We start from the raw sequence: 249,954 nt of genomic DNA, 5'->3' as shown, positions 1-249,954 counted from the left end.
GTTAGTTACACGTATGAGGAGTCAGTTACATGTATGAGGAGTCAGTTACACAGGAAGAGTCAGTTACACATATGAGGAGTCAGTTACACATATGAGGAGTCAGTTACACACATGAGGAGTCAGTTACACAGGAAGAGTTAGTTACACGTATGAGGAGTCAGTTACGTGTATGAGGAGTCAGTTACACATAGGAAGAGTTAGTTACACATATGAAGAGTCAGTTACACGTATAAGGAGTCAGTTATACATATGAGGAGTCAGTTACACACATAAGGAGTCAATTACACATGAGGAGTCAGTTACACATGAGGAGTCAGTTACACAGGAAGAGTTAGTTACACATATGAGGAGTCAGTTACACATATGAGGAGTCAGTTACACACATGAGGAGTCAGTTACACAGGAAGAGTTAGTTACACGTATGAGGAGTCAGTTACGTGTATGAGGAGTCAGTTACACATATGAAGAGTTAGTTACACATATGAGGAGTCAGTTACACGTATAAGGAGTCAGTTATACATATGAGGAGTCAGTTACACACATGAGGAGTCAGTTACACATGAGGAGTCAGTTACACATATGAGGAGTCAGTTACACAGGAAGAGTTAGTTACACGTATGAGGAGTCAGTTACACAGGAAGAGTCAGTTACACATATGAGGAGTCAGTTACACATATGAGAAGTCAGTTACACACATGAGGAGTCAGTTACACAGGAAGATTTAGTTACACGTATGAGGAGTCAGTTACGTGTATGAGGAGTCAGTTACACATAGGAAGAGTTAGTTACACATATGAGGAGTCAGTTACACATGAGGAGTCAGTTACACGTATGAGGAGTCAGTTACACGTATGAGGAGTCAGTTACACGTATGAGGAGTCAATCAGACATATGAAGAGTCAGTTACACGTATGAGGAGTCAGTTACAGATAGGAGTCAGTCACACTTATTTATTATAATACCTTTATAGAAATAAATATAATCTTTGACATACTTTCTTTCAGGAGGCAATGTGGTTTGTGTAAACCTATGGGGGAAAGAGTCTGGTCCATGGATGCAGGCATTGCATTTTTTCTTTGCCTTTGGGTCTACTGTGGCTCCTCTTATAGCAGCCCCATTTCTCACCGCTTCATCGGAAGCTGGAATGCTGCTCAATGGAACAGTGACACCAGCACCAACAACCATACCAACAACATCATTAGTGTTAATTGCTAGTAACACATCTGAAGTAGTTTACGTACAACAGAGTACTGGTGTTATGTATGGAAGTAACCACCAGTCTAAAAGAGACACAGACATGGCTAAATTCAGCATGTTGTTGGATGAAATGATTGAGCGCATTGAACGAAGCATTACCGATGACATTCCACATGGAAAACCAAGTATGTTAACCACTACTAACAGCACAGGTGGTAGTGTGGTTTACCTAAAGCAGTCAACAGAGTTTCCAGAAGAAGCAATGTCTGAAGAACATGCTGAAGATGGAGAAATCCAATTCACTGATGTGTATGATGGCTGGAATGACACACACGCTGGCAATGAGGATGACATCGCCATAAACAGATCCACCCTCATTGTTCCCTATACTATTGTAGCAATATTTAATTTGCTAGCATCTTTGCCTTTTTTCTTCTTTTATTGCATAGGATCCCAACCATGCTTGCTCAAGAAAGAAGCCAATAATGAGGCAACTGCTGATCATGTGGAAAATGAGAACGAAACTATTGTATTTCGGGTCACATTGTTATTTCTTTTGTTTCTATTCACATTTGTTTACGTGGGGCATGAAAGTGCATATGGCGGATTTGTTTATACGTTTGCCATGAAATCTGACCTTGATTTCAATGCTCAGTTTGCCAGCTATCTGAATTCAGCATTTTGGGGAAGTTTTGCTCTTTCACGTGCAATGGCAATTGGGGTAGCTATGTTTATGACACCAAGGGCAATGTTGATAGCGGATTTATGTGGCCTTTGTGTTGCCAGTTCCCTCCTAGCTGCATTTGGTGATCAAAATATGTACATCCTGTGGGGTGCTAGTATTCTTCTTGGTATATCAATGGGGTCTGTGTTCCCTTCAGGGTTGGCTTGGGCTGAACGTTATATCGAGCTAACTGGAAAAGCAACATCTGTATTTGTCATTGGAGCTGCATCTTCAGAGATGGCGTTTCCTTGGTTGCTAGGCTACCTGATTAAAACATTCAGTGTTTCTACCTTAATGTATGTTATCTTATCCCTGTCACTCAGTACAACTATTGTTTATATAATTATGCAAATAATAGCTTCTAAGAAAGGTGAGCGGGTTACCAAGGACGTACATTCTGAAATAAATAGTATAGCTTAAGGCCACATTACAGTATGTCATGTGACCAAATCACACTTTGATGTTTATAAGTGAAAAATTAAATTTCCTGTTAATTTGCTTTTGAATAAAGATGGTTCAACCATTCAAACTATTTTCTCATTCGTATTGTAATGTATGTTCATGGATCAATAAGCGACTTGTTTGTTCTATTGATATATAACACTTAATAAAGGCATGATTGAACATGGATACAGTGGAAACCACACCAGATCTATGCTCTCCTTTGTAGTTTTTTAGCTCCGCTGTCGACTTTGTCGAATGGAGCTAATCATATGAGTGATTGTTCGTCGTCGTCCGTTGTCGTCTGTCGTCTGTGTCAATGTTTTACTTTTTCGACTTCTTCTTGAAAACTATAAGCCTGAATGCTTTGATACTTGGTGTATATGTACCTTGGGTAGACCTCTCTTTGATTTGTTCATTTCATGATGATATCTTCAATTCTCTAATTTTGGTGAATATTTTTGTCATTTTTGGTAAAAGTGATATTTTCGACTTCTTGTTAAAAACCACAAGTCCGATTGCTTTGATATTACATATATAGGTACTACATGTGGACCTCTCTCAGATTTGTTCATTTTGTAATGATATCTTTAATTCTCTAATATTGGTGAATATATTCTGTAATAGACTTTGTGGAATGTTCTGCAGCTTTGACATGAGCTATATCCTTTAATAGATTTTGTTGAATGTCCTACAGCTTTGACATGAGATATATTCTTTAATAGACTTTGTGGAATGTCCCACAGCTTTGACATGAGCTATATTCTGTAATAGACTTTGTAGAATGTCCCACAGCTTTGACATGAGATATATTCTTTAATAGACTTTGTGGAATGTCCCACAGCTTTGACATGAGATATATTCTTTAATAGACTTTGTGGATTGTCCCACAGCTTTGACATGAGCTATATTCTGTAATAGACTTTGTTGAATGTCCCAGAGCTTTGACATGAGATATATTCTTTAATAGACTTTGTGGAATGTGCTACAGCTTTGACATGAGATATATTCTGTAATAGACTTTGTGGAATGTCCTACAGCTTTGACGTGAGATATATTCTTTAATAGACTTTGTGGAATGTCCCACAGCTTCGACATGAGCTATATTCTTTAATAGACTTTGTGGAATGTCCCACAGCTTCGACATGAGCTATATTCTTTAATAGACTTTGTGGAATGTCCTACAGCTTTGACATGAGCTATATTCTGTAATAGACTTTGTGGAATGTCCTACAGCTTTGACATGAGATATATTCTTTAATAGACTTTGTGGAATGTCCCACAGCTTCGACATGAGCTATATTCTTTAATAGACTTTGTGGAATGTCCCACAGCTTTGACGTGAGATATATTCTGTAATAGACTTTGTGGAATGTCCCACAGCTTTGACATGAGATATATTCTGTAATAGACTTTGTGGAATGTCCTACAGCTTTGACGTGAGCTATATTCTGTAATAGACTTTGTGGAATGTCCTACAGCTTTGACGTGAGCTATATTCTGTAATAGACTTTGTGGAATGTCCCAGAGCTTTGACATGAGCTATATTCTTTAATAGACTTTGTGGAATGTCCCACAGCTTTGACGTGAGATATATTCTTTAATAGACTTTGTGGAATGTCCTACAGCTTTGACATGAGTTATATTCTTTAATAGACTTTGTGGAATGTCCTACAGCTTTGACATGAGCTATATTCTGTAATAGACTTTGTGGAATGTCCTACAGCTTTGACATGAGATATATTCTTTAATAGACTTTGTGGAATGTCCCACAGCTTTGACATAAGATATATTCTTTAATAGACTTTGTGGAATGTCCCACAGCTTCGACATGAGATATATGTTTTAATAGACTTTGTGGATTGTCCCACAGCTTTGACATGAGATATATTCTGTAATAGACTTTGTGGAATGTCCTACATCTTTGACATGAGATATATTCTGTAATAGACTTTGTGGAATGTTCTACAGCTTTGACATGAGATATATTCTTTAATAGACTTTGTGGAATGCCCCACAGCTTCGACATGAGCTATATTCCTTAATAATAATAATAATAATAATAATAATAACTTTATTTAATTAAGCGCAACAATTCCAACATATAAAGATCAAAGGGGCTGATACAATAAACAATCAGTCAAATATTAAAAGCACATTTAAATAAGTGCGTTTTCAGTCTGGATTTAAAAATGTCTACTGAAGGACTAGAACGAACAGACAGAAGTAATTCATTAAAAAGTTTAGGACCTAAATATTCAAAAGCACGGTCTTTGTATAACACCTTGGACCTTTTACTACACATCTGACGAGTTTTAATAAGAAACTTTGATTCAGATCTTAAACTACGACTCGATACATAAAATTCGATTAATTCACATAGATAATTTGGGGCAAAACCATACAAAGATTTATACACTAGTAAAAGTAATTTGAAATTGATTCTTTGTACAACTGGTAACCAATGAAGTTTAATAAAAATGTCTGTAATTTGGTCATATTTTCGAGCACGAGTGACAAGGCGGGCTGCTGCATTTTGTACACGAATAAGAGGTTTTATCTTAGTTACAGGGAGACCAGACAATAATGAATTACAGCTGTCTAAGCGAGAAGATATGAAAGCATGTACCAACTTTTCAGTATCAGATTGGGATAATGATTTACGAATACAATTAATATTTCTAAGATGGGAATATCCAGATCTACAAATAGTAGAAATGTGTGTTTCCATAGATAGCTGCGAATCAAACAAGACACCTAAGTTTCTAGCACTTGACGAAGCACTAACCAATTCTTCACCAATTGCGATACTAGACAAAGGACACGAGTCTTGTGAGAATCTCCGAGACGACATGCACACAAATTCAGTTTTCGACACATTCAAAAGTAGGAAATTACAAGACATCCAATCGCTAACATCTTGAATACATGTCTGAAGTATCACCCGGGCGCGGGCGCGAATTTGATCATCTTCAGAAACCGATAAATAAATCTGTGTGTCATCGGCGTAAAAATGATATTTTACGCCGTGACGTCGCAATAACTCGCCCAATGGACGCATGTACATTGAGAACAATAATGGCCCTAAAACGGAGCCCTGTGGAACACTGGTTTCTAATATAGACGTCATATCAGAAAATACATTTCCAATTTTCACTTTTTGAATGTGGTTACTCAAATACGACTCAAACCATTTGATGATGAGACCATTTAAACCAAAATTTGATCTCAACCTATCGATGAGAATCCTGTGATTCACAGTATCAAAAGCGGCTGAAAGATCCAAAAGTACGAGAGCAACTGAATACTTAGAATCATCAATACTGCATAGTACATCGTTAGCGACCCGCAGAAGAGCCAAAAAAAAGACGGTAATGATCCTTCCGCAGACTTTGTGGAATGTCCCACAGCTTCGACATGAGCTATTTTCTTTAATAGACTTTGTGGAATGTTCCACAGCTTCGACATGAGCTATATTCTTTAATAGACTTTGTGGAATGTCCTACAGCTTTGACATGAGATATATTCTGTAATAGACTTTGTTGAATGTCCCACAGCTTTGACGTGAGATATATTCTGTAATAGACTTTGTGGAATGTCCCACAGCTTCGACATGAGCTATATTCTTTAATAGACTTTGTTGAATGTCCCACAGCTTTGACATGAGCTATATTCTTTAATAGACTTTGTGGAATGTCCTACAGCTTTGACATGAGCTATATTCTTTAATAGACTTTGTGGAATGTCCTACAGCTTCGACATGAGCTATATTCTTTAATAGACTTTGTGGAATGTCCTACAGCTTTGACGTGAGATATATTCTGTAATAGACTTTGTGGATTGTCCCACAGCTTTGACATGAGCTATATTCTGTAATAGACTTTGTTGAATGTCCCACAGCTTCGACATGAGATATAGTATTTAATAGACTTTGTGGAATGTCCTACAGCTTTGACATGAGATATATTCTGTAATAGACTTTGTGGAATGTCCTACAGCTTTAACGCGAGTTATATTCTTTAATAGACTTTGTGGAATGTCCTACAGCTTTGACATGAGATATATTCTTTAATAGACTTTGTGGAATGTCCCACAGCTTTGACATGAGATATATTCTGTAATTGACTTTGTGGAATGTCCTACAGCTTTGACGTGAGATATATTCTGTAATAGACTTTGTGGAATGTCCCACAACTTTGACATGAGATATATTCTGTAATAGACTTTGTGGAATGTCCTACAGCTTTGACATGAGCTATATTCTTTAATAGACTTTGTGGAATGTCCTACATCTTTGACGTGAGATATATTCTGTAATAGACTTTGTGGAATGTCCTACAGCTTTGACGTGAGATATATTCTTTAATAGACTTTGTGGAATGTCCCACAGCTTTGACGTGAGATATATTCTTTAATAGACTTTGTGGAATGTCCTACAGCTTTGACATGAGTTATATTCTTTAATAGACTTTGTGGAATGTCCTACAGCTTTGACATGAGATATATTCTGTAATAGACTTTGTGGAATGTCCTACAGCTTTGACATGAGCTATATTCTTTAATAGACTTTGTGGAATGTCCTACAGCTTTGACGCGAGATATATTCTTTGATAGACTTTGTGGAATGTCCCACAGCTTTGACATGAGATATATTCTGTAATAGACTTTGTGGAATGTCCTACAGCTTTGACATAAGCTATATTCTTTAATAGACTTTGTAGAATGTCCTACAGCTTTGACGTGAGATATATTCTTTAATAGACTTTGTGGAATGTCCCACAGCTTCGACATGAGTTATATTCTTTAATAGACTTTGTGGAATGTCCTACAGCTTTGACATGAGATATATTCTGTAATAGACTTTGTGGAATGTCCTACAGCTTTAACGCGAGTTATATTCTTTAATAGACTTTGTGGAATGTCCTACAGCTTTGACATGAGATATATTCTTTAATAGACTTTGTGGAATGTCCCACAGCTTTGACATGAGATATATTCTGTAATAGACTTTGTGGAATGTCCTACAGCTTTGACGTGAGATATATTCTGTAATAGACTTTGTGGAATGTCCCACAGCTTTGACATGAGATATATTCTGTAATAGACTTTGTGGAATGTCCCACAGCTTTGACATGAGCTATATTCTTTAATAGACTTTGTGGAATGTCCTACATCTTTGACGTGAGATATATTCTGTAATAGACTTTGTGGAATGTCCTACAGCTTTGACGTGAGATATATTCTTTAATAGACTTTGTGGAATGTCCCACAGCTTTGACGTGAGATATATTCTTTAATAGACTTTGTGGAATGTCCCACAGCTTCGACATGAGTTATATTCTTTAATAGACTTTGTGGAATGTCCTACAGCTTTGACATGAGATATATTCTGTAATAGACTTTGTGGAATGTCCTACAGCTTTGACATGAGCTATATTCTTTAATAGACTTTGTGGAATGTCCTACAGCTTTGACGCGAGATATATTCTTTGATAGACTTTGTGGAATGTCCCACAGCTTTGACATGAGATATATTCTGTAATAGACTTTGTGGAATGTCCTACAGCTTTGACATAAGCTATATTCTTTAATAGACTTTGTAGAATGTCCTACAGCTTTGACGTGAGATATATTCTTTAATAGACTTTGTGGAATGTCCCACAGCTTCGACATGAGTTATATTCTTTAATAGACTTTGTGGAATGTCCTACAGCTTTGACATCAGATATATTCTGTAATAGACTTTGTAGAATGTCCTACAGCTTTGACATGAGCTATATTCTGTAATAGACTTTGTGGAATGTCCTACAGCTTTGACATGAGCTATATTCTTTAATAGACTTTGTGGAATGTCCTACAGCTTTGACATGAGATATATCCTTTAATAGACTTTGTGGAATGTCCCACAGCTTCAACATGAGCTATATTCTTTAATAGACTTTGTGGAATGTCCCACAGCTTTGAGGTGAGCTATATTTTTTAATAGAATTTGTGGAATGTCCTACAGCTTCGACATGAGCTATATTCTTTAATAGAATCTGTGGAATGTCCTACAGCTTTGACATGAGTTATATTCTTTAATAGACTTTGTGGAATGTCCTACAGCTTCGACATGAGCAATATTCTGTAATAGACTTTTTAGAATGTCCTACAGCTTCGACATGAGATATATTCTGTAATAGACTTTGTGGAATGTCCCACAGCTTTGACGTGAGATATATTCTGTAATAGACTTTGTGGAATGTCCTACAGCTTTGACATGAGTTATATTCTTTAATAGACTTTGTGGAATGTCCTACAGCTTTGACATGAGCTATATTCTGTAATAGACTTCGTGGAATACCCTGCAACGAACGGTATCTTGGCACAGTGACTATGTTGTCAGTTATGGAGTATATGGTCTGATCACTCAACAACTGTCGCGTTTTTAATTGAGTTTTATGTACAAAATTTCAACGAATGTGTCTCATATTACATTAAAAAAATAATAGAATCACAGTTATAAATCAGAACCAAGATTACAAGGACGCATTTATTCATTACAGGGACAGATCTACAATTTTCAATTTTGCGGAGGGGCAACATTTTCAATATTTTGATCCATAATTGATCTATACAGGGCGCTTTTGGCCAAAGTCGAATTGTGAGTAAAATCTGATTAGTAGTATTAGTAATAGTCATGGTGAAATTTATTGATTCGCTCTGACGTCTGAACCGTGAATGGTAGATTTTCCTACACTATATATTTTGGAAGTGGTACCGAATTCGATAAAAAGATAAAATAAATAAATAGAACAGCAGCGTGGTACAACAATGACAAGTAAGCTGCAAGCCGCTTTTTAAAAATCAGCATCAATACTTAACACCGCACTTTTGACTTGAGATCTGTGTTGAAAAGTAATCCTTGGTTGTTTCCCCAATACTTGCCTTGTAATCGCCAAATATATAATATGGTGTACATTTTGGAATAAGTCTATATCAGTATTTGTTCAGATTGAATAGTTTTCAGAAGGAATATAAACACACCCAACAGACAGGTGTTTATTAGTTTTGAGGAGTGACTTTACATCAAAAAAAATGTTCGCAATTTCCTTTGACTGAACTGATGTAGGTTTTAAATCTTAATTTGAAAAAAACAACACTCTCTTTTTGCTGTTCCCTACTTAATACATCTATCTTTGCGTTGATATTTATACTTATATTCCCACTGAATGGAGCTATGTAAAAATATCGACAAAAACACTATCTATGAAGACAATACCAACACAGTCCCAACACAGTTATCAAATTTAAGATATATAGTTTTGTTTATAGTAATATAGTTGGAAAATAAACATGTCAGAAGTAAGGATCAAGAAGATCATGCTTGATTATGATGATTTTTTAACATTAAAATGAATCATCTTCTATCTGATCGTCAAACGAGTACATGTCCATATTGCGAAATATTGCTCTGGAACAGCATTAATAAAAACAAAATGGCCACCAGTCGGCCATTTTGAATACATCCATATATCTATAACATGATGTAAAACGAATATATAAAATTTGAACATAATCAGTCAAAGCATATCGGAGATATGGCTTTAGAAGCGCAATCATTTAAACAAAATGGCCGCCAGTCAGCCATTTTAAATTCCAATCTGAAAAATAAAACGACGTGCATCAAGTACCCATAATCTTATATGTTTGTACTAAGTTTGAACAAAATCCACCCATAAACGCCATATCCAGTTCTGGAATGCCAGAAATGCTTGATTTTTGATGATTTTTTAGCACAACAATAGCTGCCATTTGGCCATTTTGAATCAGATAGTCAAACCAGTATATCTATGTCATGATATATAATGAATATATAAAATGACATAATCAGTCAAAGTATGGCAGAGATATGGTAGTGCCATGCATTCATTGTAACAAAATGGCCGCCAGACGGTCATTTTAAATCAAATCTAAATAATAAAATGATGTGCATCAAGGTCCCATAATGTCCATCGTATGTACCTAGTTTGAACAAAATGAATCCTTAAATGCTTGATTTTGGTGATTTTTTTAGCACAAAAATAGCGACCATTCGGCCATCTTGAATCAGATCGTCCAGGCATGTCTAAGATACAAGTCCGGACGCACGCACGCACGGATGCACTGACACACGGACGCACGAAGAATGTACGAACGCACAAAGGTCAATCCATAAGTCCCCGTTTTCGGAAAACAATAGACTCAATGGATATCAATTTTATGTCAAAATTGGAGTACTATAAGTACCCAATCAATAATAATTTCAAGTTGGCCAAGTCGTATCACATTTTGTGTAATCTACATGCATCAAAGAGTTACTCAGATCAATATATTTTCAATGTGTAAGTTTTCTCAAACTTTGAATAACATTTGTGTTATGGCCAAAGTTCTGCTATCATGATGGCAGTCAAACCGTATGTATAAAACACCTAGGTATATTGGGGTTGTTGATAATATGTTTAGTTCTAATAGGGACACTAGTTTAGGAGAGTGTAATATTGGGCCAGTATTGAGTCCGGCTGCAGTACTTCCTGCACATATTGATGATGATGTCGTTGGGACCTGTGTGTGCGATGCGCGTGGGTTGCATTGCGGTTTTGAGCGCGTGGGTGATGCTAGCTATGGGCCCTCTGCTGCAGGTAGTCGGTCGTCTAACGAAGGTATTCTGGCAGTGGTGAAAGAATTGAAAAAGCCACAGTCTGACATCAAGAAATTTGGAGGCAACTGTATAGAATATAAAAAATTTGTTCGCCAGTTTAATGCTAGAATAGGATTGATTACTGATGACATTGAAGAGAAAATGAACTACCTCGAGCAGTACACACATGGGGAGGCAAACAAGATAGTAACAGGTTACAGTTATCTCGATGCAGAACAAGGATATCCAGCCGCATGTAAAGAGCTTGAGAGAAGGTATGGTGATGTACAAATGATTGCTAGCGCATATCTAGAAAAGGCAAAAAACTGGCCAGTTATCAAAGCAGACGATGCTAAAGCACTTGATGAGTTTGCCATATTTCTGCGTGAGTGCGAGTACGCAACACAAAGCATTGAAGCCATGCAGTCAATGGAATATCATGACCACATGAAAGTACTTGTTGGTAAGCTTCCATACTATCTTCACAGGAAATGGAGAAGCCGAGTATATGATGCTAGGCAGAATGGGAAGCCAGTCACTTTCAAAAAATTGGTGGACTTTGTGAAAGCCGAATCTGAACAGGCAAACGACCCATTATATGGAAGGAAGGCTTTGCATGATGAAAGCAATTCAGGTAAAGGCTCAAAGATACGGACACAATCTAAGAAAACAAGGGGAAGCTTTGCAACAGATGTGACAAATGTTAAACCAGAGACCAAAGCTGAATGCGGTGGACCAATTCAAGGTGGTTCAGTAGGAGACCAAGCTCAGAATGAGACAAGAGTCACTGGCCAGTACACTAAGATACATGTAGTATTTGAGAAACCGTGTGCTTATTGCAAAAGTGCCAGTCATGTTATGGATAAATGCGATAACTTGACAAAAGAATCTCGTGATGTCAAGTTAAATTTCTTAAGAAATAAAGGAGTTTGTTTTGGCTGTTTAAAGCCAGGACATCAAAGCAAGAATTGTCGCTCTAAGGCAGTATGCATACAGTGTAAAGGACGTCACCCCACTATCTTACATGATGATAATTACAGACGGAGTTGTCAACAAACAGAAGACATATTGCCAAATAAATATTGCAACCAGAAAGCCACTACCGCATGTGTAAATGTGAACAAAGAATTGAGTGGTCAAACAGGGGCCGGTAACAGTGAGTGTACTATGGCAATAATCCCAGTATTGGTAAAGGCTAAGAATAGTGGTATAGCCTTGGAAACATATGCTTTCCTTGACCCGGGCAGTAGTGTATCCTTTTGCACTGAAGACATAATGCGAAAATTGGGAGTAAATGGTGATAGAGCAAAGATTACTCTTGACACGATGGGTGTCCCTCATACTATGAGCACCTATATTCTCAAAGGCCTTGAAGTGAGTGATTTAGATGGTGAAAACACAGTGAAGCTACCAAAAGTCTACACTAAACACAAAATGCCTGTTTCGCGCCACCACATGCCTACTACAGAAGATGTTACTAAATAGCCACATATGCGTGCCCTGGATCTGCCTAAGGTGAACGCGGATGTGGGATTACTTATTGGAAATGGAGTACCCGATGCATATACTCCACTAGAAATATTGACAGGACCACGTGGGAGTCCTCATGCTTCAAGAACTCTCTTGGGATGGGTGGCATGGAATGTTGTCCGTGGTGAAGGTGACAATAAGATTGACACAGTTCAAAATAGTTTGACTGTCAATAAAGCTGAAATCATTGCCATACAAGAGATAGAGGAACTGAGGTAGTTAGATAAATTGGTCAGAAGTTCTATCAACATGGACTTTCCAGAACACTCTATCAACGATAGGAGAGAACACTCTCAAGAGGACAAAGCGTTTATTGAGAAAGTAGATAGCTCTATGCGCTATGTGGATGGACACTATGAGATTGGTTTGCCATTTCGTAAGGACGATGCAAGGCTACCTAATAATAAAGACTATGCCATGCAGAGACTTAAAGGACTTGAAAAGAGAATAAGGAAAGAATCCAAGTTTCATGCTGACTACACAAAGTTTATGTCGGATATTATTCAAAAGCATTATGCTGTTCAGGTTCCGCAGGAGGTGCTTGATAGAGATGACGGTAGAGTCTGGTATATACCTCACCTTGGGGTATACCACCCTAAGAAACCAGACAAGATACGAGTAGTCTTTGATTGTTCTGCGAAATGGTGCGGTGTATCCTTAAATGACTTGTTACTACAAGGACCTGATCTGACTAACAACCTACTTGGTGTTCTCTTGCGGTTCAGGCAAGAACCAGTAGCCCTTATGGCAGACGTAGAGGCTATGTTTCATCAAGTAAAGGTCCCAATACATGACAGCGACTGTCTGCGTTTTTATTGGTGGCCAAATGGCGAACTTGATAGAAAACCTGAAGTATATAAAATGATGGTTCATTTATTTGGTGCAGTATCATCACCAAGCTGTTTGAATACAGCGCTACGCAAGACTGCTACAGCTAATAAGGATGAATTCAAGCCGGAAATCATTGATACTGTTCTAAAGAACTTTTACGTAGATAACTGCCTCAAATCCTGTGATACCGAGACTAAGGCAATATCCGTTGTACAAGACCTGATAAGTATCTGCCGCAAAGGAGGATTCAACTTAACCAAGTGGATTACCAACAGTCATACGGTCTTGAAATCAATTCCTGTAGACAGTCAAGCTAAAAATGTGAAGCAGTTGAATTTGAGTTATGATGATCTCCCCACCCAGCATGCTCTTGGTGTGTATTGGAATGTTGAATCTGATACGCTAGGATTTGGGATAGACATTCAAGAGCGTCCATCTACAAGACGAGGTATATTGTCAGTAATAAGCTCTATTTACGATCCTATAGGACTAGCTGCTCCTTTTGTATTACCTGGCAAGATCATCCTACAAAACTTGTGTCATCGTGGTATTGGGTGGGATGATGATATTGGACCTAAAGACCTGCAGAAATGGCACAGATGGGTAGCAGACCTGCCACAGCTGAAGACAATCTCGGTACCAAGGTGTTTCAAGCCTGCAAGTTTTGGTAAGATAATGTCCTGCCAGATCCACAACTTCTCGGATGCCAGCGAGCTTGGCTATGACACTGTGTCATATCTATGCCTAGTAAATGAGATAGGAAAGATTCATTGTGCCCTCTTGGTTGGTAAGTCTAGGGTTGCACCGCTGAAGAAAGTAACTATCCCTCGCATGGAACTGTCTGCAGCCACTATTTCAGTATGCATGAATAGAATGATACAGAGAGAGCTAGACTTCAAATTCAGTGAAACATTCTTCTGGACAGACAGCATGTCCGTCATTCGCTACTGTGCAAATGAAAGTACCCGCTTTCATACCTTTGTAGCTAATCGTGTTAACACCATTAGAGAGGGCTCTCAGATGTCACAATGGAGGTACGTGGACACAAAGTCCAACCCAGCAGATGACGCTTCCAGAGGTCTCAAGGTGAATGACTCCATACGTAGAGAGAGATGGCGAAATGGTCCAGACTTTCTTTGGAGACCTGAATTAGAATGGCCTAAATGTAATGCAATACCTATGACGATCATTGATGGGGATCCTGAGGTTAAAAGAGAAGCTAACTCTGCGATTCTCAAAGGGCAAGGACCAGAGACAGAAATTGATGGACTCTTTGCACGTTTCTCCAGTTGGATGAAACTGAAGAAAACAGTTGCATGGATTTTGATGGCCAAATGTAACCTGCAAAGATGGGTTGCTAAATGTAAAGAGTACAAACAAGCCTTAAGTAAAGATGAAATGGATCCAGAAGAGAGAGACAAAATGGTGAATGAACAGATGAGAAAGCTAAAGATGGCAGCAATGTTGAATGCAAAGAAAGCAGTAAATGAAGTATATCTTACAATAGATAATTTGAGAAGCGCAGAAAAATGTATTGTGGCTTATATTCAATGCCAGCATGTGTGCCAATGCAATGGTCAGAAAGATAGTGTCTAACTGTGTTACCTGTCGAAGTTACAGAGCTAAAGTGGGTGAGCAGAAGATGGCAGACTTGCCTATAGAGCGGATAACACCAGATCACCCACCTTTTACTCACACTGGTGTCGACTACTTCGGACCACTTGAAGTCAAACGGGGCCGTGGTACAGTCAAAAGATATGGAGTAATATTTACATGTATGGCCTCTCGAGCAGTTCATTTGGAAATTGCTCATTCACTGGATACAGACTCCTGCATTAATGCCTTTAGAAGATTTAAAGCTAGTTGGGGCAATGTCAAATCCGTTCGGTCAGATAACGGTACAAATCTTGTTGGTGCAAAGCATGAACTGCAGGCAGAAATCTATAGGTGGAACCATACAAAGATTAGTAGTGCACTCCACCAGGTAGACATAGACTGGAAATTTAATCCGCCAGCTGGCTCTCATTTTGGAGGAATATGGGAAAGGCAAATCAGAACCATAAGGAAAATTTTGTTTTCCCTCTTTAAGGAGCAAACAATTCACCTGTATGACGAGGCACTCCAGACACTCCTTTGCGAGGTTGAGTCCATAATAAATGGACGTCCTATTTCAACAGTATCCGAAGATCCCAATGACTTAGAAGCCTTGACACTTAACCACTTATTGTTGCTTCAATCTTACCAAAACTTACCACCTGGAGTCTTTGATAGAAATGATATCTACGCAAGACGTAGATGGCACCAAGTTCAGTATCTGGCGGATATGTTTTGGAAAAGATGGTTGAGGGAATACTTGCCGCTGCTTCAAGAAAGACAAAAATGGTTACAACCTAAAAGGAATCTTGCCATAGGAGACATTGTCTTGATTGCAGATAATTCCGTCCCAAGGAATGCATGGCCAATGGGCAAAGTTATTGAGATAATGAAGGACCGGAAAGGTCTAGTGCGAATGGGAAAAGTGAAGATCAAGGCCAATGTTTTATTGCGACACGCAAACTGTGCTTACTTTTGGAAGTACATGTAGATGTAGAAGGTGTCTCTGACAATTCCAATTAAGCCACTGCCATAAAGTATCTGAATTCGATGGCCGGCTTTGTAGTTATTGGGTTGGATGGTATGTGTATTGCCTACCGTGAGCATGATTGCGGCGTGTCTGCGTGGTTCGCGTACATGGGATGCATTGTTGATGTCACTTTTCTGCTTGTGCATGGCTTACTATTTGTGGGACTTGATGCTAACCCATAGAAACACCTTAGTTTAGAAGAATTTTAGAATTTGGCATTTATAAAGTTTTGTGTAATTGTTACGACAGGATCTTCACAATTAAGGGGCCGGAATGTTATGGCCAAAGTTCTGCTTTATTATTTTTACTTAGTCATTGTCACCGAAATGTTATTTTAGGCTCTATAGCTCTATCTTCTATTTCACTTAAATGTGCCTTTTGTTAGCTGACGGTATAGCGCCACCTACAGTTCGAGTTACATTTATTACTTTGTTTTGGAGGTAGTAGATAACGAACTCACAGACGCTATCTGCTGCCTGAGAGCTGGTAAAGTTATTGATCTTCAAATACTTTTACGTCAAATCGTGTTCAATGAACACAGAAACTACCGAAATACGACTATACTGAGGTCGATTGTGCTTGGGAAGATCTACAAATACGTCAATCGTTCATCATATGTGTACTCGTACTTCATTGCAAAGTTTGGTTGTACTGAGCTATACTTAAAGGAAATAAATTGTCATCAATCATTACGGACATTTGTTTCATTATTGTGAGGAAGACGCATTGACGACGGAGTGACCCAGCTAATCGGCATATGTATCTATAGACATTTTCATGAGCTACCAGTAGAAGACACAGGGCTCTGGAATATGGGTTTATAGACGCTACAATTTGCTTACTACATATCAACTTCTCCCTTGTCCTTCACATTTATATTGATTGGATGTAACTCCGACTGGGTTGGATGTGTTAGAAGACTCTTTGTTCCTTTTAATTCTAGCGTTGTTACCCCCGGCAGAAATAATGTCCCATCCCTTAACTATTACCGGAACCGGAACAAGCCAACATTGTACGTCACGGCATAGTACCAGCATTACGAATATGCCCAAATACGATGTGAATAGTATCCACCTATCTAGTATAATTATTGACTTGACCTTCACTCCATTTCTATCACGTGACCACCGTAGTTAATCTTCGTGTTTACCCGCACCTGTTGGCGATTTCAAAAATCAGGTCAGTATTCACATTAATGGTCAAGTTTAATAATATAATGAGCTCTCCGTAGCGATTTATCCACACTGTAACAAGTTGTGGTACTTGTGAACAGCTGTGTCACGCATAGATTTCATTATCATAATATAGTGCACGTCAGTGATAGAGTTGTATCCAGCCAGTGTGTGTCGTGTCTATTGTCTATGTAACACATAATGGTGTGTATACTTTTCTATATACGAATAAATAACTACAGATATTCTACCGACAAACTAAAGTATATGCAAAAAACGAGGCGCAGGTTTTTTTTGTACATTGTCACGAAACACGGAATGAATGTCGAGCCGTACAGCGTAATACCACCTTCAGACTTTTCACCTACGAAATTCAAGTTGGCCGTCAGTTAATCCTTAGACAACCATTGGTATGTCATATGCACCTCCGTATTCGACTATATCTGAGCTTTCCGTTGATTAATAAGTTGTTATAGTAACGTGCTTAGTATTTTTTAAAGAATGTCTGAAACACAGATAAGTTTTTAAATTTAACTAGTTTTTCCCTGTTGCTGCCTTGTCCACTACGACATTACAAACTGTGTCACTGAGTACACAGCACGCTGTACTATGACCTGACCTCGCTTCTATTGTGGATGTTTAATATCATCAATGGCATATGTTTTATGTTGACCTTAACGTTTCACTCAAATTGGTATCACATGTACAGCTAGGTGGATGGTTGTCTGTTTCGATACACCTGTCATGTATTGACATTCATATATAATGCCTTCACTGATTTTACCGCCAAGTGTATTGCGTAAACATGTTGTGATCCTAGTGTATAGCTATTGTAATGATGTGACATCACTATGACTGTTGATTGTGCTTTGGCATACTGCTTTACGCAATCAAACAGAATACAATGTATCTGGAAGCTTATGTGTCTTTTTTAACAGCGAAAATGGTTATATACTGGTAGGGCAGGATATGCTCACTCTTTTGCAAATACCTAATATCATCTTGATCTCAAACTCGATGTCCACATATCGTTCGTACATTAAATGTTGTGAAAGATCAGAGACAGATCATTTCCTTCGCGTAGCACATTCATTTCAGTACTACTGTATACATTGTATGTGTGTAAATGTACTTTGTTCCATATATATTGTTATATGTCCATTGTATTTTGTTTAAATTCCTATATTGAGTCTAGATTAATAGATATGTATGTGAATACTTCTTAATGTTAATTGAATTCTTTACCAGATATTTTCGTTATGCTAATAGAGGAGCTAAAATAGGATTGAATATATAATGCTTGCACTGGTTGGGCATGGTCATGGTTGCTAGGGACACATCATCAATGTTGCCAATGTCCACTTTGTAAGAATATTAACTATATATTTATGCATAGTAATGAGACTTTCCTGTTTTGTTGTGGACTAAAACAAATTTCAACTGACACCAGAGACAAGTTGAAAGAAATTATGCTTATAATTGTTCTTATTTGTGTTGTCATAGACACGCCCATCTAACACTAATCATCAATGTCAATATACATTTAGTAGTGTAACTATATCTACGATATCTTAATATTACATTTATTCTTTCACATGACCCCACCGGCCGGCCGAAACGTATTGTGTACTGTTATAGACTAAAACAAGTTTAAGATGACAGTGGAGCTAACAAACAATCATGCTATTAACAGATTGCTATGGCATGGTTACGGTTGTTAGGTACCTGATTTGTCAATACTCATTTTGTAGTATAACTATATCTACGATATATTATCATTCATTAATTATTTTAATTTCTGGTTTTACCCTTTTTTATTGGACAGCTATCCAGCACATGCCGACAACACGTCTGTCATTGCACCATGGATGAGCGCAATGATGTTGTGACATATTCTCCAATTGAACAAGATGACGAAATTGAGATTATTGGGAACAATGACTTTGATAATGTGAAAATAAACGAAACTACACAGAGACGATACTCGGAACATCAACCAATAAGACACCATCGACTGCTCAAAACAACTGCACTGCTATTTGCATTTTTTGGTTTGGTGAGTCATACATACTTGTTAAAAGATAATTTTACACCCACGTCCCAATACATTGGTGGAAAGGCGGCATGATATTGCATTCCGTGGTTAGACAAACAAGCCTTGAGTAGGTGTAGGACCTACCATATTGGAAAATCACTTTAAACACTGTGATAAAGACTTTCCGTTTTCGACATTGTGAAATTCTTTCGTTTTTATTCAGAAAAATACCATATTTGTCCCGAGTAAAATCATATTTATTAAAATTATTGTTCATACATGAGCTGCTGAACACACTAAATAGTTTGTAATTTCATACAGCTTCTTTCAGTCATAATTCAAAACAAATAAAAGATATATAGCAAATTATCTGTTTCTGTAATATTCTTTTTTAATCGGTTATTATGAAAATGATTTATGGGTGCTTAGGGAATACATTTCGTTATGAATTATTCTCAATATAAATTTCTGAAATATCTTGTTAAAATCAGGTTTTTTTTCAGGGTTTTCTCTTCCAAAAAACGAAAGAATTCCACAATGTCGAGTCGAAAACGGAAACACTTTATCGTAGTGTTTTCACTTAAAGGGTAAACTAATAGGGTTGCTAGGATACAATAAAGTACATTTTTCTGTTCTTGAATGCAAAAATGTTCAGGAATGCAAAAATAATCTTACCCAAGCGGTAGTCACTCTCCTACTATTATCAAGTACAAACCAAACATATTGAACTTCTTGCAAACTGCAAGTTTCAAATACCATAGAGTGGGATGGAAACCACAAGTGATCATGATAAATATATTTCTACAGGGAATTACATGCTCATTGATGGGACCAAGTCTACCTGATCTACAACATCAAGTGGGTGTTGAAATCGACAAGATATCCCTAGTTTTCACATTAGGTAGTTTGGGATACGTCTTTGGCTGTCTTATTGGAGGATTCTGTATAGATAAATATGAGAATCAGTTTATCCTTGGAGTCTCGCTTATTGGCATGGCAGCTTTTATCTTCACTATTCCGTGGTGTAATTCACTGGCTGCACTAACTGTAAACTGTATTATCCTTGGAATCGCTGAAGGCATATTAGATGCAGGTGAGTATACAAATGTATAGGTTTAATGATACGAATTATATAACAAAATACATTGATTAAAATACCAAATTTGGGGGCTATTAACACTTTGAGCAAATTTCATGTATACATAAATCGAAAGCACAACCAACTGCAATGATACGTTGTTTTTTTGGAAAAAGTGTTTAGAAATAAAATGAGTAATTGTTTTGAAAATAAACATGCGAAATTGTAGACATAGTTAAATGTTAACAGTTATTTTGGGAAACGTACAATAGAAATACTAATATTATACTGAGTATATAATTCTAACAATTTGTCATTATATTGTGGAATTGTTACTTCTTTTCTTAGGTGGAAACGTGGTGTGCATCAATTTGTGGGCGAATGATTCTATTTCTTACATGCAAGCTCTTCACTTTTCGTTTGCCCTTGGTGCCACTGTTGCTCCTCTTTTCTGTGGTCCGTTTTTATTGCCTATTAGCATGGTATCTACGACTAAAGACACAAACATCACTACTTATTCTCCTGCAACATTTGTATCAGTTATTACGGCTGATCGTATGCCTGGCGTTTTCTCAACACCTCCTGGTGTAAATGTGTACGTTTCTATGAACAACGAATTGATGGAAGGGGCGACAAATGCTACCATCACATACCAACACTTCAGAGGAACAGAGAATAATACTATATTCAGAGAAGATGTGGACTATGACCAAAATTACATCATTTCCACATACGACACCATGACGACATTTCAAAATCAACATTTGAATTATATTGACCGCATTGTGAATGCCACTGTTAGTACGCCACGCGAGGAATATAGTTCATTACTGTGGATTCCATACACTATTGTAGCAGTGTATGATATAATCGTATCAATGTTTTTCTTGTTACTATTCTGCGCTGGACCTCAGAAATTAATTATACATAAAACAAAAACTACTCAACATACTGCTGTGCTCAATGAAGATACAAATTTTCGGTATATTCTAATTTCTTTACTTGTGGTGTTTTTCTTTATGTATTCCGGCCAGGAAAGTCTTTTTAGTGGATTTATATACACTTATGCCTTGGGTTCGGGAATGAAATTTACAACAATAACTGCAAGCTTGCTGAATTCACTCTTTTGGGGATGTTTTGCAGCATCCCGGGGCTTAGCCATTTTTATCGCCATGGTACTGTCACCTAACAAAATGGTTATCATTGACGTAATTGGGCTTTGCATGTCAGCTACAGTGTTCGCTGTGTTCGGAAAAAGCAGTTTAGCAGCTGTATGGATTGGAACTGCACTGTTAGGGATATTTATGGCTTCAGTTTTCCCATCTACAATATCGTGGGCGGAACAGTATATTAAAGTGAACGGTAAAGCTACGGCAATGTTTTTTCTCAGTACATCGGCAGCTTCTGTTACTTTAGCGCCAATACTTGGCAAGCTAATTAAATCATACGATGTATTTGTGCTGGCATATATGATACTTGCTTTATCTGTAGCCATGTTTGTGGTGTATATTATAATGGTGGTTATTAGTAAATGTCACGGCAAAAGATATGCCAGTATGCCCGAGTGCACAGGAATTGAATTGTAAATATACCGTGGGCCTACGACAGAATTAATAACAATCTTACCTTATTGTGAATTTTACGGGTACATGTTAACAACGTCTGGTGCGGATCTTGATGATCGTTAGTATAATAATATTTAAAACAGTAGATGGGAAGAACTTGTCACGAAGACACCTCAAAGTATTACTTATCAGCTTAATATTATTTATAGACACGGTGTTACTACCGAAATTAACACAATTATATTTACAAACTGCCATGTTTCAATTCTGTATTTATTCTTTACCAATGAAATTAATCACGTGACTGTAACAACCCCAAGACAACCCGATACATACTTTTAATTATTTATCGAATTATGGGTAGTCACGTGATGAATTATATTTGAAAGGCAAGTGCATTAGTATTGTCGAACAGTACACTAAATAAAATATTGTTTTTGAGTATGTTAAATATATTCCAGTACATAAACAAGTTAAACATACAACCATAAACATCGCTTCGAGTGAATGCAGTATACGGGGACACCTCACTTATTTTCGACTTTAACTTCCAGTGTGTCCTTTAAGGCAATATGACTTCTAGTGTGTCCTTTAAGACGATATAATCGTAACTTAAACGCCCTACAACAGCAGTCACCAAGCTGATCCAGCTGATTATAAAACGTATTCAATATAGGATTATAATTAAGCATTCTCTCATCGTCATTATAACGTGACGTATAGTCTGCTAATGTTGCTCTTGTTCCATTTCGCACAACAACCATCGGTTCGAGACTTTGTACTCAATACGGTCGCTAGCCATGCGTATGATACATGAACACGCAAATAGGGTCACGATTACCCGTCTTTCTTTAGTTGCATATGAGAATTCAGTGATATGCAATAATTAAAAATGAATACACGTAGCTGTCGATATAATATAATTTGATTTCATATGGCGTATTTGCTATACTGTCAAGTGTTTTAACAGACATGTTTATACCAATCTGTCATTAATATTTGACTAGTCTGTCGATTTTGATAGCATATTGATAAAGCTACATACCAGTGTTTGAATCACGTTTGTCATGCTCTCGACCCTGCATTCCATTTTAACCCTTAGATGAGGTATGGGTGAATAAGATGTTCTGGTTAAAACATCATTTTAGCGACAACTCAAAAGTAGTTAAACATGTGAATGTCATGTTAAATATAAACCTCCGCGACCTATCAATAAAACGGACGATTTCTTATGAGTTCGTTGCGTGCCTGGAAACATCTGTTCTTGGTGAATATAGAACATGTTCTATTCCGCTGTGAAATTTCTCTTCATCAACTGCATCATCTTAAACAAACAAATGAATCTATCCACAGAGAAAGGAGAGCAGGGTGACAATTGGGAATCCGTCAACTTTCCTTCAAAATGTCAAATATACAATTTGTCTATTGTCTGACTCAAATAGAACTTAAACTAGTATGTCTTGCATAGTGATGTGTTAATTTGAATATACATGTTGAGTCTCGTTAATAGCTGTGGGCCAATACCTCTCCTTGTGTCAGTTTTTAGTCTTTGTGCTGGTATTTTTGTAATTTGTGATACATTTAGTGTTATTACATTTGCTATTTTCAGACGTTAGGATTTTTATCGACACAGAAAGGCTATGGTTCCTCTTATAGACTTGCGTAACACAAACGTGCGACGCCAAATGGCATTGCAAATAAAAGTTGATAAAAGTACACCTTTTTCATATAGCACCCGTCAGAAACTATCCCCAATCGACAGTAATGTTTATTAAACACTCACCAGCGCGAAAACCGTGACAACAATTGTCTGTTTAAAATTTCCCCGGGAGTGCCTGTACAATGCCCACCCTCACGTTTCCCATTTTAGATCTGTGTCCCATTGAAATGGGCAGTTATTGATTTTTTTGCCGAAAATGATTACTCGTATCCAAGTAAATTTGAGATATTTCTCGTGTTGTAGCCACGCCCACCTATCCTGAAACGGTCGACTGTTTCCGGATTTCCGACTCTCGCCGAAAGTGCGCCACCAAATGCCAAAATGTGAGAGGAAGTCATACCCCTGAGCCGTAATAACACTAGTCATTCAGTATACTTTCAAACGATATATATTTTCGGTCGGCGTTTTTTTTTTCTTTTTTTTTTTGACTATTTTAATTTTTTGAGAGAGAGTTTTTAGATGTGTTGTGGGCAGTTGCAGTGAAACGTATAGCCATAGTGTAAGTATTCACACGTTTCTAATCGATCCGAAGGTGCGACATCAGTGGACGAAAACCACTTAACCTCAGATTCTTTTTTTTTGGAGAAACTGTTGTCGTCCATGAAAAAACAACGTCGACAACATAAACCTGGCGCAACACTTTTGAAAGAAATAGATTCCGGACCATGATCACCGAGGTGGATTTCAGAAGAGAGAGAGACGTCCGGCAAGTGTTTCAAATGAGTTGACTTTTTTGCGATCCTGATTATCGTTTTATAGAGACCATTTAGTCCCTGTTAGGTAAAAGGTAGCAATAATTTTGACAGTGACACGAAAACGAAGCGTTGGACAAACAGGAAATTACACAGCCCTTACACACTGCTAATTGTTTTCATTTTCGAAGGCTAAAAGTTTCTGAATTGTTTGATGATTGGTGTTGAATGTCGAATTCACACCTCTGTTCTTTTTTTACCTCCATGCTCCATGCAGCTTGATCTGCGTAATAATTTATGAAATAAGAATCCGGGCTTGGTCAATGTGTTTCCACCAAATAAAGTTTTAATATGATGTTATAATTATGACAATCACGTCATGGATCACGCTAACTCGAATCCACTCTGAATTTATCGGTATGTGTGTCGATCTCGATTATTTTTGTTATCCAATTAAACGCCACTTTTAACGCACTTGCCCTCGTCGTGACCCGACGCGTTCACCTATTTCAACAAAATTCCAATTATTTCCACGCGGCTGTCATTTATTTAGTAACTGTGATTTGTCGTTTTTTTAATTATTTTATAATGATCACTATAGTCTAATGTTTAGAATGTCAAAATATGTTCTCTTTCATTTTAACTTTGAAAGTTTTACTCAGACGATCGATGAAATACAACAGTGTAGTGACGTGCCTAATAACCTGCTAAATAACGAGATAATTCCGACGTCAAATTCTATTTTGTCCAGCGACAGTGTACAAACGTGCGCCGCTGACGATCACGGTGACCAGCTACACCAGCACGGACATATTTCGCATCTAACTCAATCCCATGCAACAAAAATTGATACTATGTGTTCATTATGGTCCATTCCTCCTCGACGAACAAGTACATAAGTGAAAACTTAGTCAAAGACGAGAAAACTGCACAAGAAATTTGCCTTATTTACACGTATCGGCAATGCAAGCTGCCATGCGACTTCCCCTTCTGACGTCACAAGGGGAATTTCTGTGTGCAAATGAGAAGCTAATGAGGAGCCTCGTTTTAAAATACACAAAGTAAAGTTGCCGTAGATTGAGTTTAAATCACATTTTTTCACTTAAAAAAATAATTCATGCTTGGAAACATAAAAATTAATAATATTTATGTATCAATGGATAATTTTAGGCGTGAAAAAAGCAGCCATTTCACAGGCACTTTAAGCTCGCTAAACTGTACGTAATTCTAGTGACGGCCATTTTCTTGAGGTTGAACGAGAACAAAACGATTTGGCTAAATGACGTCACTGCATTGGAACTTTCTAGGAAATGGCCGTCTGCAACTTCGTGGTATTCTTGAATAGTCGCCATTATAAACGATGTATACGAGCTTTGATACAATGCAATGTCCATAATCAATGTCGCCCAGGATACATAATTGATATTCCCAATTACTTGCATTGTATAGTCAGTTAGAATATGTGTGTTATATTTGATTTGGTTTGATAATGTACCCCTCCACTATCTACAGTGCATATTGATCCGTTAACTGTTGTAATTTGCAACAGTGTATCAGTATACACAATGTAATGTATAGAGATACTACTTTCTGGATTATTTCTATTGTTCCAACGATGGCGGACAGTTTTCATTCAGTATTTACTAGGTAAGTATTTTCTTTGTTCCAAACAGTACCCGTTCACTAATATCTTTGTTTTCAACATTAGCCGTTTACTAGGAAAGTACTCTTTCTTTGTTCCTATTAGTGGCTGTTTACTAGTTTCTTTGTTTCCAGCGTTACATGTTTAAAGGGAAAGTTCTGCTTTTCATCTGCTGGTAGAATGGTGATTATTCTGTGGTTACTTTATCTTAAAAGATGTTGGATATATCATGGGAGTATAAAAGCCACGTGACACATGCTGGTTATTTTGACATTGCATCATCCCTTCCCATTAACATTGCTACAAACAATACAAATCATGCACCCTCTGCTGCTATATTTGGACTTTAGACGCATCAAATGCTTTGTAGTCACGTGGACGTAGCATACCACACGACCAGCATTTGCCGACCAACAAGGAACATTAGTTAGTTTGAATGTATATAAAAATCGAGAATCGAATTAGGAATTGTGTTTTGTTTCATTTTGTTGTTTTTGCGGTAGTAATAATAATCAATTTTATCGTATGTCATGAAGAGTCATCAATGTATATATAAAAGGGTTGCGAAATACCATAACTTGGCAATGTCTAAGACCTGTGTGTAATATCATTGTTCAACAGATAAATTCAACCAACTTTTAATCGGAATAAATATCTATGTACTGTATACAGTTATTGATCGTCCATGGCACAAGTTCATATATTTGTTTTACCCAGGACGCGATTAAAATTGTATTATCTGACATTGACTGTGTCAAAATAGTTTTGAGTTCGTCTGGCCAGTTGTTAGGTACAACACATCACATCCAGATTCCATCACTTTAAAGCGCGGTGGTCGTCGCGCAGCGCGTGCTCGAATTTCATGTAAACAAACAATGTATTTTACACGCGTTGTATACGTCGCTATGAGTCCCATATCGAACATGACGCGGCTCGACGACTGCCACCCTTTAAGGTAATGATTGGCAGCTCGTAAATTCATGGGTTTATTGGCGATCCGCTCCGCTAGGATTGCCCTTATAATCACTTTTGTTGGCGATCCGCTCCGCTAAGATTGCCCTTATAATCACTTTTGTCGTTTTGTGTGTGTGTGTGTGTCTGTGTGTGTACATTTCCAGTGTTCACTATTATTTCTTCTGTGATTTTTTTGGCTTGGCCGATTTCGTTCAAACTTGGCAGGTAGGTCACACCTTAACCCTAGTTATAAGGAAAAATCTGAAAAAAATTTTTGGCCCTCCGTTGCCATAGCAACAGCCAAAAAACTGATTTTTGGATAGCTTCGCGCCAAATGTATCTCCTCCTACAAATTTGGGATAAAACACTTCAGACATAGCTCATTCTACTCAGCTTGAGTGTGGGCACAAAGTTACCATTTGAATTTTTGATATCTGTTTTTATTACCGAGAAATTTGACCCTAAAGTTGGGGTAACTTTTCACCAGCAATGGCTTTTAACTCCTCTGTGATTGTTTCGGCTCGGCCGGTTTTGTTCATACTTCACAGGTAGGTCGTGCCGTCACTAATTGGAAAACAATCCTGGCCCACCATTGCCATTGCAACATCAAAAAACTGATTTTTGAATACTTTCGCCCCAAATGTATTACCTCCTACCAGTTTTATCAGTGTCATTGGGTGTATATGATAAAGGGAAGTTGTGCAACCAAATTTGCCGAGTTCGCAGTTTTTCGCCAATAAAAAAATAACTAAGGCAACAACTCACGGTTTTTCAGCATTTTTGTAATAAAGACATTATTCTCCATCAATAATCCGCCCAAAACAGGAACATTTCTACTAATTCTTGTGTTTTTTCGACGTTTTTCGAAAAACCTGCGATTAGGCTGTGAAAGTAGAACATTCCGGAGGGCGCGAAATGGAAGAGCCATATTTAACGCGTAAAAATAGAACGCGTATTTTGACCTCTATGCGGTCGTCGCCAAAGAGCCCCGCGTCCATCGCCTGGCAATGCTCTTCCGTTTCACCAGTTGCGTTTTTTTGGCTAAAATTTGGGCAGTACTGTCAGTCACGAAAATTGATGAATAAATTAATACACATAAAATATGAATCACGGGCTAATTCAATGGTCCCCGAACACTCCACTGTGGCAAGATAGTAGCGTACTGTATATTTGACCCAGATTAGATCTGAAGGCCTTTGCCGCATTCTGGCCACGCTGTGTGGCGCGAATCGCGTGGACGGGTTTCACGTTCTCTGCACGTAATAAGCTCGGTTATTAAGCATTCTTTTTTGGGGATGCTCGGTGGCCGAGGGGAAGACGTGTAGTGGCGTGAAGCTAGGCGATTAGGTGCCGTACGCGAGCGCCGGTTCGAATCACGCACGCAGTACGTGTTTACTATAATTAGACATAGTCTTTACCTTGCTGTTTATTCGGTGTTATTTGCTTACTTTACTTCCTATGTCGACAGCAACTATGAGTTTAGAATTATTTCTCAGTACTTATTCACTTTGACAAGCGTGGTACAGTTTTTTGCGCGTGTCCGTAATAACGCGCACAAAGGATTGTGGGACAGAGTCCTTTATTTGCTGGTATTCTTGACTTTTGACTGCAGTTCTTTTTTATATTTTAGAGTAAATGCTTTTGATATGCTCTTAGGTTTCTTAATATCCGTCTGAAATTCTGGACTGTGGTCATATTTTTCGATTAGGAGTCGTATATTTAAATAACTCACCGTGACTAATGTTTTGCATTATGAAGTATATTTTTATGAAGGTCAACACACTGTACTTTAGGTAAATATTTACCATCTCGTTATTTCATTATTTCGCTTTCCAGCATTTACAGGAAACGCTTCATTCTAGAAAATGCTATCGCAAAACTGTTGGAAATAATAAATGTAACAGCAGAATACGTCCTAGCACAGTCACTCGACTAAAAGAGTGATTGTGGTCCTAGTAATAAACTAAGTGACTTATAAAAACTGAATGGTGTTTGCGAACTTCGTATTAGTTATAAACCGACGTTAGCTTCACGTTTATGTCACACCATGGAAACAGCCAAAAACATGGTGCTTGTTTTTGAGCGGAGCGGATCGCCAACCAGCCTACCGGCTTGTTATTTCTTCTGTGATTTTTTTGGCTTGGCCGATTTCGTTCAAACTTGGCAGGTAGGTCACACCTTAACCCTAGTTATAAGGAAAAATCCGAAAATTTTTTTTGGCCCACCGTTGCCATAGCAACAGCCAAAAAACTGATTTTTGGATAGCTTCGCGCCAAATGTATCTCTTCCTACAAATTTGGGATAAAACACTTCAGACATAGCTCATTCTACTCAGCTTGAGTGTGGGCACAAAGTTACCATTTGAATTTTTGATATCTGTTTTCATTACCGAGAAATTTGACCCTAAAGTTGGGGTAACTTTTCACCAGCAACGGCTTTTAACTCCTCTGTGATTGTTTCGGCTCGGCCGGTTTTGTTCATACTTCACAGGTAGGTCGTGCCGTCACTAATTGGAAAACAATCCTGGCCCACCATTGCCATTGCAACATCCAAAAACTGATTTTTGAATACTTTCGCCCCAAATGTATTACCTCCTACCAGTTTTATCGGTGTCGCTGGGTGTATATGATAAAGGGAAGTTGTGCAACCAAATTTGCCGAGTTCGCAGTTTTTCGCCAATAAAAAAATAACTAAGGCAACAACTCACGGTTTTTCAGCATTTTTGTAATAAAGACATTATTCTCCATCAATAATCCGCCCAAAACAGGAACATTTCTACTAATTCTTGTGTTTTTTCGACGTTTTTTCGAAAAACCTGCGATTAGGCTGTGAAAGTAGAACATTCCGGAGGGGGCGAAATGGAAGAGCCATATTTAACGCGTAAAAATAGAACGCGTATTTTGACCTCTATGCGGTCGTCGCCAAAGAGCCCCGCGTCCATCGCCTGGCAATGCTCTTGCGTTTCACCAGTTGCGTTTTTTTGGCTAAAATTTGGGCAGTACTGTCAGTCACGAAAATTGATGAATAAATTAATACACATAAAATATGAATCACGGGCTAATTCAATGGTCACCGAACACTCCACTGTGGCAAGATAGTAGCTACTGTATATTTGACCCAGATTTGACAAGCGTGGTACAGTTTTTTGCGCGTGTCCGTAATAACGCGCACAAAGGATTGTGGGACAGAGTCCTTTATTTGCTGGCATTCTTGACTTTTGACTGCAGTTCTTTTTTATATTTTAGAGTAAATGCTTTTGATATGCTCTTAGGTTTCTTAATATCCGTCTGAAATTCTGGACTGTGGTCATATTTTTCGATTAGGAGTTGTATATTTAAATAACTCACCGTGACTAATGTTTTGCATTATGAAGTATATTTTTATGAAGGTCAACACACTGTACTTTAGGTAAATATTTACCATCTCGTTATTTCATTATTTCGCTTTCCAGCATTTACAGGAAACGCTTCATTCTTGAAAATGCTATCGCAAAACTGTTGGAAATAATAAATGTAACAGCAGAATACGTCCTAGCACAGTCACTCGACTAGGAGAGTGATTGTGGTCCTAGTAATAAACTAAGTGACTTCCAAAAACTGAATGGTGTTTGCGAACTTCGTATTAGTTATAAACCGACGTTAGCTTCACGTTTATGTCACACCATGGAAACAGCCAAAAACATGGTGCTTGTTTTTGAGCGGAGCGGATCGCCAACCAGCCTACCGGCTTGTTACACTATCTGTAACACAATGGCTTAGTGTATTACATAGTAGCACCCAGATTATTTGTGAATGTTCCCTTTCATAAACATGCTGTTAATTCTACATTGTGATTGTCTGAATGTTAAGTGTTTTTTGTAGTTCACCTACTGATAACTGTGATGTCCTGTACAACAAAGACTGAGATGGTGATTGATGTCCAGTGCAATTTGGCAATCGAACATGTACATGAAAATGAACGAGAACGAGACAACACGCAGACACATAAAATATTGTTAACTTTTCTCCTGTACGCTGCGTTCCTTGGTATGGTATGTTATTACAAGAGTAAAATGTATTTTTAAATAGGGGCTATGAATATAAAGTTTAACGATCGCAAACATCAAACTGCAGGTTTCATTTCAAAAACCAAGGCTATCCTTAGCCCAACGCCAACATGAATTCATCACTTATCGATTGTAGTTATAAAAACGAGAGATTTATTTATGTATTTAATTATTACCATACTCAGAAGTAGGGGTTACACGCATTTACCACTACACAAACTAATGTTTGAAAGTAAGTCGTGCTACGTGCCAACTAGAATGACCAACTTCGTGCAGAACTGCCACCACTAGGTATTAATCATTCCTACACTCATACGTTTTAGTCCTTGGCATATTTCGTTGTAAAACTCAAATACATATTATAATATTTTCAAAACCAAAATAATAAATTACATATGGAAATACATACTTATTCTTCCTTTATTGTTTCAGGGGATGTGCATTGGAATATTTGGGCCCAGTCTGATTGATTTACAGCTTCAAGTTGGCGTCAAAGTTGACACAGTAGCCCTCATCTTCACCATCGGGGGAGTTGGTTACATCACTGGTTCTCTTGTTAGCGGCATTTGCTTTGACAAATTCGAGAACCAACTACTTCTAGGTGTGACACTTCTTGGTATGGCAGTGTGTATATTTTTGATTCCATGGTGTAACTCGTTTGTGTTGTTGGTAGTAGTATATATTCTACTTTTAGTGACAGAAGGAAGCCTTGACACAGGTAAAATGAGCATAGATATATTAATATTTACATATATACTTTAGATGTACAGACATTATAGTACTATCAATATTTGTATTTCATTGTAATAAAACAAAGCTCAATTGAGTGTAATGATAATGTCGTAAATATGATACTCGTCGAGGGTTATGTCATGAATTTGTTTTCGCGTATCTGTTAACCGACTTAATTAGCTGATTATTAGCGAATTGCTGTGTTATGTCTGTCATCGTTCAGGCCTATTTGAAGTTTTGGACGGAACTTGGCTCAGTGATTTGGAACTAATTACCAGATAACCGTCGCGATTTTGACAGTTGGTATCCATAGTTATTAATGTAGTGAACGATTAATCAAAAGATATGACGTATTCAGTACTTAGTGTGATTGGCTTTATGATTGAAGGTTACGCCCTAGAGTCTTTTTACTGTTTTGTAATTGGTTAGAGTTTTGAAAATGAATAAAGTTGTTTTAGTTGGTCTTGGGGAGCACAGCACGATAGACGCAGAAGAGAGAGTGCAGTCCTGGAGAGTCGAGAGTCCAGTCCAGGGGCGAGCCTTGAGGCAGTCCAGTCTTGGGCGAGTCTTGGTTCAGCCTTGTGAGAGTTTTGGGGACTTTTCCCCAGGGCGCTGTGTCTTATAGAGTGCTCCAAAAGATCGCTAAGACGAGAGTTGAAACGTATTTCGTTGTGTGTGCCTTATTTGACTGTAAAGTTAAAGTGACTTTCCCGATCCCGTACCTCAAGGGGACGAGATATAGAGACGAGACGAGTTTCCCCCCCTGGCAAGTGTGGAGAACCCGAGAATACAGAAATTTCCCCCTGATAGTTACATGTGAAAATGATAGTTGATCGAAAATCAACAAAAACATACTTACTTTGCATTAGTAACAAACTTATCGTTTGGCGTATGAATTATACTCACTACTAGAGTGAGGCGTGAACTAGTGAGAAGTGATATTCTAACGATGAATTCACAATAAATTTAATTTTCATTTTACAGGTGCTATTGTTGTTTGCGTGAACTTGTGGGGAAATAAATCTGGACCATACCTGCAAGCTATGTACTTTATCTTTGCTATCGGTGCCACCATATCCCCTCTAGTAGCAAGTCCCTTTTTAACACCACTTCCACAACCAAGTGAAGCTGTGATGAATTCATCTTTTGATGTCAACGTGACATTAAAGTCCTCGACATGGAAGACCACTGTAAATTCAATCATGGACGATAGACTAGTAGTTTTGCCAAATGTTCACACAAAAGATGACAAAAAGTTTTCCCAGCTGAAAACCATTAGTCTTAAGACATATTGTTCCTGAAATCGGGATAGATGCAGAAAGTGATTTCCATACATCATCTGAAGAAAAAGTCAACTATTTATTTGACCATGACACCGACAACACCAATGCCACAAATACAGCAAGAAGCAACGTCTAAAAAATTTGGATTCCATATACAATTTTAGCTTTGTATATTCTCTCCGTAGCTTTACCATTTTATATACTTTTCTGTACTGGGTCGCGTAATCTGCGAATTAGAAAGGAACGACCATCATCTTCGCCTTGATCTAATAACATGAGTGGTCGAATGGAGGATAGAAGATTTCGTTTTACATTACTCGTATTGTTAGTTATATATTTTGGATTGTATGTGGGACAGGAGGATTTATTTGGTAACTTTGTTTATACATACGCTATGGGATCACCACACGGATTCACAACACAGACTGCTTCTTATCTGAATTCACTTTTCTGGGGATGCTTTTCAGCCTCAAGGGGATTGGGAATTGTAATTGCAATCTGTCTAACTCCTAATCAAATGCTCCTGATTGACGTGATTGGTCTTTGCATCTCCACTGGAATACTGTTATTATTTAGCCAACGATTTGTTGTAATGATGTGGGTTTCCACAGCACTGCTTGGGATTTTCATGGCAACGATATTTCCTACTGCTATTTCATGGGCTGAGCAATATGTTACACTCTCGGGAAAAACACGTCTTCGTTCATCATCGCAGGATCATTATCTGTCATGTTACTTTCCTTTCTTGTGGGTAAACTGTTTAAAAAAGTTGGTGTTGTGACATTGGTCTACGTGTTAATGAGCTTGTCCATTGGTACATTGATAATGAACATAGTAATGGAAATTGTAGCACAAAGACACGACAAGCTATATACAAATGTCTCTGTTAAAGAGGAGGAAGATTTATAATAACTATTTGAGACCACATAGCTCATGGCACAATATATAAATTTATTTACATCATATCTTCATTTGTCTGGACAATTGATTGGATTCAAAATGCGTTATATCTTTCATAAATGAAATTTGAACAAAAATCTAAAAACTAAATCCTTCAAAGAGATTTCTTTTGAATTATTAATGAATTAACTTATTTTTAGGTGTACAATTAATCTAATGAGTACATGTGTAAGAGTGTAACTTCTGAAAGAGATCATCTAATTATACAGTGATAGAGATTTTGTATTTGATCTCAAATTGTAAAGTCTCCCCCCCCATGTAATTCTATCCAATGCATTCAGTGTATTCCCTTTTGTAGCATCGTGTGTGTGTGTTTGTCCAATTATCCTCAGCCGATATCATTGCGTTTTTACCAATGTGCATTTTTATTCTTGTTATACAACACTTTGCCTCTAATTTTTTAATCATGTCTTTAATCTGTAATTGGATGGTTTACTGATATATGGCATGGTACAACTATATTGATTGACAAATGCAGTTGGAAATACATTACGTGATTCAATAACACTTGTGGGCGAACAATCAAATAAAAAGGACACTGGTTGATTCTATTTAATGTCTGCTTTTACAGCGATCTACTAGTCATGCGACCAATTACTGCAATTTATTGTATAGTTGTGTATGGACACAGCCAACAATGATTAAATGTTCATTTATGTGTGGGTTACACTGTGACATACGGAGTCTGGTGACAGTGTTTGTGAATCAAACCTTCATAAGTGAATGACATCAATACAGAAAATATTGTTGGACTTTGACACATCAAGTGTTTGATCATCACGTGTCTTTCTTTGCGATATACGCCATGCTTTATTTCTCATAGGTCACAACTGCAGCAGGTACGGATTATTTCTATATTTGGTTTATTGTTTTTAATAACTAATTTAAATTATTAATCAAATACATCATAGTGCCAACAATTTATACCATGGCATGAAGAAGTTGTGACCACCTCAATGTGCTTATGAAACTCTAACCATAGCCGCTCGCTGTGACCTATATTCATTCAGTGTCGACTACAAATCGGTGTAATGGTCATATTGTCTTGTATATGCTAGTATATTGTCCATTCAAATGTTCACTAATACTTACAGCAATTCCAGGCACTGATTTGACGCTGAAGTAGTGCTAGATGTTGATAACTTACTACAATAGGTTACACACTTTGTTTTCAAATTTACAGAAGTTGTTACAAATAATGCAGACAGCATGTCTGCAATTTGAAGCGCACTGGAAGAAAGCTCCGCCCATAAAAGTGGAGGTGCATTAGTTTTGAATTTCTCCTCCAATAAAACGATCGAGGCTCTCAACTTAGGGTTGGACCATTTGATTTTTGAGGGGGGAGGTCAGAAACGAAAAAAAAAATTTGCAAAGTGAAGGGTTCTTCAAAAAAAAAATTCCTGCTTCACCAGTGTAAAAAAAAATATTTGTCACTATATGACTTCGGTAAAAAAATGTTTCCATCAGCTGTTGTCGTGTCATCTCTGAACACGGTAGATTCACTTTAATTACTGCGTCATAAAAATATAGTAATTCTTCCTGCCAAGATAAGAGGGCACATAGTACAAGAAGAAACTAGGTCATATATAAATGGATGTCAATAATTCTGGTTTGTGGATTAATTAATAGCAGAGGGAAAATTAATATCTGCATTTCAATATTAATTTCAAAAACAATTTCACTCTAGTTGCATTTAGATTGTATACCACATATGCTCTATTAGAAGAGCATCTCCAAAAGAAGCACATGTACGGCAACAATTGCATTGATTGTATACTGATTTATTAAAATATGATGTATTTTGACCATAGAAACACCTCTGTTATTTACACAAGAGCATGCGCTACTAATAGAGCAAATGCGGTATTGCATGCAACATCTCTGACAATTTAGCTGTTTTAGTTTAAATACATTTACAGACTAAAACAGAAACATTGTTAGAAAAGTTGCTTGCAATATTGCTGACTACTGTAAAATACCTTATTTTCTCATAAATTTATTTTCGCTGAAAACAGCTTTCTGGCATTGTGTGGATCTAATTTTCACTACGTTGTATTAAGACTCAATGCAACGTATAGAGAAAGCAGCATTTTCACTGGAATTTATTTTGCAGGAAATTGACTACAGGTAAAACAGGGAAAATAAAATGCCAGTGCAAATAAAGCATTCCACAGTATGTTATGTGACCACAATAATAGACAAGATGTATGTATGGAACCATGTCGTATTAAACAAGTACAAATAAAATAAATATCAAAGGAAGCTTAGAAAGAACTCTTGGGTGCTGAGAGTATTGGAGACACATTAAAATTAATTCAAAATTTAAGATTTGCTTTTCAAACAAGAAGCTTGGCAACTAATTTTTGTCTGCTATTTGAGATGCATAACATGAAAAAATGTGATTCACATTATCACAATTTATAATACATACAGAAAATACATTTCATTTTTCATCCATGGTTTTTATTCTAATTAGTTTCAGAGCACCTCTGCGATGAATTCAATTTAAATCTGATTTTTGTTTAATATCAGAAATGGGCTAATCATAGATAATCAATATGCATTAAACTAATCATGTCTGTTGATTACCTCAATGAACCAAATGAATTATTATACAAATTGAGAAATTAGTATGTATAGATTTAGGTCTGTATATTGTTCCAGGGTGCACATGTACAAAGTTTCATTATAATGTGATGTTTAATCATAACTAAATTAATTGAAAGCTGAAAAGTAAATTATTATAGATTTATATTAGTATAGATATTATATAATTATTATAGATGTATATAAACCTAAAACTAACTTAATCATCACATTGTGTTAGAGTATATATGTACCAAGATTCATTAAATTAAGATAAGTACTGTCACAGACCATCTATGTACGAAGTTTCATTGAAATGTGATTATAATCAAAAATTATGATTTATTATGCAAATTAAGTAATTAATATGATCTTAACCCAAAACTAATCAGGTCTGTGTATTGTCCTAGAACATCTATGTACCAAGATTCGTTGAAAAGAAATGAAGTCATAGTACTTGAAATATCAAAAGCTAAAAATTGAGTAATTACGGAAATTAGGTAATTAGTATATCTCATATTTGTCTGTGAATGTCCTATGTATCTATGGAAGTTTCATTGAAATGTGATGATTAGTACCTGAGATATCAGTGGAAAAGCGAAAATTGCCTAATGAAAACCTAATCAAATCTGCGTATTAGCCCAGAGCATCTATTCACCAAGTTTCATTAAAAACCAACATACCGTTCTTGAGATATCAGATCACACATACAGACAAGGTAACTGCAAAGACTCCCATTGTGTGCTTCGCACACGAGAGTCAAAAATAAATAAAATGTAATAAAATAAATATTAAAATAAATGAGAAATTTTTTTGTCAGCAAATGTTTTACATCACACTCTTACAGAGCAATCTCGTTCTGACCTACAATCCGACTCTCACCACCCACCTTATTCTCACCACCCACGTCACTTTCACCACTCACCTCACTCACACCTACTATCTCATTCTCACCACCCAACCCACATTCACCAACCATTCCACTCTCACCACCCTCCTCACTTTTACCAACCATTCCACTTTCACCACCCACCTCAATCACACCTACTATCTCATTCTCACCACCCAACTCACATTCACCAACCATTCCACTCTCACCACCCACCTCACTTTCACCAACCATTCCACAATCACCACTCACCTCACTCACACCTACCATCTCATTCTCACCACCCACCTTACTTTCACCAACCATTCCACTATCACCACCCACCTCACTCACACCTACCATCTCATTCTCACCAACCACCTCACTCATACCTACCATCTCATTCTCACCACCCAACCCACATTCACCAACCACTCCACTCTTACCACCCACCTCACTTGCATCAACCATTCCACTATCACCACCCACCTCACTTGCACCAACCATTCTACTGTCATCAGCCACTTTAGTACATGTAGCAGTCACCTGCATTTTAGCCCTTTTTGTTACAATGTCTGTGATCTGTTGTTGCTTTGTAACAGGATGTGGGGACGATGCACACTTTCTCTCCGACGAACCTTTTTAGTCCCAGTTCGGACGAAGTCCGAAAACGGTTCCGTCCGTCCTTCTGGATCCATTTATCAGACAGCCTTTGACCGATCTCGTTCAAACTTGGTATACAGACAATCTGCCAATTTTCGTTACGATTCAATTAAATATGGCTGACTGGCAGCCATTTTGTCCCTCAAATTTGCTAAATTCTGATATTTAAACGTGAACAGGGCGATTTCAATCAAACTTTGTATGGTGATCATGCATATTGGGTTATTGGTGCACGTCACTTTGTTTTCAAGATTCGGTCCAAAATGGCCGACTCACAGCCATTTCATTTTTTTTTTAATTTTTGTGCTGATTCCTCTGAAAGATATCGCCTGATTCACTTGAAAGTTTGTACATATGTACTATACTTCAAGACAATACAACACCATGTTTTTGTTTTGAGATTTGATCAAATTTGTCGAAATGGCGGCCATTTTGTTTAATATCTTAAATTCTGTAACGTGTCTGGAACTGTTTCCCGAAGCTGAATAGGGCGATTTCAATCAAACTTTATACGATGATCATGTATATTGGGTTACACATGCACGTCATATTTTTTTTCAAAATTTGGACCAAAATGGCCGACTGTTTTGTCTTGAGATTTGATCAAATTTGTCGAAATTGAGGGCACTTTGACAAAAAAACGTAAAATAGCAGTAAAATAGCAAGTCTTTTCTACCACCGTTGAAGAAAATGAAAAAAAATTTTGGATATCATGAACTCCTAAAAAAAAATTTGCAAGCAAACCTACTGATAAAAAAAAAATTCCATACACATAAAAAAAAAAAAAGAATTTGCCTTTCACTGAGCTGACCTTCCCCCCTCAAAAATCAAATGGTCCAACCCTTAATTTCTTACTTCAATTTGCGTCACATGTTATTTCAGTGAGAGGGCATAAAGTAGTGGCACTGTAAAGAACGTTATTTTACAGAACCAGCTGACCGTCTGATCATGACAGAATTATTGATCAAAGTGCATTATTCCTACTATCCTCGGGGCGGACATCCGGGCATTTTCTACCGCCTGGCAACCCTCGCGGTGAAAACAAAGACCAAAAACTCGCAGAAAACGGTACTTTGCGATGGTTGTTGAGAGTCCCCTGAAAAGTGTAACAAGATTAGCCCTACGTGTGTAACATATATGAATTTGGTTGTTCAGGATTACTTCAAAGTTGAGTTTGTGTTGTTTTCTCGAGTTTTCACCGGCTCCGCCGGCGTTCCACAGCAGCGCGCACAAAGCCCATAGAAATACGTGGTGCTTAAACAACTTGGACATATCACAGGGAGCCCAGGAACTATAATCAACTGTAATACGCAGTCCTCTATGAGCGGGGGGGGGGGGGTATCGGCTGGTATCTAGTGTAAGAAATAGACAAGGGATGAAGGCTCCAGCCAGCTCACATTTTTTAAACTCGAAAAAACAGACGAAAAGAATGAAAAATTAAATATAAAAAAAATACCAGGTTGAAGAATATTAGTTGCTTCTTCAAATTTCGCCAAAGCCCTACCTACATTTTACCGATATCTGCAGAATAAATCAAGAAAACTACACAAATTTACTTCATTTAGGAATTCCTAACGGTTTGCCCGAACGCACGGCACAGTTGGAGGCGTGGCCTGTTCAGCATTTGTCAACAACCAATCACAAGATGGTTACGAACCACATCGAGGTCACGACTCGGTTAGCCTCGCTCAACTGGTTCGTAACCAGTCTTGTGATTGGTTGTTGACAAATGCTGAACAGGCCACGCCTCCAACGGTGTCGTGCGGTCGGACTAACCGTTAGGAATTCCTAAATGGAGCCAATTTGTGTAGTTTTCTTGATTTTTTCTGCAGATATGGGTAAAATGTAGGTAAGGCTTTGGCGAAACACGAAGGAGCAACTAATATTCTTCAACCTGGTATTTTTTTTAGATTTTATTTTTCATTTTTTTCGTCTATTTTTTCGAGTTTAAAAAATGTGAGCTGACTGGAGCCTTCATCCCTTGTCTATTTCTTACACTAGATACTAGCCGATAACCCCCCCCCCCCCTGCTCATAGGGAGTGCGTACAGTTGATCATAGTTCCTGGGCTCCCTGTGGGACATATGCCGATTTGTAGACACGCAATCGACACGATGACCGACCAAAAGTGAATGAAAGACAGACGCGCCTCAACGTCTAGGTGTACCTGATTTTGTAGCAAAAATAGAAAACATTGTGGGCTATATTTGTCAATCATTCCTCTGATTTGCAGCCGATGTTTATATTTCTAGTTACAACTTATGTAAATGTGAAAACAAAGTGTGTAACCTATTGTAGTAAGTTATCAACATCTAGCACTACTTCAGCGTCAAATCAGTGCCTGGAATTGCTGTAATACTTATAATTGTTTATTTTACCCAATATTGTTTTCTATTTGTTATATCATGATTAATTAGAATATACGTAATACTTGATATATGTGTTTCGTCTGTGCATTCAAGGAAATTATGTTCTCGAAGTCAGAAATGGAGATTGATGTCAACAATGTTGTACATGAAAATAAAGTTGAACGAGTGGTCAACAAACCTATACATAAAATATTGTTGACCTTTCTTCTGTATGCTGCGTTCCTTGGTTTGGTATGTTATTTTATGTGTTTCAAGTACATAGTAAAAGGTAGAACGTGATAAGATTTTATGAATTTAGGTACAACTTTTGCGAAAATCAATTATATTAAAAATACTCTTCTTCAATTCACTAATGGTTTTAGGGTATGTGTGTTGGAGTACTTGGCCCAAGTCTGATTGATTTGCAGCTCCAAGTTGGTGTAGGAGTTGATACAATAGCTCTCATATTCACCGCTGGAGGAGCTGGTTACATGACCGGTTCAGTTATTGGTGGTATTTGCTTTGATCGATTTGAAAACCAAATACTTCTGGGTGTATCGCTACTTGGCTTGGCAGTGAGTGTATTTGTGATTCCATGGTGCAACTCGTTTGCATTGCTAATAGTGGTCAATGTTCTGCTTACAGTATCAGAAGGAATCATTGACACAGGTAAAGTATACTTTGTCTGCGATGTCAGAGATTATAACTTTTCTTACCATTTAGTCGCTGTGGGGTGGTGTTGACACACGCGATTTCAAACTGTATTTTAAAGGGCGGTGGTCGACGCGCTTCGCATGTGCGACATTTGTGTTGATAAACATTGAATCTCCCACAATCCAATGCGCTCTTCTAATAAAAAGTATGACCTTGACCTGTGAGCACAAATTACGGTCGGTGACTCCTTCGATACCTTCCAAAAATACCTTATTAAAGCTTGGTAACGTCTCATTTTGTACTCGTTGATCTGCGCAACAGTCAAAGACGCCATCTTTGCTTATATAAGACCCCTGATTGCAGTGATGAGGTTATTGCCATCATTGCTAGGTTGAATCCCGTGTTGTGTGTTGTAAAATAGGTTTTATGTACAATTTATTAGTTTGGTTGTCTCTGTTGGTAGATAGAATTGGTCACAAAGTCAATTGTAACTAAGTAGATTTATTCGAACCTTGACTATAGGATCCGTGGTACATCGTGGCCATTTCATAATGTAAATGTAATCTCATCCGTACAATTAATTAAATAAAAATTTACTAGTAGTATATTAGTCGTATTTGTGACTCGCTGTTAACATAACTCTGTACTATGGTATTGGTGATATATGAATTGGGTGCCATAGGATGGTACTTGATGGCCAACCAACCTAATCAAATATGCATTTTGCATTGTACGAGCACAGGGAGCCCAGGAACTATAATCAACTGTAATACGCAGTCTCTATGAGCGGGGGGGGGGGGTATCGGCTGGTATCTAGTATAAGAAATAGACAAGGGATGAAGGCTCCAGCCAGCTCACATTTTTTAAACTCGAAAAAACAGACGAAAAAAATGAAAAATAGAATATAAAAAAAATACCAGGTTGAAGAATATTAGTTGCTTCTTCGAATTTCGCCAAAACCCTACCTACATTTTACCGATATCTGCAGAATAAATCAAGAAAACTACACAAATTTACTCCATTTAGGAATTCCTAACGGTTTGCCTGAACGCACGGCACAGTTGGAGGTGTGGCCTGTTCAGAATTTGTCACAACCAATCACAAGACTGGTTACGAACCACATCGAGGTCACGACTCGGTTAGCCTTGCTCAACTGGTTCGTAAATATGTATATGAATTCAACAAACTGTTCAATCTACATACCTTAAGCAGATATGAAATAATATGGTGGCTGACTCATTAACATTTCTGGGCAAGTTGGTCACTTTTTTTTTCAAATATCGTTATACATTTTGTTGTAGGTGCTAACGTTGTTGGTGTTAACTTATGGAAAAATAAATCTGGATCCTACATGCAAGCTCTCCACTTTATATTTGCCGTTGGTGCCACCATATCTCCAATGATAGCTGGTCCATTTCTCACATCGCCACCACATCAGAGTGACCTTGTGGTGAATTCATCTTATGATGTAAGCATGACGATGCAGCCATCAACATCGGTGATTAAAATGAATACAAAAATAGAAGGGAAATTGCTACCAACAACGAGATATACTTTTGGCGATGGTGATGACATATTGCGCGTCTTACTGGAAACTACAACACCTATTGTAGAAACAAATAATGAATTCGAGAGAGATATTGAAAATGCCACATCTGCCAAAGAAGAAAACTATCACACCAACTACACATTTGACAATGGTATCATTTATAGCAATGACATAATTACCCAAAAAAGCTACATCTCACAACTTTGGATTCCATACACAATTATAGCTTTGTATAATTTCACTGTAGCTGTGTCGTTTTGCATGCTTTTCTGTAAAGGATCACGTAATCTGCGAATTAGAAAAGAAAGACCCTTATATTGTGACGCTAACAACAGGGGTCGTCGAAAACAGACTAGAAGGTTTCGTTTTACTTTACTCGGATTGTTAGTAATATTTTTTGGATTGTATGCGGGACAAGAGGTTGTATTTGGTAACTTTGTTTATACATACGCTATGGGATCACCACACGGATTCACAACACAGACTGCTTCTTATCTGAATTCACTATTCTGGGGATGCTTTTCAGTCTCAAGGGGATTGGGAATTGTAATTGCAATCTGTCTAACTCCTAATCAAATGCTCCTGATTGACGTGATTGGTCTTTGCATCTCCACTGGAATACTGTTATTATTTAGCCAACGATTTGTTGTAATGATGTGGGTTTCCACAGCACTGCTTGGGATTTTCATGGCAACGATATTTCCTACTGCTATTTCATGGGCTGAGCAATATATTACACTCACAGGAAAAGCAACATCTTCGTTTTTAGTTGCAGCATCGATCTCAGCCATGTCACTTTCTTTTCTTGTGGGTAAACTGTTTAAAGAAGTTGGTGTTGTGACATTGGCCTACGTGCTAATGGGCTTATCCATTGGTACATTGATAATGGATCTAATAATAGAACTCGTAGCACGGAGACATGGGAAACAATACACCAACGTGACTGTTAAGAATGAGGAAGATCTACGATTGTCTTGAAACCCTAGGCCATAAATGTAAATTTCAGTGATATGTTTGTAATTAAATATATCGACACATTTACAAACAGGAATTATTACACTCCTTTAAAATCGTCATTTACAACCTTAAAAAAATTCAATATGTCTATCATGATTTATATTTCAGCTTAATGGTGGTTGCCATGGCATCTACTGATAAAGGTTAAATTACTGATAAAGGTTAATGATGGGGCCAGATGGCGAAATCAGCCAAGACGTCTCATGAGTTTGCAACTTTTAAAGTGCCTGTGCAATGCCCACCCTCACGTGTCCCATTTTAGATCTGTGTCCCACTGAAATGGGCAGTTATTGATTTTTTTGCTGAAATTGATTACTCGTATCCAAGTAAATTTGGGATATTTCTCGTGTTGTAGCCACGCCCACTTATCCCGAAACGGTCGACTGTTTCCGGATTTCCGACTCTCGCCGAAAGTGCGCCACCAAATGCCAAAATGTGAGAGGAAGTCATACCCCTGAGCCGTAATAACACTGATCATTCAGTATACTTTTAAACGATATACATTTTTCGGTCGGCGTTTTTTGTACTGTTTTTGTCTATTTTATTTTTTTGACAGAGAGTTTTTAGATGTTGTGTTGTGGGCAGCTGCAGTGAAACGTATAGTCACAGTGTAAGTATTCACACGTTTCTAATAAATCCGAAGGTGCGACATCAGTGGAAGAAAGCCACTTAACCTCAGATTCCTTTTTTTGTGGAAAAACTGTTCTCGTCCATGAAAAAAACAACTAGGTTTAAAGAGAAACGCCGACAACATATACCTGGCGCAACACTTTTGAAAGAAATAGATTCCGGACCATGATCACCGAGGCGGATTTCAGAAGAGAGAGAGACGTCCGGCAAGTGTTTCAAATGAGTTGACTTTTTTGCCATCCTGATTATCGTTTTATAGAGACCATTTTGTCCCTGTTAAGTAAAAGGTAGCAATAATTTTGACAGTGACACGAAAACGGAGCGTCGACAAACAGGAAATTACACAGCCCTTACACACTGCTAATTGTTTTCATTTTCGAAGGCTAAAAGTTTCTAAATTGTTTGATGATTGGTGTTGAATGTCGAATTCACACCTCTGTTCTTTTTTTACCTCCATGCTTGCAGCTTGATCTGCGCACAGTCCCTCTATCATAGTGATAGAGGGACAGTGATCTGCGTAATAATTTATGAAATAAGAATCCGGGCTTGGTCAATGTGTTTCCACCACATAAAGTTTTAATATGATGTTATAATTATGACAATCACGCCATGGATCACGCTAACTCGAATCCACTCTGAATTTATCTGTATGTGTGTCGATCGATCTCGATTATTTTTGTTATCCAATTAAACGCCGCTTTTAACGCACTTGCCCTCGTCGTGACCCGACGCGTTCGCATATTTCAACAAAATTTCAATTTATTTCCACGCGGCTGTCATCTATTTAGTAACTGTGATTTGTCGTTTTTTTAATTATTAGTTCCCGTTCGGACGTAGTCCAAAAACGGGGACTTATGTTTTGCCCTGTGTGCGTCCGTGCATGCGTCCGTGATCACCTGTATCTCGAACATGCATGGACCGATTAAGTTCAAACTTCACTCATATGTCATGAATTTGTTTTTGCTATCTGTTGACCGACTTAATTAGTTGATTATTAGCTGAATTGCTGTGTTATGTCTGTCATCGTTTAGGTCTATTTGAAGTTTTGGACGGAACTTGGCTCAGTGATTTGGAACTAATTACCAGATATCCGTCGTGATTCTGACAGTTGGTATCCATAGTTATTAATGTAGTGAACGATTAATCAAAAGATATGACGTATTCAGTACTTAGTGTGATTGGCTTTATGATTGAAGGTTACGCCCTAGAGTCTTTTACTGTTTTGTAATTGGTTAGAGTTGTGAAAATGAATAAAGAGAGTTTGAGTTGGTCTTGGGGAGCACACACAGTCACTTGGGGGCTGAAAATCAATAAATACTAATTTTTAAAAAAAATCATCCGCTATACGTATATAAATAAACAAGTTGTGAAACACGGCACTTAGTAAATCGACACCCTGTCGGTTTCAAATGTCGATTTCTTACCTTAAAATGCGAAACAAAAATTTTAGAGGGGATCAGGTGTTACGTTAATAACCATTGTTCATAATCGCTAACTTGGTTTTATTCAAAACTGCACAAATCCCGCGTTTTCTGATGACATCCGACGATTTCATGAACGAAAATGATTGGCTGAAAATGAGTATGCGCATTTGATTTACCCAGAACTCTGTGCGAATCCCCCTTGATTCTGGCTGCTGGTCATTTTCGTTCATGAAATCGTCGGATATCATCAGAAAACGCGGGATTTGTGCAGTTTTGAATAAAACCAAGTTAGCGATTATGAACAATGGTTATTAACGTAACACCTGATCCCCTCTAAAAATTTTGTTTCGCATTTTAAGGTAAGAAATCGACATTTGAAACCGACAGGGTGTCGATTTACTAGGTGCCGTGTTTCACAACTTGTTTATTTATATACGTATAACGGATGATTTTTTTTGAAAATTAGTATTTATTGATTTTCAGCCCCCAAGTGACTGTGGGAGCACAGCACGATAGACGCAGTAGAGAGAGACGCAGTCGAGAGTCCAGTCGAGGGGCGAGCCTTGAGGCAGTCCAGTCTTGGGCGAGTCTTGGTTCAGCCTTGTGAGAGTCTTGGGGACTTGTCCCCAGGGCGCTGTGTCTTATCGGGTGCTCCAAAAGATCGACTAAGACGAGAGCTGAAACGTATTTCGTTGTGTGTGGCTTATTTGACTGTAAAGTTAAAGTGACTTTCCCGATCCCGTACCTCAAGGGGACGAGATAGAGAGACGAGACGAGTTTCCCCCCTGACAAGTGTGGAGAACCCCGAGAGATGAGAATTTACCCCTGACACATACATCACACATTATATATAGGACATATGCACATGATTTTTTTTTCATGATCCAATTAACGATAGCCGAATAGCGGCCATTTTAAAGCCGAAAATGCATCAAAATCGCACATTTTTACCATTCCGGACCCGGATCTCAGTTATGCATGGACGGATTTTGTTTAAATTTGGTACATACATTAAACATAATAGGACCTTGATGCACGTCATTTTTTTGGATCGAGTTTGAAATGGCCGACTGGCGGCCATTTTGTTTTAAAGAATTCAGTTCTGGATCCGTATCTGAGACATGCCTGGATTGGTCAAGTTCAAAATTCACACACACAAGGTACATCATGTCACAAATATGTATGTGCATTTGTTTCATGATCTCATTAACGATAGCCAAATGGCGGCCGCTCAAAAGCCGAAAATGCATTGAAATCGCACATTTTCACCATTCCGGACCCGGATCTCAGTTATGCATGGATGGATTTTGTTCAAATTTGGTACATACATTAAACATAATAGAACCTTGATGCACGTCATTTTTTTTTCGGATCTAGTTTGAAATGGCCGACTGGTGGCCATTTTGTTTTAAAGAATTCAGTTCTGGATCCGTATCCGAGACATGTCTGGATTGATCAATTTCAAACTTCACACACACATGGTACATCATGTCACAAATAGATATGTGCATTTGTTTCATGATCCGCTTAACAATAGCTGAATGATGGCCATTTTAAGGCCGAAAATGCATCAAAATCACGTAAATCATGGATGGATTTTGTTCAGATTTAGTACAATGTGTTTTATATATGCAGGTGCATTTCGGATCAGATTCGGACCACTGAAAGTGGTCTGAGATTTCGGTCATGATCTGCTTTGAATGTATTTGTCACTCAAATATGAACGGAACGGGGACGTGTCATTCACAATGACTTGTTTTATAGTGATCACTATAGTCTAATGTTTAGAATGTCAAAATATGTTCTCTTTTATTTTAATTTTGAAAGTTTTACTCAGACGATCGATGAAATACAACAGTGTAGTGACGTGCCTAGTAACCTGCTAAATAACGAGATAATTCCGACGTCAAATTCTATTTTGTCCAGCGACAGCGTACAAACGTGCGCCGGTAACTGTGACGACCACGGTGACCAGCTACACCAGAACGGACATATTTAGCATCTAACTCAACCCCATGCAACAAAAATTGATACTATGTATTCACTATGGTCCACTCCTCCTCGGCGGACAAGTACATAAGTGAAAATTTAGTCAAAGACGAGAAAACTTCTCAAGAAATTTGCCTTATTTACACGTATCAGCAATGCAAGCTGCCATGCGACTTCCCCTTCTGACGTCGCAAGGGGAATTTCTGTATGCAAATAAGAAGCTAATGAGGAGCCTCGTTTTAAAATACACAACAATAAAGTTGCCGTAGATTGAGTTTAAGACACATTTTTTCACTCAAATAAAATAATTCATGCTTAGAAACATAAAAGATAATAATATTTATGTATCAATGGATAATTTTAGGCGTGAAAATAGCAGCCATTTCACAGGCACTTTAAGATTACACAGTACGATGGTCGTAACCCCAAACCAATGGTGTTTGCGATTCTAAACTCATGCGGTATCTTTGTGGAATGTTATTGCAAGACTATTAAACCCATAAATATAAATTGACGTTGACAATATGATAGTAGTTTTCTTAATAGCTTGACGATTAATCAATTGATTATGATGTGTAAAACTTTCATGTGATTGGTTGTTTGTTTGAAGGCAAGGCCTTGGAGTCTCTTATACTGATTGTAATTGGCTAATGAGTGACTAGTAATAAAGAGTGATTTAAAGCTGTCTCGGGTGAAAGCTGGGGAGAAGCGGAGAATCATATGGACATAAACGGAGCTTGAGTGTGTTTTTGTGAGTCCAGCGTGGGGATCAATCGAATCCCGGTTACCTAAGTGAAAGGTTTTCAAACATTAAAAATACCTATCACATGTCAATAAATCTCCTCTAAGTTGTCATTACAATTGATAGAGTACTGTACTCTTCAAATGTATGTATTCATTGAGTTATACAGTGACCACTCTCATTAATCTTAGCTAACACTCTCTCTTACATGCACTGGAGTGAATAATATTCATGAAAGCCAAGTGTTAGATATGCTATCAACTATAATAATTGTCATGGCATGTGCAATAAAACAGTTGCACTAAACATAAATATATCCTGGAATATTTCAATTTGCATCTTTGTCATCAAACATTTTTAAATGTTTTCAGATAGTACTTCTGATATACATGACATTCCATAACAGGTGATTTTCTGTTCAACTGAGAGATCTCGCGAGTTGCACAAAAAAAAACCGCACGCCAAACGTCTGCCGCAAAAATAGAACGATTAGATTTTGAACTCAAATTTCTTTATTTCGTAGTTCACATTGAAAGGCCGGTCTTCAACAGGGGAATATTACATTTTAGTATTCTTACTACATCGAAGTTGACCATCATCAAATGTGTACAGCACATTATTAAGCATGGAAATATCCCCCAAATTACTTTCGCGTTTGTCGAATCCCACGCAATGTTTGTCGCCACTACGACGCTTTTACCTTTGTTTGTCATGTTTTTACATTCGAATTCAAGCATAATGCGGGATCTCACAGAGAACGGAAAATGGTTTATTGTGGATAATATGGTGGATTTGTGTTTACATATACCGGTACATCGTGGAAATTGGATTGTATATAGATGCATCTTTGTGTATGCCATGTCTGAACAACCATTCTGAAAGCCATGTTTTTTTCATGTGTGTGTAATATAACAAATCAATTTACATAGTTCGTTGATCTGATGACATACACTTCTACCGTATTCACTGATATATTCCACTCATTCAATGTACGTGTGTTTGTTGACATACACTTCTACCGTATTCACTGAATCAGATATATTCCACTCATTCAATGTACGTGTATTTGTTGATCTGATGACATACACTTCTACCATATTCACTGATATATTCCACTCATTCAATGTACGTGTGTTTGTTGATCTGATGACATACACTTCTACCGTATTCACTGATATATTCCACTCATTCAATGTACGTGTGTTTGTTGATCTGATGACATACACTTCTACCATATTCACTGATATATTCCACTCATTCAAAGTCCGTGTATTTGTTGATCTGATGACATACACTTCTAAAGTATTCACTGAATCAGATATATTCCACTCATTCAGTGTACGTGTGTTTGTTGATCTGATGGCATACACTTCTACCGTATTCACTGATATATTCCACTCATTCAATGTACGTGTATTTGTTGATCTGATGACATACACTTCTACCGTATTCACTGAATCAGATATATTCCACTCATTCAATGTACGTGTATTTGTTGATCTGATGACATACATTTCTACCGTATTCACTGATACATTCCACTCATTCAATGTACGTGTATTTGTTGATCTGATGACATACACTTCTACCATATTCACTGATATATTCCACTCATTCAATGTACGTGTATTTGTTGATCTGATGACATACACTTCTACCGTATTCACTGATATATTCCACTCATTCAATGTACGTGTATTTGTTGATCTGATGACATACACTTCTACCGTATTCACTGATATATTCCACTCATTCAATGTACGTGTGTTCGTTGATCTGATGACATACACTTCTACCGTATTCACTGAATCAGATATATTCTACTCATTCAATGTCCTTGTGTACCGTATTCGCTGATATATTCCACTCATTCAATATACGTGTGTTCGTTGATCTGATGACGTACTCTTCTATCGTATTCGTTGATACATTCCACTCATTCAATTTACGTGTGTTTGTTGATCTGATGACATACACTTCTACCGTATTCACTGAATCAGATATATTCCACTCATTCAATGTACGTGTATTTGTTGATCTGATGACATACACTTCTACCATATTCACTGATACATTCCACTCATTCAATGTACGTGTATTTGTTGATCTGATGGCATACACTTCTACCGTATTCACTGAATCAGATATATTCCACTCATTCAATGTACGTGTGTTTGTTGATCTGATGACATACACTTCTACCGTATTCACTGAATCAGATATATTCCACTCATTCAATGTACGTGTGTTTGTTGATCTGATGACATACACTTCTACCATATTCACTGATATATTCCACTCATTCAATGTACGTGTATTTGTTGATCTGATGGCATACACTTGTACCATATTCGCTGATATATTCCACTCATTCAGTGTACGTGTATTTGTTGATCTGATGGCATACACTTCTACCGTATTCACTGATATATTCCACTCATTCAATGTACGTGTATTTGTTGATCTGATGACATACACTTCTACCATATTCACTGATATATTCCACTCATTCAATGTACGTGTGTTCGTTGATCTGATGACATACACTTCTACCGTATTCACTGAATCAGATATATTCCACTCATTCAATGTACGTGTATTTGTTGATCTGTTGGCATACACTTCTACCATATTCACTGATATATTCCACTCATTCAATGTACGTGTGTTTGTTGATCTGATGACATACACTTCTACCGTATTCACTGAATCAGATATATTCCACTCATTCAATGTACGTGTATTTGTTGATCGGATGGCATACACTTCTACCGTATTCGCTGATATATTCCACTCATTCAATGTACGTGTGTTTGTTGATCTGATGACATACACTTCTACCGTATTCACTGAATCAGATATATTCCACTCATTCAATGTACGTGTATTTGTTGATCGGATGGCATACACTTCTACCATATTCACTGATATATTCCACTCATTCAGTGTACGTGTGTTTGTTGATCTGATGACATACACTTCTACCGTATTCGCTGATACATTCCACTCATTCAATGTCCGTGTGTACCGTATTCGCTGATACATTCCACTCATTCAATGTACGTGTGGAAAAGGTCCCATGTGCTTTCGGCAGTTTGGTACTACTTTCTCAACATAATTACATAAATAGTAGTTTTTTATTTGCCTCCTTATCGGAGTATCAGTATTATGTGAATGGTGTGCCAATAACAGAATCAGCGAGTGCGAGTTCTCATATAATTATGTCAACAGTTTAACGTCTACAAAATAAATTTGTGCACTTCTTTCCGCAACATGATCGGTCAACGTGTGAACACACAGATTATATGGCGCCCTCTATTTATTTGCTTCATACATATCATCTATATTTTTATGACATTTAACACCGTTTTATTACATACGTACCCGTTTCACAGTTTTGTATGAAATTGTGGAAGAACAAACAATCAAAAACTTGACTCTGATTGACGTGATTGGTCTTTGCATCTCCACTGGAATACTGTTATTATTTAGCCAACGATTTGTTGTAATGATGTGGGTTTCCACAGCACTGCTTGGGCACTATTTCATGGGCTGAGCAATATATTACACTCACGTCGTCGTTTTTTTGTTTTTTTTTTGTTTTTTTTTTGTGGCATCATCAATTTCAGCCACGTGACTTTCGTTTCTTGTGGATAAACTGTTTAAAGAAGTTGGTGTTGTGACATTGATCTACGTTTTTTATGACCCATTGATAATAGATGTGATAACAGAACTCATGGCATGTAGAAAGCGATACACTAACGTACACATTAGAAACAGGGAATGAGTATTTTTATTTCACGCCAAATGGCACAAGGTTTTATTTCATTTATATCACATTTTTTTGTTACTCTTGTTCCACCGACAGAGCAATATATGTGGTATTCTAAATAATAATGAAGTTAGGACCCTCTGACGACGTGTTCCAAATACAGTGCCTGCTCTTTTATTTCCATACGTTGCATCCAATATGTATGTATATTTCATTGAACGGTTTCTAGGGAGTTTAATTATTACACTGACCCCACGAGAATCTCATCAAATGTTACATATTTGTAAAGTCTTTAACAATTGTGCAATAACTATATTGAAAAATCGATATCTGTCGAACAGTAAAAATATGCTAATTTATGTAAATCTGCTAATTCTCATTTATTATATATAGTATATGTACTGCAGACCGTGCATTTTATCACTCCATTTATATTGTTGAATTATGTTTTTTTTTCATATTCGAATAAAAAGTTACGTTAAATCGCGGTGGTCGTCGCGCAGCGCATGTTCAAATTTCGTGTAAATAAACAATACTGTCGCATACGACTTGTTTACCACTTCCGTGTGACTGAGAATGTTCTAGAACCGTACTGTGTCTGGGTGGAATTTTTAGAAGTTGGTTGAATAGGTAATAGGACACTGTAGAAAGCAATAGAAGGTAATTGAACACTCTAGAAATTTGTAGTAAGTTCCAGACTCATTATGTATGCTGATGTAATGGTCTATTTATAGACAGTGTGGGTATATATAGGGGAGTTGTTCAGCACTGAGATCGGATCGGAGATCTTGTTGAATTGTATTGGAGTTTAAGTATCTAGTTATTGGAGTAGTGGAGTTTTACCGCGTTATTGTACTTGATGTTTGCAGAGTATAATAATACCAGTACCAGTTGAAACCTCATCTGTTGGCTCCGTGTTCGTATTTTGTCATCGCCGCCAAGTCTTTTTGTTACTATTGCCATTTTGGTATTTGAACCATCACACCTGTACTATACCAATTACGGTAATATTACGTTGCGTGTGACAAATACACGCGTTGTATACGTCGTTATGAGTCCCACATCGAACAGGACGCGGCGTGACGACTGCCGCCCTTTAATATTCTAGCACAAACTTGATGCAAAACTATGCAAATTAGTCACGTGTTTGTCCGATTCCATTACTTGACGCACTTATATGTTGGAACCTCATTCCCAATAGACAATATCAGCAATCGTTGGCAAGATCTTCCTTCCCAGATATCTTGTGAAATCCATAATTTATATTTAGTATTATTTCATATGCTAATTACTTCGAATTACATGAAGACATAATAGAGATTTCAGTGGTATTCCAATTCTATACAGCTTTAAGAACATATACCAAATATTGTAATTATCTGTAGTATATAACATCAAAAAATTTAGTGGCATATAAAAATGTTTTATTAATTTCAGTGACGATAGAGTGCACTGATAGAGTCAACAATACATAAACAACTTACTTTACAAGTTTGATATGATGAGATCAAAATAAAATATTAAAACGAACATCACTGGTTTGTGCACAATTTGTGCTTATCTATTAGTTGAATATAACCACGATTTCATGTACTTATCTGTGATCTTTTTTTAATCTGTATATGATACAGTAAAGGGTGATCACCAACCAGATGTTGCACACAGCAACGTCACACACTAAACCACTACATAAATTACTAAAAACAACATATGTACTGCACGTCTACTCCGCATTAAGGGTTACGTAGGTAAACAGTAAAATAGAGCTTACACAATCATATAAAGAATTGTGGGAAATAGTGAGCAACATTTATATACGAAACAGATATTAAATGGGGTGGGTAGAAGTGTCAGTCACTATTTAATATTTATATTTATATTAAAATATACATATCGAGTGAAAAGTGAAAACAACACGTTCTGTATACATCTACGTGAACAAATTCTCTCTTGATTTCAAAAGGTCAACCCTTCTCTTCTTCGATAATATGTTGTTCATAGTTTACGTCAGAGATCTCTTTGCTAACATGCCCAATAACAATAACACCTTCACAAAAATGTTGCTCACCACTTATCCAACCTTCCCAGGATTGAATGGTTGTCTATAATATACAACACGCACCGTATAATATGGTTGATGACCCATGAGTGTTGTACAGCTGTGCTTCTTCGACGTGTTAGCGAGGCAGTGTTTAATTGATATACTGGTCCAGCACCTATGGTTGGGTTGCGTTCAAACTGGGTATGTATATTGATATAGTCGTAGTCGTAGTGTAAATACGACCATCACTTCGTGTCGAAAATAAGATAACATCGCTTTATTGATCTAGGTTGTTTGGAAGGGAAGTACGATTCAAAATTACAATCAAAACAGTATATTTAATATGGCGACGCAATTATTTAATATATTTATGTTTATTTATTCACAGAGGACTATATAATGATACACACCATGATGCGAAAAATGTTGTTTGGTGTACTGTTAGTTTCCATAGTAACTGTTGCATATAACATTGTGTTTAGAGAGGGTCAGCAAACTCGAAGGTTACCCTCAAGTTACTATGCAATGGAAGAGCAGTCGTCTAGGAAGAGTCGTGTCGCTGTCAAAACCGACATTCCGGAAACAGAAATGGATTCAAACACCGATCCACAATATACGCAGGAAAACCTGGCTGTGACAACAACAGTTGTGTCGGTGACGCAACAGGAGAACGAAGATGACGTCACACTGAATGAAGGGCAAACAGCAAATTCCCCAGTGAGATTAACCGGAACTAGTCACGTGCGTTTACTAGTGCTTGCTAGGATGACAACAGGATCAAAAGCCATTTCTAGATTTTTCAGCGGTCGTCCAGATTTTTTTTACGCATACGAGCCGGGACATATGCTATTAAAGTTCGTATTTAATGGCAACGTCCAAGATGACGGACATGCAAACCTCGAACGAATACAGGTCAACCTTCGCGATTTGTTGCACGGTATTTATCATTGCAACCTGACCAATCATCCGTATTTCATACAGGGATTCAACGTAAAGTCATCTGTTTACAAAAGGCGTGCTTTTCTCACCAAGCTACCGATGCCAATCACTGAGGAGACCCTAACAGGCATATGCAAGTCAAGGGATCACGTGATTGCAAAAGTTGTTCGAATGACCGATTTAATGCAGTTCACGCAAATGTTACAAAATGATGACGTCAAAGTGTTGTTCTTGGCACGTGATCCACGAGGGATGGCGGCCTCCAGACACAAGAGATTCCTGCACGCGATTGACACCCATGTCAACAAATCAGCAGACGGAGTTCGTCCTTTACACCCCAGACTGGTGGATTATGTAGTGGAACATTGTCAGTGGTTGGAAACGAACTATAAAGCTATAACAGAAGGTTCTACTTGGCTACAAAACAACGCCATGCTAGTACGCTATGAAGATATGGCCATGTATCCGTATAAAGTTGTACCCAAGATGCTCCAGTTCGTGGGAATCAATGGTAGCTCCCCAGCGGAGGGATATGCGCCTCATGCTGACTCCGTCTCTAAGTGGCGGAACTATTTCTCGTTTGACGAAGTGAAAGCAATACAAGATCTGTGCTCAGATCGGTTATATAATATGTTTGGATGGAAAAAAGTTCAATATAAAAGCGATTTCAACGACGAGACAAACACGTTTTTTGGACCGATACCGAAATTATAAATAAAAAAGGCGAGAAAAAAAGATTCAGTAAGAAATGTATCCAATCCAAATTCACCGTCTGCAAAGGGCATACAAGTACAAGAACACAAAACAGTAAACAACAAACAAACATACAACTGGCATAATGCATGGTTTAATAAATCAGTCGTGTCCCTCTAAGCATACAAGTAAAGTATTTTTTCAAGAGTTCGCATATTTTAAAGTTTCCGATGTCTAGCTAAAAAAACTATATGTATAACACAGCTACATGCTATTGATAGTTATTGTACCCCTACTCGTACGTTATTTGGAATTAACGACTATTTTTAGACCGAGGCCCGGTAAATGTCCAAGACGCGAGGCTCCGAAATGTGGCCTTTAATTCCCGGTACATGACAAAGAATAGTAACTTTACTTTGCCACGATATCTCGATATATGCAAAGAATTTCCGACTATTAAAGCGGGAGGGTCGTCATCTGCGCACTCGCGGGAATTGAGTCCCAAGCGACGATAACAACACACGCTAAAACGCAAAGGATCATGGGTAAACGTTTGTTTGTAAACAATGACACGCTATGGCCATCTGACGCATGCGTAGGTGACGACACTCCCGCTTTAAAGCACAGACAGACGAAAATTTCCTAAATGTTCATACACTTCTAAATTGAGGTCTACATTTACTACAGTGCGCGACTAAAAAGTGTGGATGTTATAAGCGTTTTATAGATAAACAAATTTAAATAGCTGTTAAAATTCTGATTGACCAACCCAGCTAAGGTTTTGTGACATTATACATAGTACATAATTATAGTTAGTACATCAATGTCGTTCAATCAGAAAACACTTTAACTTGAACACTCAGCGACGAATTTCTCATATGTTGAGCTAATCTTACAAAATAAAACAAATCAATATCAAACGATCGGGCAAATGATTGCACTGAGTCGCAAATTTCCATACTCTGACAGTATTATATTACATTGTATATACACCTATTTCGATTATTTATTTTATTTATTAACTAATAACAACCTACTGGAGGAGGTTAAAGATTACAAATTTACATATAAAATTTTCCGACTCCCAGTGAGGAACAGGTATCATTCCATTAACTGAAATGTCCTACTTTTCCAATTTTCCTATATATCCATATATCTGGTATCTTTTTAAAATTCGGTCAGGGCGATACTAGTATGATGTTTACCACCAACGCATTCTTTTTTTGTTACCGATTAACCAAACCCGCTTACAGTGGCCACTACATACCACTCTATGCACTATGCGCATATACGTACAATCATCTAAGGCTTCACGAGAACGTCGTCATTCATCGGTGAAAATGCAAAATACGTCGACGGCTCGCATCTATTTGGACTTCACGTTGTTTTATTCAATCTTTGCGTAGTACCTTCATCAAAGATAGACGTACGTATCTCTAGAACACTACAGCTTAGTCTATTATATTCAAAATCGACGACAGTATAACGTGAACTGTTGTTCACCCCATAAGTAAATTGTGACGTGCTCTACTCGTACACGTGTAAACGGCATGTTTGGGAAATACGAATATTCTTGAAACGAAATAGGAACCAAACTAAACGTGGATAAATGTCCATCGTCCCATCGTTCAAACAACGGAATACAGCTGACCAATCATGGGAAAGAAAGAGTCAGAGTTTGTAACTAAGGGACTGACGAAGTCCAAGAATGACTTTGAAGTCGTAGTTCGAACATGTAAGGAACTGGAGTATATTATTGAGAAGTACCTAGCGGGCCAGGGAACGGGACTCCACCAGCTCACAAACAGCGTACAGGAGGAAATATCGCCATATCTCGCGAGAAAATTACACTACATTGCAACAATACGAAACAAAATTGTACATGAACCGGATTTCAACTCCATGCCGGACAGGAAGAGCTATATCGAAGCCTTCAACGAGGTACAAAAGGAATTGGCGCAGACAATTGAACAATCTCACAGCGTACTGTATGATGAAAAGAAGAAAAAGTCATCTAGATGTATCATTATGTAGGAATTAGATTATGCAGGTATAACGGAAATGACGTATTTGGCCATTCATTGATATGTATACAACATCATTAAACATTAGATAGCACACAGTCCCTCTATGGAGCGAGGGTGGATAATATAAAAAAAACAGTTTTGTTTTTAGTTTGCTTGTTTGAAGTTGATTGATTGATATTGGCAGTAAATAAATATGTAGTGCACAATTACAATAATATAGGTGTGCCGATATAGTTTCAGAAATGTTAATGAGTGGGTGTAGGATAACCTTATTAAAAAAACATACAATCTGTAACATAATGTATATTTGTTGTGAACATATCAGGGCTTGTGTGTGCGAAGTAAGTGAGTACAAACTAAACGCTAGGGTTTTTTGAAAATGCAAACTGTGCATTGAGGATTTTTACAGTTATTTACTTTTGAAATATATGTAGAGTGGGTATGTCAACTCAAGTGGACATATGGCCTAAACTGGTATTGTAAATACAATTTAGATTAAAGGGCGATAGTCGTCGCCCCACTTATGCATGAGATATGTGGGTCTCATATAAACAAAGATGGCGACTTTGACTTTGACAAACTGAGACATTACCAAGCTATAATTGGGTATTTTTTAGTTGATTGGAAGGTATCGAAGGATTCGCCGGCGGTAATTAATGCAAGTCACGCCCAGGTCAAACCTCATACTTGTGATTTCCATGAGAAGAGCGCATTGGATTGTGGGAAAATCAATGTTTATCAACACAAATGTCGCATATGCGCACTGCGACGACCACCGCCCTTTAAGAATTATAATAATCATTATACATCTGTCACTGTAACAACTCAAGTTACAGCATGCCATAATTTTGTGGTATTGCACTGAGTATTTTCATCCTACCATATTAGGAAATGCAAATTCCAAATATGGAGCGATTATGCGCATGAGCGTCCTCTAATAATAAAAACAAACATGGCAGCCCCCAGGAAGAAGTTCGCTGAGTCTGTTCTAAACTTTTTGGATTTCAGGATTTCCATGATGTATCCTTGGGAGGAAAAGACAGTACACCGTCGCATCGACCTCCACTGTGTCGGCCGATATTCCCACTGTACTTTCTTCACACATACTTTTTGGTATCATTGTAATAACCTCATATTATTGCAACTATATATTATATTTGATATCAATAGAACAGTTATAAACAAGTTACTCATTCATTGTCATTACAATAGCATAACATGACTATGACATCATAATACAGAAACAAGTCTACAAACTAAGTATAAATTATACATTAATAATAATAATAACTTTATTACACAACTTAACCATCTGTGGGTTTAGTAAGGTAAAAAATGATTACAAAGACAAATAAAATAAGACAAACTAAAACACTAAAATTTAAATACACTGAAATTCAACAAAAGAAAAGAAATAAAAATTAGAAAATAATAATTGATATACTACTCAAAACAATTTAGCATTAAATAGGTTTGGATGATACTTTAATGTTACGTACCAGCGATATTGACACAACAGCTGGATTCCATATGTCACACCTGTCTAAATTCCTAACAGAAACCCACAAAATATTGAAGTTGTGTTGATTTTAAATTAGGTGAACAAATACGAATCATTCACCATGACATACCTAATTTAAATCTCAGATCTGGAAGACTGTTACATATGCTGTATGCAAATTATCATAATACATGCAATAATGGTGTGCCACACATTGTACAAGATTAAGGTAATTCACGAATCAACAAATTATGGTTCAACTAATCCAAAATAAAATGTGGATCACATTTAGTTATTATTTTTTATAATATTACTGTCATGCATTTAAACAAATTTGCACAGTTCAATATTTTAAATATACTGTTTTTATTAATTATTCTTCAACACTGCTTTAAACCTCACAGCAAGCCTCACACTATACATGTATGTTTGTCACCTATTTACAAGGAATATATTTGTGATTTTGTGTATTCTATGTTTGTAAAAAAGTCCAAGAATACAAAACAAACGATTTGTAAGTTATATATATTTGTAAAATTACTTTTCAACGTTGAATGGCATCAGAAAACCTCTCACTGGTCTCTGTAAGTACCACTATGACTTCTGTATAGTTCATGATCTTATTAAAGACAATTCTGAAATTAAATTCAATAGTCTAAAATAAAATATCAAAATGCCCATATGCAAATGAACTAGTATGAGTGAATACACAGTATGTTTCAGATCTCTAATATTTTTGGATTTGTTGCCATACCAACCGATTTTAACATTTCTCATAGTAATCACAATAATTTTCATACAATATACTCTGAATGGTGAAATAGAGAAGTAATCCACCATTTTATCAGAATTAGGTTTGATTTTGATAAAGGCCTTTAAGAGGCAAAGCGCGTGGACAGGGAGTCCTGTTGTGGCCTTACAAGTATATTATGGGCTAAGAAGACAAACAGCACAAGAATACTATAAGATGAAAATACAAATCCAACTGGTCTAAAAAAAACTTTAAGCATGGACAAATGGAATCTGAACTACTGATCTAGATGAATGCTTTCCAGCTGTTTGTAGTGGGCAGAATATGGATACATGTACCCGGTACTACAATGAATGACATCAGAGTGAAACTTTAACCTATTAGCAATTTACTCATCAAAGCAAAGTAGATATTGATTATAATCTTGTTAATTTTGTGAAAAACTTTATTTAATTTGTCAAATTTTGAGTTAAAGGTTATGTAATATTTAAAATGTCCATTTGTCCTAGCAATATAGTACACTATCAAGTTTGTTAAGTGATCTGGAAGTCATCTTTTGGCAAACAATGCATTTATCTTCACAACAAGGCTGCATACAATGTCATTTATTCCTGTTATAGCTGAGAATTGCATCGACATATTACATCACATTATTACTGAATAGAGCACTTAGAATGTCGATTAGATCCTTTGACAGTATGTTTTACAGGTACACTGGACATCGATGTCGTCTTTGATCTTCTCAGAGAAAATGTGCGCTTGGAATACTTTGGTTTCACATCTAATATATAGAAAATAACAGTGAAAGCTAAATTAATATGAGAACTGAAACACTGTATAAGGCAGGATATTTTACTCCAATTCCTCATGGTTCTTCATTAAAATGGCAATAGCTGTAACTATCGATCAATTTTGTTTTCAATAAAACATTTTCTGTGTCATTAGAGTCAATTTGTAATCGCTATAGCCAAAATGTGGAGATATATTATACTTCAGAGGGCGCCTACTATTGAAATCAAACCTCATGTATTATGGTATATGACAGCTTACTGTGGACCCTAGACGAAATGTCAAATACAACGCCATCTTGAGAGGTTAAGCCTCTCTCTGATTGCCTCTCACTGATGATTTTATGAGTCACTTCCCATAATAGCGTACGTTATGTAACCTAATTTCCTACTGTGACTGAGTTGAATGAAATGGTGACTACTCGACCCTTATTTTTCACACCGCATTTATTGTGGTATTAGCCTTGCAATTGTGTCTAAAACAATATTTCGGTAAGATTATGTCATCTGTATGCAGATAGATTGAAAAAATAAAATGTATAAAATCTCAGCTATTGTTGCTTTAACATCACAAACAAGATAATTGATATGTATATCAGTTTTTCACCTGGAAATGAACTAATTGACGAAAGATTGACTCATTATACCTGCTTGAGAATTATGAAAGCATTCTTGTTGAATTTGCCCCCACCCCTTAACAGACCATAATAATTCTCACCAACATTTGGATGCAACATTTTTTCATATTTTTGTATTATTTAATTATTTCTTTGTCATTTATATAACAAATGGACATAAATTCTGATTGACTATAAGTCATGATCAAAATAATTAAAGAAATTATGCAAGCTTATTTTTTTAAAAGTGACAAATTTAGAATTTTGTTTTCAAACAGTTAAAACTAATAGGTTATGATTGGAGGAGTCCATATCAATGACAGCGAAGCTAAAAAAAAATTATTCTCACCAGTACCAGTACGGAATGATTCTGTCCTTCTCACAGGGTGTTTATAATTACTCCATTTTCCATTCTTGTAATAATATTGAATAATACCTTTATCCAGTGCAGGGTCCCACCATGGTTGACCTATGTATCTAATTGGCTGTGGAGTCAAGAAGTATTCAGGTCAACAATTGTACCTGGATTGACATTGGTCACATGACAGATACAAGAATTAAGAACTAGCAGCCTGTTGGCTGAGATAGCTCCGCTGCACATTTCAATTAAATAACAGAAGATATCATCAGAAAATGAACAAAATGTATAGTATTAAAGCAATCAGACTTGCTGTTTTCAACAAAAATTTGAAAAAATAACTTTTTATCAAAAATATTCATCAAAATTAGAGAATTAAAGATATCATCATAAAATGAACTAATCTGAAAGAAGTCCACCCAAGGTACCTACATACCAAGTATCAAAGCATTTGGGCTAGCGGTTTTCAAGAAGAAGTAGGAAATAGCATTTTTGACCAAAAATGACAAAAATATTCGCTATAAATAAGACAATTGAACATATCCACACGAAATGAACAAATCGGAGAGAGAACCACCCAAGGTACCTTCCTAGAAAGTTTCACAGCTATACGGTTTGTGGTTTTTAAGAAGAAGTCGAAAATGTAAAGTTGACAACGGCGACGGTGACGGCGACGACGAACAATCAGTAATACTATAAGCTCCGCTCGACTTCGTCAACAGCAGAACTAAATATGATATGAATGACTTTTATTTTCTTATTTACTGTACTGCCATTTACAGGTTATAAAGTAAGGGAAAGGTGTACCTAGTCTGGTACTTCTATAATTGAAAGTGTGCTTAAAACATCTATCCTAACTAACTACTCACCTTCTCTTCTTCATCATCCTTATCTTTATTATCTTTTTGTTTATCTTCTAACTGTTCAAATATCTGTGCCATATCTTCAGTCATTCTGCCTTCTGTTCTGACTTCTTCACAGTATGCTTGTAGCTGATCTTCACTTGATTCTTTGTAACAAACTGATAACGAAAACAATGAAATGACAATTGAACAGTTAAATTTTATTTCTGCTCTTTAAGCACTGAAATGTGCCTTGCATACAAAAAACTACTCAACAATTACACTTAATCAATAAATATAAATTCTATTTCCTGAAAACTTCCCAAAAATGTGGAGCGGATCCTTGCCTGAACATTGACACATTGATGTGACCAATTTTACTCCAACCAGACTATTTCTATTTACAGCATCACAACTCAAAATAATTAATAAACATATATTCTTGTATATTTTATTCTTGTTTACCATATTTGAGTAATGTTTGAATAAGATTTGTCCTTAGAAATATGTTTTGGAATGCTCTTATTATTTGCATATTTCAGTGATGGCTTGGATGGGGTGGAAAGTCTAAATAACACAAGTGCATGTCATCCATGTATTTACACAAAATATAACTAGCCATGTAACAAATTTCAAGATTGAATATATTATATATTTTGTAAGAATTTACAGATTACAGGGAATAAAGATACATGCTCTAATGTAGGTGAAAAGTATGATAGTGCTTAACAGGATATAGGGGAAGTTACTGAAAATAATCAAAACTAAATTTACTGATAGCCATGTAACAAATTACAAGATTGAATACTTTATATATTTTTTAAGAATTTTCAAAAATTACAGATTACGCACAATTGTAAACCTACTTGAACCCATACAATTAACTATATATATTCTAGGCATATTTCAGAAATCTCAGAGACCTTAGAAAGTACATAGATTCTAGGCATCTTATTTGAGAATAAAATTTGACCAAATGGTAACAAAAATTTATGTGCATATGTAAGTTATCATCTTTGTATTGAACTTGAATAATCAGACAAAGCATGCCCTAGAAAAGGTGCTAGAGGGATAAAACCCAAATTATCAGTTTTTGATTTCAAACTTCAATGGAAACAAAATTAATTTGAAAGTATTTCTTCTGATTTTCAAATAGCCAGTCAAAAAGAATATTTTTTATACAAAATTTCAGGAAATTCTAGTGTCAAAAGTTTGTTAGCCTAGATGGCCTTTTTGTGAAAGAATGGTCGCCAAAACTCATTATTCATTGGTTAGATTCCAATAACTTCCTGTTAAATTCAACCCTAATATTTCTCATAATGCACTGCAATATACAGTGAATGCAAAATTTCAATTCAGTTAGAACAACTATAAATGTTCTTACCTGCAAGGAACATATCCGTAATGAGTGAGAAATGCTTAAATTGTATGTAGGCACCATCTGTGATTTCAGCAAGCTCTTTATAGAATGGTGTTGCATAATTATTATTGTTGGCTTTCACTCCATAGACCTACAATCAAAACAATAATATCTACCAGGGGTTTCACAAATGCACTTAATAGCAGGCCATCATCCTGTAACAACAGCCCAAAAATAAATAAAAAGGCTCTGCAGCGAGACCGGCGTTAGGGCGGTCAAGAGAGCGGAGAGTAGACGGCCAATTTGGGCTTATAGCAGGCCATATGGCCGCCGGTCGGTATCCTGTTTTTGACAAAAATACTTTCAGTGAAATCACATGAAAATGAAAAAAATGAAAAAATGATATTCAAAAAAGGATATTTGTAAGATATATCGTCATATGCATTAAATTGTATAGACAGAGAAATAAAACTGTAAATTAAAATTTGTTGCCATATCAACAGTAACAGATGATATATGTGCACATCGTCTATAAAACATTCAAATCGTACTTTGTTGCTTAATAGAAATGTCACTTCATGATAAGTTAAGATTTTACTGAGAAATGTTTACCTTAATTCCCATTCCTTTGAGTACATCTAATTCATCATGCCAGTTGATAGCTTGATCTGTGTAGGATACAGGATGTGGTAGATCGTCGCCAATGACAACCAAGGCTTTAGCTGAATCTTCACTCCAGTCTAACATCTGTGCACGTCTTAACACCCATTCATAACACTGAGATGGAAGAGAATACATAACATTAGCTGGCTTTCATTGCATGTGTTTCCATATGTGTGAAGCAGTCAAATTAGATATATTAGAGACAGTGTCATTCTAACAAGCAGATTGAATTCATTGGAGATGAACTCATTACTATAAAACTATTTATTTTCACTGACATTTAATTTCATGTTTTGAGCATATTCTCTGTTTTAATATCACTATTTTGATTTTTTAAGCATATTCTGTTTTAATTTCACTATTTTGAGCATATTCTCTGTCTTAATTTCACTATTTTGATGTTTTGGGCATATTCTCTGTCTTAATTTCACTATTTTGATGTTTTGAGCATATTCTCCATGTTTTAATTTCATGAATTTGTCAAGGAAACAATGAGTTTTATGGTTATTTCACATGTTGACAGATTTTATTTATCAGTGAAAATAGCGAAATTAAAACCCAGTGAATAATTAATACATTTACAGTAAGTCTTCCTAATAATGGCCACCAATAAGTGATTTTAGATATTAATTACCGGTAAAATGGATAATATAAAAGGCATAAATAAAAAATGTACATCTTACATTCAACACTCACTAGTTTTGAGAGGGTGATTAAATTTGTACACTAGATTGTATCATTTGTGAAGTACTACCACACCAATTCATTCTTAATTAAACAGGTTGGTGATATGTACACGCACATAAACAGAATATGTCGGTTAGCCCGACTTGTTTAACCATATCACCTTGTCTCTCCCAGTTGGCCTACCATACAACTAGAGTGTAATGGCATTGTATACTACATGTAGATATGCATATGCCATACACATTACCTAATTTTTGTGTCAAAATTCTTAATCTAATCTGTCAATGATCTAATCTGTCAATGATCTGATCTAATCTGTCAATGGATATCCAAGATTTATATATACACACAACATGTGAAATACAATAACTAGGTGAATATTTTAGTCAGCATACTGACTTCTTTTCACAAAGAAATCTTCAGCAATGTATACAGTAAATATGATTGGTTAATTTTTGAGAAATTGGTCATAAATGATAATATTCATTGGTTTATTATATATAATCATGAAGCTATTGTCCAATAGCTCAATAAAGTTGCTTTCTTTCTTGTGTTTTTTGAGAAATGTGTTCTAATATTTTTTTAACAATTCCATAGACACAATGTTGAAGAAAAAAAGCATTTTTTGACACTTTTTAAAACTCAGATTTTTTAAATATTTCAGGGCAACAAAAAGTACCCTGTCAGCCTACGATTTGAAATATATCATATGTCCTATGCTGTATACAATGTTTATTCATGTGAAATACTGTATGGCAACTGTATGGCTTCAATCCATACCTCAGGGCTATCTCCTCCTGATGTGGCATCAACACCAACAACAAACTTAACCAGTTTGTGAACATTGGAGCATAAATCAATGGTTTTTACAACATAAACATTGTCATCACAGTAATCTCCATGGGCCATAATACCAATGCGAATTTTAGGAATGTCTTTTAACAGTCTAGTCACAGTCTCACCCAGTTTATCTCGCACCTACAAGAAAATATTTATAGAATATTAGTTAGTGCAAGTGCTTACATAAATGAAGGATGGGAGTCTACAACCGAAATAAGTCATATTTTATTGACCTATTATACAATAAATGCAATTTGTATCGGTAGTGCTTTATCAAATGTAATAACTTCACTGCATGCAACGACGGCTTATGGGTGACACTGAACACCAGAAAACAACTTGCCACTTGACATTGAATGCATATCATCTACATAGACATTAACATGCTTGGACCTCACTGATGCTGCTTGTGGTTTTAATTTATTTTTAATTATTGTAAATGGCAAATACAGATTTTTCTACTACTGTAAAATGTTTTATTTTTAGCTGGAATTAATTTTTGCTGAAAAGACTTTTTGGGTCTTTTGTATGGAATTTATTTTCACTGATTTTTTGATGAGTTGAATGTAAAATATAGAGAAAAAAAGTATATTCACTGAATTTTATGTTCATTGAATCATCCCTTCTGCTAAAATTAATTCCAAGCGAAAATAAAGTTTTTTACATTAATAGACATAAATGCCAGCAGTGTTAGGAGAAAATCTTACCTTTTGTAAACAAGAATACATGCTACCAGTAGTGTCAAAAGAAAACACAACTTCAACAACTTTGTTACAAGGAAGATCAGCAGCAAAATTATTTAATAATTCCTAGAAAAATCAACAAAATATAAAATAATACAAACAAGTCTAAAAATCATACACCAGACATTTTCTACTACCGGTACCAATAGTAAAACTTTTGTAATTGAATGTCTTGAGTACAAAAACATGTTGAAGACGAAAGTACTATGCATGTACCTGTTTTATGTCTTCCTCTATTTCAATCTCTTCTTCCATTTGATGATTCTCATCTTTTTTTATGACAAGTGTCAAAACATCTTCATCCTTTACTCCAAGATTCAGTAAAGACTCAGAGTCCGGTGATAACACAGTCTTAGCAAGCTGACAAAACAGGAATACATCACCTATCAGTACACAACTTGCATAGCAATTGTCCAAACAAAAATGTAGCGCAAAGTTTTTCTTAAAAGATTCCTTTTTTTTAAACAGACAGACATGACACTCTATTATGAATTACCAAAGACTCCTTTTAATTTCTACTATAGTTTTACATTTCATTCATTCAATAACCCTTTATGACATAATAGTATATTATCAACTATAGTAAAAAAGCTATAACTAAACAAGACATGACAGGTAATGTCATAGCCCCCACTCAGAAAACAATTTAAAACTGACATTGAACTGTCTTTGTGTCAAAGTGAATTTATCCATTATGAGCTGTACTAAAGTTCTGTTATTAATTGTTCAGAATTGATGTGGAACAATTTTAGGAAGGATGGGGTAAAAAAATATAAATTGACTCAGAAAAACCAAATAAATAACTTCATCAACATATAACGCGGTGTGCACTTGTAAACAATTATTACCTGTCTCTGTACCAACTTTGAACAAAATTTGATGACACATATCTGAGAAAAAGTGGTAACGGCTAGAATAAGCTTTTTATGCATTCAGTTGTATTACCATGAATGTTGTATATTGCATTTCATGTATTAAATGCGAGAAACTTTATATTGGTTCTACAGTTTGTCGATTGGGTGATCAGTTTGCTGAGCATCCGCGGCAAACTAAACAGAAAAATTGTTTTTAACCGGTTTCACTTCATTTTAATTGTGGAAATAACATTACAGATATGTCTATTTCTGGTGTATGTGTTGTCAATGGCAACGAAAATCAGCTCAGGCGTGTCAAGGAGGAAACTATATTCTGCCTTGGAACTCAAGAACCCAGTAAACAGTTCAACTCATTTGTCGAGCTTACTACCTAAGGCGCGTTATATGTTCTGTTGTGGAATTTTTTGTGATTCTAAATTATAGTTCATGCGCGTTCTAACGTTCCTAGTTTCTACCTGTACGCTTTAACATTTTCTTCTATGTTATCGATAAAGAGCCATTGCTCGAAATGTCTAGCTATTTTTATTAGTTAAAATAGGACTACGATTACCAAATATTATCTACTATATATCAACTTTGAAATGAATTGGATGACACATGTGTGAGAAAGAACTGGTAATGACTAGAAAACTGTTTTTTTTTTATAGATTTTTGGAGACAGAAATGGCCCCCAACCACTCAAAATTGATTCAATCAAAAAATAAATGTTTTTTACCAGATTTTACCGGCTGCAGCGAGGCTGTGCCCCTGGAGGCTTTCCTCCTATGGGGCACGTTGCGGGTCTCTTCGTGGACCCTTCCTCGCACGGCGCCGAGTTTGCCTCCGAGTTGAGGGCTTTGGTCGAAGGACTGTCGGGGCAATTGCGTCCCTGGCAGGCCGGGTAGATCAGACGCAGTCGGAGCGAGCTGTCTCCACTGTGTCCCCTCGGTGGGCAAGCAGGAAGAGACACGAAAGCATGTTTGCATTCAAACCCGTCTCTTCCGGGGAACCCCCGTTCCCAGTCACGGCTCTCCCACTATTTTGGGGGGTGCCCGAGGCTCAGGCTAATTGCACCGGTCCTTCTCTGGATCCGCGGGCACTGAATGCCAACGGGGTGCTGGCAGCCAAGTCTCCGATCTCGGGGCAGGGCTTTCAGGGCAGGGCACGCGTTGACCCCCCCCCCCCCACTTTCAGCCAGCTAGGGTTCGTCACGTGGTAACGGTACAACGGTAACGAATTTATCCTTGTGTCCGGTCCCCGCTGTGGGTTTTGACTACTTTCTTACCGACCCAAGGGCGTCCCCAGAGGGAACCGACCCTGTCATGAGACGCACAGTCGAACACGCTCCCTCTCACATATTTTAAGTTAAAGGAGACGCAGTTCGCTCACGTTGGATACAGTCGGTACTCCGGGCGGTCCCTCAGAGTCTTCCATCTGTATGACTCGGTGAGCCACGCTTTTGGGGTGAGGCGGAGTATCATCGATCCCAGTGATACGATGTATATACCCCCACCCTTGATCCTAAAGTGACCACCTAAGGTGGCTTCAACACAGGCGTCGGGATCCAAAGCAACCCCGTCGGCACATCTCTCCCATGTCCGTCTGAGTGCGGAGTGGGGCGCAGAGCACGCAAACGGTGTTGATGGGTGGCGTTGGTCAGCCACGGAGGATGTAATGCTTAAGGCCCCCGGGTGGGGATAACGTTAGGCAACACTTCCCACTGGACCAAACGCTACCCGGTCGATGTGTCTCGCGATCAGACCCCATAGCGTGGGATGAGACCAAAACGCCCCCAACCGGATTCCAAGACTCCTTCCCCAGACCCCGGTACCACAAATTTGGCAAACCGAGCAAAGGGGGATAGCCGCGTTCCATGGGTGTCTGCCAATTGAGGACGACCCATCTAGCCCTGAGGGCAGAGTTGCTTGAGTCCATTATTATGCGTGCCCAGCACTCTGTGACCTTGGTGGTAGAACGCACCAGCCTCCTAGACCAGGCGACATTTTTACTGGTGGGTCACCGCACATCTACGTGCGACACCCCCTAGTGTTGCCTGGCTCGCTTGGCCAGGGCCACTACTGTGCTACGAGACGCGGCCTTAGACGCACGTGTTTTCGCCGACAAGCTGAGCTGGGGTACGTCCCCCACCTCAGTGACGCAGACTGGACACCCTCCACCCTCTTTGTTCAGGGAATGGTGGGTACAGTCTCGAAGCTTCGGAGTGCAATGAATCAGAGGGTTCAGATCGAATCCGCTAGCCAGTTGGTCCTGCCATGGGCAAGCGGAGGGCACCCCAAGCACAGAAAACAAAACGCCCTAGGGCGTTGTCCGCTAGCCAGAGTCAGCCAGGAGGCAAGCACTTATACCCTTCCATGGGAGGGAAGGGTAGTGGCGCGCCCCCAGGGAGGTAAGAGCCAGGTGGTGGCTCCTCACCCTCTCTGGGCGGACGTCTACCCAGCAGCAGGGGAAGCATGTTTGACGCTCACCTCTGCAACCGGGGGGGACAGGCACATGTTCGGTGAGTGGCCGGATCACAATTTAGTGACTACTTCAGGCCTTGGGGAACTCGCCTCATGGGTGAAGGGAGCACCCCCCCCCCTTGCAACTGCCGAACACATGGCCACACATTCCTGTCGTACACAGATTGCGCCAGTGTAGTCCGGTTTGGAGACGGCGGGTGACCGATACCTGAACCTTTCCAGGTGGTGACATCCGTTTACGGCATACCGCTGAAATCTCCATTTCCCCCCGTCAGTGTCTCCCCTGTTGGGCACTGCCAGGGGACTCCCGCAAGGCGGAAGCAATCAGACAGGAAGTAGCAGTTTGCTGGAGAAAGACGCCATACACAGGGTACATCAGCCCGAACTAAGTCCAGGCTTCTACCCAAATGTGTTCGTAGTACCAAATCTACAAGTGGCAGGCGTCCAATTTTGGACCTAGACAGACTGAATCAGTACGTGCCCCTCGATCGGTTCCACATGGAGACACCATTCAGGGTTCTTCTCTCCATCCACCGTTTTGACTGGCTAGCCCCGCTAGACTTAAGCGGGGCCTACCTGCACGTACCGATGCACCTAGCGAGTTGCCATCTCCTTCGAAACGCCCAGCTGGGCCAAATATTCGAACTTCGGTGATCCCCCCCCCCCGTTCGGGTTAGGCACAGCGCCCTACGTGTTCACCAGAGGGATGAAACAGGTAGTGTTGCTGCTTCACCAGATGTCCGTACACCTCAACCCGTACCCACACTACTGGTTACCAACAACCCGGGCAAGGGGTAATAGCCAAACGCATCAGGCTAACACAGGATTTACTTCACCAGTTGGGCTCGTTAGTAAATCGACAAGTCCCACCTCGAGCCAACGCGCAGTTGGTGTCCCTGGGCATGGAGTTTTGACACAGAGGTAAGCTTGGCTTAGCTATTTCAAGCATATTGCTTAGCGCTAAGCAGCGTAGCCGAATGCCTAGTCAGCGTTCCCTCGGTGTCCCTCCGTGAACTAATGTGGATCATCGGAATGATGACCTCGGTTCGAAGGGTCGTTCCCCAGGCCGCACTACGCAGCCGCCCGGTATAACGCTTGTTATAACGCCGAGCTCCCCTATGGGAACTAGATAGGCGGGTTTCGATCTCGGACCAAGTGAAGGAAGCCCTGCCCTGGTGGTCGTTACTGACCAACCTCGGGCAGAGGGGCCCCCTTGGACCCGCTCGCCGCAGGTATGACTCTGGTAACAGATGCCTCCCCCCAGGGTTGGGGAGCGCATCTATTGGACGAACAAGCCCAAGGATATGGCTCCCGCATAGTTTCGGGACCACCATATCAACCGGCTCGAACTGTGAGCAGTGTACTTAGCACTACCACGCTTTCTACCCGTAGTTCGAGACCACAGAGTCCTGCTCCGCACAGACAACGCAGCGGTGGTCTCCTTCAAGAAGGAGGGGGGGACGCATTCCCCATCGTTGTCAGTCCTAGCGGAGCAAAATCCTCCTTTGGTGCCTGGAATACAATGTGGAGCTAACTGCACACCACCTTCCAGGGGTGAGGAACAGTCTGGCGACGCCCTTTCAGGGCGACTCCGTCTCCAGTACACGGAGTGGCTGATACCCCAGTGGGTAGCCTCCAGGCTGTTTCGGCTGTGGACGGTCCAAGGTTAGACCGTTTGCCGCACCCCGGAACACCAAGCTCCCGACGTACGTAACACTCCTGCTGACTCCAGGAGCCTAGGCCAGGGTCGCTTTGCTACCCCGTGGACCCACTTAGTTGTGTACGCTCTTCCTCCCTTCCCGCTAGTCCACCGGGCACCGGAGAAGACTTCGACAGGTGTACACCTGCATATTATCATTGGTCGCATCCAATTGGCCAAACAGGGCCTAGTTTCCACTTCTGTCGTAAACGATAGTCGAAACACCAGCAGTGCTTCCGGACTTACCGGACATGCCGTCCCAACCAGACGGCGCACTACCACGAGCCCAGCGGGTATCACTTACCCGCATAGAGGCTCTCATTAGACCCGCACATACGAAAGCTTTATCTGAGCGGGCTGCCAACGTCCTGGCCAGGGCGAACAGGGATTCCACCAATGCAGCCTACATTTCTAGGCTGCGAGCATACACTGGTTAGTGTAGCGGAAGGGAGATTGATCGATACCATCCCTCTATTGGCCAGGTAGCAGGCTCCTTCGTCCACCTGTTTGACGAAGTGGGTTTGTCCTACGCAGCGATCATTGGCTACAGGTCGGCCTTGTGCCCCACCATTCAAACGTACGGGAACAAGACTAACCGATTGTCCTACTATTAGGAGACTATTTACTGCTTTCCAGACGCTGAGACCCCATGCAAGGGAACTGCCCAACTGGGACTTGTCGGCTGTGTTGTCCGCTCTAAGCAGACCGCCTTTTGAGCCTCTCTGATCAAGCACCACTCAAATTTTTGACGTGGAAAATAGTCTTCCTACTGGTCCTCGCCTCAGGTAGGCGTCGGCCAGAGCTGGGGGGCATTGTCCTTCTCGGATGATGTACCGCCGTTATGGACAATCAAGTTGTGCTAAAGACACGAATCGGGTTTCTCGCCTAGAACCAAATCCCAGGACACGATCCTCAACCGATTGTCACCCCCCGGCTGGCAAATATTGTCAGTCCGGAAGACCAGGAGGAATTGCTTCTCTGCCCGGTCCGAGCGCTGAGTTGCTACGAGAACCATACCAGGTTTTCTAGACGGGGAACCAAACACATGTTTTTGTGTTACGGCCCTGACAAGCGGAATAAGCCGGTTTCCCCGACTTCATCCCCAGGTGGATTACTGCGACTGTACTGGAGGTCTATAATACACTATCCTCCTCAACACAGACCTTGCAGAGACACCAAGTACAAGAACATGAGGTCCGTGCGATTGCTAACTCACTAGCGCTAGCGTCAGGTGCCCCCCTCAAACACATTCTGAGGGCAGGCTTCTGGAGGACGCAGAACGTCTTTATCAACTACTACCTAGGAGACACCCAATCTATTGAGCAGGGTCTCTTTAGGTTAGGCCCCGTCGTAGCGGGTCAGGCCTTGTTTGCTGACCCAGCCCGAACGACTGCAGGGGCCTCTGCACATAGGCGATAAGTCAGTCTCTGCATTTTTGCGGGCAGATTGTCTGTTCCACTAGCACTTCCTGGAAGCTCCCAGGTTTCGCTTCTGTCGACCTACGCCCTCATGCGAACTGTTTCGGTCCTACTTCAAGCTTATCACCCCCGAGTTTGGCTTGGGTCTAGCTTTCTCGGGCACACCGAACCCTGTCACCACAGCAGCATTGGCTTCTTGCTTCGGGGACAGCACAGGCAAGGTAAGACACCACCCTTCTTGGGTCTTAACTTAGGTTTTTGGGTGTGTTTTCATCCCGGACTGGGGAAAAGTCTTTCATCATTCTCCTTTTTTTCTGTTTGCTCGGAAAAACCCGCCACCTATCGGTGTCTGACTCTGCCTACAGTTCAAAATAGTCATTTTGACTGACCGGAGTCTATGGTGGGTAATTGAACGTAGTGAATTTAGGCGAGGGTTCTCCGAACCCACCTATTCACATAGTTCATACCCACCATAGACTCCGGGTCCCCCCCCAACCTCCCCACTCTTTCCGTCGCGTTGGTCTAAGTCCTCGAGGCGGAGACAAAGGAACCAGAGTGAAGGACGGCTACCTGTGGCGCTGCCAGGTGGCCTCGGTCACGTGGGTTCGTGACGTAAGGGGTAAAAGAATCTTGAGGTCATGGGGCTTCCCCTGACCTGGATTCTATCTCTCCGTCACCAGCAGAATCGCTGATTAATGCCTACAGTTCAAAATAGTCATTTTGACTGACCGGAGTCTATGGTGGGTATGAACTATGTGAATAGGCGGGTTCGGAGAACCCTCGCCTAAATTTATAAGCCCCCTTCCGGATCCCAGATCCAGCGGGGGCTAACTACAACTATATTGTTCATATTCAGTATCCAACTACATGTATATAACTATATTCCAACTATATTATATTAAACTATATTCAGATAGGATTATGGGTAATATAAAATGTTCTGCATATGTTGATGTTTCTAGATTTGTAAGGCCAACAAAATAAACATAGAGTTGGTAGTCAGATTATATTTTTTTATAATAATTAATCTTTTGTTGTCAGCAAGGAGCTGCTGGGCATGCTAGTTAATACTGGTATAGATGACCCTTTTACAAGTGAAATTTTCATAATACATGTAATGTACATGTACAGCCAAAATTTGTGTGTGAAGAATGTGTTCGACATGTATCTAGAAACAGGAAGTGAGCAAACTTCAGTGACCATTTTCTAGCTATGAAAACATACACGGCCGGCATGCAAAATGTAAGCAAGGTTGCAAAGCCAGAAACATACTACCATTTTGGGGGCCAAATTAGAATAAACCAGAGCCATTGAATCACATAACATAAATCTCAATAAACAGACACTTATTATCAGCAAACAGGCCTCAGAATTTAACACTCCTTAAATTGTGTACTACTGAATATGTCACAGCTCTATATCACAATGCATTGTGGGAGAAAATCCAATTCCTAATTTTCGAGTTGTTAGTTTTCTACGGAATTCCGCTAGAGGGCGCATCCAAAATACCCGGATGACGAGTCTGAGTGGGGTTGTTTTTATTGAAGTCTTGTATTCTTACATGCGTAAATCAATAGATTGGAAAAGCAAAAAAGTTCCAGAAATTTCTTCGGGATCGTGGTATAACTTGCAGCAATATTAATGTTCGTAAAGCTAAACTTTTTGAACTTGTTGAGTTAGCAAACGAGTTAAATGTTCGCCAAGAGTAAAACAATCGTCGTCGTACTGTAAAACACAGTGAGTCGACGATAACTCTGGTAGATCCGTGTAACGTAAAAACTTGGCAAAAAAAACCTTCATACTTTGCCTTTGTTTGAAATAGCTGATATGTTTGCATATTTGTTGCATCGAAGTGACTGGACAACAGCCAGACTGAAAGAATATCGACTTGATAATGGTCATTTACTTCATAATTTCCGTAAAGCTTCATCATGTGCAGAATACAGAATTTATTTTCATTATGGCAGAGTGTATTCGGCAATGGTCCATGAAGGAAAATCCTTACAAGCCATGGTTTATTATTAAATCAAACTCTAAAATAGTTTCTGGTGTTTGTAATTGTGTAGTGTAAGTGTGAATTAATATGATTCACCAGGCGATCAGCAGATGCAGTTATCATAAATGTTTTCGTTTGCGCTCGTCTCGGGAAGATGACAGTCTTCGTTTGTCAATCGATGTATAACTGCGGTTGAAAGACGGCTGTCTCCAGTTATTGAACTAAAAAAATACTGGTGCAGGATGGAAAATGCCGTGAAACCGGGAATATAGTTTGGCGTCCACTCAGGTTCCCGACGACGCATTCGAATCCACTGGCGTTGAAATGATTTCTTGGACGAAAGAAATGTATGAAAAGTTACGCCTTTCATCTCAGGATATTTCGCTGTTTTTTTCTTTTTAATCGAACCCCAGGAATAGCATTACAATACCAGTTAACCATTTTGACCAATTCTTGCAAAACGTTTGTAAAAAATAAGACTTAGGCAACAGTAACTACTAGTATATTGCTTACAGCAGACGCCGCTCAAATTCAACCCCACCACGAACGTTGAACGGACTGTCATCCGGGTACTTTGAGAACGCCCTCTATCGAATTTCGTGAGAAAAATAGTAACTCGGAAATAAGGAATTGATAGTAGTAAACTAACCCATGTAAAATTACCCATGAAACCCACTAAATTGAAATGATTTTATATTATTAGGATTCATTTCATTCATAATATATCACTTTTTCAGTCCATGTCAGCAAAATTTTGAGATCTATATGAAATAATTTCGACATAGAAACTAGTGTGAAGATGCTAGTTTTAGTGTCATTTTGGACTCTTGTATCTCAAAGTTTTGTACGATGACCCCATCTTTTTCATTTTTGGTAACCAGATGGCTGAACCAATACAAATAAAAGTATAGTGAATATAATCTTCAATTCGGTTTGAATCTCCCTAAACTTGGAAAATCGATGAATGTACAAACACCATGGTGAATGTGACCTTCAAATGTGATCTTACATCATTCTACCATAGAGGGCGTAATTTAACTTCAATATCTGAATGCTCAGAATCTCTACTTACCTTTAGAATCTGAGTGCTAGTAGGTATGTCTTGCTTGTCATGTATGCGTTTTTTTACTTGAGATAGTGTAGTCAAATTGTTTAAAGTTAGTTCCACTATATCACCTCCAGCTTGTTTTACAAATATATTTATCACTTTAAGTTCTATAATCTGTGAAAGAAAAAAATTATGATTATTATTAATTATTCCCTTCAATATATTGAGGCAACATTTATTTTTATGTTTTTCTAAAATTTGTTGATCATTTTTAACCAAATGGGCATAACTTACTATGGGCTATCTGTTCAGTTTTATATTAGGAGGACGAAAAAAAAAAAAAATGAATTCTTGATTGAAAAGAAGAAATGAAATAAAATGTTATTCCATGTATAACCTTCTTTCTCATCTGCGCGAGACTTCAGTACTTTGATCATGGTACTCCCACGAAAATGCAACTTGGATTTGTTATGCGGTGGGAGGTAAAAAAATGAAGATAAAAATAATATTTTTTTAGCATTTTTTTGCGCTTACAAGTCGGTGGGCACGAGAAATTTTGCTGAAAATTGTTTGTTATTTCATTTTCAGCGGGTTCGCAAAACAAGGGATAATAAAAGTCTGGCCTTAAGAACGAAAAACCTGTGGGAGCCGGACTTCTTTATAACCTGTGGGAGCCGGACTTCTTTATAACCTGTGGGAGCCGGACTTCTTTATAACCGGTGGGAGCCGGACTTCTTTATAACCTGTGGGAGCCGGACTTCCTTTTAACCTGTGGGAGCCGGACTTCTTTTTAACCTGTAGGAGCCGGACTTCTTTATAACCTGTGGGAGCCGGACTTCTTTATAACCTGTGGGAGCCGGACTTCTTTATAACCTGTGGGAGCCGGACTTCTTTATAACCTGTGGGAGCCGGACTTCTTTATAATCTGTGGGAGCCGGACTTCTTTATAACCTGTGGGAGCCGGACTTCTTTATAACCTGTGGGAGCCGGACTTCTTTATAACCAGTGGGAGCTGGAACTCTTTATAACCTGTGGGAGCCGGAACTCTTTATAATCTGTGGGAGCCGGACTTCTTTATAACCTGTGGGAGCCATACTTCTTTATAACCTGTGGGAGCCGGACTTCTTTATAACCTGTGGGAGCCGGACTTCTTTATAACCTGTGGAAGCTGGACTTCTTTATAACCTGTGGGAGCCGGACTTCTTTATAACCTGTGGAAGCTGGACTTCTTTATAACCTGTGGAAGCTGGACTTCTTTATAACCTGTGGAAGCTGGACTTCTTTATAACCTGTGGGAGCCGGACTTCTTTGAAAGGTGATAATCATTCTAGCCTCACACTCGTAACCAGTCTTGTGATTGATACAAATTCTAAATAGACCACACCTCCAATTAAGGCTAGGCGTACAATTAATTTCATTTCTAACTTATGCACATGTCTATGTAGTTTATGAACGATGGCGAAGATGGCGCTCGTCAAAAAACTCCCAGCTCTGAACTTAAAGCGTGGTGGTCGTCGCACAGCTCGTGTTCGAATTTTATGCAAATAAAAAATATATTTTACACGTGTTTTTTACGTCGCTATGAGTCCCATATCGAACAGGACGCGGCACGGCACTCCCGCCTTTTAAGTTACACAGACCCTATAGAAGAAAATACGAAGTAACAAGTTCATATTGTCTATAGGGGGCGCAAATACATAACATTGAACGTAGCCTACCTCTGATTTTAAAATGGTTTCTCTGCATATTCCAAGATATCCTATCGTGTGACTCTTTTTGACGACTTTGCCGGTGTATCGAAGAACGATTTGGTTCTCGAACACGTCTTCTTCTTTTGCAACTTTTCGATAAATTTCCTCCACGTTTTGATCAGGCATGAGATCGAATGTTACGACACGACCTGTGCTAAGTTTCACGTAAACATCGATCGAAGGAGAAGCCATAATTGACAGTACAGTTTCGTCGAACTTGTTTCTAGTATATAGGATATTGACGACTGACGTTTTATTTTGTTTACTTTCGCAAAGTGATACTGCGACGTTTTATACATGGCGGCCATGAATGAAAGTCCAGCGGTTTAAATACTGAAACTAGTGCTATTTTTATCAGCCAATTACGCCCCGCGTTGAGTCTGTTTCTAAAAATAACATTGGGTACCTCTAAGTTTGCGATTAAAAACTCTGCATTACTAAACACTCCTTCAGTAGTGCAATGGGTAAATAGGTAAGTGATTGGCATCACCCCCACAGCACACAGAACACTGGTTTTCATTACACAACATCATTTGAATATAAAATAAGCCTGAAACAAGTAGTGAATTAGAAAACTGTTTTAATACAATTGAATTAATCTTCAGTAATAAGGATGGTGAATCAGTTCAACGCTCACAGGCACCACTTTTCTAATCGCCTACAAGTATAATGAATGAGCTTATTTAATGTCATAATATGTGATAGAAAATATTCTGACGCCAGGTCAAAACACACGAAAATAGGTCGAAGTTTGCCAGGAAAAAGTGAAAACAAAATGTATTTCCGCACCAAGGCAAAGCAACAGCTTAACCATTGGTACAGCGCCCCCACAGGCTGCTGTTTGAAAGATGGGATGACGTTTTGGTGTTGGATAGTATCGACGACTACTTTGACCAACTCTCTATTGTATTTGATGATAATAGTATTTTCTTATATATTGTGCGATTTTATCTTCGTGAAATAAATGTCATTTTGTTTGATATATTATGACATATTCTTTTTAGCTTATTTTATTATCAATCAAAATAAATTTTACCGTCATTTTGAATGCTGCCAATTAATCAATGCCACAAGTAATACAAACTAGCTTGACAACAGTTCCTTCTATTGTAATTATTGTTAGTTAAATAATATTGTAGATCTTGTAATTTGATTAATGCACGACGGGCTCAGTAATTCCTGGGACATTCTCGTCCAATCATGGTCAGGGAGTATACAATACACATTTTATAGCAATAGAAAAAAAACGTTGACAGATCATGCATTTCGACACATTTGTACGCAGATTTAGGCAAAACTGAACCATAAAAGTGACAGACTACCGCCAGGCAGTCCACCAAAAAACAAACAAAGCCTATTTAGAGACTAAGCATAAGTCAGGAGGAGCCCGAAACTCATAAAAAATCTGACCCTGCAGACAAATGTGTACAACATATGAAATATGATGACCCTCTCATTGAATAATGCCTGAAAAAATATGAAAGCAATAAAACAATGTTATGTTACATAACGCTTGGTAAACTTATAATAAATAAACTAGAAATGACTGGGACTTTTGACGGTGGCCTGATATCATTTTAAGTGTACCCAGTGCTAGTAATAATCGCATATTTCACTGATACCCATAACACAAGGGGCTGGACACATAACACCAAACCTAAGTGACATCACCAAGGTATCGGTATATATTAAAATGTATCATGTTTGATTGCAGGACCGTGATAACTTATAATATCTATCTGATTACGCATGCGCCCGAGTTGTACTTTGCCCGTCACGATTTTCGTTAGCTCTGGTCCACATTATGCAGGGTTCCAACTGTTGTGTCTAGATTTCCTTCAGTATAGGATTACACTTTAAACAACCACCGTACAACTGGATGACAGAGACAGTGTTTCTAACAGGTATGTATGTATACAAATGTATACAGGTCACAAAATAATCTGTCCACCATCTACCTGCAGTGCATCGTCACAACTTGTCAAGTCAACAACTTTTACCGTTTTTTTTTTTTTTTTTTTTGTATTTTTTACAACGTAAAAAACGTGAAACAGCTGATACGCTAAGTTCGAATTCAATCATTCATTCTGATACTATAAATTTAAAAAAAAATACAAATACAACATCGCCATTAATGGTATTCAAAGTCCAGGATCAAAGTATGTTTACATGTTAATGCGATAATCGTACTAGCGCCCTCATGACTTAAATAAGTAAGGGAGTATTATAAAACCTGGCAGGGATTCAGAAATGGTATGTGGGATAGATTTTGTTTTTACTTTACTATCATATTTGACAAATGGCTATCGCGAATGTTTCAAAGGTATCATTCCTAATGCTGAAAAATATGTTTTCACAAGTCCACAATTTATGCACATGAAATTACAATGGAAACACATTATCCTATTTTTACCAGATTTAATAAAAAAGTACACAAAAATAGATTTGCACAAAACCAAAGAGAGGAGAGTAACATCAAGAATAAGCCATAATGGTGGCATTAGAGTTGAAAAATAAAAATATAATTGTTGTATTATTATTCCAACATTATGAAGGATTGTTCATTTTGTTGGTCAGTGAGATACGGGTCGACATATCGACAACAAGCCGAGACTCACGGGAAATCATACGATGTCAGTGAGGGTGTGCGCGATGAATGGAATAGCAAGTAATAAATCACGAGGTCATGCACAGTTCGTATTATTTGTTTGTTTGTTTATTTTTTGTTGATATTTTTAAGATAGTATACTGACTGGTACTGGTGCATAATGTTCAAGTTCATACGGGATCGCATTTGTGGATGGCCAAGCGACGACATTTCTGACAACATTGAACTGGTCGACACAATATGTTATAAGACGGAACGCTTAATTGAACGTAATTTCGACGTGTATGGTGACAGTCTAGTGAGTATGGTAAACCAGATCGAAAATCACGTGACTTCTGACATTTATAAAAAAGTGTGTCTCATTGCTTATACTCGAGAACTCATACATGGCGAGATAGTGGGGAATAACCAGGCAGTCTACAGCTGTAAAGAACTCATCGGTTATTACAATGATATTACTCGCGAACTTTCTATACGCGATGACGACAAATTATCTGCACGTGATTATTCACCATATATTTTACTTTCCATTATTATTTTTGATTTTTCTTTGATTTTATTTAACGGAACGTTTGCTAAATAGTTGGACGCTCGATATATCTATAATTAATATTAATAACTTCTTAATAAGCTATAATTCATATTAATAACTTAATAATAATTTCAACTGCCCCCAAGTAGTACACGGAAGCAGTATATGTATAATCAATTGGTGGTGTAATACATTGTTTCTTTAACATAGTATATCTCATGTAATTTGAAATTTTATAATTAATAAAGTTATGATTGTCAGAAACGTTTGGTTTATTCCGTCAATAATTACACCCAGCTACATATACCATAAAGGTGAGGCAAAACATACACCCTACAATTACATCAGGAAACTATTTCAAACATTTTCACTATAATGGCATGGACCTAATCCAAAACATATACCTAATAATGGCATTGAACTACCCCAAACACAGCTGAGAACTTTCTAAACTCAAAGGAAAAGTCAAAGCTGAAAACATAATAATCCCAGATGCATATAAATAGTTGTCATGGCAACAACACTAAAAATATTCATTTTTTTCTACCAAATGTTCAAATTTTCTTATACTGTATACAATTTCTCGATATGAGTAGGTTATATAGGTGATATACACGTATAACCTATTGACCACAAAAAGAGGACAAATAATTATTAATAAATGTCATTCTATTTGTAACAACTGAGAAAACGATTTTAATTTGTTTACGTTTTTATCAATATCTTCACATTATGTGTATTTGTAACATTCTAATTTCTATTACTATATTTATATACACGAGTAATATGCACACCGAAAATTTTAACTAATTCGCATCAATAATTCTCAGGTTATAGATGAAAGCGTTTTTTTTAATCTTTCACAACAGTGGATATGATGCCACACTTTACCCATAATCCTTTGCTTGAGAATCAAGATGACTGACTACATAATATTGAATATCTAGAGAATGAAAAGTTAAAAACTGTAAATTGCATTCTTCTACATTTACGGTGGAGCTCCTTATTTAGTAAGCGTTATGCTGTTTGGCTTGACTTCCCCTTTAAGGACGTAAACTCATACTTATGTGGTTGTTCTACAACTCATGAAAGGTCAAGGGGTAGATGTAGTTCAAATCAGTGCGCGTCAACATGAGAGGTACGTTTCACATATTGAGACGGGTTCTGCTAATATACAGTAAACATATTATATTTATATACTAGTAGCTTCGCGATGATTGGTTTTTGAATTAGCAGTGAGTAGCTGAATGCCGTTTATTGAAATAAATAATCCCCAGAACAATTTTCCAATATAGATGAGAAATCATAGCACAAAACAAATGTATAATTATTAATAAAGTATTGCAATACAACTGATCAAAATTGAATGAAATTATAATATGAAATACATTGTACTCCATCAGTGACACTTCTCGGTGGGCGTATTTCGCAGTCAGTGTTATTAAAGAAAATATTTGCTCACAATCTTATAAACTGGCTTGGCAATTTCCACTACCAATAATTTATAATGTGTACATATTTTAATACACACGAAATATGAATTATTATATAACCTTGACATTACCATAATCATGATGCATTATTCCCGAACTACATATGGAAATCCTAATAAATTAGATTTAAAGTTTAGCGGTTTAGCAATAATAGGGATTGTCAAGTTGTTCATGGTGGCTGTGGGATTTGAAAAAAAAGTATTGTTTTCACTGACATTTATTTTGTAGTAACATTTTAATGTACATGTATACCATTGGGATGGATCTTTTATCTTCAGGGCTTACCTTTTATTCAGAATCCCATGTTGAGAGGCAAAGGGCAGGAAATAAAATTAAAGTTCCATTTACAGTTAAAAATAGGTTTTTACACTTTACAGATAAAGCTAATGTGTAGACCTGCTTGCAGTCTGTTGCGATTCCGATGAAAAGGACAGGACTTACGCAATTTATATATATTTTTCAAAATTTTTTCATCGGAAACGCAACAGACTGCAAGCAAGTGTATCTCTGTGGCGACTTTTTAAATTTGCGAACACAATTGTCATTGTCATCGTCGAATCCGCTATGTGATATGAGAAAAGCATAAGGAACTGTGTAATTGTTTTTGGAGATTAGATGACGCGCCCTGTTTCAGCAGCTCAACATCACGTGACATTGATTGACAGCAGTTAATTATTCAAGCTTAGTAGCGCGTACCTTTTTCCCGGTTCGTGTTTTCACCTTGCAGTTTTTATAACAGTTTTACTGAAACACTTAAAATTCCTCAGAAAAAATTAAAATGGTTACACTAACTACCGGAACACTTATTTAAAACACACATTTTATAAAGATTACTATCTGAAGCACGACAATAGTTTTTAATTAAAAAAAAAACTAATAACAAGAAAAAAAAAGCAATATACAGTAAATCAATGAAACATGGAAAAGAACTAAATGGAAAAAAAGACGTATTAAAGAAAAAAAATATTTATGTTAATTTGCCAAAAGATGTTGCTGTCTAAGGTTCGTGTAATTTTTTGATAAATCGGGCAACTGGTATTTGTACATTCAGGTTTGTTTCACCCATTAATTTAAAAAAAAAATGTTGTAGTCACTCACTTATACATGAAGTTTATAATGTGCTTAGTAGTCTCTTCCGCGATTTTTCGTAAAAGGGGCATTCAATCATGAAATGGTACTCATCTTCTACTTTGTTATTTAAATACAATTCGCAGATTCTATTTTCTATTTCGGTTTTTGGTTTAGTATACGTCCCTGTTTCAATTTTGGTTGGTTGCTCAGACGGAACTTACTTAGACATTCACGTAGTTCGGCATTCTTTATTTTGATCACATAATTTTCTAAAATAAATTCATTTTTGAAATGTTTGTACGTTCTGAGTTTATTCCTTCTGTTATTGTTATTTTGGTTATCATCAGTCCCTATGTTAATTTACCTTTTACAGTATAATTTATATATTTTTTCAACTTCTAAACTTAATTTCTTGATTTCTCTGTCGTTTAGTATAGCTTGTTGTTGGTTCGATAATTTGTGGTTGGTTTATTTTAGTTAACAGTGTAGTTATGGCACTGTACCATATTGCTGTTTAATTGTTTGTTCATAATTGCTATCTTCCTTACCAATTAATTCATTTGATGTATTCATTATTCCGTTGAAATATTTAATTAATTGTTTTTTGGTGATAATAAATAGAATTGCCACTAATAAATAAAATTAGTAAACAATCTATTTATAATAGTCCTGTAATTTATGTTTATAATGTCTACCATAAACATGCAAGTTGTTTATTCTAAACAATACTGCAACGTCGTGTGAACCAAATGCGCATACATGATGTCGTTATGGTAACACTGGTATCACGATGAAATGACTAAATACGTCACTTCCGGTGTACCTGCGTAGTATAAACTCTAATTCCTACATAATGATACATCTAGATGACTTTTTCTTCTTTTCATCATACAGTACGCTGTGAGATTGTTCAATTGTCTGCGCCAATTCCTTTTGTACCTCGTTGAACGCTTCGATATAGCTCTTCCTGTCCGGCATGGAGTTGAAATCTCGTTCATGTACAATTTTGTTTCGTATAGTTGCAATGTAGTGTAATTTTCTCGCGAGATATGGCGATATTTCCTCCTGTACGCTGTTTGTGAGCTGGTGGAGTCCCGTTCCCTGGCCCGCTAGGTACTTCTCAATAATATACTCCAGTTCCTTACATGTTCGTACCACGACTTCAAAGTCATTCTTGGACTTCGTCAGTCCCTTAGTTATAAACTCTGACTCTTTCTTCCCCATGATCGGTCAGTCAGCTTAAATGTCAAATGTATACAATTTTGGTTCCTATTGCATATCAAGGATATACATATTGCCTTCAAAATATGCCGCTTGCTTGTGTAACGTATTTTGCGGTATAATTTGCTGATTAGGTGAACAATAGTTCACGTTATATCGTCGTTGTTGTTGTTGTTATAAACACGGGTATTTCACGTTAACCGGCTAAGCTGTAGTGTTATGGCGATACGTACGTTTATCTTCGATGGTCGCACTACGCACGGTTACTAAAAAAGTAACCGTGCACTACGCAATACATAAAACAACGTGAAATCAAGATAGAGGTGAGCAGTTTTGACGATTCCACCGCTGGATGACGGAGACAGCGTTCTTGTGAACCTCTGTGATGTCTGCACGCACATACAGGTGTAGATGCTGTGTACGTAGAATGGTACGTAGTGGCCACTAATCTACGCTATATAGGCGGGTCTGGTTAATCGGTAACGAAAGGTTGCATTGGTGGCAAACATAAATAACAAATCACATGACTTGAACATTTGTTTAAAAAAGAACAATTTTTAAATACATAGTCGCGCGATGGCGCAATGAACACGTTTTCATTAGAATCCTTTTAGAGACTCTAATTTTCAGTTGTCGGACATTTCAGTTCAGGCTGACCCATTTCTGACGTTGGTCCGTGATTTTGTTTATTCAGATTGTGCTAACCGTTCATTCAATTCTCTGACTGATGTTGATTATTATGATGGGCTTTGTCACGAAGATTGTGGGTTCAAACCATGCATGCAGCTATTTTAAAATTTTCACTTTAAACATTCTTAACAACACTAACCACATATATCTGAAATTTGTTTTTCAGCTAGCACATACAAGTGCATTAATCCTTTATACATGTATATCGTTTCGTATACTTCTGGTATTTACTTTGCCTATTGCATGTTGCACTACATCACACTTCAGTCGCTCAAATTAACATATAATGTAACTTTGTCTAAAACATACACTAACTGTGAAATACCATGTGACCACTAACTTGCCCACGCTCTTTACACAACATATTAACGATAGTTTTTTTAGTACATACATGTACATTGTATCTGACTCTACATAAATGTTATTCAAACGCTACCCCAATGTGGATTTATAAGGTACAAACTTATTTTATAAATCTTCGATGTGTTAATATCACATAACATTTTTTACTACAAACTAAAAATTCTTTAGTCCCTACGCAACCGGCAACATGACATAAATATAATGCGCCCTCTATCGATAGTTATGAAATGCTGTCTGATCAGTGAAGTTAAGGTGGGTACCACTTACCACACGTCACGTGGTTTTGATTGTGACTGTCGTCAAATTTATTCTAGAGCAGCTTTTGGCATTGACCCTATAAATGTGTTTGTCTCGTCAATGAAATCGAGTTTACTTTGAACTCTTTTCCATCCAAACAAATCATACAAGCGGTCTGAGCACAGATCTTGTATTTCTTTCACCTCCTCGTACGAGAAATACCTCCGCCATTTTTTTGAGGCGGAGTCAGCATGAGGCGCGGACCCCTCCACTGGAGTGCTACCATTGATTCCCACGAACTGGAGCATCTTGGGTACAACTTTATACGGATACATGGCCATATCTTCATAGCGTACTAGCATGGCGTTGTTTTGTAGCCAAGTAGAACCTTCTGTTATAGCTTTATAGTTCGTTTCCAACCACTGACAATGTTCCACTACATAATCTACCAGTCTGGGGTGTAAAGGGCGAACTCCGTCTGCTGATTTGTTGACATGGGTGTCAATCGCGTGCAGGAATCTCTTATCCCTGGACGCCGCCATCCCCCGTGGATCACGTGCCAGGAACAACACTTTGACGTCATCGTTTCGGAACATTTGCATGAACTGCATTAAATCGTTAATTCGAACAACTTTTGCAATAATGTGATCCCTTGATTTGCATATGCCTGTTAGGGTCTCCTCAGTGATTGGCATCGGTAGCTTGGTGAGAAAAGCACGCCTTTTGTAAATTGACATGGGTTTATTGAAGCCCTGTGTGAAACAAGGATGATTGGTTAGGTTGCAATGATAAATGTCATGTAGGAAACCGCGAAGGGCAACTTGTATTTGTTCGAGGTTTGCTCGTCCGTCGTCTTCCACATTGCCTTTAAATACAAACCTAAACAGCATGTGTCCTGGTTCGTATGCGTAGAAAAAATCTGGACGACAACTGAAATATTTAGCCAAGGCTTTGGACCTAGCTGCAGTTCTGTAGCTCGCTTGGTTTCGCTGTCGGTTATTTTGTTCGTCGTGGTGTTAACGCGAAAATAATGAAAAAAAACGGCTGTTACGGCCCGACCTGATTTCAGGTCGGTAAAATATGGTAACTGGCATAGGATGGAACTGTAGCTCCCTGGTTTCGCGTTAACACCACGACGAACAAAATAACCGACAGCGAAACCAAGCGAGCTACAGAACTGCAGCTACTTTGGACCCTGTTGTCATTCTAGCAAGCACTAGTAAACGTATATGTTTAGTCACAGTTATTCCCACAGAGCCAGAAGCTGTTTGCCCCTCATCCAGTGTGACGTCATCTTGTCAAGTTGTTGCATCAGCGACACAGCGGTTTTTTTCATAGCCACCCAGTCGTGCATACGTTTTGAATTTGTGCTTGTATCCATTTCTGTGCCTTGAATGTCGCTTTTGACAGCAACCTGACTCTTCGCATATGCATGAAAACTTGGGGGGTATTTTGTCTGCGGTCTGCTTAATCCAAACACAATGGTATATGCAATAATTGTTATGATGACAGCTAGCAACAAACTCATCACATTTTTCAGCAAATTACCGTGCATTTTCCTTTTATAATCCACTGTGTGATTCAACAACAAACATAGGCGATGTTTAATGAGTGTTATTAAAGTACAAAACAGATGAGAATTTTCATGAACAGAAACTGTTACATTTGGACAGGCAATGTTTTGAAATAATCTCTGCGGTGTATCCAATCTGTTACAATTTCACTTATTTCAAAAGGTAAGACTGAATAGGTATAGCAGTCTCAAGAATGTGAAGTCAAGAAATAAGCATGTTTATCTCATAATACAGAAAGCCGTACACGACTCACAACAGTTCAATAAAATACCAATACAAATACCTTATGGACAACTTCTAGTTAGTTTACGTAATGCTTGACCATTTCCGAAAATTTTCCCGTTACACTAAGGTATACTATCGAGAAGTAGCCATAAGGTATTTTATGGAGGATTAAAAAGTATCGTTGGTTCTGTATGCCTTTCCATACTCGTATCAAGCGACTAAATGAATAACGTCTAACGAATATAAAAATACATGAGAGTAACATAGCGACATAATCGCAGACATACCGTCTATTCTCAACACGAGCTATTAACCACATATTAAGTAATATATATTTGACACGTATATTCTCTGTTTATACCTACCTTCTATGTAAGTTTGATGATGAGCTACAACGATTATTTGAAGGTGCAGACACCAGCACCGTTAATCACACACAGCTGGTCACAAAACCTGTGTAATTAACTAAAGCTTAGTGCTTAGTAATTTAAAAAAAATAGTCAATTATAAGTGCCGATGGACAGCGCCATCAATCATATTTATGACTGTAACGACACACATTACAGTCGAAGATAAATGCTGAAGACCATTTTGTAATAACAGCGAATAGATTTGTTTGGTCCTCAATAACAGCAAACAAATGACAGACAAATATGCAGATGGTCACATATATGAGGGGCGATACTTAAAGGGCGGTAGTCGTCTCGCCACGCATGCGCGAGACTGTTGCGCAGATCAACGGGTAAAACTGAGACGTTACGAAGGATTAATTGGGCATTTTTTTGCTGATTTGAAGGTATCGAAGAAGTCAACGGCGGTCGCTCCCAGGTAAAACCTCATACTTGTGATTTCCATAAAAAGAGCGCATCGGCTTGTGGGAAAATCAGTGTTTATCAACACAAATGTCGCACATGTGCAGCGCGACGACTGCCGCCCTTTAAAATGTGTTACGAAATAACTGAGTACATCCTTCTCCGTGTGTGACCAACACCATATATCTTTCATGTCACATTTTATGAGAGAAACATTAGTACTGAAGCTGATAATCTTCAAGGTCTTGAATCAAAATATCCTCCTTGCCTACATAGGTTTGTTGTTAATTACTTTGGGACTATAAATAAATAATTTGTACATTTTAGGTGTTCGAATAGTGAGAAAAAAATTGAATTGTGTCGCCATGCTTTCGAATCATGCATGAGGCTATTTTAAATTTTCACTTTAAACATTCATAATTAATCAGTGCTCATGTTTATGTTCATATTTAATATTATATTTAGTTTAGTTTTGTATTGTATGCGCCATAACTAATTTACCAAAAAGCATAGAATGATTTTAAACATTTTTATCAACACTAACTACTTAGATTTGAACTTTGGTTTTCAGCTCGCATACTCGTATACCAATCTGATTAAAATCCGATGTAGGTAATCCGATGATTAACGGCAATAACAAACAAAAAATCGACATATTCAAACTAAAATACAAATAAATATAATATAATGGGTTATAAAAAAAATAATAATAATAACAAAAATTGGAGCCTCATCGGATTTTAATCAGATTAACTCGTATACAAGTGCGTTAATCCTTTATATATGATTTACAATTGGTCACAAGTATATAACAAAAATCGAAAGTCTTCGTTTCGCATACTTCTGGTATTCTCTGCAATCTGATGTTGCCATGGCAACATTGACATATATACTAAACGAATCTAAAATTTGGCTTGTAAAATGTATATATCAAGTGGTTTAAATTTCGAAAACAAGTTTACCATTTGGTTGTATTGTGAGGCTTCAAACCTTGTGATGCTGTTCACAGCTTTAATTATAAAGTCGTTGACCATAATCGGCAACATCCTGTTTGCCAACACTAATTGCATATGGTAAGAGTCTTTTTAGTTCCATGGTAAGATATAAGATCGGTTTACTTTGCCTATTGCATGTTGTTGTTCAGCTCAAATTAGCATACACTAATTGTGAAAACACCATGTGACCACTACTAGTATTTAAAGCAGACTTGTCCACGCCCTATCCACAACACATTACAGATAATTGTTTCTAGTACATATATTGTTTTGTAACTACATAAGACACAATTGCGAAATCAATATAATATATAGCGGGAACGTAGAATAGATTCCCAAGATTTATAAGGTACAAACTTATTTAATAAATCTTCCATGTTTTTATAGAACATTTGTTTACTGCAAACTAAGACTTCTTTAGAACCAAGCACTGTACTAGCAACTTCGCTCAACATGACAATTAAATAATAACACATGTTTGCGAGGGTAATATCACGATTTGTTGCTTGCCCAAGGGATGGTGGACAAGACTGGTGATGATGCCGAGCCGAAGGCATCGTCAATATTGTGGTCTTGACCAACAGCCTGAGGGTAGACAACAAATAGTTATACCATACATCATTATCACATCTTACTGTTGTTACGCATGCTATGATTGGTTGAGACACGGTCACATGACATTGAATAAAAATGGATATCACATGGTATATTGCCTGCCATGTGGTATATCACATGGATGACGTCACTTAAACTACTGCGCAGCGATACTATGCATAGCAAATTGTCGTTTTGAGAATTTTCCAACCAACTATGTTGTTCACTAATACGGTCATCTTAGCCAGCCAAGGACCATTTATTCGGCCGTGGGCCGGTTATGAATGGCCGGTTTTAGCGAAACCGTGCGATTTGGACGATGTAATACTGTCAAACTGTGTATATTCGGATTGACCTAACATGGCAACATATCAAACACCAGCGCCGCAGCCCATCATGGCAGTATTGTGCTACAGCTACTAAGTTGAGAGACAAAGATAACGAACAGTCTAACTACATTGTCTGAAGCTAATAAACAAGATCATAAAAGAATTATGAAAACAATTAGATGAATATTTCATGCCTCAAAAACAACTTTTGTTCGAGGAAGTGAAGTTTGGTTATGCTTATCAAATAGAACAGGAATCTATGGATCCATATATCATGAGATTATGTCAGCAGAAACCTGTGAATTTGGCAATCTTAATGAAGGTCTCTTGAGAGCTAGATTTGTTTTGGTTACACGTGATACATCTACAAGACTTAGAGATGGGTGAAATAACCTGTGCCAGATTTTAGAAGACGTATTGAATCCCATCATGCAAACGAGTAGTCAAAAGTAATCATAGATCAGATAAGAGGTGCAGCAGATGGATCAATATTTACAACTTATCGAATAGGTACAATATCAGACACTAAGAATAGCTCTGAATTTATGATACCTTTAATTTTCAGATTGATTACTCATATACATGTACAGTACAGTTATATACATGTGCCACTTGTAGCTATGGCATACTCAGATTTGTTTAGTATTGTACAGATAGGTAATGTTAGAAGGAAAAAACTATATGATGGCAGTGTTAGCAATGTACACGTTGGTTGCAGTCATGGAAATAGCCCTAAGCATAGAATACTTCTAATGTTCAATGGTTTAGGTTGCATAACAGATAAATACAATGTATATATAATCTTTTAAACCAGTTCCACATGCTCCACATCAAGGAATAATTAAAGACACAAACCAATGAGATGAAGAAATAAGGCATTATCAAGAAAGTGACAAATTGAAAATCAAACCACTAGTCTCAATATTCCTGAAAGCAATACGCTTACTAAGAGTGTTGCATTGCTTACAGAAGTATAACTTGTCTGTAACATATATACAAAGCACTCAGATGTATATAGGTGATATGCTGAGCCGAGCATATGAAGTTGGAATAGACAATGCAAAGAACATTTCTGAATACCAGATATTTCAATTTAAGTGAAAAGAGATTATTCCACCAAATTGAAGAAATGAACCAGCTTGACTTCATGAGAAGTTACGCATTAGAAATTTAAGACATGCAGACGCTCATAAACATGATAATGATACATGATAATGATAATGATACACAAGTCTCTATCAGTTTAAAAGAGTATTGAAACTTCAAGACAAAATTACTCTTGAGCAAAGAGAACCGTCAATGACACATAAGACACCAAACACACCTCGATCCAAGATTAGACAAGATTAGCTTAATTTGTATTTTGAGAACTATTTAGTAACAGTTGATTACTATAGTAATTACTTTAAGTTGGATCTTCTTGAAGTTACTGTTATTAATGCTACTCAAGCTCACTTTGCTAGACATGGCAGTGCTGATATAATGAGTGACAATGGTCCTCAATTTAAACAAGCAACAAGCTCTCAACTACACAGTCAACGCAACATGGAAGTAGAAAGTAGAAATAGCATTACTTGAACAGGGAAACCCACCAGATGAAACCAGCAGATGTGTGCATCTGGTGCCAAGTGTCGGAATTTCTGGAACTGGAAACAAAACAATGCATCAGTGATAGTATTTTGCCTACCATGATTGAACTGCGCAAGTATGATGAAATTGTGCTACATGGCAGTCAATGTTGAACGACGTAGTAGAGGGTCTATAGCATGGTAGTTGAATGATGCTCTACCCTAATACTAGCAACATGAACTGTATCATGATTGTCACAGTTGAAACAAATTCTTTGCCGTGTCCATAACTTGCCGTACAACATTGTGGTTAAAACAATAGGATATATCTCTAGGAGGGACATGGATCATATTGTTCTAACATTAGCTGTGGTGGCCACACCTCTCAGACCCAGAGCTCTTCGAAATAGCCTCTATAGTTGATGAGGCATAATCTAATGTGAAGCACTAATTACACAACTATTCGGAAATAAACGAATACTCTAAAATTAGCCCCCACATATGTAGCTCAAGTCTTGTTTAGTGTGACATGGTGATGCAATTTGGATAAAAAAGTAGCCAGTCTCAGCATGCAGGTGCTAAATAATCTCCCTTGTTGACAAAATGACCCAGCAAAGAAAATAATTAATTCGGTGATTGTTTTCTTTAAAGAAAATTCGGAAATTGTTAGTATAATTCTGATTTTTTTGTTATCCGGCAACAAGTAGGCAAGCATGTTCATGGAATTACATTTGTAATGAGTCCCAAATACTCAATTTCTTATACTGGCCTTGTGTACTGCCATGGGAGATGAAAATCATGGTCATAATAGCCATAGAATGTGCTGCAATCTCTTTCAATTTATCTATGGTAAAGAAATCATTCAATAGATGGAGGATAAATTTCACAGTGAATTTGTGCTCTGCTATCCAACAAATAGATTGCGACAATGAATCAAAAATCTTCAGGCTTGGTCTTGACCCGAAAACCAGTCTGAAAAGACGGGTGCAAAGGTGTCTGCTTGAATGCAAAACCAAATGTGTCTTTGTCTATGAGTTCATTAATACTAGGCACTTTTGGATTGTCAATCGGAGTTGACATGCAAATGATCAGTCTTAGTTTCTTAGAAAACTTTTCCTCAAGCAAACTCAATGGGTAATATGGAAAACTAGGAATGGAGATGACCAATTATATATCCCTTATCTATCTCAGTCTTAAACAAATGAGTCGCATCTTCAGAATGTTTTCTAGTATATACTAGTATTGTTCTGGCACTCATAAGAAACTGTTGGTGCATTGTCAGTGCCAGTCTTACACACATGTACATAAGTGACTGCATCGGGGTGATTGATCAAAATTAATAGGAGTGGTTGGTGTAGACGGCAGTCATTGTACTGTATTGTTTATGTTGACAGAAGTCTGTAAAATGTGTCATACTTCCACAAACAGTACAAGCGTTAGCTCTGCGTCTGATGGTGAGGTGCATGAAAATATCTCTGAAGTAAATTTTGGTGTTTCTCTGCATTGTAAGATGACGTAGTAATCATATCTGAATATTAAAGTCGATTCAGGTTCAGACTGAGCTTGGAATTCGGAATTCACAGGTACTTTCTCTGCAGTATTGGAGATCTGCACGCTGGTTGTTGACTATTCAATTTGTAAGATTTATCACCTCTTTCTTGCTCAGTGTTAGCGGTAAGACTAACGGTATGTCGATATCCAACAGTTTTTAGCAAATTCTTAAACAGTCCAATTCATTGTCCAAAGCTCAGTGTCCAGGGTTCGCTGTCTTTCCATGTCTCTGGGACACTATCATAGTGACATTTCCAACACTCTCTGAACTATGTGCAGTTGCAGGAGCAGGGCATTTACGGCCTCTGACTCTAATAGTGGTAGAAAGTCAGAAAATGCTGCTGAGCTGTACCTTGCTTGAAGACACGAATGATGTAGCTACTGTAAGATGCTTATAAATATCGTCTAACAAACATTAGACTTACATTTGAAATTCAATTCAAACATTCAACCCACGTAAATTGAAAACATCTGCCTCTAGAACACAGAAAAACATTGAAAATGACACAGCCGCCGTTAAGTTCTCTTTGTGCTCGTCATATTAAAGCGGAGGGGTTGTCGCGAGCATGTCCTTGAAACTTGAGTTCCAAGTGGCGTATACAACAGTTTGTTTATTTACATCAAAACACTTGTTTCGTGTCATAGTAATATAGCCAAAATAAAAACAGCCGTTATTCAGCCATCTTTGATCTGATTATGAAACAAACTGATATGTATGATGTATGTGCCAAATACAAATGAAAATGGTACATAAATTGTGGAAATATAGTAGTAAGGCCAAAAAGTCAAGATGGCTGTCAATCGGCCATCCTTGACCAGATTTTGAAACAAATTGTCATGGACATGCATCCTAACATGTATAAAGTACATGTATGTGCCAAATTTGAATGAAAACTGACAGAGCACGTCCAAGATACCGCATAAAAAAACAAAAACAAGATGCTTGCCAGTCGACCATCTTTGATCCAATTGCGAAATAAATCGTCATGGACATGTATCCTAACATGTATAATCTATGTACCAAGTTTGAATGACAACTGACAAAGCATGTCCAAAATATAACATTTTCAAAAAACAAGATGGCTGCCAGTCGGCCATTTTGAATCGAATCGCTAAACCACTGCATGTGCATATGTCCCACATAAGGTACTAGGCACATGCAAAGAATGAACGGAATCGATCCACAGGATTCTGAAATATGATGTTGGATAGACTGACGCACGGACAGACGGACAGACGGACGAACGGACAGACTCAGGAACTCACGGACGGTCGGGGACATGTATCCTAACATGTATGATCTATGTACTAAATTTGAATGAAAACTGACAAAGCATGTCCAAAATACAACATTTTCAAAAAACAAGATGGCTGCCAGTCGACCATTTTGAATGGAATCGCTAAACCACTGCATGTGCATATGTCCCACATAAGGTACTAGGCACATGCAAAGAATGAACAGAATCGGTCCACAGGATTCTGAAATATGACGTTGGATAGACTGACGCACAGACGGTCGGACGGACAGACTCAGGAACTCACAGACGGTCGGGGACATGTATCCTAACATGTATGATCTATGTACTAAATTTGAATGAAAACTGACAAAGAATGTCTAAAATACGACATTTTCAAAAAACAAGATGGCTGCCAGTCGGCCATCTTTGATCCAATTGTGAAATAAATCATCATGGACAAGATGGCTGCCAGTCGGCCATTTTAAAACAAATCGCTAAACCACTGCATGTGCATATGTCACACATAAAGTACTAGGCACATGCAAAGAATGAAAGGAATCGGTCCAAGGGATTCTGAGATATGACTAAAGACGGACGCACGGACACACAGACGCACGGACGGACAGAGACCGAATTATAAGTCCCCGTTTTCGGACTTCGTCCGAACGGGGACTAATAAAAATCCAGTAGAATGAATCGTGTTAAAGAAAAGTTTGTAACACAAATTCAACAATTTTAGCTTTACTGTTGAAATGCACAATCTTTTCAAGGCTTAAGTCACTGACAATATCAAATCCTGGTTAAGAAAATATTGATGTACTTATGATTGTACTGTTATAACTAGTTTTGTAATCTTCCATCTGACAACTGATCATACAACATCCAACGATTAAAAAACTTAGCACACTCTTCTTAGTTATAGAGTCAAAGGGTATTAGAAGTGGCGAGTATGTAGTTTGACACAGAAAATTGTTCGATCCACTCATCTGTTATGTTGCTCTGCAACGCTAAATTAAATGAAACAGATGACAAGTTTTCATTGGTTATTGTAATTAGTAGAAATGCTGTGGAGGTTTTTTTTTCAGAATAAAAATGTTAAAATCTTTATTATATGGCTTAAAGGGGCACCTTCCAGTTAAGATTAATTTCACAACAAATTTACTTTCTGGATTAAAATAACAATGGATAACAAAAGATAGATTAACATTGTAAACAACATAAACAATAGTGTCCCATGATTCTTTGGTGCAATCCATGGGATTGAGCGGTTTCCCTTTAACAATACAAAAGACTGGTCCGCAGAAGCAAAACAAAAACAAAAACATACAATTCATTTGGGCAATAAAGAAAATAACAGTTACATACAAGGAAGACTACCTTATTTTAAAGTTGTAGGGTCCTGGCAGTTCTAAAATCCTGAAAGGGAAAGAGGTCTGACTTGGTTTTGAATGTAAGCAAATACAAGTTACATACTCTCAACACTACATACAAGTACAGAATGATTGTACTGATTAACTACATAATTTCCTAGTCAATTCTAAAGCAACACTAAAATATCACCCTTACAAAAAATATTTAAAGTGATCTTAACCTTTTAATAAATTTGGTCTACTTGTCAAGGTTATATATAGATTTCTGGTTGAAGACTGCAAATCCTTATCCACTACAGTACTTTACAGCAGTATTAACATCAATGTCACTAGTTGGAGTGTCAAGGAGATCTTGAACGCGATCTTGAAATAGATTTTGGTATGGAGCCAGACTTTGAAGGTTGTGACCGAGAACCACTGTGCATTGAACCTCTTGGTGATTTAGAACCAGATCGAGATCTGTGTGGGGATCTGGAACAACTGTGGCAGTAGTCTCTGTGTCAAGATGCTCGAGATGCGGTGTATTCTGCTGTACTTTCACTCGCTTTGCTCGTGAAAGTACGGCCGCAGGATACACCGCATCACTCGTGAAAATAACTTCCATACGCAACGAAAGCCACGGGGAGGGTGTGGGCTTCTGTCATATTACAAATACATAGTGGTTGGATACTATTCTACTTGTGCAACATTTTCAGCATGTATTTCTGTACTTAGTTTTTACGTAAACCATTGGTGCTTGATTTGATGTATCATCAGAAATCTCAGATGAATTTGACAGCCTGTGTTTGAAGATGCTGGGCAACCAATTTTATTAATACAAGTTTGTTTTTTAATATTTTGGGATTTAATAATCTAATAATTATTTTGATCTTTTTTTCTTACACTGCCTGTTACATTTAATTACAATATGGCTGCCTGGCGGCCATTTTGAATCTCAAAATCCTGTAAAATCCAGTTTTTTGGGCGTGTCCATCATCATTTCTCTGAGATGCCTGGACCGATTTTGCTGATACTTGGTACAAAGACAGAGTGACCACTGGTACAGATGCACATAGATTTATTTTCTTCAAGGAATCAATTAATGAGCTCATTTGCCTATTTAATTATTAATTTGAATTCTTGTTAATATCTTGTGAATAGTCTAAATCAGACCAAACTTGGTAGCGACATGATTTGTCAATACAAAATATATGCTATGCAATATTGAGTTTCAATTTAATTAACAAGCTCATTTGCATATTTAATGAATTTTTGTTAATATCTTGTGAATAGTCCAAATAAGACCAAACTTGTTAGACTTTATCTGTCAATATAAGATGCGTGCTATGCAATATTGAGTTTCAACTTAATTAATGGGCTCATTTTCATATTTAATTAATTTTTAATTATTGTTAACATCTTGTGAATTATTAGTCCAAATAATACCATACTTAGTATAGACTTACTTGATATGTCGATATAGGGTATGTGCCTTGTAATGTTGATTTTCAACATAATCTTCCTACCCGATTTATACATATACATTGAAACTTTATAATTCATAGCCAACTATAATCACATCTGACAAGTGGGGGCTGTGTCATCTTCAAATGACTTGTTTCAATCTACTTTCCAGCAACAATAAGAACGACGCAAACATTACATGTGAAGTACATTTATTTCAAGATACAACTTTTAAAAGAAAGAATGTAGGATCCTACGGTATATATTAAAAAAGAAATGGTGATACTGACTTGACATAAATACAACTGACGGAAAAAAAAAACAATCATACACACTGATTTTAAGAAACGTAAACATCTAAAGCTCTGTCAAGTACAAGAATCTGACATTTTTGATTAAAAATTGCACTATATATTAAAACATATTTCTATATTTTCTTTTCCATTCACTTGAAGTGTTGTGTAATATTTCATTTAAAAACTAAAAATCTTGATTTTGTTCTTTTTTGCGCCAATATCACCCGTTTCGTAACCGTGGCAAACATTTAATATATCTTTATTAATATTCAGAATACTGTACAACAAAATAGAAGTCTATATAGTTCTGTCAAAAAAAAGTAAACACAAAAGCAAGGTTGGGATATGTTAAAAAACAGATGTTTTGTTGGTCAATTATTCAACTGAGTAGGTTTAGCAGGGAGTGTCACTTATTGTAAGTAGTCAAAGTCAATAAGAAACTACTTTAGAATGTACCCGATTGGCTACCCAATTTAAGAAGGACCAATCAGAAAGCAGGTTGATTGTCAAACAAGTTTTCAATGTATCAAATTGAACTGCGATTTCACCATACAAATGATCTAAGTAACAATCTTGGAAATGATAAGTATTATTCTCATGGCATCTGCACAAATTTAGTATTGACCACAACCACTTGTCCATATACCCCCTCCCAAATGGGTCAAACCATATGATTGGCACCAGGGCTTTATACATGTACATATATATATATGTTACCAGCAGCTCTGAAAATGTACTCAAAATATGTTTACTTTCCAGATATGGAATAAAATTTGGAGTGTTCTTTCTAACATCAATATTCAGCTGTATAATTTTTTTCAAATAGCTTTGATGAAAATGTAAATATATTGGCAGCATATATTATAAATAACTCCAGATGTTTATCTGCAATAGGGTATATTTATGGTTAAAGTGCAGTCATACATCTTGCAGTGGGACATTGGGATTTCTTTCATGATCATCAAGTTCCTGTATACTCTAAGCCAACACCTTGCTTTGAAATAGTTGTCAAGTTCCTGTATACTCTAAGCTAACACCTTGCTTTGAAATAGTTGTCAAGTTCCTGTATACTCTAAGCTAACACCTTGTTTTGAAACAGTCGTCCATATAATAATCACACACAACATTGGTACTGGATAACCTCTACTTGCATGTGGCAAATCAGTACACTAGATTGTCAGTTCAGCTCACATCAAATAAAGATAAAATCTCCTTAATGCTTTTCAGAATGTGTTTGGTGGCAACATTTGGACAAATCCAACATCAAGATTATTATCCAAGTGGAGGGACTGGTGAGCAGAATAGCCACGGAACTTTCATCTCCCATCACCTGTAAGCTTTTAAGAATCATCAACATGGTCAGGGGGAATGTCTGATTGGTTGGTTGAACAAGGAAATACACGATGGTGTTAAATCCACTCCTATCTACATGCATGTTAGCATTGATTGAAAGCTCAATGCATAATATATATATACATCATGCACATTTCATGGTTGTACAATTGTGACAGGAATCCCTACTACATCAATGATAATTAAGTCTGCTACTCAAAGGGTACTGTACTGGTGGAGGAGGTGACTGTGCTGGTGATGATGATAATGATGATGATTACATGCGGTGCAGGATGAGGTAGAGCGTTGGATTTTAAACACAGATTACACATACAAGGTAAAAGCACTGGACGGGAAGGAAGCTAGGTTCACATGCACTATCTCTTGGCGTGGAGGTTTTTCTCTGTTTCTTTAATTGTTGCTGTAGAAGAAAAAAGAAGACACACACAAACACATACATTAATACAGAAATGGAATACATATTAAAATTATGACTTATAAATAAAAATATTTATTACATACATATCATGCAATTATTAATAAAACAAAAACAACACTATGGTTGAATTATGTGATGGAAGATGTGTGTGTGTGTGTGTGTGTGTGTGTGTGTGTGTGTGTGTGTGTGTGTGTGTGTGTGTGTATGTGTGTGTGTGTGTGTGTGTGTGTGTGTGTGTGTGAAATCGAAAACACATGCACGTAAGTGTGGATGGCATTGTACCTTTGGGGGGTTCCGAAATGCTGAAATCATACATAATCAGCAGGAATCTATTAGCAGTTATTCAAGAAGTTTGTTTTGTTTTCAACTAACTTTGTTTGTCAGTTTGCCACAGTTACAAACTAAGGTTATATCCGTTGAAGAAATAATATAATAAAATTTAGCAAATCCTGATTTAAATATTCTAATATTGTAATACCCCCACTCCCTAATAAGAGTCATTACTGTAATTCACTTTAGAATATAGTGTTGCCCCATGTTTTAAGTTCTCTTCCTAACATATAGTAAGAGATTCGTATTCAAGTCAAGACAGAGAACATTAAATCTATAAAGGAAAAAATATTTTAACTTCTTACTCTATATTAATTATACATCTGTGCATTTCAACTCTCGGCAGTTAAAATGACTGTTCCAGCAAAATTGACATATAACAATTGGCATTTTCTTACATACGTGCAAATAGCAGTTAATGTAGACGTCTTCAAAATAACAATTGATTGTTATGAAAGTATAATGATATGCATTTTAAAAAACGTAACAGAAGTGACATGATAGGAATTTCCAAATATGGATGGCTGTCACCACAATTAAAAAGAAATTTCTAAATAACAATAAGCGTGACTTAATACAAATCTTCAATATACAATTATGTCACCATAGCGACTTACTTCACATTTCCAAATAATGATCACAAGGTCACTGTTATCTAATTCAGCTCTCCAAATAAGGTATGGTGATCACCATAGTGACATGAGTCATATTTCCATATAAGGAATTATGTAAACCATACTGACACATTTCAGCTCTTTCAATATGGAATTAGCCACCATAGTGACATAAATTCAGATGTAGCTTGTTGAGGATGCGGCAATGATTTTCACAGTTTCTTGCTTTGCAATGGCACAATCCTCATTATAAATAGTGATGCCATTCATTCGTAGCAAGTTTTAAAAAAGTTTTTTTTTGCCTGAACTGAGTAAGAAATTGTTATTTTGGAACAAAGATGAACACACATAAAAAGCAAAACTAGACACGAGAACACATTTTTTGTCAGTATCACAGGAAAGGGAAATAACCAAAGCATAAATAGTTTCTTTTTTTTTAAATCTGGAATTTTCATATGTATAGTGTAACAAATATTTCTATAATATCTGAATGAGTCTCTACCATTCTCAGTTGTATAGCAATTTGTTTCCCCAAAACAAGAACAAAATATTTAGTTGCAAACAAATTGAACAAAATCTTTTTGTAAGAAAATGAATGATTCTACATTGAATGAGCAAAAAGTTATGACAACTTGAAAATCTGAAATGTAATAAAATACATGGTCCATGGCAATATACAGAGCCCTAGGTACAGAGTGCATGGCAATATTGCACTGAGTATAGAAACCAACTGGCTACACATAATTATTCAAAAAAACAGAAACAAAAAAAAAAAAACTTCAAAAGGCAGTGTAAACGGCAACAAATTCTTACCAGAAGTATTCAATGTTTACATGCAGGAATTTTTCACTAACTTAAAATTGTTATCTAATAATTTAAAATACTGTGAAAAAAAATTATTTGAAATTTCAAACTTTGATCTTTGACCACTAAATGCAATGTTCACACATTATGAACACGGTTGGTTGTCATGGTTACTACCAACGCCACCCTATCAATTGTTCTATTTTATTTTACAGCAGTATTCTCTACAGGAAAACCTCTTCCGTGATTTTTTAGTGTGTCTTTTTTTATATTTAAATTGGTTTTATTAAATGTCTGTTACCATTGGTGGATACGTTTATTTAAGCTATACACACTTCCATGCAGACACTGCAGACTGTGACTTGTTCATTGATAGCTGCAGCATAACTGAAGGTGCACTCATGGCTGGTTGATTGGTTGGTTGGTTGGTTGATGTTAGCCAAAATGAACACACAAGGATTGTTAATCTTTGAGGAGAAGTTTAAGCACTGTGTTATGTTAAGCAGTTGTACAGCGTGTTAATTGCCATTACTATTTCTGATAGCCATGGAGTTTTTCATGATATCAGAAGACGAACCTTGTGTAGCTAACATTTTTGGACCTCTTCTAAGCATACGCTGGGCTTCTAAGAATGCTTCTTTGATCTCTTTAAACCACTGAACAAATTCAGGATCACTCTGAAAATACACAAAACACAAAAAAATGATATCAATAACGAAAATGACAGAAGTAAAACCCTTTCTGAATCTTATTCCCATGTAATATGGTCAGCACAAAAATAATATCATAAATAATAATAATAAGAGGATATATTTATTTGTTCCCTTTTCATGAGAATAAAATTTATTTACTGTATGATTGAAGTGCCAAATAATGTTGGGATCGATGTTTATTAGCCTTATCCAGAATGTCAAAGCCAAAATATCCACCCAAATTGGAGGGATTTAATAGCTCAATATGTGATGTTTCTCATTATCTGCCACATTTGAATTCTCTTGTTTCTGATACAAATGAAAAATGATTGTCAACAAAATTTAATTTAGTTAACAGATAAAATTATATGATGTTTGGTCTATTAGAAGCACATCTCCAATAGGAGTGACATTAAATTGCCTTTATTGTATACTGTATTACATTTTGTATTAAACTTAGTAATAATTACTTAACTTAGTAATAATAATATTAATTTATTCATTATATTGCACTTTTTACAATATAGATTAACCAAGAGTTCATGAGAATAAAAAAATACCAACTATTTGACCTTAAACAAAATGAACACTATTTAAACAACATGATCACATCCAATCACAGATTAAACTCCTGACCAAAATATTTTTTAGAGCTGCCCTGAAATTGACTGTATTTGAGACGTTTCTATGTTCTTTGGGAAAGAATTTCAAATATGCACAAAGAAAAAACACTATTGTCACAGGTTACCAATCTGGATCTAGATACCTCAAGCGAATACATGGTAGAAGAGCTAAGACATTGGTAGCATGTATGGTTTCAACATTCCACCAATTTACCATGGTGATTTACCATACAGTGCTTTAAACACTACAAATCAAATTTTTAAATTTAATCTTGTATTTGACAGGAAGCCAATGTAGGATAATTATATCGAGAGTGATGTGATCATAGATTTTTCTCATCAAAATTTTAAATTGCGTTGCTGCTGAATTGTTGACACCCTGTAACAGAGATATGCACCCCAGAAATCATACAATAAATCATTACAGTAATCAAGTCGGAAACTGATCAGTGCATAAATGAGAAATTTAGTAGTTTTGACGGATATTTTCTGATTTTAGATACTCTACGTAGTTGAAATATGCTGATTCACATACAAGACAGACATGAGTTGTTATATACAGATGGTTGTCAAAAATCATGCCAAGATATCACACATTATGATAGTAATCAAACTGTTTTGTACATTAACAAAGCTGACATTAGTAAGTTAGTAGGCATGCATACTGTAGCGCATATACCAAGTACTCGGACTAATAAAGCTAATACATCATTTGATTGGCTGTACATGCCTCTACTTGAATCTCAGTTTAATCAGATTACTTTATTAGTAGCATAAGCACGCCATATCATATTTTGATAATGCAGTATACAATAAATACAATTTTTGGGTTAAAAGAGCAAATACAGTGAATGCTAGATTGAAACACATCTGTATGTGTTTTTGTTTTGGTTGTATTTTGATTATCACGTAATCATGAGAGTATGGTAAAACAGAGCTCATTAAAACCATCTAATCGATATTACGGTGGAGTAGATTAAAAATGGAACATTCATCCCTCAAATCAAAACAGTGCATTTCCATCACAATACTTCAAAACAAATTTTAATTATTATCATTATAAGTTTAACAATTAATAATAAAGACATGATGAATGCGAGATGTTGCATTATTTTGCATTTTTATTCGTGAGACAGCATTACATATATGAGTGATAATTAATATACTGGTCCTGGTCTCCAGGCTTAATGGAGGTGTGGTTATTCAAATTCAACATGCTAACTAACTGCCTGTAAAACATTAAAAACAGAAAACCTGTTCATTTTTGTTTATTTTGTTATTTTCATTTGCTCTTTGTCACTTATTTGATGGAATCTTTCACTGAGAAAATATTTTTTTTTTTTAGTGGGCATTCATCCTGGAAATTATTCAAATTTTTAAGTATAACTTGTTTCTATCGTTTCTGCTCATGTTCAAAATAAAAGACTTTTGTGTTCATTGTCATAGACTGAATAAATAGGTGTATCTCATTAATCATGCAAATAGGATCCTACAACAGGTTGTAACAATTTCAATAAATTTCATCAAGAAATCCTATAAAATTCAAGCAACTTTTTAAAATGTTATGCATATGTAATGAAAAAATATAGCAGATGAAAATTAAGATTTATGTAAAATTTCACATAAGTTGTTAGTTCAGCTTGATGTTAGTACTATTAGCATAGCTAAAGCATGAACAAAGCAATGCATTTTTGGAAATAATTTTATTTTTGTCAAACTGCAAACCATTATTGTCAAATGACAACCATGCAAACACAACTCATACCTCTGGTCGAAGTACTACTTGACCTCGTTTATTTTTGGTTGCATGCTCAACTCGAATCTTTATGCAATTTTTATGCTCTCGTATCGGGATTTCTTCAATACCAGTTACCTTATCCATTGTCAAAATACTGGTACTCTGTGAGGGGTAAGAGATATATGGTTATACACGTTTTCTTTTATCTACTTATTGTGCATGTTAAGTGTCTCACCTCTGTCCTAAGCACAAATTGTTTCCCTCCTTTCACCTTTAACTGAATGCATTTGAAGCTTTTTATCGTGGTCTCATCCACGGACATCACTTGCTCCATTGTTAAAATATTCTGTAGTGAGGAAGAGAAAGCGATGAGAAGAGATGAACATGATATTAACCCTTTCACAACCACTTCATTTCCAGCAAATATGCTGGTGCAAATGTTCAATAATTTTCTTTGAATAGAAAGTATTTTTTTTAGTCAAATACACAACACGTCATAATAGATTTTTGTCATAAATTTCAAATTTTTGAGGAATTTTTGAGCAATTTTTATGGAAAAAAAGGAGACTTCAAAATCCTCAAAAGTCTACAATGGTGGTGAAAGGTTCAATGGTGACATTAACAAATCCCTCATGAAATGAAATTTACAAACATGTACACACACTCTAGAGGGCGCTTCGCTGATTCCTGGCGTCCATTGTGAATGGCAAATAAGTAACAAGTAATCGCCATATTGTTCCACTGGGCCAGAATTTCGTCTCTGGATTCATGTTACTAAGTGACTGCTTAGACTTGATATTTGAGATAGTTCTTGCATTACTCGCTATTTATAGGCAGTAGGGGGTAACAAATGAAATTGTTTTTTTTTTTATATTTGTGAAACTGTTGCGAGAAAAACATGAACATAAACCAAGTCAGGTAACCAAGGGAAATAGAACAAAAAATGAAAACGTGGTGGACCAATGAGAATGCCGGAACCATTACTATTTACCAGCCTCTTGTGGCTTGGTGCACCATGACATTTGAGGCGGGAACCAGCCAACATACTGCCTCCAGAAAGTGCTGTCACAAGTTCACATACTGCCTCTAGAGGGTGCTGTCACAAGTTCACATACTGCCTCTAGAGGGTGCTGTCTCGGTTGACCTACCGGTACTACCTCTAGAGGTCAATGTCTCATATTCATCATATTTGAGAAGTTGTTGTCTCAAGTTCACCTACTGCCTCAAGGGTGATGTCTTGCATCCACAATTAGCTCCATAGAGCACTGTCTTGCACACACAAGTTGTTCTCAAGGGCACTGCCTTTAAACATGTAGTTAATGTAACACTAAATCATCTACTGTATTGGCTCTATTACTAGTGCATACGTAGATTTTTTCTATGGTCAAATAAGTAATATTTTATTGATTTAGTACACAGCCAATTCAATTTTTTTTGCAATTGCATATGTGCTTCTATTAGAGACATGCTTCTAATAGAGGTAATACAGTACATCAAACTAAAGCTAAAGGATGGTGATGTGAAGATGGACCCCAAAAGGTTAATTATTCATTGGGTTTTGGTTTTAGTTTGGCTTATTTCGCTGACTAGAAAATGCGCCAAATTAAAACCCAGTGAATATGTAAAATATAGCATAGAACACATTATCTGAATGATAAAACCGTGAATTTAAAACCCACTGAATATGCCTGAAATGGTAAATCAGTGAAATTTAAATCCAGTGAAAATTAGTCATTTTACAGTATCACATCTCATTCAAAGAAGAGGTTTAATTTACATTTTGAATGGTTGCCATGGAAACAACCCATATTGACTTAAAAGAGAAACTAACATAATAAATAGGTTAGAAGTTCAATTATGTATTTAAATTTGCAGAAAGTTTATTTTAGTTACTTGTTGGGAGGGGGGGGTATGGCGAAACACAAATACCATGGCAAAAACAGGGTGTTTATTAGGTCAATGCACACCATGACAAGTATTTACCGATAGTTATGAGATGACTGTTAAGGTTGAGATTCTAGTACTTTTGTATTATTACATAATAATAATGATAACATTTTCTTTAGCGATGTGCACTGCATGATATACATGATCATATACATGATATGAAAAAATAAAAAAAAATAAAAGTTTTCAAAGTTTAAAAATAACTATTGAAGGACAATCAGCAATGCTCGCATCTGATTCATGTACGTATCATAGTGAACTACAGGGTTGCTTTCAACCACTTATTCAGTAGATCAATCATGCATCTACACAGCTCACCAAACAGAAAATCTATGTTTTGAATTCAGTGTGTTGCAACTCCAAAAAATGTTTAAATAGTGAGGGAAAAGTTGTACTTTCCACTTGAATCATGTGACAACACTCCCGTTTTGAAAAACTTTTCCCTTAACCGTAAAATCTGTATTAGACGCCGCATCCCTAATAGAAGTCACACCCATTATTTTTGAATAAATGAGAACCAAAAATTCATCATCTCTTGTATGTGTAGATGCTCTAATAGAAGCTGTATCCCCTCAGTTGCATTGTACCATTTTAATAGAAGCAGTGGTTTTAAATACATATTTCACAGTACTATTAAAATGGCATTGCTGAGAAGAAAAAAAACTAGTGAGCAGGGACTGTTTGAAACAAAGAAAACAATACTTTCTGTAAATGCTGACAAAGCATGTTGACTAAGCATGTTGACTAAGCATGTTGACTAAGCATGCTGACTAAGCATGCTGACAAAGCATGCTGACAAAGCATGCTGACAAAGCATGCTGACAAAGCATGCTGACTAAGCATGCTGACTAAGCATGCTGACTAAGCATGCTGACTAAGCATGCTGATTAAGCATGTTGACTAAGCATGTTGACAAGGCATGTTGACTAAGCATGTTGACAAGGCATGTTGACTAAGCATGTTGACTAAGCATGTTGACTAAGCATGCTGACTAAGCATGTTGACTAAGCATGTTGACAAGGCATGTTGACTAAGCATGTTGACAAGGCATGTTGACTAAGCATGTTGACTAAGCATGTTGACTAAGCATGTTGACTAAGCATGTCGAGCGAAAACTGTCCGCTATCAAAGCAAACTGTTAGAACAATAGAGACAAGCTCAAAAGAAATACTACTAAAATTGTCATTCAATTTGAATAGATTGTCAAACTGTCCAAAAAATGCACTTAACAAATTATAAGTTTTACAAGTGATAATGTGACTAGATTCAACAAGATTCCAGCAAGGAAGCCACAGCTTTTAGCTGCAACTGAAATGAAGATTAACCCACATAAATTATGAAGACACAAAAAATATCTGTATTTAAAATGTACTAGTACTCAAGATAAAATTTAAATTTTTAGACATTTCACAAACTTGAAATATAATTTAGTGAATTTCCAGGGCAATTAAAAATGGGATGTTATTTTCCATAATACATTGCATATATGTGCAATAAAATGCTCAGTAGTTTTATTCTGCCAAGCTCACACATATAAAAACAAAAGTTGAAATTTTTGAATAAATTGCAGCAAATTCAAGCAAATACCATGAATGAGCATAGTCACCACACAACACAGGCAAGGTAATAACATGAAAAAAAAAAAACTGTGGCAAAATTAGCATACAAGACACACACTATAATATTTTTTTATTCAGAGTTATTTATGCAATAGTTCTACTGTCAACACTACATCGTTTCACTATTTTGTGTGTAGAAACAAGCAATATTTTATGTGAGGTTGACGTAAGCAGACACTCGTGAGTACCACCAGAGTAGTATCAATACAAAACTTACAAGTTTACTGACGTCAACCTTGATTACTTATAAATATATTGCCTTTAGGTTTCGATCACACTTCAACACTGAATGACTTATTCAGGGTGAATTTGGGAAAGTTGACGTTGGTATTAAAAGATTTAAGATAGTGAGTATCATCAATACCGAGATTATGAGATACAAACACATATTTCAGTAGTTTACATGTAAAAGTCTTTTTGATGTAAATGTAAAAAATATATTTATTATGTACATCAATGATCACAAGTGTCAAATTAATGATTAGAGAATGATTCTTGTAAAAAACTTACCCCCTTTTCTCCTTCTCCTTGCCATTCCAACCGATTTGGAAAAAGATAGAAATACCTCTTTTGCCATGCAGTCAAGAATGGACCTCCTAATTTTAGCATTTGCCCATGCATAATACAATCTTTACCCAATGCATATTCTGAAAAAAATCACAAAACACAAACAAACACATTTTATTCTTAACTTTCAGATTGTTCATATTTAAGATTATTTAAATGTTGGACACATTATGTTTAGTCTAGTTTCAGCAATGCGACAGCAATCTTTGCACGACTGAGGTTGAAACAAGATAACACATTTTTGTAAACAGCGCCACCTAAAGTCAATTAGATGAAGTACTTTGTTTTTCGAAATAAGTGTGTTTTCTAATCTTGACACAGGGCATTTGGTGGCACTGAAACTAATTTATAAATTAATTAATTTATTAACTATTTTAATAATTTTGTAGGGATCCTGAATCAAAATGTAATCCCCAAAATTCAAATTGACTCAGCTTGTTGACACTGGGGAGGTCTTCAAAAAAAATATAAAATTGCACAAAAGCACAAACAAAAATTCTGTAGCCCCTAATTTACTATGTACAATGTACAATGTTAATTTTATTTTACAATATTACAAATTCTCCAGAATATAGTAAGATGTTTTTCAAAGATCATTATATAAATATATGATTTTCTGTTGCATTAATTACGTGCCAATGAAATAGCATAACTAGCTGTATAACAGCAGATTTTTGTGCACCAGTGGAATGTCACATTGGCTTAGAGGCTGCACTAATTAACATTATAATAAACAAACTAACAATCCATATACATGTATAACACTGCTGAATTTCAAGTTCATCTCCAAGATAATTTCCTGGTGCTATGGGTAAACACCTGGTCACCAGTTGAAACAAAGGACCTACAAAAACAAAATTTGTTAAAAAACAAACAATGAAGCATAAAGACTTGCCTCCCTCGTCAGGTTGCATGTTTTTCTTTGACTTCTTTTTAGCTTCAGCAGTGTCTGTAGCATGATTAATGGCTTCATACACAGTCTCCGCAATTTCTTGTTGCCATCTTTCAGATATCACCAGTGGGAAATTTTTGTAAAGTTCTTGATCAGCCTCTGTAAGCTGAAAAAATAATTTGTATTGTTTACTTCTTAAATGATTCTCAGGTGTAGATTCTATGGGTGACAACTTTGTCATTCTTTACAACATGATCGGAGGAAAACAAATTAATGGCTAATGTCATGACAGAAACTAGATCTAATTCTGCTACTTTTTTTTTCTACAAAAGGGTGGATGGATATACTCTGCGAAGTGGTAATGCAACATAGTTTAAAACCACAGATGCCAAGCATGATCCTAATACAGGGGTTTTTATGGAAAAAAAATGCATAAGCTGCGCCACCAAGTGGATAATTCTAAAGTTAAAAGGAGCATTCTATGGCTTCCTTGGGGCAAAAATTACGATTAGACAGGTCACAGTTGTAGACTGGGGCCACGTGTGATCCCTGATCAATCAAAATTTTATGGTTGCGAGAGGATCTGCTACCCTGCTACTATGGCCATGGCCTGAGGGCGTTGCACATCTGTTCCCTTGTTTAAAAAAAATCCTTGCTAATAGACATTTGAGGGCACTGTAAACAGCAGATCCATAGGGTAACCAAAGACAGCTTAGAATGAACTGTGTGCTTCAGAGTATTGGAGACATATTAAAAAAATCAATTCAAAATTTACTTTTCAAACAAGAAGCTTAGCAACTAATTTTGTCTGCTATTTGAGATGCACAATGTGAAAACAATGTTATCCACATTGTTGAAGTTTATAATACTTACAAGAACAGAAATATGATTTTACATCTGTGGATTTCAGTCTAAGTTTATTCTAGAGCACCTCTACCACAAGTTTAATTTAAATCTGATTTTTTGAGATATCAGAAATTGGCTCATAATAATTAAATAATCAATATGCAAGTTTTAGATCATTAAACTACATGTAATCATGTCTGTTAATTACCCTGGAGCATCTATGAACCAATTTTCAATAAAATCAGGTCTTTAGCACTTCATATACCAATTCTCATTGAAAATGCAATAATTGGTTTTTAAGTATTAGGTAGAAATTAGGTAATTATTATGCAAATGGACAAATCTGACAGAGGTCTCCCCAAATTATCTGTATACCAAGTATCAAAGCTGGTAGTTTTCAAGAAGAAGTCAAAAACTGTTAGCAATTGTTGGTGAACGGACAATGACACACAATCATTTAATGAACAGCTCCAACTCAGCAGAGCTAACAAATAGCATATATTAATTGCATGCAAATATGACAGGAAATGAATTTTTGTTCAACACAAATTGAATTTACAGCTGAACATTTGTTGTGTACATGTGCTTACCATACAATGCACATATTCATTTTGTAGGTCATTTTAGTTTATTATTAAATAGAACTAAGAAATATGAAAACAATCAGCCAAAAAGCAGCTGATGTCTCTAAGGCCAGACTTTTATTATACTTGTTTCGCGAACCCGCCGAATGAACAGGAGGTGAAAATTAAATAAAAAATAAAATTTTATTTCAGCATAATTTCTCGTGCAAAGACTTGTAAGCGCAAAGAAATGCTAAAAAAATATTATTTTTATCTTCATTTTTTTTACCGCCCGCCGCATAACAAATCCAAGTCGCATTTTCGTGGGAGTATCATGATCAAAGTACCGAAGTCTCGCGCAGATGAGAAACAATGTTATACATGGAATAAAATTTTATTTCATTTCTTCTCTTGATCAATGATCTCACTTACAATTCTTTGAGAATCACACAAATCTAATGAGGGAAAAAATTATTTTTTTTTTTCCCCCTCCTCAAAAAAATTGTCTTATAAAAACTTGAGAAACAAGGAATAAAAAAATTCTGGCCTAACAATCTTCCTGTAATAAATAAAACTGTGTTACATACATGTATGCTTTGTGGTATAACCGACATGAACATTAATGATTTAACAAACTCAGGGTAATATATCATGTTAGGTGGCCTATACATCTATTGATAATATCAAGACCATGCAACATCACACATGCTCAATGTAATATGATTCACTTTTATGGCAGTCAAAATTCAGAATTATTATTAAAAAAAAATTGAATTAGTAGAAATTATTTCTTTCACAAAAACTATAAACTTACTGGTGAAGTATGGTCAGAAACCATATGATTACAAAGAAATTGCAGTACAATAAGGAACAATACGATTACAAATGAAATAGATAGTATGCTGTCAAAGCAGGTAAATAATTCAGTTCACAATTGTTGTATCTACTTGACACAACTCTCAATGTACCTATGAGTAGGAGTATAAACTGACACATGTAATGAATTACAACAACACACCAGCTGTGCCCACAATGGAAATGTGCTTTCAACAGTCAAAAAAATAAAATAAAAACATTAATTACTGATTCAATACTACTCAAGCACAAAAAAAAACGTTACTATAAAAAGTGAATGACTTCCCAGTTATTTAACAAGACATACAAATGCAGTACGTGATGACTCTGCCTGGATTGCTAATTCAGGGTTACGACCTTTTTCCCTATGCTGGCGGTTTTATCCTTAGCTATCAGAAACACTTGCAATGTGGAGATTATCTGCCATGATTTTAAGATGAATACTAGTGCAGTTAGGATGATTTTATCTTTACCTTTATACCCTTTGTATCCTCCTCATCAAATGAACCAATATCAAAGGCATCAGCAGCATTCACTTCCCCTCGGGGAGGGATCAATGGTGGAGGATACTACAAAATTAAAAATAACAACTCATTTAAGTCGTTTAGAATTCTAATTATTATAAAAATTCACTTTTTGATAAACTGTTTTTTTTTCTTTTTCTGGTAAATATCCATGTGTGAATAGATCAAAGGTCAAAGTTTATTGATGATAAACCAATAATGTTTTGAATGTCAAAAGTTTTAAAATATATAACCAAATATATTAAGGAGTATAAAATCAGTTTACTACAAACATTGACAACTTTTATAACTGTTTTCAAAATCTGCTAATTCCCAATATTGAAATTTTGCCATAGAATGAGAACACAGAATTTAATATTGTCACAACTGCATATTCATGATTAAAAATTGGATTATGATTATAAATAAACTAAAAAAAAAACATGTTTCTTTGATGAAACAATGAAATACACAAGTACCACTTAGTATTTTGGTTGGAACATTTGCATGTTTTTTAGTGTTTTTTTCTGTTTCCAACATCAAAAGAAAAGCAACATTTTTAGAATATGATAAATCTTAATTCAGTTTGATTTACAACATGCATCATCAAACAAGATTATTAAAAAATAATAACTTTTTTTAAAAAACCGTATTGGATCTTTTATTAGATGGCCTACCTTTTGTAAGTGTACTTGTTGCCAGTCAATACCTTTGAAAAATGGATGTTCTTTTACTTCACTTGCCCTAATATAAAAGATCAGATTAAGACCTTAAACAATTAAACAATTAAATAACAAATTGATTAAAACCCAGCTTTGATGTGATAAAACATAGCAAAATGATTAAAACCTTGCCCTAATGTGATAAAACATAGCAAAACGATTAAAATCCAGCTTTGATGTGATAAAACATAGCAAAACAATTAAAACCTTGCCATAATGTGATAAAACATAGCAAAACCTTGCCCTAATGTGATAAAACATAGCAAAACAATTAAAACCCAGCTTTGATGTGATAAAACATAGCAAAACAATTAAAACCCAGCTTTGATGTGATAAAACATAGCAAAACGATTAAAACCTCGCCCTAATGTGATAAAACATAGCAAAACGATTAAAACCTTGCCCTAGTGTGATAAAACATAGCAAAACGATTTAAACCCAGCTTTGATGTGATAAAACATAGCAAAACAATTAAAACCTCGCCCTAATGTGATAAAACATAGCAAAACAATTGAAACCTTGTCCTGACGTTATAAAACATAGCAAAACAATTAAAACCTTGTCCTAATGTTATAAAACATAGCAAAACAATAGAAACCTTGCCCTAATGTGATAAAACATAGCAAAACAATTGAAACCTTGCCCTGACGTTATAAAACATAGCAAAACAATTGAAACCTCGCCCTTATCTGATAAACATAGCAAAACAATTAAAACCTTACCCTAATGTGATAAAACATCGCAAAACAATTGAAACCTTGCCCTTATCTGATAAACATAGCAAAACAATTAAAACCTTGCCCTTATCTGATAAACATAGCAAAACAATTAAAACCTTGCCCTTATCTGATAAAACATAGCAAAACAATTAAAACCTTACCCTAATGTGATAAAACATCGCAAAACAATTGAAATCTTGCCCTAATGTGATAAAACATCGCAAAACAATTGAAACCTTGCCCTTATCTGATAAACATAGCAAAATGATTAAAACATTGCCCTATAATAAAACATAGCAAAACAATTGAAACCTTGCCCTAATGTGATAAAACATAGCAAAACAATTAAAACCTTGCCCTTATCTGATAAACATAGCAAAACAATTAAAACCTTGCCCTTATCTGATAAACATAGCAAAACAATTAAAACCTTGCCCTTATCTGATAAACATAGCAAAACAATTAAAACATTGCCCTTATTTGATAAACATAGCAAATTAAAACCTTACCCTAATGTGATAAAACATCGCAAAACAATTGAAACCTTGCCCTAATGTGATAAAACATCGCAAAACAATTGAAACCTTGCCCTTATCTGATAAACATAGCAAAATGATTAAAACATTGCCCTATGATAAAACATAGCAAAACAACTAAAACCTTGCCCTTATCTGATAAACATAGCAAAACAATTAAACCATGCCTGATGATAAAACATAGCAAAACAATTAAAACCTTGCCCGATGATAAAACATAGCAAAACAATTAAAACCTTGCCCTTATCTGATAAACAGCAAAACAATTGAAACCTTGCCCTAATGTGATAAAACATAGCAAAACAATTAAAACCTTGCCCTTATCTGATAAACATAGCAAAATGATTAAACCATGCCCGATGTTATAAAACATAGCAAAATGATTAAAACATTGCATTTATCTGATAAACATAGCAAAATGATTAAAACCTTGCCCTATAATAAAACATAGCAAAACAATTGAAACCTTGCCATGTGATAAAACATAGCAAAACAATTAAAACCTTGCCCTAATGTGATAAATTATTTGTTTTGCTGTTTTTATAACGTCAGGGCAAGGTTTTAATTGTTTTGCTATGTTTTATCAGATAAGGGCAAGGTTTTAATTGTTTTGCTATGTTTTATCACATTAAGGCAAGGTTTTAATTGTTTTGCTATGTTTTTAATTGTTTTGCTGTTTTATAACATCAGGACAAGGTTTTAATTGTTTTGCTATGTTTTATAACGTCAGGGCAAGGTTTCAATTGTTTTGCTATGTTTTATCACATTAGGGCAAGGTTTTAATTGTTTTGCTATGTTTTTAATTGTTTTGCTGTGTTTTATCACATTAGGGTAAGGTTTTAATTGTTTTGCTATGTTTTATCACATTAGGGCAAGGTTTTAATTGTTTTGCTATGTTTTTAAATGTTTCGCTATGTTTTATCACATTAGGGTAAGGTTTTAATTGTTTTGCTATGTTTTATCAGATAAGGGCAAGGTTTTAATTGTTTTGCTATGTTTTATCACATTAGGGCAAGGTTTTAATTGTTTTGCTATGTTTTTAATTGTTTTGCTATGTTTTATCACATTAGGGCAAGGTTTCAATTGTTTTGCTATGTTTTATAACGTCAGGGCAAGGTTTGCCCTAATGTGATAAACATAGCAAAATGATTAAAACCTTGCACAAATATGACAATACACACAGAAACATATGGCATACTTTATGAAACATTTAGAAAACATGAACATTTACACTTACCCCCTTCCCCGACAACCCAGTCTTTCAGGTACATCCCTTCTAAGCAACCCTTCTAACAAACCCCTCATTTCTTGCGACATAGAGTCAGGAAATTCTACATCCTATAAAGCAAAAGAAGTTCATAAGAGAGAACATGATTGAAATTGTCGCCAGCTTATTATCCAGTAATGATCACAGCAAAATAAAAAAAGTATATGTTAGGAAGCAGAATGAGTTTATGCAGCGATTATCATTGAACAAGATTCCACAAAGAAAACTAATAATAATCTCAGGTAAGTCATTGTAACAGTAAGCTAACGAATAGCCTTGAATCTATGTGATGTTATCCTCGATATAGCCACTTCACCCGATGCCTAGGTACGGTGCTAGTATATTTCATTTCTGAAATGTCATGCACACTATGGCATACCATAAATATCTCATAAAATAAAAGTATTGATTCCAAGCTGCACATAATCACATGATCTCAGATGATTTCAATCAAATCTCTATGGCCAATAACTGGCATGAGATATTACTAGCATCGTACCTAGGCATTAGTGGAGCAGCATATAGTGAGTGGACTATGATCGAGATTCCAGTGTAGCTGATAATATTCATCAATGTTTCTCCCAGCAAACATAACTAGAGCAGTAGATAACTTGGGTAAAAAGTATTGTCTGCAACTGGAGTCAACAAAAGCCAAACACCGTAATGTTTGAAGGTAATAATCATCAGTGACAGAGTTGGTTAGCCAATAGGACAGCGTCAGGTCTGTGTTTTCCAATTCCATATTCTTCAAAGATTAATTTTTATGAATTATTTCATATTCTTCATACAAATTTGCCATAAGGTCACTGATGACATTCTTGATAAAGGTCTTTCATCCACTTGATTTCATTCAGATACAGAAACCATTGCGAAGGCAGTGTTTGGTATGACCAACAGACTTGTGTGAAATGTATCATGATGAGAGAGTTGTGTTATAACATAAAAGTACTCTCTCGAGTCATCCAACTGGGTTTATAGATCCATTCAAAAAATGTACAATAGATCTGAGCGGGGTCAGCCACATGCTGTTATAACTAAAAATTTAGTCTTTAGTCACAGAGTGTTCAGAATACAACAGCCACAGACAACATCTGCAATACATATGGTGACCAGGGAGCCTACTTTGTGTCAATTACAAAATTAAAATTAAAATTGTGTTAATTACAAACATTAAAAATAATTTGATATTAAATTACTTTCAGGTTGATTGATAATTTAGTGGATACAAATTTGTTATCGTCTAAACTATTTTATATCAAATTAAAAAGCTGACGAACTGGAATTTCTGTATCAGAAGCCATGACTTCTATGATAGAATGCAACAGAGGGAAAGTGGTTACTATTAGAGCATACACACATGAGAAATGGTGAATTTCTGGTTCTCCGTTGTTCAAAACGAATGGATGCTACATTGTACTTCTATTGAGGATGTAGCTTTTACAGTATATGTACATTTATTTCAATTATTAAATTTATATTTTTAATTAGCATTATGTTTGTGATTTTTTGATACACAATTTCAATTTGTATACCTCTACAGGAAAATAGCACTAACAGATTTTTTAAACATTTTACGCATTGATCAAATCATAGTGAGCTCCTGTAGATAGCGTCTCTTCCAGTGTACTTTGACGATGCTATCTCAACTGTATTTTGCATGTGTAGTGTTGCGCACCTGTTACCGTAATTCATCTCACGATCTGGTCCAACCAACAGAAAAGCTAATCCTTTCAGGATTGATTATAATTGAGAAACTAATATTGTTGATAATACAATAATATTAATATTTTAATATTCAGAACATTAATCACGTCATCTGACCATCCTAATGAACATTCAATATGGCACTGATTTAATCAGACTGTAGACATTTTTGAATTTTCAACTCGTCATCATTTTATGGCTAGTTCCATGAATTCAACATTTTCTCTTTTGGATGTAGAAAATACATAACATTTTAATAATAGACGAAGCTCACTTACCTCAATGTATGTATGTGTGTGTAACTACATGTACAGTGTTCTCCCTCAACCATTATGGTATTTATGACCCACACATGAAAACATTTTGCTAACTCAATTGTGGCGTATTGAATCAGTAGTTCATATGATTTTTAAGCATGTTATCTTGAGTAAGCATGTTATCTCGATTAAGCATGTTATCTTGAGTAAGCATGTTATCTTGAGTAAGCATGTTAACTTGATTAAGCATGCTATCCTTAAGCATGTTATCTTAAGTGGGAAAGTTTGAAAAGCTAAATTCAAGATCAATTGGGTAAGGAAATGTACAAGCATGTAATAGTGATCATAAATCCAATATGGTGGGCAGTCGTCAAAAACAATTTCAAAAATGGGATACATTAACTGCAAGGAGTCAATAATAATGAAACTCAAATAAGAGTTTACTTTAAAAAAAAAATTACTGGAGGTAGAGGAAGAAAAAACCTGAATATCACCCACCTCCCAGGTACACAGTACAGAAAGTCGCAAATTCCAGTGAAAGAATGGCATTATAAATGAGTGAAATACACCTGTCCTATATGTCATGCTTTCTAGCGCTGAAGCATTGCTGTTATGTAGACGAGTGGAAGAAACGTTATTCATCATTCGTTGTAGTCGTCTATCATTCATTGATTTATTTTCTATACTCTAAATGACAAATGACTACACAGCAAACGACACTGCTTTCACTCATCTACTTCATTGACACGTTACAGCGGCATTTAGTCGTTAGAGGGCATAACTTATCGGAAAGGTGCATTCAAGATTGTCTTACCATTGTCAACGTCATTCTGTCAATTTCATGTTTGTCCTTCGTCTTGTGCTGCCTGAAAGGGCTGTGACTGTATGGAAGAAATCAAAACATGACCTGTTCTGAGATGTACTATATTATCCCCAATATCCACCACCCTCTAAACCAAATTTGCACATCCTCCCCATTCATAGAAATGGGAAATATAGCACACACCCAGCTTTTTATAACAAACAAACAATGTATCTAATAATATTCCTATTGCTTCTAGCTTTTTGTAGGTAGGATAGGGTGGAGGTGCTTCCGCAAACTTTGATTTAGACTTTGTTAAATTTCAGGCCTCTATGTAGAGACCAAAAGAAACGCGTTACAATAACTGTTGTGTATTACTTTAAAATGTAACTTATCAATTACAAATGTCTGTAATAAGTCAATAAATAACACATCCTTTCTCCATAGACATGCTTCTAGAATCAACTTGACTAAGAATATACTTTAATATACTAGTCAACCTGGGCCTGGATTTCAATCAACCTATAGGCTAGGTCTAGAAATTAAACAGGTCCCAGAATTCTAGATGTCAATGAAATGGGGCCCAGATTCAGATTTCAATCAACATGCAGATCTAGGTATAGACTTCAATCAAACAGGGTTGAGATTTCAGTCAAACTTAAACTCCAGACTAAATTTTAGCCAACTTCTGCCTTGATTTCAATTATCAAATTGGTCATGCATTATGAGGTTAAGATTTCAATCAAACTGGAAACAAATTTCCATCAACCTGGGCCTACTCTTTAACAGGACCATGGTTTCAATCGGGGCCTACACGTCAAAGGGTTCTAGACTTTAATAACTTCTAGATCTGGGCTGGGGTTTAAATCAAAAATCTTCTTCAATTTGTCATTCAACATTTAAATTGCTTATTACAAAAAAAAAAATACACATTATTGTTACCATATTCTCATTTTCAAGATCTGGTCAAGAATGAATTATCAATAACATGCATTCAAGCTGAAAATCATTGAACGAATAATCAGTAACGCATCCAACAATGACAGGCATTCGCCCAGCATTTATTTCAACATTCCAGACAGTGGAAATATTTCTTCTCAGCATTATTGTAATCACCAGTAGTACTTTCTCCGTCCACAATAGCATTGGGATGGATGTTTTTCAACTTTCACTTAGATTACAGCAATCCAATGTAGCTTGTCTGGATTTATACATGTATATTCAACATCTTTGAGACTAGTTACCAGTGCTGATTAGATAAACAACTCCAGGACTATAGGAACCTTATGCACGAGTTAATGCCAAGGTATGACATACTGTACTTATATTTTCCTTGAAATTTGATGGCTTACAGATATTCCTAGAAACAATTATTGTGAAAGCCATTGTGACTTCATATCTTAATGACTCCAGAGAACTGTTTACTACAAAGTTTTGCAAATTACTCTTGCGAAATTCGTAGTTCCCATCATATTGAAATTTTTTTGATAAAATTGATATATTTACAAATTTGATTTTGACAAAGATATCGCATATTTCTTACCCTTTTAATAATTTATAAAGCATACATCCAAATGAAAACCAATCCGCACTAGAATCATACGCTGTTCCTTTCGAAAGCACCTCGGGCGCCATGTAACCGTGAGTTCCAACACTTGCATGTGGTTTCTTCTTTGAGAAGTCACATGCGAGTCCTAAATCTGAGATTCGGACATGGCCATGTTCATCTAATAGGATATTGGCAGGTTTTAGGTCCCGATACACTACAAATCTGTTGTGCATGTGCTCTAAGCCCAGGATGATTTCTGCAGCATAGAATTGCACTTGTTTTTCTGAAAACACTCCGTGTTGCGACAGATGATAATGAAGATCCCCACCTAAAAAAAAAAAGAGAGAAAAAAAAGAAAGTAACCATAGTAACCATTCCGGACAGCAATGTTTCATAGAATTCTTGAAGATGCGGAACCAGGTTTATTACAAATCTGACAAAAGTTTATGAAACATATCTAGGCCGGAAGGTCATAATTTCTAGACATTCATTAAATTAACAAAGTATACATGTGAATGTATAAACACTAACTACTTTGGTTTTAGGAGTAACCAGGTTTTTGGAGTTATTTAAGACCTTGCATCCTGGGTTCTTAACAGTTCCTTAGCACCTTGATGTAACTAAGTTTAGAAAATTCTTCAAGACCTTAATATCACTGGGTTCTTGGAGTTACCTTGGACCTTAACATCTTAACCTGCTTTTAGCCTTATACACATCACTGGGTTTTGGGAGTTCTCAAGAGCCTTAATATCACTAGATTTTGGGAGTTCTCAAGAGCCTTAATATCACTAGGTTTTGGGAGTTCTCTGGGGCCTTAATATCACTAGGTTTTGGGAGTTCTCAAGAGCCTTAATATCACTAGGTTTTGGGAGTTCTCTGGGGCCTTAATATCACTAGGTTTTGGGAGTTCTCAAGAGCCTTAATATCACTAGGTTTTGGGAGTTCTCAAGAGCCTTAATATCACTAGGTTTTGGGAGTTCTCAAGAGCCTTAATATCACTAGGTTTTGGGAGTTCTCAAGAGCCTTAATATCACTAGATTTTGGGAGTTCTCAAGAGCCTTAATATCACTAGGTTTTGGGAGTTCTCAAGAGCGTTAATATCACTAGGTATTGGGAGTTCTCAAGAGCCTTAATATCACTAGGTTTTGGGAGTTCTCAAGAGCCTTAATATCACTAGGTTTTGGGAGTTCTCAAGAGCCTTAATATCACTAGGTTTTGGGAGTTCTCAAGAGCCTTAATATCACTAGGTTTTGGGAGTTCTCAAGAGCCTTAATATCACTAGGTTTTGGGAGTTCTCTGGGGCCTTAATATCACTAGGTTTTGGGAGTTCTCAAGAGCCTTAATATCACTAGGTTTTGGGAGTTCTCAAGAGCCTTAATATCACTAGATTTTGGGAGTTCTCAAGAGCCTTAATATCACTAGGTTTTGGGAGTTCTCAAGAGCGTTAATATCACTAGGTATTGGGAGTTCTCAAGAGCCTTAATATCACTAGGTTTTGGGAGTTCTCAAGAGCCTTAATATCACTAGGTTTTGGGAGTTCTCAAGAGCCTTAATATCACTAGGTTTTGGGAGTTCTCTGGGGCCTTAATATCACTAGGTTTTGGGAGTTCTCAAGAGCCTTAATATCACTAGATTTTGGGAGTTCTCAAGAGCCTTAATATCACTAGGTTTTGGGAGTTCTCAAGAGCATTAATATCACTAGGTTTTGGGGGTTCTCTGGGGCCTTAATATCACTAGGTTTTGGGAGTTCTCAAGAGCCTTAATATCACTAGGTTTTGGGAGTTCTCAAGAGCCTTAATATCACTAGATTTTGGGAGTTCTCAAGAGCCTTAATATCACTAGGTTTTGGGAGTTCTCTGGGGCCTTAATATCACTAGGTTTTGGGAGTTCTCAAGAGCCTTAATATCACTGGGTCTGAAAGTCTTCTAAAACCTCAACATTGCTGGGATCTAGGAATTCCATAGAACCTTAAACATCACTGGATTGTTGGTGTTCTATGGATTTTCACAGTTAGTAAACAACAAGTGTGTGAAATTGGAATCATTAAATGAATGTTAAATATTGGCAAATATACAGTCAATTTGTTTCCCACAAATCAACCCGTGTCACAAAATATACTTGTCAGTTATAGCAGTTTTTGAAGCGCACGCATCAATGAAGTGAGATTACGGGAATTTGTTGGCAAAACTTTAGATTACTAATAAGTCATCATATATATATATATATATATATACAAGTTATTGATCAATAAACATTACATTATTAAGTAAACAACTGACATAATAGCCGAGGACAACAGTGTAAACATGTTATTCCCTTTGTTTATTACAAACATAGCACCGTTTTGTTTATCTAAATTTTAAAAATAGCACCCTTTACATCAAATATAACTAGAATTATAGAAATATTAGCGGCCTATGTATGGCACATTTGTGTAAAGAGATGAGAACACTAATACAGATAAAGGATAAATACAGAAATATACTAGTATTTTTATTTTTGTCATTATAACGTCATTATCTATATACTAGTATCAGTTTTATTATTTGATGTTGTATTAATATATTAAAACGATGATACGTCTTTGAATTATTATCTGTACTAATGACCATCGGTACCAAATTATCTTCTATAAGCGAATGAGCAGTATCTGATTTCGAATACGAATCGCTTTATAATGATCGACCACAAATGTATGTCCCCTAATGAATGATGGATGCGTGTCTTTTAATAAAATATTGCTTGCATCGCTATTTGGTCATATTAAGTGCGTTAACACACTTAATAGAAATTGGGATTCTGCCAAAGAATTTATACCTAGCATATCGTCATAGTTACTGTACTTTTAAGTCAAATTGAAAAACTAATATATTGTCACGCAATAATTCAATTCAAGTAGAAGCCCTGGGAATCCTCATTTCATTGCCATGGAAACAACATCCATGAGTGAAGCTATGCCATTGATTATCAGTAATTAATTTCTCAAGTTGTAGACATGTGAGGTGAATTATGATGTTTTAACGCACTGTACTCTGAAGTGGAACAACTGCAATGCACGGAAGGGGATCACTTCTAGCCATGCTCTTGTGATCTTTCTTAAGAATCTATTTGTCACTGTCTGATTGGCTAATTGTCTATTACTCAGTTCATACAGGTCTTGCTTGCCTGATGTGACTGTCACTGTATACCTACCCACAATGCATCAGTAGTATATATATATATATATATATAGATTGGGTCATTGCCTTTCAGCATTATTTAATAATATTCCAATTGAAATAAATTTTGTAACAATAAACTTTCAGAAACAAAATTGCATCATAGAAATGGTGTAATGAATAAAACTGCAAAAAAGAAACAAGCAACTCATGGTTGAAATAGCTTTGCGGCAATGGTTATTGTTCTCTCAATGTTCTTGCCATGGTAGCTTAAAGGCTGTTGCCATAGCAATTAAAACTGTTAACTGGTTACAAATCTCATAGACATCCACTCATGGTATCTACATACCAAGTATCAAAGCAATTGAGCTGGTAGTTTTCAAGAAGAAGGTAAAAATAGCATGACGACAAAAATACGATTATAACAGTCGGCAATAATATGGCAAACCCCATCATGTGATGGTGTGGTATTGATTGATGTTACTTGGCATTATGTAAATGTTATTAATGTTTGATTTGGACAAACAAGTAGGCATAAACTAAAATAACATACATATTCAAACTTTAGTTTACATGTTTACATTCTAAATGATATCATAATGACAATTGAATGCGCTATCTTGGTGTCAAGCAGGCCTGGTAGAACACAAGCACCTGGTGACCTTAACTGGCATCCATTAGTGAAAAAAAAATTGGTTACTGACACATGATGACTAAAATCATCTTCTTTTTTCGTGGTCTCGAGTGAACAATGTATTACCATATTTCATACTATCAGAATGCAATTATATTTAAAAGAAATACACACTGTTAGGTCACTTTCAGTGTTTTTAGAGTTGCACTTCTAATAGAGGAAATATGAAATATAAAGACAATCATATAAATATAGTCCATCATTTCCAATCAATGATGAAGCATGGAGTATGTTAGTGTGAAGATATATACAAGATAAATGCACTGTATGCAGATTAGTATAGATAAGAAAATGAATAAACTACATTCTATTATAATAAAGAGTAGAAAGGGGCTAAAACAAGATTTTCATCATTGCTGTTTCGATATCTGACAACTGATATATGGTCTAAATTATTCAGACAACAGGAGTGAATATATTGTTCAGGAACTTTTCAAAACCATTATTTATATTGAAAGTAGCAAATTATCAAATGAAAATATACTGTAAACCAATTAATATTTGCTGCTAGAAATGTTTGTGATTTGTAAAAGTCACTGACACTTTGTGTCGTAAGACCCCAAAGAAATTGTCACAAAGGAATACGATTTTTTTACAACATTTTTGGAAATTTGTCTCTTGTGGAATTGGAGTGGGTTTACAGAATATTGATTACTTAGAAGAGGATGTGAAAAAACCAAGCAACAGATAATTTGAATTCACGCCCAATTGGCTGACAGGCAGTGGTGAAAATCTAGACAGGAAGCTGAGTAAGAGGAATCCGTTTTAAATGTTGATGCCATCTTACCATTCATCAAATCCAATATGAAACACAGCTTCTCTGGTGTTTGGAAGGCGTATGTCATACATACTATGAAAGGACTGTCCACCTACGGAGAACAAGTGTCACAAAATCTTAGCCCATCTATCTAATCTAGCTAACTGTAGCCTGATTAGATACAGGACTGTCTGGCTGTCTGTCTGTGTGTGTAGGTATGTAAGTAGTGATACATGTACCTGCAAAACAGAGACACGCTATCCATGAGAATAAGCATAAAACAACACCGTTTAGTTTTTCAGAGTGAGAATACAGAATAACTTTCATTTAAGGATTCAGTAAACATTGACCAGAATATTGTTATTTTGCCGATATCTCATAAATAACTTGTCTGTGACAGAAACAAGTGTTGAAATAGGGGAGGATACACAGTCATCATAGGGGTCCTTACCACTCATCAAATCCAGTAGAAAAGAAAGCTTCTCAGGCGTATGGAATGCATAGGTCAAGCACACTATAAATGGACTGTCCACCTAGATATTATAGTGGTTCAATTGTAATACAGAAGAGTGTTTGTTAATTAGATACAAAATCAGAGAGCATGCTGGTAGCAGACTTTTGTATTTCCCCTTATAGAAGCAGACATGCTTGAATCAAGTGACTGTACAAAGCTAACATGACAAAAAAGGTCCCGAATCATAATCATAATTTATCAAAATATAGTGATGCACTTTACACAAGCCAAACCATCAAATGGACTTGAAATGTAAATTCCAATTCTGTCAAATACTACATTGTTGCAATGTAAACAAATGGGAAGAGTCCAAACTTGATCTGTGACAATCGTTGAATGCTTGCATTGAATAAATGCAAATATCTTTCATGAATTGATTTTTTTGATAAAGGATATACAGCACATGCACTATATTTTGCATATGTGATTGTAATAGAGGAAATACAGTACATGTACTTGTAAGGCATGGTAATCAGGCATGCTATAACCAACATGCTAACAATCACAAACATAACTTGTTGCTTTTCGTTGAGAACAAAAATAACACAGGTACCAAATTAGTGACAGTTTTAATTTAAAATGCAGCATCATCAGAGATTTTGTCTTTATTTTCCCTCAATGAATAGTATTTTTATTAAACCAAAAGTACAAACACAACTGGATTTTGAAAAGACGATAAAGAATAACTACAGCAACAACAAAAAAGCAACAACAATATGAATTTGGCTGTAAGATTTGACATCTGTAATAATAAAGATATAATTAACATGAGTTTTAAAAATTAATAATAATTTCATGAAAAAAAAATGAATGAATGATTCAACCCTTTCACAACCATTTTCAACTTTCAACAGAAGTTAGTCCCTATCAAAATCTGCTTTTTCAATTAATAGCGACCAAAATTTTGACATTTTTCTTCAAAATGTATAATCAATACCATATTCATTTTGTCTGATTAAAAATAATCATTTTTTGAAGAAAAACTACATTTAACAAAAAAACTTAACCATAATTTTGATAGGGAGAAAATGAATCCGGCTGTTAAAGATTTAAACAGACAAATGCAGAGAATGGAACAAACAACAAATACACAATGCAGACTGTGTCTTTCAACATTCCAATCAACAGGCATGACTTCAATCAGGTAAGGAAACAAGGGAATATACATTCATAATACAAAACAAACAGTTTAATTCTCACATCTAAAAAATTCATGATCTTCACTGGTTTACAGCATTCAACTGAATGATTTTTTATATAATTACACCTGATACTTAAAGGAGAAGACAGGGCAAACAACATAATGATACTAAATGAAAATCTTCATAAATGTAAGAGAATACAATTATAGTTTTTCATTCTCTAGATATTCAACATTTCATCAGTATATACCTATGTACTCCACCATCTTGGTTCCCCAGCAAAGGATTATGGGAAGAGTATGACATGATCATAGCTCCAAGTTTGTAAACAATTAAGAAAATCATTTCATCTCTAACTGTAGAAATACTGATGAGAATTCAAATTTCTAGTTAGAATATTATATTATATATATAATTATAATAAAGGAAATTAAAATGTCGCAAAGAAAAAAAAATTTCCAAAAAGTTATATCATAATTTTGGTCACTGAAAATAGTATATCACTTGTTTGTTCTCTTTTGTTTTTGCAGTCAACATGTTGTACATAACCTGTATAAGCTACTCTCATCGATAAATTGTACAAAATATACAAAGAATTGAGCTTTTTTATAATAAATTCAAGAATAAACATTTTCAGTTATGTTGCCATGACAACCATTGTATATGTATGGTACGATAAACAAATGTGAAATCATTTTTCCAATTTTTCACTACAGTAGCAATGTCATACTTTACCCACAATCCTTTGCTGGAGAGTTAAGATGGCTGACTACATAATACTGATGAAAAGTGATATAAAAGACTGTAAATTGTATTCTCCTACATTTGTGAATGTTTTTGTTGTTTACGCAGTCATCTCCTTCAAGAGAACATACAAAATGAGTTCCAAGTTGCAAACGTCTCCAAATAAAACGTTTTACAGCCATTCTAAGAATGATTCCGACAGCTAGTTTACAGCAAGATGGCTAGTATCTCTGCAAAACACTTTGTTTTCTGTTCAATCTGGACTTGACAGCACTGTTCCATTGACATATTTTACATCATTCCAACATTATACAAATTAATAGGTGTTCATAGGTTATTTTCATATGTTTTAATATTTCCTGAATTACATAGAATGTAGAGCCATAAGAAATGAAGAATAGTTCTTGAATACATATACTAGAATACATAAATTATACATCATGTTGATTACGTCTATAAAACAGTGAATCCCCCATAGCACACTGTATGTCAAGTGGTACACCAAGTCTAGAACAAAGCAATCACCAAGTGTTTGACAAAGCTGCGAGTCATCTTGCAAAGTGACTGTCCGAATAATTTTCAGAACTACTGTATGTTTACTTGAAATTAAATTACACTGCTGTCTGAGCTTTTTGTTTGATAATGAAATTAATGTTAGCTGAAGAAAAGTTGGGAATGAAAATATTCAAAATGGCCTCTTTAAAAAAAACATGTATGTACATTTTTCAAGTTCACACTCAAATCGCATAAAGATACACATGATGAACTAAAACAAACAAATTGAAATTACTCGCAAATGTTTCAGATAAAAATGAGTCTTTGTTTTCATTTAATTTATCACATGTGCATATCAAAAACCAAACAAAGTTGAAACTTGAAACTCACATTAAAAAAGAAAAAAAAACAATATTTTGTTTTGAAACAAACTCAGTATGAGGAATTTAAAAATACTGCAATTCATTTATTAAAATTTAATGAAATTACCTCACCTCGCTAACTAGGGACAACATTATTCGCTCATTGAGTGCTAGTGTTTCTCCTTGCTTCATTTTGATTCTCTTTTTGTCAAGACACTTCATTGCATACCTGCATGTAAATCAAGGTGAGTATAAACAGAATAAAATCAAACATTGTATCAGGATCATTCAAATGAATTTGTTTGATCAATAGTTCTACAAATACTGGTGGATTTGAAGTGAATGCAGTGGAATTAATACATGAGAATATCACTATCATACAACAAAATACTAATTCAGAAATCCACAATATACTCATAACCAGGTCTATGACCCCTTTTCTATTGTTTTTTTTTTAATTTAGTTCCCCAACACATTGCTTCTACGTCATGTTTCCATAACCTATTTCTGCTTACCCACCTACTTCCGATCCCCCACCTACGTTCCGATCCCCCACCTACGTTCCGATCCCCCACCTACGTTCCGATCCCCCACCTACGTTCCGATCCCCCACCTACGTTCCGATCCCCCACCTACGTTCCGATCCCCCACCTACTTCCGATCCCCCACCTACGTTCCGATCCCCCACCTACGTTCCGATCCCCCACCTACGTTCCGATCCCCCACCTACGTTCCGATCCCTCACCTACGTTCCGATCCCCCACCTACGTTCCGATCCCCACCTACGTTCCGATCCCCCACCTACGTTCCGATCCCCCACCTACGTTCCGATCCCTCACCTACGTTCCGATCCCCCACCTACGTTCCGATCCCTCACCTACGTTCCGATCCCCCACCTACGTTCCGATCCCCCACCTACGTTCCGATCCCCCACCTACGTTCCGATCCCCCACCTACGTTCCGATCCCCCACCTACGTTCCGATCCCCCACCTACGTTCCGATCCCCCACCTACGTTCCGATCCCTCACCTACGTTCCGATCCCCCACCTACGTTCCGATCCCCCACCTACGTTCCGATCCCCCACCTACGTTCCGATCCCCCACCTACGTTCCGATCCCCCACCTACGTTCCGATCCCCCACCTACGTTCCGATCCCCCACCTACGTTCCGATCCCCCACCTACGTTCCGATCCCTCACCTACGTTCCGATCCCCCACCTACGTTCCGATCCCTCACCTACGTTCCGATCCCCCACCTACGTTCCGATCCCCCACCTACGTTCCGATCCCCCACCTACGTTCCGATCCCCCACCTACGTTCCGATCCCCCACCTACGTTCCGATCCCCCACCTACGTTCCGATCCCCCACCTACGTTCCGATCCCTCACCTACGTTCCGATCCCCCACCTACGTTCCGATCCCCCACCTACGTTCCGATCCCCCACCTACGTTCCGATCCCCCACCTACGTTCCGATCCCCCACCTACGTTCCGATCCCCCACCTACGTTCCGATCCCCACCTACGTTCCGATCCCCCACCTACGTTCCGATCCCCCACCTACGTTCCGATCCCCCACCTACGTTCCGATCCCCCACCTACGTTCCGATCCCCCACCTACGTTCCGATCCCCACCTACGTTCCGATCCCCCACCTACGTTCCGATCCCCACCTACGTTCCGATCCCCCACCTACGTTCCGCTCACCCACCTACATTCCGATCCCCCACCTACATTCCGATCCCCACCTACGTTTCGATCCTCCACCTACATTCCGATCCCCCACCTACATTCCGATCCCCCACCTACGTTCCGATCCCCCACCTACGTTCCGATCCCCCACCTACGTTCCGATCCCCCACCTACGTTCCGATCCCCCACCTACGTTCCGATCCCCCACCTACTACGTTCCGATCCCCACCTACGTTTCGATCCTCCACCTACGTTCCGATCCCCCTACTACGTTCCGATCCCCCACCTACGTTCCGATCCCCCACCTACGTTCCGATCCCCCACCTACGTTCCGATCCCCACCTACGTTTCGATCCTCCACCTACGTTCCGATCCCCCACCTACGTTCCGATCCCCCACCTACGTTCCGATCCCCCACCTACGTTCCGATCCCCCACCTACGTTCCGATCCCCACCTACGTTCCGATCCCCCACCTACGTTCCGATCCCCCACCTACGTTCCGATCCCCCACCTACGTTTCGATCCTCCACCTACGTTCCGATCCCCCACCTACATTCCGATCCCCCACCTACGTTCCGATCCCCCACCTACGTTCCGATCCCCCACCTACGTTCCGATCCCCACCTACGTTCCGATCCCCCACCTACGTTCCGATCCCCCACCTACGTTCCGATCCCCACCTACGTTTCGATCCTCCACCTACGTTCCGATCCCCCACCTACGTTCCGATCCCCCACCTACGTTCCGATCCCCCACCTACGTTCCGATCCCCACACCTACGTTCCGATCCCCACCTACGTTCCGATCCCCCACCTACGTTCCGATCCCCCACCTACGTTCCGATCCCCCACCTACGTTCCGATCCCCACCTACGTTTCGATCCCCCACCTACATTCCGATCCCCCACCTACGTTCCGATCCCCCACCTACGTTCCGATCCCCCACCTACGTTTCGATCCCCCACCTACGTTCCGATCCCCCACCTACGTTCCGATCCCCCACCTACGTTCCGATCCCCCACCTACGTTCCGATCCCCCACCTACGTTTCGATCCCCCACCTACGTTCCGATCCCCCACCTACGTTCCGATCCCCCACCTACGTTCCGATCCCTCACCTACATTCCGATCCCTCACCTACGTTCCGATCCCCCACCTACGTTCCGATCCCCCACCTACGTTCCGATCCCCCACCTACGTTCCGATCCCTCACCTACATTCCGATCCCCCACCTACGTTCCGATCCCCCACCTACATTCCGATCCCCCACCTACGTTCCGATCCCCCACCTACGTTCCGATCCCCCACCTACGTTCCGATCCCTCACCTACATTCCGATCCCCCACCTACGTTCCGATCCCCCACCTACGTTCCGATCCCCCACCTACGTTCCGATCCCCCACCTACGTTCCGATCCCCACCTACGTTCCGATCCCCCACCTACGTTCCGATCCCCACCTACGTTCCGATCCCCCACCTACGTGCAATGTGTATGACATATTGATCAGCCTTAAACGTAACATTTTCCCCATATATCTCTAAAAAAATCCTGCCTGAATTATCAAAATCAATCAATTGATTATAAAAATATAAATTTTAGAAAGATTGAATAAAAATATTTTGTTGATTAATAACAAGCATATGGTTTTGACAAAAACAAATATATTACCCACAATACTTTTCAACTTCCATTATTTATTACATGTGAAGCAATGACAAACAAAAATTGTCAATTTGACGATGATCACTGTTGACAGTATAAAAACAGCTGCAAAACTCATTCAATTATACACAAGTATTAATAGAGACAGCCAGACTTTAGATATCTCCTATGGGATATTTATCTATCTTTTACGCAATCCGTTTCTTTATCATACGATGTGACAGTTTCATTAATACATTAAGGTAGCGTACATATAAAATTCAAACAGAAAGTATTATGTAATAGTCTATTGGAAAGTAGTTCAGAAACTTTCAACTAAATTAAACTGAATGCATTGAATATAAATCTCAAAATGATAAAATATTTGAATAATTATACTATTAAGTATTATTATACATCTGTCATTGTAATGCCATAAGTTACAGCGTGCCGTAATTTTTCTGTTATTTTACGGGGTATTTTCATTCTACCATATAAGGAAATGCGAATTCCAAATATGGAATGATTACATGTATACCGTTAAAATCCTATTAAAAACCGCGGTTTATCAACAGCTCAAGTTCGGGGTGCGGTTTATATTAGGGACATATTGCAATCACTAAATGGGCGTGGTCATTTTCCCCCCACATCACTTGCACAAAACAAACAATACACCGTACAATCTTTTGAATATAAGCGCAACTCCAATTTAGATGTCAGGGAAGAGTGATAAGCGCCACGTCACAAAAAAACTGTTCACATGAAAAAAAAATACTCGGTATATTTAATGTAATATGCATTTTTTTTTTATTTTCTTCGTAACGGAAAGTATATTCTGATAGGAGTTTCAAATAAAAACAAACATTAATACATTGCTTAGTAGAAAATGATCATGGTAAGGCACTAAAAAAAGGTACGATACCGTGGGTACGGTAACGCAATCCGGCCATGCTTCGGCTCACAAGTGAATAACTTACTTGTTTTCGAACTGTTGAAATTGTTGATTATTACTCAGTAGTGATTATAACAACGCACGAAAAATAAATTCATTGAATTGTTATCAAATGCAAGTAAAATTCAACTTAGTTTCACCGTAAGCAAATTATTTCGGTCACGTGTAAACGATCGATGCGACATCCGCCATGTAGTTTGAATGCACACGAGACATTACTTGACCGGGTAGGTCCTGTGCTCTCGCTGTCGCTCGCAAATGTCGTAAATTACGAAATTTGGACAAGATTTACGAACAAAATAAATATCTATTAGTAGGATTTACGAACACATTTTGTACAAAATACCCTCGCAAATCGCCCTCATTTAATTGTCAAGACTCGACTGTGATCATCACGCGTGTTACGGTTTGAGTGATTGCCATTTTAAAGTTAAACAATGTCCCGTTACTTCTAAGATTGCAACAATTGTTACATGGTAATCGCGATCAATACGGAACTGCCACTGAACGTATTTTTCCCACTCTAAATATATTTTGGTGTCATCGCACATGCGTAGTTTAGTCGACATGTGTTTCAAGATACCCCGCGACTTTACTCTCAGTATGGGACGGTTTCATGTCGCCCTCAAACACGTGATTTGTTTATTTATTGAAAATGGAGACTACAAGTACGTCAAAAAGAAGCAGACAACTGCTCGACGAGTATTTTTCACGACGAGATGGAGAAACCGCTAAATCGTGTTCAGAACCAGAAACCCATGGGTGTCCTAACCCGGACAGCACCAAGAAACGGAAAGTTGATCGTACTGCAGCACGATTTCAGAAATAATGGAAGGTTAGCTGCGGTTCCGTAGCTCTTTGGTGCGACATACAATCTAATTTTGCCCTACCGATTTCACTCGAACGTCTTGTTTTTACTTTTGTTGTTGTATGTCGAACATGGGCCGGCCAGTGTCTGTCACGTAAATAATGCGGTCGGCAACATATGGCTATGATTCCATCAGAAATTTCGATGAAAATAAATAGTCATTTTGTGTCGTCATAAACGTCAACATGCGGGTTTGCATGATGAGCACGGGAGATTACTTCATAATAATATTGATTGGCATAGAGTTTTTTTCTGAGAAATTTCCCGTGAAAATTTATTCACAGGATGACTTGTTTTCTAGGCAGTGAACTTAGTGTACTTTTGAATGATGACTATTTTCCCCACTGTTAACAATGTGAGCTTATCATGAATATGTTTAATTAATACTGAGTTATTCAAATAAAGGTTCTGGTGTCTACATTGCATATTTTGTTGTGATGTTTTGTTGTACCATCATAAATGGTACATTTTGTGGAGCAGACTGCCTAATTTGATGTCATGAAATTACACACAAAATTAGAGCTCAGGTTGCACCAGCAAGCACCATTTTCAGCATGCTGTTCTTGTTTTCGGCGGACGACAGAGGGGACACCTCCCTCTCCTTCTCTCTTCCCCGTTGTGCTCGGTCACGGGAAAATGCTCTGCAGTTTCCAGACAAAGTTTACTAATACTTTTTTTTCTTGATTAGTAAATTTACTATTACCTAGCCAATTCCAGAGAGAGCCCAGAGGTCAAGTCGCTAATTAACCAATCGAAATACTGGATGGTGCCCACGTGTTCAAATTACCTTAGTTCATTTAAATATGTTAATGACAGGTCACCGACTTCATGGTGAACGAAACCCGGAAGCAATTTACCGATAATGTAGTGCAATCTTTTGGCTTTGATTTCCATGGGAAAACGACACGACTTTTTTTTTAAATCAAGAAATTAGTTGTTTTCGAAAGATAAACTGAGCATTGAAAAAGAATTTAACAGTTTTTCGGTGAGAACAGCTCATTGTTGAAAACTTGCGACACACGGACGTATTCATAAGGAGTATTGACAAAAGTTGTCACAAGACAAAAGCAGTTTGACATCCTAACACTACTGAACAATAAAGAGGTGTGAATATTTTTAGGCACGTTGTCGAAACAAATGAATAGGATTAGAAACAATGTACCAGCTCGTTGAAACAAAGTCGGTCACGGTCTTGTTGAATTGGGGGTGCGGTTAGTAATAGGTACTTTTCATGTTTTCAATTTTTGTTGAGAACTCTTTAACACTGAAGCCAAAATCGGGGGTGCGGTTACTATTAGGTATGCGGTTTATAATAGGATTTTAACGGTAAGTGTCTTTTAATAATAAAAACAAATATGGCTGCCACCAGAGTTTGACCGGACTCCACACATAGAAGTTTGCCGATTCTGTTTTGGGATTTCAGCATTCCCATGATGTATCTGCTGCGCATCGATCGATACTCCCGCTGTACTGTCTTCGTGCATACTTTGAGGTATTCTAGTAATAACCTCATATTATTAGTGGGTCACTATAACCCACACTGTATTTTATTTGTTTCCACTAGCAATCAAATTAGTAAGTAATTTTCTGCTTGATCAAGCTCCTACTACGTGGTCCTTTAAAGTGAATAGAGCAATTGAGGTCAAATACATCTGAATTGTAAACACTCTTTACCAATTCATCAAGTGGCAGTACCCCAACTCTCCAAAAAGTGTACTCACATTTTGCCCGTATCAGCTTTCCTGCAGCCATATACTTCACCGAATCCACCCCTTCCTATGATTCTATGTACACTGAAGTCATTCATTGTTAACTGTGAGACAGATTAAAAGAAAACTGTTATCAGAGTATCATCATAAAACATCACATGCTTGCTCTAATGTTTTTCAAATACAAAATGATACTCCTGATATTCCAAGATGGCCGACAGATGTATCAGAAAATGCAAATGAACACTATTAACGTATACCGTATTTGTCTTCAATTAGGCGCCACTTTGTTACACTTTCATGTCATGGTGGCGCTTATTTGTGGTTAAATTTGAGCAACTTTGTTTTAAATGGCGCTTATTTCAAGCACTTCAAGTTCTAGTACCGGTAACTGTGTTACAAGCCATTGTTTTTGCTTCATTCTGGTGATAGATTATTGACAATATTTTACATTACAGTCTGACGCTTAGTCACTGTAGCCTTTATTTTAAATACTGAGTAAATGACCCGTTTTCAGACAGTTTAGAAAGTTATACAAAAAATATCATTCTTTAGAAAACATTCACAGTTTGCCGTACAATCAACAGAAAAATAAAACAAACACAAATTCAACGCTTAGTAGTCAATGATCACGGTAGCAAAATCCGGTCATGCTGCATTCCACGGTTACGATTATTACTCAGTAGTAGTTATAATAACGTACAAAAAATAAAATGCAAGTAAAATTCAACTTAATTTCATCGTAAGCGAATGATTCTGGTCGCATGTAAACGCTCGGCGCGATTCGATGTCTGCCATGCTTCCTGTCTAGGACTTGACCTGGAACGCGTTTTTTGACCTGATAGGTCAAGTCGTTAATTAACCAATCAAAATGCTGGATGATGCCAACGTGATCAAATTACCATAGCTCATTTAAATAATGTATGAACGCAATGCGGAAGTGATTTGCCGATGTTTGCGATATTTTGGCTTTGATTTTGGTGGGAAAAACGGCATGATTTTTTTTTCAAATCAAGAAATTAGTTATTTTTGGAAAGTAAACTGAGCATTTAAAGAATAATTTAACACTGTTTACTGTGACAACAGCGCATTTGAAACAGAACATTTTCGCGTTGTTTTAATTTCGTTTATATGGACTTACTGCGAAATTAAAAACCACGCTGATATTTTCTACAGTAGACTAAAAAGACATGTTTCAAGAGACTATAGACCGATTTCTTAAAAATTGTTAGAAACAAAACCAATTTTTTTTACATAAAAGCCATTCGAACAGTAACAGCGAGGGACTTCCGCGATCGCGTCCATCGCTACGAACCGGTAACCGGTAGTCGATCCGCCGGCGCCCAATTCACGATCATTACGTGCCAAAATTTCAACTTTGTCTGGCGCTTAATTGAGGTGTAAAATACAAAGTTTTTGTGGCACTGGCGCCTAATTGAAGGTGGCGCTTAACTGAAGACAAATACGGTATTGGCAATTTTAATTTTTTATATAAATTTTGAAAAATGAAAATCATCATACAAATACTTACATTAATATTCAATTCTACATTTTTCCATTGACAAAACCTTGTAAATTTTTCACTGAAATTAGAATATTGAAACAAGAATCAGTTAATCTAAAGTTTTGATAAATCATAAAAATATGAATGAGTACCTGAAGTAACAAAAATTAGTTGAATTACATCACATTAATAATTATTAATAAAAAAAATCCAGACAAACACTCAATTTGACAGTGATTCTGAGATTATTCAGTTTTTGGTGTCACTAAGAATCGATCAGAATTCCGCCATGGATTTTATAGCAATCATTCTCTTCTTCATTGCACTGTTCAGCATTGTTTGTCACATCTTTCCTAATTAAGATTAGGAACATGCTTATTTTTTTGCAGAATTTAAAAAAAAAAATTTACCAAACTGGCCAGTGGCTAAAAATGATAGAAGCAATGAAATTGACAAACTGGCCATTGGCGAGAAATGGTGGGTCAATGAAATTGCCACAAACTGGCCAATGGCTAGAAATGAAGGGTCAATGAAATTGCCACAAACTGGCCAATGGCTGAAAATGGTGGGTCAATGAAATTGACACAAACTGGGCAATGGCTAAAAATAATGGGTCAATGAAATTGATACAAACTGACCAATGGTTGAAAATGATGGGCCAATGAAATTGATACAAACTGGCCAATGGTTGAAAATGATGGGTCAATGAAACTGACACAAACTGGCCTAGAAATGAGTCAAATTAATCAATGACTTTCATCAATTGTCAAGGAATACATTATCCTGCCTTTACTGGATCACAATAATTATTTCTAGGGGTGATGCATTGTTAGAAGAAAATTTAATATATTTTAGTGTTTGGGTGGTTGTATAATGAGTGGGTTTTTGTCAATGGCTGCATAGAGTTGAAAAGTTCAATTGATAAAAACACTGTAACTAGGTTTTTTTCTTTTCAATAAGGAACATCAACCAAAATAGGTCACTTTCATGACTTCTAAAGGTCACACATCCTGGTACTTTTAGTGGTATGAAAATCAAAAACAAATTTATTTTTAATCAGCATAATTTCCTAGACTTGACTATTATTTGACTACTGTTTCTGTTATGAATAAAAAGGTAAATTAAAATGTTCAATTTGTGTATGTTTGTGATGTGTACTAGGATTTATGACATTTAAAAGTGATGAAAGTGGCTATTAAGGATGTAGTAGACTTTCGTGGTGATTTTTTTCTTCATTTTTTTTTTCTTTTATTAAATGGTGACTTATATCTATAGGCAGCCATACGACCTTGTTTTTTTTATTAAATCACGTTTTTATTTCAAGAAAAAATGTCTTTTTAAAAAATAAAAAATAATTTACAATTAACGGAAATCCCGTGGAATGTGCACTTCGGCTAAGCCCCTCTGAGCCAAAACAATAACATTTGTAATTAGCTTAATCCCGCAAATAAACATCGCGTGTACGCGTCCGGTCAAATGACCGGATACACTCACTCGTTGCTGATAGTTCATCGCATCGCTTTTCTCTACTATATATTATTGTTCATTTATTTTGTTTTGACCAAGTTTATTTTGAAAAAGGGCACAGGGAAAAAATTGGAAAAAGAGTGTTCCAATGACAGGCGAAACCTGCAAGTTTCTGAATAGCAGAAACCGTATTTGTTACTACGAAACACAGTCCTTCCACGAAACAAAGTCGGACGAGTCGACAACAGACAAGTCGAGTGAAAACCAAAGTGGCATCTGCTCTACCGCACTGGAGACTGGAGACTGAAGACACCACCGTAACTACCTCGAATGCTGACGATGAGGACACCACTAAACTGTCACTGGAGGATGACGACACAACATCAACATACAGGATGAGCATGATGTCGAAACGAAAAATATCGTCAGCGAAGTCTGCAGTATCTGGTAACGCTTGCGGTGAAGCGAATAACACGAGGCTCGCCGGCCTGGATGTAATGATTTCGAATCTGGCTGACCACTGTAAATGTTCTCGGTGCAAAAAGGGGAAAATAAATATCAATGAAGAATCTCGTTATGGCTGGGAATCTCACTTTAGTTTCCGGCGCACATGCGGCCTTTCGAACATAGCACTTGCACGCGGATTGGCTAAGAATACGAGGTAGTCAAAAATCGACTAATCAGGTCCATTGTGTCATGTGGGACGGCAGACTGACTTTCAAATTTTAGTGACGCATCGGTGGTTCGTAGAAAAAGCAGTTACACGTACATTCTTAGCTCTTGGAAATGAAAACTGTTTTGTGCTGGTAATAATTTTATAACAATCGTACTGCAAGTCGACAAAACTAAACTAAACGAAACTCCGATTGTAACGAGTTATAGAGCAAAAACGACGACCTGTAATTCACGGCAGTACTGTCGGCAAGCTTGACTGGCTTGCTTCCAAGCGGATTCAGTCAGCAAATAGTAGGCCCTTTTTTACTTCAAATACGATTTTTAATTGATATTCAACAACAAAAGTGTCATCGCCGATATTTAGTAAAAATAAAAAGCGTAGCTTTTTCGAGTACTCGCATCTCATTATGTAGTTCTGCTCTGGTGACACTTTCGCTCGGTTCAGGTGCCATGGCTTACGAGAAAGTTGCAAGAAAGGGAGCGTAGACACGACACTGTTCAAGTTTAACGGTCACATATCACGTTTGTACATAAACAATTGCCAAGTTTGTTGTGATATGGGATAACACTCGAAACTAAGCTTGTCAAGCAAATAAACTTAAATTGATAACGGGATTACACTGTTTATTCAAGGGCGGCCATACTTCGTTTTCACGTTGCTTTTTTCAAATTATCGATTTTTTCATACTTTATCGGCCCTGTACCAAACGGGTTGTTTTGATTTTTATAAAACCAACACAGTAGCTATCCTAAAAATCAAAAATTAACTGAATACGATGCGCTGAACAGAAAATATCCTCTCGACTGTGCTACTTTTGGTTTTTGAGTCTTTTCAGCCACTTGAAACGTAACGTGTCTAAAACCACAAAAATCACGATTACGCGAACAGTTCTTGTCCGATTTCATTGATTTTTTCAGAGATTGAACTCAAGATCAATTGAAAACAAAATGTAAAATATTTTTCAAGTATCAGTAATATTTCATTACTAATAGACCTGTGAAAAAAGAGCACTCTAATTTATTACAGAATTCTTCTCCACCACTTTGTAAAAGAACCAAACAATTCAGAAACTATCTCTTTTACATTATTGTTAAGAACATTGTAGTCTTCCTTTTCTCATAAAAATATGTTGGCTAACTGTTTTCGTTTTCTAGTAGCAGTAAAAATAGCAGAACAATCGATTTTGTTTATTTAGCAGTCACGTGACGTAATTAATGTTGACATTAGCGTTATCATAATTTTTGGATAGAGTGTTGCAAGGGCTACAATACCATGTAAAAATTGTTAGTCATTAATCATTATTATTATTTTTATCAAGCTTTTTCTGTTTTGCCCAACGAAAGTCTACTACATCCTTAATAGAGTCTTCTGAAAGTAATTACTGTAAAATGACTAATTTTCACTGGGCTTAAATTTCACTGATCTATCATTTCAGACAAATTCAGTGGGTTTTAAATTCACGGTTTCATCACTTAGATAATGTGTTCCATGCTCAATTTTACATATTCACTGTGTTTTAATTTAGCGCATGTTTCCAGTAAGCGAAATAAGCTAAATTAAAACACAGTGAATAATTACCCCCTTTACAGTAGTGAATAACAGAAAATATGGTTTATCCACAATTAGTCTGGACACAAAATCTATACTTACCTTTGTACAAATTTATTAAAAATCTCTCCTCGAAGAGAGTTGCAAATTTCTTCAATATATAGCTGAAAGTAGGAACAAGGTTTTTATTTCATTAAAAATGTACATATAGACAAAGTAAGGCACATGCATTATTAGAAGGATATATAAATCAATGGTTGCATGAATTGTATACTGGATAATTAAAAATATAACTTATTTTGACTATACACACACTTCTCCACTAATAGACTAAACACAGTTAGTGCCCTACTGCACATTTCCAGCTCAAATAAAAATATAAACAAAACAAAAAACACATAAAGAAGAAAAAGATGTGTTGATGGTTGAAATAAGTATTTTTTCAATAATCCAGGATAGAATAAATACAATATTTTGTTTATATATACGTTTCAACTAGAGATGCGTTTCTAATAAAACAAATACAGTACATTTATACCTGTACATGTAATAGAAAACAAAATGGCTCTCAAGCAGCCATTTTGATCTGAATCACTTCCTGTACATGTAACAGCGTGGATCTATCTACTCAGTCCTATTTCATAAAGAGGAAATTCAAATAACGAAATTGTAAAAGGTACATGGTTGAAAACTCATAAATAAATGTAATAAGGTTATGACAGGTATCAACAAAATTCAATGACATACATGAATATAAATGTAATACCATACTATGACAAGTACAGCTGGATGCAAATGAACAGTATATACAATATTCTCTGTGCTGTTTACAAAATTGGTTCGAAATTGGAGAATGTATAAGGTAGTCTGCCCATCCATTTGCGCATATCAACACAACCTGGATCACCGGACCGTTAACAAATTATTGATATCTAATAAAATTACCGACTTGTAATGAAAAAAAATACATGGCACATAAAGTTATATTTTCTGCTGATTAAAAGCATTTTGGTGAGTAAATAACTAATAATTTGTATTTGTACTATATTTCAATAAAATTAATATTACTTCAACATTCATAAATCAATTGTCATAAAACATTTTTATTATCATTTTCTTATTTATAGTTTGTACGACAGACCTAATAAAAAGACATTAATTTTAATAATGACTAGCAGCATTGTCTCATTACATCCCATACCTATATTACCTATATTATCAAGCACCACACATTAACTGTTACAGGGAATGCTATTGTTTCAATATTTGTTCATACCTGTATGCAATGAAAAATTATGTACATTTTTTCCAAGTAAAAAAGAAATTGTCAAAAAAAATACTTTTAAAAAGACAAATTATAACATTATTTCCTGTATTCAAATTTAAAAGATTTATTTTGTGTATTTCCTTCAAGTTTTAAATTGTATGTTTCTTTTTCCATTTATATAAACAAACAAACAAATAAACAAATAAATAAATAAATAGGTACAACACACACTACTGGTAATGCTGCTAGGAATATTAAATGTTTTTAGAAAAACCAACAGTTGTTTCGCTGTAACAAAATTAATGACAACATACCTCAAATAAAGTAGTTGGAACTTCTCTCTTTGTGAGCTTGGACTGTACATGTTCAACTGCTTTCTTGGAAAATGGCTAAGTATAAAAAATACAAGACATTACCAATTATTTGATATATAGTCTCACACAAAAAAGGAAAAAAATTAATGGTTGAAAATAAATAAATTCTGAAAATAGAATATTTATATTATACATTTTAAAGATGAGTGTAGTTCTTGAATAATGTTATAGGGGTCCATGCTGAATAGTTTGTAGTTCATGGAAATGATGAAAAAAAAAAGAGTGCACGATATATGTTGTGAATACAGCGATTGCAAATCAAATTCTGTCAGTGGCTGGCTCAATGACAGTTTTCCAATGAGGTTGAAAAAACAGGCTATAAAAAATTGTGTAGAAGTCTTGTTTGGTACACAAAATATCAACAAAAACCTCTGTGTATATTGAGGTCTGGGACATAATTAGGCCCTCTGGTGGTCAAAGTAAATAACTGAAATCAACATTTAATCTACACATCTGCGTATGAACGTGTCTGTCAATGTAATCAATACATTACAAACAAATATTCACGTTTTAAATACAACAGCTGCTTCATGGAGTAGTTATTTTGTTCTTAGCTACCGTAAAAACCCCGAAAATCAGGCCACGTGATTATTCTAAAATTCTTACTGATCACAAAATTGCATGTTTTTGGTCCTCCATTTTTCTTTCTTTTTCTTTCCAAGACTAATTTATGTTTCAAATAATGGGAACAAACATTGAGGGATACATGTATATGTGGTGTTATGGATAGCGGAAGAATCAAAACATCTCACAACCGATCACCTACAAATTAGACATATGCACAACATAACCTACTGGCAGACGTTCTTCCAACACTGCTTATAATTTTTTTCTTTGATTTGCTATGAAATCCATGTGCAAGTGTCTTTGTCCATACAAAGCTGAAATATGTCATGTTTTCTTAGGCATAACTTAATGTCCAATGACTTGATAGGTCAAGAAAGCTATCACCCAATCAGATTACAGAAACCATTTTTCACAACTAATCACTTAATTGTGGTTGAAATTTTAGAGGTATGTGTAAAAAACAAAATGTATATTATCCTTTCAATAAAATGAATAGGGATACAAATATAATTGAGATCCATTTTGCAGAGAAAATGAAAGTAAATAAGGAAGACCAGTTGAATTACGATATTATAGATTTTTTGTTGTTGTTCTATTTCTTTTTCAGTAAATTCATTGAGGTCATGTGTAGCAGCAGTATGAATCGTATAATTGGATTTCTATAGATCAGGTTTCATGAATAAGATCATTTCTAATATAACATAGTCATGTCAATACATGAACTGTATTGTAAAAGCCAGCTCAGTTGGCAACAAAACATATGAACAACGGGTTTGTGTTGTATTGCCACTAAATACTTGATTGGCTTGCAGTTCAAAATATGGAGGAATGGGGAGGGGAGGTGGCATGGATTAAATAAGTACAATGTTCTATCTTTATGTTGAACATACTGTACATATAATGAATCTACATGTACAGTATAAATGCATTATATGTTAACCCTTTGAATGCCAAATATTTTTCCCACTAAAAATTCAATGCAAATATTTTCACATTTTGTCAAATTTTCAGTAAATTTCATCCCCATTTTGGACCATACAGACAGTTTCAGATACTGCTTTTAGTTTTTGATTAAAAGGTTTGCCAATTTTTATTAATATTTCATGCGAAGAGAAGCAGTCTGTACACCATAAATTTTGTAGATGATGCCGACAGTTGAAAATGACACTCAAAGGGCTATGAAGGTAAATGTACTGTGAATATTATTCATAAAATAACAAGGTACATGTACAATGTAAATATGAACACAATGAACAAATGTATTGAGGAAATGATCACGTTGAATCAAATTATGATGCGAGGAGAACAAATCTGGTAGAGAAATTAATCTTAATAATGAATGAAAGATGGAGAGAGAAAATGAGAGAAAGAGAGAGAACACTGCACTACAAGGTAGATAGAAATAAAATATAAAAGTCCACTTACGAGGTCCTTCTAATGTGTCATGCATTTCAAATAAAGAAATAATGATGACATAATTAATATTCATTTCCAAATTCAATTCAATTTATATTTTTGTTTTCTCAGCCATTTTAATACAGAATGTAAATTTTGATGATCTGGCAGGTCTTTCTTGTTTGGCTTCCTCTGGGCCTCATTTACGATGAAATCACTGAAGTACATGATCACAAGTTATAACAGGAAATAATGAACGAGGAGAGGATGACAACCAAACGTAATTCACACACAATGTTGACAAAAAGTAAAAAGAAGAAAAAAGCACTCTTGCGCACCCATGGGACAAACTGTGCAGACAAAAAGGACAAACATAAAAGCTTGTGTAGAAGACTTGTCAAGAATCATTGTTCAAATATCCTTTAAAAGATGTCATCATGGTTTCACTGTTTCACTTTCCTCCCATGCCTCCCAATTTATTTTTTCATTCATCGATTCAACTCTTAATAATGTAAGTGAAGAAGTTAAACATATATTCTTTACTTCATATTAAAGCAGATCTTTGATTTTACAATCATCTATTAGAGGTCATCAATTTATTTTTCTAGTTCATAAACATTCAACTTGGTGGCCATTGTCATTTTCAAACCAATTAACGTCACAAAGAATAAGTACATGTATCAAAATAAATTTGCATAATTTATGATTTTTATGAAATTACCAAGGATTATTACATTCTACATTTTCTACATGTATTTCATTTATTTCAGCAAACGTGCTTTGAACAATAAAGAGAAAACTGCACGACCAACTATAATCAACTGACAGAGTGTTGATTGACTTTACAAAACAAATCAGCTACATGTAAGTACAGTTGTCTCAAGATACTTGAAACAGCGAAACCAAAATAGGTGAACAGCCATTGAATGAGAACAACCACTCATTTATTCAAGACCTAAAAATATCTGTTATTACTGTAAGACACGAGGAGTAAAACTACAATATCATTTCAAAAATGGCGATAGGCAGAATAATTGGCTTGATTAGTAATTGTGTAATCCAATCAGTGAGTCAGTCTCACTGTGAATGGAGATTTATCACACAAGCTTTAACAATAATTATTTAATGATTGCTCTTCATTTATTATTCTATCAAAGACTCTCACAGCAGTACAGTACATGAGTTAAGATGTAAGTCAGTGAAAAGGGTGGGAATTGTACGAGGCATGACCTTAGAGTAACGTAAATCATAAAGGTCTATAATCATCCATCTTAGTTTAAAACATTGTCACAAGTTAGATTGGAGAACGAAAGTATAACTGTGTCTTGATAATCGTTACTTTGTTCAGAAGAAAGCTCTGGCTAAAAATGCACCTGTTTAATTCCACTTTGTGGACCTGGATCATCCTTGGCATGTGATATGTCCGTATGAATGCTCTGCTCTGATGTTGGAAGAAACAATTCACAAAAAATAATGGCAGATTGCATATCCGTACATTCAATAAATTTGAATGGAACATTATTTTGAGAATGTAAGTCACCTGAGCAACTGACTTTAAACTAAGCATTATGTAAAACATTTGAATTGATTTTGAAGACTGCATATTATTTCAACAAATTGTAATATATTAATAAGACTGTAATAATGTTTCAGTTGAATTAGAAATATCAATTTGTGACATGAGACATTGACATAATTATGAAAGTGTCATCTACTGAGGGTGTCAACTGAAGGTGGTTGGTCCAGTTATACAGTCTCTTTAATGTCTGAACTTAACAGCGATAATCTTTTTGCAAGCTTAGGAATTAACACTTTTCGGCATGTGCTGAACATGGCTAATAACAGGACTTACATATATACTGCAGATTAAACCACAAACTTTTAAGGCCTATGATTAAACACTCATTTACCATGGAATAACATTGGTATTAATGTCAAGATCTAGAGCCATGAAATAACTATGTAAACTAGGCATGTGTCCATGAAGTATTTTCACATCAAATTCAAAACAAGGTGTCATCACAGTGTGGGACTGTACAGCAGAACAAACAAAACAGACACCACCGGGGTACATTGTAGTGTGGCTTTGCTAAGATTAATTATTTTTTGTTTTCTTCAGAATTCAAACAACAAATCAAAGCATCTGTTTCTATATACTGGTAGATCAATATATTAAAAATAAACCATACAGCAAAACCCTGATCACAGTCACTCTACTAGGACGGTTAGAAAGCGCTATTGTAAAAAGGTGCGAACGAGCAGCTTCTGAGAACATACGCTGATATCAAAACTATGACGTAGTTGTCATCGGAGCGCATTATTTTTCTCCTTTATTCATTGCGTTCGATGTTGCTCGAGGCGACCGTGAATTTTTGAAATTGTGCTTTATTTTTACATCAAACTACAATCTTAACAGAACTATGACTAGGAGTGATATTGTATTTTACAGATGAGCATTCTTGAAGATGCTTTACTCGAGAAAAACGGTGATTTGTTGACAGTCTCTTTGTCTCGATCTCCAACAGTCTTTCGGTCCATGAAATCGCTAAAAACATTGATGTCTGCAAACCTTTACAATATTCCTTTGTCCATTCTCGCTATTATTGTGTGTTTTATAGTCACTTTATGGCGAAATATTGCATGTTTTCGTCTATGGAGGTGGTCACCATGTTGCTTTATTGCATGGTTTTCAATGGAAGTAATCGAACGAAAGAGATTTTTGATTGTTGTGTTTTCATATCCCTCCATTTGCTTTATTTGACGACTGATACAAATCCCGTTCAGCTGTATCGGTGCTACGAGTCATATTTAGTTTCATTTGAATATTTTTTTGTTATGACTTTGCTTTGTGACAATTTTATGAACGGTTTATTTCAGCATGTTCGCACTGCTTTTTGATTCAGTCGAGACAGGAGCGAGACAGGGTAAAATACCCGGATGTTAATTTTTTGTGTGGGAATTTTTTGGGTGATATACTAATGTAGTATTCTATTAACTATTAATAATTTCAGAATGCCATACAAGACAGCAAGATTTTCCCGGGGAAAAACGTGTATATACAAAGCATGTTTATTTCCACGTTTGAGACTGCTCTTCGGTGAAAGTGCCATGTATTGCAATGCTTTGTGGGAAAAAATGACGCAACTCTCGCACTGTCTCATGATTTATCGTGTGTTTTCTCGTCGCCAGTTTTATGCTAATGACTTCTTAGCTCGTTAACACATTTTGTTTCAATGTTTATGGAGACAAGGGTAGTTACAATAGAACAACGCGGCGCTTCCTAACCGTCCTAGTAGAGTGACTGTGCCCTGATCAAAAACTAATGAAAATATTTGTAAATAGCCGGGGAATTACACAGTCAGGGTTTTAACAACATCAAAAGTCACAATTATTGTTTGACATTGATGTTAAAAATATATATAAAAGAATCTCTGTGTCACAATAAATGTCTATGGCATACATTTGTTTTTATTGTAAAAAATACTTGAATTTTGTTCTACTGTTTTTCCAGTCAGAATTGTCATCTCTAACAAAACTGTAAATACTTGACTGCATTTACATAATGAATAGAATAGAATACAGGAATAGCAAATCATTGGACAGAATGTCATATAGGTCACTGCCCTTATACACATTAATACAAATATCTTGAGATAATTGGCTCCGTTCGTGAAAATATAGTCACAGGATATACCCCATCACATTCTGTCATAATATTTGATATGATGAATCTACCAATCAATCAAAACCGAATGAATCCTGATGAATCCATAAAATCCGAATGAATCCAAATGAATCCTCAAATGCTTTCCCAAATCCATGCCATCAATCATGTCCCTGAATATTCCAAGATACCAATAAATAAGAAAGTTTTATCTCAGAGTACATATACTTAATGATTTAGTCAACCCAGTCAATAATCATTGTTAATTTATTGGTAGTGTTTTCCTGTATATTTTCTCTTTTCAATTTAATACTATAATTATTGCCTATATTAAGTGCAGAATATTCATTGTCACATGTAACATGTAACCAATCTGGAACCACCTATAAATGACAAAAAAAAAAAACAATTTAACCAGAATAATGCCCCTTGAAGGCAACTGACATTTGCCACTGACAGTGGCAATTGACAATGGTGTGACAGTATAGCTCCGAGCTGATAGAAGATTAATCCTAAGTCACCCAGAATTTCCAAAAAAGAAACTGTAGCATACATACATACATTTTAACTGACCCCCTAGACTGGCTGAAATTTGAAAATGTGATACTTAATACTTGTCTAATCATAACAAATATTTGATGAATTACTTTGCCAATCCATGACTACATCAAGTTTAAACCTCATAGTAAAACATCAATGATCTGATCAATGCTTAACTTTGTTAACTTAACAACCATCATTAGCGGTGAAACCATGCTGTGCTTGTAATCTAGTCAGTATCATTAATCTTTCATTCGGCACTTCCATTTACAAGCGATTTCAGAACCGACAAAGTTCATATTCAAATACTGTTCCAACCTTAATCATGTGCAACATTTGTTTTGATTACTAATTTTCTGAATAATTAACATAAACATGTAGTTGCATACTGATGCTGTGTACACAGCTATAAAAACACAAATAACACAAAGCAAATTACATATTAAACTGTTTTCAATTTGTTTTCAATATGACTATTATGTAAACCACTGTAAGTCTGTTACCTGGCTGCAAGATATAACGAGTGCATTTATGCTTTTATTTTTCATAAAATTTTAAACCCCAACAGATTTTGATCTGTGATTAATCTAAGAAAACATAACCTTCAATCTGAAAACTGACATGGGTCTTTAATCTTGGAAATGACATAGACGTTCAATCTGAGAAATAACATGGGCCTTTAATCTGGGAACAGATATGAGCCTTTAATATGAGAAATGACATAGACCATTAAATATGAGAAATGACTTGGGGGGGGGGGGTTCAAACTTTTGTTTGATTTCATATTTAACTAAACAGCCTTGTTCATACACTGCAGTGTTTTATATTTATTAACTCAGCATTCATACTTTTTCATGTACTGTAAAATGACTAGTATTCACTGGGTTTAAATTTCACTGATTTACCATTTCAGGCATATTCAGTGGGTTTTAAATTCACGGTTTCATCATTTAGATAATGTGTTCTATGCTAAATTTTACATATTCACTGTGTTTTAATTTAGCGCATTTTTCCAGTCAGCGAAATAAGCTAAATTAAAACCCAGTGAAAAATTACCCCCTTTACAGTATTCACCTACCATTGAATCGCCATTAGAGGGCCTATAATTATTAATTAAAAGAATGGTCCTTAATATTTTTATCCATACATGGTTACTGTGATCTGAATCACTCAATGCACATTATACTCATTATGGCAAACCACAACCCTTTTATGGCAACTGAATAGCCTCTGAGTCAAGCTGGAAAACAATTTGGACAAAAAACAAGCTCTGGTGGGTGATTTATTATACTACATGTACTTGATAAATAATAACCAGTAAAGAAATTTTCTAGGAAACTATCTGTTTCTCCCACCCATTTCACATTGAGGTGAAGCAAAATAGAATATTTATTTCATAATTGGTACAAGTAATGCACGTTTGTTTTCTAAACTAATTTTAATAGACGTAATCAAATATTCAAAATTTGCAACAGAGAGCTTGGTCGATCTGGCTAGCTTGTTCCGACATAGGCTCAAGCTATCCAATCAAAGGCATGCATCAGGTCACTCATGACTTCCACATATGGTAGTGATGAACTTTCAAAAACATGGCGCCAAAGTCATTCAAGCTGCTAGATTAAGTTGAATTTAGTCATAAACCAAGATCTGTAGTTATAGTATGAAAGTTATGCGTGTCAGAACAAATAACTGAATATTTAAATAAATATGTTAATCATAAAATATTGTGATTATGTTTTACAATTAAAATGGCATTCCTATGGCCAGACTATTAACCCTTCGAGCACTAAAGTCAACTTCAGGCACCATCAATAAAATACTTTCATTTATAGTCTGCTTTTTTACACAGAAAATGTTGATGATAATTAAAAAAATGTCGATCAAAAACTAGAAAAAATGCCACATCCAAAATTAAAATTGAATCCAGTGAAATTTAAAGACATTTTGTGAAAAAATTTACCCAATTTCAAGAGGAAAAACAATTTAACGCTCAAAGAATTAACCATCCCTATAAGTGTATCAGTGTACTGTTCCATCGGATTACATTCATATCAAATCTAATTTCACAGACAGACAGACTGTGCCTACCAAGTCAGAATGTATGCCTGCAGTGAAATATGTATTATTATACTAACTCCATGACAAGGCTCATCTGTGGTTATTTGATAACAAAAGTAATTAAAATTGGCTTAACAAGTGACAACACAGAGACAACATGACATTTATCAAGGATTTATAAGATTAAGGTAAGCAATTACTATCATATCACATGCAGATCTTGTGGTACATGTATAATTGATGAAATCATGAAAATTGCGAGATGATACAAAATCATATTTCTAGAAATAGTAAATGAGCAAGTCTGTGAAAGAATGGTTAGTGTTAATCTGTTTTGTAAATTCTAATTTGTGTATTCGCAAAATGTGTATTATGCATGTTTGAATATGATGATCTGGTTGATTTCTATTTACGCAAACAACCTTCAAAGACTACTGTGTTCAGTGATGTCACTGGTTGATATAACTGATGCGCATACGGAACACGTGAGACTACGAGATAAAAGTTGCACAACTCCTTGCATACTGTAGAATACTTTATTTCACTTGAAATTAATTTTCCTTTTTTTCTCTGAAGGAATGATTCAGTGAAAATAAAATCCAGTGAATATACCTTTTTCTCAATACTTTACATTCAACTTGTCAAAAACCAGTGAAAATAAATTCCATACAAAATACCAAAAATGACTTTTCAGCGAAAAAGTATTTTACAGTATATTATGTTCAGACATTCTTTATGAAAATTATTCTCTTTGTTTAAAGTCATTTTGGTGCTGAAAACAAAAATATGTGCGAACAGAAACAGAATATTTAAAAAGCAAAGAAAATGAGGATGAAAAATGATGATTTAACAGCAAGACGTCACAGATGAAGTGATACTACTGTACATACAGGTCTGGTTGATATCTTCTTACAAGGTGAACAACTATCTATTTTTAAAGTACACAGACTCCATCCAGTCTTTATAATGGGAAATGCTAAGTCATGATTGGCTGCAAGTAGCCAGTTGAAACTTGCAATACAACAAGGGAAATGAAAACAAATTCAAATATGGATTTGGGATATGAGAAATTAAAACGCAAAAAAATAAAATAAAATACAGACACAGATACATTTAGGTTTAGCATGCATGATTTGGGTACAATATTTAGTGATGTACTATCTACACAGTCCTAGGTATATTGAATACATACATGTATGATTAGCCTGTTTGCATTACCACATTGCATCAAACAATACATTTTAAAAATATAATATACATGTAGATAAAAGCAGACATAACTGCACTTGACAAGTACTTTCTTCCCTGTATGTTCGCAATCCTTTACCAACAAAATATGGAGCATTTCAGATATAGAACACAAAATATGTAAACCTTGGTTCATCAATTTGAAACCCATAAGAATTCAATTTATGTAACTTGGATACCTACATGAGAGCAGGATAAGAGTTCTTTCATGATGTATTTGTCGTATATTTGTCTCGCCTTTTTAAGTCTTTCTTCTTCTGTGTCCAGCTTTTCATATTCTTTGATCTGTAAAAAAAATAAATAAATAACAATTATTTTGAGGATAAAACAAACAATTTTGATGATAACTAACATATGGTAACAAGTTTTCAAATCTTGCATAAATTTACCTTTGTCAAAGTAAAAAGCATGCAGATTTCAGATTTGCATTTTTTGAATAGTCCATAAATCACGCTCATTTCTATTAACACAATTAAAAGCGCGCACATTTAAGGATGTATGCTACAAAATAAAAAACCCATGGAAAATCGTTTAAAATACTACAGGTGTACAGGACATGTTACTCTAAACTCATAGAAAAGAAAAAAACATGGGGTTAATGTACTAATTTTTAAGATACACAACTCACAATTATGCTGAGTCAGCATTTTTAAGTAGCTTTAATAAATAACTTAAGTTGTCATTTATACTCGGTCTTAATCCACATTTTTACTGAAATTGGTTTTATCCTATCAGCACATAATATGAGTTCATATTTAAATTCAATTCTAATGAATTTAAGAAATTACCTATTTAAAGAAAACAATAGTTTCCTTCATTTGGTTTTGTATTTTAGATAAAAAAATTCATAGAAACTGTCCTACAAAAAATTTCATCCATGGAAATCTCTTGAAATTGTGTATATGTCGAGTGCTTATGAAGTTATTCCATATTATACATTGAAAATGGTATGCTAATGCACTACTTTTTGAGAAATAATTAGTTTAATTGTCAGTTTCAATAATCTTGGTGGCCATGTTGGATCATTTGCGTGACCTTTGACCTTTGCCAGTGCCCTTGTCAATATACATACCGGGGTACATCAAATATGGTCATGTACATCCAACATCAGTAGATTATATTGTTTTATATATGAAGTACAGTTTATATATATTGGCTGGGTGCTTGGGAGAATATTCTTACCTTTCATTGGAAATATAGAAATTCAAAGTCAAGCCACTATTAATGCACTGAAGTATTATTTTCTTCTGAGGGATACTGATGAAAGCATTGTATTCTCAGTTAGGGCACAGGTGTGTATGGTGGTGGGGAGGGGTGTGGTGTGCTGTAACATACATACAAGGCAGAGTATGACTAGTGTTACCATACATGAAGTGACAAAAAGATCAGTATTGTTTAATTGTAAGTAATATTTATTTTGTGTTCTGTTTTTTTAAATATTCATATATCGATAAATAAATAAAAGTGGTCCATAAATACTAATATAATTAAATATTTCACATATTTTAAAATCATATAACACTTGCTTTATCATTTTATTAATATACAATTGTATGTATTTAATTTTTTTTAAATCTGGATATAAATACATATATTTAGATACAATAACCTTCAATGGACAAAAAAAAGTGTTTTCTTTTCTGAAAATATGCCAACATTGCATGAATAATCCCATTTTCACCCTATGAGACATTTACATACCAAATATCAGTCTAGTGTTCTCAAAGAAGTCATGTAACGAATGGATGGATTAGTGAACTAAAAAAATATCACAAGAGTCATTAATCATTGTTTTAAATATAGTTACTTCTTTTCAAAAAACTGCGATAGTGACAAGAATGTTTTTTTATGTTTGGTTACCCGTGGATGACCAAAATAATCTTCACTAAGCAACTTCACCAATCCATCTATCCCTCCTCTGCTATAAGCCAAGTTCAAGTGACAAAAAGCCAGACCAGAAGCAGCTATTTTCTCAGCCATACACTTTGTAATTACCTTCTTACTTATTAGTTGACTAAGAGAAGACAGATTTTTCTTTTTACACAATAGAAATTCAAGAGCTTCTATAATAAAATCAACAGAGAAGCTATGTTTACTAATATGGCTGATGTCAACATTACATTTACCAATCAATTGTTGAAGCATATGTACATCATGTTTTGCATTGTGAGCACTGTATTCAGTGTGTAAATAATCATTAACCAGGTTTTCTTCAGAGTAAGATGATCGAGGTGGTAAAATTTCACGAAATACAGAGAGCGTATCAGAAAAGCAGCAATGTTTATGTTTCAGTTTGTCTAAAAGACCATATCTTTGCACAGAACTAACCAGAATCCTAGCATCAAAATTCTTACAGTTATGTGCAACTAACACAGAATTTAATGGAATCCATTCTATAAAACTCTCAAGAGCATCTTTCTGTGATAATGTTGGTACTAAATTAAAGTTATGAAACAGTTTACCACATGTATATGTCAACCCAGTTACATTGGATGCTGCTGGATGTATTGGCTGACAGGGGTCAACATACTCATCAAATATTTTACCATCATAAGATGCAGCAATCTGACAAATTGAGGAATCAATACCAAATGATGTTGTTTCAAGATCAAATACAACAACAGGAGAATCTTGAAGTATTTTTACTGGAAAACTTACAGGAGCATTAACTGGTTCAGGAATACATGTAATATCAATGTCATTTCTAATTGCAATGTTTGTGTTGTATGTGTCACCTTCTCTTAACTCAGTAGCATTACATTTTTTGTTTCGCTCCTCTTTTAATTGTATACGTCTAAGTTTGTATTTTTTGTTTTCTGTCTGCATCTTTCTTTTTCTTGCTTTATTGTCTAGTTTTATTCCCCTCACCTGTGAAACAATTCCAGGAGATAGTCCATTTTCTTTGTTAACACTACAAACATATGTGTATCCACTATTTTTCTGTGAAACTGCTGCTGCAATGCGGATATTTTAAACTTTCTGATTTACTGTAATGTCTGTTTTTTGGTGCTTTAGAAGCAACAGTGTTATGAAAACTTTCATTGGCTTGTGTTGAACTCATAAGAGAAAGTTTATTTGCACATGCAGCATAAATTTCAAAAATAGATTTTAAATCTTTACGCAATTCTACCCCAGAAAGATCTTTACCATATGGAAGACGTTTGTGGCAGTAAGTATCTGGCTGACGTTGGTAACCACACCATTTACGATCACATGATTCATGAGATCCAAATGCATGGGGAACAATGGCAAGCAAGTTTTTATTGATTAAAGCTGGCCTACCTTTGTTCTGAGTAACAGCATAGGAAAAACATGTTTGAAAATACTTGATAACACGTGGTGTTAATATTTTGTGAGTTTTTGAAAGTTCATATAATTTATTTCCTAGACCTTTTTTGGTGTGGTTCATATCTGGTCTCTTTTCAATATCTTGGTTAATTTCTGTTCTTAGTTTATGAATGGTTGTTGTATCATCATCCATAGTTAAAGATACTGTTTTAGCACTAGTTTTGTTAATAGTTTTTACCACTTCAACAGCAATATCTCCTTCCATAGCTTTGGAACTCCCTGTCCAGTTTTTACGACAGTCATGTTTTCTTGTGTTCATATCCCCATTTTCACAAATTTTGCATCCCTTTGAACGCACAGCATATCCCATAATTTTACCAGTTGCTTCCCCTATAGCAGCACCATGACCTGACAGACTGTTATATTCTTTGCCAGAGCCACGGCGCTACCATGCACCATCAAAGGAAATATCAACTTGATTTTCATGTGAACTAAGTTTTTGTTCTTCAGTAAGAGCTTTAACACACAGTCGTTTTGCAACATTCTCAATACCAACACCTGCTTCTCTTTCTCTTTTCTTTAATGTCTTGTGGTGTATACCCGGTATATTCAGTGAGGCAAGGAAGTTATTCACATGAGTCTCTCCCATTCCACTGTGTACCATTCCTATGTTATGAAATAAGAAACAACTTAGATTAACATTTTATAAGATTAGTTTTTGCTGCCCTACATTACTAAAAGTATGATCACCAATATATGACCATAAGAGTTTAATAATTGAGATGAATTCTTAGTTTGCCTGTAAATCTTACCGGTGGCTAATTTGGTATTTACATCAAATATAGGTAATCCTTGGTTTGATTTGGCATTCCTATGTGTCGAACCTGTATACACATGGTTTACAGCACCACATCTCTGGCAAGGTATATACAGTACACTACCAAGACCATATCGTCTCTCCTCCTGGCAATCCACCAGAACAAGGTGTTCACAACACACAGCACAGGCTTTTAATCCCTCAGCTAGAACAGACAGCTGTACTATTCTGCGTCCAACATTCCAATTTATAGCACTTTCTGAAGTAACTTCTGTAAAGATAAATCAGATTATCATTACAGTCATCATGTAAATAAATTTCATGCAATTTGCACTACTATACTGGCTAACAGATATTGACAACAGTAAGATGTTAACATACTATCTGTGCTATTCGTAAGAAATGTATGAATATTTACAGAAATAAAAAGAAACCATTATTCCAAAATCATCATTTCCAAAGGAGCCATAGGCAAAACAGAAACTCTCTCACATTCAGATAATGTGAAAAATAACAATATTTTTTAGGTCATGGCTTATTTTCAGAAAAAACATTTATTGGGAGAAAATGTCCAAAAATATATATTACAATGTATTTAGAACAAAAATATTTGACACAATAACAAATAGAAAAAATAAAATTCAAGTATCTACTATAATATGCAAGTATTTTAATTTTAATTTCCTTAACACAGCCGCAAGTTCATCATGTTACATGTTAATTTTTTTCTGAAGAGTAAACAGATGAAATTTCAATGCTCTAAATTTATAACACTGGGAAAATAAATATGGATTTCAAAACAGCAAAATATAGAAAATATTTGAACATGCTGTTTATTCATAGTTAAAATTGTATCCCCTTGGTTATATGGAAGTGTGAGGACAATCATGCCCTCAAATTGGGGGTTTTGTGCGTATAGTTAAAATTATCAGTTCGCGTTGAAGGCACCTCGTCATAATTAATGAAAGCTGCAGACGACGCGACAGACAAACTTCGTTGTCAAATATTTTTTTTATCACAATTTCTGTATTTAGTGAAACAGGAATTAGGAAAAAATAAACACTGTTTCCCCCAAAATAAGCATAATCTGATGTTCATAAAAACAAATAAAATGTGAAAATATATTGATTCGAGTTGTGGATAACAGTTGCAGACGACTCAACCAAAGTTTACGTCGTAAACTGACACCGTACGTACGTACCTGAATTTGATTCTAAAACTACTTCAGCAACTTTCTTATGTTGGCGGTTCGCCTGGATAACTGCCAATCTTCTTCTCTTCTCTTTCTCGGTCAAAAATCCTTTAAATTTGCGTGCATTCGGCGATCGCGAAGCGTACTTGTTTGTTGTGGCAGCCATCTTGAAAGTCTGCTTCAAATGCGCAGAATGTATGCGCAGTGCATTTCCGCGCATACAACCTTAAAATAACACCATTGGTTGGGTATACATTTGATTGACACGCATAGAATGAGATCATTTTCAAACTCTCACAAATCATGAGAGTTCGCTTCTTGTGAGATCTCACCTCACTATACATAGTTATGAAAGTTGCAGATCCTTATCTTATAATTTCTTGATATTATTTTTTATCAAATAACTTTTTTGGTTTATGTGAACGCATATTGATTAGACAAAGCAGATTTTTGAGCCGCAATAATTAAGTTCATTTTTGTCACTGTTAGCATAGTGGTTGTCGCTTCAAACTCATAATTGGTAGACCCAAGTTCAAATCCTACCTCAGACTGAACATCAAAGGGTCAACCCCCTACCCTTGGTGAGTGTGCCACAGACTCAATGGGAAGGCCAATTCCACTGGCCGAGATTCATTCACTAACTAATGCAACTTTGGGGGAACCTTGGTTAAGGTCCGCAGGTGCTTGTGTTCGACCGAGCCTGGTTGACGCCAGGATAGCGCATTAAACTGCCATTTGATAGGAAGATGGCCGCACAGCCCTGTCATGTAGTCCTAAACATGAATATGACTTCGGTGGCAACAAATTCATTTTTGTCGGTCAGAACATTAAAAAGTAATTTGGGTAATTCTGGATTGCACTTTCAATGATTTTTGGTCAAATATTGATTGAGGCACTTGACTTGATTAAAATTTAAAATAAATAAATTGTACATTATTACATCAGTCGTTTTTCTATTCACAATGTACAGAACAATAATTGTACATTTTTTATTACTCAAAATCCAGCTGTTTGTGTAGTTCAATGAGCTTCTTTTTGTCGTGAACAATTAAACACATGTATTTAGGTAATATAAAAATAACTTAATGTATAAAAAAATGAATAAATGACTAAACAAAGTCGCTTGCTGACTGACATATTGTTTATACAGGCCAAAAGATCATACCATTATTCAACAGAACATGTTACCATTTTTTCACAGAAATTAATACTGTATAACAGCTTTTTTATCTGGTTATTAAACTTTTTTTAATTAAAATATAATATAATCACCATAACTTTTTTATTATAATCTACCTACAGTAATAATGTTACACAACCTGACTTAGAATCATATATTGGAACAAAAGTACACTTAGAAAATAAAGCCAACGGAAATTGTTACGTATACAATGTATCAGAACAAATGACTGATAAATTGTCTTTCAGTCATCAAATAGACATTCTTTTTGGTTTCCATATAAATTAAGACTGGAATCCCAAAACTTGATACACAGTAAAAATAAAATCTAGTCTGTCAAAATCTGTAGATGCATTTTCAATTAATTAACACATGAAACATGTTTGCTGTTTTTTGTCAGTCCCCTTGGCAACCAACAAAATGAGGTCACATGGTAGTGAGAGAATATTAGTTTAGGAACAATTATTAAACACTAAATTACTATAATTTAAAAATAAAGGCTACTGAATGTAGGTTATCAGATTCAGAGAAGGGGGAAAAAAAAAAACATTTCAACTGTGTGAACATTGCCTTGCTGATCACGAGGAAACTTTAGTTATGATATATACATTTCACTTCTGTCTCTGACAGGAAAAATCATTTAATATGTTTTTATATCATTTGTTTTGGTACAATGTAGCAAACATCTTATTGTAAGTACTTTAACCAACCCTTGAAGCACCAAACTCAACATTTGTTACTTTTAAAATCTGCATAAATGTTTTTTTTTAAATATTGACCTGTAGCAAATATGAAATATTATCCCAAAAATTTATACCGGTATAAAGAAATAAACAAGCAGCCAATCGGCTGAAATAGTCCGCTGTTAGCAATGCACATTTCAGTTAAAGAACTGAAGATATCACTGGAAAAGGAACAATAGTATCAAAGCAATCAGACTTGCTGTTTTCAACAAGAATTCAAAAATATCACTTTTCACCAAAAATAATCATCAAAATTAGTTAATTGAAGATATCGCCACAAAATTAACAAATCTGAAAGAGGTCCACATGTAGTACCTATATATGTAATATAAAAGCAATCGGACTTGCGGTTTTCAAAAAGAAGTCAAAAAAATCACTTTTTACCAAAAATTACAAAAATATTCACTAAAATTAGAGAATTAAAAATATCACGAAATTAACAAATCTGAGAGAGGTCCACATGTAGTACCTATATATGTAATATCAAAGCAATTGGACTTGCGTTTTTTCACAAGAAGTCAAAAATATCGCTTTTTGCAAACAAGCAGCCTGTCGGCTGAGATAGCTCCGCTGTTAGCAATGCACATGGCAATTAAAGAACAGAAGATATCATTAGAAAATGAACAAATTTGAGAGAGGTCCACATGTAGTACCTATATGTATAATATATCAAAGCAATTGGACTTGCGGTTTTCAACAAGAAGTCGAAAATATCACTTTTTACCAAAAATTACAAAAATATTCATCAAAATTAGAGAATTAAAGATATCATCATGAAATGAACAAATCTGAGAGAGGTCCACATGTAGTACCTATATATGTAATATCAAAGCAATTGGACTTGCGGTTTTCAACAAGAAGTCGAAAATATCACTTTTTACCAAAAATTACAAAAATATTCACCGAAATTAGAGAATTAAAGATATCATTACAAAATGAACAAATCTGAGAGAGGTCCACATGTAGTACCTATATATGTAATATCAAAGCAATTGGACTTGCGGTTTTCAACAAGAAGTCGAAAATATCACTTTTTACCAAAAATTACAAAAATATTCACCAAAATTAGAGAATTAAAGATATCATTACAAAATGAACAAATCTGAGAGAGGTCCACATGTAGTACTTATATATGTAATATCAAAGCAATTGGACTTGCGGTTTTCAACAAGAGGTCGAAAATATCACTTTTTACCAAAAATTACAAAAATACTCACCAAAATTAGAGAATTGAAGATATCATTACAAAATGAACAAATCTGAGAGAGGTCCACATGTAGTACCTATATATGTAAATATCAAAGCAATTGGACTTGCGGTTTTCAACAAGAAGTCGAAAATATCACTTTTTACCAAAAATGACAAAAATATTCACCAAAATTAGAGAATTAAAGATATCATTACAAAATGAACAAATCTGAGAGAGGTCCAAATGTAGTACCTATATATGTAATATCAAAGCAATTGCACTTGCGGTTTTCAACAAGAAGTCGAAAATATCACTTTTTACTAAAAATGACAAAATATTCACCAAAATTAGAGAATTGAAGATATCATCATGAAATGAACAAATCTGAGAGAGGTCTACCCAAGGTACATATACACCAAGTATCAAAGCATTCAGGCTTGTAGTTTTCAAGAAGAAGTCGAAAAAGTAAAACATTGACACGGACGACGACGACGACGGACGACGACGACGACGGACAATCACTCATATGATAAGCTCCGCTCGACAAAGTCGACAGCGGAGCTAAAAATTACCATAGAGAATGACAAAATGAACAAATTCTGTTTCTCCTTGCCTGCTAAAAAATGCGCCTGAAATACACTATATGCGTCATTAAGAATAGCAACAAGTGCAACACCTACATGTATTGGGTTAGCAATTTACATGTACTCGAGTATGTCTCACTGCCAATTTCTAATTTCAAAAGTATGAGATTTTTTTCTGGGCTGTATCTTCTGTATGTAGGAAATATTAAAAGAAAGCTGTCAATCTCAGAATTGCATTAATATTGTGACTACTGAGGAACTTCATAAAACTGAAAGTGCTTCAGTAATCATGCTGTGTCACATACGATAATGAGCAAAAATTTGAATTCATGCCGCTTTAAGTTGTTTCTTTAGGCAATACATGTACTTACTTACAGCTCTCCTCATACTAAAACACAGCCCTGTCTACACAACATAGCTCTCCTCATACTAAAACACAGCCCTGTCTACACAACATAGCTCTCCTCATACTAAAACACAGCCCTGTCTACACAACATAGCTCTCCTCATACTAAAACACAGCCCTGTCTACACAACATAGCTCTCCTCATACTAAAACCCAGCCCTGTCTACACAACATAACACTCCTCATACTAAAACCCAGCCCTGTCTACACAACATAGCTCTCCTCATACTAAAACCCAGCCCTGTCTACACAACATAGCTCTCCTCATACTAAAACCCAGCCCTGTCTACACAACATAGCTCTCCTCATACTAAAACACAGCCCTGTCTACACAACATAGCTCTCCTCATACTAAAACCCAGCCCTGTCTACACAACATAGCTCTCCTCATACTAAAACCCAGCCCTGTCTACTCAACATAGCTCTCCTCATACTAAAACCCAGCGCTGTCTACACAACATAACACTCCTCATACTAAAACCCAGCCCTGTCTACACAACATAGCTCTCCTCATACTAAAACACAGCCCTGTCTACACAACATAGCTCTCCTCATACTAAAACACAGCCCTGTCTACACAACATAGCTCTCCTCATACTAAAACACAGCCCTGTCTACACAACATAACTCTCCTCATACTAAAACACAGCCCTGTCTACACAACATAGCTCTACTCATACTAAAACACAGCCCTGTCTACACAACATAGCTCTCCTCATACTAAAACACAGCCCTGTCTACACAACATAGCTCTCCTCATACTAAAACACAGCCCTGTCTACACAACATAGCTCTCCTCATACTAAAACACAGCCCTGTCTACACAACATAGCTCTCCTCATACTAAAACACAGCCCTGTCTACACAACATAACTCTCCTCATATTAAAACCCAGCCCTGTCTACACAACATAACTCTCCTCATACTAAAACACAGTCCTGTCTACACAACATAGCTCTCCTCATACTAAAACACAGCCCTGTCTACACAACATAACTCTCCTCATACTAAAACACAGTCCTGTCTACACAACATAGCTCTCCTCATACTAAAACACAGCCCTGTCTACACAACATAGCTCTCCTCATACTAAAACACAGCCCTGTCTACACAACATAGCTCTCCTCATACTAAAACCCAGCCCTGTCTACACAACATAGCTCTCCTCATACTAAAACACAGTCCTGTCTACACAACATAGCTCTCCTCATACTAAAACACAGCCCTGTCTACACAACATAACTCTCCTCATACTAAAACACAGTCCTGTCTACACAACATAGCTCTCCTCATACTAAAACACAGCCCTGTCTACACAACATAGCTCTCCTCATACTAAAACACAGCCCTGTCTACACAACATAGCTCTCCTCATACTAAAACCCAGCCCTGACTACACAACATAACTCTCCTCATACTAAAACCCAGCCCTGTCTACACAACATAGCTCTCCTCATACTAAAACCCAGCCCTGTCTACACAACATAGCTCTCCTCATACTAAAACACAGCCCTGTCTACACAACATAACTCTCCTCATACTAAAACACAGCCCTGTCAACACAACATAACACTCCTCATACTAAAACACAGCCCTGTCTATACAACATAGCTCTCCTCATACTAAAACACAGCCCTGTCTACACAACATAACTCTCCTCATATTAAAACATAGCTCTCCTCATACTAAAACACAGCCCTGTCAACACAACATAGCTCTCCTCATATTAAAACATAGCTCTCTTCCTACTAAAACACAGCCCTGTCAACACAACATAGCTCTCCTCATACTAAAACACAGCCCTGTCAACACAACATAACACTCCTCATACTAAAACACAGCCCTGTCTACACAACATAGCTCTCCTCATATTAAAACATCGCTCTCCTCATACTAAAACACAGCCCTGTCAACACAACATAGCTCTCCTCATACTAAAACACAGCCCTGTCTACACAACATAACTCTCCTCATACTAAAACACAGCCCTGTCTACACAACATAGCTCTCCTCATATTAAAACACAGCCCTGTCTACACAACATAGCTCTCCTCATATTAAAACATTGCTCTCCTCATACTAAAACACAGCCTTGTCAACACAACATAGCTCTCCTCATACTAAAACACAGTCCTGTCAACACAACATAGCTCTCCTCATGCTAAAACACAGTCCTGTCTACACAACATAACTCTCCTCATACTAAAACACAGCCCTGTCTATACAACATAGCTCTCCTCATACTAAAACACAGCCCTGTCTACACAACATAGCTCTCCTCATACTAAAACACAGCCCTGTCTACACAACATAGCTCTCCTCATACTAAAACACAGCCCTGTCTACACAACATAGCTCTCCTCATACTAAAACCCAGCCCTGTCTACACAACATAGCTCTCCTCATACTAAAACCCAGCCCTGTCTACACAACATAACACTCCTCATACTAAAACCCAGCCCTGTCTACACAACATAGCTCTCCTCATACTAAAACACAGCCCTGTCTACACAACATAGCTCTCCTCATACTAAAACCCAGCCCTGTCTACACAACATAGCTCTCCTCATACTAAAACACAGCCCTGTCTACACAACATAGCTCTCCTCATACTAAAACCCAGCCCTGTCTACACAACATAGCTCTCCTCATATTAAAACACAGCCCTGTCTACACAACATAGCTCTCCTCATATTAAAACATAGCTCTCCTCATACTAAAACACAGCCTTGTCAACACAACATAGCTCTCCTCATACTAAAACACAGTCCTGTCAACACAACATAGCTCTCCTCATGCTAAAACACAGTCCTGTCTACACAACATAACTCTCCTCATACTAAAACACAGCCCTGTCTATACAACATAGCTCTCCTCATACTAAAACACAGCCCTGTCTACACAACATAGCTCTCCTCATACTAAAACACAGCCCTGTCTACACAACATAGCTCTCCTCATACTAAAACCCAGCCCTGTCTACACAACATAGCTCTCCTCATACTAAAACCCAGCCCTGTCTACACAACATAGCTCTCCTCATACTAAAACCCAGCCCTGTCTACACAACATAACACTCCTCATACTAAAACCCAGCCCTGTCTACACAACATAGCTCTCCTCATACTAAAACACAGCCCTGTCTACACAACATAGCTCTCCTCATACTAAAACCCAGCCCTGTCTACACAACATAGCTCTCCTCATACTAAAACACAGCCCTGTCTACACAACATAGCTCTCCTCATACTAAAACCCAGCCCTGTCTACACAACATAGCTCTCCTCATACTAAAACCCAGCCCTGTCTACACAACATAGCTCTCCTCATACTAAAACCCAGCCCTGTCTACACAACATAACACTCCTCATACTAAAACCCAGCCCTGTCTACACAACATAGCTCTCCTCATACTAAAACCCAGCCCTGTCTACACAACATAGCTCTCCTCATACTAAAACCCAGCCCTGTCTACACAACATAGCTCTCCTCATACTAAAACACAGCCCTGTCTACACAACATAGCTCTCCTCATACTAAAACACAGCCCTGTCTACACAACATAGCTCTCCTCATACTAAAACACAGCCCTGTCTACACAACATAGCTCTCCTCATACTAAAACACAGCCCTGTCTACACAACATAGCTCTCCTCATACTAAAACACAGCCCTGTCTACACAACATAGCTCTCCTCATACTAAAACACAGCCCTGTCTACACAACATAGCTCTCCTCATACTAAAACACAGCCCTGTCTACACAACATAGCTCTCCTCATACTAAAACACAGCCCTGTCTACACAACATAACTCTCCTCATATTAAAACCCAGCCCTGTCTACACAACATAACTCTCCTCATACTAAAACACAGTCCTGTCTACACAACATAGCTCTCCTCATACTAAAACACAGCCCTGTCTACACAACATAACTCTCCTCATACTAAAACACAGTCCTGTCTACACAACATAGCTCTCCTCATACTAAAACACAGCCCTGTCTACACAACATAGCTCTCCTCATACTAAAACACAGCCCTGTCTACACAACATAGCTCTCCTCATACTAAAACCCAGCCCTGTCTACACAACATAGCTCTCCTCATACTAAAACACAGTCCTGTCTACACAACATAGCTCTCCTCATACTAAAACACAGCCCTGTCTACACAACATAACTCTCCTCATACTAAAACACAGTCCTGTCTACACAACATAGCTCTCCTCATACTAAAACACAGCCCTGTCTACACAACATAGCTCTCCTCATACTAAAACACAGCCCTGTCTACACAACATAGCTCTCCTCATACTAAAACCCAGCCCTGACTACACAACATAACTCTCCTCATACTAAAACCCAGCCCTGTCTACACAACATAGCTCTCCTCATACTAAAACCCAGCCCTGTCTACACAACATAGCTCTCCTCATACTAAAACACAGCCCTGTCTACACAACATAACTCTCCTCATACTAAAACACAGCCCTGTCAACACAACATAACACTCCTCATACTAAAACACAGCCCTGTCTATACAACATAGCTCTCCTCATACTAAAACACAGCCCTGTCTACACAACATAACTCTCCTCATATTAAAACATAGCTCTCCTCATACTAAAACACAGCCCTGTCTACACAACATAACTCTCCTCATATTAAAACATAGCTCTCCTCATACTAAAACACAGCCCTGTCAACACAACATAGCTCTCCTCATATTAAAACATAGCTCTCTTCCTACTAAAACACAGCCCTGTCAACACAACATAGCTCTCCTCATACTAAAACACAGCCCTGTCAACACAATATAACACTCCTCATACTAAAACACAGCCCTGTCTACACAACATAGCTCTCCTCATATTAAAACATCGCTCTCCTCATACTAAAACACAGCCCTGTCAACACAACATAGCTCTCCTCATACTAAAACACAGCCCTGTCTACACAACATAACTCTCCTCATACTAAAACACAGCCCTGTCTACACAACATAGCTCTCCTCATATTAAAACACAGCCCTGTCTACACAACATAGCTCTCCTCATATTAAAACATAGCTCTCCTCATACTAAAACACAGCCTTGTCAACACAACATAGCTCTCCTCATACTAAAACACAGTCCTGTCAACACAACATAGCTCTCCTCATGCTAAAACACAGTCCTGTCTACAGAACATAACTCTCCTCATACTAAAACACAGCCCTGTCAACACAACATAGCTCTCCTCATACTAAAACACAGCTCTGTCTACACAACATAGCTCTCCTCATACTAAAACACAGCCCTGTCTACACAACATAACTCTCCTCATACTAAAACACAGCCCTGTCTACACAACATAGCTCTCCTCATACTAAAACACAGCCCTGTCTACACAACATAGCTCTCCTCATACTAAAACACAGTCCTGTCTACACAACATAACTCTCCTCATACTAAAACACAGCCTTGTCTACACAACATAACTCTCCTCATACTAAAACACAGCCCTGTCTACACAACATAGCTCTCCTCATACTAAAATACAGTCCTGTCTACACAACATAACTCTCCTCATACTAAAACACAGCCTTGTCTACACAACATAGCTCTCCTCATACTAAAACACAGCCCTGTCTACACAACATTGCTCTCCTCATACTGTAACACAGCCCTGTCTACACAACATAGCTCTCCTCACACTAAAACACAGCCCTGTCTACACAACATAACTCTCCTCACACTAAAACACAGCCCTGTCTACACAACATAGCTCTCCTCATACTAAAACCCAGCCCTGTCTACACAACATAACTCTCCTCATACTAAAACACAGCCCTGTCTACACAACATAACTCTCCTCATACTAAAACACAGTCCTGTCTACACAACATAACTCTCCTCACACTAAAACACAGCCCTGTCTACACAACATAACTCTCCTCATACTAAAACCCAGCCCTGTCTACACAACATAACTCTCCTCATATTAAAACATAGCTCTCCTCATACTAAAACACAGCCCTGTCAACACAACATAGCTCTCCTCATATTAAAACATAGCTCTCTTCCTACTAAAACACAGCCCTGTCAACACAACATAGCTCTCCTCATATTAAAACATAGCTCTCTTCCTACTAAAACACAGCCCTGACTACACAACATAACTCTCCTCATACTAAAACCCAGCCCTGTCTACACAACATAGCTCTCCTCATACTAAAACCCAGCCCTGTCTACACAACATAGCTCTCCTCATACTAAAACACAGCCCTGTCTACACAACATAACTCTCCTCATACTAAAACACAGCCCTGTCAACACAACATAACACTCCTCATACTAAAACACAGCCCTGTCTATACAACATAGCTCTCCTCATACTAAAACACAGCCCTGTCTACACAACATAACTCTCCTCATATTAAAACATAGCTCTCCTCATACTAAAACACAGCCCTGTCAACACAACATAGCTCTCCTCATATTAAAACATAGCTCTCTTCCTACTAAAACACAGCCCTGTCAACACAACATAGCTCTCCTCATACTAAAACACAGCCCTGTCAACACAACATAACACTCCTCATACTAAAACACAGCCCTGTCTACACAACATAGCTCTCCTCATATTAAAACATCGCTCTCCTCATACTAAAACACAGCCCTGTCAACACAACATAGCTCTCCTCATACTAAAACACAGCCCTGTCTACACAACATAACTCTCCTCATACTAAAACACAGCCCTGTCTACACAACATAGCTCTCCTCATATTAAAACACAGCCCTGTCTACACAACATAGCTCTCCTCATATTAAAACATTGCTCTCCTCATACTAAAACACAGCCTTGTCAACACAACATAGCTCTCCTCATACTAAAACACAGTCCTGTCAACACAACATAGCTCTCCTCATGCTAAAACACAGTCCTGTCTACACAACATAACTCTCCTCATACTAAAACACAGCCCTGTCTATACAACATAGCTCTCCTCATACTAAAACACAGCCCTGTCTACACAACATAGCTCTCCTCATACTAAAACACAGCCCTGTCTACACAACATAGCTCTCCTCATACTAAAACACAGCCCTGTCTACACAACATAGCTCTCCTCATACTAAAACCCAGCCCTGTCTACACAACATAGCTCTCCTCATACTAAAACCCAGCCCTGTCTACACAACATAACACTCCTCATACTAAAACCCAGCCCTGTCTACACAACATAGCTCTCCTCATACTAAAACACAGCCCTGTCTACACAACATAGCTCTCCTCATACTAAAACCCAGCCCTGTCTACACAACATAGCTCTCCTCATACTAAAACACAGCCCTGTCTACACAACATAGCTCTCCTCATACTAAAACCCAGCCCTGTCTACACAACATAGCTCTCCTCATATTAAAACACAGCCCTGTCTACACAACATAGCTCTCCTCATATTAAAACATAGCTCTCCTCATACTAAAACACAGCCTTGTCAACACAACATAGCTCTCCTCATACTAAAACACAGTCCTGTCAACACAACATAGCTCTCCTCATGCTAAAACACAGTCCTGTCTACACAACATAACTCTCCTCATACTAAAACACAGCCCTGTCTATACAACATAGCTCTCCTCATACTAAAACACAGCCCTGTCTACACAACATAGCTCTCCTCATACTAAAACACAGCCCTGTCTACACAACATAGCTCTCCTCATACTAAAACCCAGCCCTGTCTACACAACATAGCTCTCCTCATACTAAAACCCAGCCCTGTCTACACAACATAGCTCTCCTCATACTAAAACCCAGCCCTGTCTACACAACATAACACTCCTCATACTAAAACCCAGCCCTGTCTACACAACATAGCTCTCCTCATACTAAAACACAGCCCTGTCTACACAACATAGCTCTCCTCATACTAAAACCCAGCCCTGTCTACACAACATAGCTCTCCTCATACTAAAACACAGCCCTGTCTACACAACATAGCTCTCCTCATACTAAAACCCAGCCCTGTCTACACAACATAGCTCTCCTCATACTAAAACCCAGCCCTGTCTACACAACATAGCTCTCCTCATACTAAAACCCAGCCCTGTCTACACAACATAACACTCCTCATACTAAAACCCAGCCCTGTCTACACAACATAGCTCTCCTCATACTAAAACCCAGCCCTGTCTACACAACATAGCTCTCCTCATACTAAAACCCAGCCCTGTCTACACAACATAGCTCTCCTCATACTAAAACACAGCCCTGTCTACACAACATAGCTCTCCTCATACTAAAACACAGCCCTGTCTACACAACATAGCTCTCCTCATACTAAAACACAGCCCTGTCTACACAACATAGCTCTCCTCATACTAAAACACAGCCCTGTCTACACAACATAGCTCTCCTCATACTAAAACACAGCCCTGTCTACACAACATAGCTCTCCTCATACTAAAACACAGCCCTGTCTACACAACATAGCTCTCCTCATACTAAAACACAGCCCTGTCTACACAACATAGCTCTCCTCATACTAAAACACAGCCCTGTCTACACAACATAACTCTCCTCATATTAAAACCCAGCCCTGTCTACACAACATAACTCTCCTCATACTAAAACACAGTCCTGTCTACACAACATAGCTCTCCTCATACTAAAACACAGCCCTGTCTACACAACATAACTCTCCTCATACTAAAACACAGTCCTGTCTACACAACATAGCTCTCCTCATACTAAAACACAGCCCTGTCTACACAACATAGCTCTCCTCATACTAAAACACAGCCCTGTCTACACAACATAGCTCTCCTCATACTAAAACCCAGCCCTGTCTACACAACATAGCTCTCCTCATACTAAAACACAGTCCTGTCTACACAACATAGCTCTCCTCATACTAAAACACAGCCCTGTCTACACAACATAACTCTCCTCATACTAAAACACAGTCCTGTCTACACAACATAGCTCTCCTCATACTAAAACACAGCCCTGTCTACACAACATAGCTCTCCTCATACTAAAACACAGCCCTGTCTACACAACATAGCTCTCCTCATACTAAAACCCAGCCCTGACTACACAACATAACTCTCCTCATACTAAAACCCAGCCCTGTCTACACAACATAGCTCTCCTCATACTAAAACCCAGCCCTGTCTACACAACATAGCTCTCCTCATACTAAAACACAGCCCTGTCTACACAACATAACTCTCCTCATACTAAAACACAGCCCTGTCAACACAACATAACACTCCTCATACTAAAACACAGCCCTGTCTATACAACATAGCTCTCCTCATACTAAAACACAGCCCTGTCTACACAACATAACTCTCCTCATATTAAAACATAGCTCTCCTCATACTAAAACACAGCCCTGTCTACACAACATAACTCTCCTCATATTAAAACATAGCTCTCCTCATACTAAAACACAGCCCTGTCAACACAACATAGCTCTCCTCATATTAAAACATAGCTCTCTTCCTACTAAAACACAGCCCTGTCAACACAACATAGCTCTCCTCATACTAAAACACAGCCCTGTCAACACAATATAACACTCCTCATACTAAAACACAGCCCTGTCTACACAACATAGCTCTCCTCATATTAAAACATCGCTCTCCTCATACTAAAACACAGCCCTGTCAACACAACATAGCTCTCCTCATACTAAAACACAGCCCTGTCTACACAACATAACTCTCCTCATACTAAAACACAGCCCTGTCTACACAACATAGCTCTCCTCATATTAAAACACAGCCCTGTCTACACAACATAGCTCTCCTCATATTAAAACATAGCTCTCCTCATACTAAAACACAGCCTTGTCAACACAACATAGCTCTCCTCATGCTAAAACACAGTCCTGTCTACAGAACATAACTCTCCTCATACTAAAACACAGCCCTGTCAACACAACATAGCTCTCCTCATACTAAAACACAGCTCTGTCTACACAACATAGCTCTCCTCATACTAAAACACAGCCCTGTCTACACAACATAACTCTCCTCATACTAAAACACAGCCCTGTCTACACAACATAGCTCTCCTCATACTAAAACACAGCCCTGTCTACACAACATAGCTCTCCTCATACTAAAACACAGTCCTGTCTACACAACATAGCTCTCCTCATACTAAAACACAGCCTTGTCTACACAACATAACTCTCCTCATACTAAAACACAGCCCTGTCTACACAACATAGCTCTCCTCATACTAAAATACAGTCCTGTCTACACAACATAACTCTCCTCATACTAAAACACAGCCTTGTCTACACAACATAGCTCTCCTCATACTAAAACACAGCCCTGTCTACACAACATTGCTCTCCTCATACTGTAACACAGCCCTGTCTACACAACATAGCTCTCCTCACACTAAAACACAGCCCTGTCTACACAACATAACTCTCCTCACACTAAAACACAGCCCTGTCTACACAACATAGCTCTCCTCATACTAAAACCCAGCCCTGTCTACACAACATAACTCTCCTCATACTAAAACACAGCCCTGTCTACACAACATAACTCTCCTCATACTAAAACACAGTCCTGTCTACACAACATAACTCTCCTCACACTAAAACACAGCCCTGTCTACACAACATAACTCTCCTCATACTAAAACCCAGCCCTGTCTACACAACATAACTCTCCTCATATTAAAACATAGCTCTCCTCATACTAAAACACAGCCCTGTCAACACAACATAGCTCTCCTCATATTAAAACATAGCTCTCTTCCTACTAAAACACAGCCCTGTCAACACAACATAGCTCTCCTCATACTAAAACACAGCCCTGTCAACACAACATAACACTCCTCATACTAAAATACAGCCCTGTCTACACAACATAGCTCTCCTCATATTAAAACATAACTCTCCTCACACTAAAACACAGTCCTGTCTACACAACATAACTCTCCTCATACTAAAACACAGCCTTGTCTACACAACATAGCTCTCCTCATACTAAAACACAGCCCTGTCTACACAACATAACTCTCCTCATATTAAAACATAGCCCTGTCTACACAACATTGCTCTTCTCATACTAAAACACAGCCCTGTCTACACAACATAGCTCTCCTCATACTAAAACACAGTCCTGTCTACACAACATACTCCTTGTACCAGAAATCATCAGATGATCTGAAGTACATGTAACCAATTTCAATGTAGTCAGTTTGACTGACTGATACAACCTACTTTTTAATCATTAAATTGGTGAAAGATGCACATAATGAAACAGAATCTGTGTGAAATCCTTTCCAGCTGATTCAAAGCTGTATTTTCTGCAGTATTATATACATTTAGTCTATACAGTGTTGATGGAGTCAAAATGGGGCTCCATGAGGTGATCCAACCCAGATAACATGTCTTGGAGATGTGTCTGTTATGTTCTTTATATCAATATTTAAATACATATGTAATCATGTAGCATGCTGGTTTTTGCCACAGGTCACTGAGAAGCAATTTATACAAGGTGCTCCAAGCAAGTAATATAAACAACAAATTGGTTAATTATTCTATATATAATAATTAACAAGTATATCACCTGACATCATACAACGCATAGAACTATTTTATTTTTGAACCAAACTGAAGCATAGGTTACATGAAATGTTATCAAATTGTCAAAGAATTAGTTGTTTTTCATTATTCAAACCTAATTAAATGCATGCTTCACTAAACATCATTAATTCATATCAGATTCTTGTCAACCAGTTTTTTACAAGTAGGGTGAAGAGATCTGACAGAATATAGGTGTGTGAGCTTATCAGATATGGACACTATATGTAATGTTCACTAAGCTAAATTACAGATCATTAAACCAGAGGCAGTCTATGCATATCAATGCTATGTAGCCAATCTAGGAACAGTAAAATAAAGTGATTGATGCAAGCTTACTTCAGAGAACAAGACTAATTTACATTGTGAGTTTTTTCATACTATTTAATGTAACCTTTTAATATAAATTGGAATCTTAGTAAAAGCTCAGTACTGTGATTATACATGTAATACTAGTAGAGAACATTAAGGTATCACATATAGTATACTCTAGAAATCATGAGGTAAGTACACATTCCTGGAAATACATGTACTAATGCAAGTGAGTCAGGCTGTTTTGTCTCATCTCCTTAGGTATTCAAGGAGTGCATTGGGCATGATTCATCTGTCGATGTGCACATCCTACAACCTAGATCATTATATGTTTTAACTATCAAATCTCTTGATAGTTTAGCGTCTGGGAATTCAATAAAGATATTGGTCAGGACAAGTTCACTGAACTTTTGATTATTTTAATTTTATTTTATTATTTCAGACATTTTGAACAGACATACATATACATGTATGTATGTTTATACATGTTTCCTATTAAAGATAATACACATCCAATCAAAGGTAATAAACCGATGTTAGTAAAAAATAATTTGGTTCTTGGGTGGATAAGTTGACAGTTTTATTCTCATGTTAAACAGCAACCCTCTAATCTAAGTGTAAATCTTTAACTGTTCACATCAGTTGAGTCGTGCGCTCAGGTTTAGGTTACTATGGCAACTACCCTGGGGATAAGTGTTGAAAATTAAATATAGATCAGTTATCATAGAGTGTGGATTTATACACTGGTATCTGCACTTAGTAGGCATTTGTTAACATCAAGGACTGTTCACAAATTCATGAAATTATACATGATTCATGCAAAAAGCTGCGTAATCTGTATCGAATGAAAAATTAAACTAGAAGAGATGGGGCACCTCTGAGTGTTAATATGTTATGAGAAGCATATATCATATTGCTGTCTCTCAAGATATGCTAATTTTACTTTCGTTACTGTAAAATACTTTATTTTTGCTTGGAATTAATTTTACAGTATTCAATCGAGAAAGCGTGAACATTTCTGAATGGCAGAAATGCATTAAAATGGCTATTTTGAATTAAGTTGTGATACAGATGCAGAAATGCACTTAACTGAAATCTAATATACAAGTAAATAAATATAGTTAAATTACAAATAGCTTGCCCTGTATATGTAAAAGTGGTCAGATCATAGCACAGGGTGGAGATTTCATTACATATGTAGGGCAAATCACAGCATAAGATGGGAAGATGGACTACAAAAGGCAGGGAAGATCAGCATAGGGTGGGGAAGATCATCTATGCATATAGATTAACCATATACACAAGTTGAATAGTAATCACCGAATTAGAATGTAGAAAAAAAATATGGAAGTTTAATACTCATAATGACTCTTTAAAGTAAAAAATTAAGGGAATTCAAAAGTAGGTGTGATGTAGATTTATCAATGCTGTTAATCTTAAAGTTGAATGATCTCATCCTTGTACACTACTCTTAATTTATTTGCCATGAACTTCAATCAAATTTTCCAATCAACATGAATACATTACTTAAATGTTATAAATCATGACTACAAATTCCTCCTGATATTGGATTAGCCCTTTAATATGGTAAAATATATATACATACCGTATATACAGTCACAGACCAATTATTATTGACAATTAATAATATAGTATTTTAGTTAAGTTAAAATTTGTTTGAAATTGAATATCACACTGTAGGTAAAATGAGCAAATTCTAGGTTGTAAGAAGCAACATTAGTGATACATTGTAATTATAAATCTTGAAAACTGCATTCATCTTTATTAGAACCCTAATCAGTTCAATTTTGTCTTCATCTAATAAATTTATAACAACGTCTAATATTTGTAAAATATTAATAAATGCTAAATTGCGATGACTTGATTGTTTCACGGCATACATTTTGTCAATGTATATATATACTGTAAAGGGGGTAATTATTCACTGGGTTTTAATTTTTTAGCTTATTTCGCTGACTGGAAAAATGCGCTAAATTAAAACACAGTGAATATGTAAAATTTAGCATAGAACCATTATCTAAATGACGAAACCATGAATTTAAAACCCACTGAATATGTCTGGAATGGTAATCAGTAAAATTTAAACCCAGTGAAAATTAGTCATTTTACAGTAATAATAAGTCAACTTATGATCCATTTTGATGGTATGATATCAGCAATTAAATCAGCTTGACATGACCTACTTTCTGATATTCAAGCCTATTTTTGCTACTAAGAAAATAGTACTGCTATATTGAATTTCAGCCAGCTGTTAGACACTATTAAACTGCACTAGACTTAGATCTAATTACATCTCCATTCCAGAAGTAATATGTTGCAATGTGAAATATTCCAGCACAATAAGTTGCAATGTGAAATATTCCAGCACAATATGTTGCAATGTGAAATATTCCAGCACAATATGTTGCAATGTGAAATATTAAGGCAACTATATGGATCAACAATCTGCAACAAAGTATCATGACCTTTATGGCCCAATATAATACAATTTAAAATGTAACACTACACTATCTTTCAATTTGAAATGTTACAGCACAATATGTTGCAATGTGAAATGTTACAGCACAATATGTTGCAATGTGAAATGTTACAGCACAATATGTTGCCATGTGAAATATTACAGCACAATATGTTGCCATGTGAAATATTACGGCACAATATGTTGCAATGTGAAATGTTATGGCACAATATGTTGCAATGTGAAATGTTACAGCACAATATGATGCAATGTGAAATGTTACAGCACAATATGTTGCAATGTGAAATGTTACAGCACAATATGTTGCAATGTGAAATATCCCAGCACAATATGTTGCAATGTGAAATGTTATGGCACAATATGTTGCAATGTGAAATGTTATGGCACAATATGTTGCAATGTGAAATGTTACAGCACAATATGTTGCAATGTAAAATGTTACAGCACAATATGTTGCAATGTGAAATGTTACAGCACAATATGATGCAATGTGAAATATTACAGCACAATATGATGCAATGTGAAATATTACAGCACAATATGTTGCAATGTGAAATGTTACAGCACAATATGTTGCAATGGAAATATTGCAGCACAATATGTTGCAATGTGAAATGTTATGGCACAATATGTTGCAATGTGAAATGTTACAGCACAATATGTTGCAATGTAAAATGTTACAGCACAATATGTTGCAATGTGAAATGTTACAGCACAATATGATGCAATGTGAAATATTACAGCACAATATGTTGCAATGTGAAATGTTATGGCACAATATGTTGCAATGTGAAATGTTACAGCACAATATGTTGCAATGTGAAATGTTACAGCACAATATGTTGCAATGTGAAATATCCCAGCACAATATGTTGCAATTTGAAATATTCCAGCACAATATGTTGCAATGTGAAATATTAAGGCAACTATATGGATCAACAATCTGCAACAAAGTATCATGACCTTTATGGCCCAATATAATACAATTTAAAATGTAACACTACACTATCTTTCAATTTGAAATGTTACAGCACAATATGTTGCAATGTGAAATGTTACAGCACAATATGTTGCAATGTTTGCAATGTGAAATGTTATGGCACAATATGTTGCAATGTGAAATGTTACAGCACAATATGTTGCAATGTAAAATGTTACAGCACAATATGTTGCAATGTGAAATGTTACAGCACAATATGATGCAATGTGAAATATTACAGCACAATATGTTGCAATGTGAAATGTTATGGCACAATATGTTGCAATGTGAAATGTTACAGCACAATATGTTGCAATGTGAAATGTTACAGCACAATATGTTGCAATGTGAAATATCCCAGCACAATATGTTGCAATGTGAAATATTCCAGCACAATATGTTGCAATGTGAAATATTAAGGCAACTATATGGATCAACAATCTGCAACAAAGTATCATGACCTTTATGGCCCAATATAATACAATTTAAAATGTAACACTACAATATCTTTCAATTTGAAATGTTACAGCACAATATGTTGCAATGTGAAATGTTACAGCACAATATGTTGCAATGTGAAATGTTACAGCACAATATGATGCAATGTGAAATATTACAGCACAATATGTTGCAATGTGAAATGTTATGGCACAATATGTTGCAATGTGAAATGTTACAGCACAATATGTTGCAATGTGAAATGTTACAGCACAATATCATGTATAGTATCAAAGCAACAGCACTTGCTATTTACAACAAGAATTCAAAAATATCATTTTTCACCAAAAATGACCCAAATAATTATCAAAATTAAGTAATTGAAGATATCAGCACAAAAATAACAAATCTGAGAGAAGTCCACATGTAGTACCTATATATGTAATATCAAAGCAATTGGACTTGCAGTTTTCAACAAAAAGTCAAAAACAACACTTTTCAACAAAGATTACAAAAATATTCATCAAAATTAGAGAATTGAAGATATCATCATGAAATCAACAAATCTGAGGGAAAACCACATGTAGTACCTATATATGTATACATGTATAACAAGAAGTCGAAAATATCACTTTTTACCAAAAATGACAAAAATATTCACCAAAATTAGAGAACTGAATATATCATCACAAAATGAACAAATCTGAGAAAGGTCTACATGTAGTATCTATATATGTAATATCAAAGCAATTGAACTATTGGTTTTTAACAAGAAGTCGAAAATATCACTTTTTACCAAAAATTACAAAAATATTCACCAAAATTAGAGAATTGAAGATATCATCACGAAATGAACAAATCTGAGAGAGGTCCACATGTAGTACCTATATATGTAATATCAAAGCAATCAGACTTGCGGTTTTTAACAAGAAGTCAAAAATATCACTTTTTACCAAAAATGACAAAAATATTCACCAAAATTAGAGAATTAAACATATCATTACAAAATGAACAAATCTGAGAGAGGTCCACATGTTGTACCTATGATATATATGTGATATCAAGGCAATTGGACTTGCGGTTTTTAACAAGAAGTTGAAAATACTACTTTTTACCAAAAATGACAAAAATATTCACCAAAATTAGAGAATTGAATATAAATATCAACATGAAATGAACAAATCTAAGAGAGGTCTACCCAAGGTACATATACACCAAGTATCAAGGCATTCATGCTTGTAGTTTTTAAGAAGAAGTCGAAAAAGTAAAACATTGACACGGACGACGACTGGCAATGCCGGACAATCACTCATATGATGGGCTTCGCTCGACAAAGTCGACAGCAGAGCTAAAAATAAGTCACCATAGTCATATTCAAATTACCAGGTGATTTCAATAAATCAATTTTAAGTACTCTGCTAGAAAGAAAGTACATTAGAACATTCAGCTTTGAGAAAAAGAAAGGGTTTGGAGTTATCTTAGGAGCGACATCACAGAATATATTCATAAAGATACATTACTTTTCAGTTTGGATTCCAATTCGACTGATTATTTTTATGATAAGATGCCATTGGAATTACAAGATTAGATTTGTACATTTATGGTGTCAGCATGTGACAGGAAGCCGTCGTGACAGAATAATACAATAAGATACAACAGTTGATTGACAAAATATTTTATATTTGGGTTCATGAATCAATTTGTAATATCTTCATGTAATATTACCAAATTAATATAACAGTCAGTTTAATATTATAAAAGGTACATGTATATGTATTGCATGTTGGTTTACCACATAACTTGGTTTAGCACATACTTAGATTCATCAGTCTACCCACAAAGCAGTTCATGTTTAGTTAGTTATACTTCAAGTAATGTTTAGTTAGTTATACTTCTAGAGAGCAAAGGGTAATTTTGTTTGTGACTTGATTTTGAAAAAACAAGCAGCCTGTTGGCTGAGATAGCTCCGCTGTTAGCAATGCACATTGCAATTAAAGAACAGAAGATATCATTGGAAAATGAACAAAATGTATAGTATCAAAGCAATCAAACTTGCTGTTTTCAATAAAGTCGACAGCGGAGCCAAAAAATGACCAGAAATTAACACATTTAGTTAACATTTGAGCCCTGAATTTGGTTCATTTTACAAGCATAAAATTGTCTACATTTATTTTCAAAATACTGTAGAATACTTTATTTTCGCTTGGAATTTATTTCTGCTATTTTCGCTGAAAGGATGATTCCGTGAAAATAAAATTCAGCAAATATACTTTTTATCCTATATTTCACATTCAACTCATCAAAAATCAGTGAACATTCCATACAAAACAACCAAAAAGCCTTTTCAGCGAAAATTATTTCCAGCTAAAATAAAGTATTTTACAGTATTTGATTACATTCTACAGCAAATGGGAAATTAAGTCCATGTGATCTAAAATTAACTGAGAGATTATGGAGTAATATACACGTGTACATGTATGTACAGATATGCGGTCCCGTTATTGAATCACAAGTACGTATACATTACGTCATGAAACAATGCATACAGGATTCCGTTATTGAATCACAAGTACGTATGCATTACGCCATGAAACATTGCATACAGGATTCCGTTATTGAATCACAAGTATGTATGCATTACGCCATGAAACATTGCATACAGGATTCCGTTATTGAATCACAAGTACGTATACATTACGCCATGAAACATTGCATACAGGATCCCGTTATTGAATCACAAGTACGTATACATTACGCCATGAAACATTGCATACAGGATTCCGTTATTGAATCACAAGTATGTATACATTACGTCATGAAACAATGCATACAGGATTCCGTTATTGAATCACAAGTACGTATACATTACGCCATGAAACATTGCATACATGATTCTGTTATTGAATCACAAGTATGTATACATTACGTCATGAAACATTGCATACAGGATTCCGTTATTGAATCACAAGTATGTATACATTACGTCATGAAACATTGCATACAGGATTCCGTTATTGAATCACAAGTATGTATACATTACGTCATGAAACATTGCATACAGGATTCCGTTATTGAATCACAAGTACGTATGCATTACGCCATGAAACATTGCATACAGGATTCCGTTATTGAATCACAAGTATGTATGCATTACGTCATGAAACATTGCATACAGGATTCCGTTATTGAATCACAAGTACGTATGCATTACGCCATGAAACATTGCATACAGGATTCCGTTATTGAATCACAAGTATGTATGCATTACGCCATGAAACATTGCATACAGGATTCCGTTATTGAATCACAAGTACGTATACATTACGCCATGAAACATTGCATACAGGATTCCGTTATTGAATCACAAGTACGTATGCATTATGTCATGAAACATTGCATACAGGATTCCGTTATTGAATCACAAGTACGTATGCATTACGCCATGAAACATTGCATACAGGATTTCGTTATTGAATCACAAGTATGTATACATTACGTCATGAAACATTGCATACAGGATTCCGTTATTGAATCACAAGTACGTATGCATTACGCCATGAAACATTGCATACAGGATCCCGTTATTGAATCACAAGTACAAATGCATTACGGCATGAAACATTGCATACAAGATTCCGTTATTGAATCACAAGTATGTATGCATTACGCCATGAAACATTGCATACAGGATTCCGTTATTGAATCACAAGTACGTATGCATTACGCCATGAAACATTGCATACAGGATTCCGTTATTGAATCACAAGTACGTATGCATTACGCCATGAAACATTGCATACAGGATTCCGTTATTGAATCACAAGTACGTATGCATTACGCCATGAAACATTGCATACAAGATCCCGTTATTGAATCACAAGTACGTATGCATTACGTCATGAAACATACATACTTGTGATTCCGTTATTGAATCACAAGTATGTATGCATTACGCCATGAAACATTGCATACAGGATCCCGTTATTGAATCACAAGTACGTATGCATTACGCCATGAAACATTGCATACAGGATTCCGTTATTGAATCACAAGTACGTATGCATTACGCCATGAAACATTGCATACAGGATCCCGTTATTGAATCACAAGTACGTATGCATTACGCCATGAAACATTGCATACAGGATTCCGTTATTGAATCACAAGTACGTATGCATTACGCCATGAAACATTGCATACAGGATCCCGTTATTGAATCACAAGTACGTATGCATTACGTCATGAAACATACATACTTGTGATTCCGTTATTGAATCACAAGTATGTATGTACCAGGTAATACGTCATGAAACATTGCATGTCAGAATATCAATGATTCATGGATGGATTATATTTACTACATGTAAGAAATATCCATTAAATTTAGCTGTCACACAAAGATATTTTAATCAAACTTTAACAAAATAAATCAATGTATATTGATAATATTAGATGTGTAATTTGCAAATTGACATTCTCGTAAAATTATCATTTCTATCATCAGATTACGGCATTCATCTGGGTTGTTATACAGAACAAAGAAATCCTGTCAGTAGTATAACATGCTGCCATGAACGGTTTAATAATGAATGCTGACTGAAACCTGCACTCTGCTATTAACATATCTTAGTTTGTTAAAACTAATTTTTGAGTTGAACTGACAATACAGGGGGGCCATGAGTTTATAGTACATGTCCTATCCGGGGTTGGTAGAATTCTTTCCAATGCATCCATTGCCAAGCGATAAATTTAGAAGTGGGTTGTCAGAATGCTACTATATCATCTGATCTATAAATAAGTATGTTTATAAGCATATCATCTATACATTTGAGGTCATGACCTCAAGCAGCCATGTAAACACATGTGCTGTTATGGTGTCGTTCTGACCTTATGAACTGCCTTGGTTTTAATGGATTTTGCAGTATGATATCAACATTACCAATTAGAACGCTGATAGTATTACTCCTTGAAGCCATACTGAGTTGTTATGATTTTGGTAATCAATATCTTAACACTACCCAGTATAGTGCACCACCATTTTGTATGGCAATGATGTGGTTATTTTGTTGAAGCGAAAATCAATGTCTAGGATGAACAAAAGTCTGGTAAATTTAAGATAATCTATATTGATGACCACCATGAATTGGACGAAAATTCGTACATGTACAACAGCGTTTATAATTGCTAACTAGTGATTCAAAATTGTTTATAATTGCCGAGTTTAAACGTTTTAAATGTCAACTAGAACAGCTGATGACATTTAATTAACCGTCCCAGTATAATAACAAATAAAAAGTATCAATAGTATGGTTTCATGTAATCAGCTGTGTTCAACCAAGTATACATGTATCAGTATATACTTTGAAAAATGACATGCTTTACTATATATAGTGTTTCCTTTTTTCATTCGAACATGGATGAACTGCTACAACTTGTACCATTTTATCCCAATCAAATCTGCCGTCCTGTTCGATATGGGACTCATAGTGACGTATACAACGTGTGTAAAATTCATTGTTTATTTACATGAAATTCAAACACGTGCTATGCAACGACCACCACGCTTTAAGTATGTATGGTCTTGACTATTTAGGGAAGAGTAGGAAATCAAACGGGCGGTGCACCGCGGTCATTACCGCGGTGTACCACAGAACGCCGGGGAAAGCCGCGGACTGCTTATAATTAGGGGCCTCTACTGCTGTACCGGTCACAACCGCGGTCCTCGGTAACGTGTGAAATACGTACTTAACAGTTTCTTTGTTATTCCACGAGTCATTGTTTTAAAATCCGATGCTGTAAATGAATACGATACGTGCGCTTGTTTAGTATTTAGTACATGTATTTAGCGTGAATTTCCAAAGTGATGCGATACAATTTTTCATGGTACATGTAGGTATACCTTTATTACACTGGAATAAAGTCTACAATTGAAAAGAGGACGATTTACAAAGTTTCAGCGTATCCAAGCCGTATCCTGGTTCTTGATTGATTTGGCAGTATCATGTTCACCATTTGTGTCACACTCCAGAAAAAATGGCCAGCAAACGAGAAAAGGGCGAACTAATCAAAACAGGTCAGGCTGTCTGCATTGCACTGACAATGACATGATTATTTTTTGTTTCATAAATCTTGCCTTGCGCATGTATTCTTGGTTGACAGAATCTTCTTTAAACAAAAGACGATATTTTTCTGTTACATGTTCGTGTTCCATGGTACTCGTGAGTGTGAAAGGCATTTTGAATGAATAATTATTGACTTTATGATACCGTACAATAACGCTAGCTGGCTCGATTAGAATTTCATTGCGCGTGAACCGCTGAGGTCATTGCCCGTTACTGTGCCAACCGCACGTAGTTCAAAAGCACCTGACGTTGTTTTGTTTTTTTCACTCGAAATGTAAGCGATCGAATACTCTGCGTTCAAAGTACGCTGCCCCGAGTTTGAAATTACAGTAAATTGTAACGCATGGATTTTATTTACATGAAATTTAGTTTATTTCACAATGATATAGATGTCAAACCATAATTATTATTATTTGAAATGTTGTTTCTTGACTTGACTTTTCTGGCTTTAATGTTTTGTGTGTGCGTGTTTGTTTACAATATCATTATCAACAACAGTTATTCAGTGGCCCCGTCTCTGAGGCAATGGTGAAATATTCACAACCAGAACGGTAACAATTTTTACGTAGGCAACGCAGAGCCAGTAAAAATTTGCATAATGGGATGTGTATAATAACAAGGTCAACGCGCGGAGTGCGAATGGTCACCAAGTTAACAACCCACTTGTTCAGCGCGTAACTTGGGGTTAAACTTGGGCCAAGGTTTATTAGATTAGTCAGTTTTGCCAAGAAGTGCCCTATTTTTTTCGCTGATCACCCAGTTGTTGTAGTATATATTGTAGCACCAAGTGTGTGACACTCCCTCTTCGACTTCGGCTTGCTTTTCCTACTTTGTGCATGGTTTCGAGGTAACGTAAACTGCGGCCTCTCATCGAGTGTTTTACACTTGGAATTTATACTTCGCCCGATTATATTGGTATACGCAAAACATTAATCTTTTAAAATAAATCCTGAGACCATACATGATGTAAATTCAAAATAATGTGATATTATTTTACATTATGTGGGGTCTACATTATTCTGGGTTGCTTTGCGATGTTATACCAAGACTCGTGAAAATAAAATAGTGTTCTTCTGCGAACTATAAATAGAGACGATTTTTCCAATCTTCTGGTACCACTCGATTTTTATTATTTGAACTTGGCGGCAAGTAACCTTTAGTTTCCCAGTCTATTGTGTCCATTCATAGTCTTAACAATAGGGTGTAAACTGCAATGCAAGCCTACCGCACACGACCGCAGTAAACCGGGGTCATGGAATCTATGCATAAATTTGCATAAAATGCGGTCGACCGGCGAGCACCCACCACCACCGCGGTAATGACCATGGTTAACCGCGAGTTTGATTTCGTACTCTTCCCTTATTTAAGATATAGGTAGATCATATAGAGAGCTATTCTAGATCATAATGCAGGGTTTTATCCTAATGGAACATTCAAATTGCCTTTATGCCCAATGAGTATGTGCTGATATTTCTATATGCTTTTATAAATGTTGGCTTTGAAAATGGGTGTCAAGCCCTGACAATGTTTACACCTACCCCTTAACATATTTTTTAAATTTGGCCCTTAACCCAAGGGATGTATTTATGAGTAAATTTTCAGAAAACCACTCCTTCAGTGATGAAACAGCTTCATTTAAATCTACTATTGGCGACTCAGGGATAAGCTTAAGTCATATGTGTTGCATGTCAGGCCAAGTAGTTGCATGGCGACCACAATAAGTGAGACATCTTGAATAAAGACTACTAGTATGGAGACTTCCAGTCAAAGGTTGATCTGTTCAGAATTATGTAGAACAGGTTTTATACCATCATATTTATACTGTACAGTACAGTTCTCGCGGAAGCTTTGGCTTTTGTGGCATCATTGTCGCCTACGCATGGCTTCATTGTCGCCTCAGCATCGCATCATTGTGGCATCAGCTTCGCGTCATTGAAAATTGAAGCTATGTTCGCCTCGCTATTTTGTGGCATCATCGTGGCCTCAGCTTCGCAGTCTCATGGCATCAACATGGCATCAGCTTCAACTTATTGTGACATGAGTATGACCTCGTTATTTGCACGCAGAAGGGCAGTAAACAAAAACATGTACAGAAGTTCGATATGTAATCGATTTGAAATTCAAGGCGAATAAAATAATATGATCAAGAGTAAAATGACATTTTAAAAAGATATCTTGTTTAATTATTTTAGTGTTGCGAGTATTGGGCACCAAAAACTTTGCAAAGTACATTACAATCGGCAAGATGACGAGTTCCATATTGACTAGAAGGAAAATCGTGATAAATTCAAATCACACGATGCAATCGTCGTTCTGATACAACACAAGTTGCTGTATACGAAGTGAAACTGTTCTTGTTATAAATTTACCTTTTTTCGCTCATTTTATTTGCTGCTAGAAGAGCAGATTCGGATTCTTCATTTCGGTGGTATTTTTCTGTGTTTCGTTTAGTTTTAGCCGAGTCCGACCCCATGCCCGGACTACTAAAACATGCAATACAAGCGTATGCCGCCTGGAGCGTCGGCGTCGTCGCCAGTCATCTTGATACAAAGTTCCAAAACAAGTGCGTACATTTCCAACATATGATTGGATGGTTGTAGTGGCATCGGTCTGGTAAAATTTGACAAACAATTCTCAAAATTAAGTCACGATCAGTGATCTGAGCTCGATCTATATGTACTTTAAAAGTATTCTCACAAACATATTTTCGAATGAAAACGAGCCACATGCCCTGTAAAAAATCGAATAGCGCTTGACATGCAGAAATAATTTATTGGGCTTCAGAAAAAAAAACGTGTCCATTTAGTGTGGCCGTAAATATTTGGTGACCAGCCGATGAACAATTTGAAAATCATGATTCACACGGAAGTCCTTCGATACTGAAAATTATCGACCCCAGTCTGGTTTACCTTATTTCCCAACTTGCAAAACTGATTTGTATCTCAGCCCTGTTTTTTTTCTTTCTTTTTTTGAACTGAGGTAAAATCGCATCCGTTTGTCAAAATATACCGATGTTTTTCAGTGAATAATTGCGAAGCCTGTCACAGCACAAACAAAACTTTGTGAATCGACGATGGAGATTGGATGGTACGACGACCCTTCAATTTGCGTTAAATATGTTTTGTTACAACATCATTGATTGGCTGAAAGTCACCTGATCGGAGCACGACCTGGGTCACAGAACCATATTTGTCCGTATTATCAACAGGACTTTGCGAAAAAACCACACCCACATTTTCAACCATTTTAGCGCGGAAGTTGCCAACAAATGTCGAAAACTCGTGAATTTTATGAATTCGAATAAAATAAAGCTAGCGATTCGTAAGACTGGTTAATAATATATCCCCCGATGCTCTTCGATTTTTTTTATTTCAAGGTGAGAAATGGATAGTAGTAGTTGAAGTTCCATCGATTTCAAGGCGACTATTTAACCGCGACAACTCTACGCTCTGTTGTAGTTTCGCGAGGTAAAACAAAAATACAATAAGTAGTACTTGTTTAATTATTTGGTTGTACAGCCCGCAAATTACGGGACATGATCCCCATGAATTGCGATAAATAAATGCTGGTTGTGTTGAATGACGGACGTCGGGACCGTTTGGAGAAACAAATTACGGTCGGTAGACATTTCAAACAAATGAAATTATTAACGAAAGACGAGATTTTTCTAGGTATTTACGATCATACGGTCATACCAAATATATACAAAATTGACAAATACACAAAGAGGTGTAATAGTAGGTCATTTTTATTTTAGCCTTAGAAAAATTTTCTTTCACTCAGTCCACGTCCATGCGTGGGAATTCTATTTAGCTTCATGGTCCTTCGGCTTGTCTTCTGCTTGGGGGGAAACAACAATAATTATACAAATCGTAAACTCAACACAATCAGGAAAAGAAACCCACACAACCATGTTGTACTTCTGTTGAATACATTTTGTAGCAGTGCGTCACGTCGGAATATTGTCTAAAATAAAATATTCAATCCCAGCCAAATCTAGGTCAAAGGGTCAGATTGCGTGCATATAATTATAGATAGTTAAAACAAAAAGTATTTGAACTTTTGACGGTTGTTCAACATCTATGCACGGTTACTAAACTAAACTAGTAACCGTGATCTATGAAAACCAGAAAATTTTTAGTAGTCCGAATTTTTGCACGGTCGAAAATAAAACGAAAATTGACCGGTCAAAAGCGGAAGCGGTCAAGAGGTTTGGGGGAAATGAGTACAGTACTTCTTTGTTTGATGAAGCGATGCTGATGCCACATTGTCGCCATAATGAGGCCGCAATGAAGCGAAGCGATAATCGCCTAACTTTTTAATGTCGCGACATTGAAGCGATGCTGAAGCCATAACAATGCCATAATGATGCGATGCTGAAGCGAAGGTGAAGCTGAAGTGAAGCCAAAGCTTCCGCGAGAACTGTACTGTATCTATGAGTGAGGTTATGCATACTTTGATAGGTAAGGGGAAATCCATAGAAACTCTGGGAGGGGTGGCCATAGAAACTAAGGGAGGGGTGGCCATGGAAACTCTGGAAGGGGTGGCCATGGAAACTCTGGAAGGGGTGGCCATAGAAACTAAGGGAGGGGTGGCCATGGAAACTCTGGAAGGGGTGGCCATGGAAACTCTGTAAGGGGTGGCCATGGAAACTCTGTAAGGGGTGGCCATAGAAACTCTGGGAGGGGTGGCCATAGAAACTAAGGGAGGGGTGGCCATGGAAACTCTGGAAGGGGTGGCCATGGAAACTCTGGAAGGGGTGGCCATGGAAACTCTGGAAGGGGTGGCCATAGAAACTCTGGGAGGGGTGGCCATAGAAACTAAGGGAGGGGTGGCCATGGAAACTCTGGAAGGGGTGGCCATGGAAACTCTGGAAGGGGTGGCCATAGAAACTCTGGGAGGGGTGGCCATAGAAACTAAGGGAGGGGTGGCCATGGAAACTCTGGAAGGAGTGGCCATGGAAACTCTGGAAGGGGTGGCCATAGAAACTAAGGGAGGGGTGGCCATGGAAACTCTGGAAGGGGTGGCCATGGAAACTCTGGAAGGAAAGACCATGGAAACTCTGGGAGAAGACAATAGAAAAATGTTTATTCTATTTTTTATGTTTTTTTCTTGAAGGACCGGTTTTTTACTTTTTTTTTCTCTGACATGTGTAAGCATATTAATTCCTTCCTTCGTGCTTATAAAGCCATTCCATAATATGATATTTTAATACTAGTACATTTGCATGATCGATAGGAAAAAGCAGCCACCAAAACTAGGCATTTATTGAGGTATCAGAGACAATTCTAGGCTAGTTTTGAAATGATGTATCGGGGTCAATATTGAAAACATCTTTAATCACAGACAGAATGTGCATGAGTGTTTACAGTTAGTTTTTACACAACACATATATCACTCTCTACAATTGCAGTGTTGGGAGCCCTACTTTCAGGGTCACATGGCTTTAATCAAAAGCTGTATGTTACCCAACATGTCACATTTCTGTACAATGTATGTGCCTATATGAATCAGGAAGTCTATTAACAAGGTCATGGTCACAGTCTATCATGTCCTACATGTATTAATGCAATGTATATATTGCATGCAAACATATATTTATTGCTGTAAACCAATAGAAAATATGTACTTCTAAGGATGCAATAAAGTTATTATTATTGTTTGTGTAGATAAAATTTGAATGCATGGCTGTGGTACAATTCGTCTGAAAAAAATGTATGGTTTTGATAAACATGTGAGGTAAGTCAGATTTGAATTTTTTTTTTATCAAGCTTACCAAATAGATAACAAAACCCATGTTTAAAGGGCAGTAGTCATTGCGCCACGCATGAGCAACATTGTGTTTATAAACATTAATTTCCCATAATCCAATGCACTTTTCTAATGAAATCACAAGTATGTGTTTTGCCCTGGGCACCACTTGCAGTAATTACCACCGATGACTTCTTCGATACCTTCTCTAAACACCAAAAGAAATACCTAATTAAAGCTTGGTAATGTCTTGGTGTGTATTAGTTGGTGTGGGCAACAGTCAAAATGGCCATCTTTGTAACGAATACTCCCCTTTAATGGTGTGCACAATATTAAGGTCTTCTCAATATGGCCCAAATTAGTCTTACATGTATTTAACCAAATTTTTTAAGAAAAATAAAGGTCAGGTTGAAGAATAAATTTCAGGTTGGTAAGGATTATTGGAACACGTCTTTTTTTTTCTTTTATTTGACCTTCTCACTTTCAATTACCTGAAAACTCCTGGACTCACTACAAAGGTATGTTTTCTATTTTCTAACAATCTGTTGTTGTGTTGAGATTGTAATAAGCTGATGGAAAAGCGGATGTATCACGATCTAAGTGACTAAACTTGACAATGACATTGAAAGGGTTTAGGCGCATTTCTACACTTAGAAACATTAAGTTCAATTGACAACCATCATAATGCATGATAAAAATAGATTGCTATTACACCAAGTACAAATACATGCATTTACACACCATCAGCACAGACAATTTGCACATAAAGGAAAAAGTCGGGAAAGTCAACAGTAGCATTCATTGTCAGGAAGAAATTTTTTTTTTAATGGAAACGGAATTTAGTTTCCTTGAGCATTTTTCAACACTAAAAGTAATCAAAATATGAAATATGTAAAAGTTAATCTTAACTGGATATCAAATATTTTTATAGATTTGTCATATTTGTTGTAAGTATGTACGAACCAGTATGTGTGTGTTTGAGAGAGGGGGGCTAAAACATGTATTTTGTATTTGATGGCATATCCATTCAATTTGGTCAGAACATACTAGTATCTGAACTCATTCAATTATTATTTAACCCTTCTCCTGTCTGCCCCTTCACATTGACTTGACCAGATAAAGGTTAATGAAGAATATGAATTGGCAGAATAAGAGCACTTCACTTCTACGTACGTTTTATACCTGTATTTTATCCTTTTCACCTTCTTACTGAACAAAATTAGAAACACTGATTTCATGGCAAAATTTTTACACAATTGGTGATAATTTCTCCCATTATTATTCAGCACAAGCTGTGTAGATTCAATAATGCCAGCATTGCTAACAAACATACTTGTTATTCAACGATTAGAAAAAGCTGTTGGAAAGTTGTCAATCAAAAAAAAAAAGCCACATGCATAAAACATCCAGAAATTCAAACCACAGATGGGTATTAACATGAATGCCAAAAATATATAAATAAAAATATCAATTATTCTTGGACTAATAAATTTTGATAAATAATGATATTGCCATAGCAACCAGTCCTCACTCCTTATGTTTTGGTTTCATGAATAAATCACATATTATAGTTACAGATCTCTGCATAACATATTTGTATTTTTAATTTTTTACCCTGCAAATGTCAACTTTTATCACCTTCAAAAAAAAAAAGCTCCATTTAAACTAACAATGCTTTGCACAATCTTCCATGTTTTTGTTTTAAAATAAATCCATCGAAAAATTATTATTCCATAAACATGAACTTGAATGTGGAATGTCCAATATCACATTTCATTACCAAGAGAAGTTACAACATCAAACAGATGGAATTTCTGGGCCTCTGTATTCTCCAGAGTCTGGTTAACATAAATAAACATAGCAAAACATTACCTCCATGAAAACACTGTCATTCCACCAATGGAATGGGAATATCAACAATCCATGTAAGAAAAAATGTTATTGTCCAATACGAAATTAGTAATACATTCAGTGTTCTTCCTGAGTCGGTGATTACTCATATTACCACATTTTCCCCGTGGAGACCAAAATGGAAATAAAAATATTTTATGCAATTAAATCATACAATAGACACCAATTATGCCCACAGGGAAGTATGACAGACTTCACATTTTAATGAAAACAAATATGCCAAGAATTATGATGATTCCCACAAGCAATGAGGTTTTTAATAAAAAGGACATTGTTCATGTTTCAACAGTGTGTTGTTGTAGACCAGCAGCTGGCATATTACAGTGTGGTGTTACAGATGGCATATTCCAGTGTGGTGTTGCAGATGGCATATTCCAGTGTGGTGTTGCAGATGGCATATTCCAGTGTGGTGTTGCAGATGGCTTTTCCAGTGTGGTGTTGCAGATGGCATATTCCAGAGTGGTGTTGCAGATGGCATATTCCAGAGTGGTGTTGCAGATGGCATATTCCAGTGTGGTGTTGCAGATGGCATATTCCAGTGTGGTGTTGCAGATGGCATATTCCAGTGTAGTTTTGTTTACCAGCAGACGGCATAAGTGTGGGTTTGTAGACCAGCAGATGGCACAAGTGTGGGTTTGTAGACCAGCAGCTGGCATATTCCAGTGTGGTGTTGCAGATGGCATATTCCAGTGTGGTGTTGCAGATGGCTTTTCCAGTGTGGTGTTGCAGATGGCATATTCCAGAGTGGTGTTGCAGATGGCATATTCCAGAGTGGTGTTGCAGATGGCATATTCCAGTGTGGTGTTGCAGATGGCATATTCCAGTGTGGTGTTGCAGATGGCATATTCCAGTGTAGTTTTGTTTACCAGCAGACGGCATAAGTGTGGGTTTGTAGACCAGCAGATGGCACAAGTGTGGGTTTGTAGACCAGCAGATGGCATAAGTGTGGGTTTGTAGACCAGCAGACGATAAAACCAAAAAACATTTGGAATATATTTGATTATTATTCTCACAGAAAATCCTCTCATCATCATGAGATTTCAATTGGATCACAGTGGGTGAAAAATAAAAAGATGTGACCATTGCATTAATAGCACTGAAAATGAGACCACCCAACATAAATACAGCTGGGTCCCATACTGCTGAGATTACTTAACACGTGGTCTATACAGTTCAAAAGTTAACGGCGCCATTCTCTAATTTGTCAATTATAACTCTTATTATTTGACCAGATCCTGCACAAATGTTGGTTGTGTATATTAATAACTGGCAAAAAAATTAACTTTATCAAGTTGACAGGGTCCTGCAAACTATATGGGTGCTTGGAGTAATTACTGGTCCTGATAGTTCAGCTATCATTCTATCTTTGTTTACACAAAAGATAAACAAGTTGAAGATTGGATTGCTTTGATCAAGAGGATATCATGTGATAAGAAGCCCACTAATGTGATATCAGTATCTAAACACAATACACAGAATGTAGGAACATTTGCATCAAGGTTACACAGTAGCAATAACAGTACATGTGTATACACAGATATGGAGTGCATTTAATAAATTGCAGCTGTTTCAAAAACGCTTCATATGCTATTTTTCATCACAATGTAATTTGCTTCATACAGATGCCGTTGAATTCTGCAGAACAACTTGTCATACCAAGATGTAAATCAATATTCAGTTCCACTTCTCCCACAAGCTACATGGCATTTTAAACTCTGTGTAAACGAGCAATGTATTTTAGACATGTTCTATACGTTGCTAAGGGTCACATATCGAATAGGACACGATGTGACGACCACTGCATTTTAAAGCGAGAGGGGTTGTCACCTGCGCACAAGCGAGAATTGAGTCCCAAGCAACAATAACACCTACTAAAATGCAAAGGCTTATGGGTAGACACTTGTTTGTAAACATTGACATGCTATGGCCATCTGACACATGCGCAGGTGATGACTGCCCGGCTTTAAGATAAATCTATATTTTATTTGTGTGGTAAAACAAACGGTATCCAACTCGGAATCTAAATACTATTACAAAAAATGCTGATATTCACATGTTACACATGTATCTCACAAAACAGTATGGATACTTCTAAAGTAGTTATTATTTTGACCTTTTTAACTCTGCATAATTTTTTCCATGATAACCAATGACATTCACCAGTATTACAAATATAAATATTGACAAAATAGAAGCATAATTAGAGAGAGATGGTTTTACCTCTTTACATAATTCAGGAAGTAGGGCATTCTATGAAAATAGGATTTCAAAATTCATCACAATATATAATATAATTGTGTGTATTTATTCAATTGTATCCAAGAAATGAAAATTAGATACAATATTTTACCCAAAATCAATCGTAACAAACAATATAAGCAAATACATTATGGCATTTTCAAAGGAATCTATGGTAAAGCATTATTACCTGGCATCAGAATGTCCTAATAATCTATGACAACTATAATTACCCTATTAGACCCATTTATGATTTTTTTTTTCATATCCCCAATTTGGAGACAGAAAAAATGTCACCATAGCAACCAATGATTGATTGCTAAACATCAATTTTTTCATGGAAGCCAAACCTATGTTTTATGTAAAAATTAGATCATGAGAATTTTAAATAATGAAATTAACTAAAACCCCATCATAATGTAAAATACATGAAAATCTTATTTTTATACATTTCGGCATGGATGGGCATGGTAGTGTTAACGTGTTCACCTCCTATCAGGGAGATTACAAGTCTAATTCCCGAGTCAACTGCTCATTCAGCAGTGTTAACAGGGTACATTTCGGCATGGATGGGCATGGTAGTGTTAACGTGTTTACCTTCTATCAGAGAGGATACAAGTCTAATTCCTGAGTCGACTGCTCATTCAGCAGTGTTAACAGGGTATATTTTGCCAAGACCACCAGATAAAGAACGATAGCTTCCTGGTATGGCCAAGACTTATCACTGTCACCTCAGCCCTTATGAGATTTTGAGTTTCTAGATCCATAATAGTGCTTGTTGTTACCAGTAAGTAATACACAAATAAATCAAACAAAACAATATGGGAACATGGGAAACAATAAGAGCATGGAACATGGGAAACAATAAGAGCATAGAACTGGTAACCTATTGTTCCATCTACATATATAAATGATATATAATGCCTGACTAGTGTTAGTTAAAATCTGACCCCTGTAATGCTACAGCAAATATTATATGGCGACCAAATGTGGTCACTTAACCAACAAAATGAATACAGGATTTCTTTTATCGGTTTCATCGCGGTTACTTCTTCTAGAAACCGTTGTTTCATCACTGATTTACTCCAACTATGTTAATATGCACCTCATGTTACAGTATACATGTAGAATGAACTAATCCTCTGGGAAGACTGCAGAAAACGATTATACTGTTAAAAGCTGTCATCTACAGGGTAGAATAATATTTATTTTGGCTTTTTTTTCAGTATGTTTTGGCGATGTCTTATTTTAACATGATAACTTTTTTTTTCTATAAAGGTTTCATTTCCCTCAAACCCCCATGAATTTGCATAATGGTATGAAATGGAAACAGTGTATCTAATAGTCCTATAATCCAATGAATATTCATTATCTTCCATGAGACCCATCTTCAGGTTTCATTACCTCTGTCCACAGAATCAAATAACGGCCATTTACACACACTGCTGCCATAAGACAAACCCTTCAGTCAAATCGTGTTACTTTTTATGAAAATAAACCAACCAATATTTTTTTTTTATAATGTTGATTAGAAATTTTTGGAAATTATGTCATTTGGTCCAAACCAATGAAGAAATAATCAAAAATATGCAAAATATTGCACAACAATTTAGGTGAGAGAAAAGTGTTATTTATGCAGCAACAATTCATGAATAACTGATCAGCTTAATATGATAATACAATTTCAATAACCGTGACTAATTAAGCATACAAATGCATGCAACAATTATATAGTGCTAAGCATTTTTTTTTGGCAAAACATGATATGTTATGTCATTATTTATTTCAGTGTACATTAAAAAATTACAACAGGCTCCACTGTAACAATGACAATATTTCATTCTATCTGAGTATTTTAGGGGTACGCATAATAGTGACAATTTTATTTGCTCTACACATATGTAGAAATGTAGATGTTAAATTTAATTTAGTCATTGATCAACAGGAATCTTGAGATGTGTAACAAACATTTTTATCTATTGGGGGGGGGGATTTTATCTCAAAGCAAATAACGGTTCATTTGCACAATGGCAATGTTCATATCATTAGTTTTTCATAACTCACAAAGATGCGACAAGCATTCAAATTGCATAGATGATAAAAACCCTAATGATATTACTATTTATGTATTTCTATGGTGTTCTCACATGATAGGCATCAAGTAAAGAAACGTATCATCAAGGGAAAGAGAATCACAGCTGGAATGAGTGAATATTGTCTAACCTATGTCATCAAGTCATAATGCTAAATCACAATCATGTTTTCAGTATTAATGGCAACAATGTGATGAAGTAGAAATAACTAACACACAGAATCAATAAGCTTAGCCTTGATCTGTATTGCAGTACAAGAACAAACAATGCATGGTCAGTGAGAACAAGACAGCTCTAATTTCACCAAAAAAAAAAAAAACAATTTAAGTTTGTGACTTAGGGAAAACCAACACATTGCTTAGCTGTTAAAGGAAACAGGCCAAACAACATAATGACCCCTAAAGAAAAAGCTCCACAAATGTAGAAGAATGCAATTTACAGTTTTTTTTATATCACTTTTCATTCTCTAGATATTCTACTTTTCATCAGTATTATTTAGTCAGCCATCTTGATTCTCAAGCAAAGGATTATGGGTAAAGTATGACATCATAGAATCTGTTGTCAGAAATTGAGAAAATGATTTTATGTAATTGTGTAAAATGATGTCACTATAAACATTACTTAATCTGGTGTATGATTCATGAAGCTGCTCGATACAAATAAAAAACAAAAGTTAATTACCGACATACATGTACATGTACATTGTGACATTGAAATTATTTGGCAAGGTTATTGGTATATACAAGTTTCTCTGAATTCACAACCAATCAGTGAAATACCACAGTTGGGGTTTAACCTTTTTACCACCAGACATTCTCGCTCAAATTTGTATGCACGTTTTTCTTATATTCTTCAAGATTTTTGGAACTGAACCTTAATTTTTGAGTCAATTTACAGTTTTGACTCAAAAAATTTGGCTATTTTTCTTCCAATCTTCTGAAGGAAAGTGCAGACTATAAATGGCAAATATTTTGTGAGCTTGTGATGAAAAGAGGAAACTGGTGGTGAAACTATTATTTTCATTTGCTCACATTGACTATATTTTATCTGTTTCATGCACTGAATAACATTCTAGGTTATGTCAGTTCATTTGTTAGAAATATTTTTGTGACCTTCGCAATAACAGCATATTGTACCGTCATATGCTGAATAGTGATACACTGTTTACACCTATCACCGATATCTACCACAAACTTAGCAATTAGCAATGCTCTAATACGCCCACTTACATCTAGTCAACGACATTTTAAATACCAAATATACACAGGGTCTATTAGCATAAATATAGTGAATCAAATTTATATTTAATAGACCATTTTCCGTTCAATGCGAGAATCACGCATTATGTGTGAAATCAAACGTAAAAACAGGACAAACAAAGGTCATAGCGTCATAGTGGAGTCAAATAACGCGCGGGATTCGACAAACGCCAACATATTTTGGGGGGCATTTCCATGTTTAACAAGTCATTGAAAATGACACAGTCCCCGTTAAATTTTTGAAAGTTCCTTTTGTGCTCATCATATTAAAGCGGAAGGGTTGTCCCGAGCGTGTCCTTGAAACTTGAGTTCCAAGTAGCGTATACAACAGATTGTTTATTTACATCAAAACATGTGTTCCGTGTAGTAGTAATATGGCCAAAAATAAAAACAGCCGTTATTCTGCCATCTTTGATCTGATTATGAAACACACTGATATGTATGATGTATGTGCCAAATACAAATGAAAATGGTACATAAATTGTGGAAATATAGTAGTAAGGCCAAAATATCAGATGGCTGTCAATCGGCCATCCTTGACTAGATTTTGAAACAAATTGTCATGGACATGCATCATAACATGTATAAAGTACATGTATGTACTAAATTTGAATGAAAACTGACAGAGCACGTCCAAGATACCGCATATAAAAAAAACAAGATGCCTGTCAGTTGACCATCTTCGATCCAATTGCGAAATAAATTGTCATGGACATGTATCCTAACATGTATAATCTACGTACCAAGTTTGAATGAAAACTGACAAAGCATGTCCAAAAAACAAGATGGCTGCTAGTCGGCCATCTTGAATCGAATCGCTAAACCACTGCATGTGCATATGTCCCACATAAAGTACTAGGCACATGCAAAGAATGAACGGAATCGGTCCAAAGGATTCTGAAATATGACTCTGTACAGACTGACACACGGACGGACGAACGGACGGACAGACAGACAGACGCACAGACGGAGACCAAATTATAAGTTCTCGTTTTTGGACTTCGTCCGAACGGGGACTAATAATGTGCTGTACACATTTGATGATAGACAATTTCGATTAAGTGAGGGTATTCAAAAGCAATATTCCTCTGTCGAAGATCGGCTGGTCGATGTGAGCTACGAAATAAAGAAATTCAAGTTCAAAATCAAATTGTTTGATTTTTTGCGGCAGACGTTCGACGCCTGTCTTTCATGCATCTCGCGAGATCTCGCAGTTGAACGGAAAATCACTTATTATAATCCATAAGTAATAATGTACATGTAGTATAATGTCTGCATACATTACTTTGGGTAGTTGGATAGATCTGATAAACTGTAGGGCAAAGGTCAAACTGACATGTCAGAATGATTGAGCTTATAATATAGATGATATCTGTACCAGGCTAATTGGTGCTGGCATTGATGGATCAAGACCACTTGTAGCAAGCTAAAAACAACAATTTGGTGAAAGTCCTTGCTTCCACTTCGGTTCCTACACTGTCTATTATGGTTCGCTAACTATGCTGTTCTAACAAACCCAATAAGTAATGTCATATTCCGTCAACTTGGTTTCATATTTAGTTTATATTCACAGAAATTTTCAGAGCTGAACTAATATATTTGGCAGAGAAAATCTTTTATGCAATCTACCATGCAAAGTACATGTACCTAATAAGTACTATCATAACTATAGCATGCCATAAGAAATACTCAACATTCAAGTAAAGTCTAATCAATAACAGTGCAGTACTAAAACATCTACAACTAGTATATGTACACATCAACGAATAAGCATCCATTTCTAATTCATTGTATCTAGGGATACAAAAATTAATATTTCACAGAAATTTAATGATAAAGTTGATTTTTCATCAACAAATATTTATATAGGTTAACCTATTCACTAAAATGTGTTTATCAACTCTGAGTAAGTCATCAATGACACAAAACATATTCAATCAAATCTGAACAAAGTTAATAAAGTTAATAAAGAGGTGAAACTTAATTAAATGTTGCAGAAAGCAATAAACCTGAGGTCAAGGATAGAGTGATATACTCATTTTTGTTCACTGTTCAGAATTTTCCAAATATTACAATACATATTGACAACTATACAAGGTGAACGTTCATTGACAGCTAGGTCATGGCAGCCATATTTATTTAGTTTACTTAAATACCAACAAAAATTATATTATTACGAGTTATCCCTGCCCACTTCAGTAAATAGTATTTAAATCATACATGTAAGTTTAGGACTGGATTGTGTTCACAAGAAAACTACAATATATGTAAGAGACATCCATGAAGCAGGGCGATAGACGTCCATGGAGAAGAAGAGTGAGGGACATCCATAGAGAGAGAGGTTGAGGTGGGGGATATCCATGGAGGAGGGTGATGGACATCTGTGGAGGAGGGTGATGAACATCTGTGGAGGAGGGTGATGAACATCTGTGGAAGAGGGTGATGGACATCTGTGGAGGAGGGTGATGGACATCCATGGGAGAGGGTGAGGGACATCCATGGGAGAGGGTGAGGGACATCCATGGAGGAGGGTGAGGGACATCCATGGAGGAGGGTGAGGGACATCCATGGAGGAGGGTGAGGGACATCCATGGAGGAGGGTGAGGGACATCCATGGAGGAGGGTGAGTGACATCCATGGGCGAGGCTGAGGGACATCCATGGAGGAGGGTGAGGGACATCCATGGAGAAGAAGAGTGAGGGACATCCATAGAGGGAGAGGTCGAGGTGGGGGATATCCGTGGAGGAGGGTGATGGACATCCATGGGAGAGGGTGAGGGACATCCATGGAGGAGGGTGAGGGACATCCATGGAGGAGGGTGAGGGACATCCATGGAGGAGGGTGAGGGACATCCATGGAGGAGGGTGAGGGACATCCATGGAGGAGGGTGAGTGACATCCATGGGCGAGGCTGAGGGACATCCATGGAGGAGGGTGAGGGACATCCATGGAGAAGAAGAGTGAGGGACATCCATAGAGGGAGAGGTTGAGGTGGGGGATATCCGTGGAGGAGGGTGATGGACATCTGTGGAGGAGGGTGATGAACATCTGTGGAGGAGGGTGATGGACATCTGTGGAGGAGGGTGATGGACATCTGTGGAGGAGGGTGATGGACATCTGTGGAGGAGGGTGATGGACATCTGTGGAGGAGGGTGATGGACATCCATGGAGGAGGGTGAGGGACATCCATGGAGGAGGGTGAGGGACATCCATGGAGGAGGGTGAGGGACATCCATGGAGGAGGGTGAGGGACATCCATGGAGGAGGGTGAGGGACATCCATGGAGGAGGGTGAGGGACATCCATGGGAGAGGGTGAGGGACATCCATGGAGGAGGGTGAGGGACATCCATGGAGGAGGGTGAGTGACATCCATGGGCGAGGCTGAGGGACATCCATGGAGGAGGGTGAGGGACATCCATGGAGAAGAAGAGTGAGGGACATCCATAGAGGGAGAGGTTGAGGTGGGGGATATCCGTGGAGGAGGGTGATGGACATCTGTGGAGGAGGGTGATGAACATCTGTGGAGGAGGGTGATGAACATCTGTGGAGGAGGGTGATGGACATCTGTGGAGGAGGGTGATGGACATCTATGGAGGAGGGTGATGGACATCTATGGAGGAGGGTGATGGACATCTATGGAGGAGAGTGATGGACATCCATGGAGGAGGGTGAGGGACATCCATGGAGGAGGGTGAGGGACATCCATGGAGGAGGGTGAGGGACATCCATGGAGGAGGGTGAGAGACATTCATGGGGGAGGGCTGAGGGACATTCATGGAGGAGGGGTGAGAAACATCCATAGAGGAAGGGTGAGTGACATCCATGAAGGAAGGTCTAGTTGTTATCAGGATTGTTATGTGTAGCAGCAGGACTGAAATGGTTGGATGTATACAGATGAATGATTGAAACATTGTGAAAGGTTTTTCCACTTCTGGAGGAAGAGTTCTAGGAGGTCAAGAAAGGGTAAAGACCATGTCTGACTATACTAAACATGCAAAAATGAAAGCTAGCCAATAGATAATCACCAAAAAATTATGGTGACAATGATGATGAGAGACTACTATGTGAGTTCAACTGATTTGTTCTCAGGGTATCAATCAGTAGAACAGACACTCGCCTAGACAGGGTGAACTATGACATATGAATACAGAAATCACATCTCATATTTCATTAATAAAGATGAATTGAATAAACCATGGTTCTTAAGTGTAGCATTTTTATGACTTGTTAACGTCGTACAGTTTATATTATATAACTGTCAGAAAACTCAACATACAGGTTTACGACAGTCACAAATTATATTTAATATTATTCATAAAATTTAATAACATAACATATACAACTGTTACTATTTCCTTAAATTGACTATATATAAGTAGTAGAGAGAAAAAAAAAGAGTACCATATTAGGTCTATTAGAATCATACCTCTAATATAAGTGCATATAAACCAGAAATCACATTTGTTGTATAGTAAATTATTATTATTATTTCGATCGTAAACAAACCTCTAACATTTACATGTGACACTGCTAGAGCAAATACTGTATTCCAACTTACACCAGGTCTGACATAAAAGCCTCTTTAAATCCGGTATCATTATCAAGTAGTTCAGCCGAGGAAAGTATTTTTATCTTTTTCTATATCCCTCACTGTTTAGAAAACAATAAGTAATGATTTGAACTGTACTTGACAAGTTAATTTTTTTCTTAATAAAGCTGTCCTATCGGTGTTTATTGAGATATCAACAAACTGAAATTAACATTATTTGACAGAGGGCTTGTGAAGAAAGAAGCGGAAAAGCATCATCAAAGCAATACATCCACTGTGTATGCTTGACCAAATTTTATTACTCATGGTGTCTTACATATGCCAGTCAAACATGCAATGGCTTTCACATTAATACAATCCCATTTCACACATTGTTATTGAGTATCACCAGAGGTACATTACTTGGGGTTTGTAACCACGGTGACATGATACCAAGATCCCATCACAATCTCGCTCTCGCATAAGCGTTCCAACTCAGAAAAATACGAATGCGCATGCACGAGGTAACTAGGATACTGGGATGTCCAGGTGGATCAAAATAGCTGCACACGATATGACGGATTACGAGAACTATATTTTCTGTACATTTTCAATGTATTGCATTTTTCACTATGATAGTGACAAGAAAAGTTTTATTTTTTCATTACAAACCTTGAACATTGATATGTGTCATGTCAGAAGGTCGTAGTCTCAGTCTCGCTATCTACAAGAAGAGACTTGAATGGGATCTTGACATGATGCCATCATACAGTACTATGCGAGTTGCAAACCCCAAGTAATGTACCTCTGGTATCACCAATATAATGATCATTGCGATGCTGAAATATAAAACTCAGTTGCTATCTATCGTCTTAAAATTTGAACACAGCACTGGCTAAAAATCAGGAATAACAAATATTATGCTCATGTTTACATTTAAAGCTATAATTCAGTCTTTGCCGTCACAAAAATTGCGGCCATCAGGTTTGATAGTCTAGTGAAGATTCATGGTACATTTTAATGACAGAACCCGCTAATAAAAAATTGTTGAAATTTACGAATATTTGTATAAATTTTATTAATAAATACACTCACAGCACTCTAATATTATTATTTTGTGTTTGCCATGACCATTTCATTACAGCTAAATATTTTAGCGAGCATACATGGATAGGTTTAAAAAATTCAAGAAAAACCACAATTAAATTTGTATTAGTTTCCTTCATTACCATAATGCGGCTATTATGTGTTATTCCGAATAAAAGTCTTCCTAGAATGTAAGGAAATTATGGCAGAGATTGGAAGGTCGAATGAGAAAATTTGGTAAAATACTTGATGTATACGTACTGCTGTGCTCAGTTAAATGGAGACATAATTAGAAAGTCACGGAGTATACACATAGTAATGTCGTCGTGACAGTCATGAGTAGGTATTCATAACCCAAAGGGAACAAAGCTGAAGAGTGTATAGCATATTTTATAGAAGACAACTTTTTTAATGCCTTTTGCACACACTGGGAAATCAAAGAAAGCTTAGAAAGAACTCCCGTGTGCTGAGAGTATTGGAGACACATTAAAAATTAATTCAAAATTACTTGTACATACTACTTGTTGATATTGATGGAAAAGCTGAAAACTAATTATGTAAATCAGGTAACTAATATGAACAGAACAGAACAAAAAAAATTATGAATTATTATGCTAACAAGTCATTGTCAATGACACGTCCCCGTTCCGTTCATATTTGAGTGACATATACATTCAAAGCAGATCATGACCGAAATGCACCTGCATATGTACAACACATTGTGCTAAATCTGAACAAAATCCATCCATGCATGACTGAGATCCGGTTCTGGAATTGTGAAAATATGTGATTTTGATGCATTTTCGGCCATAAAATGGCCATCATTCCGCTATTGTTAAGCAGATCATGAAACAAATGCACATATCTATTTGTGACATGATGTACCATGTGTGTGTGAAGTTTGAACTTGATCAATCCAGACATGTCTTGGATACGGATCCAGAACTGAATTCTTTAACAAAATGGCCGCCAGTCGGCCATTTCGAACTTGATCCGAAAAAAAAAAAGACGTGCATCAAGGTCCTATTATGTTTAATGTATGTACCAAATTTGAACAAAATCTATCCATGCATAACTGAGATACGGGTCCGGAATGGTGAAAATGTGCGATTTCAATGCATTTTCGGCCTTAAAGCGGCCCCCATTTGGCTATCGTTAATGAGATCATGAAACAAATGCACATACATATTTGTGACATGATGTACCTTGTGTGTGTGAAGTTTGAACTTGATCAATCCAGACATGTCTCGGATACGGATCCAGAACTGAATTCTTTAAAACAAAATGGCCGCCAGTCGGCTATTTCGAACTTGATCCGAAAAAAAAAATGACGTGCATCAAGGTCCTATTATGTTTAATGTATGTACCAAATTTGAATGAAATCCGTCCATGCATAACTGAGATCCGGGTCCGGAATGGTGAAAATGTGCGATTTCAATGCATTTTCGGCCTTAAAGCGGCCGCCATTTGGCTATCGTTAATGAGATCATGAAACAAATGCACATACATATTTGTGACATGATGTACCTTGTGTGTGTGAAGTTTGAACTCGATCAATCCAAGCATGTCTCAGATACGGATCCAGAACTGAATTCTTTAAAACAAAATGGCCGCCAGTCGGCCATTTCGAACCCGATCCAAAAAAAAAAATGACGTGCATCAAGGTCCTATTATGTTTAATGTATGTACCAAATTTGAACAAAATCCGTCCATGCATAACTGAGATCCGGGTCCGGAATGGTGAAAATGTGCGATTTTGATGCATTTTCGGCCTTAAAATGGCCGCTATTCGGCTATCGTTAATGAGATCATGAAACAAATGCACATACATATTTGTGACATGATGTACCTTGTGTGTGTGAAGTTTGAACTTGATCAATCCAGACATGTCTCGGATACGGATCCAGAACTGAATTCTTTAAAACAAAATGGCCACCAGTCGGCTATTTCGAACTTGATCCGAAAAAAAAAATGACGTGCATCAAGGTCCTATTATGTTTAATGTATGTACCAAATTTGAATGAAATCCGTCCATGCATAACTGAGATCCGGGTCCGGAATGGTGAAAATGTGCGATTTCAATGCATTTTCGGCCTTAAAGCGGCCGCCATTTGGCTATCGTTAATGAGATCATGAAACAAATGCACATACATATTTGTGACATGATGTACCTTATGTGTGTGAAGTTTGAACTCGATCAATCCAAGCATGTCTCAGATACGGATCCAGAACTGAATTCTTTAAAACAAAATGGCCGCCAGTCGGCCATTTCGAACCCGATCCAAAAAAAAAAATGACGTGCATCAAGGTCCTATTATGTTTAATGTATGTACCAAATTTGAACAAAATCCGTCCATGCATAACTGAGATCCGGGTCCGGAATGGTGAAAATGTGCGATTTTGATGCATTTTCGGCCTTAAAATGGCCGCTATTCGGCTATCGTTAATCGGATCATGAAAAAAATGCATGTGCATATGTCCCATATAAGGTGTGATGTATGAGTGAAGTTTGAACTTAATCGGTCCATGCATGTTCGAGATACAGGTGATCACGGACGCACGGACGCACACAGGGCAAAACATAAGTCCCCGTTTTCGGACTGCGTCCGAACGGGGACTAATTAGAGAATTAATATGAACAAATTTTAACCCAAAATTAATCAGGCCTGTCTATTGTCCTAGAGCATTTATGTACCAAATTGTATTCAAATGTGATGATCAGTAATTGAGATATCAGTGTTAATTAATTATATTAATTAGTTGATTAATAAGCATAAATATTTACCAAAAACTAATTGGGTTTCTGCATAGTTCTCTTTAAAAGTTTCATTAAAATCTTAAGTACCAAGTGTCATTGAAATGTGATGATTACTACTTGAAATATCAAAAGCTGAAAATTAATTAATTATGCTAATTAGGTAATTAATATCTACTGATATTACCCTAAAAACTATGAGGTTTGTGCAGTGTCCTATGACATCTATGTACCAAGTTTTATTGAAATGTGATGATTAGTACTTGAGATATCAGTGGAAAAGCCGAAAATTGATTAATCATTATGCAAACTAGGTAATTAATATTGGAAATCTGTGCATTAGTTTGGCGCATCTGTATGCCAAGTTTCATCAAAATCCAATGAGTGGTTCTTTAGATATCAGTGGAACAGTCATGGAACAGCTAAAAATCAGCTAATTATCATGGAAATTAGGTAATTAATATGCATGGATTTTTACCAAAACCTAATCAAATCTGTGCATTGGCCCAGAGCATCTATGCACCAAGTTTCATCAAAAACTGATGTATGGTTCTTGAGATATCAGTGGAACAGGCGGGCGGACACACACACACACTAACTGCAAAGACTCCCTTTTTGTGCTTCGCACTTGGGAATCAAAAAATAGAAATTTCAGACAAGCAAACATAATACCAAATACTGTGTTTTCTCTACTATAAGATTAAGTGTATTTTTGATATCATATAAGGTTGAAAGAGAAAAGGGAGGTATAATAAGGGCAATATGCATGTATGTAAATGTGTTGAGATGGGCGTAGTGCGAGTGGTTAGTGCTAGTAGCACTAATCCGAAAAAGTACTAGATCTAGTGGTAAAAATGGCACTAGATCTAGCGCAAAAATGGCACTAGATCTAGTGCTAAAATGTGCACAGTGCGAGTGGCATTGTTATCGCATTGTCAACGACGTCGAATAATAGGAGGGGCAACAACAACCACTTCATATGCAAACTACAAACAGTATAAAACATCGGCAATATCTGTGAGATATCCATAATACTACTTTCTTTATATAATACCGGATTCTGCTGTAAATTCGCTCATCAGAAAAATCGTCCTGGGGATTTCACGGCTGGTGGGCGCTTATTTGGGGTTCAAAATTTCAAAAAATAATCATCAAATATTTTTGGGGGACTTATTTTCATTGAAGTATCCAACTACGCAGACTTTCAACGCCGTTAGTTGGGCCACCCAAGAAGAAAGAAACTATTTCAGAATTAACAATAATTAATAATTCTTGCTGAATTAAAAAGTAGACTGCCTGAAATGTCATTACAGTGTCGCCCAGTGTCATTTTTCAAATACATTTGTTTTTATTTTATTGGTAACGAAAGAATATTTTAAACGAAGTTTCATATAAAAACAAACACAACTGCATTGCGTAGTAGCAAACGATCAGTTGCGTAATCCGATCATGCTGCGTTTGACAATTGTTGATTATTACTCAGTAGTGATTATAATAACGCACAAAAAATAAATTCGTTGAATTGTTATGAAATTCAAATAAAATTCAACTTAGTTTCATCGTAAGAAAATGATTTCGATCGCATATAAAGGCTCGATGCTGTATGGTATCCGCCATGTTTCTCTTGCATGAGTTGAGGTCAAATCGCTAATTAACCAATCAAAATGCTGAATGATGCCAACGTGTTCAAATCACCATAGCTCATTTAAATATGTTAATGTTATTGAACGCAACGCGGAGAGATTTACCGATGTTGTAGTACGATCTTTTGGCTTGGATTTTGATAGGGAAATGGCATGATTTTTTTTTTCAAATCTAAAAATAGTTGTTTTCAAAAGATGAACTGAGCATTAGAAGAATAATTTAACATTGTTTACAGTGATAACAGCTCTTTGTCCAAACGAGGCTTACCCATTCACACTAGTCACAATAAACACGCTCTTGAATAAAGCTGTGAAGGGTTAAAATACGCATTTCACAACCGGAAATTCAACAGACGAACTTGTTACTTCACAGATTTTACATGTTTTAATTATTAGCAACTGTAACAAGAACAAGATTTCGAGAGTCTACAGCAAAAAATCCTAAGGACTCCTAACAAATATTATTGCAGAGAAAGTGTCTAGACATATATTATATGGTCACGTTAAAAAATCGGCGAGGTATATCATATTCCGCTAACTGGTTACTTGTGTAAGCAATCGCAAACTATCATCGACATCAAAGATGAGCTAGACAATGTCCATATCAGGATTAACTTGTGTTGAAACAAAAGGAAATAAGCCAGGCTTTATAAATGGTCACTTGAGATGCGTCGTGGACCCTTTAGTACCTCCATGCTCCGAATATTACCGAATGCTTGAGATTAGCGTAATCCATTGTAAAAGGGGGCTAAGAGCTAACGAGACCAATGTTTGTGAACGAATATTGACAAACGATCACAGGGTAAAGCTAAAACAATAGCGTCGTGGCTTTTTCCCGTTAGTACCGCCATGGTACAATGTAACAACAGAATTGCGTGAATCCACTTTTACCATTGGTTGATTATGTCCGCAAAGGTCAATGTCATGACAACCAGACAACGGTTCATTTTCTGTCTAGATCCCAGCGGTACTGAGCAACATGTCCATTCACAGGTCGCCGTACACACAAAATCCGCCGAGCTTTACAGGGACCCGGGACTTAGACTAGCAGTATACACATTTTTTATTTAGTTCATATATGCCATCATAATTTCATTTACGAAGATCTATTTTCATTGAGTGTGGCGCCGACCAGAAATAAAACGGCACGTCAGCGATTTAAAAAAAAAAGATCAACGCTGAATTCCACCATTTACATACAAGTTACAAGTTTACATACGCCGAAGTTGAAAACACAAACTTCCACACAATACCATTTCATACAGTGTATCTATTCACAATTTGTAAAAATTGCAAAGTTCGACCTACAGTTTCACTGACCATGGAGCTAGTTTCCCGGCCGATCGCGTTGTTACGATACACGTGGACAATGACATTCATGTACATACTCAGTTTTCCCACTGTAGCACATTTCCAATAAATGAAAGATACAACAACTTTACGTAAATATTAATTTATTTTCAGACAATTACGGGATGTCTCGACGTCGTTGACAACGCGATATCAATGCCACTCGCACTATGTACATTTTAGTACTAGATCTAGTGCCGTTTTAGCACTAGATCTAGTGCCATTTTAGTACTAGATCTAGTGCCATTTTAGCACTAGATCTAGTACTTTTTCGGATTAGTGCTACTAGCACTAACCACTCGCACTATGTCCATTTCGACACATTTACATACCTCCAATATGGCAGAGAAAATTAGTATACTAATCTCACCCAAGCCAGTTGCATCCTGGCAGAGTACTCCAGGAAATGTGTCAGTTCTGATGTTTTGAGCCAAAATGTGACTCCTTACACATCTTGAATCATGAATATGTGTGCTAAAGATTTAACTTGTCTGTTGCGATGCTTGACATTTCTAAGAAGCTGTTTTTGGCCAAAAACGAACAATATGTCATATGAAAAACTCTGGTTTCAAATGGCAGTCAGTTAATGTATTCAAAATGTCTGTCAATGATAATTGACTAAATCATTAATTAGCTAAATGTTTGTTCTACAAAGCTTTTTGGTTTACATATAACATAGTTTATCTAATAATGATAAGCATTAATGTGGATGAAAGCAGAAATTGAAATTACCCACAAGCACTTGTTGCAATCCCTGGGATTAAAGGCCCAATTCACTTGCCCTGGGCAAGTGTGAATTGGAGCCTATGACGCATTCTGTTTCAGCGGTCCAACATCACATGACTTTGATTGACAGCAGTTAATTATTCAAGATTAGTAGCGCGTCCCTTTCCCCGGTTCCTGTTTTTGACTTTTATCTACCAAAATCTCAACTCTTACACTATTTATTGTCATAAATACTACACACAGTCACTGCTGTGATATTCATAGTCATATACATCAACTTTGGCACGACATACTCGACCTATAAGTTAGAGAAAATGCGTTTTTACCAGAGCTTGACTGGAGCTGTTTACTACAGCGTGACAAGCAAGGAAATACATGTAATCCTATTGTTTAGGAGCATATTTATAGTATACCTGGGCCTTTAAGTGGATCGCCTTCAAAGCACAGGGTTCGTTTTTTTTGGACTAATTTTCAGTTTATTTTCTCTTAACAAGACAATAGGAAACAATAGACACATTAGTTGTTTGAACAATAAAAACAATGCAATCCCATAATTCAATGGTGCAATCCCTGAGATTGAGAAACCCTGGTTTAACTATTAGCTGAGTTTATATTCTCACTTTTTGCAATGACCGCTAATTATGCTAATTTAAAACCCAGTGCATATGCATCAACTGTTACAATAGAAACTATCGGCTACTTCACAAACCACTGAATTTAAAATTAAGTGAAAATCCATGCTACAGGAAAACTAATGAAATAAACAAGCAGCCTTTCGGCTGAGATAGTACCGCTGTTTGCAATGCACATTTCAATTACAGAATTGAAGACATCATCACAAAATTAACAAACCTGAGAAAAGTATATCTGTAATACCTGCAAGTATATTATCAAAGCAATCAGACTAATAGTTTTCAAGAAGAAGTAGAAAAACTAAAAAGTTGACGCGAACAAAAACAACGACGGATGAGGGACAATCACTCGTATAAGCTCTGCCGACAAAGTCAATAGCAGAGTTAAAAGTATTGAATATTCCTTCTCCTATAGTAGCATATCTGGATCAACAAATCAGAGGGCGTGGTTAATTAAAACATGACACTCTTCCTCTTAAATGAAATTTACAAGTGTGAAACAAGATTCCAAAATGGGTGGCTACAATGTTTCAACAAGAACAATGTGTGGACTTTAACAGTCAAGTTAATATCACCCAGATTAATGTTGCAATTATTCAAAAATAGAAAACAATAAATTTACTTGTCAACACATAGCAACAAACACATTACCTTAACTGAGTGCAATATATTTATTTCACCATTGCACATAAAAACCAAACAATGATGAACAGTTGTACAGAAAGAACAAAAATAGTGTGCTTTCTGTGCACAGTAATTGAAATCATCATCTACGCCCAACCCTTCTCCACTAAATGAAGAGATAACATTTGTCAATATCCACAGCCCTAAAAATATGTTCTTTAACTGAAGAAAGAATTTAACATAATTCATGTATGTGTATGTATACCCAAAGAAGTTTGATCTCTCCATGCATGGAAGTATTTTAAAACCAGAGAGCATAAATCCTACAACATGAATAAACATTTAATTTTAGATAGTTGTCACATGACAAAATTATTTACTGTGGAATACTTTATCTTCGGTTGGAATTAATTTTCACTATTTTCGCTGAAGGAATGTTTCGGTGAAAATAAAATCCATCGAATATGCTTTTTTCTGATATTTTACATTCAACTGGTCAAAAATCAGGGAAAATAAATTCCATACAAAACAAAAAGTCTTTTCAGTGAAGATTAATTCCAGCTAAAATAAAGTATTTTACAGTATGATCGAACAGCCTGTCAAAGTACAAAATGATTAAAATAAATCGTTAATTAGTTCCTGTTGTTCGTATACGTGTGTAGAAGTAAATAACACTAAATTGAGTCAGCCAATTTAAGTCAGAACTTGAAACAAATACACGTCAGAAAAATATTTCTAGAACAGCATTTGCTACAGGGTAGGATCAAAAAATTTTTTTACATGTGTTGTATATGCTGATACAAGTACCACATTGAACATGACATGGCACCAACCTTCCATACAAAATGTCTGTCAATCAACCATTTTCAATCCAAATTATGTTCAATGTACAGGTACCAATTTTGAACAATGGCTGTCCATGTATGACCAAGTTCCAGTCTGAAACTGCTAAAATGCTAGATTTAGATTTTTTTAAATATTAAAATGGCCGTCATACGGCCATCTTGAATCTGATCATAAATGTGCATGTGTGTGACATTATGTATAAATAAACTTTGAGCATATTCCGTAAAAGTATGTCTGATATATGGCTCCAGAAATCATTCATTACAACAAAATGAAAAACAAAAAACAAAACTATATGCATTAAGGACTCATTTTGTCCACTGTAAGTAACAAGTTTGTAAGTAACAAGTGATCCTTTGGCCAAGATCTGGTTCTGGAAAGGCAGAAACATCAAATGAGATATGTATGATGCATGTGAGGAGTTTGAATGTGACAATCATGGTATGTCAAAGACGTGGATGGAATGCACACACGCTCAGATGCACACACAAAGGTCAATTCACAAGTTCACAGTCTTCAACTGTGACCTGTCTGATAGTAATTTTGGCCCCAAGGAAGCCATAGAATGCACCATTTTAACTTAGAATTATCAAAAATTCCACACCCTGGTAGGGAGAATCCTATCTCCCCCGCTTGGTGGCGCTGCTGAATTGCAGTGCTCCTTCTTGCAGTTTTTTTCCAGAAAAAATCCTGCATTGCATTTCTATCATTACAAATGTTCACTGTTCATAATGTGATAGTTTGTGAGAATAATTGTCTGTGACTTCCTGTCTTAAAAACCCCAGTGATAGTCACTGTGACTCCCTGTCTTAAAAACCCCAGTGATAGTCACTGTGACTCCCTGTCTTAAAAACCCCAGTGAAAGTCACTGTGACTTCCTGTCTTAAAAACCCCAGTGAAAGTCACTGTGACTCCCTGTCTTAAAAACCCCAGTGAAAGTCACTGTGACTCCCTGTCTTAAATACCCCAGTGAAAGTCACTGTGACTCCCTGTCTTGAGGAATATGGTGAAAGTCACTGTGACTCCCTGTCTTAAAAACCCCAGTGAAAGTCACAGTGACTCCCTGTTTTAAAAATCCCAGTGAAAGTCACTGTGACTCCCTGTCTTAAAAACCCCAGTGAAAGTCACTGTGACTCCCTGTCTTAAAAATCCCAGTGAAAGTCACTGTGACTCCCTGTCTTAAAAACCCCAGTGAAAGTCACTGTGACTCCCTGTATTAAAAACCCCAGTGATAGTCACTGTGACTCCCTGTCTTAAAAACCCCAGTGAAAGTCACTGTGATTCCCTGTCTTAAAAACCCCAGTGAAAGTTACTGTGACTCACTGTCTTAGAAACCCCAGTGAAAGTCACTGTGACTCCCTGTCTTGAGGGCTATGGTGGAAGTCACTGTGACTCCCTGTCTTAAGGGCTATGGTGAAAGTCACAGTGACTCCCTGTCTTAAAAACCCCAGTGAAAGTCACTGTGACTCCCTGCGGCTGATCTGCACTGGCTCGGAAAATGAATTCTGATTGGCTAAAAAAACAAAAAAACTTGTGGCGTTGAATGCACGTTCATTGTCAGTATTGTTATGCAAATTCAAACTAGCTAATCATTTACAACCTTCCGAGCCAGTGCAGATTAGCCCACTCCCTGTCTTAAAAACCCCAGTGAAAGTCACTGTGACTACATGTCTTAAAAACCCCAGTGAAAGTCACTGTGACTCCCTGTCTTAAGGGCTATGGTGAAAGTCACTGTGACTCCCTGTCTTAAGAGCTATGGTGAAAGTCACTGTGACTCCCTGTCTTAAGGGCTATGGTGAAAGTCACTGTGACTCCCTGTCTTAAGGGCTATGGTGAAAGTCACTGTGACTCCCTGTCTTAAGAGCTATGGTGAAAGTCACTGTGACTCCCTGTCTTAAGGGCTATGGTGAAAGTCACTGTGACTCCCTGTCTTAAGGGCTATGGTGAAAGTCACTGTGACTCCCTGTCTTGATGGCTATGGTGAAAGTCACTGTGACTCCCTGTCTTAAAAAACCCAGTGAAAGTCACTGTGACTCCCTGTCTTAAGAGCTATGGTGAAAGTCACAGTGACTCCCTGTCTTAAAAACCCCAGTGAAAGTCACTGTGACTCCCTGTCTTAAAAACCCCAGTGAAAGTCACTGTGACTCCCTGTCTTAGAAACCCCAGTGAAAGTCACTGTGACTCCCTGTCTTAAAAACCCCAGTGAAAGTCACTGTGACTCCCTGTCTTAAAAACCCCAGTGAAAGTCACTGTGACTTCCTGTCTTAAAAACCCCAGTGAAAGTCACTGTGACTTCCTGTCTTAAAAACCCCAGTGAAAGTCACTGTGACTCCCTGTCTTGAGGGCTATGGTGAAAGTCACTGTGACTCCCTGTCTTAAGGGCTATGGTGAAAGTCACTGTGACTCCCTGTCTTGAGGGCTATGGTGAAAGTCACTGTGACTCCCTGTCTTAAGGGCTATGGTGAAAGTCACTGTGACTCCCTGTCTTAAGGGCTATGGTGAAAGTCACTGTGACTCCCTGTCTTAAGGGCTATGGTGAAAGTCACTGTGACTCCCTGTCTTGAGGGCTATGGTGAAAGTCACTGTGACTCCCTGTCTTAAGGGCTATGGTGAAAGTCACTGTGACTCCCTGTCTTAAGGGCTATGGTGAAAGTCACAGTGACTCCCTGTCTTAAGGGCTATGGTGAAAGTCACTGTGACTCCTTGTCTTAAGGGCTACGGTGAAAGTCACTGTGACTCCCTGTCTTAAGGGCTACGGTGAAAGTCACTGTGACTCCCTGTCTTAAGGGCTATGGTGAAAGTCACTGTGACTCCCTGTCTTGAGGGCTATGGTGAAAGTCACTGTGACTCCCTGTCTTAAGGGCTATGGTGAAAGTCACTGTGACTCCCTGTCTTAAGAGCTATGGTGAAAGTCACTGTGACTCCTTGTCTTAAGGGCTATGGTGAAAGTCACTGTGACTCCCTGTCTTAAAGGCTATGGTGAAAGTCACTGTGACTCCCTGTCTTGAGGGCTATGGTGAAAGTCACTGTGACTCCCTGTCTTGAGGGCTATGGTGAAAGTCACTGTGACTCCCTGTCTTAAGGGCTATGGTGAAAGTCACTGTGACTCCCTGTCTTATATAAGGGCTATGGTGAAAGTCACTGTGACTCCCTGTCTTGAGAGCTATGGTGAAGGCCAAACTACAGCCAAATGATGTCATTTCCAAAAGCATACAAGGTTATGTTAAAATCTAATTCCATAAACTCAAAACCTTATTTGAGTAAATCTGACAATAAAATAACAAGTTGGGTCATTTTACATTCGGCAATCATCAAAGCAGGAAAGAAGATAATTTCATCAGGTATTAGTTGTCATAATACAACTGGCAAGCAGTACATTCCTCAATTCCACACCATTAACTCAGCTACTGAAATAGTATATCTCTTCTCCAGAAAAAAATGTGACAATCTTTTTTCCCTAAGGGAGTCTTTTCAAGTCAAGATACTTTTTTAAAGTCGCTGGTGAATAGTTCTTCACTCTTTCCTAATGAGATAATAGTATATATTATCAGCGTATTTCAATTAACATAATATGATAAAAGTCGGTATGAGCAATGACAAAAGACATCTCAGCCAAGACCCAGCCTTTATAATGCTTGAGCACCACTGACGTAATAACCATGTGAATGTCTGCTTCCTTGAGTTCAAACAAATTGATAACAATTTTTATGAGCAATGTTGAATTCTACCTGAATGTCCTTTACTTGTCTATTATCAACAAAATAATCATGTTTAACATTCTCTTCCTTGAGTTTGAAACAAAGTAAATTTATACCTGACTGAGTTAAAGATATTAAAATTAAATTGAGCCAAATTATCACCAGAACGTGATGGTACAAAGTAACACAACATGGTTAACTCATGGGGACTGGCCCTACAGTTGCTATTTCCATCTCAACAATGGTTAACTCATGAGGACTGGCCCTACAGTTGCTATTTCCATCTGAACAATGGTTAACTCATGAGGACTGGCCCTACAGATGCTATTTCCATCTCAACAATGGTTAACTCATGGGGACTGGCCCTACAGATGCTATTTCCACCTGAACAATGGTTAACTCATGAGGACTGGCCCTACAGATGCTATTTCCATCTCAACAATGGTTAACTCATGGGGACTGGCCCTACAGATGCTATTTCCACCTGAACAATGGTTAACTCATGAGGACTGGCCCTACAGATGCTATTTCCATCTCAACAATGGTTAACTCATGAGGACTGGCCCTACAGATGCTATTTCCATCTCAACAATGGTTAACTCATGGGGACTGGCCCTACAGATGCTATTTCCATCTCAACAATGGTTAACTCATGGGGACTGGCCCTACAGATGCCATTTCCATCTCAACAATGGTTAACTCATGGGGACTGGCCCTACAGATGCTATTTCCATCTCAACAATGGTTAACTCATGAGGACTGGCCCTACAGATGCTATTTCCATCTCAACAATGGTTAAACTCATGGGGACTGGCCCTACAGATGCTATTTCCATCTCAACAATGGTTAACTCATGGGGACTGGCCCTACAGATGCTATTTCCATCTCAACAATGGTTAACTCATGGGGACTGGCCCTACAGATGCTATTTCCATCTCAACAATGGTTAACTCATGAGGACTGGCCCTACAGATGCCATTTCCATCTGAGCAATGGTTAACTCATGGGGACTGGCCCTACAGATGCCATTTCCATCTCAACAATGGTTAACTCATGGGGACTGGCCCTACAGATGCCATTTCCATCTCAACAATGGTTAACTCATGGGGACTGGCCCTACAGATGCTATTTCCATCTCAACAATGGTTAACTCATGAGGACTGGCCCTACAGATGCTATTTCCATCTGAGCAATGGTTAACTCATGGGGACTGGCCCTACAGATGCTATTTCCATCTGAACAATGGTTAACTCATGAGGACTGGCCCTACAGATGCTATTTCCATCTCAACAATGGTTAACTCATGGGGACTGGCCCTACAGATGCCATTTCCATCTCAACAATGGTTAACTCATGGGGACTGGCCCTACAGATGCCATTTCCATCTCAACAATGGTTAACTCATGGGGACTGGCCCTACAGATGCTATTTCCATCTCAACAATGGTTAACTCATGAGGACTGGCCCTACAGATGCTATTTCCATCTGAGCAATGGTTAACTCATGGGGACTGGCCCTACAGATGCCATTTCCATCTCAACAATGGTTAACTCATGGGGACTGGCCCTACAGATGCCATTTCCATCTCAACAATGGTTAACTCATGGGGACTGGCCCTACAGTTGCTATTTCCATCTGAGCAATGGTTAACTCATGGGGACTGGCCCTACAGATGCCATTTCCATCTGAGCAATGGTTAACTCATGGGGACTGGCCCTACAGATGCCATTTCCATCTGAGCAATGGTTAACTCATGGGGACTGGCCCTACAGATGCCATTTCCATCTGAGCAATGGTTAACTCATGGGGACTGGCCCTACAGATGCCATTTCCATCTGAGCAATGGTTAACTCATGGGGACTGGCCCTACAGATGCCATTTCCATCTGAGCAATGGTTAACTCATGAGGACTGGCCCTACAGATGCTATTTCCATCTGAGCAATGGTTAACTCATGGGGACTGGCCCTACAGATGCCATTTCCATCTCAACAATGGTTAACTCATGGGGACTGGCCCTACAGATGCTATTTCCATCTCAACAATGGTTAACTCATGGGGACTGGCCCTACAGATGCTATTTCCATCTGAGCAATGGTTAACTCATGGGGACTGGCCCTACAGATGCTATTTCCATCTCAACAATGGTTAACTCATGGGGACTGGCCCTACAGATGCTATTTCCATCTCAACAATGGTTAACTCATGAGGACTGGCCCTACAGATGCTATTTCCATCTGAGCAATGGTTAACTCATGGGGACTGGCCCTACAGATGCTATTTCCATCTCAACAATGGTTAACTCATGGGGACTGGCCCTACAGATGCCATTTCCATCTCAACAATGGTTAACTCATGGGGACTGGCCCTACAGATGCTATTTCCATCTCAACAATGGTTAACTCATGAGGACTGGCCCTACAGATGCTATTTCCATCTGAGCAATGGTTAACTCATGGGGACTGGCCCTACAGATGCTATTTCCATCTCAACAATGGTTAACTCATGAGGACTGGCCCTACAGATGCTATTTCCATCTGAGCAATGGTTAACTCATGGGGACTGGCCCTACAGATGCTATTTCCATCTCAACAATGGTTAACTCATGGGGACTGGCCCTACAGATGCTATTTCCATCTCAACAATGGTTAACTCATGAGGACTGGCCCTACAGATGCTATTTCCATCTGAGCAATGGTTAACTCATGGGGACTGGCCCTACAGATGCTATTTCCATCTCAACAATGGTTAACTCATGGGGACTGGCCCTACAGATGCCATTTCCATCTCAACAATGGTTAACTCATGGGGACTGGCCCTACAGATGCTATTTCCATCTCAACAATGGTTAACTCATGAGGACTGGCCCTACAGATGCTATTTCCATCTGAGCAATGGTTAACTCATGGGGACTGGCCCTACAGATGCCATTTCCATCTCAACAATGGTTAACTCATGGGGACTGGCCCTACAGATGCTATTTCCATCTCAACAATGGTTAACTCATGCGGACTGGCCCTACAGTTGCTATTTCCACCTGAACAATGGTTAACTCATGGGGACTGGCCCTACAGTTGCTATTTCCATCTGAGCAATGGTTAACTCATGGGGACTGGCCCTACAGTTGCTATTTCCATCTCAACAATGGTTAACTCATGAGGACTGGCCCTACAGTTGCTATTTCCATCTCAACAATGGTTAACTCATTGGGACTGGCCCTACAGATGCCATTTCCATCTCAACAATGGTTAACTCATGGGGACTGGCCCTACAGATGCTATTTCCATCTCAACAATGGTTAACTCATGAGGACTGGCCCTACAGATGCTATTTCCATCTGAGCAATGGTTAACTCATGGGGACTGGCCCTACAGATGCCATTTCCATCTCAACAATGGTTAACTCATGGGGACTGGCCCTACAGATGCTATTTCCATCTCAACAATGGTTAACTCATGGGGACTGGCCCTACAGATGCTATTTCCATCTGAGCAATGGTTAACTCATGGGGACTGGCCCTACAGTTGCTATTTCCACCTGAACAATGGTTAACTCATGAGGACTGGCCCTACAGATGCTATTTCCATCTGAGCAATGGTTAACTCATGGGGACTGGCCCTACAGTTGCTATTTCCACCTGAACAATGGTTAACTCATGAGGACTGGCCCTACAGATGCTATTTCCATCTGAGCAATGGTTAACTCATGGGGACTGGCCCTACAGATGCCATTTCCATCTCAACAATGATTAACTCATGGGGACTGGCCCTACAGATGCTATTTCCATCTGAGCAATGGTTAACTCATGGGGACTGGCCCTACAGTTGCTATTTCCATCTGAGCAATGGTTAACTCATGGGGACTGGCCCTACAGTTGCTATTTCCATCTGAGCAATGGTTAACTCATGGGGACTGGCCCTACAGTTGCTATTTCCATCTGAGCAATGGTTAACTCATGGGGACTGGCCCTACAGTTGCTATTTCCATCTGAGCAATGGTTAACTCATGGGGACTGGCCCTACAGTTGCTATTTCCATCTGAGCAATGGTTAACTCATGGGGACTGGCCCTACAGATGCTATTTCCATCTGAGCAATGGTTAACTCATGGGGACTGGCCCTACAGTTGCTATTTCCATCTGAGCAATGGTTAACTCATGGGGACTGGCCCTACAGTTGCTATTTCCATCTGAGCAATGGTTAACTCATGGGGACTGGCCCTACAGTTGCTATTTCCATCTGAGCAATGGTTAACTCATGGGGACTGGCCCTACAGTTGCTATTTCCATCTCAACAATGGTTAACTCATGGGGACTGGCCCTACAGTTGCTATTTCCATCTCAACAATGGTTAACTCATGGGGACTGGCCCTACAGATGCCATTTCCATCTCAACAATGGTTAACTCATGGGGACTGGCCCTACAGTTGCTATTTCCATCTCAACAATGGTTAACTCATGAGGACTGGCCCTACAGATGCTATTTCCATCTGAGCAATGGTTAACTCATGGGGACTGGCCCTACAGATGCCATTTCCATCTGAACAATGGTTAACTCATGGGGACTGGCCCTACAGATGCCATTTCCATCTCAACAATGGTTAACTCATGGGGACTGGCCCTACAGATGCCATTTCCATCTGAACAATGGTTAACTCATGGGGACTGGCCCTACAGATGCCATTTCCATCTCAACAATGGTTAACTCATGGGGACTGGCCCTACAGATGCCATTTCCATCTCAACAATGGTTAACTCATGGGGACTGGCCCTACAGTTGCTATTTCCATCTCAACAATGGTTAACTCATGAGGACTGGCCCTACAGATGCTATTTCCATCTGAGCAATGGTTAACTCATGGGGACTGGCCCTACAGATGCCATTTCCATCTGAACAATGGTTAACTCATGGGGACTGGCCCTACAGATGCCATTTCCATCTCAACAATGGTTAACTCATGGGGACTGGCCCTACAGTTGCTATTTCCATCTGAACAATGGTTAACTCATGGGGACTGGCCCTACAGATGCTATTTCCATCTCAACAATGGTTAACTCATGGGGACTGGCCCTACAGTTGCTATTTCCATCTCAACAATGGTTAACTCATGAGGACTGGCCCTACAGTTGCTATTTCCATCTGAGCAATGGTTAACTCATGGGGACTGGCCCTACAGATGCTATTTCCATCTCAACAATGGTTAACTCATGGGGACTGGCCCTACAGATGCTATTTCCACCTGAACAATGGTTAACTCATGAGGACTGGCCCTACAGATGCTATTTCCATCTGAGCAATGGTTAACTCATGGGGACTGGCCCTACAGATGCTATTTCCATCTGAGCAATGGTTAACTCATGGGGACTGGCCCTACAGTTGCTATTTCCATCTGAGCAATGGTTAACTCATGGGGACTGGCCCTACAGTTGCTATTTCCATCTGAGCAATGGTTAACTCATGGGGACTGGCCCTACAGATGCTATTTCCATCTCAACAATGGTTAACTCATGGGGACTGGCCCTACAGATGCTATTTCCATCTCAACAATGGTTAACTCATGAGGACTGGCCCTACAGATGCTATTTCCATCTGAGCAATGGTTAACTCATGGGGACTGGCCCTACAGTTGCTATTTCCATCTCAACAATGGTTAACTCATGAGGACTGGCCCTACAGATGCTATTTCCATCTGAGCAATGGTTAACTCATGGGGACTGGCCCTACAGATGCTATTTCCATCTCAACAATGGTTAACTCATGGGGACTGGCCCTACAGATGCTATTTCCATCTCAACAATGGTTAACTCATGGGGACTGGCCCTACAGTTGCTATTTCCATCTGAGCAATGGTTAACTCATGGGGACTGGCCCTACAGTTGCTATTTCCATCTCAACAATGGTTAACTCATGGGGACTGGCCCTACAGATGCTATTTCCATCTCAACAATGGTTAACTCATGGGGACTGGCCCTACAGTTGCTATTTCCATCTGAGCAATGGTTAACTCATGGGGACTGGCCCTACAGTTGCTATTTCCATCTGAGCAATGGTTAACTCATGGGGACTGGCCCTACAGATGCCATTTCCATCTGAGCAATGGTTAACTCATGGGGACTGGCCCTACAGATGCCATTTCCATCTCAACAATGGTTAACTCATGAGGACTGGCCCTACAGATGCTATTTCCATCTGAGCAATGGTTAACTCATGGGGACTGGCCCTACAGTTGCTATTTCCATCTGAGCAATGGTTAACTCATGGGGACTGGCCCTACAGATGCTATTTCCATCTCAACAATGGTTAACTCATGAGGACTGGCCCTACAGATGCTATTTCCATCTGAGCAATGGTTAACTCATGGGGACTGGCCCTACAGATGCCATTTCCATCTCAACAATGGTTAACTCATGGGGACTGGCCCTACAGATGCTATTTCCATCTCAACAATGGTTAACTCATGGGGACTGGCCCTACAGTTGCTATTTCCATCTCAACAATGGTTAACTCATGGGGACTGGCCCTACAGTTGCTATTTCCATCTCAACAATGGTTAACTCATGGGGACTGGCCCTACAGTTGCTATTTCCATCTGAGCAATGGTTAACTCATGGGGACTGGCCCTACAGATGCCATTTCCATCTGAGCAATGGTTAACTCATGGGGACTGGCCCTACAGATGCTATTTCCATCTCAACAATGGTTAACTCATGGGGACTGGCCCTACAGATGCCATTTCCATCTGAGCAATGGTTAACTCATGGGGACTGGCCCTACAGTTGCTATTTCCATCTCAACAATGGTTAACTCATGGGGACTGGCCCTACAGATGCCATTTCCATCTGAGCAATGGTTAACTCATGGGGACTGGCCCTACAGATGCCATTTCCATCTGAGCAATGGTTAACTCATGGGGACTGGCCCTACAGATGCTATTTCCATCTGAGCAATGGTTAACTCATGGGGACTGGCCCTACAGATGCTATTTCCATCTCAACAATGGTTAACTCATGGGGACTGGCCCTACAGATGCCATTTCCATCTCAACAATGGTTAACTCATGGGGACTGGCCCTACAGATGCTATTTCCATCTGAGCAATGGTTAACTCATGAGGACTGGCCCTACAGATGTTATTTCCATCTCAACAATGGTTAACTCATGGGGACTGGCCCTACAGATGCTATTTCCATCTCAACAATGGTTAAACTCATGAGGACTGGCCCTACAGTTGCTATTTCCATCTCAACAAAGATGTGAATGCAGAAATTGATCAAACTCACTGAGGTGATAATCTGTCATTTTACATAGCGAACCCATACTTACCTTACAGCCAATCAATATAGAATATCGATTGGAACTCATGGGCATTACTGTATCACGAAAGTGCAAATTAGCTGTCTGAACATGTGTCACTATGACAACACTGCTGTAATTCACTGAATAAAGGATGCGTCTAAATATTAATTTCAATATACTGACAGTCACGTCTGTTTGATATTGTTTTCGTTGTTGGCTCTATTTGTGAACAACCCCACAATGGATTACAAATGTGTTGGCATTACAGCATTATCATGGATGTCAGACAAAGAAGTGATCCGCATCTAAATACACACCTTGCGATTGCTATAATGGACACACTGATGCATCATAATCAATATGCCTACATGAACCAATGTCAGACAGACACAAAACCACGACACTTCCCAAATATGGCCCCCTTAGGTGACGTTACAATATTATCTATGACACTTCCCTGTTATGGCCCCTTAGGTGATGTTACAATATTATCTTTGACATTTTGTATGGATGACATTTTAAAACCCAATGATGTAGAAGACTTGAGTAGAAGATATCTGTGTTAACATCCCATATCCATGGCAACGCAAGATCTTTAAAAATCAGAATGAGAAGCTACTATTTCCAGTGATTAGTCTTGTATGGGTCAATTTCATGCAAACATTCAATGATGAATATTGCATGTTTTTTATTCCGTTTTGCTCCAAGTTGGTACTTTCTATGTATTACAAATAGTTCATTATTCAATCTCAATATGCATTAAGTTTTATTTGAAGGGTAATCATATGGTTTAGTGTTATCCATGTAAAATAACCAAGAGGACCATGCTATGCATATTAAAAACTATGTACATATAATACACATTCTGCTATTAAAAATAATGACCAACAGGTTTTGTACTATAATTAAGCTTCCTATAGGCAACAATGCACAATCTTGCAGAGAAGGTGAAACATGCAGACAATGAGAGAGTGTTTAATTTTAAATAGTTAATTAACATAAGTTAAAACAAGCAGCCTGTCGGCTGAGATAGCTCCGCTGTTAGCAATGCACATGGCAATTAAAGAACAGAAGATATCATTAGAAAATGAACAAATTTGAGAGAGGTCCACATGTAGTACCTATATGTATAATATATCAAAGCAATTGCACTTGCGGTTTTCAACAAGAAGTCGAAAATATCACTTTTTACTAAAAATGACAAAAATATTCACCAAAATTAGAGAATTGAAGATATCATCATGAAATGAACAAATCTGAGAGAGGTCGACATGTAGTACCTATATATGTAAATATCAAAGCAATTGGACTTGCGGTTTTCAACAAGAAGTCGAAAATATCACTTTTTACCAAAAATGACAAAAATATTCACCAAAATTAGAGAATTAAAGATATCATTACAAAATGAACAAATCTGAGAGAGGTCCAAATGTAGTACCTATATATGTAATATCAAAGCAATTGCACTTGCGGTTTTCAACAAGAAGTCGAAAATATCACTTTTTACTAAAAATGACAAAAATATTCACCAAAATTAGAGAATTGAAGATATCATCATGAAATGAACAAATCTGAGAGAGGTCTACCCAAGGTACATATACACCAAGTATCAAAGCATTCAGGCTTGTAGTTTTCAAGAAGAAGTCGAAAAAGTAAAACATTGACACGGACGACGGACGACGACGACGGACGACGACGACGGACAATCACTCATATGATAAGCTCCGCTCGACAAAGTCGACAGCGGAGCTAAAAATTAGCTCTATTTAACCACCCTGGAACAGGAGAGTTCTGTGAAAATAGTTGTACCTTTGCAGAACTGACAGACACTGTTACCGGTACAATGCATTAGAATGACCCAATTTTCCGTTTAATGGGAATTAATTTTGGTATGTGACAAGTGATGATTTTTCATTCACAGCAAGAGCTTGCGTAATGTGTGAAATGGGCGGACTGAAGGTTTGTCACCAAAATTGAATTACATTTTTCTTTTTTGTTCATTGTCAATCTTTCAAAGAGGAATATTACGTTGAGGTACCCTTCATCAAAAACTGGCAATTATCAAACATGTATACCAAATAGTAAGTGTGAAAATACTCGGAAAATAATTTTGATGAATCCTATGCCATGTTTAGACACCACTATGATCTTTGTTTGTCCTGTTTTCATGTTTGAATTCAAACATAAAATGAGATCTCACAGTGATTACATACCAGAACATATTGTGAATATATTTTCATTGCTCTTCAGATCTAAAAATTGTGAATTTTTCTTAGAGCCATTTTATGAAGCAACAAGCAAAATATAAATATGCTCTACTAATATCACATGAAAAAATATTTAAAAATTCCAGCATACCTAGTGTTATTGAAATACACAAATAAGTAATTTGATTTTGACAAATTTGAATTCACACCGGAAATTAATTATAATCTGTGGCCCTCAGGCAATATATATGTTACAAGATCCTTACGTTTCATTAATGGATTTACATGTATTACATTAGCTAGCTTGGTGCTGACAGCCAAGTCCCCTCTGAAATGAAATCAGCTCTCAGAGACATTGGGTATTTAGAAACAGTAAATAGGGCACAATACCTTTCAAGGAAAAAGGTAATTTATAAATAGGGGATCAAGAAACAGAAACAGAATGAAAATCAAAAGCAAAATAATGGAAATCCATCTTGGCACAACGGATGTAGACAGATCCATTAACATAGAGTTCGTCAAATCAATGCTTGCATACAATAGACAGCACTAATAGAGACAGCCATATTGCACACAGGAACATGTATCGATTTATTCACTTGAAAGTAAAAATCAGGAAATAGAAAATTCACAATGTTGTTATTATTTTTTTTCAATTCTGTGAGTTAAGTACAACCCTAGGGAAGTTGTTGATGTAACAATAGTAATTAGTATCATGCTGTCAAAGTAGTATTGCCTCTTGACGTAATCCCATCTGACGTATACCGAATTTAATCAGCTGAAGCGTTACTGATCAAAAAACAAATGATACGGCAATGAATTGGAATGAGTTTTGCTCAATAATTCATGTATTTAACTGGAGTAATCTACCTAGCTGAGATCATATATGTATAAAACATCACAACATGAACAAATCATAAATTACTTCATTCGTTTAAATTTAAAGAGAAGGGTAAATATCAAGAACAATACAGGATGTAGAGAAGAGATAAAACAGAATGGTGATGAAAAAAATTCAATACAGCAGAAACAAATTTACGTTAACTTTTATAACAGCACAAATATTTCAAGTGTTCTGTAAAATCTAATTTAATTTTGAACCAGACATACATAATTTGATATCATTTATTTATTTTTATTAGGATTTGATAGTATTTTTTTAATGTGATTAATTTGCGGAAAGAAGCCCTGACACAGTTTCCATTTACTAATTTATGAAGACAGAAACAATTAAATAAACTAAGACCCTAGAAACATATTTAAAATTATGAGATCACTTTTCACCAGGGACTGCAGTATTAAATTACAATACAACAGTGCTGCTGCTGCTGGAAGTCACGACACATGCAGTATGGACAACAGGCTGCCCATAAGTGTATATTATTAGTCACATGATTTGTTCCTTTCATACCAGATATTTTCAAATTTAGTCATTTTTTTTGCATACACAAACCAACTAAATTAAGGTAATAATATTTCCTGTAAAATTGTGACTACAAATTTCATAACTACATGCAGCATGGTGAGCGCAATTTTAAAATTTAATAATACACAAAAAAAGCTGCTTGCAATGTCACATTCAGAAACCCCAGTCATCCATTGAGCTCCCCAGCCACAAATGAAGTTAAGAAAAATTTGGCAATCATGTCACTCAATAGGATTCCCTGTGCTTTATTTTAGCTCGAATTAATTTCGCTGAAATAACATTTTAGCTATTTTGCATGAAGTTTATGTAAAAGTGAAGGAGTCGTCACCTGCTTACACACAGGAATGGAGTTCTAAGCAACGATAACAATGCATGCTAAAACAGAAAGGATTGTGGGTAATGTTTGTTTGTAAACAATATGCTATGGCCATCTGTCGCTTGCGCTGGTGATGACTACCTACTTTCACCGATTTTTTGATGAGTAATTTGAAAAAATAGAGAAAATAAATTCAAAGTGAAAATGGAGTATTTTACAATACAGACATCAAATCTGCAAGAAAATGTATTTTTAAAATTGGTCTGCACATATAAAATACAAGAGTATGGAATGAATTCATTTTTGTGAGTGAATGTTTTGTACAAATATCCTCCATGTGTATTTCAAAATAAATTTGTCATATCAATCACAACACTAAAAGTATTGAATTTTTCTTAGATAACATGTATAGGAAATCTATTTTATATTGAACTGACTGACCTAACAAAGGCTGTGTACAAACAATTTGAGAGATCTGTAAAAGAATTTGAGTGGTACTTGAAAGATTGATTTCAAAAACCTTATTTACTTTAAGATTATCACACATGTGGTGATAGCAATTAAGCAGATTTTCAAATAGAACTTTCCAGATTATGTAAACACTTAAGTCATTTAGGTATTATCAACACAATCATCATCAGTGTGATGTTGCAATGCATGTTAAATACTGTCATTTTAACACTTGTACTGCGTTGTATTAGAGAAGGTCTTGTGTGATGCGAGAAGTAATGTATTACTGTAAAGGGGTTAATTATTCACTGGGTTTTAATTTTGCTTATTTCGTGGACTGGAAAATGCGCTAAATTAAAACCCAGTAAATATGTAAAATTGAGAATAGAACACATTATCTAAATGATAAAACCGTGAATTTAAAACCCACTGAATATGCCTGAAATGCTGAAATTTAAACCCTGTGAAAATTAGTAGTTTTACAGTATTTGAAAGTCTAAGACATTCTTTTATAAAAAAAAAAAAAAAGCATCTCCAAGAGAGACTCTTAAATGACAATTTTTTTTGTTTTGATTGGACTCACAGTAATTAATTTTTTAAATACACCGCTATGTAAGTACTTTTAATAAAACAAATACGATAAGTTTTCCAGCATGTTACTGAAACTTGCTGATGGTTGTCATGGTAATATTGTCTCCTTGACAAATATTGAACTTCATTAATTAAAAATGTAAAAAACACACAAGATTAGGCCAAAAATAGATTTTTCTTTCTGTCATCATGTGCATAGTCTGATTCGCATAGTTGTGCTGAAGCCAACAATGCATGGCCATCCCCATGAACCAGTGCGAATTCATGTTAGGAAAAGCTGTATGCGACCTCAGTTAAATTGAATCATTTGATTGGGCGTGCCAAGGAGCTACATCCATCAATCAGAATTCCTGTAACAACTCACATTTAAACCAATAGATTTAGCTTTAATGCATGTATTCGAAAGTATTCTTTTATCAGAGCCAAACTATTACTAGTTTTACACGGCAGCATTTAATCGAAGCCAAATTACTGCTCCTTCATCCAATTAATAGGAGATTATCTTTTGTGAATTTATATGGTTTGGGCGGAATGAAAGCCGAGTTCATCTCAGTTCATTCAGCTGAACAGGAGAACTCCTTCAATCACTTGACAATCTATATATTGTCAATATTTGGGACGGCAGCATCTCTTAGATATTGATGTCACCTGACGACCATCATAATTCCATGACTTTCTGTTGTGGCAAGACCTACATTTCTTGTAACAGGTACTGCTCGGAGAAAACAAGGAAGAATGCAGAAAATGATCCATACAGATTGCAAACGATGAACAACACTTTGTTGTCATGGGTGATGCAATTCACTCATTTACAGTTTCCACACAGAAATTACCAACGATATTGACTCCTGAGATGCCATGAAATTTAATTTGAAGAAGGTGATGGAGGACATGATTTTGACCCAATGCGTTAACACAATCAGAGCAGTGATTAGGCCCAGTCCTATCTGATCTCAACCATGAGATTTATCAGAGCCGTACTCGGGCTCCCATAAAATGCAATGCGTTAACACAATCAGAGCAGTGATTAGGCCCAGTCCTATCTGATCTCAACCATGAGATTTATCAGAGCCGTACTCGGGCTCCCATAAAATGCAATGCGTTAACACAATCAGAGCAGTGATTAGGCCCAGTCCTATCTGATCTCAACCATGAGATTTATCAGAGCCGTACTCGGGCTCCCATAAAATGCAATGTGTTAACAATGTATATATTTTGATTTGTTGTTGTGGTATTAAATTAAACATTATTTTTCAATTTTTCCTTGTGAGAGAACCGACCAAGTGAACTATATTAATGTTACTCAATGGGTGTCATTGCAATGTAGGTGAAACAAATATATGCAGCTGAGAAAATCCAGTGAATCAATGTGAAGTTGACATCATTCTGATTTGTCACCATGGCAACAAGAGAAACATCATTAGCATTACATTATGTATATGCCTGTATAAACAAGAATACCTACAAGGTTTCAGTTTTACTGGTACAACTGATTTAATATCTACATACCGGTAATTATAATTATAATGACTTGTCCTAAGGACAGTAATATGGATAACTTGAGCACTATTTTGAAAACTATATTGCATGTAATTAATATTTTCATGTGTGTTTTTTTTTTTGGTCACTTTTGAACCAAATGAACATTATAAAAATTTAAAAAAAACATATGAAAAAAATTCTGGGGTGAAAGTTGACCTTTACATCTAAAGATCAAAGGTTAAAGTGTTAACACTAATTATTATAACTAATTAGTCTAAAAATATTGCATAATCACATATTAGAAGTGCAAAAAATCTAACAATGTTAAAAATTCTAAGTGTTTACCGTACTGGAGTGTTTTTCATTCACATTCTATTAGGCAAAAAAAAAAAAAAATATGAAATATCGGGTCGCGCTTTTTTCCCCATATACCTCGGCTATTTAAGATACCCTTAGTTTTCACGAGTTTAAAAAAAAAAAAAAATCTGACCGACCCAATTTTTCAATTTTCCGACATGAGGGCAACATAAGTTTTTTTTTTTTTTTGGCCTTATATTAGCAAGTTTTATTGAAATTGGATGAGTGGTACTTGAAATACCTGTGAACAGCTACAAATTGACTAATTCATGTAAATTAGGTTATTAATATACATCGATTTCAATCCTAATGACCCTGTAAAGAGGAAACAGTATCTGAATTTCAATCTACTCCAATTACAAAATCAAGGAATAGCAGATTAATCTATCATCAGATTCATTATGTGAGATGCTAGATAGATGATTATCAATCTGATTAATAACCATCAGAGCACATTGAAACAAATTTATGCAGTTACAGGGGTCTATCCTTGCATTTCAACTTATATTACATGACATTGTGTACAGAGTAGAAGGCTTTTTCATTGCAGAATACAAATAGGTTGGAATTTGCTAAGTTAGTATTCGCTCTGTGTGTGCACATGTTTTCAACAAAAGGTTTTGTGATAGGAGTCATAAAAAACACAACAAATATCTGAAATAGGTTGGTGTACTTCTATATGCTTAAAAATGAATATTCACATTTCACATGGCGTATTTGCTCTTTTATGAGCATAGCTTCAATAGAAGCACACGTAACTGGATTTATTGTATACTGGATTAATTACATTACATTAGTTTGGTCATAAACGCATCTCTGTTTTGCATAAGTACATGCACTACAAATAGAGAAAATTAGATAAAGAAAAAACAACAACAAAGTATAAACAAAAGCATTGTCGAATCAAAATTGGATCTACCAAACCACTTTTACGTAAGCAATTCTATATTGGTGGTGGTGCACTATTAACAATACAATACGGCGATATTAAAAACAATTATAGTATACTAGATTAGTATATCATGAATATTATAATCTCATTTTGAACTTATTAAATTGTGGTATAATGTAGAGGATTTCAGATAAGTAGACAATACACGACATTTAGAAATTAATTTTATTTTGTGAGTTTCGACACTAGATTTTTTGCAGCCAGATTTTTTTTGAATTTTTTTTTTTTTTTCAAATGTTTTTATAATTTTCTAGGATTTTTTTTAAGCAATATTTGTCACATGTTTTACTCAATATTATTTATGGAAGCTGGTAGATTATGAACAGAACTAACTCTTTGTGAGATGACAAGTTGACAAAGGTAGAGAAAGGGCTAATATGCAAATTACCTAATTAACATGCACAAACATACCTTAGAAAAATAACTGAGTAACTATATTCAAACATAAAAACTATTGTGGAAAGATTTAATTTCAAGAGAAATTTCCATTAATTAATTAAGGTTTAAAAAAAAGGAGAAACGCACACATCTCAAAATATACATGTGTATATAATATGTGAAGTAAAAAGACTGATGAATACAGATAAATTTCTGAGTGACATACTACATTGTGTATATCCCAGATAGGCTATTGGAGTACACTGAGGTTGTATTTAACATATATTTATAATACTTCCATTTATTGTTGCCATGGCTAGAATCGTTAGTTCAGATCGGTTTCATTCTAACTCTGCTGTTCATGGCATGAATGTTAATAAAGATCCAATTCTGAACATAAAACAACTAATAATAAAATTTACGTAGCACTGTCACTAAATTAGTGTATTTATATTTTAGTTCATTCTAACAACAAAATGATTGATCTTCCTGAAATTAGACATCCAGTTGTATGTGCACTGATTTTTAAATAGCTTTTAGCCAATTGGTTGGTTCTGTAATAGTTGACTCATTCAACCCATACATGTGTTTATATTACATGTCGTCTACACAAGTGTTGCACATCAGTAATTCTGAATGGAAATACCAACTGACTGCTGTGAGTGGATTTAAACGAAATCTTGAAAACAATCTTTGAAGATTACGTTAGCACATCAACGTCTAGACGTACGTACATCTTAAATTTCATGATGTCCGCTGAATACTCCAAATCATGTCATAATTCGAGAGATGCTTGTCGAAAGAACGTTGTACTTTTTTTGCGCAGTCCCGATTGGCAATTAAGATTCTATTGTGCTAATGCAAAGATGAAATAATGCTGTTGTTCACTATTGCGGTTATTAAATGTATGTATGCGTAATGTGTTTATGTTAATAAAACGTCTTATGAACAGGAACTCACAGAAGATTACAAATTGGAGCTGATGAGTGATCATTTAGATGCTGGTTAGCACAGTGTACTGGTCTATATATTCATTTGTAGAGCTTTAATGAAAAATGCAGATACGGGTCTGTCAAAGAACCTAGTGAACTGCGATTCAAACAGCCGTGGATTAAGTAAGAGGTTACAAGCATGGCAGGGAAAAGAATACACAATGCAGCATGCAACATGTTTCACGAACAAAAGGTTGGCACATTTCAGAAAAATACATGTGTACAGACAAACAGCACAACAAAATAAATTGCACTTTTCCAACCATCCCTCATGTATTCAATTGGTTCAGCCCTAATATCGAAAGCTTTTCACATCAACATATCACAAGGAAAATATCTACTAGGGTCACCACCCAGAATACAACCCTTGACAGTGATACAAACAGATTAGTTTGAAGCACTGATTAGTAACAATGTTTGCTGTACATGGAAACAATATGGTAATTGTAGGAGGTGATATGAAACGTTTATCCACACTTACATGTAGATGAAGTCAATAAACGCTGAATTTTCAACAAATCATTGAGGACACAAATAATACATGGCATCACTAACTACTGTGAAATACTTTATTTTAGCTGGAATTAATTTAGGCTGAAATTATTTTTTTTGGTGTTTAGTATGGAATTTATTTTCACTGATTTCTGATGAGTTGAATTTAAAAAAAAAGGTATTTATTCGCTGGAATTTATTTTCACTGAATCATTCCTTCAGCGAAAATAGCGAAAATTATTTCCAAGCGAAAATAAAGTATTTTTTACAGTAATCAATATTTCCAACTAAATGATGTACAACAATAATTTAAATTTGACTGGCCCTTCACCCTTCAAGGACATTTTAGCACCATCTACATTACTATATGATTTTGTACAGTCTGACACTTCCACATGAAATGTTGGGAAAATAGACAAACTTTTTGATCAAAAACTAAAAGGAATAACCTGAAACTGTCTGTATAGCTCAAAATGGTGATTAAATTTTCTGAAAATTTTACAAAATATTTGCACTGAATTGTCGGCAGCAAAATATCTAGCACTCAAAAGTTTAAATAAGACTATGACCTCATGGTGTGTAACCAAGAACTATAATATAAATGCCATGCTTCAAGGCGAAGCACACAGAAGCACACAACCAGGAACCCATTTTCTGATTAAAATGTAATATTAAAAAAAAAAAAAAAAGTGTAGGATTCAATGAACAGTTTTGTGAAAGCATATTTCATATTTGATTTTTAATTTCAGAGGTAAATTGAGATCAATATTGCCATGGCAACGATAACCACATACATTAGGAGTTGACATTATAACCTAGGTGCATTTGACGACACACATTGTAAATATATTCATTTATCTATCAGCATGAAAATATCACATTTAACAAGAAGACCATCAAACATTGCAGGTCCCCAGACCCCAAAACATCTTTTTTTACAAACACTGGGTGAAGAAAGTCAACATCTGTAATATTGTTCCAGATATGATATTTTTTGCATTTTTAATGATGTCACATTTATCATGGACGCTCTTCCACATGCGTGTTTTCCTCAGTCATTACTGTTACTTGTTGTTTATTCAGTTTTATTCTCTTGTGTTCGTAATTATGTGATATTATTAAACTATATTTTACTGTATCTTTTCGTCTTTATTTTATACAATTCCAAGCTGTATTAGCTGAGATACAACAATTGAAAGTTGTTACATGTATGAAATTATACCCTAATGCAACACAATAGAAATCAGTTGCAAGGTCAAGTTAAAGCTGATATTTCAATATTACTATCCAATCATTGTGTTTCCCTCCAATCTTTAATCCAGAGGTGTGAATCCTACTCAACCCTATAAAAGGACACCTCATTGTATATTTCTTTAGTTGCATCCTTATTACATTATAGTTTCTTTGTCGAAACATTGTATGAATAAATAATGCATTGTTTAGATGTACATTAAGCTGCCTTTATTATCTGTTCCTGACTGAATGTGAGCAAATATCATCCACACACATGACCATATATGATCATCAAATAGGTTGATCAAATCAGGAGTTCAATGTATTCAATAAATCTCTGGTTAAATACCTATCTACAATAGTTCTTTGAACATACTAGTTACGCATTTAAATGAGGTCAAATAACCATATATGGTCATTAAATATGTTAATCAGATCTAGTATGCAATATCTTCAATAAATAAACACTAGTTGAATGTCTATATCTGCAATAGTGCAACTGATGACACCATACAGTCATACAAACGTACACTATATACTGGGGTATATTTAGTGTCAAAATGTCAGTAACAGTTGAATTCTGTGGAGAAACCTACATGTATATACCGACCATAAACATTTGAATAGAAAATATAAACATGTGTGTATACAATGTATGTGTTTACTTTCCACAAATGCTACACTTGTTACATGTCAGGAAAATGAACTTCTTACTTGTTAATTTGTAACTCAAATTAAACAAATTAAGAACCTCAGTCATCTCATGGAAATCCCCAATTATTTTCTATTAAGGGACAATGTCCAAAGATCAATGACTGATAAAAAAAAAAGAGGTGTTGGGAGGTAGAAATAATTGCCAGCATCACTTTTGAACAATGTAGGAAAACTGTGCATTATCTTGTGAAATATGCGAAAAGTAGACTTTCAAAGAATGAAGAAATGTCATCAATTGACTCACAGCTGTTTCTCCTGATGTTTTTAGTTATTGGTCATAATTGCAAGGGTATGTGCCATTCAGTCGAACAGTCTGCCCTGGAAATCAAACCCAGAACCTCTCTGATAAGGTGAACATTCTGCTCTGGGAATCAAACCCAGAACCTCTCTGATAAGGCGAACAGTCTGCTCTTGGAATCAAACCCAGAACCTCTCTGATAAAGTGAACAGTCTGCTCTGGGAATCAAACCCAGAACCTCTCTGATAAAGTGAACAGTCTGCTCTGGGAATCAAACTCAGAACCTCTCTGATAAGGTGAACATTCTGCTCTGGGAATCAAACCCAGAACCTCTCTGATAAGGCGAACAGTCTGCTCTGGGAATCAAACCCAGAACCTCTCTGATAAAGTGAACAGTCTGCTCTGGGAATCAAACCCAGAACCTCTCTGATAAAGTGAACAGTCTGCTCTGGGAATCAAACTCAGAACCTCTCTGATAAGGTGAACATTCTGCTCTGGGAATCAAACCCAGAACCTCTCTGATAAGGCGAACAGTCTGCTCTTGGAATCAAACCCAGAACCTCTCTGATAAAGTGAACAGTCTGCTCTGGGAATCAAACCCAGAACCTCTCTGATAAAGTGAACAGTCTGCTCTGGGAATCAAACTCAGAACCTCTCTGATAAGGTGAACATTCTGCTCTGGGAATCAAACCCAGAACCTCTCTGATAAGGCGAACAGTCTGCTCTGGGAATCAAACCCAGAACCTCTCTGATAAAGTGAACATTCTGCTCTTGGAATCAAACCCAGAACCTCTCTGATAAAGTGAACAGTCTGCTCTGGGAATCAAACCCAGAACCTCTCTGATAAGGCGAACAGTCTGCTCTGGGAATCAAACTCAGAACCTCTCTGATAAGGTGAACAGTCTGCTCTTGGAATCAAACTCAGAACCTCTCTGATAAGGTGAACAGTCTGCTCTGGAAATCAAACCCAGAACCTCTCTGATAAGGTGAACAGTCTGCTCTTGGAATCAAACCCAGAACCTCTCTGATAAGGCGAACAATCTGCTCTGGGAATCAAACTCAGAACTTCTCTGATAAAGCGAACAATCTGCTCTGAGAATCAAACCCAGAACTTCTCTGATAAGGCGAACAATCTGCTCTGGGAATCAAACCCAGAACTTCTCTGATAAGGCGAACAATCTGCTCTGGGAATCAAACCCAGAACTTCTCTGATAAAGTGAATAGTCTGCTCTGGGAATCAAACCCAGAACCTCTCTGATAAGGCGAACAAGTTAAGGACCAGAAAAGATATTCATGACCTGGTTACCCTGCACATTAGTTAAAAACGTGAACGTCATCGATATTTGTAATTATTTTTGTTGTCAGAGTTTTAGAAAAAATATGAAAAAAAATTTCAAAGATGCAATATGGACAAGAACATGTATTATGTTAATTTTGTTATTTGATACTGTACTAGTATGTTGATAACACAATAGACAATATCTATTACTACATGAAAACACTGTTCTGTTGCGAGTTATGATTAAATCATCCCTTCAGAGAAAATAGCAGAAATAAAGTATTTTACAGTAGCAAGGTAGATTCTGTATAAAAAAAATGCTGGTGCATTACCGGATATAATGTCACTATACTCAAGATAGTATCAAGTTGTCAGCTCATCAGCAAGTCTGACATTCTTTGACTTGAAAGATCACAGTGCAACACATCAATCACTCAAAAAAATTTTTCACTTTCATTATCACTAAGGAAATCAGTGTCAAATCCCATTCTACTTTTTAGCTATTATATATAATAGTGCATTGATGCCTTGAAAGGCTTTAGGCAGATTTCTCAAAAAAGAAAACAACAATATACCCTAGTATACTGTGAAAAATATTTTAGAATTATTAACAAGAGATCAAATATAATGATTTCATAGTGAGTGAACAAAGTTATTAAATCTACATTTATAAGTAGATTTCAATATGGTATGCAAACTATGCGGTTGCCATGGTAACATAGGCAACACAGATGCTACGATGATGACCTGAACTTGGATCTGAACATAACTGCTCTGTTAAAATGATTATTACTAGTAGTTAAATTATTATGATGTAACTTTCTTTGCTTTTCTCAACTATATTTTTGTATTAATTGTCTTGCTATGTAATTTCATTGATTATCGATGAAATAAAAAAAAATTGTAAAAACAACATAATTACACTTAAAGTTTTGATAGTCAGCCATAAATCGCATGTTCATATCAATTTACATAATAAGAACACTTCTACTGAATACAATGTTAAGAAAAATTACATTTTTGTTCCTTTTTAAAACTCGCATTGTAAAGATTATATTTTCATATGCAATATTGTACAGTACATGAGTCACTATATTGCAGTTAAGGGAGAGATTGAGAGCAAATAACAATGCATTATGGGAGAGATTGAGAGCAAATAACAATGCATTATGGGAGAGATTGAGAGCAAATAACAATGCATTATGGGAGAGATTGAGAGCAAATAACAATGCATTATGGGAGAGATTGAGAGCAAATAACAATGCATTATGGGAGAGAAATTACCATTACATATGATGGACAAATATTATAAGACATTAAACTCACTACTATTAAATGATAATTGCTCAGAATAACAATACAAATTTAATGCAAAATAAAATTTCTATATTCTAGTATGAATATGGTGCAATGACCACACTTTGCTTTTTAATTGTCTTCATCCTGATGGCAAGAACTTTCATTTTTGAAAGTCTGAATCAAATTGACATTATATTTTTACATTACATTCAATATTTCGGTGCAATATTCTGCACATACAGTGTATTTACTTTTCAGTTAATTTCTTTGTTGATTTTTAAACGAAATAGACAGAATTTCCATTGGCTACAGTATTAAAAAACTAGCGTGAAAATATGAAAAAAAAATTGCAGGTTTTATGTGAACGATGTGAAGGGTTTAAGATTAAATCAAAAAAAAATTAATCAGGAAAATGTCAGATAAAAAAATGGAATAGGTTGTCAATAAAAGACGGGGTTTTAAAGAAAGGTTATAACATGCAGAATAGAAGATACATGTATGAGAACAGAAACAAGATCAATTGCGTGGGCAGCATATTTTCTACATGCAATTTGTATAGACCATTTTTTTTTTTAAATTGATTTGGGCATACTTTATAATATAAATATTATTAACATATTGAGCCATAGCACTGAAATCTTTGTTTTTACTGAATAATGTTGAGAATATAATATTCTAAGTAAAATAATAGAGATCGGTGACAGTTTTATAATAACGTCAGATCAATATGAAGAATGGTTTTGATACTAGTGTGGTATTAATCTTGATGAGTGTTTGTTAACAGCTTTGACAACTAATGAGATTGAACACTGCCACTATTGATAAATGTACAGTGGAATATTCATTGCAAATCACTTCCACACAAAATACTGTAAATCCTGTGATTATAAATGAGTCTTAAATTTGCTTCAATCCATAGTGGTTTTCAACAAGACTCCATAACACCGAAACCCAAACATTATTCACTGAAAATTACACAAATAATTTTTCAATATAACACTAAAATCCACATCAGTCACTTTCCACAATTTTTTTTTTTTTTGCGTTTGCGTTTTATGAATTTTTATTACAACCTGCATGTAAAATGTAAAATCTACCATACATCACCAGTAACCCACGTGTATGTAGTAGTTCACAGTATATGTAAAGTCTACCATACATCACTGTAACCTCAATGTATGTGGTAGTTCACAGTAGCCGTAAATTGATAAATATTTTATAAATTTCATAAATTAATAAATGTTTGATAAATTTGAATGAATATTCAATATCAATGACAAATATACCTGGTACTAAAGGTCTATATCCTACATTCTTCATGCAGATTTGCATGAAAACACATAAATCTTGCTTGAATTAATTCAATTTATCTGGCTCATAAAAATTAATGTAAAGTTATGATGAATAACGACTGTAGCAATTCTGCTGGTATAACTGACAACATATTACAAACTGTCAAGGAACCAATGTATACTGAATTATCACTGATATATGTTATGATTTAAATAAATTATAGATTCATATCCTGTCTGATATTAATTATTTTAGATAATTATTAAATTATAAAGAATGTTTCCTACGTCATGTAAACAAAGCAGTTTTACCATAAATACACTATCCAAGTATTAATTCAGTGGGAAAAAAAATTAAAATGCAGGATAATGAACACATTTATCCTAAAATTCCCTGAATTTTTGGCCTAACATTTAGCATAAAAATGAATTAGGCAAAAAACAAAGATTTTGACACTTCAGCAATAGGTTGGAGATTTTTTTGGCTGCTAAATTTATGCATATTCATATAAAAATGATAATTAAATTGCTACTACAGTCAAACCTTGGTAAATGACCTCCTTTATATAAAGGACATCTCCCTATTAGTGACCACTTTTTTCAATAAATTAAAGCTGTAATCAGCATCACAGTTCTCACAATCAATATTAATTTTGTTCACACTTTTTTTTTTTTAATCTAAAAGGCCAGACAAACCATTTTTATCGTTTTTATATCATTCAATGTGTATTCTAAAAAGCTGGTATACCAAATATGTCACGTCTGTAACATGGATCTCTTTGAGTTTGCACACCAAACCATGTGACCAATCACAATCAGATACTTAATATTTAAATTACTTGAAATATAGAATTTATAAACTAACCTTCAGATCAACAGACGAACGTGTTCTGAAGAAAATTGTTTTTAAGCATTGAACAAAGTATTTTTCAGAAAATAAGAAACAGGTAGAACACTTGGAAATGTTTTATTAAATCACAAAACAAAATGATGTGCATCAGTAAACCACGATGAATGATATAAATATAAGGTTTGATTGATACCAGCAAAAGCATGCCCCAATGACATGTCAAATGTTGATTTTTTTCTGGGAGACAAAAATGGCTGCGGGTTTGTCCACAAAGAAAAAAACAAATGGATATGTATATGTAGACTAAATGATCTGTCTTTGTACCAATTTGGAACAAAATCAGTTAAGACAAATCCAAGAAATGAAATCGAACATATGAACCCAAAAGCAGACAAAACCCAAAAGCCCCCTTTTTAACTACGTCTGATATGGAATAAACTGTATGTTGGCTTAAAAGGGTAGGTAAACGAGAGCCGAGATCATTGAAATGTCACATATTGAATTATGCACATCACAGGATTTAAGCTCATCAGAACCGAATAGTTAAAATCAATTTTAATAAAATATATTCATGCAATCCTAAAATAGACCACAATAATACAGTGATACAGTACTCTTGATGAATATTGCTTTATAAACCAACAAATCTGAGATAATTCTGTATGCAGTATTTCTTACTATAGCATTCCACAATAGGATGATATTTTCTCTGTTCAACTACCATACAATAACAATCTTCAAGGGCATGGCAACAGAAGGATGGTTACCATGGAAACACGCTCTGCATTCATCAATATTAATCCAAAAATAACAATGTAAATGATAAACATTTCACATGAAAAGTACTTTTCAGTTGCCCATTCTTCGACAGGAATCACTCCATATAAACATAATGCTACATGATTTTGTTTAAACTATATGGAATATTATAAACGCAATTCTATTAAAAGATTGTTCAAACTATATGGAATATTATAAACGCAGTTCTATTAAAAATCAGTCATCAGTAACCTCACAAATGACCAGCTCCTATGGCAGAAATATCCTAAAGGAGTACTTCAAAGCAACGACAGAACAAGACGACAAAATAAAAAATGAAATTTTCGTTTCTCGTATGTTTCTGTTATGTCTACAGGCGATAGGCGGCAACAACTAACAGACAAAAAATAATAAAATGAAAATTATTTTTTGAAAATGCCTTTTTCGAAGTTCTATTTTAAAAGGAATATGCAATAATAATTTGCATGCTTTGAGGGTATAACGCAGACAATATTATATGTGAACTATTCGGTTTGGAGCTGCTATCAGTGTTATGCATACAATTTAACAATTCTCAGTCCCAGCCAAAATGATGCCTGCAGAGACAGACAGCTATGTGTATATGAAAAAGAACCTTCCTCAAATAATACAACAAATTTTGCAAATAGATAAGCTGAACAAGATTAACCAAGGAACAAGCGATCAGAGAAGTGATTTTTTACTCTATGTGGAAATATTTTATGGTGATAGGCATCCCACCATATGCATCACATATAAATTGTGGTATCCCACCCTAAACCTTACGCATCACATATAAATTGTAGTATCCCACCACGTTCCTTACACATCATACATAAATTGTGGCATCCCACCACGTTCCTTTATACACATCATACATAAATTGTGGCATCCCACCACGTTCCTTTATACACATCATACATAAATTCTGGCATCCCACCACGTTCCTTACACATCATACATAAATTCTGGCATCCCACCACGTTCCTTACACATCATACATAAATTGTGGCATCCACCACGTTCCTTACACATCATACATAAATTCTGGCATCCACCACGTTCCTTTATACACATCATACATAAATTGTGGCATCCCACCACGTTCCTTTATACACATCATACATAAATTCTGGCATCCCACCACGTTCCTTACACATCATACATAAATTGTGGCATCCCACCACGTTCCTTACACATCATACATAAATTGTGGCATCCACCACGTTCCTTTATACACATCATACATAAATTCTGGCATCCCACCACGTTCCTTACACATCATACATAAATTCTGGCATCCCACCACGTTCCTTTATACACATCATACATAAATTGTGGCATCCCACCACATTCCTTTATACACATCATACATAAATTCTGGCATCCCACCACGTTCCTTACATATCATACATAAATTCTGGCATCCCACCACGTTCCTTTATACACATCATACATAAATTGTGGCATCCCACCACATTCCTTTATACACATCATACATAAATTCTGGCATCCCACCACGTTCCTTACACATCATACATAAATTCTGGCATCCCACCACGTTCCTTTATACACATCATACATAAATTCTGGCATCCACCACGTTCCTTTATACACATCATACATAAATTCTGGCATCCCACCACGTTCCTTACACATCATACATAAATTGTGGCATCCACCACGTTCCTTTATACACATCATACATAAATTGTGGCATCCCACCACGTTCCTTTATACACATCATACATAAATTGTGGCATCCCACCAGGTTCCCTACACATCATACATAAATTGTGGCATCCACCACGTTCCTTTATACACATCATACATAAATTTTGGCATCCCACCACATTCCTTACACATCATACATAAATTCTGGCATCCCACCACGTTCCTTACACATCATACATAAATTCTGGCATCCCACCACGTTCCTTACACATCATACATAAATTGTGGCATCCACCACATTCCTTTATACACATCATACATAAATTCTGGCATCCACCACGTTCCTTACACATCATACATAAATTGTGGCATCCCACCACGTTCCTTACACATCATACATAAATTCTGGCATCCCACCACATTCCCTACATGTCATATATAAATTGTGGCATCCCACCACGTTCCCTACATGTCATATATAAATTGTGGCATCCCACCACGTTCCCTACATGTCATATATAAATTGTGGCATCCCACCACGTTCCCTACACATCATATATAAATTGTGGCATTACACCACGTTCCTTATATATCATACATAAATTCTGGCATCCCACCACGTTTCTTACACATCATACATAAATTGTGGCATCCCACCACGTTCCTTACACATCATACATAAATTGTGGCATCCCACCACGTTCCTTACACATCATACATAAATTCTGGCATCCCACCACGTTTCCCTACATGTCATATATAAATTGTGGCATCCCATCACGTTCCCTACATGTCATATATAAATTGTGGCATCCCACCACGTTCCCTACATGTCAGATATAAATTGTGGCATCCCACCACGTTCCCTACATGTCATATATAAATTGTGGCATCCCACCACGTTCCCTACATGTCATATATAAATTGTGGCATCCCACCACGTTCCCTACATGTCATATATAAATTGTGGCATCCCACCCTAATCCCTTCATGTCACATACGAATATGATGCAGGTAATTCTCAAAAACCACATGCACACTGTGCATGCTAGTAAAATAATTTATCTCAATCTTTTGAATAGCCACTCAATACATAGTTTGAATAGCAATATCACGTGGAAAACAACTAAGATGCAAATACGTGATTCACAATTATTTCCAAGCATATCGATACACACTTCATATGATACAATAGTACTATTTCTGTACAGCATAGCAATGAGTATTCCCTTGCTATTGCTCTATTATACCTTGCAGCAGACTTGCATGTATACTCCTAGGAGTAGCTTTAATTTGTCTGCAATGCGATGAGACTATTTATCAGCAATTTGCCGACTGGTTTTCAATAATAACAAGATCAAAGATGACGCATCCCCAATGACTAGAGGCAGAAAAAAAATGTATAATGAAGATGCCTTTGCATACTAAATTGCAAATTTCATCACAGTCAACTATTTTAAATAAATACATTTTTTTAAAGAAAATCAGTATGTCTGCCTTCACAATACATCACACAAGATAACTTGTGAATATTTTATATGGTCAGGGTTCTCCCCAGGGCAACTGTTAAATTTTGGATGAACAATAGAATCAATTTAGCATAACAATGAATACAATACAAGTCATTAACACATTCTATTGTTATGCAAATTGTCCGACACTCTGTGCAAATTTCGGGGGGGGGGGAGAAAACTGATGTTATGCATAAAGATTATTGCTGGTTTATAGCAGATATATTGTATTAATGTATTCATCTGAGATGCACCACACCACACCCAACAACCCCTATCCCACTCAAGCCAAGCCCTAACTTAACTAGTAAACTGTAGACAAAATGACAAATCTAATTAAATATTGTTCATAGACATATCATGGATTGAAATTTGAAATAAAAACATAAATTTATGTCATAAAAGTGCCTGATTTGTGATGCCAGGTGAAAGTTTAGCATGACAATGGCAAATAATGATTGTTATGCAAATCATCAATCTGGCTGCTTCCAATCACAGTGGATGATCATTATTTTACATTTTTAAACTAAATGTTTAAGATATAATTAGATTACATGCAAAGTACAGAATACCTACTTGTAAACTGACCCAGTAATGAAATCAAGTAAAAATTATTAACTGGTAGGCTTTAAAAGGACTACTATACCTGTATAGCAATCAAAAATGTAATTTCTCCTATCCAGAAATAAGAACAGTGTAATCTTACCCCCACAGTTTAAATTATGACACTTTCCTAACACAAATGTACCCACCACTTTTAATTATGATATGTTCCTTAATCAAGTAAGGTCAAAAAAGAACCAACCCCACCACCACCACCACCACATAAGAAGTATAATGGGCTTGTTTGGATGTACATGTATATAATTACATGTCTGGCAGACGAAAGCACTGTTTTAGCCTGTAACATTAAGGCTGATTTCTTTTCCCCTCAACTACTAGTATTCAATTAACAGTGAGTCAAGATGACTAAAAAAAGGCAAAGTATCAAATTACGAATACCAGCATGCATGATGATATCAATTCCACATGTAAACACTGTTTAGAATATTGTGTCCATGTCAGAAGATATCTATCCACAATCAAACCACAATTGATTACAATCTTTAACCAAGACATAAAAAACACATCAACAGTCACCATACATCCCTGTATATGACAGGTACTGTACAACTTTCAGCAAGTCCCCAGCAGAACAGAACATCAACATTTTTGATCTGCAAGATCAGAAGTGGATTTTTTTTTTTTTTTCAATTTCGCTATTTGCCCTAGAAATGTAGTCTGTTACCCAAATCGACCATCCCTATCGGTATAAACCTGTGCATGTTCATGTTAAGAAAACTGACTTTAACCTCAGTTAAAATGAATGATTTGATTAGGCACACCAAGGAGCTGGTTCCTTCAATCAGCGTTACTATAACAACAACTCTCATCAATTTCAAAATTTTTTATTTTTAACTAAAAGATTGTGCTGTCTTATATCATGACTTCGCATTCGATTCCATAGAAACGCATCACAACACATGACTTTGTGTTCTTTTTGCCATGGCAATGCAACAGCAATACGTGCTGTTGTGTTTGATTTGGTCACAGCGAATACAGGTTTATAGTGAGAATTCTGCCATCGTATAATAGTGAGGCTACAGCCGAATAAATTAACCTTGGTTTGTGACGATTGCTACACATTTCAATTCCAACCTTTACAAAAAATGTAATAATAACATGGGGAAATTACTATTCTCAGGTTATTCTTTCCTACCATTATGAAAATTCATCTTGTTTTATTCATCTCCTCCAAGTCCTCTATTTAATCAACCCGCTTCTGATATTGCAAATAATCTATAAAGAATAGTTTGAATGGTAAAGCAACAATTTTTCAGAATAAATATAGCCAAAAAAAATATGAGACTAAAAGATACCCGTTGCAGAATACCAATTGTAAAAGAATAAATTAAATTAATTAATTTATAAAAATCAGAGATGCAGAGAATAGTAGTAACAGGAACCATCACAGCCTAACAACTGTGAGTGATGTTTGATACATGAAATGTATTTTGGTTTGTAGGCAGGGGGGAGGTGACATTACCAAGAACAGCCACTCATCATACTGGAGAAACTAAGAACATGATGCAAATCAGGCAATGTGTTATCATTGTGTTACTGTAGTTACCAGTTACAAAATGGGTGGCAAACATAGATAAATTCTACTTATTTAGTCGACAAGATAGCTTAATGAATTCATTGAAATGGTTGATAAAAATTTATGGTAAAATTCTGACAAGTCAATAACACAATACTGACAGCCTCATAGACTCAAGCCCAGCTGGCTATTTAAAAATGTATAGTACATTCAGCTGGAATTTAGAAACTCTAGAACGATCATGTACCTGAACATACTTCTGAAGACCAAAGGTTCAACAGCTTAGGGAATACGTTTGTTTCAAACCAGTGACCTGAATACAGGCAGATGATCACAGTTCTACTTCAAAACTATCGTCATGGAGACAACAATTTAGCAGTTGAACTGGCTTCAGTCAATTCGCAGGGTTTGATAAATTTTTAAATTGATCACACCCCTTTTTTTAATTTTTTTTTATTTTTATTAACTCAAGTTTTTTTTTTATTCATCAAACCATATCGTATTTACTCTATTAGAAGCACATTTCCAATAGAAAAATAAAATGATATTGATTGCATCTCAGATCATACAAACTCAACTACTAGTATGTTTGACCATAGACAGTCACACACATATCTATTATTTTTGCACCTACATGCTCTACTAATAGAGTAAATACAGTATTAAGTTAAATTAAAGCATAACCCCTCAAGGACTGATTTAACTGCTGATAAAAAAAGATATTTCCTGCTAATCAATGAAGTTACACATGTGAGTAGGCATTAATTGACCCCAACTTTGCACTAGACCTCATCTTATTTTATCCACAATGCATATAAAATACAAGTACACAATTAAAGAAACCGGTTATTTGAGCAATGGTGCAAAAATTAATAGTTCATAATAATTCAATGACACTCCTACTAAACCTGTGCCTCCTACAATACAATAGAATATTCCACCACCAGGTTATTTATCCTCTACCCTGGATTTGAAGAGCATTTCATTCATGATGCAATTCATGATATAATTTGATTTGTTATTTATTAAGCAACAAAGAAAACGATCATCAAAAATTCACCAAAATTTCACAAGAACGAAGTGACTTTGTAAATAAAAATAGAATATAAATTAATACATACATGGTAGCATTGTGTAAATTTTTTTAATAAAAGTTCAGTCAACTTTCATGATATAAACTGACATAAATTTATTATGTATTTTGAACAAGTAATCCAATGGAAATTATTTCAGAGGAAACAAGTTACACAGTTTTGGATTGTAAAAAGGGTTCAAAACGATTATTTACGATACATGTAATGTTCGCTAAAATAGATTACAACAACGATCAGTTTGTAGCACCAGATTCAACATACTGGCAAATTTCCTTGCAGCCAATCATCACGTAAAAAACAAACCTTCAATAATTCAATTATCAATGAATAAAACATAATGATTGATTAACTAATCACAGTCACAACAGTTTATAGCTTACATTCCTTTTTTTCCTCATTTTAATCAATTAAAAAAAAATCAGAAAATCTGTTTGTTTTTTTCTGTTACAGGTTAAAGATATGAAAACTGACAGACAGTTTATGTACTGGCTTCCATTGATTGTATATCTAAATTAACTATTATTTGATGTCTACCACTATATAAATGAATACTTTATCGATGTGTGCACAATTATACAGTTAATAAAGAAATTTATTATACCATATATCACAGCAGTTTCATAGAAAAAACCAGGTGAAAATTTTTGATATCTTCATACGAGGTGATGTAAATCCTAGCAATCTGATTGGTTCATTTTGACATCACGGCTAACAATTTTGAACTATGCTAATAACTAAATATGGTGGTTGTTTTATGCTATCTTTGGATTGTTAAGAATTGTGTATCTTCAAATAGTTTCAGTTCAAATGTTTTTGTGTTTTGAACTTATTTTTTAATTCTTACAATCTAAAATTTGATCATCTGAGTAAGACCTGGTCATCCAGGTACGACAGTCATCTGAGTACGACATTGTCATCCGATTATGACATGGTCCACCGAGTACAACATTGTCAAATGTTGCTTCTTACTTAATTTATTCTTGGAAATGAAATGGGCATTCAACATGGCCCATAAGATTGACTAACACCCTAAAAACGGTCACAAATAGCATAGTGGTTGATGCATCAGACTCGTGATTGGTAGACCCAAGTTGGGCTGAACACCAAAAAGGATTGTGGGTGAGTGTGCCACAGACTCAATGGGAGAGCCAATTCTACTGGCTGAGATTCATTCCCTATAATGAATGCGAAGGAACCTTGGTTAAGGACCACAGGTGCTTGTGTTTGACCACGCTTGATTGATGCCATTGGATGGAGAGATGGGCGCACAGCCCTGTCATGTAGTCCCAAACACAAATATGGCTTCTGTGGCACAAATGCACTGTGTCAGCACTAGCACATGCAATTTGCACATAAAAAACAGAAAATACAGCATAGTTAACATGGATTAATAATCCAAGAACAGTACAGCATAACTTATCAACAATGCGGCGTTTTACAATATTTAAATTCAACCCTATTCGTGCCATTACAATATCAGCGTACCTTTATTATAAGCAAATCAGAATATATCTAAAAAGACGTTGACGCTAATAGTCATTTTACCCACACACAACCATATATTACATATAATGGTATTTGGGCACCCCGGGGGAAATTGAAACCCACACAACTGGGACAGTCTCATGTTTTGCTTTAGAAATTAAAGTAAAAAGCTGCTACCTGATTTCATGCATGCCATATCAAATTAAGCCATCAATAAAGAACTTTATATCACAGCTATATTCAGACTACATGAAGATGTAGGACAAGTGTATTTATGGGGAAAAAAACAGAAATAAATGGACAAATTGTATCATAACAGATGGTTTAAACCTGGATTATGCATGAATATTATTTATTAAAATCAAGAAATGCCAGCAGTTCGGCTGACGCCATCAATTTTGATCTCAACATTTTTAGCACGGAATGCATCCATGTATTATGGGAAAGGACAACACCACACGTTCTAATAGCAGCTGCTGCAGCTCTGATCCTTTTAACAATTTTACATGTAACAAAAATATACTGACATGTACAACACCAATTCCTAGGGGAAACACTCATCAGTAAAAAAAAAAAAGATTCTAATCACCTGCAACAGACATAAACAAAATTATAGTCCAACTGAAGGTGAAGAAAAAAAAATATTTATTAAAAATAAAATATTATCACTAAAATTTAATATTATAATTTATTTTTAATTGCCTTTATAAGAAAGTTACAAGCTTGTGTTTATGTTCTTTTGCAGTACAGATAGTGAAATTGACTTTGGTTTTGTTTGTTTTCCAAAATTCAATAAGAGGAATTAAAATTATCCAACCATGCCAGACAAATATACATTATATATCTATTCATACATTTCAACTGATATTTTTAATCTTTTTGTCTGTCACTGTCAACTTCCAGCACCATTACATACATAGTAAGCAAGGCTTGTGAAAATTTATACAAATTATTTAAAATCAGAAATAGCAATGACATAAATTGTATCGTATTTTATTACTAACATTTTATTGCTGTCAACCAATGGAAGCTATTTCTGAGGATGCAATAAATTTATTATTATTACATTATTCCCAAATTTTTTTTACTTTTTTCATTATAAATTTCACAACTTTTGAAAGAAACCAAAAACTAACACTGAAATCAGACATTTCAATACAAAAATAGTAGGCAGGGATATTAAGGCAATTACAGGGATGAATATTATTGCCTTGACCCAGTGTTTTTACCATATAGTCAATGTATGAAAATCCTATTACCAAGCAATCAATTGAGCACAAAAAAAAAATTGAAGGTTACACACTCAAGTCAAAACTGCACATTATTTATTCCATGAAGAGCATAAATACAAACTGCCAAGATTTAACGGTCAGTGAATGAAATAACATTTATTAGATTGCGCATGTATGACATGAATATATGTAATCATTGTATTTTTAGACATTAAAATATTAAATAATGTTTTTAGATACAGCTTTTCATATTATACTAACGTAACTGTGCAAGTACTTGTATATCCTCCCTTCTGCTGGAAGAAGCAAGGGTAACTGCTACACAAAATATCCAGCATAAGCACAATTTTTTTTTTTTTTTTTATGAACATTTTTTTTTTTAATGACATATTGGATTTAAATTGTTCTCATACCACATAATAAATAGAGAAGCTCCATACAACCCATGTTGTTATGTTCTACATTACAAAAACATTAAAAAATGTATAATGATATAAAGAGTAAAAGAGTCACCAGGCATATGGTTGCACTGTTTCTAACCATAGTAAACATGACAGATGTATTCCACTGCGTGACAACAGAAGGACTGACATGAAATGTGGATGATAGTTATCTCAGCCTGAAGGCAACAGTTATAAAGTATAACATTGTTTATAAGATTGGCTGAAGGGTAAATATACACAGGAACAATGAACAGCAAAGGATTGTTAAGTATGGACATAATATAAACACGGAAAATGAAGAGTCTCAATGATTTAGCCATAGGCCAAATTCCAAGGTGTTACAGCTTGGGTAATTTATATAAAAACAAGCGTTAGAAGGTACATCACTGGGAAAATGTTTGCAAAACACTGTTGCCAAGGAAACCTACCTCCTCATAGAATTGAAGTTGTGGAACTGGTTCATCGATCACATTAGTGCAGTAGTCCTTGAAAAGTAAATATCCTACAGGGTGGAAAAATTACAAATAAATTATAATAAAGACTTTCTTCTGTTGTTTCTTATACACATGCTTGCTGTCAATCTTTTATGGCAAATATAAAAGAATTTATTGTATTGCCTACGAGGCTTCGTTAGTTGGTTGTCACTTAGTGGCGCTGCATATGCCAGCGCATTTTCCAATTCGAACCCTGGCAACAACAGCTCACGCTACAACCCAGCAAGCAGAAAAAACTGAAGTTCGCCTGGAATTCAAACTGACCTATATATGTTGCAGGGATCGGAAATGGGTGAATTACGATGAGACAACCGAGGAGAGGTATTTACACATGGTTGTTTGAAACCGTGTGGAAACCAGGGTGTTTACATTTACCCCCGTCCTGTACTCGGTGTGCCGTCGAAAACTCCTTGAATTGTGCTGCATAACAACCGTCCATAGAACAAGCGTGTGAAGATCGAATTTCGAACAAGTTCTTACCGATTTTTTGATTGAAAATCTTGTCAAAGGTTATTTCACCCCTTTCCTCGAGATATTTATACATGACACTGCGAACGCTACAGAGAAAGAAAAGAAAAGACAGATAAACACGGACTAGACAGAAATGTATGAGTTCCAGTGGATTACATAGATGGCTAACTGAGGTGAAATACCATCACAGTTTTCACCTCGTAAGTATAAACGAAGGCACAAGATTGTCGAAACTACCTTGGATCCGGAAGTACTATCTTTTTACTTGCTCTAGCTGCTGGAGTAGACTTGCTCTTCTCCATAGCCATAAGATAGCTAACGTCAGCTAACACAGCTTCGAGGTCCGCCATTTTGACTGTTTCTCCGTACACTAGCACTGAATCGGTGGCAGCGAATAGCAATTATCCCCAATCCGAGAAGAAAAAAAATCAACGAGTTTGGTGATCGATCAGCAGACGGTATATCCTACACACTTTCCAAGAACCATTCGCGTCACACAGTCATTCAAACGGCGAAAATTGGCACCATCGGGCCGCGTTTGACCTGCTATGACAGAAGCAGATATCGTCACGGAAGTGCTGGGAGGGGTCCACACGAAAGAACAGCCGCCAATGAGGAGTGTTCTCTTTCTCCAATCCACGCATGTAATTGGTCCATTTTCAATTTATTAAATGGCCATGACGTCACAGTGAAAACATATCTAACACTTTCAATGCATGGTAGCGTTAAAACTTCGAGAATTTCTATTTCAATAAGTCAGAAGGTTCCAGTTTCGTAGAACTACATGTTTTATATGTTTGAAACTCCACACAACGTGAAATTGGGAAATAATATGCCTGGTTCAGTTTGATCATTATGTTAATTTACCGTCAAGGTGATGGAATTATTATAACCTTCAGCAACTAACAAG

General features: G+C 36.7%; 12 protein-coding genes across 15 annotated transcripts in view; 8 read left to right on the top strand and 4 right to left on the bottom strand.

Moving 5' to 3' along the window:
* LOC100377310 (sodium-dependent glucose transporter 1A-like) overlaps positions 1–2,572 on the top strand; it is a 26,465-nt gene extending 23,893 nt beyond the window's left edge. The window contains exon 4 of the mRNA XM_085491662.1: positions 1,005–2,572. Within this exon, the coding sequence (XP_085347788.1) occupies positions 1,005–2,341 (1,337 nt within the window). The 3' untranslated portion in view covers positions 2,342–2,572. The remainder of the gene's footprint in view (positions 1–1,004) is intronic.
* Positions 2,573–10,838: 8,266 nt separating this feature from the next.
* LOC146733831 (uncharacterized) lies at positions 10,839–12,506 on the top strand. Its single transcript, XM_085490991.1, has one exon. The coding sequence runs from the start codon at positions 10,839–10,841 to the stop codon at positions 12,504–12,506; it is 1,668 nt and encodes a 555-aa protein (XP_085347117.1).
* A 294-nt stretch (positions 12,507–12,800) lies between these two features.
* Positions 12,801–14,978, top strand: LOC146733830 (uncharacterized). Its single transcript, XM_085490990.1, has one exon. It carries the CDS (start codon positions 12,801–12,803, stop codon positions 14,976–14,978), a length of 2,178 nt encoding a protein of 725 aa, XP_085347116.1.
* A 46-nt stretch (positions 14,979–15,024) lies between these two features.
* Positions 15,025–15,966, top strand: LOC102800918 (uncharacterized). The gene has a single exon (XM_006814346.2). It carries the CDS (start codon positions 15,025–15,027, stop codon positions 15,964–15,966), a length of 942 nt encoding a protein of 313 aa, XP_006814409.2.
* A 1,028-nt stretch (positions 15,967–16,994) lies between these two features.
* LOC144361521 (sodium-dependent glucose transporter 1A-like) lies at positions 16,995–22,306 on the top strand. Its single transcript, XM_078013499.2, has 4 exons — positions 16,995–17,184; positions 19,003–19,233; positions 20,020–20,305; positions 20,639–22,306. The coding sequence occupies exons 2-4, from the start codon at positions 19,042–19,044 to the stop codon at positions 21,874–21,876; spliced, it is 1,716 nt and encodes a 571-aa protein (XP_077869625.2). The 5' UTR covers positions 16,995–17,184; positions 19,003–19,041; the 3' UTR covers positions 21,877–22,306.
* Positions 22,307–30,743: 8,437 nt separating this feature from the next.
* On the top strand, positions 30,744–33,832 carry LOC144361522 (solute carrier family 60 member 1-like). Its single transcript, XM_078013500.1, is given in 5 exon segments — positions 30,744–30,893; positions 31,341–31,626; positions 32,625–32,830; positions 33,282–33,612; positions 33,615–33,832. Coding segments are annotated over 5 exon segments (1,191 nt in total).
* Positions 33,833–40,485: 6,653 nt separating this feature from the next.
* LOC144360016 (sodium-dependent glucose transporter 1A-like) lies at positions 40,486–43,595 on the top strand. The gene is made up of 3 exons (XM_078012928.2): positions 40,486–40,599; positions 40,731–41,016; positions 42,303–43,595. Exons 1-3 carry the CDS (start codon positions 40,486–40,488, stop codon positions 43,526–43,528), a joined length of 1,626 nt encoding a protein of 541 aa, XP_077869054.2. The 3' UTR covers positions 43,529–43,595.
* Positions 43,596–54,228: 10,633 nt separating this feature from the next.
* LOC144360015 (carbohydrate sulfotransferase 3-like) lies at positions 54,229–55,990 on the top strand. The gene is made up of 2 exons (XM_078012927.2): positions 54,229–54,366; positions 54,554–55,990. The coding sequence occupies exon 2, from the start codon at positions 54,565–54,567 to the stop codon at positions 55,816–55,818; it is 1,254 nt and encodes a 417-aa protein (XP_077869053.1). The 5' UTR covers positions 54,229–54,366; positions 54,554–54,564; the 3' UTR covers positions 55,819–55,990.
* A 3,097-nt stretch (positions 55,991–59,087) lies between these two features.
* LOC102809424 (uncharacterized) lies at positions 59,088–78,525 on the bottom strand. The gene is made up of 10 exons (XM_078012926.2): positions 78,188–78,525; positions 76,494–76,643; positions 67,191–67,334; positions 66,939–67,040; positions 66,172–66,369; positions 64,654–64,818; positions 64,066–64,192; positions 62,709–62,860; positions 61,831–61,966; positions 59,088–60,857 (listed from the first exon to the last, which is right to left on the bottom strand). Exons 1-10 carry the CDS (start codon positions 78,410–78,412, stop codon positions 60,730–60,732), a joined length of 1,527 nt encoding a protein of 508 aa, XP_077869052.1. The 5' UTR covers positions 78,413–78,525; the 3' UTR covers positions 59,088–60,729.
* Positions 78,526–86,503: 7,978 nt separating this feature from the next.
* On the bottom strand, positions 86,504–87,172 carry LOC102809535 (carbohydrate sulfotransferase 3-like). The gene has a single exon (XM_006821890.1). The coding sequence runs from the start codon at positions 87,170–87,172 to the stop codon at positions 86,504–86,506; it is 669 nt and encodes a 222-aa protein (XP_006821953.1).
* An 11,157-nt stretch (positions 87,173–98,329) lies between these two features.
* On the bottom strand, positions 98,330–249,679 carry LOC100366720 (G protein-coupled receptor kinase 3-like). Of its 4 annotated transcripts, none has more exons than XM_085491369.1 (20): positions 249,282–249,679; positions 249,054–249,130; positions 248,508–248,581; positions 151,569–151,670; positions 141,854–141,928; positions 140,375–140,436; positions 136,609–136,660; positions 135,090–135,181; positions 128,349–128,445; positions 124,990–125,071; positions 120,345–120,678; positions 118,814–118,880; positions 116,009–116,109; positions 113,472–113,538; positions 112,765–112,860; positions 110,031–110,193; positions 109,079–109,215; positions 105,030–105,164; positions 102,527–102,626; positions 98,330–100,183 (listed from the first exon to the last, which is right to left on the bottom strand). In XM_085491369.1, exons 1-20 carry the CDS (start codon positions 249,392–249,394, stop codon positions 100,140–100,142), a joined length of 2,070 nt encoding a protein of 689 aa, XP_085347495.1. In that variant the 5' UTR covers positions 249,395–249,679; the 3' UTR covers positions 98,330–100,139. The 4 variants fall into 4 exon arrangements, with proteins under 4 accessions (XP_085347495.1, XP_085347497.1, XP_085347494.1 ...); XM_085491371.1 differs by lacking the exon at positions 105,030–105,164 and adding an exon at positions 105,238–105,348 and having other exon boundaries at positions 249,282–249,678; XM_085491368.1 differs by lacking the exon at positions 98,330–100,183 and having other exon boundaries at positions 100,251–102,626.
* On the bottom strand, positions 155,119–156,870 carry LOC146733829 (uncharacterized). Its single transcript, XM_085491465.1, has 3 exons — positions 156,692–156,870; positions 155,486–155,761; positions 155,119–155,339 (listed from the first exon to the last, which is right to left on the bottom strand). Exons 1-3 carry the CDS (start codon positions 156,846–156,848, stop codon positions 155,119–155,121), a joined length of 654 nt encoding a protein of 217 aa, XP_085347591.1. The 5' UTR covers positions 156,849–156,870.
* Positions 249,680–249,954: the final 275 nt, after the last annotated feature.

Source organism: Saccoglossus kowalevskii, chromosome 16 (genome assembly GCF_978046115.1).
Source record: "Saccoglossus kowalevskii chromosome 16, keSacKowa6.1, whole genome shotgun sequence".
Classification (NCBI taxonomy): Eukaryota; Metazoa; Hemichordata; class Enteropneusta; family Harrimaniidae; genus Saccoglossus; species Saccoglossus kowalevskii.
The sequence above is the reverse complement of the archived record's forward strand: the minus strand, read 5'-3'. Positions and strand labels throughout refer to the sequence as shown.

Excerpts from the sequence above, each read along its gene's own strand:
- LOC100366720 (XM_085491368.1), bottom strand. The coding sequence starts at position 249,394 with ATGGCGGACCTCGAAGCTGTGTTAGCTGACGTTAGCTATCTTATGGCT. Across the intron at positions 249,131-249,281 it reads ATAGTACTTCCGGATCCAAG|CGTTCGCAGTGTCATGTATA; the intron begins GTAGTTTCGACA and ends CTTTCTCTGTAG. Across the intron at positions 136,661-140,374 it reads TTTAATAAATTTGTACAAAG|TGAAAAATTTACAAGGTTTT; the intron begins GTAAGTATAGAT and ends TTCTAATTTCAG.
- LOC144360016 (XM_078012928.2), top strand. The coding sequence starts at position 40,486 with ATGGAGATTGATGTCAACAATGTTGTACATGAAAATAAAGTTGAACGA. Across the intron at positions 40,600-40,730 it reads ATGCTGCGTTCCTTGGTTTG|GGTATGTGTGTTGGAGTACT; the intron begins GTATGTTATTTT and ends TAATGGTTTTAG. Across the intron at positions 41,017-42,302 it reads AGAAGGAATCATTGACACAG|GTGCTAACGTTGTTGGTGTT; the intron begins GTAAAGTATACT and ends ATTTTGTTGTAG.
- LOC146733830 (XM_085490990.1), top strand. The coding sequence starts at position 12,801 with ATGGACTTTCCAGAACACTCTATCAACGATAGGAGAGAACACTCTCAA.
- LOC146733829 (XM_085491465.1), bottom strand. The coding sequence starts at position 156,848 with ATGGCTGCCACAACAAACAAGTACGCTTCGCGATCGCCGAATGCACGC. Across the intron at positions 155,762-156,691 it reads AGTTTTAGAATCAAATTCAG|AAGTTACTTCAGAAAGTGCT; the intron begins GTACGTACGTAC and ends TTATCTTTACAG. Across the intron at positions 155,340-155,485 it reads AAATACCAAATTAGCCACCG|GAATGGTACACAGTGGAATG; the intron begins GTAAGATTTACA and ends TTCATAACATAG.
- LOC102809535 (XM_006821890.1), bottom strand. The coding sequence starts at position 87,172 with ATGTCAATTTACAAAAGGCGTGCTTTTCTCACCAAGCTACCGATGCCA.
- LOC102800918 (XM_006814346.2), top strand. The coding sequence starts at position 15,025 with ATGGCAGACTTGCCTATAGAGCGGATAACACCAGATCACCCACCTTTT.
- LOC144361521 (XM_078013499.2), top strand. The coding sequence starts at position 19,042 with ATGGATGAGCGCAATGATGTTGTGACATATTCTCCAATTGAACAAGAT. Across the intron at positions 19,234-20,019 it reads TATTTGCATTTTTTGGTTTG|GGAATTACATGCTCATTGAT; the intron begins GTGAGTCATACA and ends ATATTTCTACAG. Across the intron at positions 20,306-20,638 it reads TGAAGGCATATTAGATGCAG|GTGGAAACGTGGTGTGCATC; the intron begins GTGAGTATACAA and ends TTCTTTTCTTAG.
- LOC144360015 (XM_078012927.2), top strand. The coding sequence starts at position 54,565 with ATGATACACACCATGATGCGAAAAATGTTGTTTGGTGTACTGTTAGTT.
- LOC102809424 (XM_078012926.2), bottom strand. The coding sequence starts at position 78,412 with ATGGCTTCTCCTTCGATCGATGTTTACGTGAAACTTAGCACAGGTCGT. Across the intron at positions 67,335-76,493 it reads CTAGCACTCAGATTCTAAAG|CTTGCTAAGACTGTGTTATC; the intron begins GTAAGTAGAGAT and ends CTGTTTTGTCAG. Across the intron at positions 66,370-66,938 it reads TGTATTCTTGTTTACAAAAG|GTGCGAGATAAACTGGGTGA; the intron begins GTAAGATTTTCT and ends ATTTTCTTGTAG.
- LOC146733831 (XM_085490991.1), top strand. The coding sequence starts at position 10,839 with ATGTTTAGTTCTAATAGGGACACTAGTTTAGGAGAGTGTAATATTGGG.